Raw genomic sequence first — 266,012 nt, forward strand, 5'->3', positions numbered from 1 at the left:
AGCGGACTTTCGCATTTATAATATTAGTATGTTTTAATATTTTGTACGCGATATCTTAGCTTCGTGGCATCTCTTCAAAAATTTATATTAAACAGATTTTATCGAAGGATTGCTGCGGTACTGTACCTACGTGGAGGCATAATTTCTCATATTATATTGAGAACAATATTATAAAAATATGCTTTGAGGGTCTGGACCTTTCACAACTAAAGCCTACTTATGATAGGAATATAGGCTGACATTTTCAGCCATGACCGGCTATCACAGAAACTTAGTACATCACTCTAAATAAATAATTTAAAGCTTTTCTGCTGTGTTGACGTTTCCTCACATCACACACACAAAGTTTAATGTCTACTTACTGCTACCTATTAGATGCTAAGGCCGAAAGAACCGTCTTCCGGTTAAAACACTAAGGTACAATGATCGATTTTGGATGTGTTGTTTTTGTCTTTGCCAGCTTATTATCTTACTTATTACAAGTTAGCCCTGATTAAGTAAATATTAGGCTAAGTATAAGTAAGTATTTGGCTGGTGGGAGGCTTTGGCCGTGGCTAGTTACAACCCTACCGACAAAGACGTACCGCCAAGCGATTTAGCGTTCCGGTACGACGACGTGTAGAAACCGAAAGGGGTGTGGATTTCATCCTTCTCCTAACCAGTTAGCCCGATTCCATCTTAGATTGCATCATCACTTACCATCAGGTGAGATTGTAGTCAAGCGCTAACTTGTAAAGAATAAAAAAAAGAAAGATCATATGTTTAATAATCTTAAACATCTTTTTAAACTGTTTTGTAGAAATCTGTTGACTAAAGGTTAATTTACACGAGCAGCCCGTTGCCAACGCCAGAAGCAACTGCTACCGACGACTGCAGTCGGCATTTAGACGGCAGTCATCGTAGTAGAGCTCTTAGTGACAATCAGACAGACAGACCAGGGAAGTACTACCACCAAACTTGTTTCTTCCGTCGAGCAGCATTGTTCTGCACTGTGGTATGGTTACATGGGGCTTAACACCTTAGCGAAGGTCAGGGTCATCATTATCAACATATTTTAAAGGCCCTCTACAGGGTTATGCATCCTTCTTTATGTGATAGGGGATTTATGGAGCTTTGACCCCCTGCGCTGCTTCAATGTGTGTTGGCGGGCTTATGGTGATAATGTTTCTCTCTATATTGACTAGGACGGTAACGTGCACTCCGAGGAGGATGTGAAAAGATCAACTGCCAATTTTTTCTAAGAAAGAAAATTTCATAGCCTGTGCAAGGATTTGCAGCTAAGATCTCATGCGATGAGTGTCAAGTCAAGATGCGATGCGAAGCAACATTGGCTAGCCAACGATGCTGTTTAGGCAACGTCATACTGGAACATCAAATTGCTTGGTCAAGTGGTTGGCGCGAGTCGGGACAAAACGCACGCAAGCAGTAGTTAGACTACTTTGGTGCCTATAAAAAAAACAATAAAAGGCAATTAATGTGCCAAGATTATATAAATTCCTAAATAACGTATAAATTAATAAATAATCAGTTATCCTTGAAACGAGTGAACATAAACTACACAGCCGGACATACGAAAGAACCTTTGACAAAGAACGCTGACCGAAGATGTTCTAAGTTCAAATGTCACAACTCGTCCTTGCCTGCCCGCTGCCGGTATAAATACCAGCATCTCCACTGAGGGGCATCATTCGCTCCATTGCCTTGCAATAACAAACACCAAAACCTTCCAAAATGAAATCGGTACGTTTGTGACGAACTGTGATTTTTTTTTTATTGTCAAAGTGCTTCCATATTTGTTCAATTGTGTTAACCAGCGCAACGTTCATTGGATTTGCAACAACAAAGCATCTATAGATGCATTGTATACAAAAACAAATATGTAATCTAGATCTTAGATCGAAATCTTATTCAATAGTAAATTAAATGTGTACAATTCATAATCTTCACCCATTTCCCTGAATAGTTTTACAAAATGTTTCACTAAAGTTTTATTACTCAATTGGTTTAAAACAACATCAGAAGCAATCTTTAAATCAACATTACAACGTTGTAGGAAATCCAGGAATTGTATCTACAACTCTTTATACGAAGCTTCGAAGTCCAAAAATATCATGGAGATGACATTCATGGTCGATAGGCCTCGTGATCAACCTATCAATGTCATTTCCATACATTTTCGAATCAATAGCGTTTGTAGAAAGAGAATTGATGTGTGACTTGGCTACAGGCCTAGGTTGTTGCGCTAACTTGCTATCGTTCCACAGTTCATCGTGTTCGCTCTGTTCGTGGCCGCCGTCGCCGCCGCCCCCCAGCTGACCGCCGACGGTGCCGCCGAAATCATCGAACTCGAGAGCGACAACATTGGTGTTGACGGATACGCCTACAAGTAAGTTATTACCAGGATCACATCCAAAGCTCGTTGAATCGTACATCGCTCTGATAGCCGAACCTGCGGAACCCGCGCAATCACCCGCGCCCTTCCCGTTCCCGCGAGAACATAAGAATAAAATAACATGACTTTTTAGTAAAAGAATCCAGAGATTACCTCTAAAGTACAACAAACTTTACTTCTTTATAATATTAGTATAAATATGCCTTAGCATAGATCATAATTAGCTTCCCAATAAATAAATCATCTCTCTCTCTTACATTGAACGTTAGAGATTATAATCGGGACTCAAGGCATGTTCCCCGACTTAATCATCAACATCACTATAGATTTAACAACAGCACATTATTCATCATCAACAACCTATATTTGACTCACTGTAGAGCACGAGTCTCTTCTCCAAATGAGAGGGATTATTGGCATATCTCTATTAATTACATCAAATGTATCGAAGATAAGTCAACAACTGGGACTGAAGCCGCGTATTCTCCACAGCACAGCGCTTAGACGCATTTTATATCGCATTATGAAACCGCTTATCGTTGCTTAACACTTGTTTGTTAACATATTGCCGCATCGATTGCCCGTCAAAGCTATTAAGTTGTCTGATTTATTCTTTAAAATAACAACTGTGCTAATTGGTCCATCAAACCCTAATTAGATTAACTATTTGAATCGAGCTTTAGGCAGAATTTTTAACAGAATGTTTCATTACATGTCATGATTAATAATATTGAATCTAAATTGATATTATCCGTAAAAACCTGACGAATCCAAGCGACAACTTCACCCAGATGCAATAGACAACTCTCTAAAACGTTTAATCCCGAAACTGACAGGAGATGTTGACCAAAACGTTTAAATGACTAATCATTGTGAACTTCAGCAACACCTTGTTTCTATTTATCATTAAAAAAATATCAGCATTTTTTACTTGCCCACGACTGTGCAAGGCCTTCGTCCTTATAAGAGAGAGGATATGGAGCTTAGACCCGCTACACTGCTCCAATGCAATGAAGAAAGAAAAAGTTTGTATCACATAGAGCCCGGACTCAAACCACAAAGACAAATTGTGTCTTGCTAAAAGCGTTGTCTGTTCTGTGGTACCAACAATGCAGTTTCTCTTCAATACAGAATATTTCAGTGTTCTTGAAAAAATACTTATTGTTTACAGATATAAGACCTCCAACGGAATCCAGCAAGATGAGAGCGGCCAGCTGACCGACGTCGGCACTGAGAACGAAGGCATCTCCGTCCGCGGACAGTACAGCTACGTCGGCAACGACGGCCTCACCTACACCGTCACCTACACCGCCGGCAAGGAAGGCTTCGTGCCCTCGGGCGCCCACATCCCCCAGGCCTAAGCCTGCATAACCAACCCCAACATCTAGTCCAAAAATACTCATCCCCTTAACCCATCCCTACTTATTCCTCTTTGTTAAATCCATTTCTGTGATACGATCCCGATTTTTGTTTATTTTGTTAATAAACTATTTTGTTTTAATAATTTAAAATACATTTTTTATTTTCTACCAATTCTCAACACTTTAATGAATGAAAAACTGAAGACTTCATTGGAACGCCTTATTTGTTCTAGAGCTAAAATAGGACCGTAATATATCAGAGAATCAATAACTGAACCATAAGAAGCTGTTAATCAAATGCAGCAAACCTAGGCAACAACCTTATATCTATGCAAAAACAACAGAAAAGTAGGTAAAAATTAGAATATTTTGACCCAATTATGAGATATACAAAAGAAAAGAGCACCTGTCAATTACTAATAAGGAAACAGTAAAAATAAATTTGAAATTAATTTATTTTGTTATAATAAAAATAGACATCGTATCCGCATTTTAAAATAAAATATTTTATAACCTTTAATAATATGCTATGACAATAAATATCAAATCTACAACATATTATGTTAAGCATCGTTTAACCTCCGATATATAGTATGCTAATACCAGTGTGACCTTAGGCCGCTCTACCTGTCTTCAATCTCATTAAAATTTAATGTTAATCGTCGGTAATCAAAATTTTCGACATTTAAATTTTGTTTGTGTAAAACGGTGAGATTTTTTAATACTAGCATACGCGCGCGTATTTGTGAATGGCATATAAAATATGGTAGATATATGACACTTACAAAATAACGTGGTATTAATTGGTAAAAGAATTTTTAACATCAGTAGATCCCGAGATTACCCCTACAACTTCACAAAATCTATAAAATATTATATATAGAAGTATATATTATGATGTTAACTGTTCTTTTTATAGAAGATTATCAACAAGGCAGGGCGGTGTCTGCCTAAATATAGGTCCGTGTCTATCAGTGGCGAAGGATAGAACTTGATGAAGGTAAGCCGTCCCAAAGGAAAGGAAATTCATATAGCGTGATACATTGCGTGATATTTGACGGCCTCCGTGGCGCAGTGGTGGCGCGGTGGATTTATAAAACGGAGGTCCTGGGTTCGATCCCCGTCTAGGCAGATTGAGAGTTTTTTAATTGGTTAAATCTGGCTGGTGGGAGATTTCGGTCGTGGCTAGTTACCACCCTACCAGCAAAGACGTACCGCCAAGTGATTTAGTGTTCCGGTACGATGTCGTGTAGAAACCGAAAGGAATGTGCTTTTCATCCTCCTCCTAACAAGTTAGCCCGCTTCCATCTTTGACTGAATCATCACTTACCATCAGGTGAGATTGTAGTCAAGGGCTAACTTTTAAAGAGTAAAAAAATGAAAAAAATACTCCGGTTTCTCATATATTTAGATACAGTACAACAATGAATATGCATGGACTTTCTAAGGTAACCCAGCGGGAATCAGCTTACATGTACTCTTCGCCGCTGGTGCCTATACGTTCTAGTTTTTACACGCGCTCATTTAACATACAGACAGATAAATGTGTCGCAGTAAATTGTATCTCCGCCGGATCCCGCAGGTGATTCCGGCGACCCTTCGCTAATTTGTCGCGAAACTTCGTTACGTTACATCCATAGACATCATAACCAGGCAACAGAAGTGGCGGAACCACGGAACCATCATCATCAACATCATTAATAGACATCCGTCAGGACGACGTTCGGCGGCCTCCGTGGCGCAGTGGTGTGCGCGGTGGATTTACAAGACGGAGGTCCTGGGTTCGATCCCCAGCTGGGCCGATTGAGGTTTTCTTAATTGGTCCAGGTCTGTCTGGTATAGGCCGTGGCTAGTTACCACCCTACCGACAAAGACGTACCGCCAAGCGATTTAGCATTCCGGTACAATGTCGTGTAGAAACCGAAGGGGATGTGGATTTTCATCCTCCTCCTAACAAGTTCGCCCGCTTCCATCTTAGATTGCATCATCACTTACCATCAGGTGAGATTGTAATCAAAAACGTCCACTGCCGGATTTAGGACTTTTGCATGGACTTCCAAACATAACTAACCCGCTTAATGTCCTTGGTCCACTGCGGGGTCGCCATTCCAGCACCTTGGGACCCCATTCATCGACTCTTCGAACTATGTGGCCTGCCGATTGCCACTTCAGCTTCGTGACTTGCTGAGATAATTGAAATTAACCAGTTCAATAGAAATGTAAACAAAATAAAGAAAAAAGTTTATTTGACATGAGTTTGTTTGAAATGTACACCTCTAGTTAATCTACCTAAGGAAGTCAGTTAAACTTTAGATGAAGCGGTAACTTAACTGCCCCATATGGAGTTGGCTGTTCTCCCATCAGGCGCGTCCCTGGGGGTTCATAGGGGATGTGATGGCACAAACACCTTTCTGTTATCATATGGAAAGAGGAACTAAACCGTTTAGTATTTGGTCTATAGTTTGGTGTGCAGCACGCCATTTCTATTATCCTGTTGAAGTGTCTATGGCGACATCTACCGGAAAGGGTGCAAATGCTGCGCGTTTTGTATATTAAGTACTAGCCACTCTAACAGGCGCTACCCTCTTCACATCTCTTTGTTAAAATTCAACCACCTGTTTAATTTTTTTTCTACTTTCATGCTATTTCCATGGCAATATTATAATAATATAAAAACAAAATTGTTGTTGGTTAGTTTTTTTAACACAGCAGAACGTTTATAAGCTCGTTAAGTAGAAAATCTTCACATATTGGAAAAAGTTTGTTCTTGTTACTCAAAATTTCAACCCTACCTACATCTCCACAGGTAAATCCTCTCCTCCGTTAATCGAAAAAATAAATTATAATCTCTGCATCTGATAGGAATGGTCCAGAGCGTCAATTGTCGAAATATAAAACATAATCTCCACTAATATTATAAAGCTGAAGAGTTTGTTTGGACGCGCTAATCTCAGGAACTACTGGACTGATTTGATTAAATATTTCAGTGTTAAATAGCCCATTTACAGGGAGGCTATAGGCTATTATCCCCATATTCCAACGGGACTGGGTAACACGCGGGTGAAATCGCGCGATGTCAGCTAATTTTTCATATTTTGTACAGAATATCCTTGAGAAATGATTTTTCAGTCCCCCCAGTCGCCACACATTTTCGCTAATTAATAGATTTTTTGAAGGTTTGCCACGAAAACACTTACCAGATAAAAAATACGGCTTATACTTAAGCTGCGATACGCTATAAAGGCTTTATATGCTGATTTCGAACTACAACCTCTTAAAAACTTTTTAAAATTGCACAATGTAAGAGAGCCGAGCGAAGCTAACACACAGAAGGCAATAAATTAACTGCGAGACAACACCTTGTTAGCTGAAATAATTAACGAGGAAAAATAAAACTCTTACCCTCCCCTCCCTCTCCTCACCGCAGCCCTCTGCGCAAGTGATTACCCCTCTGGTGCAGTCTTACAACACGGACGTCCTGAATTCGATTCCTGACTTGTGTCATTTTAGAAGTTTATACTTTCTTAACAGCTACGTAACTGTCTCGTTGGATCCTTTGTAAACCTTGGAATGAGGTCCTGAGTTCGAGTTCTCAGACTAAAAAATACTGAAGCTCAATAAGTTGAGAGAGAGAAAAAGAAAAAACATTTTAATTCTAATTATTATAATTTAATGATCACTATTGCCATGAATTAATACATTAAAGTAAAAATTAAAATTAATTTATTTCAATTAAGCTTACTTTACAAGCACTTTCGAAACGTCAGGTATTGTTGAATACTTAATGGTTATAATAAATAGTCAAAAACTTGAAATTAAAGTTACGAGGGTAGGTCAGAGAAGAGCCCATAACAAACTCAGCCAGGTTTTTAACCGACTTACCGACCGGACCGACTAAGTAGCTGGTCATATCATGGATTTCATTTTCAAGCCTTTTATCGTTTATGTATCGCATCGTCGTCATATGTTACTGTTATTATAATTATATTATTAGTTATCAACCCATATTCAGCTCACTGCTGAGCTCGAATGTCCTCGAGTCTCCTCCCAGAATGAGAGGTTTTAGGCCAATAGTCCACCACGCTGGCCCAATGCGGATTGGCAGACTTCACACACGAAGAGAATTAAGATAATTCTCTGGTATGCAGGTTTCCTCACGATGATTATCTTCACCGTTTGAGACACGTGATATTCAATTTCTTAAAATGCACGCAACTGTAAAGTTGGAGGTGCATGCCCCGGACCGGATTCGAACCTACACCCCCCAGAATCGGAGGCAGTGGTCATATCTACAGGGCTATCATGGCTCTATCATTTATGTAATATCATGATATTAACATTTTGTGAACTACATCAAGATGTTAATTACATATAGACATAACCTGAAACGGTAGAAGTTTGTTTACATTTACAGAGCTGGCAGTGAGTACCTGTTTACATTTACAAGCCGTAACAGTTCGCCGGCGCCGGCCCATTACCTTGCTTACTCACTACTTATTTATGGGGACGGTCGCATGCAGTCGCGAACCAACTGTGTAATCCACCTTCACCTATATTTAAAGTACTTACTTATGTTAAGAATAGAATAGAATAGAATATCTTTATTTGTCCACACACGAGTAATAAAATAAAACAAACAGAGCATACAAATATCTGGTCGTGGACAAAACAGATATCCACCTTTTTTGGTTCGTAATCCCGATGAGGCCGATGCGTGGGCCTTAAGGAGCCTACGGAACATACACAACCAAAAAAAACTACTTACGGCTTTTATCTTACAAGTGGAATTAATATAAATATATAAAAGCGCTTGACGTGAAATATGAAATTCGGCGCGGAGGTAATTTTGCGACAGGACAGGACTAAGGAGGTCTAAGTTACTAGTTGTACAGAATGTCCCGTAGTAAATGGATAAAACGCAAATGGGCAAATCTAAAACTATTTTGAATGATTTTCCAAAAATCCGTAGGGTGAAAGTTAGTGGACCGATTTTAAAAATTCTTTTTTTGATTTTTGCTTTAGACTAGATAAATTAAAAAAAAAACAAAGCTCGTGGTGGGATACAGCGGTCCCTTCAGACAACAAGCCTACAAGGGCCGATAAAGACGTGGAGGGCGCGTTCAGCCAGTCACGGGGTTGTTGTAAACATCACCTTGCCGCCGTATAATCTACGTGTTTTGATATAAATCCCTTGACTTTTACTTTACCCTAAGATTTCATGGTTTTATGATCTCTATCAAACGATAGCACCAACAAATCTTCATAATTTTATCAGCCCATTTTAGTGGCCTGTAGTTACTTACCATCCAATAAGTCCACATGCTTGCAGCGCTAAGGGCTTGACATCCGATAAAACTGTTTGTGCGTTGGTCACGATGTGCATGGCATCATGCAGATTGCGATAAACACACAATCAGTTTTATCTGATGTCCATGGTTTAACATGCTCTCCGAGGCAAATCCTTAATTTCCTCAATAAGTTCTACCATACCAATATGTTCTATATATCATGAGGAATCACATCTTCAGACACTGCACCCTTGATTTCGTGACAACCCTTAGCTAGACTGTCAAAGTTAGATCTTAAACAGCAAAGGGTTACTGAGAAGCTAAGTGACTATGCTAAGTGAGAAGCGAAAGGTAACATGATTGCTTATATTATGGCGGAGAAAATTAAAAAATACATGAAATAGCTGGGATCTACACTGGATACTTGTTATATTTCAAAGCCACCACAGAGCAAACTCCGTAATTGGTTACTGGTGAAGCATTGGTAGAACTCTCAACCTTCGTAAAATGTGGTATATCTGACAATCGCACGCTCGTCCATAATCATTGTCGCGAATCTATATTATAAACCAATATTATAAAGCTGAAGAGTTTGTTTGTTTGATTGAACGCGCTTATCTTAGGAACTACTAGTCCGATTTGTAAAATTCTTTCAGTGTTAGATAGCCCATTTATCGATATATTATCCCCGTATTCCTACGGGAACGGGAACCACGAGAGTGAAACCGCGCGGCTTCAGCTAGTTTAACAATAAGGTGATTTCCCCACGATAATAAAAAAAAGGTAATAGGTATGGCCGTTGGCAATATTCCACCTTTTTACCGAATTATGTTTTAAATTTATGACGCCCTAAAATACGAGGAGGTTAAAAATCTTGCGTTATCTGCTGGCGGGCCGCCAAACTACCTGCGCGGGGAGCGCCCTCTGTGGAGCGGACACTGGCGTCATTAAAACTGTCAACTGTAAATAGCTTTATCTACCGTGCCTTGTTTGAAAATTTTTGAAAAATCTCTCTAGGACCATCGTTTTTTTACTTGAAACAGGCTGTACCTTTATGAGCCGTGATAGCCCAGTGGATATGACCTCTGCCTCCGATTCCGGAGGGTGTGGGTTCGAATCCGGTCCGTGGCATGCACCTCCAACTTTTCAGTTGTGTGCATTTTAAGAAATTAAATATCATGTGTCTCAATCGGTGAAGGAAATGATCGTGAGGAAACCTGAGAATTATCTTAATTCTCTGCGTGTGTGAAGTCTGCCAATCCGCATTGGACCAGCGTGATGGACCCTTTTTTTTCTCTCATTCTGAGAGGAGACTCGAGCTCAACAGTGCGCCGAATATGGGTTGACGACGAAGTACCTCTATGGATGAATGTTTGTCATCACCATCAACGTCATCATGATCATCGATGGACTTGATGGTTAAACATGATCTATCGTACCAAATCCAAACACCACCTGCATCCAGACATACCTTTGATGTCATCGCTCCACCTGGTGGGAAATTGACCACCAACCCCAACTTCCTTATGCATATGTTATGCCTAAGTCAGAGGGCATAACATAAACTTGTCTTCTGACTAAGGTAGTTAAAATTACCTACGATTTAGATTAATCTCCGTTTAGTCTAGAGAAGTTTTATTTATAGTGCTAAACTTTTCGATTCCTCGTTTATGTATTTTTTTGTATACTTTAATTTTACTAATACTAGATTTTGAAAACAATAACCTCACTCAAAACAAAAAATTTTAATCTTATGAAAAATCACGTTGGTACAAGATCAGGAAAAACGAAAAAATAGGAAAAATGAATCCAAAAATTCGTAGTTAACATTAAATTATATTTTTATTTTATTCTTTGACATTATCATTTTTGACATCTCAACTATTATTGAAAACATGTATGTAACGTGAGCGGTTAAAGTTACGCAAAAGTCGTGTACGAAGGAATTGCTCCCCTTAAAAGTTGTAAAAGAATGTTTACTCGGACGAAGTCACGTGTCCGCTTGTATTACTATAAAGGAGAATCAAATCATATAAATCAGGAAACACATTCACTAGTAATGTACGAAGCGCTATAAAAATATGCATTAAGATATTTCGTAAACGACATTTAAATGCTCTCTGAAAAAAATTACTACATTGTATGGGGAATAAAACAGGTAACGTAGGGGTACCTTGGCTAGGTTCCAGATATCTGCTGATTTGCTGCTGTGTGCTTAAACTAGTTTGTACCCTCGATTCGTCCTCGTTATTTTAATTGTATTAATATTTTTTTATGAAAACTCTTAACTAAACAAAAACCGTCAATTTTTGTTTATTTTGTCCAATAATTTTGCCTCGATAGGCAGTGATTTATTTGTCCATGTGGCTACGGATCATAAGGCCCCAGGTTCGAGTCCTTGGTCAAGCTTTCACAAGAAATTCTTAGTAGCAGCCCAGCGCTGGGAAGATCACTTCAAACTTCTACATTACCTGTGTCACAACTCTCGGAAAAGAATCATGAAGTCATAGTCACCAGCTGTTTGATAGTCACATATTACTATTCTAAGCCCGCCAACCCGCAATAGCGCAGCGTTGTGGGTCTAAGCTCCATATCACCTCCTCGATAACGATAAAAGCCTAGTTCTGTCGTAGGTCATGAGAATAGGCTGATGAACTGAAAGAGAATGATTGCTAGAGTGTCAGAGGTGTTTCAAAAGAACGACTTATACTAAAACAAAGTATTGTAAACTCTAAGGTACATAATTAAAGCAAGGAACGTTAAGTATGTATGCACACGGATAAGTCAAAAGGCGGGTTTAGCTCGCCGCCAAGCGACGCGGACACTTTATTAGCCCCTACTTAGTGGCTCACTTGCGGTGAGGGCGGTTTGCCACAGGCCACGACAGTCGACAGGCTAGAACACTCACCGTGACTTGTTTTATTGTTTGAAGGTCAGACAAAGTGAGACGTGGGACATCTATAATACTATTTACTCTTCCTTCCAAGAAATTCTCATTAGCAGTCCAGAGTTGTGAAGTTGGTGTTCGCACCTCGTGCCTTATTTGTATTTTGGTATGATTAAAATCTGATAGTGATCTCTATTCTAGGTCCACCTAGTGGGGGTCAACCAACACTGCGCTTTCCGGATATCAAGCGGATTGCAGGAAGCCGTTAGATGCTGGCGGCTCGAGACCGAGCCTTGAAGGTACATGCAAGAGGCCTATGTCCAGCAGTGGACGTCTATTGGCTGAAAAGGGATGGTAAGGTAAGTGATCTTTACAGAATCAAACATTATCAACCTACGCAATAACATAATTAGACTCTTTGGCAGCTGGGGGGACTTATTAAGCCGTGGGATTTTGCCAGTTCTGCCACCCTCGAGTTACGCCACTGACCATAAGCCTTAGCTACGAGTAACCTTACTTCGCAAGCTTCGTGGGTCTTGCAGTGAGCACCAAATCCCTGTTGAAAGAGGAAAGAAGTCTAAACCGGTAGTCATCATCAGCTCTGACCCAGTATTAAGCCAATAGATTTCTATAAGTTATAGTAGAATAATATGTCTTAGAACAAGTTATGAAATTTTAATAATCCTACAATTAACTTTTCAATGAGAGATTGACGATTCCTAACAAAATAAAGACAATTATTGTTCAAAAACGTATGTTGGCATTAGTTGCAACCTTGAATCCTTATTGTAAAAAATCACACGGTCGGAGCAAATGGACAAGCACGGCAAGACAAAGACGGCCGTCGCAGGAAGCAAGTTAAGACGCCATTATAATGAGCCGGGCAATTAATTAAACTCACCTCCGGACTGGCACGTGATCCCCGGACTCCCGCCATCGCACCGCATCGCAATACGACGGCATCACTGTCACTGCCAAAGTGACTCGATATAAGAAGAAAGAACAGAAGTGTCATCCAAATTCACGTTTCGTCTTTAATACATAGCCTTTCATTGAAGGTCTACTGCAGGGTCTTTTTCCGTATATAAAAGGGAATAACTATATAATAAAATAATTAAGGGCTGAGATCCACCACGCCATCCACGTATCAAAAGTTGCAAATATAACGAAATGATATGTTATCATCTCAAAGTTTAAATTTGCCAATACCTACCTATTCCAGAAAGAGGAAACTAAAGAATATCTCTTAGAGTAGAGCTTTTCCACTTCCTACTCATTCCGCAAAGAGAGAAAACGAAAATCGTATGCGGGAAAATACTAAAATCTGAAACCAATTTGTATAAAAGTATAACTTCGTATGACATTGGCTCTATCTCCTGGTTACACAAAGCTCTGCAAAATGGCCGGCTATCAATAACTTAATAACAAGCGGAGGTGAATGGCAGTTTGATAATGTCGTAAAAGATCGGCAGCCATCTTGAGATCGCGTAAACCTCTCAGGAGTCCTCAATAATCCGGACAATAAAGAAAAATTCCAACCCTCTTTATGAAGAGGTAAGTCCTCGACAAATTGTGTCCAATAAATGCTGTGGAGATGTTGTTACACGTCAAACTTTTTACTTTTCAGTTTTTTATTAAATGATTAAAAAAATATCTAGTTAATTAACCAGTTTTAATTGCACTGCTAGTTGCGTTGTATGTACATTAATTACATTCTTCTTATTTAAGAAATTGCAGTGTGTGTGTTCTAACGTAGGTCAGCGATTTTTGGACAATCCTAACTGTTGTTGAACCACTAGCAAAAGTTTTTCAGCCAGGATGTTTCTCTCTTACTCACGCCTTTGTCCTTTATATTTCCCCGGATAACCAATCGTAGTAGATCACGTTTTGGTCCCCGAAGAATGTTTCAGATAATCATTTATAAATAGGTTAATGTAATTAATCTATCTACAAAAATATCACATGACAAGTTGTTATATTTTCCTTTACCCCTCTACCACAATTACAATTTATTATCGTCTACCTGGCTTTTCCACATCTGCATCTAGTAATCTTCATAAATTACAGGCTATAAATATATCCACGTACAGAAACTACGCGAGCGATAGACAGCTGTGATACATAATTAAGAAAACAATGAGCGACTCTCCAGATGTCTACGTTCCGCGGAATGGAGACTGTAAGAGAGTGGAGACGCCGTGCAGGTAAAAGTCGCTGTAAGTGGATTGCTCGCTGCTTTACATGCAAATATTTTGTGCAAACGCCCCGCACGGTTATTGCATGGAACATTATTTATGGGATTTATTCCTAATGGAAACATTTTGAGATTTATACCGGGAGTTTGCGTTTGTGATCGCGGCAAATCTTCTATGAAACATTTCTTTTATTTTTTTGTAGGTTGGCTTATTATATAGTTTGTATTTGTTACGAAGTGGTTGGACTCACTTTTTCAATGGATAGAATTTAGTATCCCTATTTTTAAAATATTGGAAATTATTGTAGGTACCATTTTTGGACACAATCATAATCAGTGATTACTAGACATTTTGCCGCAATAATTTTGTAATCTATTAGAACTAATATTATTTACACCTTGGAATAAAAACTTTCGACAATTTTTAGTTTTCACAAATTTTGTATCTTCTTTTTTTCTAAAAAACGGTTCTAAAAATTTTATTCAGGGCACATAGTACAAAGAGCCGATGGACGTTGGGGTATCAAGGTGTTAGAATGGAGACCCCGCAGCGGAAACCGCTGGGTTGGTCGAACCCCTATCATGATGATGAGGATATCAAGCAGGTTGCAGGGAGCCGCAAGATGCTGGCGGCTCGAGATCGTCATCGAGCAACAGATCTTAATGATGATGTCTTTTAACTATTACCAACCTACGCTACGATATAACAACCTAATTAAGTACTATATTATATATGTACCTGAAACGTTTATTTTCGCCGAAATATCCGTATCTTACTATCCATCCCAACTTTTGAAACTAATCGGATATATTCCGACAAAAATCTCGTAAGTTTAAGCCGTTTTTCTATCTCAATATACGAGTAGTAGAGAGTAAAGTTACCTTTTCAGACATTTTAATAAAAGGTGACATTAATACCGCGTTAAAATATACGTCGCATGCTCTGTGTGTCGATCCATCACGCGCGGGTGACAGATGACCGCCTGTCGCGCGGCGCGCGGCGTGGCGGACACCATCCGTCAAGATTATTGCTTATTATGTACTCTTTCACACGCTTTGAGCACCTTCGGTGATAATCTATTCAATAAACTGTATTATACTTCGACGAGAGCAGGGATAAGTTATTAATTCTTAGATGGAAGCAGGAATTTCATACACTTGGGATATTTATTTTAGTAGAACTAGAAGTAGAGTTTTTTGAAGTGCATGGTTTCCCATGTTTGTGTTATTCTCACATAATCTATAACGCCACTTGAATTTTAAACAAAATCTATAAGTCTACCCATTTTAAAAACTTTCGAGAAACTTCCAGGCAAAAATACCAATTGATTGAACTAATAGACGTAGTCCAAAGAAATCGGCACGCATCCTATCTGTTACGATTATTAGTTTAACTTTAACTTCGTCAGTATGTACTTTGTAGGACGTTTGTATTCAATTCTCTGCAAAGTTACTCTGTCAATAGGCAATGGTTCCACTAACCACGAGGTGTCTATTTCCAAGGCACGGTAACACCACCAACTTCCAACTCCGGGCTGAGAATTAATTGAATATTTCTTGGAAAAACTCTAATAGCCCGACTCAGGATTCGAACTCAGAACCTCGTGATCCGAAACCACATAGGTAAGCTAATCACTAAACCAACGAGAAAGTTTACGGCAATTATTACCTACCATAAAAAATAGTCACTAATTATTTTAATATTCTAAGAAGGAACGGCCTCTAGTCTAGTATGATTATCTCTTGGTTTAGAGCATCGACCCGCCATACCGCAACAGTATAGAATAGCAATTTAGTATTAATTTTTAACAGATATTCCACATTTGTATTTTCGTTAAAGTAAGGCTAAATTAAATTATTTTACTTGCCTTTTATTTCAATCTCCCGCGTTCACTTAACTGCAACAAAGCGACGTCTGAGCTCTCGGCCACTTACGGTGGAGTTAAATACCTGGATCAGGGGATAAGAGCTCCAACTAATCTCATTAGACCGAGAGGCGTTGAGTGCAGGTATCGCACGGGTTATCGTCTGCCCACTAAAGCCTTCGGTGAATTTGTCTTTAACAGTAAGTAATGTTTTCAACGTCCTTCACTTTTATACTAAACTTAATGTAGCAATGTATGTACAAAACGATTTTTATTTACTAGATAATCACATTGTTTGTTACTCTTTCACGTTGCAAGTATTGAATCGAATTGACTGATATTTTAAATGTAGATAGATGCCTTGGACTAACAAATTGGTTACTTTTATATCCCGGATAAGTCAATGGCATCTGCGAGATTTTTGAAAAACCAAATTTCATTTGAATTCGAAAATTTGCTAGCGACATTTTTTATTTGTATACAATTGCAATATACTCAGTAGGTACATATAGGATACACATAAAAAACAAAAATGAGAGCCAGGCTCAATAAGAAATATGCGTGTTTATAAGTTTCGACAAAATAAATGGGTGCTAAATTCCGTAACTATATTACGATCATAACACATGATAAAATCATTACTTACTTACATTTAATAGTTAGCAAATAAAATAGGACCTAGGTTTTAAGATATATTTCCTAATCGCTAACATGAGAACATAATGAAATTGACTTTGTCTTAAATTTACTTATACTTTTGCTATTACTGACTATGTTCAGTCATAATTTAAATTGATGGTAAACTTCAATGATCATTTCAAGACGCAACATACTCAGGTACAGGTATTAAAAGGTAGGTAAAGGTTAAGACTATTGCAAACATTTTCCTTCCCCACAATAGCGCCCGTTAACGCAGCCATTCCACCTGGCCGCGTCGGAATGACTCAAATACCTCTCGCTGGACCCATTGTTGGGGAAAAATGTGCTATTCGTCCATTCGGTCTATTGTACTCAGGTATTTGGAAAATTAACGCGGTCTAGACGACTTGGTGACTTTATTTTACACTGGCGCTTTTAGTCGTACGTCTTACATGCCATTACCGCCCTTTTTGAGGGACTTTATGGCCCACAATAGGGCTCATGCCTCCTCTGTTCTAGATAAGAGGGGAATTTAGACCCACACCTCTCTCCGTGACACGGAAGTGCAAAGGGCTGGAATGAAATCAAAGAATGCTTGCGTTCGATTCCCTCCCATTAGATTAAATTATTTTTGTGTTTAGTTCTATCCAAGGATGTTGTATGTTAACTACATGTACATACCTAAAGTTTTTGGTTCTCATACAGGCGTTTTGCTATATAATAGTAATGACCTAGGCTTCATTTTGTATCAAAGAGTGTCTTAGAATAAACAAATAGCAACCAGCATTTCTCGAAACTTCATAATAAAATTTACGACTTACAATGAAAACTCGCGTCTAAATAGATGCTTGAAAAAAATCTCACAGCCAACCTCACAACAATTTGAAGCGTTATTTCGTGAGCTTAGTAATCTCTTTCAACGCTTGATACAGACGCGGCGTGTGCATCATATTCGTTCTCTAACGCCGACGTTAGAGAAACGCTAGTGTGAAATGGCTGTAACAGTCTACCCCTGTCTGATTAAACCTGTAACCTTTTAACTGACCTTTGACATTGACCTTTTTATTGTTTGTTTTTGTTCTGTTGTATTCGTTTTAGTAGCAATTAATTTTCAGACGAAAGGGGAGGATGGCAAGGATGAACAAAGATTACTTTTTATCTGACTAATGTGAAGCAAGTTTAAATCACCCCAAATATATTTTCTTAATGGCTTTTTTTATTACATTAATTGTTACGTTATTAGAAACTTTTCAATTCTGATATGTAAGTAAGTAAAAATTTCCCCTCCGCTATTAGGAAGGAGGCCTAGCACAGTAGTGAGAAAGAGGTTGATAATGAGGAAAAAATAATGACGTAAATAAAGCTTCTGATAGTAGCCAGCCAGAGCTTTCTGTGATAGAAGTTATAACATTTTGACGGCCTCCGTGGCGCAGTGGCATCCTAGGTTCAATCCCCGGCTGGGCCGATGATGTGAGATTGTAGTCAAGGGCTAACTTTTAAAAAATAAAAAAATAAAATGAAAAAAATAATAATTTATGTGTGTTTGCTGCGAACCATGTAGTTACGCAGTGTAATTTATGAGTTATTTAAAAATAATCGTAGGTAGTAAAAAACATACATACAGCCGAACGTAGAACCTCCTCCTTTTTGGAAGACGGTTAAAAAGCACTTGCTGACTATTGTAGTGTCTTAGTATTACGAGCAAAAAGTTTCGAATTACCTTTTCCCGGGAAATCCGGGTTTGGACCAAGTTTCGATATTTCTTTTCTCTGAATTCTAGCCCTTTTAGTTATTACCTCATTAACATTACACTCAAATTTACAAACGTTCGGTTTTGTAGGGTCAAAATGTTAAATATTGTAGTCCAATTCTCTTACACAAAATGTTATTCCAGTGCACAAGCGCGTAGAGTCGGCGACAAATCAACGTCGCGCGTCGTTTACCGTCGGTTGACTTTTCAATTTGTACTGTTTCACGTAAGTGCAGTCTATGCGCCGGCGCCGTCCAGCCACGAATCTACCCGTCACTATGGATGTGACAAACTAAACACATTAATATATTATATAGGTACTATCATAGAGCCGTGATAGCCCAGTGGATATGATCTCAGGCTTCGATTTGGTGAACGTATAGGTTCGAATCCACTCCGGAGCATGTACCTCCAATTTATTAGTTATGTGCATTTTAAGAAATTAAATATCACGTGTCTCAAACTCACCGTTTGAGACACGTGATATTTAATTTCTTCATTCACAGGAATAACATCGTGAGGAGACTGCATACCTGAGAATTTTCTTAATTCCTCTACGTGTGTGAAGTCTGCCAATCCTCATTGGGCCAGCGTGGAGGACTATTGGCGTAGCCCCTCTCATTTTAAGAGGAAACTCGTGCTCAAGAGTGAGCCGAAAATGGGTTGCTAATGATGACTATCGTAGAACAGCACAAGTGCACTTGACTCGCTTGCTCTTAAACTTAGTCACTTCTTTGGTCTTCGACTGCTTATGGTAAAACTATATAAGTAACTTACGAAACTGTGATGCAGTAATGTAGCTGATATTAATCTGATTTTGTTGATTTTACTAATCTAGCAGTGTCCTAATAGATAAACTAGCAATAATAGTTAATTATCCAATGAAGGGTAAATAATTATTTACCCTAACCTATATATTTCAATGTATAGGTAGAATAAATTGATTTATAAAATAACTATACTATGCACAAAAATTAAGGGAGCAGAAAAAAAATCCAAATTTTTGGGGGATTTTCAACAGGCTGTAACTTATACAAAAATGGTCGTATAGCAAAAAAAAAAAAAAGCAAATTGTAGCTCTAAGTGTTTAGTTTTTGGATCTGAGTTTGAAAATTTTTTTTTTTAAATATTTTTCGAGTAATCATAAGAAAACCACCGAAAAAAAAATTTTCGAAATTTTTTTGGTTTTTTTTTTTAATCTACGGACGTGGAAAAAATTTTTTCGACTCAACCTCCATATGGACCGGATAGCTTGTTTATTAAGATTTAATTTCGTTTTTTTTAAATCTCGATACAAGCATTTCTCGCTGAGATATCGATGTTTGAATGGAAAAAGATCATTTTGTCTTTGATTACCAATATCTCAGCAACCAATGATCGCACAGAAATTTTGAGGTTGGTTTTAAAAATTTGAATAAGTTCTCTACAAGGATTGGCAATTGAATTTTGAAAAAAAAATTTTTTTCAAACATTACATGAATTTGAAAAAGCTTCCAAAAAAGGGCTTTTTGTCGTTTTTTGGAAAATCAAGCGCCCAATAAAAAATATTGCGGGAACCACTGACGTTAAGTGTGCCTTTTACTGTTCAATATAGCCACAAAAACCCTACAAAGTTTGAATTCAATCCAGCCAACCGCTTTTTTTTCCCACTTGATCGAATTTTTGAAAAAAATTAAAGGAGCAAGAATTTCGCTCTGAAAATGTCATAATTTTTATAATGCGGGCTGTTATCAGGAGCAGAGGTGGCAATACGCGGTATTAGCACAACACACACACACACACACACACACACATCTTCGGAGAGTGAGTTTGGAGTCACAAAATACTGTGGAAGTGACGAACCACAGGGTCTCAATCTCTGATAAAACCACACACATACACGTGCGCAAGCACAAAAGCGTAAATTCTTGCTCCTTTAATTTTTTTCAAAAATTCGATCAAGTGGGAAAAAAAAGCGGTTGGCTGGATTGAATTGAAACTTTGTAGGGTTTTTGTGGCTATATTGAACAGTAAAAGGCACACTTAACGTCAGTGGTTCCCGCAATATTTTTGATTGGGCACTTGATTTTCCAAAAAACGACAAAAAGCCCTTTTTTGGAAGCTTTTTCAAATTCATGTAATGATTGAAAAAAATTTTTTTTTCAAAATTCAATTGCCAATCCTTGTAGAGAATTTATTCAAATTTTTAAAACCAACCTCAAAATTTCTGTGCAATCATTGGTTGCTGAGATATTGGTAATCAAATACAAAATGATCTTTTTCCATTCAAACATCGATATCTCAGCGAGAAATGCTCGTATCGAGATTTCAAAAAAACGAAATTAAATCTGAATAAACAAGCTATCCGGTCCATATGGAGGTTGAGTCGAAAAAATTTTTTCCACGTCCGTAGATTAAAAAAATAAACCAAAAAAATTTCGAAAATTTTTTTTTCGGTGGTTTTCTTATGATTACTCGAAAAATATTTAAAAAAAAAAATTTTCAAACTCAGATCCAAAAACTAAACACTTAGAGCTACAATTTGCTTTTTTTTTTTTTGCTGTACGACCATTTTTGTATAAGTTACAGCCTGTTGAAAATCCCCAAAAATTTGGATTTTTTTTCTGCTCCCTTAATTTTTGTGCATAGTATATATAAAATAATATTAATAACTTCAAAATTAAATGCATGAAATAAGTATTAATTACATTATGGGTATTACTTTGCTAAATTATAAATTATGATGATGATTATAATGAAATGTAAAAATGTAAAATACTAATAATAATTATGAAATGTATCTTATTATCAGTAATAAAGACTATTTGTATTTGTATTTGTATTTATATTTCAATGTAAGATTTAAATCAACTCTCTCTCTGATTTTTTTTCTATCCAGCCAGCAGATTTCTATTGCGGGTAGACTAAGCTAAGCTTAATCTACCTGCGATGACTGCAAATAAATTATATTAAGATAGACAACAGACAAAAACTAAAACAATGGCTTCTACACATTTTACATGCTATTTCCTTTATTCAGAAATCATTCCTTACAATCATTATCTATAATATCAGGAGGTTCGTTACGAACTATACTGGACAAAAAACCTTACTCCCTGGCCACTGGTAGATGCCATATCCATAAACCGATCTTCCCACATCCGCGAATCGCATTCGCCTTGCCCGTGTACACTAATGATAATTTATCTGCTCGCAACCTTCCTATCAGCCCCCCTCCCTCACCCCGTCGCCGGGAACAGGAATGCGACCATCTAGATTAGAACACCTAACTTTGAAAAAGCTCTATATATTTCCAAATCTTAGTTTTAATTAAGATATTCTAGATTCTGGAACATGCACAACTATATTTCCAACAGAAAAGCAGCAAATACGTTAATTTATTAATTACATGTTGGTAATTATTAAAGTAATTGGCGCTGTCTAAACTTATCTATACACAATATCTGTATATACAGTAAATGTATATACAGATATTGTGTATACAGATATTGTGTATATATCTGTATATACAGTAAATGTATATACAGATAATTACCTATGTATTATCTATACATAATTTCTGTGTCTATACTAATATTATACAGAGATAAACTTTGTGGTGTTGTACTCGTTGGATGGATTTAGAAAATTCTTTTTCCGCTATGAAGCTACGTTATTTGTGAGTGTCATAGGTTATATTTATCCCCGTATTCTCACGGGAACGGGATGATGTTGCACTATGCGAAAAAACCGCGTCAGCTAATATTAGATTTTTGTTTGTTTATTCCGATTTAATTCAAAGACTACTCGACTAGTATTAAAAATTCTTTCACCATTAGAAAGCTATATCTTCACCGAGCAACAAAGGCTATATTTACCCTCGTATTCCCACGAGAACGAGAACTACACTGCGGGGCGACTAGTACATGATTGTCTGCGTCTAGCTAAATATTAAATTCTAGACAAACAAGCTTGACAAAGGCCTGTCTATAAGAGTATACGTTATTATTACTATTAGAAATCGTAGCTAAACTATCTTCCAAAATTAGATTATCTATTGCACATTCTTGTTTAGTCTAATCACAAGCTAATCACTAGTTTTTCAGCCCGAACACATCATCAAACAAGTTAAGAAACGATTATGTAAAGACGTTTGAAATAAAAAAGCTTGATCGAAAAAAGTTTTTGCAATTCCTAGACTTCTTACATTGAACTTTTTCACGTCAAATGAATTCAGTCGTTTTTATCGTAATGTTTTCAAAACTACAAAGTTCGATCAAGGTAAAACATTAATCTTAAGCCGCTTCCGAGCGGGTCCGTCATTAGGAAGCTTTACTTCAGGTACTCCTGTTTTTTTATCTACAAAAGTTGGCAAAACTCGAAAGTAATCGACAGAAAGAATTAATGTGGCGTCACTAACTCGGCCGTCGCCCCTGACTTTTAAAAATCTCTCTTTCTTAATTTTTACATCATTGCAAGGTGTTATATTTATAGTGATGGCCAAAGTTTTTCTATCGATGCAAACAATATTATAAACGCGAATTTAATGGATTTATGGATGAATGTATGTGATCTTATGAATACTATACTTACACATAACCTACTTATTATAGCCTCAATAGCTCAACGTAAGAGCGGTCAGACTCATCACCGAAGGGTACTGGTTCGGTCCCCGCCCCGTTGGTCTATTGTCGTACCCACTCCTAATACAGTCTTTACAGGAATTTTGGTCTTTAAAATAAAAAAGATATGGCAAATATATTTAAAAAAAAATATCCCGATATTACCTACCACAAGAACGGAATTTATTCCCATTAACTGCGAATATAAGTATAGGTTCAGATCACGATGTCCTTCGAGTGCTGAATCAGACTATGTATTCAATGCTAAGCTTCTATTTTACAAAAAAAACTTTAGTATAAATTCTCAGCCTGGAGTTGAGAAGTCGATGGTGTGGCAAACGGTCCCAAACATTAACTTTAAAAAATTTTAATAAAAAAATTCAACCGACTTCCAACTCAAAAATTAGCCTAAACTAAAAAGCAAAAAATAACATCTTACCTATGTGCTACCTTCTGATCAGTTTGAAGGCGGTGCCAAGCCAGTGATGTTTTAATTTAAGCCGTTTAAATTACAAAATTTCTGTGGTTCTTTCAGAAACGGCTTTAATTAAAACATGACACTGGATTGGCACCGCCTTCAAACTGATCAGAAGGTAGCACATAGGTAAGATGTTATTTTTTGCTTTTTAGTTTAGGCTAATTTTTGAGTTGGAAGTCGGTTGAATTTTTTTATTAAAATTTTTATTTTTTAATTTTAAGTGTCAGCACACCTACTGAGTGTAACCAAAACTGATACTAATAACCTTCGAGAAGTTCTCTTCATTGTCCTTCGTCTTCAATACCAGACCCTTAATTCAGTCACAACCCATCTAGGTGGAAAGTTCTCAGCAATACAAATTCATAAAGTCCCAACAAAGGTAGCTACTGTAAACCGTCGAGGAGTTCCCTTAACTCTCCTTCATCGTCGTCACCAGACCCCTAATACAGTCACAACCCATCTAGGTGGAAAGTTCTCATCAATACAAATTTATCAAGTCCAAACACAAGGTAGCTACTGGGAACCGTTGAAGAGTTCTCTTAACTGTCCTTCGTCTTCATCATCAGACCCTCAATACGGTCACAACCCATCTAGGTAGAAAGTTCTCATCAATACAAATAAATCTAGCCCAAACAAAAGGTGCCTGCTGTAAATCGTTGACGAGTTCCATCGTCTGTTTTTCGGCTTCATCATCAGATCAACTCCAGACCTTCATAAAATTGTAGTGGTTTAAGATACATTATGGAAACATTAACAAACGCACTAGCCGTCCCTACAATTTTCGAAAGTTCCCCTCGATTTCTCCAGGATGCCATCATCAGATCCTGACATGAAAAAAATGGGACCACCCTGGAATCAAACCCTTCAAAACAAAAAAAGAATTTTCAAAATCGATCCACAAATGACGGAATTATCGCTGGACATACATAAAAAAAAAAAAAAAAAAAACATACATACAGCCGAACGTAGAACCTCCTCCTTTTTGGAAGTCGGTTAAAAATCTGATAGTGGTCAAAGAACCAAAAATTATCACCGGACCGGCACCCGTATTGACACTACACTTTATATCCCTACCCTTCTCAGAGGATACCGACTCCTCCTATGTACGGTTTACTCTTATATACGGAGGGGGGCCTGTTAAAATAGACTTATAATAATGATGATGATGACTTAAATATACGAGCAAATAGAACAAGAATAGAAACTCCCCAAGTCCTTTTACTGTCTTTTTTGTAAGTACCAATTTGTAGGTAGACTACTTTTCATGAAAGAAGTCCCGTGGCTAAAACCTGAACTAAAATTGACAGCGCCTTACACAAATGACAATAAGATCACAATTACCAAATGACAATGAGCGCGATTAAGACATTCTTTCATGAAAAGGACTTTAGTAGAATTAATAATATTATTAAAAAATATTGACTATTCAATAAGAAAAAAATTAACAAACAACTTTGGACTTAGATTTTGAGGATTATAATCAAGAAAAGTATCGACAACATGATAACACGATTGGTACTGACGTCCCTACGCCCGTCTACGTTGGGGAACCTATTAATAATTCCCGGGTGGGAAAGTTTGAAAGTGTTTTCCTCCACCTCAGCGTGGCGGGCGAAGGTCATTAATTACCGCTCCTGGTCGACCTGATGATATTGTTACTTTTTTAATTTCTTACCTACGGATCTGCGGCGTCATGGCTTTTGACGAGACTACAGACTTTTTCGCTTCAATTATCATTTTTTAATAAACGATCATTCAATAATTCACTCAACCATTCATTAAATCATACATTCAACCATACATTTAATTATTCAATTATTTATTCATCATTATAAGCCTCTTTGTTCGGCCCACTACAGGCTCAGGCCTCCCGCCTCATTTAAGAGGAGATACGGACCAGACCCACCGCGCTGCTCCCATGCGGATATTGGTTAACTGAAATTTAAAAACCTACAATATCTGCGAGAAACAATAACATCCTCGTATTTTCACGGTAGCGGAAACTACGCAAACGATATCGGTCCCGCTGCTTTATTTATAGGAATAAAATTCAATTTTATGAGTTCTTTCAATTAAAATTAAATTATTAACAATTTGTTTTATAATTTCGTTATTATGTAATCGCGCTAAAAATGTGCTTAACTATGTTTTAAAATCAGGTGGGTTTGTTCGTCGTTTCCTTAATTTTCTCATTTACGTAATGTCACAAGCATTTCCTGGGGTGAAAATTAAATATAAAAAACAACAACATAATAAATCAACCAGCGACCTATAAATTGAACTCTACGATTATATAAATAAGGGTGAACTAGTGTGTAAAACGAAGCTAGTATAAAAGCATGGCGGTTGTGAATATGACAGGTTTGTAGGTGCTTCGCTCAAGGTGTAAATGGGTGCTTGAAACTCAAGGGTCCCTCCTTTGTGTGCATTGTTTTGTTTGGCTCAAAATGCTTAACTTTTTAAACGGTAACGTTTTATTATGAAGTAAAGTGAAGAGATTCCAGACATACTAATTTAAATATTTAAGAGAACCCAGTAGATAGCTCTGCCTTCCATTCGGAGGTAGTAGGTTCGAATCCGGTCCGGGCATGCACCTCCAACTTTTTAATTGAGGTAGTACCACCCGCCACAATTTAGGTTGTTCTTTTCACTATTAGGGATGATGACAGTTTATTAAACTGTATATAAATTCAGAGTAAGTATGCTAATAGTACTGCAATTTTGTAAAAGTAACAGGGTATCTGCGATCATTACTTTCGGAGCTACAGGATTTACGGGGTCAGATTTGCGGCGCTGCCGCGGATCCCTGAAAAACGCTCCATACAAAATGGTACAAATTAATGACGTCGTAGGTCATAATGATCGTTAAATTTGTATGGGCGTTCAAACAAAATTACTAATTAATATCTTTGTTATTTGTGCGTTTATGTTTATAGTTCAAATATTGAATAATGTCACATTTAATGTAAGGAAGCAAAACTGTATGAATTTTCATCTAATTATGATAAAAGATTTTTAATAGATTTTGAAATTTTATAATCTTATTTATTTTGCAATTATCCAGACAATCTTTGCTTTTTATGTGTAAATTAGTTAACATTGACCTTCTGTATCATAACAATCAATATATTCATACCCAGTCATCATCACCATTTAAGCGAACCGTGCGGGCGGCGGAGGGCGGGGGACAAGGGACGAAGCTCATTACTTTTATCAACAAAGCACGCGAACACAGCCGCGCGTGGAAACTAGTATTGAATAATTTGTTGTTACGGTTTTGACAACGTTACGGTTGTCACTGAAGACAACCGTAACGTTGTCAGAAAAGGCACAGAAAACATATGTACAAGAAAAAGGTAAGAGTTGTAAGTAAATAAAACGATAGGCTGTTATTTTCGAAGTGAATTGCACTGTATTGTATCGTAGCGAGAGTTGCTATTTTTTTAAATAACGTTGTAGAGTGACTCTTCTGTACTTGTACCTACATACGATTATGTATTCTGTGGCAGTATTTTCCCGGACAAGCTCTAACACAAAAATACAAACGAATACAAGTTGAAGGTAAAATAATGTCAGTTAAAAAGAACACATGAGCTCAACAAATTTACTTCGCCCTGAGTAGCATAGCGGAGAAGCAGACAACTGAGATATTACCGCCGCGATGTGACGACTCGGCTGAAAAAGTTTAAGCAATTTGTACCCCACACCTTAACGTAGAACTTTTTATTAACATGCAGAGGGAATCACTTTTCTTATTTATAACCATTTTTTGAAATTGTGACATAATCTATCTTCATCCCGACTTTTTAACCGACTTCCAAAAAGGAGGAGGTTCTACGTTCGGCTGTATGTATGTTTTTTTTTTTTTTTTTTTTTATGTATGTCCAGCGATAATTCCGTCAATTATGGACCGATTTTGAAAATTCTTTTTTTGTTTTGTAGGGTTTACTTCCAGGGTGGTCCCATTTTTTTTATGTCAGGATCTGATGATGGCATCCTGGAGAAATTGAGGGGAACTTTCGAAAGTTGTAGAGACGGCTAGTGCGTTTGTTAGTGTTTCCATAAGGTATTTTAAACCACTACATGTTTATGAAGGTTTGGAGTTGGTCTGATGATGGAGCCGAAATACAGACGATGGAACTCGTCAACGATTTACAGCAGTCACCTTTTGTTTGGACTTGATTAATTTGTATTGCTGAGTACTTTCCACCTATATGGGTTGTGACTGTATTAAGGGTCTGGTGATGAAGACGATATACAGTGAAGAGAACTCCTCGACGGTTCACTGTAGCTGCCTTGTGTTTGGACTTGATAAATTTGTATTGATGTGAACTTTCCACGTAGATGGATTGTGACTGTATTAAGGGTCTGATGATGAAGACGAGGGACAGTGAAGAGAACTCCTCGACGGTTCACTGTAGCTACCTTGTGTTTGGACTTCATAAATTTGTATTGATGAGAACTTTCCACCTAGATGGATTGTGACTGTATTAAGGGTCTGATGATGAAGACGAGGGACAGTGAAGAGAACTCCTCGACGGTTCACTGTAGCTACCTTGTGTTTGGACTTCATAAATTTGTATTGATGAGAACTTTCCACCTAGATGGATTGTGACTGAAGGGTTTGATGATGAAGACGAGGGACAGTCAAGACAATTGGTTATATTTATATTAAGTGAGGATAAAGGGGGAGTAAAATTTTGTATACGAGTTAAGGAGTATTTTCAAAATTGGTATTGTAGGACTTAGATACCTGTCATAAGAAAATAACGTTTTAGCTAATTGTTTGCGTTTTGTTCACACGCAGTAGGTATGCTAACACTAAAAATAAAAAAATAAAAATTTTAATAAAAAAATTCAACCGACTTCCAACTCAAAAATTAACTTAAACTAAAAAGCAAAAAATAACATCTTGCCTATGTGCTACCTTCTGATCAGTTTGAAGGCGGTGCCAATCCAGTGTCGTGTTTTAATTAAAGCTGTTTCTGAAAGAAGCACATAAATTGTGTAGTTTAAACGGGTTTAATTAAAACATCACTGGCTTGGCACCGCCTCCAAACTGATCAGAAGGTAGCACATAGGCAAGATGTTATTTTTTGCTTTTTAGTTTAAGTTAATTTTTGAGTTGGAAGTCGGTTGAATTTTTTTATTAAAATTTTTATATCTATACAGAGACTACTTTTATAATCTAAAGATTAGACATTAGTTTAAGCTATTATTAAAAAACTTTTGACACATCATTTAGTTTAGATGCTAAGATGGAACATACGTGCATACATACATACGTAGACTGCCGAAATCATTACCATTTTGGATTCGCCGTAATCGGGTAAAAATACATTAGAAACCATTCCTATTGTCATCTACACTTCTTTCTTTTTCTTTCTCCATCTGCCTCTCTTCTATATTCACCGAATATGCTAGTGAAATGTTTCTTTTTTCAACTACTAATAGTTTTCCTGTGTGGATATTAGTTTATAGCCCAAATTCTTTAACAAGTAAACAGAGGGACATACGAAATAGTTAAGCAATATCATTCAACTCATAACAGCGTCTGCGTCTCGAGACGAAGTCATATTACAAATACAGAACCTTAACCTGCTGCCGTATGCGTGAGAAAAAGGGAAGCCAGACAGAGCGGTGCCGTAACGCGTTACGTTACGAAGCGGTATAAGCCCATAATAAGTTATCACGTAAAAAATATAAAAATTCAAATCTTTAGGAGTGAATAGTATTTTATATCGTATTAAATTATTACCTACTCGACAATTTGAAAACTCGGAAACTTTAGAAAGGGGCTAAACTACATTAGGTGCGTTTTTTCACGTCCGTCAAAACAGGAAGTCGCCTAAAGCGCTTCCGGCCGATAACAACATCCTGTGCGAAGTTCCCCGAAGTTCGACGAAGTTTCCGTCAACTTTTCCGAAGTTTCGCGAAGCAGGTGCTCGTTTCGGATAAAAATTTCCACCTTTTGTTGGGGAATCTTTTTATGAGAGCAAGTTTTAAGACGGATCTGTTTTATGTGGAATTATTGTCACTCCTCCGGTAATACGGCGAGATGGGGAAAAGTTTTCGGCGCTGCTTTTTATGTAACAGAGCACGACGTATAGGAAAAATAAAATTACGATAAGTCCCTTACTTTTCTGTTTAGAATCTACTTTATAAGTTAAACTAGCTCCGGAATATATAGTTCTGCACAGGTAGCATTAAATGTGGTTTTGCATTATAAAATTTATACACAAATACCTACTAAAATCCCTATTTATTAAACTGGGGGTGGGGGTGGCAGAGTCAAAACTGTAAAGCCTCTAAAAAAACATTGAAATCGATCGAGCTATTTGGGAGGAGCTCTATATAAAGAACGACAAAGTAATATCTTATAATTCATAGGTATATTTTTTAACAAAAACTAACTGATCTACATTATTATTATGAAGCTAAAGATTTTGTTTGTTTGTTTGAACGTGCAAATCTCAGGTACAACTGATCCGATTTAAAAATTCTTTCAGTGTTAGATAGTATATTTGTCGAGCAAGGCTATAGGAACCACGCGGGTGAAACTACGCGGCATCAGCTAGTCAATATTATAATTAGTCTATGTATTGTTTTTTACGAAACTTGAAGTAAATTATAAATAAATATTCTACATTGCAATATTATCTACTTATAAGTGTTTACCCTCGATCATGTCGATAATAAAATTGTACCTTTGATTATTATTCACGCATCTACCCGTAACATGAGAGAAGATAGATTTTATTTCACTCCCTTCCCTTCCCTCCTCGCCTTTCCAAGTAAAGGAACAGTATTTATTTTTGTAAATTTTACCAGTATTTTTGAGATTAACGCATTCACCTAAACGAACAAACATACTCGTCATCTTTGTAATATTAGTAATAGAATAGAATAATACTTCAACATAAAAATCAATCTCCTGTCTCCAACACTCATTAAATGGATGATACAATCTATCACAGCTGTGATCAGCGCCTAATCTGACGCCTGTACATTAAACAACAATTTAGACTCCAGGTATTATAATAAATCTTCCAAATCGCCTCGGGACACCCACTCAATACCAGAATTAACAATCCGATGCACACAATTTTCACCTTTATGGTGTTAGTAATAAGTGCGAGGGTAGATGGAAAACTAATTGTAAATGTAACCGTCGGGTTAGGGCCGGTACACACGATAACGGGAGATATTAATCCGTCAGATCGTGATTAGATTCGGAGGCACGGAGTAATATATATTCACTAAGGTGTCAGGAATAGTCATGTGTCTTTTATCGATACTTTATTATATTTCGCAATACTTGTATTTCGAAATATTATAAAATATTTATATTATTAGTAAATGATAATTTTACATACAAAAAATACTATTAAGATAAAAATCTTTACTTTAAGGGTATCCATGTAGAAGTGTGAGTTAGCGATTTTAAACATAATTTTTGAGAATATCTTTTAGATTTAGATTAAAAAATAAGAAAATTACGTCTTATATTTGAAACCTGCTATTTTTCAAAGCCAATAAGACCAAAATACACCATAGTTGCATAACTATCGTACTTACGTACTCGTAGGAGCTCAACCTGACAAACTTAAGTAAAACTTCTTTAGCTAGCTCTCTCAACATCTGTTCGTCTCGCCCGATTACACTTTTCGGAACGCATTCACCAGCTTACTTCCCAAGTCATGCGTGCGTAAAAAGTTTTATTTCAAAATTTGTTTTATCGATAATCAGGTAAATCGACATCGCCCATCGCTATCCCCTCGCAGGACATCGCAGTTCGTGCCGCAGCAAACGCCCGGCGCCTTAACGACACCTTCAGATATCAATAACTTATACCTAAGCGCTGCAATGTTCTACTTGTTTACACACTGATACCACAAGACGTACGGAAAACTGTATAATGGACTATCGCGAGTGTTGTAACATGGAAAATGTTTACATAAAGTACATCGATGAATAGTTTATCGATTTTTACGGCATATTTGTAACTTCTTTAGTATGTATCTCAAATACTTTGCATCCGTCTCTATTTATATTATCACAGAACTGCTGAAGCTACAAGAATGTCAATTAACCTACTTATCTAAAACCATCCATACTTTCATCATCATCATCATCTATTTTAACAGCCTTCCTACAATTTTCGTCATATTTCAGGAAGAACCACTTTAGTGAAAACCGCATGAAAATATTTCGAGTTCATCGCAAATAGACAGATAGACGTGACGAATGTTTTTATAACACTGTAGATCTGAAACTTTTTCTGAAGTTTAATAAATAAAATGATGAGCTCGTTTCAGAAAGAATTACCTAGGTAGATTTACTCAAAAATACATCAAATTGAATAATTTTCACGAGTGATTGGGAGCAACAGTCATAAAATTTAAGCTGTTGAAAGCCTTCCGAGTCTCCTGGTAAGCCGCTCAGGCAGGCAGGTGCTGGCTCACTGAGCTACACACTGGGGTATACAGACAATGTTCTCTTACGATTTCTCTCCTACTCCGTGGAAAATGAAACTTGGAAGTGTTTAAATTTTATAAAGATCGTTTTGGGCGTCTGTTACTCCTTCACGCAATAACTACTGAACGATTTCGTTTAATATTTAAATGGGGATAGATTACACATTGAATTAACAAAACTAAAACATTTATTTAACTTAAAGTTACTATAAGATTATTTCAAACTTGAAATTTTCTGTATTACGTTTCTGTATTTTGTTGTTTGTTTTAAAACTTCACTTCGCTTGGGTTAAAACTACATACACTAAAATACCCCTATAATTAAATCATTACATACATATGGGAGGAGAGCAACCCGTGTGCAGTCAAGTGGATAATAATTTATTTTGACCTGTGGGGCTGGTTCTTTGACAGAGAGTCTAATACAATGGCTCTCCTCGAAAAACTACCGCGTTTTGTCGGCAGGTAGGTAGGCGACGTATTTTAACTCGCAACTAATTTCCAGTGCTTAGCAGTTAAAGCGGATTCCGAACTTGATAATGACGGGGAAGTTGGCGCGCGGTGAACTGCGCGAAGCTTTTTTGGAAAACTTTACGGGAAATACGACACAATCTGTCGGGCTTAATGCCTTATTACTGTCTACTGTCGAAATCTGCATAGGTAATCCTAACAACATAATAGAGTAAGATTTATGTACTCAAATGTGGCTTTATTTTAATTTTAATAATATTAAAGATGACCTGAAGAGATAAAGATATATTTTACTTTTGCTACTACTTACTACACCTCACTAAAACAAAACCAGAGATACGTTTTTGTCTGAAACTGAAGAAGCGTTGGGAAAGTTGAAACAAATAAATTATTATTTGTTTGTGATTGGTGGCTAAGCATCAGGTTTCTTGGTAAACAGGTTAGGATTTCATACTCCACCCCCTGTATCACTTGAAGTTTTATCAATAAGTTTCTGATATGCTGACCCGCATGCCCAGCGTGGTCAGTACTGGGCAAAACTTTGTATGGACGGCAAAAACAAAACACAGCCCCTAGTCCCCGGCAGCCCCGCTATTCCTGGCTCTGGCAGCGGTTATGGTAACGGCGGGGCAAGGGGTGTTAAGAATCTCCGGCAGAGATTCCGCTGCCAACCCCGACGACTAGACCTGGCAACATACAACGCACGCACTTTGAGGTCCGACGAAAAGGTCATCGAGCTGGAAGAAGTTATGAGCAAGTTGCACTGGGATATCATAGGATTGTCTGAAGTCCGAAGAGAGGGGGAGGGCTCGATAATCCTTGAATCCGGCAACATGCTCTACTACCGGGAGGGCGACCAACAGTCCCAGGGTGGTGTCGGATTTATCGTTCACAAGTCCCTCGTGAACAATGTTGTAAAAGTCGAGAGTGTGTCGAGCAGGGTAGCGTTCCTGGTCCTCCGAATTACCAAACGGTATTCGTTGAAGGTTATACAGGTTTACGCACCGACCTCGACACATCCCGACGAGGAGGTAGAGGTATTGTATGAGGATATTTCTAAAGCCATACATGCCTCAAACTCTTATTACAATGTTGTGATGGGGGATTTTAACGCAAAGCTGGGCGAACGTAGCGGTTCAGAGTTGAAAGTGGGACGATTTGGATATGGGCAACGGAACGATAGGGGCCAAATGTTGGCTGACTTCATGGAGAAGGAGGGCCTCTTTATGATGAACTCCTTCTTCAAGAAGCCACCACACAGGAAATGGACCTGGATGAGCCCCGATGGTTCCACGAAAAACGAGATCGACTTCATCTTGTCTACCAGACGGCAAATATTCAACGATGTTTCTGTGATCCATAGGGTGAAAACCGGTAGCGATCACCGAATGGTTAGAGGCACGTTGAATATCAACATTCAGCTGGAACGGTATCGACTGGTGAAGTCTACGCTCCGACCTACTCGTGCCCATATTCAAAACCCCGAGTCCTTTCAACTAGAACTGCAGAACCGCTTTGATTGCCTAGCAAATTGCGAAACTGTGGACGATCTGAACAACAGGTTCGTGGAAACTGTCCATTCCGTTGGGTCTAAGTTCTATAAGACCCACCGTGCGAAAAGAACCAAAAAGTTCTCGGACCAAACACTTAAACTCATGGAAGAGAGGCAAGAAATGAGATTACAGTCTTCAGCAGATGCGTCAAAATACCGACAAATCAGTAGACAGATCTCTAAGTCGCAAACCAGCGACTTGCGAAATTTCAATACCGAGCGTATTAAAAATGCGATTGAAAATAATCGAGGCTCGAAAGTTTTCGCCAGAGATCTGTCTATTGGACAGAGGCAGCTGACGCGTTTGAAGACCGAACACGGTAATCTAATTTCTTCCAAGCCCGAGTTATTAAGTGAGGTCGAGAAGTTCTATGGACAGCTATACACGACTACTCAGCAGCCTGTTGCCAATTTGGCTAAAGACCCCAGAGCCAAGTTGACCCGACACTATACCGAAGATATCCCGGACGTCAGCCTATACGAGATTAGTGTGGCTCTCAAACACCTGAAGAACATAAGGCGCCAGGTGAGGACGGAATCACAGCAGAACTCCTGAAAGCGGGTGGAAAACCGATACTTAAAGTCCTTCAGCGATTGTTCAATTCCGTCATTCACGAGGGCACGACGCCTGAGGCGTGGCATAGGAGCGTGGTGGTTCTGTTCTTCAAAAAAGGTGACAACACCTTGCTGAAGAATTACAGACCCATCTCGCTGCTAAGCCATGTTTACAAATTGTTCTCGAGAGTCATTACGAATCGTCTCGCTAATAGGTTTGACGACTTCCAGCCTCCCGAACAAGCCGGTTTCCGAAAAGGCTTTAGTACCATAGACCACATCCATACGCTGCGGCAGGTTATACAGAAGACTCACGAGTATAACCAGCCACTTTGCTTAGCGTTTGTGGACTATGAGAAAGCCTTCGATTCGGTGGAAACCTGGGCTGTGCTAAGGTCATTGCAGAGATGCCGAATTGATTACAGGTATATCCAAGCGTTGAAGTGCTTGTACGAAAACGCCACTATGTCAGTCCGTATTCAGGATCAGACTACGAGGCCAATCCAGTTGCAGCGAGGAGTGCGTCAGGGAGATGTGATCTCTCCGAAGCTATTTACCGCCGCACTGGAAGACGTCTTTAAGCTTCTGGACTGGAGCGGACTTGGCATCAACATCAATGGCGAGTACATCACTCAACTGCGGTTCGCGGATGATGTAGTCATCATGGCACAGACTCTGGATGACCTTAGTACCATGCTCAATGACCTCAGCAGCGTTTCTCAACAGGTGGGCCTGAAAATGAACATGGGCAAAACAAAAATAATGTGTAATGCTCATGTATCGCTCCACCCAGTTATAGTTGAGAACGCTGCACTCGAAATTGTAGACGAATACATATACCTAGGACATATGATCCAGTTAGGTAGGTCCAATTTCGAGAAAGAGGTGAACCGTCGAATCCAACTCGGCTGGGCTGCATTCGGGAAGCTTCGCGACATCTTTTCGTCCGAAATTCCTCAGTGCCTGAAGACAAAAGTCTTCGAACAGTGCGTGTTGCCAGTGATGACCTATGGTTCCGAGACTTGGTCGCTAACTATGGGCCTCATAAGAAGGCTTAGAGTCACACAGAGGGCGATGGAACGAGCTATGTTAGGAGTATCTCTGCGTGATCGAATCAGAAATGAGGAGATCCGCAGAAGAACCAAAGTCACCGACATAGCTCAACGAGTTGCGAAGCTGAAGTGGCAATGGGCGGGGCACATAGTTCGAAGAGCCGATGGACGTTGGGGTCCCAAAGTGCTGGAATGGCGACCCCGCACTAGTAAGCGCAGTGTTGGCCGACCCCCCACCAGGTGGACTGACGACATCAAGCGAGTCGCAGGGATTCGCTGGATGCAGGCGGCTCAGTATCGTGATGTTTGGAAGTCCCTACAAAAGGCCTATGTCCTGCAGTGGACGTCCATCGGCTGATATGATGATGATGATGATGATGCTGACATTCCTTTACTTTACACACAAAGCTTGGGTAATCAAGTTATGTAAACCATCATCTAGTAAAACAACTGAACTAATGAGTCTACTAGAGTACGTGTTACTTAAACCAACATCCTTAAGATGTTGAATCTGATAGGTAGGTATTTAAAAGTCTTATAAAGTAAAACATGATCACCCTAAGCCTGCCAACCGGCATTAGACCAGCAACCCTTATACGAGAGATCAGCCTTCCTGTCCAATGTGGAAATGCAACCGGTATTCTGGTCACTATTCCACGTGGACATGATCACGTTAGTTTAAATAAAATTGTTCATTAAGTATCAAAACTATGACACCAAGAAAGCCCTTATCGCACAATTGTTGTTGACAGTCTTGCAATGTTTAAAAAATTGAGTAATTTCACATTCTATTTCTAATTTAAAACAACCCCTCTTTTTCTTATAGATCGTCAGCTCGTCAACCCCTCGAGCGCACGGTGTATCGCTGTGGGGCAGTTTAGACACAATCGCGCGCTAAGCACCTGGAACACTTAACCCGTTTGCGAACCGCTGACGGCAGCTATGGGCTCTTTTACGGGAGAATGATGCCTAGTGTTGTGAGTATTGAACATCGATATTAATGTATTATTTTTCTAGCATCTAATAGTAATCAGACGAAAAGTTACATTTTTCGGACAAATGCAAAGAATTGTCTTGGCAGGAGAATTTCCCAGACTGATTCTAGAGCAAGGTAGTCGGGAAACGTACACCAGGGCGACAGCCTCGGAAATGGGTGGACGATATCAAGGACTTACAGTCAGCTGAAAAATATTTCACGAGATCGAGAGTTTTCCCCACCTGCCCATCAAACTTCAGTTTGAGGAAGGTACCAGATGAAAATGATAGTAGCTAATAATTACAATTGAGAGGCCAATCAAAGTACCTACGATACATCGTACCACATCTCAATGCCGCTCTGTGTCCAGCATCCTGAGGCGTAATTATGTAATACCACAGCAAACATTGCCCTTCAGGCCAGAACGCAACAATGTCGCTTGACGCAGAAATAAAAAAAGGAAGAAGATAGTAGTATCTACCTATTTATGCGTCCACGTATGCGGAGGAGCTATGCCACAAAAGTTCTGAAACTAAATAATTATTTTTAATTGAGCACTCTTGTCAGAGTCATGGTTGGTTTTCTTGACCAAGTAAGGTAGATAAAAAGTCACTTTATTAGTTATTTTTATCATGATTTTTTTTTAATCCATATCAATTTTCACGACATATCTCGAGACGATAGAAACACAAATGTCGAGCAATAGCGGTGAAATCATCGCTATCTCTTTCGTCTCATCGCAACGAAAGAGAGACCATCACTTGCGATTGTTGCCGTATTGTTGCTAAATTGGTTTGCCTCGACGTTAACAATGCTGAGAAGAGTAGATTCGTGAGCTATTTTAGATCCGCTAGAGGATCTAAAATAGCTTCATCATCGATACAACCACGGCAGTCAGCAACCCCTAGTCGGTATCGAGAGGTCGGCGCAAGTGGTCGTTGTGCCCGATGCATGCTCGAGCACGCGCGCCCTCACCGGCGCGGCTCGCTCACTGGGTCACTGGGCTATTACTGCCTTGTCCTTGTCGTGTTTCTGTTGACGAGATCACTTAACAGCTTAGCACTAACTGCAGATGAAGTTTTACAATTAGGTAGCGGGTAAATGAGCTTAGACCGAAATTTAACACTATAGCGACCTGGACAATGAAATCAGATGACCGGCATCGAATAGACGCCTTCGAAATGTGGCGCTGGAGAATGCACCGTTTTCCGGGGACTTCGCTCAAAACCAATGCATTTGTGTTGAAACAATCTAACATCTGCTCCAATAAACATTTCTTATTCTTTCTTATCTCGAAGAGACTATTTACTACCTGATCCAGTATTTCGGTCACATTGCCAGGAGATAATATATATTATTTATACTATATTATATTATAACTTGGAGAGAAAAAATCGCGGTGCGGAAAAATCCAACCCACATTCTCAGCGTGATCATTCTTTGGACATTAACCTTTCACACAAACCTAAAGTCAAAACAAACAGCCAGGGGAGATCCCGCTGCCAACCCCGATGACTAGACCTGGCAACATTTAACCCACGTACTATAAGGACCGACGAAAAGATGATCGAGCTGGAAGAGCAGCAGAAGCAGGGAGCCGCTGGATGCTGGCGGCTCGAGACTGGTGTGCTTGGAGGTCCATGCAAGAGTCCTATGTCCAGCAGTGAACCTCCATCGGCTGATAATCATGATGAATGATGATAACTTAGAGAAACTTGTTATTACTGGCATTGTAGAAGGAAAGAGACATCGATGACGTTGCGTTGGTCAGGTCAAGTCCACACTACTTTCGATATAAAAGTAGGCATACGAAACCCTACAAGGTGCGAAAAGCCGAGCCACTTGACGCGACATCGTGCGGAAAAAATCATAAGGGTCACGACCCTCATTACCTAATGAGGAACAAGACGCAAGAAGAAGAGGTTATATGTAGGTATACAGGCCGTTAGCAGCTTGAAATCTAGAATACAGTATTGCAAGGCACCACTCTATTCTTCTACACCGTGCCTGTGAGAAAACTCTTAGCCCACTTCGAAAAACTTAGATTTGCCAAAAACTGAATTTCACACACAGGCGTCTCCTAATAGGTAGGTATTGCTTATTATATATTCTGCCAAATAACTGATAAAGTAGGTAGATTGTGATCTAAATTCAGCGTAGATAGGTAAACAATAATTTGCTAAAGCAAGCCGATGCTTTGAGGATGATTGCTATACAGAAGGTGTCACCTTAGCAATCAACCTCAAAGCATAGGGCGCCATTGAGGAGCGAATCTTAAATTATAGGTATTCACTGCGCATTGAATGTGCTCTATAATCAACTGCCATCATCCGGGATTACAGAGTCGGGTTACACCTACTGGAAGACTCGGTTGAATGGAAATGTCCAATTATTTCAAAATGAAAATTTTATTTTATTAAGGTCTCTCCTGGTCCAGCTGCCTTATTGCGTTTTAGTCAATTTACGAATGTTTAGTAAAACATCACTATTAGATATGTATGTAACCTATAATGGTTAGGGTTAATGCCATTATGTACCTCTACTGTAGTATAGGTACTAATAATTAAAGAGTAGAAGTCAAGTACTTAGGTACGTCCTTTGAATAAAATGATCTACCAAATATTGGCGATAAAAATGACTTTCACGTACGTAGGTATATGTGAGCTAATCTCCTCATTTGTTTTGCTTCATCGTTGGGTTGGCTGACAAAAGATGCAGTAGATGCACGATACATCTACCTCGTGCGCTGTGGCAATATGCGGGTGACAAAGTTCATTTTTCTCTTGAAAGTTTGCCGCAATTCACGATACCTACGTACGTAATATGAACGTCATACGGTAACTGTCACCCGTACCAAGCTACAGCGCACGAACCACAAGAAGGTTCGTTTTAATGAATAAATACAAAATTGTAGGAACCTGCATACCTATATTATATTTGGAAATTTCTATTCAATAGAGGTTCAAAGCAGATTAGCCTATAATTATCGTTCATTTCTCTTATATAGAGTGTAACTACTTGCTGCGGAGGTGTTTGTTTCAAACACCTTGTTAATATTGGATAGCTGATCATTTTGTAACGCGATCAAAGTCTGTCTCTTATTAATTCCACCAGAATTAAGTGTTACTATATGTATAGTGTGTTAATTTGTTATTCATAAAATATGTCTACCTACTAGACGCCTGTGACTTCGCGCGTACAACCCTTCTATAAAACCGGATTTCCCATTATGCATCATCATCATCATTCATCATCATTATCAACCCATATTCGGCTCACTGCTGAGCTAGAGTCTCCTCTCATAATGAGAGGGGTTAGGCCAATAGTCCACCACGCTGGCCCAATGTGGATTGTCAGACTAAAGAGATTAAAGTTCCCAGGTGGTTTGCTTTTTTCCAATAAGTAACATTTCAACCAATTTACACAAAATCAAAATAATTTAGTAATTTGGGTTTTTAAAGAAATTAAATATCACTTTCTATTAGTGAGAACAGCATGAAAATCTGTTAAGTAGTTCACGAGTTTCGAGTCATAGCACTCATCAATTCGAGCCATCATCATCATCGTATCGTATTGGCTCGGAACAAGCTCATAAACAGCGGCAATATGGTGACGATCCCTTTCCGAGTTGATAGGTGTGCTACGGCCCCTATGTTTGACCCTAATGATCACATAAGCTAACACCATATCAACGAGGCGGATGTAAATAAAACAACAAATATATTTTGGAAAATTTATTTCGTGATTTTCAGTAGTAATAAAATAAAAACTCTACATCTCAACGCGCTACGTGGATGTGCCGTCGCAATTAAGGCACGAAACCTAGCTTACTCGTACTCGTACACTACTGACCGCCGCGGCAACCAATAAAATATAGCTTGCAATTTTGAACCTTGATCCTGTATAATAAAGTTCATATTATTTATGCTAACGTATGGAACCAATGTTATCTCCCACAGCATTTTGAACTTTGTAATTTAAGTTACTTATAAGGTTTACTTCATTATCACTGTTTTTAATAACACACAACAAAGGTGAAATAAGTAAAATATATAGTGTAATGAAACATTATTTTCATTTAATATAATCTAACTAAAGATATGCAGAACCAATAAAACATATTGACTGTATAATTTTAATTATACATAGACAGTCGGTAAGTTGATTTGTCGATTTGACAATTCACTACTGTTATACTATCACGTTAACGTAAACGCGAATTTATATGGAATTGAAACAGTTGTGCAATATTGCCACTAGATGGCGCTGCTTCAATTCCTTAGAAACTAGCGTGTACGTCAACGCGGTCGTCACAGTATCGAACTGCCACTAGGCCCTCTGATCAAAGGTATGAACAAAGAAAATTTATCAGACGATTTTGAACTTAGTTAATTACTAATTAAGGTTGTTTTTTTTTAATTACAATAGTTTTAAGATTATATGATAGAGACTTATATTTTATTTGGTTGCGCGGATTGGGTCCTGTGACAAAATATGACAATACTGATAATTGTATTTGGTGATTAATTCTAGGTAAGTTTTTACATGATATTTCATTACATACATACATTGTGCACGTGTATTGTCTATGTCATTCACTTTTCAGTGCAATGCACATCTATCCGTTCAAATACACATAACCAGAGTATGTAAATGTATTGAGGTGCCGAATAAAAATATTTACAAATAATAATGGATTGCATTTTTAATTTAATGTGACAGAAGACTTTGGTTTTTTCCAATCAATTGTGCTACAAAAAGTCATCATTGTTTGTCTGTGGCATTTATTTGATTTCATCAGTAATAAAATAAATGCCACAGACTAAAAAACATTTTGTGAATCCAAAAATTTTAATACATAATGTATACAAAACCGTAGAGAAGTTAGTCACAAGACCCAAACTATTCTCGTGTTTCAATAAACGGCCCTACTTAACTACATGTCATTATAATGTCATTTAAATAAACACCATACTAAACTAATTATACACATGTATACGAAATTATACAAATAAACACAAAATAATACAAATTCATTAAGTATCGTAAACAAAAAAAGTACTGTTTTGGACATTTACACATTTGGACGGATAAATCAAAAAAGCTCAAAAAAAATCCTAAAAATAATAATACAAAATTAAGTTTTTCAGATTAAATACAAAATAATACAATTAAAGCCCTAAGCTATAATATCAAGTATCTTAAAACTAATTTGTATGAATTATTACATTATATTGGTGGATTTGTTTAAAAAAAATAAAAATCCAACTAAAAGAGTTTAATAAGCTGCTTGGAAACATACTGGTTACATAAACTAAAAGTTAAAATATTTTAACATTTATTCAGTTGCCTGCTTTTTGGTTAATTCCCAATCTTGGAATATTTTCATTTTATTTTATTTATATTTTCATATTATAACATCGACCATTTTATCGAGAAATTAACCCGCCTCTCTATTACATGTCAATCGATTGGAAAAAGTGATGTACCTACATGCATAATTAAAATATCGATGTTTTCATAAATACTTATAATATGCAAATATTAATAAAATAGTTATAGTAAAAAAAGTTAATTTATCAAATACAGGTTTATTAACAAATTTACCAAAGGTGAATTCGTATTGTTTAATATTTCACACATATAGTTCTGTATAAAAATATGCCTTTTTTTACATATTTTTTAAACAACCAATCTTTTGCGTGTGCTTTTTCGTGCGTATCTTTTTACTTAACTTACAACTAAAATTGTCACTTTGGACGAAAAATGCAGATCTCTCGAAAATAAGTCTTAATTGATTTGATTAACATACTGGTAGTCATAATGGATTCTAGTAATAGGTAATTATTCTTATAGATGATACCATGATGTTGATAGACTAATAGAAAGATTACAAAAGTAGCCAAATGGCACCTCATGGGAGAGAACTTTAGAGCGATTATATACTCAGAGACACAATTATCCGCCCACTTTAATATACTCGCGTCATATTAAAGTCGACAAATAGTTGTGCCTCTCGAGTATAGTTTGAAAATATAAAGAACGAGCTTAAAATGAGACAATTGGAGAAAAGGCGTTTTAAGTCAAAATAAAAATTGATTTCATAGCTCATTACTTAACATTACCAGACATCGATAACTTTGCTATTGTTTTCACGTTCACTTCACTATAGATTGGCTGACAGAGATGTAACATTTCAGATCAAAACTATCGATATTTTTATGTAAAGTAAAAAGTCCTTTTTAAAGAAAATGTTAATCGTCTTTTTGTATTGATACATAACTAAATGGACTTACTGTGTTTGTATATTTTTATATGTAATTGTGTTGCTGGAGTGTAAGTTAATGTGTTTAGGAAGATTAGGAGGTAGTTATTGATAAACTGTGTGTTCTATATTTATTATTACCATTAAATAACTACATAATATCATTATTGCGTCTGCTGAATTAAAAAATATGTTTTTTTATTGACAAGTAAGGTTTTGAGTCACATCTGTAGGTCTGAGATGGGCGCCGATAATTTTGTCTTAATATTGCTATTTTTGTTTCATTGCTATGAAACAAAAATATCGTATCTATCGTGCTATCGTAACGAAAGAGAGCTACATCTCGTATTAGACCTACTGGTGGTGGCCGATTTTCTTTGGAAGTCAGTAGATTCAATAGATTTATTTTGATACTTAATATAGCATCATGTAAAATTAAACCATAGTTAATATTATAAATGCCAGCCTATCTGTCTAAAAGAACATAAAATATAGGGCTAAAACCCAGAATAAAAAAAAAATTTTTTTCATTAGCTGACAACATTATTTAAGAATTTTTATCATGGCAACATGCTTGTAACTCACACTCTGACAGATTGTAAGTGATCTTCGCGTAGTGGCGTTGGTTTATGGCGTTTTAAAGCCATATAAAGATTTTTTGTTTAATGCTTTTTGTTAACGCCCACGGAATCGCTGGCGTCTGCTAGTTTTTAACCGATTTCCAAAAATAGGTTCTACGTTCGGCTGTATGTATGTTTTTTTTTACGAACGTAAATTGTCAGTAGACGCAATAACGTTACACCGTGAAGGCATGCAGGTGCAGTGCGCGTGGGTGGTGGAGTGGGTGTCGCCTGGCGGCTAGATGAAGAACTCGCGGCGCTTGGTGACGCGCGGGCCGGTGGCTGCGGCCAGCGCCGCCGCGTCCGGGTCCGGGGCGCCGTCCGCGCCGCGCTCCTCCTGGACAAAATAAATAAAGCTTTTTCTCAACAATCTATATATATAAAAATGAATTGCTGTTCGTTAGTCTCGCTAAAACTCGAGAACGGCTTAACGGATTTATCTAATCTTGGTCTTGAAATGTTCGTGGAGGTATAGGGAAGGTTTAAAAGGTGAGAAAAAATCAAATAATTTCCGGGAAAACCCTAAAATCTGCCCTTTTCTATTTCCCGTACAAACGTTTAACACGTTCGCTGCGGTACTTTACTCTGGTGCGTTACGAGGTTTTGACCTCTTACTAAAACTTTACGTGGGAGGTTATTCTGTAATAAATTTCCAGACTATTGCAATGTCAAACTCATTCATTTTTGAAAAATTCGATTTCAAAATTTTTTTTATAGTCAATCAATTCAGTTGCGCTCGTTGTCGACGGTTTTTTGTTCTGTGATACTTTTGTTTTTTTTCGTATTGTCTATGCTAAGTAGATACAATTTTTATTAAAAACTTGGATACTCTGTTGATAGTGTTTAGTCCAGGGTAAATAAATGACAGAAATAATTAGTGATTGTTTTGTTACAGCTTATCAAAGTGATAAAGGTTAGTTCAAATTTTAGAGTCTTATATAATAGAAAACACACCTAGAACTTTATAAAAAGTAATTTATAGTGCTTGCATAAAGAATTATCAACATTTATTCGTTTACAAAGTGACAAAACATCGCTTGAAAATGTAATAATGATTGACGTCACGATACAAAGCCGCTGCTATTATTTGTAACGTATTTTTTATTCAAATTCAGGTGGTCGACGGGATAAGGATAGGGTATTTATTGACTGTCTGTAACTTTTAGATATGAATAAATTTATTTTCTTTCTTTCTACAAGAAATTCTATACAAAAATATAGCTGACTTTACCTGCGTAAGATACTCTCCCTTGTGCCGCGAGAGCGCGCGCACCAGCACGACGGCCAGCACGATCAGCAGCAGGAAGATGCACGCCAGCACCGCTGCAACAACAGCCGGCGGTTACACACGGACTGACTGACTGACTGACACACTATTCATACTACATACATGTGAGTACGGAGTGTACAGAACCAACTACCTAAACGCAAACTACGCCACAACCGACGAGTAGCCGTCGACGCAGACTACGTCGGACGGACGAATCATCATATATGACGCATGTCTAAAAGACTGCATCAGTTATTATAGTAGGGGAGCCGAGGATGGGATTTCTGCAGTCACTCGAGCGCGGCAGACAAACATATGGGAGTATACCTGTTACTGTGCGACGATCGCGGTTAGTTTTAACTTATTTTGAATGAAATAATATCCTGATTGCTCATGTTTTCTGATGATTTCAGTAAGCCAAAGTAATAAAATTTGTCTTTAAAGTCTGTAGTTTTCTTCCTGACCACTGAAAGCGAAAAAAGTATACCATTTATTCATTCTACCATCTAATCTTCCAAGTGTGTGATCACGATCTAAGCGCGGTGTATTATGCTTGTAAGTAGTGCACGGCATAAGTTGAGCTGTACACCCTTTCCTTTTAAGAGTTACAGACCGACATGCTGTCATTAGGGTAGGGCACTGACTGTCTGTAACTTTTAGATATGAATACATTTATTTTCTTTCTTTCTTTCTTTCTTTCTTTCCGTGTTTATACAAACTGCATCTATGGAATCGATGTTTCATTGTGTTAAAATTACACTTTGGTGTATTACACAAATTTATAGTTGTGTGTAGTGTAATGATACAGGACATATTAATTGGTGTTTAAATATTTCCGATGTGTGAGTTTACCTCGTCCCCCTCAAACGACGACAGACAATTTTGTTGGTGAATTTGAGTGCGATATGAGTCCAAATATGCTTGGTCTGAGACGATAGGTATTCGACAACGCAAGTGTACTTGGAGAATGTACTTACAGATCTTTCAAAGCACTTAAACAAATACATAGCTATTTCTTCATAATGGATTCGCTGTAGCGTCACTGAGGGGTTTGAGCAGTAGATGCTCTGCAAGACACGTACTCTATCACTGGTATTCTTACAGGATGACCCCAGTCATTCTCATTAGTCATTACCTGATAGCATCGGCACAGACAAACATTCTGGAGCCTGGCTATAGTAAAGTGATACTCACTGCCGAGGATGGCTTCGTCGGTGCGGTGGAAGTCCAGCTCGTCGCCGAGGTCTGCAGGCGGCGGCGGGCGCGTCTCCACCGGCTCCGGGGGGTGCGTCACCGGCTCCACGCCGCAGAAGTCCTCGTGCAAGGAACCTGATATACAGATTGACAATATACAGGTTTTTTTACATATACAAAAGCGAAATATCGAAAACCTTTTGACGTACAAAGATGAAATTTGGTAAAGAGGTAGTTTATAGTTTGTGGACGTCCGCAAAGAACGCGTTTTGCAATAGTGTCAAATTAAACAGGTCAAAGGACGGACGAAGTCGCGGGCGACCGCTATATTCGTCGGGCGATGCGTGCTGCTCTCTATGGGCACAGTGAAACAGTGTTTGTTATTTTACACTACCAGTAGATGGCGTTTTTATAGAACATTGAAACAATCCCTTTTTGTACACTTCAAGAACCTGTTGCGATGCAGTTATGCCTGAGACTCATAGATGGCGCTTTGTTATTTTTGAAAGAAGTTTTACTTCAGTCGTGTGATCTAAAGCACACTGTTTTTTGTTATTACAAGCCTCAATTTCAACCAAGGTAAAGGAGCCGGAATCATCACCCACAGGTGGTGGTTCGATCCCCGCCCGCTGTACTATTGTCAAATCTCCTTTAACTAATACAGTATTTTCTGACTAGATTACAATGCGAAAGGTCACTAACTCATCACGAAATCTCGAAAACCACTTAAAGTACAAAAATGAAATTTGGCAGGGAGGTAATTTATAGTTAATATACGTCAGCTAAGAAGAGATATTGCAACAGTGCCGAATTAAACAGGTCAAAGGACGGACGAAGTCGCGAGCGTCTCTATGGGCACAGTGAAACAGTGTTTGTTATTTAACACTACCAGTAGATGGCGTTGTTAGAGAACTTTGAAACAATCCCTGTTGCGATGCAGTTATGCCTGAGACTCATAGATGGCGCTGGCTTGTTATTTTTGAAAGAAGCTTTACTTCAGTCGTGTGGTCTAAAGCACACTAGTTTATATTATGATCTGACCTCCAATGGCCCTGACGTTGGGCGGCGGGTCCTGCTGGAACAGCAGCTTGAGCGGGTAGATGTCGTCGAACTCGACGCGGCTGACGCAGCCGACGAAGCCGGAGTTCATGGTCTCGTTGCGGCCGATGTACATGTACTGGATGTTGTTGAACTGCGCGTCGGCGGACTCGCGGATGTTGAAGTGGTACTCTTGCGTCTCGTAGTTGTCCACCTGAGGTACGTTTACGCACATTGAGAAAATTGGAAAGAAATGGACCATGCACATAGTACGATGAGCCGATGGACGTTGGGGTCTTAAGGTGCTGGAATGACGACCTCGCACGAGCAAACGTAGGTACAAGACCAGACATCAAGCGAGTCGCAGGGATTCGCTGGAAGCAGGCGGCTCAGTATCGTGATGTTTGGAAGTCCCTACAAAAGGCCTATGTCCTGCAGTAGACGTTCATCGGTTGATATGATGATGATGATGATGAATAAATAATAAATGATCACTATCCAAGCATCCAACGGGTAATCTAAAAAAATAAGTATAAAAAAAATATGCTTTTCCGCTTGCGGGGTTTTCTTTTAGGTTTAGTCTAGTAGAACGATAATGAACTACTTAAAACCATTTAAAAAAAAGTATCAACTAGCCTATTGGTGACTCACTTGTAACACCATGGTGGCGCCGCCGTCCTTCCTGGACAGGCGCACGTCGTGGTACTGGCCCAGCCCGAAGTGCTTCCCTTGGAACACGATCTCCTGCCGCTCGAACCCGAAGTCGAACACTACTCGTAGGCTTCCTGTTGACGAATTATTTAATGTTATTATTGTTTAAATTAATAAATATGTCTATACTAACATTAAAAGGTAGTTTTTGAGTTTATTAACTTGTAGGGGGTAATGTCTGGATCTACCAAAGCGATTTCGAAAATTATTTTACCGATACAAAGTAATACCAATCAATGATTGTGAACACACCAACAAATATCTATAGTATGTCACATAAGTCTCTGTCTGTCTGTTTTACTTATTTATAATATTAGTTTACATAACAAACTCACCAGAATTAGAGACCATAATCGTAAGGTATTCGGAAGATATGTTGGAGTAGAATCCCAGCAGGAAACCCTTGGGGTTGGTGGTGGTGAAGCCGACGCGGATCTTCTCGTTGATGGTGGAGCGCCAGGAGCCGAGGAAATCGTACTTTACCATCGAGTTTGGACGTAAGTTCACACCGATCTCTGTATTAAAAAAAATGTGATGGTATAAAAGACGTAGTGGCCAAAACTGAGAAAGGTATGTTTATATGGTTTAGGCTTAAGAGAGAGATTCGTAAGAGGAAGGCCAAGTTCCAATATCAAATCCGTGATATTGCCATTGAAGGTCGGTCTCTTAAACCTGAAGTAGAAGCGTTGAATAAATGTCCTGCGATGTGTGGCATAAAAAAGAAAATGGCCCCAACTCTGCACTTTGCCACATATTACTTATAAAAAAAGTATGCAGCACTTTCAGTTGGAACGCCTTTCAAGTTGTAGGCCTAAAATGCGACCTCTTTATTACTCAGGCCATTGGTAGACTTTTTCTTTCCCTCTTCACGTGATTCACATCGTAGCTCAGTGTTAAGGCCTACGATACCTGTGTTGCAGGAACGTTAGGTTTAGTTAGGTGAGGAATGTGTGACGTCACTCACCGTCGGCACAGATGGGCCCCTTGAAGGCGGTCCAGCGACAGTCGCAGCCGTACGAGTCGTAGCCCTCCAGACACGTGCCGTTGTTGAGGCACGGCGACGACTCGCACTTGCCCACGCAGCCCTCCGACACGCCGTACACTCCTGCACGAAACAATATCCGTTTCGTAGCCGTAACCATAATTTTTCACATTAATTCACCAACTTGAGCGTGCCTAAAGAAGAGGCACGCTTAAGTTGGTGAATGCATTACGAAAAGTGTAATTAGGCGATGCGTACTGTCATTCAGAGGCATAGTGAAATAGTGTTTATCATTTTAAACTACCAATAGATGGCGTTCTTAGAGAACTTTGAAACAATCCCGTTTTTTGTTGTTTTTAAAACAATCATCTCTAGCCATCATATCAACCAGAGACAATTTAAACATTCGAGGCATCATATATACCCACCCATACTGAAAACTGGCAAAAACCGTTAAAAAAATTTACGTGCGATTTGCCGGTGGTTAGGTTAGAATCACTAACCACGGCTGATGCTTACCATCAGACCAGAATGGAGTCCATTTAGGAATAATAATAAAATCCTCGTTCCAGAGACGCGCTAGCACCAGCGCTGGCGATGTGTTACCTCGTCTGGCGTGGTAGCGCAGGTCGACCGGGCTGCCGTTGAGCAGCAGCGCGCGCATGCAGCCCACGAAGCCGTCCTTGCGGTCCAGCGACGCGCCAGCACCAGCGCTGGCGGTGTGTTACCTCGTCTGGCGTGGTAGCGCAGGTCGACCGGGCTGCCGTTGAGCAGCAGCGCGCGCATGCAGCCCACGAAGCCGTCCTTGCGGTCCAGCGACGCGCCAGCACCAGCGCTGGCGGTGTGTTACCTCGTCTGGCGTGGTAGCGCAGGTCGACCGGGCTGCCGTTGAGCAGCAGCGCGCGCATGCAGCCCACGAAGCCGTCCTTGCGGTCCAGCGACGCGCCAGCACCAGCGCTGGCGGTGTGTTACCTCGTCTGGCGTGGTAGCGCAGGTCGACCGGGCTGCCGTTGAGCAGCAGTGCGCGCATGCAGCCCACGAAGCCGTCCTTGCGGTCCAGCGACGCGCCAGCACCAGCGCTGGCGGTGTGTTACCTCGTCTGGCGTGGTAGCGCAGGTCGACCGGGCTGCCGTTGAGCAGCAGCGCGCGCATGCAGCCCACGAAGCCGTCCTTGCGGTCCAGCGACGCGCCAGCACCAGCGCTGGCGGTGTGTTACCTCGTCTGGCGTGGTAGCGCAGGTCGACCGGGCTGCCGTTGAGCAGCAGTGCGCGCATGCAGCCCACGAAGCCGTCCTTGCGGTCCAGCGACGCGCCAGCACCAGCGCTGGCGGCGTGTTACCTCGTCTGGCGTGGTAGCGCAGGTCGACCGGGCTGCCGTTGAGCAGCAGTGCGCGCATGCAGCCCACGAAGCCGTCCTTGCGGTCCAGCGACGCGCCAGCACCAGCGCTGGCGGTGTGTTACCTCGTCTGGCGTGGTAGCGCAGGTCGACCGGGCTGCCGTTGAGCAGCAGTGCGCGCATGCAGCCCACGAAGCCGTCCTTGCGGTCCAGCGACGCGCCAGCACCAGCGCTGGCGGTGTGTTACCTCGTCTGGCGTGGTAGCGCAGGTCGACCGGGCTGCCGTTGAGCAGCAGCGCGCGCATGCAGCCCACGAAGCCGTCCTTGCGGTCCAGCGACGCGCCCAGCACCAACGCCGTGGTGAGGTGCAGCGCCCGCACGGGGTCCTTGGCGGTGCGGATCTCGTTCTTCAGAGCCCCGTCCACTACCACGCGAGCTTCTTTCCTGTCACAATAAGTTATTGCATTAAGCGAATACCAAACCAGCTCGCGTTCATAGAAACGTGCACGGTGACATTTAGATGTAGTTACTTGTAGCAACATGTATCGAAAATATAACTCACATTCGTTAAGATAAGACAAAAAAGACGTTTATTGGTACACTGTGTGTTTCTCTTGTCTAGACATTGACACAACCTAGGAGTCCTAGGGAGACTTCAATACCAATGCGTATGCAATGTGTTTAATATATTTTGGCGCAATATTATGATTGATATCACCTTAGCTCTCCTATAATGATCAAGATCAAAATCATGAATACCTATTCCTCTCAATGGACACGGAGTGCCACTTGTTGTCTGCGAGTCGGTTGCTGGTCTCCACCGACACTCCCAGCGGAGTGTCTCCCACTTGAAACTGGAACTGCAGCTGATCGCCCCCGATGATGGAGAGCTTGATGTAGTCTTGCGGTCCCTGAAGAAATAAATTATTTATAGATTCTGTTATATCGTAATAATTGTTTGACCAAGCAGATCTGACTTTAAATAACAATGAACTGGGATTTTCAGTAAGAAATCGCAACAAGGAGTGGAAGCAGGTGTGTTGCAGCCTCGGACCAATTAATATCTGAAAGTGATTGTACAAGAAACAATATCACCTTAAGCTGGACAACCCACATTAGTCTATGCTCTAGATATAGATAAGATACTCTTAAATGGAGGGAGGCCTTGCCCCGTAGAGGGCCGTCAAATTAAGTTGATAATAATGATACCGAATCTGATCTAGCGTTAGGATCTTAGGTTTGCCTAATGCGCATACTGCCTAACGATGTAACCTCGTTAAATGGAATCTTTTTGCTTCTCAAACTGATCCTCAAACTAATCATCGTGCCGACGAGGTCCACAGCTGGACACAACTGTAAGGATTTCAATACACCACACTTACATCTTAAACTAATACTGTATCTTACATAGTCAAACTAGTACTGTATTTACCTTAGAATGCAACAAAACGGCGTTCTCCTTAGTGGTGCGGAACTCGAAGTAGATGTCACCACTGTGGCTCAGGTCGAAGGTCGGCAGCGTGATGATGGCGTCCGCGATACGGAACGTCACCGCGTTACTGAATAGATCTGGTACACAAATTGCTCTTACATTTGAGGCTATTAGAAGTGCATAGAGACTTTTTTTAAAGCATTTTTATTACTTTATGCATTTTCGAATTAATATCACTTCCCATCTATAAGAGCTAAAACTAAGTCGAAACATAGTGAATACAAATTATATCTTGCAAAGGGACATAAATGAAAACTTATGAATCAATAACGTTAGTATTAAATTTTAGATTATGAAGACCAAATAGACTTTTATTATAGCTGACGTTAAACCAGTGGCTTCTTAGAAAATAGAAAAAACGGCGATAGTCACCCTTTGGATTATTACATTTCCCGCGAATGACCTTGGCGTTAAGCAAATCGCAAAGGTCATTCGCGGCTCAAAAATCTTAATTTATGGATACATTTATCGGTTTCAAAAAGTTTAGTTAGACGTTTAATAAAACTTCATGACACAAGCTATGTCCAAAACGGAAGATGAAACTAGAGAATAACCCGCAAATGAATTATCTGGATGCACCTCGCAATTTTCCAAATTCAATTCAATATTGCGCCAGTACATTTTTTTAGACATTTCTAAACTTTAGCTAATAGGAACTCCATGTAGGTCATTGGCATATTGTACTCCAATATTTACTCCATTTAGAGAAGTTATAGCTTTGAAATGTCCTTAAATTCGCCATATATTTCTTTAATTTTTGAAGAAATAGTATCTGTTCTATTTGTTATGATTGAGTTAGTACTTACCATCGCCCTCACACAACAGCGGTCCAAGAGAATACCGTCCCTGTTTCTCATCTAGATGACTTCCCGTGTCTCCGAAACGTAGCTGTTTGACTGGCAAGAACTCCTTCTCCGTTATATCGCCACCATCGATTTGGAACTCTATAAAATATTCCACTCAAGTAAGTCAAATGTGATTTTTTTTTACTACTGTAACTATTTCTCCAAGCTGACTGGTGGGTAGGAATTTGTACTCATCGGACGATTTGTCTCTTTCAAAACAAAAAACTTTTTGCATGAGAAGAAATTTGAACATAACAGTTCAAGATATCTACAACAAAATGTATTCATGTAAGTCAAAGTCAATTTCTAACCATATTTCAAATATTTAATTTAATAGGTTTCTACTTTTACCTTCACATTAACTATGTAGCAAATTGATACTAAGAGAATATGTTACTAGATTTAGTCAAATTAGGTGGTATTAGGATCAGCTCTGTGCAAATTACCGTCGGTAGACAGCGGGGTATGCTCGGCGTCACAGTTGCACCACTTGGTGGGGTCGACGCAGGAGCCCAGCACGCCGCACTGGCACATCCTGCTGCCGGGCGTGGCGCCCGCCCAGTAGTCCATGCGCTGCCCGCTGCGCGACACCCACCATGCGAATGGGTGGAAGTTCGTCTCGTCACCTGCAAAAATCAATGGATATTAACCGCTAAAAGAAATCTGCAGTCTAATGATCTACGGATCCGAGACTTGGTCGCTATCTAATGGCCTCATATGTAGGCTCAAAGACTCAAAGTCTGAAGCGAGCGTACTTGCAGTTTCTATGCGTAATCGACTCATAAATGAGGAAATCTACAGTCATTGACATATTTCAGCGAGTCACGATGCTGAAGCGGCAATGAGCACGCTACAAAGGTTTCAAGGTGCTGGAATGGCGACCCTGCGCCAAAAAATTGCAGTGTTATTTTATCAACCCCCGTTATATGGACCGATGACATCCAGCCGCATGCAGCTCAGCTCCAGGTGTTTGGAAATCCATAAAAGATGCAAAATTTTGCGTCTATGACCAACACTTCAGGAAGAGTACACATTGGAGTACAATCGATTCATGCACCCTGCTAGTGTTTCACAATCATCGTGGTATATTTGGCGTAGTCGCTCTGCACGTCGTGCTGCACGTATACTACACTGTCAGCACTCACTTGGTGAGTTGAGCAGCCGCGAGTGCCGGCACATGTACTCGAGGCGCTGGCTGCACGCGTGGCTGCGGTTCAGCAGCGCCTCGAGCTGCGCGCGCGACGCGTCGTACGCGATATCCTGCCGGAAGCTGCCCGGCTCCTGGTAGCCGTCCACCTGCGAGCTCTGCACCGCCGAGTGCTGGACGGACGTCAGGATGCGCCCGTCCGCTGAAAATATACGTACATCAGATATATTGATTTTATTAATATTACCAAAATTTTAGGAGACATCTAAATTCGGAATTCATCGTTAACTTATGAAGAGTATAAGTGTAAATGAGTTACCTCAATCTTTATCTTCAATGATAAAAAATATTAATTCTAAAAGTATCCTCAATACCCAACAATTTCCAGATATCATTCTAGGTCAATGAAAAAGGGCAATAAAGTAGATGGAGCGATACTCACAATAGAACTGGCAGGTGGCAGGGAAGGGCGGCAGCGGCCCGGAGCCGTCCACGTCCAGCATGAGGTGCGCGGAGGACTGCTGCGCCACGCCCCCCGCGCCGCCCGCCTGCTGGTACGCCGCGCACGACACCGGATGCACCGCTGCACACGAACAGTATCTTTGTAATTTATCTGCACTTTTTGGTGAACACCGGACCAATAGCATTGAGTGAGTATCAAAAATCATTCTTAGTACTCATTAAGAGTACAAAATATTATATACGGCAAACGAAAACTCATGGACTAATAACGTTAGTATTCAATTTTATATGAATTTAGATCGTGTAATTTTTAAATTACATCAGTACTTCTTATGGATACCTAAAGAGAAAACAGGTATAATAACACCCTTCGGCCTCTTTGAGTTCTCCAGAATGACCTTCATCTGAGTTCGTCTTCGTGCACGAACGATTTCAACGCTTTTAAAGCATTAAAGGGTAGACTTTGCTTGTACAATATTTTGTCCACCATCCAGATACTAATCGAGGGGTGTCTTTAAAAATTACGATAAAAAGATGAATATAAAACTCTTACAGGTGTGGCACACGGCGCCCGCGTAGCCCGTGGCGGCGCAGTCGCAGCTGAACTCCTCCGCCGTCTGCGTGCACGCGCCGCCGTGCTCGCACGGGTTGGGGTTGCATCTGCGGGACAACACATACAACTTATTGAAATCGCAATTACTCTAGATATACTACTATGACTCAATGAGGCTTGGCCTTGGTTATTGTAAGATTTAGAGATAGGCGCGTTTTTGCTTGAAAGTAAATAGCAAAACAAAATAATACTAATTTTTACCTCCTAGTTGATTGACGGACCTACAGTGGCAGCAACCGAAATATTACAGGCGTGTGTTTCGGCAACGCAAAAGCCAAAAGAGCAGCAGCGTGAAGCATAACATTATCAAGTATAGTTAATAAGAAGACTATACCTGTCAATCATGTGGCAGGCATCGAAGACGACCTCGTTGGGGCAGCAGTACTCCTCCTTCTTCCAGTCAGTGGGCAGGCGGTAGTTGCCGTCCACCGCGATCTTGCGCATGCAGCCGATGAAGCCGCGGGGAGGGGCTTTCCCACCTACGAGTTCATGAAGTACTCATGAATTTGCCGTTCAATCGTGTCGTCAAAACAAAAATACTCTTATATCTTCTAGGAGAACCAATAATCAAGTTTTCGGATCTGTTTTTTCTTAAAGAGTCAGTGAATACAGCGGAAGATCAGATGCAAAAAAGTAGCGCGGTCGTGACGTGCAACCCTAAAATGGAGCCCAATGCAATATTGAAGGGAACACACCAAGAGACAGTATACATTTGCCTTTCGGTTGTTCATCTACAGTCATAAAGAGGAGAGATCTGTATTTTTGTATGTTATGAATAAAATCAAAACTACATGACCGATCTTAAAAATTATTTTACCAATAGACAGCTACAATATCAGGGAGTAACATGGGCATTTTTTTCCTGTATTTCTACGGGAATGGAAACAACGCGGATGAAACCTTTCTGCTAGTAATGAATAAAATGAATTGTAGTTTGAAAGGTACTTTGAGTAAAAGATCAACAATATTTAACAATTCCCACCGGCGATGTAGAAAGTTGACCCTGTGAAGAATTTGAGCCGTTTGGTGGTCTGTACGGGGCGGTAGTCCACGGACAGCACGAGGCTGTCAGGCGCCATGGTCAGCATCAGCGAATGCCAGCGCCCATCATTGAACTGTTCCGCGTAGTTGTCCAGTTTCGCCTTAGAGGAACCCTCGTTGTACAGTTCCACCTTCACTTTGCCTTCTTCCAGGAACACCTGCGGATGACATTATTAATTCATGAGTGGTACTTAAGGACAGGTCACTGGCCAAATTCAACAGTCTACTTCTGTTCCTGGGCCTTTTCCGCATTTAATCACAATACTTCGCATTGGACGAAAGACTATTATGGTTCAAAATTACCTTGACGTATCCTTCACTCTTGAACTTATGGTAGATGAGCAAACCATGTAGCTCATAGGTGCGGAATTCCAGCGAGATGTTGAGTGTGCTGGCGCCGGAGTAGCCGCGCAGCTTGGCATACGAGCCCTCCTTGAGGAACGTCACCGGCACAACTGGCGGCTCCTAGAAGTCATTCATCCATAGTCATTATCACCATTAGCCTATAGACGTCCATTGCGTCGTCCAGGATTCCAACGTAGCGTCATGATTGATCCCAATCACCCCAAAATCACTATAAATCTTAACACAAGTATAAGCGAAGTCAGTCTTACAGGAAAAGCCCTTGAAGAGAAATTCCGCCCCTATATGTACTACTATAGTAGCTATAGCAAATTCACAATAAAGTAATAAATATTTACTGCTAGTAACAATGCTTTTCGAATAGCCACACATATTTGTAACTTTGACTATAGCATAGTGCACAGTTATTGTAACTCAACTGCAGAAAAGCAAACTCAAATGAAATGAACTGTAAATGTCAAAATAATTTGATAAAAATAACGTGAAATATAAACAGTAATTAATACCCATCTTCAACTGCAGTTTTAAGATACTACAATCTAAGGAACATCCCACAGGATACTGTTAGATTTTCCCAAAATTTAAAAAATAGCAATACTTACTGGACAAGTATAAAGGGTGTTAACTTTCTGAAACTTGAACGCCTCTTCAGTCTCATATCCTTGTTTGAGTTCTTCTATAACTTTCGTGTTATTGAGGTACATGTTCTCGATACAGCCTGTGAAGTTCTGCGTCACTACTAGACCCTCTTGGGAATTGGGGACTCCACCAATGTATAACTAAAGAAAATAAAGAAAATTTGTATTTGACCAAGGCATTTGATACAGTTTATCATAATAACTATGAGTTCTAGAAAATATTATGGATAAATAGACAAAATATTTTAAATAAATCAATCACAATCAGTCATGACGATATTGTAATGGTAAAAGATTTTATCCAATGAGTGTATGGCTTCTGGGGTGTTACAGGGGAGTATTCTCAATCCAACACTTTTCCTTCTATATAGAAATTAATAACCCCAGGAATATTAAATATTCTAAATATTGTTTTAATAGTCTATTTTGGTTTCGATTCTGTTTAAGAAACATTTTTGAAAATATAGTAGTATTTTTAATAGTATTAGTAGTCTTAATAAATGAACAAAATACCGCTCTATTCAAATTGAGTCTGGAGAATTCGCCCTTAATTCTCCCGCGAACCACCACTCGGTCCACCGTGAGCATGATGTCGCGTCTGTTCCTGGAGAGCATCACGTCGTGCCAGATGTTGTCGTCCAGCAAACTGCCCACAGAGAGAGATGTAGAGGTGCCCGAACCTTAAAGAAGGGTATAAAAATATTTTAAACTTATTATTACGTCCACACCTATGGTACTAACTAGCGGACGCCCGCGGTTTAGTACGCGTGAAATTGAAATTTTCCGGGATAAAAAATAGCCATGTGTTGCTTTATAACCTACTCTATCTTCCAGTGAAAGTTGGTTCAGCCATTCAAGAAATTACTCCAAACAAACAGACAGACTGTAAGTGAAAATCAAGCACGTTAACTTTTAAAAAAGCTTGTTTGCGTTTTGGTATTGTTTGATAACTATATAAGCACCTGAAAAAAAACTGTTATTTTTAAATCAAAGATTGCTTCAATTAAATAATTATTTTTGAATTATATAACAAAAAAAAATCAAGGTATTGAATTTTATAAATTGTTCTTCAAAAGATAGTAAGTTCATCTAATTTATTCTAAGTTTGTTAATCAAAATTGTTATTAATTTGTTTTTTGATAAGCATTCACATCGCATTTGGCTTTAGTATAGCAATGGTTTTGGTGAACTTACCAATATGAATCAAGAGTCGATTTCCCCTTAACTTACCAAGGTCAATATTGAGCAAGAGTCGATTCTCCCTCAGCTGCAGCGCAATGTAGTCCCCTTGTGTGCCGCGCGAGTACATCAGAGCCCCGGAAGCGACGCTCGTCTTGAATCTGAATTTGACCGTTTCTCGCGTGGCGGATATCGGATCTCGGAGCAGGTCCACCTTGACCAGCGACGAACCGTTGAAGTATAGCGTGTCTGCAACTGTGACAAACGAAATTTTAGGTTATACATGTGTTACGCAAACATTGAAAACGTATTTTCTTTTAAATATTGACTCTGTACAAAATTGTAGGAACCACAATTCCTTTAGACCTAGGAAGTGCCATGAAATCTAGTGAAGAGAAACTACATATAATATTGTGGAATGTAGATCAAATGTAGGTTATACCATAATCATCTTCGCATTTCAAAGCACAAACTAGAGCATTGCTCACCATAGTCACACCCATAGACTTCGACTCTCATGGAGATCTTGTCTCTCCAGCGCATTGGGTTGATGCGGATGTACTGCGCTATGATGGGCACTTCGAACTCGTTTTTGACCACCGTGTTACCATCGTGGTTACCTTCGAACATCTGAAAATATGAAAGTTAAATCCGCTGGTGTACTTTTGTTACGTCTTGAAATAAAAATAAAATAAAATCAACAGTATTCTTTATACAAATAAATACCTTACATATAGGCACATACCTATCTACTATAAGTTTTTGAAAATTGAGTGTTGATACTTAAGTATGGTCAGGGACAAAGATAAAGAAAAATCCAGTGTTTTACAACTTTCATTGCTCTAATAAAGAGCTTCTTGATTAATCGGTAACTCTATGTGTAGTGTAGTGTATCATAGGATAAAGAAAAACAAGCGACTTTATCTCTAGTACTTTTACACTGCAATTTTATTGAGTGATATAAAAAAATATTTCATATCATAGCATATCTTCTGTTAAATACCAAATTTGGCTAGGCCGGGAGAACAACATGAGCAGAGAAGGGGAGAGTTGATCCATCGTCAAAGAATTCCTTAACCCTACATCCCAGTAGTCACAAGTCCTGGACTTTGCTCGGTGTTTTTCTTTCTATCACGCGATGGACCCAGCATTTGCACAGTGAATCCATGGAATGCTAAGATATTCGTCTCATTATCCTAAGTTTCTTATAATTCAGTGGCTTTCATTGTTTGAAAGCAGTCGAATTAGTGTATTTCTCTCAGTATGCCGCATAATAGTTTCCAAAATATGTAGTTTCCTTATCGAGCCATGTAACTACATGAAATTTAAATTTATCTAAATGATAACTATTTTGATATCACAATTTTAACAAATTACTAACCACTGTATCTCGTTGGTCCAGTGATTAGCCTATACAGCTTCCGATCATAAGGTATCAGGTTGAAATATTGAATTTTTCTTGAGTAAGTATACAATACTAGCTGACACCGCGCGGTTTCACCCGCGTGATTCCCGTTCCCGTAGGAATATGGGGATAATATATAGCCTATAGCCTTCCTCGATAAATGGGCTATCTAACACTGAAAGAATTTTTCAAATCGGACCAATAATTCCTGAGATTAGCGCGTTCAATCAAACAAACAAACAAACAAACAAACTCTTCAGCTTTATAATATTAGTATAGATTAAGCTTCAAGTTATAATTCCTCAAGTTTATGGTTATTCATGAACTAAAATTATGTAACACTTTTTGTTTTTGTACAATAAAAAAAAAGCCACCTATGCTTTATGACGATGCCTGGCCCTATGATGACATAGTGAGCCATAAAACAAGAGGGTATGTAATGACAATGACGCCAACTGTATCACCTGCGTGTAACCATCAGACTTGGTCATCTCCCGCCAACTCTCGCCATCATCGGAGTACTGTATCATGTATTCGGTGACGTATTCGTCGGTGGCGAAGCGCCCCCTGGTGGCGACGGCGTGCAACTCCTTGCGCGCGAGCAGGTTGATGGTGATGTGCTGGTAGTAAGAACTCTCCTTCGCCGTCCAGACGGATGTGCCTTCACCAATGTTAGTGCTACTTAGTATACGAGTAGTTATAGCGTGTTCAATTTGGTATCTTTGAGGGAAGTTAAGAACTTTTTGTAAATATTAGGGGAAAGGAAAAGGAGAAACAAGAAAAGAGAATGACATAGTATGGTCTAGAAAAAGAAGAGATCGAATGCCAAGCTATATTAATGAAATAGGATCGAAAAGATGAAATAACAGATAATATTACAGGAAAAGAAGATATTAAATGACAGTTTATTACATGAAAAAAAATCACAGGTAAAAATTGCCAGATATTGGAAACATTGGAAATATATTTATGTAATATTTTACAGATTTTACAGAAATAAGAGGTCACTGATTCTATGAATTAAGTATAAATATAATTCATAACCTTCAGCTTTGGCAAGGTCTTCAATACAAGGGTTGTTTTTCAATGACGAAGTATGCAAATAATTAATGATTGTTAACTTCCCTGTTAAGATACCAAAGTTTTCTCTAGTAATGTTAAACTTGTTAGATATTAGTTATAAGATTAAAGAATTTTTTAGTTAGAAATAGTTATAAAACTAAATACTTTGGGATAGTAGTATGGTGCAAGCAGTGCAGAAAATAAATGGATAATATCAAGCATTTCTAACTACAGCAAGCAACAACCATTTCTAAATATAAATATAATATAATTCTAAACCTAAAACCCTAAAAATTCTACTTCAACTTATTGTTATTAACTATTTTATTTATTATACCTCTATCATTATTATGTTAAATTGTTAATGATTAATCATATGTTACTTGATGATGTTAATTGTTAATCTATACTAATATTATAAAGAGGTAAAGTTTGTAAGTTTGTAAGTTTGTCACATTTTTTAAATGGGGTAATCTTCGGAACTACTGGTCCGATTTCAAAAATTCTTTCACCAGTAGAATGCTACATTATCGGGGAGTGCTATAGGCTATATTTTATATTGGCATCATTTATATTAGCCGAGTTATCACAGTTTTTGTCATACAGGTCGGACTGAAAATCCTCTTAAACAGACTTATTCGCATGCGCTGCCTTAACTATTGTGTAAAATTGAAATTAATGTATGGACACTTTATGTATCTTTAAAAGTTCTACAAAAAAGTCCGCGACAACATATATCTATCTTCTATATATTAGCAGATATAGTACCTTTTGTGTTTTAAAAATTATTAATTTTATATACTTAGGTTTACGTCATTATTTATACAACTAAACTTTAATCCTTATTAAAATAAATTATTTAATAATCACAAGGATATTATGGAGATAAGATTTGCCCTTTACAGTATGTTAATTACTTAAATAGTTTCGGAGATAATACAAAATTTCTAAAAGACGCAGAAATTCCGCTACATGACGCCCGGCGCTTTCATTTACGTAGTTCCCGTTCCCGTGCGAATATGGGGATCAAACATAGCCTATGACACTCGCAAATAACGTAGCTTTCTATTGGTAAAACAATTTTCCAAATCGGTCCAGTAGATCCAGAGATTACCTCCTACAACCACACGAACTTTACCTCTTTATATTATTAGCATAGAAGTCTCTATTTCTCTTGGTCATACCACCACTCTCGAAGGACTGGACCGATTTTGCTAAGGGTAGGAGTAAGATAGAGAAGTTACAGGGTAGGGTAGGGTATGGTAGGGAAGCGTAGGGGTAGTGTAGGGGTAGGGTAGGTTAAGGGCCGGGTTTAGGGTAGTGGTAGAGGTAGGGTAGTGGTAGGGTTGAGGTACGGGTAGAATAGGGAAGTGGTAGGGTAGGGGTAGGATAGGCGTGAGATAGGGGTACGGGTGGGATAGGGGTAGGAAAGGGATAGGGTACGGGGAGGGTAGGGGTAGGATGGGGGAAGGGTAGGATGGGGGTAGGGTGTAGGTAAGGTAGGGGTAGGGTAGGAGTAGGTTTGGGGTAGGGTAGGGGTAGGGTGGGGGTAGGGGTAGGGATAGGGTAGGGGTAGGGTGGGGGTAGGGGTAGGGATAGGGTAGGGTAGGGTAGGGGTAGATGTAGGGGTTGGGTAGGGTTGGGGTAGTGGTAGGGTAGGGTAGGGGTAGTAGTAAAGTTGACATCGAAATTTACGCGGACGAAGTCGCGGGCGTCCGCTAGTCTTCCAATAATTACCTTAACTTCGCCCCCAGCAGCTTTGTAGCGCACATAGTCCAGTCCATTGGACCCGTAACTTATGTGGTACTCTTGCACAAACTCCTGAGAATGAGCTCTTCCCTGGGTCGCAACCCTGGTGATGTTCTTCACTATGCCCAGGTCTATCACCAGTTGCTGATCAAAATCATTTTCCGAGGCGGTCCACGCGTTCAAACCTTGTTTTCAAAATTTCCCTTTTTTCATTACTGGTAATTTATTTTTATTAGTTTTGTTAGTAAATACGCCTTTAACCTTCTAAAATTCATGTAATATAGTAATTATTGCCTTAGAGCAATTTGACCCAATCACACGCTGGATTGTAAGACTGGTAAATTGACAGAATTTTTATTGAACTGTTCATACTGCAAAATATACATAGCAGACACCAATATGTTCTTTGATTTAAATTATTGTTCTTATTTATATTAGTAGGGTTTTGTGTTAGTTATTTATATAAAAAAAAAGTTTACTTTAATAAAATTAAATATTAAAGTCATGTATTTAAAGAAAATAATAAAAAATGTAAATTAATGAAACTTTATTTTAAAACTATAATGAATAAAAGGTAACAATAAAACAACCTTAATATAATATCCTAATAAGATTCTTATACAGATTGTAAATAATATGAAGTAATAAAATAAAATTAACAACCAAAAAATTTCTTAATACTTAAATGCAATTTAAAATAAAGTATTGTCCCCTATAATGCCATAGTGTAGTACTGTAAGGTAAAATATTTAAACACTCATATTGAAACAAATATTGAAAGAAAATGGAGACAATAGAAGTCCTGCTACAATGTTTCAATAACAAAGTCATATTGAGACAAAGAAATAAAATCTTAGCCTTAGCCTATTAGCCTTCTTAGCCTAATAGATACCTAATAGATCTTCAGTTAAATACAGTTTGTTGTCCTAATTGTACTTTGACAGAATCAAAGAATCAGATTTTACTAAAATTTTAAACGAATATGGCCTTTATTATTTATTCAATGATTTTTCATTACTTTTTTAAGAAAATTGTTAGTAAATACTAAATCAGGTTCTGCTAAAGGTTTTGCCTCTTTCACTAACTCATCAAAGTTTATAAACTCATAACTCGTGGACACTGTCTGCTGTTCTTTGTCATCTTCATAAGAAACAGCTACTGCATGTTTTTCATCTAACAAAGTCTCTTCAAAGAGCCAATTTTCTTTTAAGCAATTCCTCACATACAATTTTGTGGTTGTATTAATTTCTCCAACTTTTAACTCAGATGTGATTGCAAAACTTATTTCACTTAATGGCACAGTAATTCCCAATCCAATATTTTTCACATAACTTTCTTTTAGACACCACATACGATAGAAACATGCTATCTGTTCTGATTCTGTTGAGTAAGAGTATATGGTTCTCCATTCTCGATCAGAAAACTGACGCTTCATGATACGAAAGAATTCTGGGATATTTTTATTTGCCGGTGGTTCTATCTTCATGATATCAATACCAATATTCTTTTCTTTACTGCCACCTAGTACCACATAGTCTCCTTGATGTGATACATTAAAGTTCACCGTTACATTTGGAACACCAAGCAGGTAGGGTTTTCCACGATCATCTCTACCAAAATTTATATTCTGGTATTCCAATGACATAGAAGTTTGGACAAACCGTCTTAACATCAAACGTCCAATCAATGATGACTTAGCATCGTCTTGAAATACAAATTTTGATATTCTCTGCTTCTCTTCAGGTTGTATATAGCTTGATACAGCCAATATTTGTTCAAATGTTGGTGTCCAAGCGCTGGTGTTAAATGCCCACCTTATATTTGTTTCCTCCATGGTCATCAGGTAATTTAATTGTTTCTTATTGATTGACTGGGTTTTCAAGATTAATATTTTCATGAAATTATTATTTCTTTTAAATTGTATGTTCACCTGCAGAGGAATTAGTCCCATTTCAGGCTCCCTTATAGTTTAGTATCAATTTAAATTTAAGCCCTAATTTAAATAATTCCAACGTTCAATAAAATAAAAACCATGCAAAAGAACACTTTTTGTCAAAAAATAATTTCAGCTCAAAAACTGTGCTCCTACAAAGCAATAACTATCACACTATATAGATACTCACAAATCTCAAAACACAAAATTTAGCATAACATAACACACTTGAAAATAAAATTTATAGCAAATGAAACATTATTCCTAAAATATGTTAATATCCCAACATACTTACAAATTTTATTACTAGCCTTATTTCTTATTGGAAAACTTAAAAAAAATGAATCTTTTAACTTTTACAATAAACATTACGCCTGTATTACAATTTACAGATATATCTAATGTAAATTTAAATTTAATTCATGTTTTCAATGTTTTATTTAGCCAATATTAAACTACTTTATAATAGTTACACCAAGAACTCTTTGTAAGTACTTTGGGATATGGGACTAAGAGTTTCAAGTTGAATGTTTATCTCACCATACAGCTTAGCATTCTCTGGACCTCTTTCCCTTAAGCTTGAAGTAGCAGTGAGCTTAGCACCCTCTACCAAGGCCTCGTTACATTCATAACTGTCGTAATACCTCGCAAAATCTGAGTAGAAATAAATATTCAATAATATAACCTATTTCCAAACAATGTTCAAAAGTTTATGAATATAACCTTAAAAAAAATAAAAACGGCTTCATTATACCCAAAAAAGAAAAAAAAACACATATATTTATTATATTTAACAGTAAAACTACAATTTAAATGAAATGTTTTATTCATTTGATCAAAATAGGGCTTACCTGCTTTAATATTGGTTACGCTGAAGAAAAGTAAAGGTAAGTAATAAAATACTGAAACGCTCATCATAATTTCATATTTGTTTATATCGAATTGTGTGAAAATAAAACACAAATCCCAGTTAGAAAATCAAATAAAATTGTTTGATCATTACGTCCGTTGTCACACTTGTCAAGCCGGACAACACCCAACTCCCAAGCGCGGTTTCGTTGATAAATTCAAATTAGGAAATTATTATTTTAGAATACCAATGATACGGATACGATTAAATGAGAGAGTGAATAAAAAGATAGGTAATAAAGTGCGGGTATTCCTAAATTTCAGTATTTTGGTTTGAAAATCAAAGAATAATCAAAATGGATTTCGATATTCGTTCTAAAACTGAAAAACTGAAACTTGAACGTTAAGTAACTTACAGTACATTGAATATTTAAGTAACACAGGCTATACCGTGGAGGGAGAATGCTCAGACTAATTATTTATATATATATATATATATATATATATATATATATATATATTTAATTAGTCTGAGGGGAGAATGGCATATAATTCTTTTTCTTATGGCTATACACTACACAGTCCACAGATCTACAATTCTACAGTAATTGGTCTGAGGTCTGAGATATTTATTATAGAGTACTTTGAATATTGTCCATCCCCTTTTGAACCAAAGACTATAATAAACTGCTGACAATTATTTTTACATTCCAACTTCAGGGATAACATCAAAAAAAATTTAATCAATAAGTCAAAAACAAAATACAAATATCAATTTTGGCAACACACCTAAATTATTGTCAAACATGTACTTGCGATGGTGGTGGATTCTTTGAGTATTTTGTCTTTTTTGAAGATATTTACGGTGATATTTGAGTTAAATTAAAGTAAATAAGGAAATAAACTAATAAATTGCTACATGAATAGTGTTTAAGTACATCAAACATGTATGTAATACATTTGAATTCGTTTATTTTCGTCTATGAAATGCCGCAACTTTCCCGTTACCTACATCCAATCAATATTTTATTAGTGCCACGTTTATTTGGCTGTTTTTCAACCTATTTAATATAAAAAAAATGTTTAGATCATATCCTAAACCCTAGAATTAGATGTATAGTTATTGTGGGTCGTTTAATGAGTCATAACTGATGATGCAAATGAACTCCGACAGACATGGCCATTGGCCATTACAATAGGAACGTCTGTCGTCTACGTGATACATAAAATCAATATAAAAGACAGTTGCGCCGGTCTAGTGATCAAGCAACAAGAAGATATATCTTTACCCAATTAAGTGCTATGTTTTTAAACTAAATTATCTTTTACATTTCTTAAAAACGTTTGCCTTAATACTTGTTTGTTTCGATAGTATTCACATAAAATTGTAAATAAATATTAATATTTAAGTAACTTAAATTAATTAAATGGATTAAAAACTTTAATAACTATCAATTGCCTTGACCTTTGAGTAGTTTGTTTTGTTTTCTTCTTTTTTGAGATAATCATTGTCTTCAAAAATTTTGTAAACTAAGCCTGACTGAAATAAATTAATTTTAACTTTGATTTTGGCTTCTTGGAATTTTTACAGAAGCAAAAATGTCTAGTATGTCAGACCGCAAGGCAGAGCTGGAGCGCAAGAAAGCAAAACTCCAAGCATTGCGGGAAGAGAAGGATAGACGCAGACGAGAGAAAGAGCAAAAAGATGCTGATGAAGCTTTGGTGAGATTTTTTTTAAGTATATTTGCCATATTTCTTTATAATATGACCAATATTTCCATTCCCCTCCAAATAGTCGGGAAAGACTGTGCTAGGAGTGGGTATATGACAATAGACCAATAGGGTGGGTATCGAACCACCACCCCTCGGTGAATCCAACCGCTCTTATCGTTGAGCTATTGATGCTTATTGTGATGATTCTAATAATTAGTCTCTAACATCTAAGTGTGCACACTTTTTGGGTCATAGTCTTAATCATAATTATTACTTACCAATTTGTAAAGTATGTAAGTAAATTGCAAATATGTGGTAGATGCTTGTGGTCATTACTGTCAGTTTTAAATTATCAATATAAGGTTATTAACCACCATTATAATGACCACTGTTATAGAGAATAATGAAGAAATTTAAAAATCTAAAATTAAGGACCTTGTTATAAATATTTCTTGTTTAGCAACGTGCATCCACCGCATCAAGTCTGGACAGCCGCCGCGACCTGGATGAGATGCTCTCGTCTCTGGGCGTGGCGCCGGTGAAGGATGTGCTGTCCTCGCTATCATCCATGACGTCGTTGACACCGCCGCAGACTGCTTCGCCTGATGCTAGCCTTCCACACACTGACAAGTCCAGCCTACCTCCGCATGGGTAATATAAAAGTTATTTTTCTCTGGTTCATTGGCATGGGTTCTTGGGACAGTATTTGGGGCAAAAACCCCTCTCAATGGTGTCAGTACTACATGAGACTACAGGCCGTTAACAGGGGTGCCACAGATGTGACCCACAATATTGTGATGTCTGGTGTTGTTCCACAATTGTGTTTTTATTTCCCATTTCAGGGATTCCATCACAGGATTAGTGCATTCAATCAAACAAACTCTTCAGCTTATATATATTATTGTATAGAATATAAATTCCTCAATAAATGGGCTATCTAACACTGAAAGAATTTTTCAAATCAGACATGTAGTTCTTGAGATTAGCGCATTCAACAAAACAAACAAACAAACAAACAAACTCTTATCTTAACTTTATATTATTATAGATCACTAATGGCTCTGTTTTAAGTTCACTTAACTATGAAGTAAATTGATGTTTAATATGTATATGATTATAACTTAAAACTATAGGCTCAATTACCCAAAATAACTTTCCAGAGGTCCAAAGAAACCACTGCAACTGCAAGTTGTTTCTGTGCAATCCACTGACATACCACCGAAGGAGAATGTCACATATGCCAAGCAGACCCAAACAACTGCTTCCGGGGTCACAGAACTCCGAGATGGTATGTTATCACTCTGTTTTACTGTTCACTCCCTTTTTATTTGCTTTACTTTTTTGATTTCTAATAAAAACAACATTAATAGCTTAACAGTTTTAATTCACATTAAAATCTGGTCTGTTTTATTTACCTAAGAGTTTTTATACTGGAAACATACATCTAACACCATACATGTTTCTTTATCAAATTAATATTAACATAGGTACTCAGAGGCATAATTATCCACCCACTTTAATATGTTGTGAGTATATTGAAGTGGGCGGGTAATTGGGCCTCTGAGTATATAATGGAATATTGTATTTGTAACAAGTTCAATTAATATAACTGAGTGTGTAATCATGTTGTTGTGATTAAGGTATTATATGTATGTAACTAGTAATTAATACTTACTTAACATTTTAATTTTTAAAACTTTTTATATAAAAAAATTATCACTTGAAATTATAAATTTAATTCTTACTATATTTTTGGGTCGTCAATATTGTCAAAAAATTCCCTTAAACATCAGATTTGGGATTTTATTTTTAATTTTAAAATTACTTTGTTTTTTGTTGAATATGTAAATAATAAATATTCAATTTGGGTTTGAATTCTGTGTTGCATTATTAATTTGTTTGGATTAATATATTAACCATGTTATGCAATGCAGAATGGATTTTTTTTTATGTTGTGGTTTTTTATGTGGAATGTGTTTATGCCCTTGAAAGTCAAAACATTTTGACTCCAAGATGGCTTGCAAATTCTCAAATTCTATTTTTTAAACCTCTTATTTTGTTTTATTGTTTGAGTTATGATTTAACACAATTTGAGAATTTGTGTTTTAAAATATACATTAATATATTAATAAAGATTTAACTGTGATGTCTATTTGGTGATGGTCTTAACATGGTCGTTTGCAAATATTGAATGTTTGATAAAAGTACAAAAATCGGTAATACCATGGAAATATCATGTAGAAAATGTAATAATAGAGCAAATTTCATATTATTTTATGTAATAGAAAGTATTTGACTGCAAACCTTTCAAATATTGAAATTAAAAATTTTACACAAAAAATATCTCTAAATATATAGCTATTATTTTTGTTTTCTGTTATTTATTTTGCTGGGGTCTGAAAATTTTATTTATCTAAATATTTGTAAAAATAAACTAATTTCCTTCTAATAATTCTAATTCTAATAGTTTATTTTATTGGAAACTAATTAAAAATCAAAATTATAAAAATTAAGAATTGTAGAAATGGGCTGTAATTTAAAACTAATTAAAAACCAAAATTATAAAAATTAAGAATTGTAGAAATGGGCTGTAATTAAAAACCAAAATTATAAAAATTAAGAATTGAAGAAATGGGCTGTAATTTAAAACTAATTAAAAACCAAAATTTTGAAAATTATGAATTATAGAAATGGGCTGAACTTTTTTGACAAATTTAATTACTGAAAATAAACCTGAAATTAAATTACTTGATTTTTATTATTAGCCACAAAAGTAATACATATAAAGAATAAAAATTTCTTTATCAAACATATTGTTATTTAATTATTCACTGTATGAAAAATCTATAGATGATTTCAGGTTTGCATTCATTACCATATACATTTTAATTCAGTTGTTTGAAAACTGTTTTAAAGTTTTAGTTTCATATATTATTTACTCATCTTAGTTTTTATAAATGAGTGTATTTGCAAATTGGACCGCCTCTGTGATAACCAACGACATCTGTAGTTACGAAAGCAGTATTTACTTTTCTCACGTCGTTTTTTGTTCCGGCCTTGTCGGTAGTCTGACTTTATTTTCATTTATCAGATAGTTATGATAGTTAGTCATAAAATCATACAGGCATTTATTATTTAGAATAATGCATAGAAATATAATGAAATAGTTTTATTCAATGAAACTGTTTGTTTTGAGTTGGCAATAAATTTAAAGCTTAAATTAAAGTCACAAAGGTTCCAAATGCTTAGGTATACTTAGATAATACCTAAAAACCATTGAGGTTTAAAAACTTACACCTGTTAAAATTCGTTTACATTATTAATAATATTATGATTCGATTTGATCTCCATCGAATAACGTGTTGATTGATACCATATTTATCAAAATTGAATAGAATATTAGAATAATTTAACGTAACATATATTACCTCCTCCTTTTTTTGGTCGTAAGGTCGTAAGTCGTTTAAAAAGGTAGAGATCCTATTGACTTCATCGTAGTCTGGTTAAAGTGAATAAAGAATAAGTAGTTCCATAGAAATATAAATTTAGACTACAGATACTCACGCAATGTTTTGTTTTTTTGTTTGCTTAACATGTCGGCAAAGAGTATGTATTTTTATTTTAATAATACTTTTACTAACTAATACTATTCCTTCTTGTATTGTAAATTGTTGTCACGATTTGAGATTAAGAACTATACATGTTACTTTATTTATTTTACAGTAATGCAATGTACACATTTAATACAATATTTTCATTTATTACTACATTTTATATTACTATAATAGTTAGGTACATAATTTTTATTATATTATTTATTGAAAAGTATTTTACAAAATAAAAATAATATGATTTTTTATGTATGTCCATCTAAATTTGACACTTTTACGTACAATATTAAATTACTCTCGAGCAGTGAATTTATTTTATTTTTGTCGAAGTAAAAAAAAAACACTAATTAAAAATTCTTAAAATGATTGCATGTCTTTTTTAAATGACACCTCATAAACATCTTTCTAAATGTAAACACTGACTGAGAAATGCAATTTTACCACCTACCGATAACACATCCCATTTTGTGACAGCAATAACAAAAAACTCAACTTTTTTTTATTTGTGAATGAATGTATAATGAATATGACGACAAAAGTAAATACTGTAATGAGTTAGGCTGCAATGTTTGTGTTTGTGCTACCATAAACAAGGCTGCTCTTCCAATGCATCACCGCTTGCAGGATACATGGAGGACTGGTGGCGGCCGCGCAAAGGTAATAACATTACACCACTTGTTAACACACCACCATGCTGACCATTATACTGTCTCAACGAGTCACGAAAGTTGGATACGATTTATTACCAATTTCATGATAAATAGCCTACGCCAGCACCAGTGTACGCCCCGTTACCGTAGGAATACGGTTACGGTAGGAATGCGTATAAAATATAGAATATAACACCTGGGGATAGTTAAAGCATTTTTCAAATCGTTTCAGTAGTTTCGGAGCCTATTCAATGCAAACAAACAATCAAATCTTTCCTCTTTATAATATTAGTATCGATAAACCAAAGTACTGGCACATTAAACTTAACACCATGGATTAACGAGCGAATAACATTGCATTTAAACACATTAAAAAGTAATAGATGTCTTACTCATTTAATTCCTTGTAAACATTAGTAAGAACTGTCCTAATAACTTTTGTAAGAACTATCATATCAACTTAAGTAAGAACTGTCCTATCCAACTTTCGTGACAAATACTTATCGATCATTATATTGATTTTCACTGTCGTATTCGTACTTTTCATTAGGTATTAAAGTGCTTACATCACACATGAAATAGTATAATGGTCAATTGATATAGGAAAATCATAATCGAACCCGTCAAATTGATTTTAGTCCTTCCGAGCTACAAGATGATAAATTACCTTGGTTTGCTATATTGTCACAGCAAACTTTGGATTTTTTTTATTTTTTGGAATTTAATTTATTATTAAAATAAGTCAATATAAAGTGTGGCGTAAAAAGAACAGATCAAATTGACGGTATTCGCAAATAAAAAAATTATTTCACATTCAAATAATAATTTATAAACTATTTATGTTGTTTCGTTAACTAAGCAAATGTGTATAAATACACAATGCATGTGAATCGAATGCGATCCATTCATTAAATGGGGGAAATTGTATCCGTTACCACAAACACGATGTGCTCCACCGTACGAACATTGCGTGTCATGTTTGTCGCATGTACCGTCAACTGGAACTAACGCATGCCAGAGTTTGTCCGGAAAAGTTGATTATGGTGTAATATACAAACTACAAGTAAGAAATTGAAGTATTCGTACATCGGTGCGGTATATGTTGGACCGACCAAAGAACAATGCATTTATATTTTTGATTTTCGAACATATATATAAGACGTCGTTAAAATTCGAATGGGAAATTCACATAGATAAATTGGAGTAATTAATTTTGCTTTTTGGATAGCCTCAACCAGTCAAGTCAGTTCGGGATATATCCTCAACCATTCGCAGCAGTTGTTTAGGCAAGCATTTATACTTTAATCGTTCATTGACAGGCGTGCGTGTTGCTGTCTCCCTCGCTCCCCCTTGACTGCGTGGTCGAGGAATCACGCAAAAACAATAAACGTGGCTAAACGCATATATACGTGGTACCTATTTATGTGAAATTAGGCTATAGAGCCATTTTGATCTGCTTTTCTGGACAAAGCTCCCCTAACTGTATTAACTCCACGAACACTGTGAATATCATATTCATTGGTGGAACACTAAACATCCATTTATAGTTAAGGCAAATGATATATTTGATCGATCCATAATTATACATGGGAAACTTTATTCTCTTGATAATTTGTACCCATATCATAGATTTTAATATCAGTCAAATTTGCCGATAGCTGATTACTTGAAATCTATGTTTCTTTTTTTAAAACTTAAATTGGAACGTACAAAAATATTAATGTAATTTTAAAGTGAAGATTATAGTAAAATGCTGATATAGTAGATTGAAATTTATACAAATTGAAACTAAAGTATACTTTCTACTTGGATATATTTTTATTTGGAGTTTTACGGAAGTTTCACTTTCAAGAAAGTGAATAAAGTTTCAACAATTGCAAGATATTTTCTAAATACTCTTTTTTTTATTAAGTACACAATGTTTATACATAATTGAACTGACGGATTATTTTAATTTTTGTCCCTTTATAGCACACGCCACTGACTACTACGGTAAGTCATTATTCCTCCTGATTGCTTTATGTCTCTCTAACATTACATCTCTATCACTCGGGTGAATAACTTGGTGTCGGGTGTAACTAGGTCGTCTTCAGTATGTACATATAGACGTATCCTTTCTGTCACGCTTCTAGAAGTTTCCTACTAACATTGTATAGGTGCGGCTTACCAGATTACTCGATAGCGAAACTTATACAGTTAAAAATCTAGAAATCTGGTATCACTTATAGGGGTCGTAAACGCATCGTCGTGTGATGTGGTTGTATGTTCCATTACCATATTAAATGAAAAAAATGGTGGCCTTCCAGAGTTCTCCACGTGACTTCAACAGTTTTTGAGGCCGCTAATATTGTCACATTAAGTTTTATCAAGTATAATATGTGTATAAACAGTTATGGTGTTGGTATGGGGAGTAGCCATGTCATCTCACGCTCACTTACCCCTCGAATCGACTAACAAACACTGCACAGGTCTTGATACAAATTGACCCATTTAATTTGAACTCTAGGACTGATTGTTTCACTCCAATACTGGATTTAGTTCTGCAAACAATAAATTTTCCATCGAGTGTATGTGGTACCGCATCCGCAAAATTTTTAACATGATCTTTTCTAAGCTTAAAGTTATCTCGCCTTTTATAAAAATAGTTGAAGAACAAAATCCAGAAAATCTGTTAAGTAATTAAGTTAAATTGCTTTAAATTTTGCAGTTTTTTACAATTTACAGTCTTACAGTTGAATCAAATGGTGTCGCGTTCATGGGTCATGCTGTAAATTATAAAATACTTACGCTAATAAAAATAATAATTTATATGTATAAAGTTTTTGTAATATTTTTTTTCTAATTATTATTTATAATGGTCGAAAGATACTGACATTGTTTTGTTTTCCTCCCCTTTTCAAGACGAGTACAATCTAAACCCGGGTTTAGAGTGGGAGGACGAGTTCACAGGTAGGTTTCAATTCCGAACCATTCGGACAAGCGTTGAACTAAAACTTGCCCTTGGTAGAGCCTGTGCCGCTGTCACTTCGCATGTTAGCCCTTTACTATATCTGTTCCTTTATATGTATGTAACGCTGTTGTATCGAATATAGTCGCTAACAAAAACATTTAACATAGCACATCGTACAGATCCGATCATGTCACATGTAAACGCATACTGCTGTATCTATCACTGCGACTTGGTGCATTAGCTATTCCTTATATATGTTCACTCTTGAGATTGAGTATTTGTTGTATGCTCCTTAATGGGACCGCAGGAGCATCACCGACGGGTTTAAAGAGCGCAAAAACTACCGAGTCTCGAGCTAAAAGAACGTACAGTTCCTGAATGACATCAATCCTAACCACCCTGGTGGTTCATATCCACTTCTGGGTGACGTAAGAAATCAGGATCATCGGCGAAGACTGCCCAGAGGACATTTGTGGTAAATGTTACACCTCAACATAATAGGTCCCAAGCCAGAAACAAAATGGAGACTGCCATACGACTAACTAAACGAAACCAAGCGTTTTTTGAGTAAATCAACTTATTCAAAAAAAATATAGAAGTTATTTACATCCAAGAGACTCGGGCTATAGATTGAAGCCGCGATATATATATATATATATACAAGAAATATGGCTCACCTGACTTTACATTGTCGAAATCCATCCCTTATAACACTTAGTTGACCTTGCTTAGAACAAGTAGAAATTCATCCTCTGCACCGGTCCGCTTAAGCCTCATATTTCTAAAATGAAGATCCGTATGAATGGAATCTTGCAATTTAATTACATTTTACTGTAATGGAATAGCTAATATACCTTTAATATCAATTATATTTTTTTTTAATCTGTATGTGTTTACACTGTGACAATTTTTTATATTATTTATATTATCTGTAGTGTTAAAGTATAATAACATTTACTGTATAAATGCTAAAATCGGCCTTTAACTTTTTTTTTATTATTTTTGCATGTGACAGAAAATTACCGTGTGTATGCATGACGGACAGTCATCATATATTTTATTTAAATAGTTATGTTTTCGTATATATATATATATTTATTTAATATTAAGATTATCTCTCTAGTGGAGAGCTCGGGAAGTTTTGAGTTTTTTTTTTTGCATAATTTAGTTTATTTGAAAGCTTTCTGTCACTCGAATCGCTTCTGATTATAATCACAGTGTGTGTCTTATGAGTTGCGCATAATTCAGTTATTCAGTTTTGTTTTTTTTTTTATATTTAATATTACTGTGTTATGGACAACGACGTTTTTGAATAGTAAAACTTCACACTACGAAAAAAGAGAAAGGAATATTTACTTATAGATACAGAATGTTTGAATACGATACAAAAGAGAAAGAAATAATATTTTCTTAGTATGAATATAACAAAAACGAAAAGTAATCATTAATTCGTTTGTTTATGTATGTTCAGTAATATTTTAGCTAGCAACCCTTTCACACATTCTGCTTGTAGTGTCTATGAAAAGAGAAACATGAAACCAAACATTGTATTCATTCATAGAGAATACACCAGCATAACATGTGGACATGATGCCGCGTCAGTTTAAAATATTTCACATACATATATAAGATTTTATGAATAAATTTTTTTTTAAGTTGCAACAAACGAATAATTTTATGACTGGTCAAAAAATAATCATACTGTATCTATAAGTAATTAAAATTAAATATGAAGAATACAAGAAAGCAGGAAGGAGTATTTATTTGGGTTTGTCAAAGCTTCTTAAGGCATTATTAACTTCACGAAGAGTAGTCTACTCGACACTATGCTTACGTTGTGCTAACATAATAAAAAAACCCTAAAAATATAAAACAAATCTAGCCGTAGATCAGAATATAATTCATCAAGTTTGCCATATTCAGCTTAATTGGTTATCAATTTCCCGTTTAGTTTTCAAGTTTTTAATAATTATCAAAAGAAAATTATTTATTATTATTAATTTTCAATTTTATATTTCCTTTTCTTTTATCGTTATAATAGTTTTAATTAGTAAATATTTTTGTCTTAGTTGGTGCAAATAATTGTACAAAATCAATAAAAAGAAAATAATTGAATTTTCTTAAAAAAATGTGATAAGTCATGTTCAGGTCACGTGGATTTTATGTCCTGACATAATTTTAAATTAATGCTGTCAAATTGTTATTTATTTTAAATAAATATTACAGTCATTATTTCATAGCATAGAAAATTAAAAAGTATTAACTACACTAACTATTCAATATAATATTATACAGATAGCTTATTCAATATTAGACATTATTAAGACATATTCAATATTCTTGAATTTCATTCAATATAACTAAACTTTTATAGTCATTTTCAATCTATTGTTTGTATTACATTGTTAAAGAAATCTAAAAAAGTTGTAAATATACCCAACGGAAATATTGCAGGACATATTACAAAATGGAAGACACAATTCCGGACATTGTAATTTTGATTCACTCTATTTCAATAGCCTAAATAAAAGGTTAGATGAATAATTTAATCATATTTTGTCTATGGCTGTATTTGCATACCATTCGAAATTATAATTAACATAATTAGTGACTTAACTCATCCATGTATGTACAACGTGAGCTTTTTATTACAAACATAATCGGAATAAAAACATGCATGATGATAAATTTTACCGGAATACTATCTATGCCAGAAAAAATAACAAATATCAAAAATTAATACTGTTCTCAATAAGTCCTTTTTAAATATACAGAGTGCTCGGGAGTATTTTCCATAACTTCAAGGCGTTGACTAGTCCACTTATAGAAGCCGAACTGCATAAATAATATTTTTTTAACTGAAAAATAAAAACTTGTTATCCTTTCATACAAAGTTTTATAATTCAAATAATTCCGACTATCCATATAACACACGCCTTTTATCTTTGCATTTTAAAATGCGTAAAACTTAGCTACGTCATAATTATAAGGATGCATTTAAGGGACATTTTTAAGATCTATTAAAAGAAATATTATTTACCCCAAAACTATTAATTTTAGAACTCATGTTCCTTAAACATTTTTAATTGATTTTCGGAAAGAATATAACCCCAGAGTTATGGGAAATACTCCCCAGCACCCTGTATTGTATATTGGATCTTGACCGTATTTTTAGAAATGTACAACTATTGTCCATAAAATTCAAGTAAAATTGTAGATTTACCGACCCAATGTTTATGCTCGTATCGGCTTCGTTATTTGTTTCACTTACTACTTTTAGTCACACAGTTGATATACAGAGTTTACTAAGTTCTTATCGTGTTGTAAGCCATCACATTTTGAGATATTCGCTTAAAATCATCGTGCATGTTTTTGTTATCATCTTAAACGTTTGGAAAACCAACAGTAACCCTTTCGCTGGTAGTATCAACAACTAGTGCAATTGTACACATATTTCCTTTCACACACGTAAATCACGTAACATGCAGTGATTTCATGAAGTTGGTTTTTAGATTTTCACTATTTGACGTGTCATATGGTCATTTTAATTATTTCCGTTTATATTATTATGTATTTAGTTATTGTAAGACATTTAACTTCATGGAATCAAGAACAAGGGTACGACCGGCTTTAGTAATTTGATATACCTTAAAAGATTTTAGAAGAACAGTGAATTATTGGTTAAACTAAAAAACCCAACCAACGTAGAAATCCTTAGGTAATTCTTGAGAATCACTCTATTAGACTATTGGTTTCAGTCATGTTTTTCAAAAATAAATAATACAGTAATGCATCAAGTTTCCTCAGTTGAATTTTCAATAAGGTCGGAAATCTCAACTCATTCAAGATTTCTTAAATACCTCCCTTTTTGATCTAGCCCTCGGGCTTTATTCTGGCATAGCTTATGTCCTCGCTCAAATCCCCTCAGAAATGCTGCTTCAGTCCCTTAGATAATCTACAGACCTTCGTCTCAAATAGAGATCAACTGCTTGAAATAGGGAAGGCATTTTAAAGGTTCTTATACTGTTGTTCATTGTTGATCCGCAGCTGATCGTCTTCCAAAGAATCAGCGCAATATCGGGCTCCACTCTGATAGTCTTTATACTACGCCCCTTTGAGCAGCAACAGACCTTCGTCTCAAATAGAGAGATCCACAACTTGAAATAGTTTTTGAAGGGGTTCATAAATTATTATTGACCAAGAAAAAATAATTAAAAAAAAAAAGAAAAATATCATTAAGTAACTAAAGTATTACATAGTAGCAAGAGGAAGTAGTTTTGGATAGAAACTTATATTACTGGGTCGCATAATAAAGTCAGTCGTACGCCGCACACCTCCCGCCGCTGGCGCAAGGGCCATTCTTATTCACCGTCCAGTGCTTACATTCGACGGGGACGGCGCTCGGCAAGGCGAGGACGAGGAGGCCGCGTTCCACGGGAAGCTGCCGCCGGGCATCCTGCCGCACGGCCTGCCCACGGTCAAGGAGGTGCAGCCCGCGGTCACCGCCGCGCCGCAAGAGAAGAAAGAGGAGGAGAAGGAGAAGAAAAGTAAGTTGACTACTTAAAAAAAGTTTCACTCCAAAATTCGATGGATTTCCTGAGTCAGTTCGGGCAATCTATACATTACTTGACGTTTAAAAAATAATGTGCACTAATCCATTTAATCTAAGTAAAATTCGTTGTAGCAAATTCTAAACAGCACTCTTGATATAAAGTAAAATTGAAAAAGACCTGCGTTATTGGTTTACGCAATTTCGTTAATGTCTTGAACAAATCAAATATTTTGTCGTCAGTGTATGAGTAAAATCCCCTAATTGTTAACAATAATCACCTTAGAAAACTCCCCAGAACTTACTTTACAGCACTTATAAAATGGCTGTAGGTAAAGTTGAATTGAAATCATTTTCCTACTTCATGTAAAAAAGACAAAACATATAAATAATCTATCGCACATCAAACGGTGGTTAAACCGGCCCTAAAAATTTTATTAAGTCAAGACATGAGCATTCCCACAAAATCCCCTGCACTTGTTCTGAAAACTCGTCTGTCGCGCAGTCCGCGAGCTGAGCAACGATGAGAAGCAGACGATCCTGCTGTCGGCGGAGTTCCAGAAGTTCATGAGCCGCGCCGGCCGCGTCATCGAGCGCGCGCTGGCCGAGTCCGTCGACATCTACACCGACTACACGGGCGGCGGAGACAACGAGAACGCTCAGTTAGTATAACAATCATACGGCAACAAGCAAAAGATCAGGAGTCTTTAAATAAGACAATCGTTGCATCCTTCCAACGACTCATCATCGAGTCTCGAATGAAATCCTCCCTTTATGACAATCGAACACATAACTCTTAACCCTTTGACAGCCGCATTGTAGGTCTAAACATTTTACTCCGCAACTATTTAGTCACTGGCACCAGTCCCAGGCCCCTCCTTAAATTGTAAATAGATTGGCAGAAAGCATACGTCCGAACGTCATGCCTGGGACGCGATAGTCACGCACAAAAGCAGCTAAGGATACAACCGATCGCAATGCTACAAATTAATTACTCTATCTACTCATAACACCAGTTCTGTTATGTCTACCTTCACTTGGTGCACAAATTGCAGGGACGACAAGTCTGACGCGCGCCTGTCGCTGGTGCGCACGTTCTACGACGAGCGCTGGTCGCGCGGGCGCTGCGTCACGTGCCTGGACTGGTCCAGCGCGCACCCCGAGCTGATGCTGGCCGCGTACCACAACAGCGACGACGCGCCGCACGACCCGGACGGCGTGTGCCTGGTGTGGAACACCAAGTTCAAGAAGTCCACGCCGGAAGACATCTTCCACTGCCAGTCGCCCGTAATGAGTGCCACTTTCGCCAGGTAAGTGACACTGATCTATCATATGGCAAATGTCGTTGTTGGATTGATTTAATAGTGAAAGGCCTTCTTGACTCCCTACAAGTTATTTTATTTATTCGTCATCGTTATCCCATTATACGCAATTTTTCCCATCTGGAGCTATTTTTTGATGGGTTTGTCTGTTGTGGAACATATTATTTAACCTATCTGTTGATATTCGCACCATTTTCAGATTCCACCCGAACCTAATCCTGGGCGGCACCTACTCGGGCCAGATCGTGCTGTGGGACAACCGTGTGCAGAAGCGCACGCCCATACAGCGCACGCCGCTCTCTTCTCTAGCGCATACTGTGAGTTACCTCTGCTATCCTAGCAAGTTTTGTACGTACTGCGAGTTATAAAGCATGCAATTTAGCTACAAGAGTCCTTGATCTATAATTAATCAAATAGTCCCACAAACTAGAGACTGATACAACTAATTCAATTCACAATGAGACATTTTTTGGCAGTTCAGCAATATACTCCAGATTTTTGTAATTTTGGGATCATTTTCTAAATAAATAACAAGAAACCATCACATAAATAGGGACAAGCGAATAGACAGCAACTAAATGAACCTGTCAAAAATTACACTTTAGAATAATGTGAATGACAAAAGATCGCACTGTACAAGTGACACAGCATCTCACATCTTAGTATGATGATCATCATATCAACCCATTTTCGGCTCACTGCTAAGCACGAGTCTCTCAGAATGAGAGGGCTTAGGACAATAGTCCAACACGCTGGCCCAATGCGGATTAGCAGACTTCACACACGCAGAGAATTGAAAATCTTCTCTGGTATGCAGGTTTCCTCACGATGTTTTTTCCTTCACCGTTTGAGACACGTGATATTTAATTTCTTAAAATGCACACAACTGAAAAGTTGGAGGCGCATGATTCGAACCTATGCCCTCCACAATTGAAGGCAAAGGTCATATCCACTGGGCTATCAATGACTTATTATGATGATCAACTTGTATTAAAAGTTGTATTTTCCCTTCGGCAGCACCCAGTGTACTGCCTGTCAGTGGTCGGCAGCCAGAACGCGCACAACCTGATCTCCGTGTCGACGGACGGGCGCATGTGCTCGTGGTCGCTGGACATGCTCTCGCAGCCGCAGGAGACGCTGGAGCTGCACCACCGCCAGAACAAGGCCGTGGCCGTCACCTGCATGGCCTTCCCGCACGCCGACGTCAACAACTTCGTGCTGGGCAGCGAGGACGGCAACATCTACACCGGTGAGTCGTCGCTAGAGCGGCGCCCTGCAGACCCTGGAGCACCACCGCCAGAACAAGGCCGTGGCCGTCACCTGCATGGCCTTCCCGCACGCCGACGTCAACAACTTCGTGCTGGGCAGCGAGGACGACAACATCTACACCGGTGAGTCGTCGCTAGAGCGGCGCCCTGCAGACCCTGGAGCACCACCGCCAGAAGAAGGCCGTGGCCGTCACCTGCATGGCCTTCCCGCACGCCGACGTCAACAACTTCGTGCTGGGCAGCGAGGACGACAACATCTACACCGGTGAGTCGTCGCTAGAGCGGCGCCCTGCAGACCCTGGAGCACCACCGCCAGAACAAGGCCGTGGCCGTCACCTGCATGGCCTTCCCGCACGCCGACGTCAACAACTTCGTGCTGGGCAGCGAGGACGGCAACATCTACACCGGTGAGTCGTCGCTAGAGCGGCGCCCTGCAGACCCTGGAGCACCACCGACTGAAGAACTTCAACAAGAGGAATAGTAGCTTATTTGGACAAAATAATGACAGAATAATTCGACTAGATTGGGCATTATTAAGAAAATTACGTCGACTTTAAATTGTCGATACCGCTATGGAAGACATTAGTCTTTAACAAATATATCCTTCCTAACACAAATTCAAGGTAGGTTTAAGGAAACAAGTTCGTTTGTAAAGAGGAAATAGAACTAATTTACAGCAAGCTGAAGTGGCAGTGGGCAGGTCATTCGTCACTGAGGCTTCTATAGCTTGGCAACCAACTCCTGATGGTCTGCACGGAGTAGCGATGCCCCGCGCGAATTTGCCAAGCTATACAATATTGGAAGCTATTTACGAGTTCAGAGTAGTTAACGCAATAAAATACTTACTTTGTTTTACTCTTTTGCGTTATGGGACCATTTCTGTCAGTTCAGTCTGTCGCAAGTCGCGTATAAGAACTTTGTTCCAAGAATAGTGGAAGTGTGGTCATGAAGTTCACCAGCTAACGCGTGGTATGGCAGGCTGCCGTCACGGGCAGCGCGCGGGCGTGTCGGAGAGCGTGGAGGCGCACGCGGGGCCCGTCACGGCCGTGGCGTGCCACGCCGCGCCCGCCGCGCTCGACCTGTCGCATCTCTACCTCTCCGCCTCCGTCGACTGGAGCGTCAAGTTGTGGAGCTTAAAGGTGAGACTACTCTATCTCTCTCTCTCTCTCCTTATCTCTCTCTCTCTCCTTATCTCTGTCTCTCTCTTGCTTATCTCTTTCTCGCTCTCTCTCTCTCTTGCTTATCTCTTTCTCGCTCTCTTTCTCTCTCTCTCTCATTTCTTATCTCCTTTTCTCTCTCTCTTTCTCTCTCCCTTCTTCTCTCTCTCTCTCTCTCTAATCTTGTATAATATTCTTAAATGTTATCCATATTTTTTAAACATTAGCCAAGTTAAGTTAGCCCCAAGTTAAATAAGCGTTTCTTCTTTACTAGAAATAGTTACGGGTTTAGTCCAACGAAACTAGCAAATGGGTATGTGGTTGGTTTGTACGGCGTAGAAGTAGGTGCGAGAGGATTACCAGCAAAATCTCTCTATAACTTGTTTGAAGACCTTGGTCTCTCTAGAACTGCAGCAAGTTTCATGTTAGAAAGGGTATCCAAAGCTGCTCTAGTAGGATCTTACCAAATTTGGTTAGACAGGAAGGTCAACACGAGCGGAGAAGGGGAGTGTTAGTTAACTGCCAACGACGTTCTTAACCCTACACCATCGGTCACAAGTCCGGGGATCTGCTCAGGGTTTTTCTCTCTACCACACGATGGACCCAGCACCCGCACGATGAATCCATGAAATGCTATTTCGTCTCCCTAACATTCCTCCTTCACTTGCTTTGATAAAACTGTAGAGCTGTTCATCAACTTTTTTTTCTTATCTAAGTTTATCTGCGATCAGTAAGAACTATAAGCAGATATGTTCTATGATAACTTCGCTTTTTGAGTGTATTCCCCAATAAGAACATCCCCTCATTGTTTGTTTATCAACTGTAACTTACTTGTACGTGTACTTATGTTTGCGTGCAGGAGAACAAAGCGCTGTACTCGTTCGAGGACAGCGGCGACTACGTGGCGGACGTGCGCTGGTCGCCCGCGCACCCCGCGCTCTTCGCCGCCGTGGACGCGGCCGGCCGGCTCGACCTGTGGAACCTCAACAGGGACACCGAGGTAAGCCCATTCATATTACTGAAACTTTTTGGTAGAACTTTCAGAATTATTGACCCACAGGAATATGGGGATAAAATTGAACCTATGTTATTCCCTGGTAGAGCCGTGATGTCCACTGGATATGTCCTCTGCCTCAGATTCCGGAGGGTGTGGATTCGAATTAGGTCCGGGGCACGTACCTCCTTTTTAAGAAATTAAATATCACGTGCTCCATACCAGAGAATTTACTTAATTCTCTGCATGTGTGAAGTCTGCCAATCCTCATTGAGCCAGTGTGAGGACTATTTGCCTAACCCCTCTCAATCAGCTGAAAATGGGTTGATAACGATCGATTCCCTGGTAGTGGCTTAAGGCGTGATAAAGTAACTAACATTCGCATTTAGTAGTTTGAAATGAAATTCTTGGCTAAGACATACATTGTTCGCGCTAAAGAATGAAGATGAAAAAATATAAACTCTAAACGAGTTTTTAGAAATCGACCTTATTAGAATAAGAAGACGTCTCATTTTCTATTGAATTGAATTCAAATAATATTCAATTTTTTTACCAAATAATGACCACACTGTTTTTTTTTTCAAATTTGGTTTTTTACGTCCATCAGCTGATGATGATGAAATTATGAAATTGCTTTATGGTAGTTGAACTCATATTAAATTTAATATAAACAATATTAATTTCGCATAGTACATGGAATAAGGGTCCGAAATATATCAATATTAATTAATAAAAGTTAAGGATTTCTTATAAAACGTAATTTATCATGTTTTTTATTTTATTTATTACATTATGTATATTTTTAAAATTTTCCAAACGTCAAAAACGCTGTCCTCCATTTTGTGACGTCACTATTTTACTTGATGTACTAAACGTTAAACTAATTGTTAACTAACATTTTGTCAAACGCTCTGTTTGTATTGTAATAGTGACGCCATGAAACGGTTGAAATATAGGCCGAAAGGCGTTTTAGCTTGTATTGTCAAAAACAAATTTACATGTTTTTTTTTCAATCTAGTAGAACGATAATGTGCAATTTAAGACCATTTAAAAAAGTGTCAACTACCCCATTATGAGTGTCGATGGCAGGTGCCGATCGCGTCGGTGACGTCGGAGACCGGCGTGGCGTTCAACCGCGTGTCGTGGAGCCCGAGCGGCGGACACGTGACCGCCGGCGACGACGCGGGCAAGATCTGGGTCTACGAGCTCGCTGAGGTAAACACTTAGAGTGGGGGCACTCGATGCGTTGCGGTGTCGCTATGTCGTCTTACAGTGAAATATCTGTGGCATGTCTCACGATGCGCTCCGGCACCTCACCGGACTTGCAACCACCGAGACGAGGCGGGAATGGGTGAATGCGTTGAGACGTCGGAGCGGCACCGCTCATTTGTCTATGCGTCACAACATTACTTTATTAACAGTATGTCCAACGCAGCGACATAACAACGTTGCGGCGCCGCATCGCTCGTGTGCCGCCGCTCTTAACACTTCTCTGCCGCACTTTGTAGTGCTGTAATTCTCAAAAGAGATTCTCAGCTCTGGTCAGTTTAGTTTAGTCAAACCCAGTCTCCATACTGAAGCTGAAAATCTATACTTATAATAAATCTGTAGAGAGGTCAATTCTGTACATGAAATATATTTTCAAAATAACTATCAGGGGGTGATCAGTAATCGATACCGATGCCAAAAATGCAATCAGTAAAATTTTCGAGTCGCTAAGGTGATAAGGTAAGGTAGATAAGGTGTTTTGTGTCTCACCTACGCGTCTCACCGCAATTCGAGCACTTCAGCGCACTTCAATTATCATGACTGTCTGTGGTCAGCGTATAAGATGAGTAAAAAAGGGGAATGATTTATGGATGTGGTGAATTCCAGAATGTGGCTCAGCCGCGGCACGACGAGTGGAGCAAGCTGGTGTACACGCTGCAGGAGCTGCGCAACAACCAGGCGGACGAGGAGACGGACCGCCTCAGCCTCGCCACCTCGCTCACCAGCCTCAACTCGCTGGCCAGCAACCCGCTGAGGTGAGTAAACCTCATATAGTACGTGACGGGTACCGCATATAGCAGCGATAGTGATTGTATCATTATTTTGTGGTAGAGGAAACACCTCGAGCAGGCCCCAGGACTTGTGACCTTGGGTGTATGTTCAAGCAATCCCTTCAGAATGCATTGACACTCACCTCCCCTGCCTAACACTACATGCATATGTAAAACAATTTATGATCGACTATCCTACTAAGCGAAAGTTTAGATGGATGTTTGTTTAGATCTATGTTTGGATGTTTGTTACTCTTTAACGCCACAATTACTGAACCTATTTGGCTGAAATTTAAAATGAACCCAGATAATTAAATTTATCTTATTTATTTATTTAACTCTGGATTAACACTTTTATCCCGGAAAAATCCATGAATAATCCTGTGGGTTTTTGAAAAACTGAATTACACGCGAACGAGGTCGCGGGCGTCCGCTAATATATATAAAACATCAATAATTAAACACAAAACATTATTAATAACTACAATAAAACATTATTGCATAAAATGTGACTAGCAGCGTGACGGTGTCCACGCTGCCTAACAAACAACTGAGCTCAAGTCATCAAATGCCCTCTTATTTATACCATCACTGTTGCAACAACTTTGTACAAATACCACCCCTCCACAGTAACATAATGAATGTTAATACCACCCGTAATCGAGAAACTCGTAACAATAGTTCCATCTCACTACCTACTGGCGAATAATCATAACTACGAATCCGCCGGCGAATATTCCGAAGGATCTCAGCCACTACGTGCCCCGCGACTTCCTTTAAAGATGTGTCGGATCACAGTCACACGTAGCCTAAAGCACATAAATATATTATTAGCCATTAGGTGGCATCATCTCTGCTAAACTTGTCTAAAGACATCCAACACTGTACACTTGGAGGTTACTCGATTTTCCACTAATCTAGAGTATAATCTATCTCAATTTCGAATTGGTTCAGTAGTTTTTGCGTGAAAGTGTTACTATTTGAATGCCATGGCAACTTCACCCCATTGGGTCATAGTATAAGCTATCGGCGACAAACAGACACATATAATAAAGATGTACAATAGACTACTATTGATTTTTTTTTAATTTTTCAGATAACTGCTGCATTGGGATGTTCGTTGCGCTTGGAAGTTGTAACAGGAAAGGCTGGACTCAGATGTGACTGAAGTAATGGTGCGGGACAAATATACCTATATAAAAACATATTATGAAATATAACATTTAGATCCTTGATGTTGCATTTCAGAAAGTTTTACTTAGATCCTTTTCGATTTTGTAAAAGACTATCTATCCTTAAAAGCTTTCAAAGTAAAACAAATTCATTCCTATAAATTAAGGCCTGGAATATATGAACAACAGTCCACACTACTGAATTAAAGCTATAGTCTGGTTTGTTGATAACACTCCCATGATATGCGGGCGACTGGCGGAAAGGCTGCGCGGGTGTGAAATCGTGCGTGCATCAGTCAGTTTTTCATTCGTCGCTACACGACTTCGCCCCGCGCGCAACATCGGGAGTGTTACGAACGAAGTTGCCAAGCTATAGTGTTAATAAACCATAATTTTACTTGACTTAATAATGAATATGGCTTGGTTACCTACAAAGTTGTAATGTATATTGTTCTAATGTATACCTGTGCCACGGTTTAAGTCGTCAATGATCTTTAAACACATTTATAATATTGCTTAATAATTCAATAGTTAAATAAACCAGCACAAATTCATTATTTCATACCAAACTACAAGTATGTGCAATCAAAGAAAAGCATGAAAGTACTTATAATTTTTAGAAATTATTTCTTAAGGCAGCCCTTTAGGTATTTAATATTTTTTATAATGATAAAATTTTCAAATTATAAATACATATCAAAAGTCAGAATTGGAAGTGAAACTATCATTTTGAATGTTTAAAATATTATCTCATATTGATTGTTTGTTCATTCCACAACTGCTCGAAAATGACCTCACCTGATGTTAGGTTGAAACCATCTAAAATGGCATCATACTTGATGGAAATAAAATGATTGTTTCACAAATCCACAATTTTTGATGTGTACTTGAAATTCCCTAATAATATTAGATTTTACTATGGAGATGTAATTATTGTTAAAATATGTGTTACTCATGTAAATTAAGTATTATCTTGAAGTTGTATTTATTAAACACCTAGTAACAGTTGATATATAAATAAAATTACATTGCTTATTAAGTTTGGTTTTATTTGTACAATAATTCGTACGATCTATTTTTAGTCCCATATATTATGACTAGTTTTAGTTAATTTTAATATTATAAGTTCTAATTCTAGACTGATTTGCATGGGAATCTAGCTGTGACTGCAGTTTAACTAGTGCAGTTTTTGTGGAAATAGCCTCTGGCACAAAGATAATATTGTATATGTCGCCGGGGAAGCTTGGCTCACTGAAGGCTCTATGGCCTCAGACCTAATAGTTGTCATGTTTGCTCTGTGGTTATTTCGAATCGACTTGTTATCTAGTGGTCTGATCATTTTGCAGTCAAAATACTATTCCGTTTTGATTTAATTAATAATTAGTCTCTCAAGTAATGATGATAGGTGACAGCAGTAGAAAAGAAACTCTTTAGGTTCTGTGTTGAGATTTTGCTGTCGTAATGGTCAGCAAAATCTACGTTAATTAATTTAATAAATTTAGAATCAAGTTTTCATGTAATTAGGTTTTGATTATTTACTCTTGAAGTAATTAAGATTGTAAAACGTTACCACCATAACGAACGTGGCGGCGATCGACCAATAGGAGATCACGTAACCCTCATCCAATGGCATCGCGTCCCAAATGGCGCGTACGCGTGTATCGTCACTGTGTATTCACTCTAGTGAGGCATCCTGCCTCCGTCTGTCTCCGTAGTCTGCTGATTTAGTAATTCAGTTCTAATCGCGTTTTTAAGATGGAATAATCGTCTTCTACTTGTTAAGTATAGTGAAATAGTGAAGTGTTAAGTAGTGTTATTAAGAAAAGGAAAGTGATTAGTGACTTGGGCTATTAATTGGTTCAATTCTTTGTTGAGCAGCTTGAGGCGTCATGCTGCTTGTCGCGTTAGTGATTTTGTTCGATAATGTTTCGTGATGAAGTAATTATTGATCTTAAATTGTTTACTGTGGGCATGGAGAGCATGTCGGGCAGGGTTGGTGAGTGTTTACTAGTATTAAAAGGCGCCTTTAAACCACACCCAATGGTCACAAGTCCTGGGACTTGCTCGATGTACTTCCTCTACCACAACTACCAGGGTAAAATAGTAAAATTAAGAGTAGTATTGTGTAAGCGATTAGTGAGGTTAAGCATAGCATACCTATTGTAATTGGCAGAGCCGATGACCAAGGTTAGGTCAGCGGTTCTGTCCATATTTTTATTAATGGCTCTACGATTTTTACGACATCAGAAGTGGTATCGCTCCAGCGATCCCTTTCTGCCGGTCAATCTGTACCAAATCCTGACATTGACAATGAAAGTGCAACTTAATTCGTAATTTGTGAAATCCCTGATGAAATTAATTTTATTTGATAACTACCCTCAGTTTTTCTTGTGGTAACTAAGTTGGACTTAAAACCGTAAAATAGTTTTGACAATTTAATGTTGATGCGTCATTGAGTTGAATCGGCAATGGTTGCCGTGATGCCCGTGTCGCCATATCGAATCCAAATAAATAATGTAATAACGTAAAAGACAAAGAGAAAAGAAAAGAAAAAGAAAAAAAAAAAAAAAATTGAGAAATGTTCATTACGTTGCAATCTGTATTACTTTTAAGATTTATCGTTTGCAAACGTTATGCGTTTGCGAGTCGAGTACTTTTAGTTAAAAACCACGACTGTTTGAGCCGAGTGTGCGAATCTTTTACCGATAATTTCAAAATAGATATTGCGTTTACGTGGCGTACGGCATTTTCCTTAGTTAGATTGCGTCTCTTACTTTTCATTTAATTCAGATTGTACCAAGGGTTTATTTTAAGAACTTCTCCGCCTCTTTACATCCCCAAAATAAATTATTGATGATGGAAGACAATTCCTCAGAAGCTTCCAAGACTTATTGTGACAGGCATTGCAACGAACTACACATAGTGACTCCAGGTAACGAAATACTATCTTTGGTTATTTGCAATGCTCTTTTTACTGTAAAGTACATACAATATTTGGTATAGCTTCGTTAACACTTGTTGTATGTAGTCAAAATTGTGTAGTACCTAAACTTCTTAATCTAGTTGACTTTGACAGTAGGGTCATCGATATAGAAGCCCTGCATGTTTACATCCAAAGTAGAATGGCCGAGGCGGTGGTAAAAAAAAAACCACTATTAGTAAGTAGACTACTTGGTTTTAATTAGAAACAACCAAACGTCGCTTCACCTTTGTTTAGCAATCCTTATAGTGAAGTACACAGAGTGCTCAAGAGCGGTATCTGGTCGTCATTGGAGGCCTTGCAGGATCACAGATAACCAATTGAGGCGACCTGCTCGCCCTGGTGATCTTCTGGCGGCCGTACCGCCTCTGGTATCAACGGTGTCAAACGTCTAGCGCCACTACAGCCGCGCAGCCCGCTACTACTTCTGCAGTCGTTGCAGCCTGCGGCTATTGCGACCGCTGGAGCTGGCGTGCTGCCTGTGTCGTCTACTACATCGACCACTGCGTGGACTATTTATTCCCGGTGAATATAGTTTCAATTATTTTAACATTTACACAAACATCATCACAAACACTTTAAAAGAAAGAGTAATGAGAATACTTATAATTTTACTTATTGGCGGCGTGGAGTCGTTTATAACTAATAAAAGATGCCATGTGGCACTCAAAAGATGTCGTTGGCGTATGGAGCCGACCAGCGACCACCAAAAGATGCCATGTGGCACTAAAAATATGTCGTTGGCGTATGGAGCCGACCAGCGACCACCAAAAGATGTCGTTGGCCTGAGGTGCCTTGTATAACGACCAACCTTGTCTATCCCCTGTGGACCACGGCGCTAGATAACCGCTTAGCACCACAGCATCGACCTTCCCAAACTCCCCTAGAGCCTTCGACGTGGATCTATCTCACCTGATTCCCTACCTATACTACACACCACGTTATAACTGTATTCATATGAAAATTATGAGCAGTGTCTACGTGTACACTTAAAACACAACATACTTACTTATTTTATAATTATAATATTTATCTGTTGTCGCGTGGAGCGAGCAGTGTCAATATAAATTATTATTACCTGTTGTCGCGTGGAGCGAGCAGTGTACATTTGAATCATTAGCTGTTGTCGCATGTAGCAAGCGTCAATATGAAATAAACTTATAAATATTCTCTTTCTCAACGTTCATAGCAAGTTTGTGTTGTCACACGTCTTATAGTTCAGCCTTGTCACGTTCAGCCAAGATAACTAAACATTTTAATTTTAGATACTGAAGTTAAGCCTTGTTTAAGGTAACTAACTATTCGAAAAACACAAGTTTCTAGATTCAAACAAAGCCTAGGTTAATTGTGAAAGTATCTAGCTTCAGAATTTTTTTTTTATTTACAGAAAAGAACTGGAGGCGCTGCAGAGCACGCACCGCACGTCAGTATGGCCGTGTCGCCGGGGAAGCTTGGCTCACTGAAGGCTCTATGGCCTCAGACCTAATAGTTGTCATGTTTGCTCTGTGGTTATTTCGAATCGACTTGTTATCTAGTGGTCTGATCATTTTGCAGTCAAAATACTATTCCGTTTTGATTTAATTAATAATTAGTCTCTCAAGTAATGATGATAGGTGACAGCAGTAGAAAAGAAACTCTTTAGGTTCTGTGTTGAGATTTTGCTGTCGTAATGGTCAGCAAAATCTACGTTAATTAATTTAATAAATTTAGAATCAAGTTTTCATGTAATTAGGTTTTGATTATTTACTCTTGAAGTAATTAAGATTGTAAAACGTTACCACCATAACGAACGTGGCGGCGATCGACCAATAGGAGATCACGTAACCCTCATCCAATGGCATCGCGTCCCAAATGGCGCGTACGCGTGTATCGTCACTGTGTATTCACTCTAGTGAGGCATCCTGCCTCCGTAGTCTGCTGATTTAGTAATTCAGTTCTAATCGCGTTTTTAAGATGGAATAATCGTCTTCTACTTGTTAAGTATAGTGAAATAGTGAAGTGTTAAGTAGTGTTATTAAGAAAAGGAAAGTGATTAGTGACTTGGGCTATTAATTGGTTCAATTCTTTGTTGAGCAGCTTGAGGCGTCATGCTGCTTGTCGCGTTAGTGATTTTGTTCGATAATGTTTCGTGATGAAGTAATTATTGATCTTAAATTGTTTACTGTGGGCATGGAGAGCATGTCGGGCAGGGTTGGTGAGTGTTTACTAGTATTAAAAGGCGCCTTTAAACCACACCCAATGGTCACAAGTCCTGGGACTTGCTCGATGTACTTCCTCTACCACAACTACCAGGGTAAAATAGTAAAATTAAGAGTAGTATTGTGTAAGCGATTAGTGAGGTTAAGCATAGCATACCTATTGTAATTGGCAGAGCCGATGACCAAGGTTAGGTCAGCGGTTCTGTCCATATTTTTATTAATGGCTCTACGATTTTTACGACATATAGTATACAAGATTAAAATTACACAAAGATAATATTGTACAGTATACAAGATTAAAATTATTTATTTGTTCTGCCGTTCTGCTGACATACTTGATGAGTTTTCTGAAATTATTTATTAGTTCTACAAAATATCGGAAAACATACAAAAAAATATTTAAATTGTTATGTTGTTCTCAAGCATCAATGTGCATTCTATGATGGGCAATAGAATTCACTTCGTATTTACAAGATCAGGCAAGCCTAGTTACAGTACCCCTACCCTACCCCTATCCTACGCTACCCCTTCACCTCTACCAAAAAGATTTCTTAATGTAACATTATTTTCTTCTAATACAAGTATTAATTATATTTATCAAGCTATTTTAACAGTAGAGGTGTCTTTGTTGAAAAGTATCTATCAATAAAAAAATTACAAAATTCTATAAATAATTTATTATTTCTAAGATTACAATAAGACAAATACTAAATTTACGCAGGTGAAAATGGCATAGCCACTTTCCCTTTAGCAGTATTAACTTCCTCCCATAGAATACAACATAGGCTCTTCCTATCCATAATGTCAGTATACAGTTTTCCATCAAGATGGTCCATTTCATGCTGAGCTATCCGAGCCGCCCAGCCTTTGTACAGTTGTGATATTAACTCTCCTTCTGGATTATGTCCTGCAAAGAACGTAATTTCAAATTCAAAATTCATTTATTTCAAGATTTACAACTCAATAAAAATTGTACAATTATTTACATTAAATAAAACAATAATATTTATTAACTTAATTACACACAAAAACTACTAAACCTATTTATTACAAACATAAAATAATGTAAATATAAAATTATATCTACAGACTTGGGCATCATAGAATTCATCCGAATCGATGTTCATCGGTAAAGTGCCTAGAAGGCTGGCAGTATTGCCATCACATTGTATAGCAATACTAATTCTCTGACCTAAATATAGGAAACATATTTTTTTATTTCAAGCAGGCTTAGTTAACAAGAACTTTTGAGCCATCAAGTTTGGCAGTAAATACAACTATCATTATATAACTTGGTTATGTTTCATGTGTAGCATGACCATGAGGAACTTTCACTGGATTCATGGAATCAAAATCAAGTAGACTTAGTTTACAATCACTTTTGAATGCAAGCAATGTTGCCTGCAACTTCATCTGCACTTACATCCTTCCCTGTAGCAATATCTGATAACAGACATCTACTAAATATAAACTACCTTTCTGTCAAGCAGTTTTCGATTGAGTGATTAGCTTTTTTATAATACTAGCAGATGCCCGCGACTTTGCATGGAAATTAGTTTTTCACAAATCCCACGGGAACCATGGATTTTTCCAGGAAGAAAAGTAGCCTATCCAGAGTAAAATCTATTTCCATTTAAAGTTTCAGTCAAATTTCTTCAGTAGCCGCAACATAAAGGAGGAACAAACATACACACACACAAACTTTCGTCTTTATAATATTAGTGTGATTTAGAATATTATCAATACATGTCTATAGATTATTGACTATTGGTAATAAATAAATGTGAGTCACCTGTAACCTGAACAGCATTATATCTAGCTACTTCTGCTTTGAAAAACTTCATGCTTTCACATCCTTCAGTGTGGATGACTTTTTGGTAATCCACCACCTTCACTTGTGGGTTAACATACACCTGAAAACAAAGCAGATAATTCTAATTTCTGCAGCCTACTCAAAGCTACACAAATGCTTATAAAAAACCTTGTGTTAGTAACTGCTAAGTATGGCAGTTTCTAATGATAAAAATGGGCAAGCCACTCAATTAAAGTATCTATTAAAATACATTAGAATCAGAGTTGTTTATTTGCAAAAAAACATTAAATTTAATTATACAAAGATGTTCTTATGTATTAGGTAACAATGTTTCACCATTAACAGGTATACAAATGTTTAATTAATAAAATTAAAAATAAGTTAAAATTAAATGACATTAAGGATGTATTTTTTTTACTGGTTTACACTTTAAACTTGTACATGTGGTATACTGAGAATAGAATCCTAATAAGTGAATAAGCCGAAGCCGTGATAATCCAGTGGATATGACCTCTCCCTCCGATTCTGGTGGATGTGGTTTCAAATCTGCACCACCAATTTTTCAGTTGTGTGCATTTTAAGAAATTAAATATGACGAGTTTCAAATGGTGAAGGAAAACATCATGAGGAAACCTGCATACCAGAAAATTTTCTTAATTCTCTGCATGTGTGAAGTCTGCCAATCCACATTGGGCCAGCATGGTGGACTATTGGCCTCACCCCTCTCATTCTGAGAGGAGACTCAAGCTCAGCAGTGAGCCGAATATGGGTTGATAATGATGAAAGTGAATAAGTAAAATATGCAATAAAACACTTGTGTGACAGGATTGAGTAAAAAACATTGACTTTGACATGTATACTGAAATATGAGGATTGATTGAACTTTTTACTCACTCACAGTATACGGAATGGCAGTTATATTCCTCAGTTTAACAACATCTGGCGACATTTCTGAAATTTGTTTGTCTGTAACCCTCATCACAAATATTCTTAAATTGATGCCAACTTGCGGTGCCGCCATTCCAACACTACCGTGTCTATCCATGACATACTTGAGCTTTTCAATTACACTTTGAATTTCTTTGGTTTTGAGTGTTTCTAAAGACACCGGCTTAGAAACTTTACGTAATGTTGGATCTCCAATTTGTATAACATGTTTGTAAGGTGGTGGCGATGGACCATGACTAGGCGCAAGCCTAGCGTACCAATTTAACACTTTTCGAATTACACCCATCCTATCCTATTTTACTCATCAGTTGTGGATAACTAGATAATAATTACTTTCTAATCTAAAATTCTAAATCGCATTGCTTTGTTTATGTAAAATATAACCTAAAAATTAACGTCAAAAACATATGTTGAGTTGACATTGACAAATGACAGTAGCTGAAGAACCACAAACAATTGGATTTTTGCACCACAGAATTTCCAACGGGTTTAACCTTTCACTGTGGTGGTCGTAATGGTGGTGTTTATATACACTTCTTTAAATCAATCATTTTTATAAATACTTTAGAAAGATAATCATATAAAATGGAAAAACGCATTGAAAAATTAAATACAACTTGTTTCTTGTATAAAAAAATTCAAAGTCCACTGAGCCCACAACTACAGTTAAAGGGTTAAAAATACAGATTATATTTAAGTCCTCAGATGAATACAAAGTCAGAATCAGAAGTTTATAATTATTTATTTTGTCTATGGTCTGTTGCGAAGTGAAAGAAAGAGGTGGTTGTTGTTTTTTTGCAATAAGATTTTAAAATAATTTAGAATCACAATACTTGTTTACATTGCCGACGTAATTAAAAATAATCAAAGGAATGAATATTTGTTTGTAAGTAAATGATAATAAATGTTTTGCAACACCAACAGTTCCTCTCAATGAATAATAATCTCTAAAAATCACCGATATCATTGTTCAAGTCCAAAGTAAGTAATACATATTATTATTTGAATCATTATACGTATATTAATATGTTAACACATGTTAATCAAATATGTTAATCAAAATAGGTTTTACCAACTGTATTTTTAATTTAGTGCCACAAGTTTAATTCAGTCCGATTTCCGACTATCGATACAATGATAGTAGGTATTGAATTAATCTAAGGCCATGCGTAGTTAAGATAAACGCGTTAGGAACACAATATCATATTCTATTACATAAAAAAATTATCTTTTAATGTAAACAAATGACTTCTATGACGCATGATATAAACTGTATTGTTTCAGATGCTTAAACTAAGAATATTTCCTCAAGTTACATCTATACTAAAACGCACAATGTCTACTCAGGAGCCAGATGTTTTATTCGAGTCAGTCAGCAATGCTGGTATCATCACACTAAACAGGCCCAAAGCTCTCAACTCCCTCAATACATCAATGGTAACAAAACTGTTACCACAACTACAAGAAATGGAGAACAGTAAAACCCTAGTCATAATTAAAGGGGCCGGCGACAAAGCTTTCTGTGCTGGAGGAGATGTAAAAATGGCTATAGACAAAGTAGAAGGACCAATATTCTTCCACACAGAATATAATGTCAATTATCTCATTGGAAAATACAAAATTCCATACATAGCTTTTCTTAATGGGATAACAATGGGAGGTGGCTTAGGTTTATCCGTTCACGGAAGGTACAGGGTGGCTACAGAAAAAACCATGATAGCAATGCCGGAGACTAAAATTGGGTTGTTCCCTGATGTGGGGGGTTCTTATTTCTTGCCAAGACTGCCAGTTAATTTAGGACTCTATTTGGGCTTGACAGGTAAACTTATATTGGAACCATACTTTTATAGTTATAGTCAATTAACTATTAACTACCTGGAGTTTGCACACAAAATGCATACAATGGACTACATAAGTTCCCATTAACTCAAGGTAAAGGTATTAAATCACATTTGTGAAATATTTAAATACTTCTTTAAATGTGATTTAATACCTTTACCTACCTTGAATAGGTGGTATACAAATTTCAATTAATCAGACTCAATGATTGAGTAATACTTGGCAATAAACCATGACAGTTTTGAAATGAGCTCTGTTGTTAAGATCTTAAAATAAATGATTGCAAGCTGCAGATTAATAATATATGCAAAAACATTAAGTAGGTATATTAAAATTCTTTGATCATTTGTATCTCATTTGCATGCAGTGTGTATGCATACATAATATATGCTAAGCTTCATGTCCATGTTAATAATGTAATCTATACTTATATTATAAAGCTGAAGAGTTTGTTTGTTTGATTGAATGTGCTAATCTCTGGAACCATCCATGTCCATGGTCCATTTTGAAAAATTCTTTCAGCTCATTTATCGAGGAAGGCTAAAGGCTTTATATTATTCCCGTATTCCTACGGGAATGGAAACCACGCGAGTAAACCGCGCGGCATCAGCTAGTTTACAATAATTACAATAGAAAAAATACATCGTTTGGTTTCATGATTTGTAGAACTTATAGAAGTTATTACTAGCTACTTTATGCACAAAAATTTTTGCAACTCAAACTGTCTCATTTGTTAAGCAAATTTTGCTGTAAAGTCAGCTGTTTAAATATTATTAAACTATTCAGCCAAGTCATACCTACATGTCTAGATAAATTTATGTTAGTATGTGACAAACATGGTAGATTACCCTAAGAATAGGAGACACTATAGTCTGCCAGGATTCACAATGATAGTACATATTATGAATGTCATAAGGCAACTCTCACCATACCCATGCTATCTGAAAAACACTTTAATCTCATTTTTCTCTACTGAGTCATGTATTTGTGATGAGGACCTAACACCTACTAGTGGTAAAATATGGACTTGTTATTTGCTTAAATGTAAAAATCATTTTAAAATTACTTTATTGAAATTATTATACACCATGAAAATCTATTCAGTAGCTTTAAAGCTTGTTGTAAACAGACAGACCTACAGACTACAGTAAAGAATTTGTTTTATAATATGTAATAGTACTAATTTTCAGGTGATAGACTAAAAGGAAAGGATGTAGTTAAAGCTGGTATCGCCACACATTTTGTGTCAAGCAAGCGTCTGTATGAACTGGAGAAGCTGCTATTGAGATGCACCAGCGATGTGGAGGTGGATAACTTGTTGAACAAGTTCAATGAGCCACCCGAGGAGTTCTCCCTGGCTCCGAACATCAAACACATCAACTACTGCTTCGCTGCTTCCACTGTTGAAGAAATCATAGAGAGGCTGGAGAAAGTGAAGAATGATTGGTCCGTCAAAACTATAGAGGTGAGTGTTTTTTTCAAGTGTTTTCTTAGCATATCTTTAATTAAACAGTAACAATAACTTTTTTGTTATGTTATATTTTCGTTCTGGCTAAGATAGCTTACATGCTCCTATATCGTGCTAATTTTACTTAACCATCAAATGATTTACATTTTATATTTACAGACACTGCACCAAATGTGCCCCGGCTCGCTGAAGATCACGATGCGTGCGCTGCAGCGCGGCGCACAATTGGACCTGCCGCAGTGCCTCAAGATGGAGTACCGCCTCGCCTGCCGCGCCACAGAGAACCATGACTTCCCTGAAGGTAAACGTGTCTAATGTCACAGACACTGCACCAAATGTGCCCCGGCTCGCTCAAGGTCACATGTTAAGTCTCATGTGCCTGTAATTAAACCAACAACCATAGCCTTCAGAATCCTAACCACAAACTCTTAAATCGGCCGTGCTCTCCGTGTTGCAAGAACCAGCTCATGACTAAGGGTTCGAAACTAGTCGGGCACACTCCGACGTTTTAGCATGTGTGTTCTAGGCGTGTTTCAGGAAAAATTATTATCTTCTTTAAATACCCAAAAAAATTGATTTCCAGGTGTCCGAGCTTTGCTCATCGACAAAGACAATAAGCCTCAGTGGCAACACAAGACATTGGCCGATGTGGACGAGGACTACGTGGAGGAATACTTTAAGAGACTACCGCAGGAGAGAGAGCTACAGTTCTTTGATGCTAAGCTTTAAGCTAAACTTGTCTCGACATACAGTTATGTAACCTTCAGTCAATGTATTGGTAAGAAAAGTTTTGTCGCTTATGAACTTTGTTCACATGTCATTGAATGTTTCCAGAATTTTAAAAAAGATTCTTTAGGGGCATAGCACACATCAACTCAAAAAGCGAATTGTAACCACGAACTGTAAGTTTGTCCTGAGGCGAGATGATTATGTGATTCTGATTAGTGTGTTTTGCAGTGGTATCAGATATACTGGATGGCTCGAGTTGATATGGTGTTGAACCCTTTCTAAGTTATTCGTTTTGTGTGTGCTTTGACCCAAAAAGGAACAACTTTTGCTAATGAAATAATCAACTAATAAATCAAAATGTCAATGACGTTAAGCCATTCAAGATTTTTTATTGTGATTTTGAAATTACAAAAGTTGTTTACATCTTTTAAACGTAATATACTTTTGGGATGATGTTTAAATTAAAGACACATTGCATTGAACTATTATAATTTTGAATAATATGACAGAAAATGTTGCTTAAGTAGAAAGTTGAAACTTTTGTAAATAAGTATAAAATATTGCATGAAAGGCTTAAAAATACGGCTTTGTAATAAAAGTCTAAAGTGCAGTTCACACTGCCGTTGTATTTGTAAAACATAATTATGTATGATGATATTATTTTTTGAATGATTTTATGTTTTGATACTGGGATTGTAACAGGGTGAATCAGGCATTTACTTAAAAATAATAATTATTATTATTATTTGTACGGAATCCACTCCAAATGTATAACATTGGCCATTGGCATTATAGCAAGCCATATTATAGTTAAGTATAGTACTTTTTATTAGCAGCTATCTATGTTGAAGTTTTACAATGCCATTCTATTTTTAATTTTTGGTTAAGGCTCTGGGTTCTAAACATTTTTAACTTAATGTCATTATAAATGAGTGATAAATCACAGACAGACAATAAATACATTTATACTAGAAACATTTATTACAAGTACATATAATAATTGTTGATAAATATTTAAAAAAAATAGTGGCTTATTGTGTACCTAATGTCATTAAAACGAAAACTTGATTGATGTAGATTGAAAATACGTATATTTTATAAGTAGGCTGTTATATATTACATAATTTGATATTTTTATTGCATGCATGCTCGAAAAGTTATATATATTTTTTTATATTTAATATACAATTAATTATTATCAGTATAGACTACCAAGATGCAGAAGAATAGACTGTCCCCGTAAATTATAAATGAATGGAAATTGTTTCATCTACTATCTTTGATTGTTCAAATCAGTGTCTATCCTCATGACATATAAGGAAGAATAAAACACATAAATGTTCGCACAGCTTTATACATTCAGATCTATAATATTTTATAAATAGTATATTTTATATAGTGTATATATATGTAATGTTAAACAAACAGTTATTAAATAACTGTTAGTTATAAAATAACTGCATAACAACCATATATCTACATGAGCTATTGCTTATTTGAGTTCAAGTTGTGCGTACCATAAATAACGAAGCAAGTTTAATTTGTAATTTATATTATTTCTACTGATTTTGTACTGTAATGTGATGGAGTCAAAAGACTGTTAGCTGTTGGACTCAATAAAGGAGTATATTGTATCTGAGTTTTTCATTTCACCTTAGGTATGTAATATTCTAAAAACTATCTTCTTTGCGGGATGTTTGAGCCTATTTTTTAACCGACTTCAAAGGTTTTTAATTCGAGTGTATGTTTTCTCAATTAAGTACCTAGATTTAAGCAAGAAATCCGTGGTTTGAAAACTCGTATTTATGAGTTTGATGAATTAAAAAAAAATAGTTAATGTAAGAATAAACAGGTTTATCTTTATAGGAATAATGAAAACAACAAAGTGTACACATAAAAGCACATGTTTTTGGAACAAAGTTCCTTAAAGCGCGATGCGAAAGGAAGCTAGATGAAAAAAATTAAGAAAAGCTGTAACGACACTTTTTGCTATAGTTGTAAGCCGTGCGCGTGTTTCTCTGTCTGTCTCTCTTTCTCTCATAGAAAGCAAGCCAGTTATTTTCGTCTCATCTTTCTATTTGTGTAGGTATATGAATTACTAGGTTTTACTATATTATAGGTACAGATTAGAGTAAACTTTTATTTGCTCTTTTCTTAGTATAAAATTGAGAATGCAGAATAGGATGATTTCACGATCTGGAACAATTAGAAGAAAAAAAGTATTTATATTATAAAATTGGACTACATAGATTAAAGAAGAAAGCTCGTCAAATGAATTTAATGAAGTTAATGAAATCTCGCTTGTTTCGTTCTTTCGACACTCCTTCATATGGTTGTAGGCTTTAGTCCAAGGAATTCGACATACGTACTCACGAAAAACATATTCGCATTACCGCATTGCCGGCAAAACAAAGAATAATAATCTTACCGAAACATATGCCTGATACGAGACCTCCATGATGCCGAAGCTTCGTATGACGACATGCCTCTGCAACATTACGATTAGGTATTTAGGTATTAGGCATTTTGACGGCATTCGTGGCGCAGTGGTAAGCGCGGTGGATTTACAAGTTGGAGGTTCTAGGTTCGATCCCTGGCTGGGTCGATTGAGGTTTTTTTATTTGATTTCGGTCTGGCTGGTGGGAGTGGCTAGTTGCCACCCTACCGACAAAGACGCTAAGCGATTTAGCGTTCCGGTACGATGTCGTATAGAAACCGAAAAGGTGTGTGAATTATCACTCTCCTCCTAACAAGTTAGTCCGCTTCCATCTTAGATTGCATCATCACTTACATTGCAGCGGGCTAACTTGTAAAGAATAAAAAAGTAATCATTGATGGTAGGTCCGATGCAAAATTTATGACGTCTCGGAAATTATCTGTGGATGTCGCTACCCGCAGGGGGTAGGTACATAAAGTACGATAAAATCAAGACGTGTGAGGCGATATCAGGTAACTGAGAGCCGCACTCCTACTTTCGCGCTGATACCTAAAATCTTGTATTGCGCAATTTAACGCACGATGTTCCGAAACGTAATATAATTTGCACCATACTTTATGTAATTTTAAGCGACTTCAATGGACTGCCACATACTGCACGGCGCGGCTGATTGGCGTGAGAAATAGACAAAAACGTCGTATGGCCACATTACTCGTCCTGCCGCATAACATGCTCCTCGTATTGCCCATTATATTTTGTCTGTTTTGAGCGCGAGTCAAACAACTACGACGTCGCGACTATTTGCCCAATAGAATAGTGTGTGGCCAGACGGCAACATCGCGGCAGTGCGAGTAACGGTGAAGAGCATTGTTTGGCTGTAGCATAATGTATTTTTAACCTATAGTCAAATTGAGTAGGTATTTTAAACTATGTAAACAAACAAAAACAGCTGACTCAGGGGTGCTCAACATTTTATCATTATTTACGAATATTATCATGAAATAAAACTTCCTGTGGTAAACAAATATTTTTTTAATTCTATATTCCTATATAATATATCCTGTTATTTATCAAACAGATAATGCTTCACTTATATTAAGGGTTCCGTAGGCAATAAAGAACTCTTATAGTTTTGTTTCTTTATTATGTAGAAGCAAGCATAAGGTTTCCTCGACATATTTAAACACATTAATCAAAACGGTTTTCTCGGAGGACGATAAGGGTGATTGATTCGTACGTTTCTTTTTTGGTGACGGAAACAATAGCAACGCGGAATAACTGCTCCGGCTAGTACCAGGCTCCGGTTCACTAATTTTCGTACTAAACTAAATAAAATAAATTAATTAAACTGATAAAAAACCCGACTGCATAAATGATAAAAAAACTGAAAAGAAAAAAAAAGCTCAGTCCAGAAGTGTAGAAACAATTAGAAAACAGTCGGGACCTATTATATTGAATAGAATTTCGTCTACATTTTTTATTAGGTCCCGACTTTAGTTTGATCAATTTTTATATCATTTATGCCGGGTTTTTATATTTGTTTAATTAATTAATTTATTTCACACTTTTTAGTTACGATAGATGGTGAATTTCGGATTTATTGGTTACGTTTGTTACAAAGTACGATAATGTATACCTAAGTCCAACCGAAATTAAGTAAATATTCAAAAAATCTACGCAACCCTCGGTGGCCGAATCCGACTCGCACTTGTCCGATTTTTATAATCAATATATTTCTTTTAGTCTATTTTAGGTGTTTTATAACTACACTTCATAAACCTCGCACCTTATAGTCGTCCGCCTCGCGTATTATGTATAGACTTAATTAATATTAGAATTAATAAATAACGTTTTCCTAATTGTAGTTTTTTTAACATGGCCATGATATACTATTTTGAAATTCTCACAAAAATCCCTTGAATTTGATTCGCATGTTGCAATATTCACAAAAAACAAACTTCACCCCGATTCTATAGCGTCTCACAGTCGTCTTGTTGGTTTTTTTTTTCTAATTTCACCTATCTAAGAACATTGGGTTATTAAAACAAATCTAACGTTATCTGAATTACGTAAATCCGTTCAACGGTTTGGAAGATATGAGGTAATAAAGAATATTACATACATACATACAAGATACGCGCGAAAAACATAACCCTTCTTGCAGTCGGGTAAAAACAGTAAACAAACAACAAATAAACTATAATTAACAATAACAACGAAACGAGAACAAAACGAAATAACAAAAATTACAAGGGAAGAAAATACGCACGACAGACTGGATTTAGTTAACGAATCATTAACGAATACTGATTATAAGTAGGAGTATTAGTCATAGACAGCAAATAAAGTAGTGTTCTGTGCTGTGAAGTGTGAACTGTCAAATGTCAAATCTTCTTTCACTTATTAATACAAAATCAAAAAAATTATCATAGTATATGGTAATTCTGCAATAAATGAAAGGTTAAATTCACATTAAATTATTAAATTCGTTTTAATTACAACTTCTTTCTTCTTATGATATGAAAATACGACATTTATAAAATAATTAAAGTTATAATTTAATTTTATAAATGCACATTTAATACCCATAAAACTCAATATCTTTATTTTTCATAATGGTTTGTGACTCATGTCTGCTTGGGTTCTTTTTATGTCGTTTGTATTGTTTTTGTGCAAACTCTATATATTTAACATAGAGGAATTAGAAATGGAAATGGATCGCACCCAAATGCAGCAACAAAATTGTCTGTCGTTTTTTGAAGGGTACGAGGTAAACTCAGTCATCGATAATATTTAACAAAAATAAATAATAAAATATTTAACAAGAATAATATAATCTGTACACAGAATATTAAATTAATGGATCGATGTTTTGCTGTTTGTTCGTTCGTTAGAAGAATAGTATCTATTTTTCATTTAGATATGCTTGTTTTTAATACAAATTTATTATTTATTATAATTATGTTTTTGATGACCTCTGTGGCGCAGTGGTATGCGCGGTGGATTTACAAGAAGGAGGTCCTGGGTTGGATTCCCGACTGGGCTGATTGAGGTTTTCTTAATTGGACCAGGTCTGGCTGGTGGAAGGATTCGGCCGTGGCTAGTTACCACCCTACCGGCAAAGACGTACCGCCGAGCGATTTAGCGTTCCGGTACGATGCCGTAACCGAAAGGGGTGTGGATTTTCATCCTCCTCCTTACAAGTTAGCCCGCTTCCATCTAAGACTACATCATCACTTACCATCAGGTGAGATTGTAGTCAAGGGCTAACTTGTAAACAATAAAAAAAAAATCTTAGATTGCATCATCGCTTACCATCAGGTGAAACTGAAATCGAACGTCACGTCATCTTTTAGTGAATTAGAAGTTGTTGACCATTTTTCATGCCATTGAACTACTTACTACACAAACCGGAATGATTAGGGAGTTTTTTCAGTCGACGAAAACGATTACAACAATGAAACATCGATACGATATAAGTATACACGCGTTAGATCGTTGATTGATTGACAGAGAGGTAACGTCTTGCGAGGCAGGTCCTTCTATAATTAGTCCAAGATAATTAATTAATTGTAATTAATGATCCGGGCTCAAAAGGGCTAGAACCCAGAGCCGTAAAGCTTATTATTAAAAATAAAATGTATCTGAATCGAAACGAAAAGTGTCGCCTAAAAGAACCTTTTTGAGCAGTGATATTGTTGTGTAAAAAGCCTAAAGTTGTGGACTATAGCTGGATATTTTCACATGCTAGTTGGTACGTACCTGAGCTTGTGACATGGCCAAGACCAAAAGCTGTCGCACTCTCCGTGATCTCATGCCCTGGCAATGCTGCCAACCAGAACTGTACATGGCGGTGGGCAGGAGAGCTGCCTGAAATGGCATCGTTATAATGTATGTTAAGAGAAGAGGTTTTACAGTCCACCTTGTATAGGTAAAGTAGAATTGTCATTAATCTTTGTCTATTTGAGCATAAAGTTTCCAAAATTTTTCCAAGTCCCAAAAAAAACCTAAATGATTTAACGCGTGCCAGTACCTACTCGAACGCAAAGCGATACAGAACATGTCGGGCACAGAAGTTGAGTTTTAATGCATTCTAATAGGTACCTTTAAACCTACACGAAAAGTCACAAGTCCTGGGACCTGCGCGAGAAGTTTCATCTACCACTAATGATATTTTTGTTTTTACATTATATACTTAGGCGAGCGCTTGGCTGCAATCATGCTTGGACAATATGCGATGATGCAGCCCATGGTAGAACGCGCTTGTCTAGAAGATGCCTATTCACTCTTGACTTGAACATACCCATGTTGTAGGTGGTAGGGAAAACGGAAGCTGGAAGGGCATTCTATAACTTCGCAGTGCGGATCAGGAACGAAGAACTGAAACGCCTCCGCGATGCCTGGCAGTTCGAACTGAACTAGTTCGAAAAGTTGTGCATTCTCCAAAATAAATCCTGGTACAATCCCTGTAACTGCTACCTATCGCGTTATACTAGGACATTTAGAATGATGCTCTTGCTGGACTTGCCTCGACGGTAATGTTGCCCGCGTTCCACATCAGCATGCCGGTGTTGAGGAGCATTGCCACGCCCGTGCTCAGTATGGTGCAGGTTTGGCCGAACGAGCGGTCCGCGTGCTGGAACAATGTCGGAGACTTGATATGATACTTATGGCATGTCTCGTCTTTGGACACGCCATTCTCTGGTCGAACTGACAGTGGCATTCGCTCAATCCAATCACCGTATTCTACATCGCCGATGCATAGGCCTTTGACATGTCAGCCCTTGCTACTAAGCAAAGGCTGACATGATATCATATCGTAATTACCCATAGGTAATTACGATAAATAATTATGGATTTTGGACAGCAAGTAGCAGCAGTAAAGCGCATTTTTATACATTTTCTTTTAAAACCTATGGGACTCTAAATCATCAAAACAGAAAAGCATATTTTTGTTACTGTTTCTTCAGTATCATAATGAGATATGAGAAATCATGTCCTCCTTCACCAGTATATACACATACATGCAAACATTGACAGCTATACGACAATGTTGGGCACGGACTTTGGTGTAGGGTATAGATATCATAGAATGAAGCAGCAGAAGCAGCTTTTTGAAAGCCGTAATGCTCCTCTAGAGGATCGTCCGCGGCTCTCTTTACGCTAAATATAGCGACGAGGGATGTCATTAAGGCCATCAACAAACTGCTGGCGGGCAGCACTTCTTACACAGCACAGTCTTGATGATACGACATCCATCCTCTTTGGCGCAGCCCTTTGAAGCGATAAATCAATTATTGGGTTGGTACTTTTTAGCCGTTTGTGGATGGGACGTAGTATAGCTATTCTGTTATCTCTGTTATATCTGTTGGGCCTTACCGTCGCCTGTACAAGCAGCATAGCAAGAACGACCACATTCAATGCGATTTGCCCGCTGTACACGAAGCCGGCTATGATTTGACATTCTGAAGTGCACCTGCAGGACAACAGTATTTGATATACAGATTTATCATCATCAATTTAACGGCCCACAGTAGGAATTCAGTTTTTCCAAAATCCCGCGGGAACCATGGATTTTTCCGGGATTAAAAGTAGGTATGTGTTAATCGAAAGTGAAATCTATTTCCATTCCAAATTTCAGCCCAATCGCATCTGTAGCCGCATCGTAAAGGAGGAACAAACTTTCGCCTTTATAATATTAGTGTGATATGGAGTTGAAATCAACAGGACACCAGTCACCACGCTGGTGCTGTTCCAATGAGGTTTGGCGGGAGAAGGTCGATATTGTAAAATTCACGGCTGCATTATTAGGTGTTAAGTAATAATAATAACCGGGACCGTGTTCTCCGAGGCTCTGGGGTATAATACTTCCAACTCCGGACTGAGAATTTTTACTGAAAATATCGCAGAAGAAAGAAAAGCTCAGTTGGTTATTCCATGACCCATCCAGGACCTCGTGATCCAAAGTCACATAGGCCAACCACTGGACCAACGAGCCAGTTAGAATTGTTGATCAATCTGTTGATTGAATTTATGAAAGCTTCATATTCATAAGAATGAGTAACCTATCCCTTACTAGTTACAAGATATTCGTCTATTACACAAGTAAACACGATTTTTGAGTCTGAGTTCTGTGGTGCTGATTTAGATTAATAATGTCTAACTTAACAATAAAAAAATACTTTTATTTGATAAAGTTTGCTTTTGTAGCAACCAGAACGCAATTTCTAATTTTAAGAAAATCTTATTTTTTTAATTCAGTAGAATACAAAGGCAAGAAAAAGAACTTTAATTTATATGTTAATCACCTTTATTTACAAAGAACAATAAAGATAAATCTCCAAATACATAAAAAGAATCAGTAAGAAACTTTAGAAATGAATATTTTTTGTTTTTCTTCTGTGTGAGTAGGAACCTTCTCGTATTAGACTCCAAATGTAGTCACCCATCATATTCTCATTATATTGTCCTTGATAACGTTGTTCAAAGTTTATCATATCTTGGTGAAAGCGTTCTCCTTGCTCTTCTGAGTATGCCCCTAAGTTATCTTTAAACTGGTCTAAGTGAGCATGTAGCATATGTACTTTAAGGGACATTCTGCATCCCATGAGTTTGAAATTCTCAAGCATATTAGAAATGAGCTCTTTATAATTTGCAGCTTTTTTATTGCCAAGAAAGCCATGGATCACTGCTTTAAGGCTGAGCCACGCTTGTTTTTCGTGAGCGTTCAGTAGCTCTGGGAATTTTTCACTGGCCATTATTTTCTTAATTTGTGGACCGACGAAAATACCAGCTTTAACTTTAGCCTCTGAAAGTTTAGGGAAAAAACTCTTTAAGTATTCAAAAGCTGGAGAATCTTGACGAAGAGCCTTCACAAATTGCTTCATGAGGCCTAATTTAATATGCAATGGAGGCATCAAAATATGATCGGCCTTCACAATCGGTTCATTCTTGACATTATGTTTTCCTATCTGGAACTCGATCCGTTCTGGCCATAACTGCTGCTTGTAGTGAAGTGTGTCAGCTCTACTGTCCCATAAGCAAAGATAGCATGGATATTTAGTGTATCCGCCTTGCATACCCACCAGAAAACCTACCATCTTGAAATCCCCTATAACTGGCCAAGCATACTCTTCATACTTTAAAGTTTGAAGCACCATTTTAACGCTTTCGTAATTTTCTTTGAGCATTGCAGAATGAGCCAAAGGTAGTGATGGAAATTTATTTCCATTGTGAAGGAGGACTGCTTTTAAACTTTTTGTAGAGCTGTCGATGAAAAGACGCCACTCAGAAGAAACACAAGGGATTCCGATCGCATCAAATAAACCTTTCACGTCATTGCAATAACACAGTCCGTCTTTCTTTGTAAAAAATCCAGAAAATATTTCATGACGCTTTCTTTGATCACTTATATTAACATCCTGCTTGAGCAAATTCCACTGTTTTAGCCGTGAAGCTAATATTTCTGCTTTAATTTTAGGTAGGTTTAAGTCTCTTACTAAATCATTAAACTCTTCTGAATTAATAAGATGTGGTTCAACAGACACTGATTTGATTAAGAATTCGCTGCCTTCGCTACTACTACAATCTTGTGATAGCGGGAGCTCTTCCTTCAAATTGGAACGAGAAGGCACAGGAAAATGTTCACTGTGGGGTACCGGAGCGGTTGTTGATGGCAATTCTGGGTACTGAATCTTTTTGGCATTTTTGCCAGCCCGACGCTTACGTGGATTGACAAGACAAAAGTAGCAATCACTGATGTGATTAGTGGGCTCCCTCCATATTCTTGGTACTGCAAACTTCATACTTTTTTTTTCTCCTCGATACCAAGCTGAAAAAAAATAACATACATATAAACGTATATACATATACACACAGGTTATAACATATCGTACTTTTCTTGCGATTAGTATCCTTGAAAGTTATGATGTACTCTCTTACCTTCTAATGTGTTTTTGCAGTAACTACATGAGAATTTAGGTGCCCATATTTTATCTTGACTTCGAATGGGAAGATTAAAATAAGCTTCATAAGCTTCACAGAGTTTTACATTTGACGACAAACTGAATTTCATAGCTCTTACTTTAATGAATTCGCCGCAAATATAACAAAAAGAGTTAACGTCATTTTTACACTTTTTGGAAGCCATTTTAGATTTCGCGCCACACAAATAACGTCGTTTCTTGGTAATGCTCACGCGCATACTACCGAGACTACCTGCCGGTCCCCGCTTCACACCTGTAACCCCCCACCAACTCCGTCTCTAGCGTGTTAAAACCCTTGCACCTCAAACTGTCTGCCAAAATATTAAAATATTTATTTTTCATCGTAAATTGTACAAAAGCAAACTTTATTTGCAATGAACGAAGTTTCTGGTTACTTTTAGTTGTAAAAAATCAGAAAATATTAATTTAATAACAAACCCAAAAAAATTTTTTTTTTTTGTTGACTTGTGTTATAGACGAGAGCTTGTCTATCCCATACCTATATATAGCCAACTAGCGGACGCCCGCGACTTCGTCCGCGTAAAAATTGATGTAAACTTCTCTACCTCTACCTTACCCTGCTCGTAAACCTACCCAACCCTACCCTATCCTACCCTACCCCTACCTTACTCCTACCCTACCGCTAACGCTAACCCTTCCCTCCCCCCACCTTACCCTACCCGTAACCTATCCATACCCTATCCTACCCTACCCCTAATCTACCCCTACCCTACCCCTACCTTACTCCTACCCTACCACTAACCCTAACCCTTCCCTACCCCTACCTTATCCCTACCCTAACCCTACCCTACCCGTATCCTACCCCTACCCTGCCCGTACCCTACCCCCACCCTACCCTACCCTATACGTTCCATATCCTTCCCCTACCTCTACCTTGCCTCTACCCTACACTACCCCTACCTTATCCGTACCCTACCGTACCCTACCCTACACTTTCCCTAAATTACCCCTACCCTACCTCTATCCTACCCCTTCCCTAACTCTATCCTATCCCTACCCTCAGCAAAATTGGTCCAGCCTTTTGTGCGTGGTGCTATGACCAAAAGACTATAATTTCCCAAGCGACTTCTATGCTAATACTATAAAGAGGTAAAGTTTGTGTGGTTGTCGGGGGTAATCTCTGGATCTACTGGACCGATTTGGAAAATTCTTTTACCAATAGAAAGCTACATTATTTGCGAGTGTCATAGGCTATGTTTGGTCCTCATATTCATACGGGAACGGGAACCACGTAATTGAAACCGCGGGGCGTCATATAGCGGCATTTCTGCGACTCTCAGAAATTTTGTATTATCTCCGAAACTATATAACTAATTAACATACTGTAAAGGGCAAATCTTATCTCTATAATATCCTTGTGATTATTAAATCATTTATTTTGATAAGGATTTAAGTTTAGTTGTGTAAATAATGTCGTAAACCTTAGTTTAAAATTTAAATAATTTATTAAAGTACTAAAGGTACTATATCTGCTAAAATATAAAAGATAGATATATGGTGTCGCGGACTTTTTTGTAGAACTTTTAAAGGTTCAAAAAGCCTCCATACATTTATTTCAGTTATACGCAATGGTTGAGGCAGCGCATGCGAATAAGTAAGTTTTTTGGTCTGACCTGTAAGAGAAAACCCGCGATATCTCAGTAGTTATATATGATAGAAATATAAAATATAGCCTATAGCACTCCCCGATAACGTAGCATTCTACTGGTGAAAGAATTTTTAAAATCGGTCCAGTAGTTCCGAATATTACCCCATTTCAAAAAATTGTTACAAACTTACAAACTTACAAACTTACAAACTTTACCTCTTTATAATATTAGTATAGATAACTAGTAACGTATTCTACTTGGAAGATTGAGGGTCTGGACCTTTGTTACTTAGGTACCTCCCAAACCCAAAGCCATGGTACTAACTCATGGAGGGACACTAAGCTGAAAAAACTTTTAGCTTTCATAAAATTATGAAGGTTCTAGCAACACAATAAAATAACGGGCGGGAAAACAGAAAAATAAAAATATTTCAAAAACCTAATGAAAGAATATAATCACCACATCGTCTCCGCGTGCATTTGAATACCAACTTTGAGAGCGTCTTCGTACTTTTCTTCTGCCATTTCTGTTTCACCTGCTTGGTCTACATCAAAAATGTCATTAAGGCTGTTGAAGTAGCTTTGCAGGTTTCTGTACTGGTAGCCGAGGCAGCCGCTCATGATGACGACAAAGAGCAGGGCCGCCATGGCGCGGGCCGTGGCGAGCCACCATAACAAGTAGCATACTATTCGGCCAACATTCGCAACAGCACTCTTGTCCTGGACATCCGGCCATGCTGTTACCACTGCTACAAACGTTCCATCTGCGGGGATACTTCTTTATTAGCTGACTATGACAAAGCTAAAAGGGAGGATGTATTAATATTTAATATAGGACTCAAAGGTGATTACAAAAATAAGAAAACTAATGGCGAGCAAAGGTTATGATTCACAACACTTGTCAGGACACACAGATCAAACTGTAACCAAAATAAGACTCTAGAATGGCAGAGAATGATTTTGAGTGTAGTCACGCACTTGTGAACGATGTATGTAGGGTTCAAGGTACCTTTGACTGTTAACAAACACTCCCCTTTTCCACTCAAGTCACTCTCCCCGCCTATCCCAAGTAAACCATTAAGAATTACACAACAAGAGATGTGGACGGCTCGAACGCCACGAGCACACTGAAGCCAACACGAGATCGAACGACGTCATATCCGTCACAGACTACTATTTTTGTATTTAAGTTACGCCGTATCAAAATCGGTTCAGTAATTTAGACCAAATTACTGAACCGATTTTGATCACTAGGAGTCAAACGATTTGTCATGTAGGTAAGGTACCTATGTCTATATGGTTATAAATGTTGTTGACAACAACGTTGGCAACTAGAAAGCCTAGCCTTTGTAAACCAGCGGAGATTTTGGTTATGACGTAAGAGGAGCTTAGAAAAGCTTTATTTTCAAATTGTCGACCAAAATATCCTAAGTAGATAAGTGTAGGTATTTTTATCATCTTGAAAAAAGGGTTGAATTCAGTTTTTTTTTACGGCAGGTAGGTATCGTTTTTCCATGCGTTGTTCTCCGTTGAGATACGAATATTTTGACTGATATTTTGATTAAGTCTATTCTTAGTCTTCTCGTATACCTATATGACGAAGTGTTGAGTATCGTTGTTCGTTGGATAGGTTAGATATAGATTGTGAGTGTGACAGCACCATTTTTTAATTTATATATTTTCTACGGAACTCGACATGCACTTTTTATAATATTAATTTATAATTTAGATAAAATACGAGTATACTCACCTGTACGAATAGCTTGTACTACTCCCTGGTAGCCATAAGAGAGCATCGCGCTGCAAATATTCATCACGAAGGCCATCGAATACACAGTGCTGTGTCTAATCATCCGCCTCTCAACTTCGGGGTCGTTGTAGACCTTCTTCAGCGAGACACACAGTGTATACAATACGTCCTTGACATTCCCTTTGTAGTATCTTATTATGAAGTAGTAGCTGGTTAGCAACGGCTGGGAAAAGCTGACGAGCGTCATGTCAGCTCGTTGCTTTTCCGTCAAGTTTGTCTGCGTGAAGATAGCCCCGACCTCATTCGCGACGGACAGTAAAACCAAGACAGTGACACATGTTTGTATGTATTTATACACAGGCTTATTACTGCTCTCATACCAGCTCACGCATCCCGGCAACCCACCGATCGTTAACAGCTTGCCTACTTTGGAGAAGTATATTGATGTTTTATTGGGATTGCAATTGTGGGTCGAGGAATCCATTTTTATTCTAAATATGGTGAGCTTCTGTTTTTGAATTCTCCTATACCTGAAATAGTTTCCGGTTAGCCAGTGGCGGATTTAGAAATATGCCGCCGCCCAGTAGGCTATTAAAGTTTTTCCTCTGAAATTCGATACCGTAGTTCGCAATCATATCTATACTAATATTATAAAGAGGTAAAGTTTGTAAGTTTGTAAGTTTGTAAGTTTGTAAGTTTGTAACAATTTTTTGAAATGGGGTAATATTCGGAACTACTGGACCGATTTTAAAAATTCTTTCACCAGTAGAATGCTACGTTATCGGGGAGTGCTATAGGCTATATTTTATATTTCTATCATATATAACTACTGAGATATCGCGGGTTTTCTCTTACAGGTCAGACCAAAAAACTTACTTATTCGCATGCGCTGCCTCAACCATTGCGTATAACTGAAATAAATGTATGGAGGCTTTTTGAACCTTTAAAAGTTCTACAAAAAAGTCCGCGACACCATATATCTATCTTTTATATTTTAGCAGATATAGTACCTTTAGTACTTTAATAAATTATTTAAATTTTAAACTAAGGTTTACGACATTATTTACACAACTAAACTTAAATCCTTATCAAAATAAATGATTTAATAATCACAAGGATATTATAGAGATAAGATTTGCCCTTTACAGTATGTTAATTAGTTATATAGTTTCGGAGATAATACAAAATTTCTGAGAGTCGCAGAAATGCCGCTATATGACGCCCCGCGGTTTCAATTACGTGGTTCCCGTTCCCGTATGAATATGAGGACCAAACATAGCCTATGACACTCGCAAATAATGTAGCTTTCTATTGGTAAAAGAATTTTCCAAATCGGTCCAGTAGATCCAGAGATTACCCCCGACAACCACACAAACTTTACCTCTTTATAGTATTAGCATAGAAGTCGCTTGGGAAATTATAGTCTTTTGGTCATAGCACCACGCACAAAAGGCTGGACCAATTTTGCTGAGGGTAGGGATAGGATAGAGTTAGGGAAGGGGTAGGATAGAGGTAGGGTAGGGGTAATTTAGGGAAAGTGTAGGGTAGGGTACGGTAGGGTACGGATAAGGTAGGGGTAGTGTAGGGTAGAGGCAAGGTAGAGGTAGGGGAAGGATATGGAACGTATAGGGTAGGGTAGGGTGGGGGTAGGGTACGGGCAGGGTAGGGGTAGGATACGGGTAGGGTAGGGTTAGGGTAGGGATAAGGTAGGGGTAGGGAAGGGTTAGGGTTAGTGGTAGGGTAGGAGTAAGGTAGGGGTAGGGTAGGGGTAGATTAGGGGTAGGGTAGGATAGGGTATGGATAGGTTACGGGTAGGGTAAGGTGGGGGGAGGGAAGGGTTAGCGTTAGCGGTAGGGTAGGAGTAAGGTAGGGGTAGGGTAGGATAGGGTAGGGTTGGGTAGGTTTACGAGCAGGGTAAGGTAGAGGTAGAGAAGTTTACATCAATTTTTACGCGGACGAAGTCGCGGGCGTCCGCTAGTTTATTACATTTTTCAATAACTTTGTTTATTTAATAGGTAGGTAAGTAGGTACGTATAGGTCTTTAAGTTTAAAAAAAAAGTAGTATTTTCACTTTATTTCTGAAATGCAAAACTATATGGGACAACTTTGCCGCCCTCTACAATCTGATGGATTTGATGCTCAAGACCATAGTCTTTAGAACAGTGGCGTAGCTTGCCTTGGAGGGGCCCTGTAAATCGAGCGGCAAATCTCACAAATCTCTTTAGCAGTTTTTTTCTCCGGGAATTATGCTTTCACACTTATGGGGCCTCTGTAGTTCGTGCCCCGTATCATTGATTCATTGATACGACTGATACAGTGGTAGCTACGCCCCTGGCAGTGGCGTAGCGTGCCTTGGAAGGGCCCTGTATCAAAATTACGGTGCCCAAATAAAGGGTAAAAATTTCTCACAACAGAAACAGAAATGTTTGCCTAAAACAAATATGACAGCGACTTAACAAAGGTAGGATGTTTCAACTTTTGGGCATACGCTTTAAACTCGAGAAAAAAGAAATTGTTTTTTCATTTTTTGTCATTTCTGAATTACAATTCCATAGGCAGCTTTTATGTACGCTTTTTTTTCGGGAGGCACCAGATTCAGTGAGATTGTGGTTTAGGTAAATACCTACTTTACTTATTTTCGCTTTTACTCGTAAGGGGCCCTTGTAGTCCGGGGGCCCCGTATCATAGATACGGCGGTAGTTACGCCCCTACTTATTCCTCTGAAGCGTAGAAGTTTTCGATTAGATAAGACGCAAGACCTATGAGTTCAAAGAGCTTGCTACTGCATCTACTACACCTACTCGTAGTAGTAGACTTTGCTATATAAACAAGCGTCTGGTAGAACCGAGCTTGAGCACTGTTTTTATATATGTTTTCTTAGCAAGAAGTACCTACTTATCAAGGAAAACTTACTGGAATTTACACAAATTATACTGATATCATAAAGTAAATCATATTCCTAAAACTATGAATAAATAATTAACAACTTATAATTACTTAAATGTAAACCAATTAATACATTGTAATGATAGGTTTCATTTTATGCCTTTTCCTACTATATGACATAGGTACCTACTCGTACATACGTGCAATTACAAGTTGCAAACTTGGTATATGAATTCATAAGTTGATCATGCGATTGATTCCATAAGGAATAAGTAGGTATATACTAATTTTAAAGAGGAAAGAAAATATTTCGTTGTTTGAATTGAATTGAATAGGCTCCTGCCTAATACTTACTGAAAAGATTTGAAAAATTCTTTAACTGTTGGGAACAAGTTGTGAAGCTACACTATCCACGAGAGGCTATATTTTATTCCTCTATTCCAACGGGAACAAGAACTACGTGGATGAAATCGCTTGGCGTCTGGTAGTTATTAAGGTTTAAAGACGCGCGTAATATGGTACATAAATATTTACGTACCTCCTGTTTTTATACAACTTACATAAGCTTACCTTTAATAACTTTTAAGTATCTATACTTATTTTTAGTAAGTAAGTATACTTACCTAACACAATACACTTTAAAATTCTTTTTTAAGTTTGGTAGGTAGGTACTTAATAGGTACAAGTACATAAGTAAGTAAGTATAGGATTTATTCAATAAAACACATTGTACTTAATGCAACTCTATAATTTACTGTGCAATTAAATAGCTACTATGCATTCAATGAATAGTATTTAAATAAATCGTAGCGCGGTTATTACGTATTCCAATGAATTTCGTTGAAAATTAATGGACAATAGATTTTAATATACTTAATTTAATAAGCATCGATGGTAGATATGTAATTTAACTAATAAATAAATTGATCAAGCTTATGCGTATGATATTCTTTACTTGGCAGCGGCGAAGACTTCATACAGGCAGATTCCCTCCGGTTTATGCAGGTTTTCTGACCATGTTTTTCCCTTACTGTTTGAGACACGTGATATTTAATTTCTTAAAATGCACATATCGCAAAAGTTGGAGGTGCATGCCCCGGATCGGATTCGAACCTATGCCCTCCGAATAGACGGCAGAAGTCATGTCCACTGGGCTATTTCGGCTCTACACGGCTATGAGTCGGATAACTGGGCATTATCAGATGATCAAAATGCCATTTCTATAAGGAAAATCGTCATCATTAATATATTATTCCGGAGCCGGGAGCGAAAATATTATAACTTTTTGGACATCACATGAAAATATATTTGGTAGGAATATCATTGGTCGGTAGGTACAGGCGACAATTCCAGGAGATCTTTGTGATGTGGATTTCAGTACAAAAGTGAAAACACGGAGTAGGATGTTTTTACCATCTGAAACAACAACAGAACTTCCGTTATGTTTGTGCTTTGTTTATGTTTTGTTTTTCTGCTTTGTTTATGTTTTGTTTATCTATTTATGTTTTGTTTGTTAGGTCATGCTCTTTACCTACCTTACCTTAATTTAATTCATACTTACGGTAGATCAAATATGAAGTTTTGACTGTAGTGGCGAGTTAGAAATTTATTTTTATAATTAGTTCCCGTAAGCCAAAGATAAAATTTAGACCACGGAGGCTTTAAGAGTTGCCATGTTCCAAAGGTCATCCAAATAAAAAGCTATCTTTTTATAATTTGTTGAAAATATGTCACCACTCGCCAAACACTTTGCTTCGTGGCAACTTTACTGGTCGCATCAGGCTAAGAGACATACCCCTTTCGTAAAAAGTGTGAAACTGAGTTTAGTGATATCTATGTACTTAAGTAGGCAGGGACATAGCTACCGTAATATCAGCCGCATCAATGATACGGGGCCCTCGGACTACAGGGGCCCCTTACGTGTGAAGTCAAAAATTAGTAAATGTAATCCACAACTGCCCGAAAAAAAAAAGAAATCTTTAAGAATTCAGAACAAAATGACAAAACAATATAAAAGAGCAATCTTTTTTCCGAGTGCGCCCAAAAGTAGAAAACATCCTAAATAGATTAAGTCACTGTCATATTAATTATTATTATTTTAAGCAAGCATTTTTATTTCTTTAATGAGATGATACCCTTCATTTGTAGGTAGGTTTTCATTGCCCCCCCAACTAATTTTGATACAGGGCCCCTCCAAGGCATGCCACAGGCTACGCCACTGCGTCCTACATAAGATGAGTTAGTGTCTTATTTATTTTAAGTTTTTATTTTAAGTTTTACAGTGGCGGATGTACAATTTTGCCGCCAGGCTATTGAATTTTTGCAGTCCCTACTGAACTATGAAATTCTGTAGGTACCCACAGTTCGCAATCAACACCTTAAATTGCATGAATAAAATTGCTACTTTTAATATTTTACTAGGACTGTAGGTACAGTAGAAATAAAATATTAAAATGTATTAGTTTATTAGCCTCCTAATATATTTTTCAAGACTAATTTTCTTTATTTTTGTAAGATAAATTCTGGGTCAAATATGGCGCCCCCTAAAATCTGCCGCTCTAGGCTCTAGCCCACTTACCCACTGGTAAATCTGCCACTGTTGCGAAATAAATGATAATCTCACCGTCACGTAAGCTCTGTAAGAGATTTCCATGATGCCGAAGCCGTGGATCACTACGTGCCTCTGGAACATATTCATTCGTAACAATTCTACTCCAACATTATTTGGAAAATGACTAAATAAATTGGTTAGTATGTTACGTGCTTAAAAATCACCTCAATAATTAGTGATCCGAATTTCGCTACATGATACAGTGCACACAACACACACCTCGACATTGTAGACAATATTATATTTAACTGTAGGTTACTGCTTTACTTTATGTTTACTGCTTAGACCATTAATAAGAAAGGACTTGCCTCGCTAACTCGCTAACTCTGGCAAAGATCAAAAATCTATGATCTAACGCGTTTATAAAAACTGTTGCTATAGAATCGATGTTTCATGGTTTTATGATGTCTTTTTAATGGTCTAAGACTGTGCGTCTAAATAAAATTAGTCACTTCCGTTCGTCTTTGTTTCGAAGTTCTAGTGACATTTAATTAAATGAAATACATAATAGTATAAAATCTTTGTGTAACACCCGTCTTAAAAAAAAGCGGTTAAGCTAAAGCTATCTCAAGAAAAGTAACTCGCAGCACTCCACTGTTTTGTACTTTTTCTTTTTCACAGTACCTACCTGAGCTTGTATCATGGCTACCACCAGTAACTTCCTCACCCTCAGCGAGCTCCTGCCGCGGCAGAGATGCCAACCTGAGCAGTACATGGCGGTGGGCAGGTGAGCTGCCTGCAATATTATATCATTATTAACCCATATTCGAGTCACTGTTGAGCACGAGTCTCCTCGCAGAATGACGGTTAAATCTATAGTCCACCACGCTGGCCCAATGCGGATTGGTAAACTTCACACACCCAGAGAATTAAGAAAATTCTCTGGTATGCAAGTTTCCTTACGATGTTTTTCCTTCACCGTTTGAGACACGTGTTTTTTAATTTCTTAAAATGCACATACCTAACTGAAAAGAATCCACACCCTCTGGAGTCGGAGGCAGAGGCTAGGCTACAACGTCTGGTAAGCATGCTGGATTATACAGTATAATACTAGACTAATATCCTGGCTGCGCAGTCAGGCTACCTAGAGCGCGGGGGACCTAACTCCACCATCTTTCTTCGAGCTAAGAATTTTCAACTAAATGTTCTTTAGAAAAAGAAAAACCCAGGACGTCGTGATGGGAAACGATGTAATGCTAATTACTGGACCAACGAAGAAAGAGTACCTAAGCCCTGATTCGCACGAGTTTATTTAACGGACGATAAAAAAGCGTTCAAATGTTTTGGCTGGTTGGAGGCTTCGGCCGTGGCTAGTTACCACCCTACCGACAAAGACGTACCGCCAAGCGATTTAGCGTTCCGGTACGATGTCGTGTAGAAATCGAAAGGGGTGTGGATTTTCATCCTCCTCCTAATAAGCTAGCCCTTTCCATCAAGTGAGATTGTAGTCAAGGACTAACTTGTAAAGAATAAAAAAAAATGATGAAGCTCTATTTCCAACGCTCAAAATTAAAAATGCAACTGCTGGAAAAAAAAGTCGTGTATTTTTCATTTATTTATTAGTTGAATGCTTTTTTAACGTTAAAAAAAACTCTCGTGCGATTGAAGGCTAATATTCGTTAAAAAAATAGTAATTTTTTTTTTTTACTTGCCTCAATAGTAACGTTGCCAGCGTTCCACATCGACATGCCAGTGGTACAGAGAAGCGCTGCACACGAGACTACTGTTTTTATTGTAGAAGCCAACGTTCTCTCCGAGTTCTGTAATGTAACAACTTCCTACTTTAAGGGCAACACAGGCTTCATCATCATTATCAACCCATATTCGGCTCCCTGCTGAGCATGAGTATCCTCTCAGAATGAGAGGGGTTAGGCCAAATAGTCCACCACGCTGGCCCAATGGAGGTTGGCAGACTTCACATAGTTGGCAGACCTGCCCATTATCACTTCAGCTTCGCGACTCGCTGGGCTAAGTCAGTCAAACAAACACTTTAAAAACTATCGTAGCCCCTGTCCCATAAAGGTCGTACAGACTACTTTAGTATTATAGTCGAGTACTAACGATTTTTGGGCGGTAAATTCAAAAATTGTTCGTACTCGACTAAAATATTAAAGTAGTCCGAACTAGACCTTAGGCGCCGAGCTATGTCCATTAAGAACTTCCTCGCGTTCCTGCCCCAGCATCCGGAAGTCTCGACTGACACGAGCACGAATTGGTACCAATAGTGGGGCGTATTTGCTTCTCTTCCTGCCGGAAGCGAAATCCGCAGCAGCCCCGGCTTCGTGGCATGTCCACACGCAAGTCCCTAAGAGCCCTAGGAGCAAACGTGCTTACGCAAGTCGTGTCCCACAAAAGGCCACCCATCCGGACGCCTTCCGTCCGGCACAAACCTAGTGGTTTCAGCACGCAAGGGACTTTGGCAGAGATAAAGACTTTCAGGGTGTGGTGACGTGGGAAACGCGTAGAAGAATATCATAAAGATTTAGGTCTTTCAGACAGTGTTCTTTCGGCTTTTTAACAAAAAAAAAATATTCAAATCGGTTCAGTAGTCTTCAAGTAACCGAGTAACATACATACAAAAATATTATAACATGTATTATAACAGATAACAGGTATAATCTTATGATTATGACGAAACTAGAAATAAAAATGACAGTGACTTACCGTCATTTGTAACATTAGCACCGAGAATGTAGCCACATTTAATACAATTTGAAGACTGTAGACGATACTGCAAATAACTTGACACTGTCTCGTGCACCTGCAATACAAGATTGTGATATTTTGATACCATCAAATTGTCAAAATTATAATATTCTCCACTGAAAACTAATAGAATATAAGATTTTCTACTACTGTATTAAATGAACATGTTTTTAAGCTAGATGAACAACTTTGCCTAGTACGTTTTTTTCAATGTGACCGTTAAAAATACATACAAATACAGCCCTGTTTTTTTGGAAAAATCATTCTTTGCAGTAGAAAAAAGCTTTTATTACTTTCAACAACTATTCAAAAATAATTAACAAGTACCTATAAAATCAACGTTTATGTATTTATTCAGGACATAGAACGAATAAATTGCACTGAAGGTAGTGATTTTTGTAATTTGTAATTTTTTTTTGTAATCAATATAACTTAAAAACCGTAAAATTTCGTAAAAATTGTGTTATTTTAGTAGTAGGTAATATTTACGGGACATCCTGTATAGTTTTCAACTCTTGAGCACACAACTTGACATTTTAGAATATTTAGGAACCTATATTTTGTTGTAAAGTGATAATTGCAATTGGGCAGGCAATATTAATATATTGCTAATCTTAATTATTTTATAATTATCTGTCTGCACTCACAACCATAGTGTACCTATTAATGTCAATTGTCAATGTCATCTTAGTTTATAATATATTGTCTGTGACAATCTCTCTTTCCGCCAGCTCTGCGATAGGGAACACGCAAAATGTAAATTAGCTCTGATTGTTTTAATAAAACTTAGCAATTCCACTGTGACTCTTATTTATACTACATGTATAACCTTAATAAACTCAAGAGGTTATAGGCCGATCACGCGATTTACAAGATTTGGTGAAAATTTTGAGAAAATACATCTACTGCGTGGACCGCGTGGTAACACGTTGTCACCCATTGTCACCAGAGCTCATCAAAAATGGCTTCTGCGAATCCTGTTGCGAGTGGATATCTGCATCATGAAAAGCTAGAAGGCGTGAGTAATTATGTAATCTGGAAATTTAACATGCGTCACTTACTCATCATAGAAGATTTGTGGTCTTGTGTTGAAGGAGCTGAGCCTGTCGATCCTGCAAAGGATTTACGCGCGCTCGCTCGTATAAGTTTATCTGTTAAACCTATATGTGTGCAATATATACGAAATGTTACTACAGCAAAGCAAGCGTGGAACAAATTAAGCTCAGTCTTTGAAGACAAAGGATTCGGGAGGCGTGTCGCATTGTTGAGACTATTACATCACGCTTCATATGCCGATTTTAATAGTATGGAGAAATACTTTGAACATATTACCACTCTTGTACAACAATTGGTAGATATTGGTCGTACCATAGAGGATGCTGAAGTGGCGGAGATAATTTTAAGCGGTCTTCCACAAGAATATGATATAATAGTTTCCAGTCTCGAAGCGGTTGCCTACACAGGTATAATATCCAGTGATTTAGTACGAACCAGGTTGTTGCAAGAAGAAGAACGTCGACGAAGGACTGAAAGCAGAGACGATATGGCCTTTTTGTCAAAGCAACAATACCGTAAGGCTAAAAAGGTACCTGTTTGTGATTTTTGCCAACGCAGTGGACACAAAAAATCAAAATGTTTTAAATACAAGAAAGAACAGCGAGGCAACACAACAACAGCATTGGTGGCCAACTGTTTTGGTGTCTTCGAGAACAAGGACTGGATTGTGGATTCAGGCGCGTCTATGCACATGTGTAAAGAAATAAAGTGGTTTAGTTATATTACAAATTGTGATAGAACTGTACAAGTTGCTGATGGTACAACCTTAAGATGTCTAGGTTACGGTAGTGTTAAGATTCCTATGAAAAATAACAAGACACAATTAGTTACAGACGTTTTATATGTACCTGACCTCTCAACAAATTTAATTAGTGTATATAAATTATGTGAGAAGGCTTTGTCTGTTAAATTTAATAATACTAAATGTTATGTTTTCAAAGGGGAAGTTCTTGTTGTATCTGCCACCAGACAGGGGGGTATTTATATTTTGGACAATGTTTTATATGATTCACAGGAGCAGTCTTTAGCTGTAACCAATGTGAATATTGTGTCCCAGCCACAAAGTTCGCTTGACACAACGGAAAATGCCAAAGTTACACCTGACTTGTGCTTATGGCATAAGCGGCTTGGACATTTGAGTCATCATGGGGTAAGTGTTCTCTGTAAACTCGCTTTTGGTGTTAATATTCACTCGACTCAGCATGGTGCAATCACTAACAAGTGTGTAACATGCGTTGAGGGGAAGCAAGCAGTGCAAAGTTTTCCTAGGGGTGAAGCAAAACGTTCCAAGCAGTTGTTGGAGCTTGTTCATTCTGATGTGTGTGGTCCGATGCCTGTATGTAGTCTGGGTGAGTCTAGATATCTGGTAACGTTTACCGATGATTTTTCTAGAAAAACATATGGCTATTTATTAAAATATAAATCCGAAGTTTTGTCCAAATTTAAATATTTTAAAGCAACTGTTGAAAAGCAAACTGGGTTTTCTATAAAATGTCTGCGAACTGATAGGGGTGGAGAGTATTGCAGTGCTTATTTCTCTAAATATTTACAGAGTGAGGGTATAGTTCATCAAACTACTGCTCCTTATAGTCCGTCTCAAAATGGTGTCTCTGAGAGACTTAACCGGACACTTTTTGAGAAAGTTCGCTGTATGCTTCGTGAAGCTAGTCTTCCTAAAGAGTATTGGGGAGAAGCTGTAATTACAGCTATATATCTTAAGAACAGAAGCCCTACAGCAGCAGTTCCCAATAAAACTCCAGAGGAGGCATGGACAGGTAACAAAGTCAACCTGAGCCATTTACGTGTTTTTGGTTGTCTAGCTATGACACTTATTCCACAGGTAAAAAGAGATAAGCTTGATTCTAAATCAAGATCTTGCATCTTTGTAGGATATTGTGAGAACACTAAGGGCTATAGATTGATTGACCCCACTAACCCTAAGCAGATAATTGTTTCCAGAAATGTAATATTTTTTGAAAACCATTTCTTAAACCACTGTGATAATACAATGATACACTGTGATAGTAGTAATAATAATAATTTTATTTATAATAATATAGGTATGCAAAGCAACCCTATAAATGAAAATTATTCAGGTTTGGATTTGCAAAGCATGGTTCCAACTGAAAATAGAAATATTAATAATAATGTGGATATGCAAAGCATAGGTCCAAATGAAAATAACATGGATTTGCAAAGCAATAGTCCATGCAATCATGAAAATGACATGGTCATTAATTCTAGTCAATCTGAGCGGAATAATGAATTTTTGTCTCCAGTTTCAGGGGAATCTTCCTTCCAAAGTGCTGAGGAGAGTGTGCTGAGTGAAAGAGACAGTAATCAGTCAGATGCAATGGTATGGAACGAGACTATCGTTCGAGGGGAAGATTTAGTGCTACAGGTTCCCAGTACCAGTTGCGAACGACTGGTTCGTTCCACTCGGAATAAAAAGCCAGATAGGTATAAAGATTATGACTTATCTGATTCATCAGATGTATCTTTTCTTTGTCAATGGTTTATCTATGATGAACCTCAATCTTATGATGAGGCAATGGCAAGTCCTAATAGAGATTGTTGGCTCACAGCAATGCGTGATGAATATAATTCTTTAATAAAACATAATGTTTGGCAATTAGTTGATAGACCAAAGGACTGCAATATAGTTAGTTCCAAATGGGTTTATAAATTAAAATCTGATGAGTCAGGTAACAGTACAAAATATAAAGCACGTCTTGTGGCAAGAGGTTTTAGTCAAAAACCGGGTGTTGACTACTCTGAAACTTTTTCACCGGTAGTACGTCATACTTCTCTTAGAATTTTGTTTTGTATTGCTAATGAATTAAATATGGACATAGAACATGTGGACGTAAACACAGCCTTCTTACATAGTAGTCTTGATGAAATTATTTATATGGAACAGCCTTTAGGGTTCTCATATGATAAGACTAAAGTTTGTTTGTTACAGAAATGTTTATATGGCCTTAAACAGGCAAGTAGGCTGTGGAATAATAGTGTAAACGTTTTGTTGACTAACAATGGTTATGTACAAAATAGATGTGAGCCATGTGTTTATATAAAAAGAAATAACAAGCAATTAACGATTCTGGCATTATATGTTGATGACTTTTATATCTTTAGTAATAGTTCTAAGGATAAGGAAAACTTGTATGACTTGCTAGAATCTGAATTTAGTGTTAAACGCCTAGGCATTTTAAAAAATTGTTTGGGTATGAAAATACATAGAGATAGAGCCAATGGGACTATAACATTTGACCAATCAGACTATATTAACAAGTTATTAAAGCGTTTTGGTATGACAAATTGTAAGAGTGCCTCTACACCTATGGTTGCTAATAAGTTGGAAAAAGGCTCATGTAACAATATTGTAGAGGATAGTATGTATCCATATCGAGAGTTGATTGGAAGCTTAATGTATTTGTCAGTATGTTCAAGGCCTGATATTACTTATGCTCTTAGTCATTTAAGCCAATTTAATACTGCATTTACACGAGATCATTGGCTGGCTGCAAAAAGAATATTAAGATATTTAAATGGCACTAAAGATAAGAAATTAGTTTTCGTTAAATCTGGTACTTTTGATTTAACAGTTTTTGCAGATGCCGACTGGGCCAATGATGTCGTAGACAGACGGTCTTATAGTGGATATATAGTTAAAATTGGCGGCTCTACTGTGCATTGGGAGTCGCGCAAACAGCGATGTATTGCGCTTTCAAGTACTGAAGCCGAGTACTTAGCCCTAAGTGATTCATGCAAAGAAGTGTGTTTTCTTAGAAATTTCTTGTATGAAATTTTTGTGAAACATTTTAATTGTCGAATCTTTAGTGATAATCAAAGTGCAATCAAATTGCTTGAAACCAATGAATATTGCCACAAGAAGACAAAGCACATTGACCTTCGTTACCATTTTGTTAAGGATTTTATTAGAAAAACGGATGTCACAGTCAGCTATTTACCCACTGAAAAAATGTTAGCTGACATGTTTACAAAACCTTTAACTAATCATAAATTTTTAGGTTTTGTTAATGACTTGGGTATGAAAGATGTAGAATCATAGGCATCTGTTCTTGTGAGTATTGGTATCCTTATAATTGTGAGTCTGTTGTACCACTTATACTATCATGCTAGATATGAGATGGGCAATGTAGAGATTATTTTTGTTATTAACCTGAGTTGTTAATTTTTATGTTTTGTATAATCCTGCATTGTAGAGATTTGTTCTCATGTTACGCATGAGGGGAAGTGTTGTAAAGTGATAATTGCAATTGGGCAGGCAATATTAATATATTGCTAATCTTAATTATTTTATAATTATCTGTCTGCACTCACAACCATAGTGTACCTATTAATGTCAATTGTCAATGTCATCTTAGTTTATAATATATTGTCTGTGACAATCTCTCTTTCCGCCAGCTCTGCGATAGGGAACACGCAAAATGTAAATTAGCTCTGATTGTTTTAATAAAACTTAGCAATTCCACTGTGACTCTTATTTATACTACATGTATAACCTTAATAAACTCAAGATATTTTACCTATCTGTAATAAATTTCGTTGTTTGCTAAAATAAATTAAGACAATAGGTAATTAGCTATTTTTGTGCGCCTCATGTTTCGACACGTCAGGGGCTTATCTTATATTTATAGTAGGTATAAAATCTTTGACTGTTACCATAAAGTCTCGGCGTGTAATTGGATTCCAACTTTGAAAGCTTCCTCGTATTTATGTTCAGCATTTTCCCGATCAGTTTCACCTGCCTGCTCAAATATATCGTTAAGACTGTAGAAATAGCTTTGCAGGTTTGTGTATTGAAAGCACAGGCAGCCGGTGATGATGATGATGAGGTAGAAGGCGGCGCATATTCGTGTCATGCAGACCCACCATATCAGGTAGCAAGCGATGCGGCTGATGTGGGCCAAATTACTTTCGTCCTTCACGTCCGGCCATGCGGTAATCACTGGCATGAAAGTGCCATCTGAGGAATTTATTTTATCAAAGAAAGAAAGAAAAGAAATTTCTTTTGTTTCTTTTTTTATTATTTTATCAAAAGCTATAATAATAAGTTTGAAATTATTTTATGTAATAATATAAAGTTCTGTGTGACAGAACTACTAGTAGTAGTAGCCTACTACAACAATGCTTCCAGCATATGGCTGTTCCGGCTGAAATGAATAGTTGCCGGCATGAGCGTAGCCAGGATTGAATCTAGGTGGGGACAGCTATTCTCACATTACTTATTGATACTAAACCAGTTTTTTGAACCGAAACTGAAACCGTCGATGGGACACTATTTGACAACCTCGATTCACAAGACAGACGAACGTCGAAAGCAGACTAAGCACTGAGATTGAATAATCATGAAATTGGCAGCTGAGCTATGTCAGTGACTTTGGTAGTTCTGCGGATCTCCTCATGTCTGATTCGATCACGTACAGAAACTCGAAGCATAGTTCGCTTTATCGCCCGCTGAGTGAGCTGAGTGAGTGAGAGCCTTTTTATGAGGGTCTAGTCATCGCTGGCCACACATGTCAAAAGACCTTCCTCTACAATAACAGAGGAATTTTTGACGAAAAGATACTCACCTGTACGAATGACATGCAACATTTCCTCGTAGCCATAAGAAATCAAAGCGCTGTAGATGTTCAATACAATGGATATAGAATACAGAGTGGCACTTCTTGTCATCCGCCTCTCAACTTCGACATCGTTGTAGACTTTCTTCAAGGTCACACACAGTCTATACAGCAGATTCCTGATCCTTTCCCTATGATACGTTAGGATGAACGGGTAAGTCATGAGTATGGGATGACAGAAGCCTAACACCAACAAATCCGTCTGTTGCCTTTCCGTTAAGTTTGTCTGCGTAAAGAAAGCTCCGACTTCCATTACTACGAATGATACAACGCAGACAGTTAGGAATGACTGAATATGTTTATACACCGGTCTGGTATATCCGCTTTCACACCATTTCACGTAACCGGGTAACCCTCCGATCGCAAGTATTCTACCGGCTTTGTAGAAATACTGTGATGTTTTTTTGCTATCGTAATTTTTAGTAGAGAAATGCATTTTTGATACTTCGGTAATGGATCTGTTTAACTTTATCCTTTAACTTCCAATTCAGATAATGTACAACTATAGTTGAGTTTTGATTAGCAGCTAAGCTATTACTCGTAGATACCATACAGGTAAGTGAGTGGGAAGCTCTTGAACACCGGTATTTATAATAGGTTTCATGTAGGTAGGCACCTAATGGGTAGGTACCTACCGTACTAAAATTACTTAATTGAAGGTAATCAAATTATAATTTAACAGTATACTAGCTTTTGATCCAGTCTTCATCATAATGTATCCTATATCATGGTAGAATAAAAAATATTTCGCTAAAGTTCATTTAGATACCTACCTACTGTGTAGATACACTTTACACATACACGTAAGAATAACGTTTGGATCGTGCCGTAAGGAACAGCTCATGACTAAGGGTCCCGTATGGGTTTGTAACTAGTCGGGCATATTCCGACGTTGTATCACTTGAGTCCTGAGAGAAGTCCGTCCGTATGTCACAGACCATACTTCATGAGCTCCTCCTCATGACCCTTTAGACATTATTTTGCCGTTTTTAACATACTCGTTGATCATGATGCAGAACCCGTCGTGAGCAAGTCCGATTCGCACTTGGTCGGTTTTATTAAAATATACCTTTATTATACTTTAATTACCTATAGATACATTTTGCCTTTATTTGTTCCCGTATAAACAAACCGATTTATTAATTATTGTAAGCATATAAGTAACTGCCTAACTTACCTATAGGTACCTAATTATTATTCATTCAATAAAATATTCAGTAAAAATCTATCTTCAATTTGTCACTTATTAGGTACACAATTAATAGACGGGGAGGTATATAATTTGTAACTTAATTAATATATAAAAGCTATGCATTATTAACTTGATCAGTCCATAGTAAACCGTCACATGGATTTTTTATTTTTGAAATAGGCTTGTAAGGCGTTTCGTTACAATCTTTTCGTCCAAAATGCCTCAGGGTCTGAAGACGAAAGTCTTCTCACAGTGCGTGTTGCCAGTGATGACTTACGGATCCGAGACTGGTCGCTAACTGTGGCCCTCATAAAAAGGCTCAAAGTTACTCAGCGATTGAGCGACCTATGCTTGGTGTTTTTTGCGTAATTGAATCAGAAATGAGGAGATCCGCAGAAAAACCAAAGTCACGCGAAGCTGAAGTGACAATGGGCAGGCCACATATTTCGAAGAGCCGATGGACGTTGGGGTCCTAAGGTGCTTTAATGGCGACCCCGCACCGGAAAGCGCAATGTTATTCGACCCCCCACTAGGTGGGCCAGGGACATCAAGCGGGTTGCAGGAAGCAGCTGGATGCTCGTTGCTCGAGACTGTTTTGTTTGGAAGTCCATGCAAGAGGCCTATGTCCAGCAGTAGACGTCCATCGGCTGTTAATGATCATGATGATGATGATTTATCCGAATCGTAAATATATGTTCGTACTCGACTAAAATATTAAAGTAGTGCGAACTAGGCCTGCGTCCTAAACGAAATTGAGATTCCATCAAAGTTAGTGAATTTGATAAAAATAGCATCATCTGCGATCTGCCTATTTTAATGGCCCCGTATAGGACCAGCGATCCCTCCCTTCAGAAGAGAGGATATGGGGCAATAATTTGATGGCTACAAATGCTGAAACCCAAATCCCAAATCTATTTATTCTTGGCCTTGGACGTTAATTTTCAAAATATTTTTTTTAACTGGCTTTGATTTCTAGCTCTTTTGGTTTTAGTATTTTTAGTGCAAACCACAGACTTCATAAACAACCCATATTCGGCTCCCTGCTAAGCTCGAGTCTCCTCTCAGAATGAGAGGGGTTAGGCCAATAGTCCACCACGCTATGCAGATTGGCAGACTGACAGAGAATTAAGAAAATTATCTGGTATGCCGGTTTTCTTCACCGTTTGAAACACGTGATATTTATTTTTTTTAAATGCACACAACTCAAAAATTGGAGGTGCATCTCTGGACCGGATTCGAACCCACACCCTCCGGGATTGGAGGTAGAGGTCATAATCCACTGGGCAATCACGTCACGGCTTCAACCAACCTCAGACTTGCTACTATAAAAATGCAGACTTTATGTTAGTCTCTTTGTTTGATATTGACAAATGACATTGACAATTGAGAAATTTTGGTTGGTTGTCTGTGAACCGACTTGTCAGTTGTCACTTACTTGATTCTTGTTTACACTTTTCAACGATTTTCATGTTTCATTTCTATTTCTATTTTAACATTATATGTATATATATCAGGACTATCAATAAACTTAACATTAAATATTAAGAAAAACTTTTTTTTATCACTTGATCATCTCAAATGCAAATTGCAATATTTAAAACAAACCAACACTTGGAGGTTAAGAATTGTAAATTAAAATTATAATTGTTAGTTGTGGACATAACATCGTGACTATGAAGACATATAAACGTAACAACGTGTTGAAAGTAGCGGCCCCGATCGAAGGCGTACTCGGCTTGTGTAGACTTTGCCTGGAGGAAGCCAAACACGGTGTCCCTATATTTGCTAACAAGAACGATATTTGCAGTACGATTTCTACTCAGATTATGATGTGTGTCGGCTATGAGGTAGGTACTACTTTATATACTAAGGTAGAATGGAAATCCACCAACTACTAATAACACTGAACACCTCACGAGGTTTTTATCTAAACATTATACTTTTTTTATGTTATGTTGGCTTGTGCTTGACTACAAACGTGACTGATGGGAAGCATGTCTAAGCAAGCAAGCAAGCAAGTCAAAGAAGATGGCAAGTCAGAGGTCTAAAGCCGCCTGCCTAGAAGATGCCTATGCCTTGCATTGAAGGTGCATAAATTGTACTTGTCAGGAAAAACAGGTGTCAAAAGGACATTCCACATCTTAGCAGTTCTAATTAGAAACAGGTTTCTGTACAATACAATACAGTAGAGAGACAAATGGCATTCTATGGATTCACAGAGCAGATTTCAGGTCCAGGATTTTGTGGCAGAGAGATAAACTCTGCAAAGCCTGGAAATTGTGACTGAGTGTGTGATTAAGGAGTTTCTTAATAACATGTTAACACTCCCTTCTCCAATAGGTTCATAGTTTCATAATGAGTCCTTGGAGTAGGAAATAAATCCTTTAATTTATTTCTTCAGCATACATAAGGGTAGTGATTCCCCAGACAAACTTACTAATATTTTCCAGGATTAGATTTTGATTGATTTCATTTGATGAGAGAGAAGTAAATTTTGTTTAGCTAACATCAAATTGAATGCTAATTGCTAACCTGTCTTTGAATAAAAAGAAATTACATGTCTGTCTACCAAATAATTCCAATCTTATCATGTCATGTAAAATCAGTGGTCACTTTCAATTAAGTTTTTACTTTTATGGCTTGCTGTAATACCAACTGGGTACAATTTACTTTGCCAGTGCTGTGTTGTAAAGAAGACACACTTTAACAGGTTAATCTGTGTAAGGTGGGAATCAAGAATTGATGATTAAATGTCCAACTTAATTTTGACACTATAATAGCAGATGTTTTTAGCCGTGAGACACAATACAAAGTAGGATTATTAATTTATATCACTTATAAGACACTTTCATGTGATTTTTAATAATTTTCAGGTCACACCAGAAGACTGCCTGCCAAATGTGATATGCATAGAGTGTAACAAAAAATTGAATGATTATTACGAATTCAGAAAAAAATGTAACAGAACATACCACAGACTTAAAGCTCATTTGTTTGCCCTTCAAGCAAGAATTGCAGATGAACTTAACGAAAAAGTTGAACAGGAAAATACACATTTAATAGACAACACAGTTTGTCCAGTCAATCCTCTCTGTGCAGTCAGTGAGACAACCAGTCAGTCAGTTGATCAACCTTTATTGTCATTATTCAGTCAATCGTTAATATCATCAAAGGACAAACTTGTATTGGCACTTGATGCAATTTGTAATTTACAATTTATACATTTAGAACCTGGACTGGAAAATGGTTTGGATATTAACATAATAAACAGCAATAAATTGGCAAATGAAGCTGTTTTAAACAAAGGTGTTGAGGTTTGCATTGGATTTAGTTTAGCTTTGAAATTGAAACTATTAACTGCAATAATCCACACACATCTGTGTACTATTTTTTCCGTGTTTTACTCTTTCTAGTAATTGTGCAGTGAAGATAAATAAATAACAAGTCAAAAACTAACATTTTCTTACTAAAAAAACTTTATTTTTTTTAGTATATTAGTAATGCACATTTATGTTTTTAATTAAATAAAAAGTCTTGTCTGTGTGTGTGAAAAATATCTAAGAATGTTTGTTCAGAGATTTTTTTCGTTTTTCTTCATGGAATGCCACTGAACAATTTTCAAATGGCCGTTTAATTGTAATTTAATACTGTTGCTATCATTATTACAGGATAATTCACAGGAGCTTATAACCCAACCCACAGATGTGACAGTGTGTCCTGACGTCACTGAGTTCCTCACTTCAATTCTTGTAGAGATGGACGTGCTGAAGAATTTGCCTGACGGTGGGCCAGGGATTGGGTCAGGAGATTGTAGAACTATACTGATAGAGACAGGTGACAGTGAACTGATCACTTTGGAAGTTCAAGTAGAAGAGGTGATTTTAAAGTTTTTTATAATAAAAACTCGTAACAAGTAATTTTTTCAAAAGTTAAGTCACATTTGTTTGTACTATCCCACTTTAGTTTGTTTTACATTTTTAGCAAAAGAACACTAACCCAATACCTATATTATTTTGTTTTTAATTAAACATTTGAGAACTTAATAAAATAATATTTTTTAAACTTAAATTTAGGAAGAACAAAATGAAACAACAAAGAAAATAAGGAAAACTACTGAAAAAGTAAGAAATCATGGCACAAAACCACAAAATGAGGTGTAAGTTTTGATGTATTTGAATATCCTGATAAATTAACAGAATAATATAAATAGTTTGTACTATAATCATTTTTCAATTTAAGTATATTTATCTAAAAATATAAATCGGCTATTTTACATGTAATAGTATTTTAAAAAATTGTTTATAGACAATTAATAATTAAATATTGAATTGTGGGCGACTGCTAAATGACTATAATTGGTTAGTCCAGTAATACAGTCCGACGCCAACTTCATGACTTCTCGGAAATTCTTCATTCATGCACGATGTTCACAAACTTCATATAGTTTGCATCATACTGTACATTTTGTCAAAGAATTTAATTACAGAATTTAATTTACAGTTGTTATGTCGGAAAATTTGGCCTAGAAATGCAAATGAAACGAGAAAGCTGAATTTTGGATATCACTTGGGGGAACCTAAAAACTTTAAAAGACTTAATAAAAGTATGTATGTTCTTGAATAAAAATACATTTTTATCACTGTTCTAGGGCAAAATGTTTACCAAACAAGAAAACAAACAAACAATAAGTTTTAGAAAATATCCTATAACTCAGGCTGTATGGTCTACAATCTTAGCTTTTCCCTGTTGTGAACAAGTTTAAAAAAAAAATTATTAAAGTAGAATTATCAAGAAATTAAATAAATTGCTGGGTGGTTAGGATAGGCTTGGGATGGGCATTCCCCTTTTTGTATCTCAATGGAGAACAGAGTTATTATAAAAAAAACTGAAAGTAACCCTTTTTCAAGATGGCGAAAAATGCACATAGGAAATCTTGGTTGAGAATTTGAAGTTAAGCTTATCTAAGCTCCGCCACATCATATCCAAAATTCAGCTTTCTCAGTTAACTTGCATTTCCAAATGTATATAATAACTGGACTATTAAAGTGTGCTGTCTGTATGCGTAGGCGGCCGTCATGTTCGGTGTGCAAGAGACAGTTCGCGTCACAGGCCGTGCTGGCGCGCCACTCGCGCGTGCACACGGGGGAGCGGCCCTTCGGCTGTGCGCAGTGCGGCCGGCGCTTCGCCCAGCGCGAGGTGCTCCGGCGGCACGAGCTGGTGCACATCGGTCAGTGTCTCAGTCACACGTCCTGCTGGCGCGCCACTCGCGCGTGCACACGGGGGAGCGGCCCTTCGGCTGTGCGCAGTGCGGCCGGCGCTTCGCCCAGCGCGAGGTGCTCCGGCGGCACGAGCTGGTGCACATCGGTCAGTGTCTCAGTCACACGTCCTGCTGGCGCGCCACTCGCGCGTGCACACGGGGGAGCGGCCCTTCGGCTGTGCGCAGTGCGGCCGGCGCTTCGCCCAGCGCGAGGTGCTCCGGCGGCACGAGCTGGTGCACATCGGTCAGTGTCTCAGTCACACGTCCTGCTGGCGCGCCACTCGCGCGTGCACACGGGGGAGCGGCCCTTCGGCTGTGCGCAGTGCGGCCGGCGCTTCGCCCAGCGCGAGGTGCTCCGGCGGCACGAGCTGGTGCACATCGGTCAGTGTCTCAGTCACACGACACGCGCCATGTGGCAGCTTTTTGTCCCTGTGTGTGTTTGGTTGAATACGTCCTTGACATAAATGAGTAGGTACAGGACAAGTGTGAAGTTCGTCACAAATAATGTTTTTTAAGTTGGGGCTTCATAATTTCACACACACTATACGTGTTTTCATTTCTAAGTGCAAAATCTGGATGTGTGCTCCATAAAATGAAAAAAAAGAAATCCAAAGTAGAAACTTAGTGACGTAAACAAATTTGGTCCTTCGAGCCGGATAAAATAGAATTGTTGGGAATTGACTGTAGATCCACGCGCGCAACTCGAACTTTAAAATAAAACTGTAATGAAACATGGTATCAACAGACGTGCGTCCGTTCGCGTGCGCGCTGTGCCCCAAGAGCTTCACGCAGCGCGCCGCGCTGGCGGCGCACGCGCGGCGGCACGAGGCGCCGGACGCGCCGCGCGAGCTGCACCGCTGCGCCGCCTGCCCCAAGGTGTTCCTGCACGCCTCAGGTGAGCCCACTTGTATCTATAGGGTATTGACACTTTTTTAAAGGGTCTTAAGTTGTTGTCTAGATATTTCGTTGGTCGCATGCTGGGCCTGCTGACAATATTATGGATGTGTCTTTCACGGCAAGACGGAGCGACGAATTGACGTGATTTTTCAAGTAGAGATAGTTGAAAGGATAGAGAGTGATTGGCTACTTTGTCTCTTCTAACCCCCCACTTCCCTAAAATGGGGGGTGGAAACTCAGTTTTTCACAAATTACGCGGGAACCATGGATTTTTTCCGGGATGAAAAGTAGTTTATGTGTTAATTCAAAGTAAAATCTATTTCCATTCCAAATTTCAGCCAAATCGCTTCAGTAGCCGCAGCGTAAAAGAGGAACAAACATACTTACACACATTCACACTTAGGTATAGACAAACTTTCGCCTTCATAATATTAGTGTGATGAAAGTTAAGGATTTCTTAAAAAACTTAATTTAAATATCAATTCTTTTTTCAAATTTTTCAATCGCCAAAAACTCTGTCGTCCATTTTGTGACGTCACTAACACACTTGATGTACTAAACGCGAAGCTATTTTTGTTAACTATAGTCTGTTTTTTAATTCCGTAGGATTCTGACATTTCTATTTTCGGTTCCATTTGTTCTGCTGTTTGTTTCATCAAACCAAATCAAAATCATTCTTAACATAAAATTTGATTTTACCTAAATTTATTACAGAATTATTTATTACTATAAATAAGCAAAATCTTAATAATCCACACTTTGAAGTATAATAACAATAATTTATTTTGCTGTTTTAGGAAAATATAAACATCTGTTTATAAACACAAACAAGTGATTATAGATTATTGAAAACTTTTTTTTCAGTCTAGTAGAACAATAATGATAATTTGGGTGGTGGGAGGCTTCGGCCGTGGCTAGTTATCACCCTACCGACAAAGACGTACCGCCAAGCGATTTAGCGTTCCGGTACGATGTCGTGTAGAAACCGAAAGGGGGGGGGGGGGGGGCCGCTTCCATCTTAGATTGCATCGTCATCGTCAGATTGTAGTCAAGGGCTCAAACTTTTAAAGAATAAAAAAAAAAGAGGCTGATGACATACGCGTTCCCCAGGTCTGAGCCGGCACGCCGCGTCGCACCGCGGGCGCCAGTACCTGTGCGCGGCGTGCCCGCGCCGCTTCAGCGACGACAGCTCGCTGCTGCGCCACCTGCGCGCCAAGCACGGCACGCCGCCGCTACTTCCCCGGGTCTGAGCCGGCACGCCGCGTCGCACCGCGGGCGCCAGTACCTGTGCGCGGCGTGCCCGCGCCGCTTCAGCGACGACAGCTCGCTGCTGCGCCACCTGCGCGCCAAGCACGGCACGCCGCCGCTACTTCCCTGGGTCTGAGTCTGAAGTCAGTCTGAGGGAGAACACACCAAATAGTGTTCACCGCGCTCTGTCAATCCGTTCGGACAACAAACTCAAATGCGTTCCATGCCATTTGACGGCCTCCGTGGCGCAGTGGACTTACAAGACGGAGGTCCTAGGTTCGATCCCCGGCTGAGCTGAGTGAGGTTTTCTTAATTTGTCCAGGTCTGGCTGGTGGGAGGCTTCGGCCGTGGCTAGTTACCACCCTACCGACAAAGACGTACCGCCAAGCGATTTAGCGTTCCGGTACGAAGTCGAGTAGAAACCGAAAGGAGTGTGGATTTTCATCCTCGTCCTAATAAGTTAGCCCGCTTCCATCTTAGACTGCATCATCACTTACCATCAGGTGAGATTGTAGTCAAGGGCTAACATGTACAGAATAAAAAAAAAATGCCATCCAGAGATTTTAGGGTCCAAATTTCATTGAACATGCCAAGAGCTGGGGAGTTCGAGTCGGGATGGTAGAAAGGGTTGAATGGGCTGACCTTGATGAGGGACGGAATGGAGCTGGCTTGGACTTACCTTGTTGGTCAAGAAGCGCTGGTAACGCCATTTGCAAATCGTTGATAATGAAGATGGTTGCTTTTGTCGGGCTGACACTGTTTATTGGAATTAATTGCACTGAACTACGATTATACGGTGAATTATTGAGAGTCTAGGTATCAAATCATGACTCTTGACCTCAGACCAATTATAAAAGGACCTGTGTCACACTCGTAGTCACGAACAAAATTGTCTGTCATTTTCTGAAGAAAACGAGCTTAGATTTGGTATATGTCTTATACTAAAATAGAAGTTTTTGCCCGTTTCTTAAACAATTCAACTACACAAAAAGGTATTTTTACGGAGCTCTTTTTTTTAGCGGATTACAACTATTTAACATCGATTCTATAGACAGTTTTTATAATCGCATTAGATCGTTGATCATATACTTTGACAGAAAAGTAACGTCTAGCGAGGCAGGTCCTATACAATAATTGGTCTGAGCTCTTGACCTTCCTTAATCTTTGCACGTCTAGTTCCGCCGTAGATACGTTATTCGTATTGGTGTAAACTAGACTATTTGCAGGTCAAGTGCGTCACTTAGCTCAAACATTGTGATGTGTTCTGTTGATGACCATAGAACTTGTTTGTTGTGCATTAATATAGGTACATGTTGAAAATATACTATTTATTCACTGAACATTTTGTTTAATTTATTTTATATCCTGATCAGACATATGAAAACCTTGTTCATGATTCATTTAATTTTTTACAACAACAAAAAGAGTTTTTAATATAAAAACTTAAGTCTTAACCAGAAATTAGTTTAAAATGGTGAATTTTTCACATAAATAAAACACAATTGTATACTTAAACATTTTATTGGAAAAAATTTTCATCCTAGATTGAAAGGCAACATGGTACTGTATATTTTATATTATGTTGACATGAAACGTTCAGTGACGCTGACACTCTGGGGCCTGACGCGGCGTAGTCTGACGTGACCCGACAGTCGTGTGACGACCGTCATACCGTGACGAATAAAACACATTTTTTCATGACTTACCTAATAATATTATTAAAACATTTAAATGTGATGAGAATAAATTTTACAATTATTATGACGCTTATTGTCATAATTACATAATGAAATATCAGGTCAGCTATGTAGGTACATTATGTATGCTTCTGTACATATGAAGCTTTTGTGTTTATAATAGCGTCTATTTTTTAACTGACTTCAAAAAAAAAGGAGGAGGTTATCAATTCGTCGGAATCTTTTTTTTTTTTAACTTGTTCATTTAGCCCCTTTCACATATTTCTGTTATTAGAAAATTTGATGCTATTACTGAACTTACAATTATTTTGCTTCACGCTGTAACTCCATGGGATATACGATTTGCTAGTTAAATTTTTAATGATAACCTATGCGTAATCGATATTTAAAAATTTTCGAAATAAAATTGGTTTCTAATACTTTTTTATGCTTTTATCTAATGCGTTGTTATCAAATTTTATTTGTTTAACGCCGCGCGGCCCCACATCAAACGGCGAAAGATATGCGACGGATGGCACTTATTGTTAACAAAACACGTACAAACCATTTGAAAGTATAATAATTACTTTTCCACAAGATTTATTCTCAAAAAAACAAAAAAAAAATCAATAACCAAGTACACCCCACCGCATTGTAATACACTTACATGGAATGCCTTTAATACACTTAAAAATAACATTATACACATCCTATATGCATACAAAGAGATGATAATAATATATGATAACTCAGAATTTTGTTCAGATAGTGTGACGCTCGTCATAATCGCGCAGTGTCAGAATTGACGTGCCGGTACTAATAAAAGCCTTTGATAATGACCAAACAGACAAGTGGACAACGTAAATAGATAAATTGTTGAAACAAAGGATATCTAATTTTCAGTTCGCGAAAATTAATTCCTTCGTAGTTGTCGGTTATTTTTAGCAGCCCGTTTTAGAATAAATATATTCAGGCATCTTGGTATAGGTATCTTGAAAAAAATAACATAGACAACAAAGAGTCAGTCGTTAAAGACATCCAGATATCAAGGAACAACTGTATATCTAGAACTTTCTGACTAGTCACGTCAAGTTATTAAATCTTTGTTTTAGTAGTGTCTACAGAGCGCAATACGTCACACTCATAGACACAGCAGAGTATGAATGTATTGAGGATCCAGATAAAAAATTGACAAATTGAAAGACACCAGCTACGGTACTAGCACTGCACGGTGTTTGGGAGAGCGTTAACAGTTTATGAATGAATGTGTTGAAAGCCACGACATCGAGCGGCGACTGGCAGCAAATCAATTATACACACTACATAACGTTAATATCATAGTCATAACATAACATGGATATCGAGCTAGAACCAGAACGACGGGCGTAAAGGTCCGTTCACATTGACGCAGAGCGAAGGGTCATATGTTTTTTTACACGTTACAATATAGTAACTTTATCTCAATCTATTAATTCGGGAATCTTTGATAGCAAATTCTTCCATTTTTGAGATATTTCCTCTAAAATTTTGTAATTTATTATAATCTGTTCAAAAACTCGAGTTAGGAGTGTACGTTTTAAGTAAAACAGATAAGATTTTTTATAGAGCAAAATAAGAAACACGAAATTTTTAATCACATTTTGAAAAAGAAGTTTATAAACTGGTGGTATTTATTATATCAATCCCGGCGTCAGCAAGCAGACCTTTAAGTTAATAAATGGATATAGAGTATACTTCGGTTCGACACTGCACCAATGTGAATGGAGCCTCATATTATGACACAACAAGGTAAGTGACGTCACGTCCGGTGTTGTGTCAGAAGTTCCCGCCCTGACAGTTCCACTTTTGAGCAAAACTAACAATTTATAACAATATTGATTTTATGTTTTTATTAAATTGTATATCATACTTTTTAATGAAATATTAATTACCAGAAATGACATAGAACCTTATCCTGTATCATGAACACTTTCCAAGATTTAATGACAAATTGTTCCCAGAATACAGTTTTTTGACCAGGGATGCACTAGTAAGGCAATCTAGAAATGATTTTTTTAATGTTTATTTTCTAGTGTAAACTACAAAATGTTCGCGATACAGGACATATTAACCTCACACATAGAACCGAAATAATCAACAGACGATTTAAGAATTTAAAAAAACTACCACAAATTAAAAAATAATAATAATAATAGTTTATAGTAAAACGAAGCACACCGCATTATATAGATTTATGACTCGCAGAATATACTCCCGATCGATATGGATTATACGCGGCAAAAGTCACGGTATACCTAAAAGTACAGTGCAGGTATTTTTTTTTATTGATAAAAAAATGTTTCTGACTTTATTAGAAAACGGTTTTTTTTAAATATTTGCATGGGTAAAATGAAAAAAACAAACATGGGCAATGTAATTTTATATTTGTATAAACGTAAATCTATACTAATATTATAAAGAGGTAAAGTTTGTAAGTTTGTAAGTTTGTCACATTTTTTAAATGGGGTAATCTTCGGAACTACTGGTCCGATTTTAAAAATTCTTTCACCAGTAGAATGCTACATTATCGGGGAGTGCTATAGGCTATATTTTATATTGCTATCATATATATTAGCCGAGTTGTCACAGTTTTAGTCATACAGGTCGGACTGAAAATCCTCTTAAACAGACTTATTCGCATGCGCTGCCTTAACTATTGTGTATAATTGAAATTAATGTATGGAGGCTTTATGTACCTTTAAAAGTTCTACAAAAAAGTCCGCGACACCATATATCTATCTTCTATATATTAGCAGATATAGTACCTTTTGTGTTTTAAAAATTATTAATTTTATATACTTAGGTTTACGTCATTATTTATACAACTAAACTTTAATCCTTATTAAAATAAATTATTTAATAATCACAAGGATATTATGAAGATAAAATTTGCCCTTTACAGTATGTTAATTACTTACATAGTTTCGGAGATAATACAAAATTTCTAAAAAACGCAGAAATTCCGCTATATGACGCCCGGCGCTTTCATTTACGTAGTTCCCGTTCCCGTGTGAATATGAGGATCAAACATAGCCTATGACACTCGCAAATAACGTAGCTTTCTATTGGTAAAACAATTTTCCAAATCGGTCCAGTAGATCCAGAGATTACCTCCTACAACCACACGAACTTTACCTCTTTATAATATTAGCATAGAAGTCTCTATTTCTCTTGGTCATACCACCACTCGCGAAGGACTGGACCGATCTTGCTAAGGGTAGGAGTAAGATAGAGAAGTTACAGGGTAGGGTAGGGTACGGGTAGGGAAGCGTAGGGGTAGTGTAGGGGTAGGGTAGGTTTAGGGCCGGGTTTAGGGTAGTGGTAGGGTAGGGGTAGAGGTAGGGTAGGTTTAGGGCCGGGTTTAGGGTATTGGTAGGGTAGGGGTAGAGGTAGGGTAGTGATAGGGTAGAGGTACGGGTAGGATAGGGAAGTGATAGGGTAGGGGTAGGATAGGCTTGAGATAGGGGTACGGGTGGGATAGGGGTAGGAAAGGGATAGGGTACGGGGAGGGTAGGGTAGGATGGGGGTAGGGTGTAGGTAAGGTAGGGGTAGGGTAGGAGTAGGTTTGTTGGGTAGGGTAAGGGTAGGGGGGGGTAGGAGTAAGGTAGGGTAGGGTAGGGGTATTGTAGATGTAGGGGTTGGGTAGGGTTGGGGTAGTGGTAGGGTAGGGTAGGGGTAGTAGTAAAGTTGACATCGAAATTTACGCGGACGAAGTCGCGGGCGTCCGCTAGTAATTCTATATTTTAGGTATACCGTCCCTTGTACAAAGTATACACAATAGTTATAGAATAAAAATCCAAATCACTTACTTAATAATATTATATTTAATTAATTAATAATAATTAAACGAATCTGTGTGCCTTCAACATTTTGACAGACCCCGAGAGGTCCGATGTATATATTCGGTTATTGGCGCAGTTTAGCGAGCGTACAGTACGGTAACGTCTACACTTTGCGCAGGACTACCATCGTTGTGATGGATTTAAAACAATTTAAAGTACCTTCAACCCGCCTCCAAATTCGTTTTTTTACTATTTATAAGCAAATTTCCTGGTGCTGTGTTAAAATAATGTAGAAAATCCTAAAGATAAGTATTCCCATAATAATAACAATAACCTAGTGAGGAGTAATCAATTTTTTTTACAAAAGAGATAGTTTACCATAAAGCCGGCCTATAATTGGACGAGTGCTTCCGTTACAAAAACTGTACGATTGCTAAACTGCGATAATTATAGCACATTATACACTAAAATAAAATTACTATTAAGTAATAATAATAATAATAATCAATATTTACAATTATAGTTCCGAGTACTACGCCCGACGGATTCAATCCTTTTTGTAAAATGCAAGCACCGTTCTAATATGACCCTTCTTACTTCGATAACAAGGTTGACAATAAACACACACAGTCTACGTCCGTCCAACTTGTACGCAAACATTTCAAAACATCTAAAATTCAATTTTATAATTAAAATAAAGTAAGTAGTGCCAATTCCAAGACTTCAAAAATGTTGCGATTTAGTCTCATATACTCAAGAGGCATAATTATCCGCCCACTTTAATATGACGCGAGTATATTAAAGTGGGCGGATAATTGTGCCTCTGAGTATATATAGAACATACTCTAAAAATACTCTAGGCCTTGAACTATAAGTATACCACATCATATAAATAAAAAAAAATATTAATTCTTAAATCAAGTTGATAACCAAGGATGTAATCACAATTGGGTTCAAAAAAATGGGGAATTATTATTAATAATATAAAACTATTATTTATCATACAAATTGGATGGACACAGAGTATCGATATCGGCTGGACGGTGTACGAGAAAATATAAGAACATCGATAACTATCGCTACACTATCACCCCACTGACACAGCGGCCTAACTCTCGGTTTTTAACTTTTGCAATTTATTCGCGGTTTCAGACAAACCAAGAAAATATTTTGTGATCGCTTTATTTGGCACTAATCTATGTACGCACCCTTCAGTTATAGTGACCTAACGCAAAACATTCTAGTATTCATTAAATTATTATTATTAGTCAAATACAATTCGATTTGACTCAAAAAGTACTATTGATGAAGAAATTCTCAATGAAAAATTTTATATTGATATGTCACAAATTACTTGTTACAGTTTTAAGATCAGAATCTGACTCTTTTTTTTATTCTTTAAATGATATTTATTTGTTTTAGATCACTACTGACACAGTGGGCGAGGTTAGGCCCTGTGAAATCGTCTACAATTATTGCCTTTACCGTTAAAGACTGTAATTGTACAGAAATCGATTCAATATACCGTCGACGACCTCAGAGGCCCCGTGCTACATTCGAGAGACGACATTTATATAAAAACCCACATATTTATATAAAAAACAAAACATTCGCTACTTCAATTATTACAAAAGTAATGGGGATGATGACTAGGTTTGAATATATTGATTTTTATGATACATTCGGGTAAATAGGGTCAATATTAACTAATTTATACATAAAAAGCAAAGATTGTCTGGATATTTGCAAAATAAATGAGATTATAAAATTTCAAAAACTATTAAATTTTTTTTTATCGTAATTAGATGAAAATTTATACAGTTTTAGCTTCCTTACATTAAATGTGACATTTTTTAATATATGAACTATAAAGATAAACGCACAAATAACAAAGATATTAGTAATTTTGTTTGAACGCGCATACAAATCTAACGATCATTACATTGCCTATGACGTCATTTTTTCGAGCCATTTTGTATAGGGCGTTTTTCAGGGATCCGCGGCAGCGCCGCAAATCTGACCCTTTAAATCCCTGTATCTCCGAAAGTAATGATCGCAGATACCCTGTTCCTTTTACAAAATTGCTTTACTATTAGTATACTCTTAATTTATATACAATTTAAAAAACTGTCATCATCCCTATTGCACTATCTTTATTGATACTTTCTAGGTAAAATAGTTCTTCAGCGATACATCGAATAACTAGAAAAAAACATTATATTACTTAGGCCACTTTGATTAGAATATTTAATGGAATGGCAATACAAGTATGCCAAATTGTTGAAGTTTTATAAAAGTGCAAAACTACTCTGAAGTTTTAAGAATGTTTGATTTTTTTACAAATATGAAGCTATGCCACATTTACTTGATACAATATATAAAAAATATATCATTTATAATGCCAATACAAGAATACATTATCAATACCAATTTTATACTTACAAATACGTACGAGTATAAAGTGTCTTAAGTTTGACATTGCGAATAACGGCCAAGGTATGGTCCACGAGATTATGATGGTATAAAAATGTTTAACATTATTGAGTCGATTAAATATATTGAGATAATATAATGGTTACCATAAACATTCTGTATAACTTAAAAATTAAGAGGAGCAGCAAAACAATAAAAAATTAAATGAAAGCATGTTTTGTATAGTAAGTTTACATTAGCCGTTATCCAAGCCAAACAATGACGAAATGTTGACAAAAAAATACTATAATACTTATTTACATCCAATTCCCGCGGTTGACTAAAAATTTTTTCACAGCAAAGTTACATACATTCATATGAAATACTACAAATTTTTGATTGCGTAATAACTGTCTTTTCATCTCACTAGCTCGGAAAGACTTTCTTTGTATCTTGAAATGAAAATGCAAAAGTCTACTTTTGACAAAAATTTTTTATTACATAGAGACATAATTCATCTCCACACTTTTAGTTGCCTTCAGCAAATTTGAATCCTTTGCTACGCTGGGGATTCTTTTTTGAACTACTACCTTCGGATTTTAGAATCCTTCGCTGCACTCTATAATATACGCAGCAAAGAAACATAAAAAATATTATTCTTTGTTTTTTAAATGAAGGATACACATATAAGAAAAAAATGTTAGTCAAACGCGGAGTCCCACCGTTGTGACACTGCGTATCGTTGGCGTCGGTCGGCGTCGGTGTGATGGATCGTCTGGAGCACGCGCCCACGAGGCCGGGCGCGCCAGCCTCGTCCCCGGCGGTGTAGTCGCATGTGCGCGGTCGCAGTATTACCTGCCGACAACACTGCGTGTTAACCCATTCAATATGGCGACTAAAATCTATTACTAGCCTACGCCTGCGACTTCACCGAAGTCTGAGGCGCGTTATGATACGAGTACCTCGCAGAGCTACCGTACATTCCAGTCAGCTCACTAATATGAGCCAGCATATATGCGCGTGTAGTTATTTGAGCATTACTTCATACCGGAGGTGTGATATATTCCAAGATATTCCCAAAACTAAAAAACGGGTCACAACGTGGACACAGCCGAATATGCAGGTGATACAATACCAAAAAATAAGTTTAATCCACAGCGAAAGCCGAGCGAAGTCATGGCTGGAGTACACTCACATACTCTGGTAAAATTCCTGGCCGAATGGCAGATATGCGCGCGGCCGGAGGCTGCACTTAATATCGCACCTTTAGAATCAAAGAACGATCATGCGAAGTCAAAAGTTACGCGCGTATATATTTATGTAATGGCCAGCCGAAGCCGCTTTGTCACTCTACAACATGGGCGGAGTAGTTACCTGATATCTACATGTTCTCGAACTGGTCGACGCGGCGCTTGGTGTTGCCCTTGCGGATCTCGCGCAGCGTCTTGTACTTGTCGCGGCCCTGGCGCACGTTCTCGCGGTGGATCTTGTCCATCGCCGTCTCCTTCGTCTCGTCGCGCGACTGCGCCAGGTCTTGCTTCAGCGCCTGCGAACAGGTTGATAAAATTGTCTTTAAAACTGTTGAAAAATTCAATAAAATAGATCCGATGCATCATTTCTGAATTTCGTCGTTATGACTGACGAACGTATTGTATGCCACAACTGCTTAGCGACGAAGCACGACGGACACAAAGTCAGTCGTAACAATGTAACAGAACAACAGGAACTTTGTCCGTTGTCACACGGGAGCTGACGCTTCCACTCGTTCGGCGCTCGTGTTGTTCTCTCTGAGTAGTCACATTTGAAAAGATCCTAAAATAGCAGAATCATCACATCATCATCATCCATTATGCATCCACTGCTGGTTTTAAACTGGTCTTTTAAGCAACGCCAGCCCGCTCTTTATTTTGCATCTTATCAATGCCAGCCATTACACTCAAGGTGACATTCATGAATCTTCGCTCCCACCCCTCAACTCCTCTCAACGCGCGCTGCAAGCGGCCGCGCGCACCGTCGCGTCGCAGTTTGGGTCATGCCGCGTTGCAAAAACCAGCTCTTGACTAAGGCCCCGCATGGGTTTGAAACTAGTCGGACGTTGTATCACGTGAGTTTTAACCGTGTTTCATGATAAACAAATGATCACCTTGAGCTGGTTGTGCAAGCGCTCGGAGCGCTCGGCGAGCGTGCGCCGCTCCTCCAGCGGGTCCACCAGGTCGTCGGGCCCGCGCGCCAGCTCGCCGCCGCCCGCCTCCGAGCCGCCCTCCGAGCCGCTGCCCTCCGCCGCGTCGCCGTCCGCGCCCGCGCCGCCCTCGTGCAGGTGGTGGTGCGTGGGCGTGGTGGCCGCCGCCAGCAGCGCCGCCGCCTCGTCCTGCTTCCTGCAACACCCATTGGTTCATTGACTTTACGAGTCTACATCAAGTTTGGCTTACCACCCTACCGGCAAAGATGTTCCGGTACGATGCCGAGTAGAAACCGAAAGGGGTGTGGATCATCCTCCTCCTAACAAGTTAGCCCGCTTCCATCTTAGACTGCATCATCACATATCATCAAATGAGATTGTAGTCAAGGGCTAACTTGTAAAGAATAAAAAAAAAGAAAGTTTGCCTGACTATCACATCTTCGTACACTTGCCGGCTCTTCTCAGCAGAACCTGCCTTCAAAACCAATGGTAGTCAACCTTAGCGTTTCAAAAGTAATCGTAAAGTAAGCCTACTTAAAGTAATAAATTAATTTTTATTTGATTTGACTTTGAAGAGAGATGGTACCGAGTGGAGCTGATGATCAGCAATTATTCACTCAAAATTGCGAAATTCATTACCTCAGACTAGTAAATGAGTTTCAACACATTTTTTTTTAATGTTTCAATTGGGGAGTCCATAACTGCCAGTAGGCCTTCGATTCACGACAATTATAATACAATAAATAATTTCTCTTTTTTCTGTTGTTTTCTTTACAAGATTCTTAGACAAGCATTTTTAGGATTCAATGCTAAATCGAAAAAGATTATTTCCACATTGGAATTAATTGATAACATTCGTTAAGTAATGTAAAATATGTAAGTTTCAATCTAGTAGAACGATAATGAATAATACAATTTTAGAACAATAATGAACAATTTAAGACCCTTTTAAAAACTGTCAACTAGCCTATTTCTAAAGACTCTTGTAGTGTACTGACCTGCGCGCCTCTTCGACCTCCTCCTGCAGGCGCCTGGTCTCCGAGTCCTTGACCTCGACCTCCTGCTGTATGCGCGACACCTCCTCCTGCTTGGCGGCGATCTCGTCCTCGAGCTTCTGGCGCTCGGCCGCTTCCATGTTCTGTAACGAATACGTGTTGTTACGTTTTATTTCAGTCATCGACATAAAACGACACAAAACTTCAAGTGTTAGTCAGATACTAAATTATTCAGGTAAGACAAGTTAGTCATAGTTACGCCTCATTCTACGGGTGTAGTAACTTCTCTGTCTACAACCGTAATATCTATCTATGGTATGCTATTTGCCAGTGTTCCATAGTCTATGGATGTGCAGAAATGGAGGAAGGAATTCAGAGGATCACAGAGTCGGAAAGCCAGTTTAACAAAAAAAAATGCATCTATCTATCTAATCACTATGTTTATTTATCTACTTGATGATACACTATGAATTTATAATTTATCATCACATCAGCCGATGGACGTCCCGACTTCCAAACACCATAGTATATAATATTATAACATCACACTAATATTATAAAGGCGAAAGTTTGTGAGTAAGTATGTTTGTTCCTCTTTTACGCTGCAGCTACAGAAGCGATTTTGCTGAAATTTGAAATGGAAATAGATTTTACTCTGGATTAACACATAAGCTACTTTTCATCCCGGAAAAATCCATGGTTTCCGCGGGATATGTGAAAACATGAGTTATTTATATATTTATTTAGCATTCATGCACTTATGTACTAATAAATAAGATGTTGGTGATGATGAGTAGGTAACTAACACTATTTGGAGTGGATTAGGATCAAATGCGTCAAGGGACAGTACCTTGGTCTCCTCGAGGCGCTGCATCATGGCCTGCAGCTCGTTCTGGCGCTGCTCCAGCTCTTCCTTGGCGGCCTGCAGCTGGCGCAGCTGCTCCTCCAGCCGTCGGATCATCTCCTGGGCTTCCAGCAGATTCGCCTGGAATATACACGAGTAAATATATTAATATACTGTAGGAAATAGTAGTCTGAGATGGATGTGACGTCGCTCGATCTCGTGTTGGCTTGTGCCGACGCTAGGTGGCGCGACTTGTTTCCGTAAAGAGTAGAGAATTAGAGAGGGGTAGCCATCAGGCAACTTTCGATATACGGCGCTCGTCTTAGTCTTCAATATGCTCGTGGCGTTCGAACCGTCCACATTTCTTGTTGTGTAATTCTTTAAGGGTTACTTGAGATAGGCGGGGAGAGTGACTTGAGTGGAAAAGCTTATTAACTGTCAAGGTCTGTCTGTTAAACCTTAACCCTACATACAGCAATCACAAGTTCGTGACTCCACTCAAGGTCATTCTCTTTCATTCTAGGGTTAATTAAATGGTTTATGTTGTCTATTTGATGGGCATAGTATTGGAACGATAAATAACATGGTTGTACGATTTCAGAGATAAATCCGTAACTAGCCACAGCCACGGCCGAAACCTACCACTAAACGAAACTTTATTTAACTTTGAAAATATAAAATACTAAATTGAATTCATTCTAAGAATTTTTTGCATCCATTTCCATTATAATTTGGCCTTTTATAAGTCCACCATCTGTTTCAAGTAGGCTTAGTTTACCTACAAACACCTTTAAAACGTCAAGTTATGTTATGATATTATGGTGGTAAGTTACATTTAAAATTCAAAATTAAAGTTATGAGGGTCCCTAATGCACCTTGGTCCAAGAAGTGCCTACAATATACTCAGTCAGCGTTTCTTTTCGTGAACCAAACAAATTAGAATTAGCTAATGAGTAGTCATACCTGTGAGCGTTCCATCTCCTCCTGCATCTGCCTCAGCCGGTCCTCATACTCCTGTTGTTTCTTCTCCGCGCGCTCGCGAGCCGCGATCTCTAGCTGCAGCTTCTCTCTGTGATAGAAAAGTACTTGTTTTATTTCAATTAAAGATACACCGGTCAAATATAAGTGACATAGCAACGACATTGATAAGTAGAGGAAACAGCTCGAGCAGGTCCCAGGACTTGTGACGTTCGGTGTAGGTGTAGGTTTAAAGAATCCTTTCAGAATAACTTGGCGAACTCCTCCTTCATCTGCTGCACGTCGATGGTGTCGGGCCACTAGTGCGCCACTAGCACGTACCTCTGCGCCTGCTTGGCGAGCTTCTCCTCGCGCGCCTGCGCCTTCATCTGCTGCACGTCGATGGTGTCGGGCTTGCGGCGGCGCATGTACAGCTCGTGGTTGCCCATGCACAGCGCGAGGATGCGCTTGTTGACGCGCACGCGCGGCGCGAAGAACACGAAGTCCGGCGCCTTCTTGTCGATCGGCTTGATGATGAACTTGCGGTCGTTGAACGAGATGTTGCGGATCTCCGACCACGGGAAGCCGATCTTCGGCGTCAGTCTGTGAATGAACAAGAATCGATTCTACAACCTATTTCGATACTGATATAGACGAAAGGAGGAAATATAAAATGAACGGAACCTTCTGGTTTTGAAATACATATTCAACGGATCAAGTAATTTGTCAATGTTCAGCGAAATGCCTTTGTCCGTATCTGATCAAAACTTTGCAGAGCATACAAGAAATTCACAGATAATCCGGAATACATTGACCTATCCCGGGTCAGTGAAAGGCATAAATTTCATTTCTCTATTTCATACCTTCATTTTCGCTGATAATCGTGGAATGTTGTAATTGGTTGATTCATCGTGATACATCAGATATGATACATCGTCGCAGTGATAGCGGATAGTTCGTGAATGACATAATCAGTTCCGATAACGTCGCTTGTCGTAATTACGCGCCGCAAGGTCAACGAGATAACAGGATCTTGAGGACGAGCGTGATTGTTTGGAGCTAATTTTATACCTCTTGGTACAGACTACTTGGTACCTATCCGTAATTCATTTTAAACCTTCTACACAAGAGTACCTTTATATTATTATAACAAAAATGGTACATTCATTCATACTTCTAACTCCAAGGAACCGACTTTTAAATAAAGTCTCTCCACCAATTTCCTTTCTACATTAATATTATAAAAACCGGACAAGTGTGACCCTACACGCGCAGTATATGGATCCGTAGATTAATTCTTCCCCACTTTAACCCCCAAATGGCTTTTCTACAGCTCAACCGATTTTCATCAAACATGTCTAAGAACACTCGCACATAAACCTCAAAAAACAAACTAAATCGAAATCGCTTCATCAAAACTTATAACAACACCCCTTGGTCTTTTTGCGTCAGTTTTTCGTTTTTAAAGTTGGCTTTTAGCTTGTGGGTAAGAATAATACTATGCAAGTTGTTTAACGGTAAATTTTCATGAAACGAATTAACACTATCTCAGTCAGACACCACAATTATTATTAATTACAACAAACAAGTTCGTTTATCTCGCGCGTCGCCGCCGACCCATTGTCATATTATCGCGCTTTTTCACTCCGTTCCTTTGGCAACGGAAATTTCAATGATAAACGTTTTTATTTTATTTTTTTACGTTTTTGTTTTTTGTAAATAAACTTAATAGCCTGCATATTTTCAAAACTCACTTGTCATCTTTCTCATATATGTTGAGTCCCAGCGCATCGACACCGAGCCACAGCTCCGTGTTCTTCTTGTTGCGGATCTCAAAGTAGTTGACGCCGTACATCTCCAGGTCCTGCGCGATCTTCAGGTACTCCATCATGGCGTCCTCGCGCAGCATCCCGCGGTGCTCCTGCCACCAGTTCGTGATGCTCTGCTCCCACTCCTCGCGGGACATCTGGACAACAGAACCACATATAAGTCCCCTGCGACTTCGAATCCTCCGACTAAAATTAACCTTCAAAGATAGACACATGCTGTCAGAGACTCTTAAAAGGGAACAGATCAATTCCTCATACATGATTTTTATATAAATTTTTTGCAAGCGTTATTGCCACATTTTTCATTGATTCTCCACCCCCAATTAGTCGTAGAGTGATGTTATTCCTTCCTCGACATATTGGCTATCCAAAACAACCGTGTCACTCCTGCACTGCGTTCATTGCAAGCAGCATCGAGGCTCAGTAGTTTACCTTGTGCTGATCAGTGACTCGCTGCGGCAGCAGACGGTCGTTGGTGAGGAAGCCGGGCGCGTGCACGGCCGGGTTGTGGTCTCCATGGCGCGCCTGGACCGCGTACGACGCGAGCAGCACTGACGTCTCTGGCGGGCAGTAGATCTCGTCAGACAGTATGCCATTCTTCACCTGGAAGAGGAAATTAAAAGGATATCTTTAATTAATATGTAAAAATGGCTCAAAAACTTGATAACAAGCAAGTATTCGTAGTTGACGACGGCCTCCGTGGCGCAGTGGTATGCGCGGTGGATTTACAAAACGGAGGTCCTGGGTTCGATCCCCGGCTGGGCAGATTGAGATTTTCTTAATTTGTCCAGGTCTGGCTGGTGGGAGGCTTCGGCCGTGGCTAGTTACCACCCTACCGGCAAAGACGTACCGCCAAGCGATTTAGTGTTCCGGTACGATGCCGTGTAGAAACCAAAAGGGGTGTGGATTTTCATCCTCCTCCTAACAAGTTAGCCCGCTTCCATCTTAGACTGCATCATCACTTACCATCAGGTGAGATTGTAGGGGGCAACTTGTCAAGGGCTAACTTGTAAAGAATAAAAAAAAAAAAAAAAGTTGACATCTAAACGACCCGCATCAAACGCTTCGCTTCAACAATACCTATCCGAACGTCTAAAGTGTGGATATCTCATCGTCATCATCACCTCATTGCTTTCCTTTAGACACTATTATAGAAAACATTCTATTGGTGATCTGAGCTCCAAGTTCCCCTCTCTGAAGATGATGAATACAGAAAGTCGACTTCGTATCAACTATATCAATTAAGATACAATGTTCCCCTTATAATTTTCTAACGATTAGAACAGGCAATGTGAGGAGTTGAGTGTGTGTAATATGAGGACCGCATTCTGTTTACAGTTTTTAACTTAGAAAAGCATGCAGATTATGATTCTGGATGGTGACCAGGGTCTATTTAGTCTGTACATTGTTATCTGCTTATGTCACACTTTATAAAAAAAAAAAAAATTTATGGGGTGGATTTTCAGCACAGAAGATATCGCTTGATACAGGGGGTAGATCAAACATTTACTAACTTGCAAGTAGAAGAGTTTGAGCGTGATCTCCTGGATGATTTCGTCGGCCACGTCTTCGGGGTAGAATTTAGCGCGGAACTTGAACTGAAGTGGATTCTCCTTCTTGACGTCTTGTTGCATCACCTGCGAAGTTGAACACAATATTAAATACTAACCAATGCTACGCTTAAAAATGGATTGATTGGGATAGAACGAGTATGTATTAAGGGCACCAACTGTTACAAAGCTTATGACTAGTCTATATGCTTTGTACGAGAATGGGCAGAGTGTGCTATTGTATAGAGAAACAGATTACATTTTAAAGGTTTAGGGCAAGTTCCACCACCTTTTGATAGCTATCGAATGGTCTAACCATAAGTTTTGTCACTTTCTTAGTTTATGTCATTTGATAAAGACACAACTTGTGAATAAGCTATCAGACATTTATCAGAAGGTGGTAAAACCGGTCTTTAGTCGAACTATTATTGTATTGTAAGCTATTATTAAAATGGAAATTCAATTTAGAACAATTTGCTTTGATTTTCAGAACAGAAAGTACAAGGAATTCCTATTCTAATATTATAGGGCATTAACAGGGTATTTTGGCCTTTATCTTGCCAATTATAAAGCGTATTTTATATCAGTGATGTAAGCCTAAATAAAAAGTCGTGATAGTTAGCACTTGATTTACTTCTCACGACCGTATGGATCTTGCGTCACCGTTTAAATTAATACATGACGTGTAATGTAATACGCATAACTCTTAACATATTTGTGATGAGTGATGCCTGTGGTGTCGTTAGTCATACTAATTGTAGCTCAGGAGCTGGTGAACAAAATTTTAAATCAACAGAACTTTTGGCTGATTCAGAGACTTTGGCTTTCGAAAACATTTGAACCGAATTGTCGGTTCGCTACTTTAATACAGTTACTCTACGTTATCTTTCAGTTATCGCGTTTAGTTTTACTTTTATACAAATATAGTAAACGTCAAACCTTTTATGTTCCTGTAAATATGTCCCAAGATTAAAATAAATTTCGCTTTAAATAGACTTACTGCATTCAAACTAAGTTTATTGGTTATCGTTATTTTTAATACATATTTCCTTAGGTTTCCTTTGATACATAGTTGTCATCGTATAGTTCTTTTATGTACTTGTAACTACTTGTAAGTCGCAAGATTAAAAGAACATGTACTAATTCAGGATTTGAGTGTCAACATTATTTAGGACCTTTTAACATTATCATGTTTTGCATTTTGGGACAGCTATATCTACTTTCTTGTTTCAGTTCTTTCTTTTTATTTTATTTTCTGATGCTTACAATACTTTCTTTTGTTTTTCCATTTCTATCATTTTACCTAAAAACGCGAGAACCAAATCTCTCTTTTAAAAAAAAAAATATTTTAACTACTAAAGCTGAAATAGTGCAGCAAAGTAGTCACCAGCTCGCAAGCTATTATAACATATAGAAATTTACTGAGGAACTTCCTTAACCTTTGCCTCAGCCTACAGTACGTACTCGTGTGTCAGTAGGTACGAATATGCAATACATCATGCAATTGTGCCAAGGTGCTCGGTGATAAAGTTAAAAATAATTACCCACATTACTAACAACAGCCTTAATTACTTGTAATGTGTACGATTAAGCAGCCTTTGACTTCTTTTTACTTAAGTGCATGATGTGATAACAGTTTGAAGGTCTTTACATTTGTACTTTTACTAGTATTTTATAATTATAAAGCTGAAGAGTTTGTTTGTTTGTTTGATTGAACGCGCTAATTTCAGGAACTACTGGTCCGATTTGAAAAATTCTTTCAGTGTTAGATAGCCCATTTATCGAGGAAGGCTATAGGCTATATATTATCTCCATATTCCTACGGGAACGGGAACCACGCACGGCGTCAGCTAGTGTTTTATAATTTTATGGCTGTTCGCAGACACAATTTCCAGGATATGTTTCCTCTTTAGGATCAATTTAGACCAAACGGTAAAATGGCTGCAATTCACACCGCACAAACACGCATTTGAACATTAAGGATTACTTTTACGTATCGGTGTGAATGGTGGCCTAAAACTTAAAAGGTGTCTGAGCATTACTCCATCTATAGTTTAAAATTAACCTTAGATTTAGAACAACGTAGCGTCCATAACTGACATAAACTGATCACCGAATGTGGCCGTAAGCCCTTTAGCCGTAGTGTGTAAAGTAAAGTAAACACTAGGGCTGAAAGTGCCTGCTTACATTGCATGCAAAAGTCATTGGTAGTCCGCTACGCTACAACGTGCCTATAACAACGTAAAGAGTCTACAAGGATATATTCTTTTTAACTATCCATCTGAAGAAGATGGCTCAGGAATAGGCCCAAGATGCTCACCACGACATATGTCAAGATTAGAGAAAGACAAATAAATGTCGACCAAAAAAAAAGAGAGAGAGAACTCGACAAATGTCGACAATATATCTTCTTGTCTTTATATGATATACTAGCTGACGCCGCGCGGTTTCACCCGCGTGGTTTTCATTCCAGTAGGAATACGGGGATAATTTATAACCTATAGCCTTCCTCGATAAATGGGTTATCTAACACTGAAAGAATTTTTCAAATCGGACCAGTAATTTCTGAGATTAGCGCGTTCAATCAAACAAACAAACAAACAAACAAACAAACCCTTCAGCTTTATAATATTAGTATAGATGTCGTACTCGTAGACGCATGCTGGGCCTACTAATGGTTAGTGGAATCTATTTCGCAGGACATTGTTCTTTTGCTCAGTTTACGTCAGTTGAGGATGCTGTGTGCGGCTTACCCATCTGGAGAACGGTAGCGACCCTGACTTCGTTGCGTGCCCAATAGTCCAGGGGGAGCGTTAAAAAGGCAACAATTAATTACAATTCAGCGCCAGTGGGCGACAACACGCAACCATACCAATTACCATACGCACAATATAAACATTTTAATATTAAGGTGGGCACTGACTGGTGTTTGTTGTAATGTAACATTCGCATCACGCTGTATTGCTCGTCCTTTTTTTGTCGACATGGTGGTCGAAGAACGTTTGTACGTTACACCAAAAAACCAGTCAATACCTTTACAGTTCGCGTCAAGTAAGTTTGCCGTTCTGAAGTCAACTGTTCTAATATAATGCGCAATGCTATTTATTTCGACTTTCATTTAGTGAGTCTTCATTTGCTCTGTCTTCAGAACGACCCACTTACGTGATGCGAATTATAACTATGTTAATTTAAGGATACATCTTAACCACATTTACTTAGCTTACATTTAAGACGAATAGCACTATTATGAAAATGAAACGGAACGATATAAGTATTTTTAATATTCAATAGTACAGTATAAAAGAGGTTAACTTGAGATCAAAAATGATTTTCAACACATCAAGTAAACACCTTCTCTAAACTATAGTTAGTTTTACAGCAAATTCTATACACACAGTTCCAAGGTAGTTTGGACAAATGTAAGCTTTAACACAAAGCGCATTAAGTCCTTTTTCAACTGTAGTACATTTGTTGAAACTCGAAGTAGGTATATTTGTTCTAGAATCAGGTATTACATAGTTTGTAGCAAAGTGTAAAATATACAAAACGTTATCGCTAATGAACAGAGCCAGCTACTAAGTACTCCGTACAGGATTATTGTGGTTTTCTCTGAAATAGCTTACGTCAGCGTTGACTCTCGATAAACCTTATTTTACTACGAATAGCATAGTTCAAAATATACATACATATAAAGAACTTATACATAAAAGTATGTATCTACCATAGAACATAAAGCACTTAAGCTAGGCTGTGGTATCTACTAACTATGATAGCTACTTGAATTTTGTCGATATTTTTACCAACTTCCAAGCCCCAATAGTCGTGGTACTATTAGTGCTTGAAGTTAAGAAGAATAAGGGGTAACACAGGGGAAACTGAATCTAATACTTCTGTAATCTTTGTCTTGGTCTTGGGCCTAGCATATTGAACTATCGTTGTCCACCATTTCGCAAGGTATTACGGCACACGAGATTTTTATACATTACATTTACTGGAGAGGATAAATGGGGTGAGGATTTATATTATAGGATGAGTGACTGAGTGTGAATGAAAATTTTTGTAAACGAACTCTCCTGGACCAAATCTAAGACATTTTCGTTAGAGACCAAGTCAGGAGTACCCTTGACGAACTTGTATGCCAATATGGGATTATGGCGTAATGGTATGTATGTAGATTTACTAGTTATAGTTTAATCTGTATGTTTATCTAATAAAAAATTCAGCCGATAAGATTTTCAAAGTCTCCATGCGTATGGTGCGATATAATCGACTAGCATACGAACGTACTACGTCTGCGCGATCCTGATAAGATTTATTATACTTTAACGTATGCTATAACATGACGCAATGTCGTGAAGAGTTTTTAATAGCTAGCTACATATTTACTTATTTATTGTCTCTATATTGTAGCTATGTATGACACCAGTGTATCTATGTTACTTTGAATATCTGGTTTGATGTTTTTTGATGGAGAAATTTTCTGTTTAATTATAAACTCAAGTTGGAATTCAGAATTAGATTTACATTTTTAATAGTAACAACTGGCGCACCTGATGGTAAGTGGTAACCCACAGCCTATTAAACGTATTAGGCGTCCACTTATCCGCATCGTACATATCGCATCGCATCAAAAGGATTTTTAATTTTCATGTAAATAAAATCGTTCGATGCAATCCATAGGATGCGGATCAGTGGACGCCTAGCATAATAGAACAACATTTCACAGAGCATGCAAGGAAAACGTTTAACCTGTGACGGGACTGTGAGTATATTAAGCTGAGACGTACTCGTAATTACCTAAGATTTTACTAATTAGTTAATTTAGTTACGAGGTACACAACGCAACAGGCGGTAGATGTAGCAGAGCAATAGATAGAACTACACTCAATCAATCATGGCGAACTTACAAGACTTCCACCGACACAAGTGTTGGAGGTGTCCAATATCCATGTCACAGTAACTAATCCCAGATCATTTACCTCACTTCAACACACTTACACACTCAAACCGCATCATTATTATACACGAAAACAGCGATTATAATGAACAACTTACTACACGATCAACTTGTAGATCTTTTTCCTTACAATATTTTTGCGTGATATTTTTCAAATTATGACAATGTTCGAGTTCGAAAATGTACAAAAAAATACTATAAACGATGTTTTAGAAACGAACAAATTCTCAGAGAATAAGGAAACTTTAATTTTGACTGAACATTTTGCTTGTGGAAGAAAATGTAGGAACAAGTTACTATAACGTAATACTATATATTTCTGCGGAGAGGAGGATAGTCCGAGGCATGCTCTATTTGAATGCCTGGGATGTGCGGACGCCAGAGCAGAGGCCCAGGGAGCGAAAGAGTTGAATGCGCAAACCCTCGCATGTTAGCGAGCGAAGATGAGTGGGACAAATGCGCGAACATACTCCGCAAAATAATGGTACGGAGAGAAACAAGAGAAAGGAAGGAAAACAGTATGAGAAACGGTACCTGATCGGTCAGCACGAAGTAATGCTAGGCGGTTCCGTGCTGATCGAGGATTTGGGGAGGTTATTTTAGTCCGTCCAAGTCGGATATGCCTCCCAGAAAAAAAATAAAGTTACTATAAATAGAACTTAGCTTACGTTAAAAACATTACGAGCAGTACGAACTAGCACTACATTAGGTCCCAAGCCTGTTACCAAATCGTCGGCCCTATCGTACGCGGCCTCTTCCTCATCTTCTTCAGGTGACACCAGCTTCTTCACGGCCGTGGTTACGCACCGCGCCGTCTTCTCCACGATGCTCTCTGGCTGTGTTTTGGTATAATCATGGTGAATCAAAGGTCAATCCGCATTGACATTGTGGTGGATAATTGGCCTAACCCCCCTCATTCTAAAAGGAGACTCGTGCTCAACGTGCAGCTGATTTTTTAAGCTATATTGTCTGCTGTCACATTTAAATCATATCAAACAAACGACCTACTAAGATTTTTGTCGCTTTTTCCGCTCTTCCTTTAGATGTCTGGCATTCTCATTTTTCCTGAACCTATTACAGCAAACAAAATATTTTCAAAATAGTCAGGCCTTTTTTGGGTTTTTGTGAGACACGCTAAAAACTTCTACGCTCATCAAGTGGTGACAAATAATTATGTATTGTCGATTTTGGCAAATTAGTTGTATTTTTGAATGTAAAATACCAAATCTAAAAATCCAATAGCTTTCTTTTTGCAGGCCAAACCCGGGAATTGCACCATGGACATGAATTGTACACTAAATAGCCTAACCAAGGCCCAATGTAGTAGTAGTAGTAGTACCTAGAAGTAGGGTAAAGGTGCCGATTCACAACTCTATCTGCGACTTCGGCCAAGATCTCGCGACCGGCGCGGGGCGGTGCGGGAGCGGCGAAAGTGCGGTCAACGACCCCGCGCCGCCTTCACAATCAGCTGTTCTTGTGTGAACATTCCTCCGACACCGACCTGACGCGACGATAGACGACCTCTCCCCGAGTCACAGATTCGATTACAGATCGCAGTTAAAAGGTTACAGACTATAGTCCTTTTCATGTAAGAAGTCCCCCAGACGCGGCGCTAATGTCTTAATGGCTCTCATTGTCATTGGTAATGGTGTTCTTATTACAATTTTTTGTGTAATTCGCTGTCAATTTTAGTTCAGGTTTTAGCCGCGGACTTCTTTTATGAAAAGGACTCTAGTAGACATAGACACTGTGAGAAATGGTAATCTTATTTTATAACATAAAAGAGAATTTATTACAAAATCCTACAATACCGATCTCTAATAGAGGGTTTTGTCTTTCTATGAAGTTAAATTGACGGTATAATGCAAATAACTTATTAATAATGGGTTATTGTTTGGGACTTTGAGTGGTATATTTAAGTAATTGGTGTTGGGAGAAGACGTGGCACTAGAAAGTATATAAAAAATATATACACCCGAGTATACATCGTGAGGAAACCTGCATACCTGAGAACTTTTATTAATTCTCTACGTGTGTGAAGTCTGCCAATCCGCATTGGGCCAGCGTGGTGGACTATTGGCCTAACACCTCTCATTTTGAGAGGGGACTCGTGCTCAGCAATTAGCCGAATATGGACACAACCAGTCTTGTGCTTTCACTTTTGAAAAAAATATGTTAGCCAAAATAAAGAAGTTATCGACTGAACTATCGAACCTGGATCCTCACTATTGAGTTTCGAACACAACAAGCGCGCGTGGCAACAGACAGCGAGGCAAGGCCGTCTCCGGGTGCGTCACTTTCACTTGCTGTCTGCCAAGTGCCACCAAACACATTACCAGCCGAGTCGGACAAACCTGTGGCTAGTACCGTCCCACCGACAAAGACGTACCGCCAAGCGATTTAGCGTTCCGGTACGATGTCGTGTAGAAACCGAAAGGGGTGTGGATTTTCAAACTCCTTCTAACAAGTTAGCCCAGGGATGATAACAGTTTTTTAAATTGTATATAAATTAAGAATATGCTAATAGTAAAGCAATTTTGTAAAAGTAACAGGGTATGTGCGATCATTACTTTCGGAGCTGCAGGGATTTAAGTCTGATTTGCGGCGCTGGCGCGAATCCCTGAAAAAACGCCCCATACAAAATGGCACGAACTAATCTACGTCGTTCAAACAAAATTACTAATATCTTTCTTATTTGTGCGTTTATGTTTATAGTTCTTATATTAAAAAATGTTATCTATACTAATATTATAAAGAGGTAAAGTTTGTAAGTTTGTAAGTTTGTAAGTTTGTAACAATTATTTGAAATGGGGTAATCTTCGGAACTACTGGTCCGATTTTAAAAATTCTTTCACCAGTAGAATGCTACGTTATCGGGGAGTGCTATAGGCTATATTTTATATCTCTATCATATATAACTACTGAGTTATCGCGGGTTTTCTCTTACAGGTCGGACCGAAAAACTTACTTATTCGCATGCGCTGCCTCAACCATTGCGTATAACTGAAATAAATGTATGGAGGCTTTTTAAACCTTTAAAAGTTCTACAAAAAAGTCCGCGACACCATATATCTATCTTTTATATTTTAGCAGATATAGTACCTTTAGTACATTAATAAATTATTTAAATTTTAAACTAAGGTTTACGTCATTATTTACACAACTAAACTTAAATCCTTATCAAAATAAATTATTTAATAATCATAAGGATATTATAGAGATAAGATTTGCCCTTTACAGTATGTTAATTAGTTATATAGTTTCGGAGATAATACAAAATTTCTGAAAGTCGCAGAAATGCCGCTATATGACGCCCCGCGGTTTCAATTACGTGGTTCCCGTTCCAGTGTGAATATGAGGGCCAAACATAGCCTATGACACTCGCAAATAATGTAGCTTTTTATTGGTAAAAGAATTTTCCAAATCGGTCCAGTAGATCCAGAGATTACCCCCGACAACCTCACAAACTTTACCTCTTTATAGTATTAGCAAAGAAGTCGCTTGGGAAATTATAGTCTTTTGGTCATTGCAACATGCACAAAAGGCTGGACCAATTTTGCTGAGGGTAGGGATAGGATAGGGGTAGGGAAGGGGTAGGATAGAGGTAGGGTAGGGGTAATTTAGGGAAAGTGTAGTGTAGGGTAGGGTAGGGTACCGATAAGGTAGGGGCAGTGTAGGGTAGGGGCAAGGTAGAGGTAGGGGAAGGATATGGAACGTATAGGGTAGGGGAGGAGTAGGGTAGGGGTAGGGTAGGGTAAAGTAGGGTACGGGTAGGGTAGGGTTAGGGTAGGGGTAAGGTAGGGATAGGGAAGGGTTAGGGTTAGCGATAGGGTAGGAGTAAGGTAGGGGTAGGTTAGGGGTGTGGTAGGGTTAGATTAGGGGTAGGGTAGGATAGGGTATGGATAGATTACGGGTAGGGTTAGGGTAGGGTTAGCGTTAGCGGTAGGGTAGGAGTAAGGTAGGGGTAGGGTAGGGTAGGGTTGGGTAGGTTTACGAGCAGGGTAAGGAGGTAGATAAGTTTACATAAATTTTTACGCGGACGAAGTCGCGGGCGTCCGCTAGTTTAATATAAGGAAGCTAAAACTGTATGAATTTTCATCTAATTACGATAAAAGATTTTTAATAGATTTTGAAATTTTATAATCTCATTTACTTTGCAAATATCCAGACAATCTTTGGTTTTTATGTATAAATTAGTTAACATTGACCCTATTTACACGAATGTATCATAAAAAATAATATATTCAAACCTAGTCATCATAGAAGGAATCGCACCGAAATTCACGAACAATATTGTCTGTCATTTTCTGAGGAAAAACGAACTTAGATTTGGTATATATCTTAAACTAAACTAGAAGATTTTGCCAGTTTTTTACACCTTTTAACTACACAAAAAGGTATTTTAAGAAGTTTTTAACTGATGAACACGATTACAACTATAAATCATCAATACTGTAGAGTCAGTTTTTATAATCGCATTAGATCGTTGATCATTAACTTTAACAGAAAAGTCTGGTCTAGCGAGGCAGGTCATATACAATAATTGGTCTGAGGTTTAAAACCTACTACAATATTCGCCACAATGTTGGCCAACTTGAAGAGCGTATAGGCCAACGCCAACGCGTATGCCAACGTGAAGATATGGCCATAATCATATTGTGGTCGTTAGCCATTATGGACAACAGTCTCTGACACTTAACAACTTTCACATTTTCAGCACAAGTGCGACAAGCAGGCGTTATCTACAGTAGGTACAAATTACTAATTCGCTACCGAGTACATTCACCGTTTTAAGTACCAACTGCTCACCAAACGGCGGATATTGTTATCGCAATAATTAAATATCAAGTTCAATGCGCTAATGTGATTAAATAACAATATGTTCATAACGACAGAGAAACAAAAATACAAATGCGATAAAACAATTGACATCCAATATTCTGTCTGTAATTTAAATTTTTTAAGCTCTCAAGTACTTTTTTTTTTTATTCTTTACAAGTTAGCCCTTGACTACAATCTCACCTGATGGTAAGTGATGATGCAGTCTAAGATGGAAGCGGGCTAACTTTGTTAGGAGGAGGATGAAAATCCACACCCCAATCGGGAGCCGAAGCCTCCCACCAGCCAGAACTGAACCAATTAAGAAAATCTCAATATGCTTAGCCGGTGATCGCACCCAGGACCTCCGTTTTGTAAAGCCACCGCGCATACCACTGCGCCACGGAGGCCGTCAAAACACTACCGGAGGTACTTACAGCAGAGTGCAAGTATAACAAAGTATAGAGGTAATTCCTGATATGGCATCCAGACTATCTAATATATAAAATTCTCGTGTCGCGGTGTTCGACATTGAACTCCTCCGAAACGGCTCGACCGATTTTGATGAAATTTTTTGTGCATATTCAGTAGGTATGAGAATAGGCCAACGTCTATTTTTCATCCCCCTAAATGTTAAGGGTAGTCCACCCCTAAATTTTTTTTTTTATTTTTTAGGCAAAATTTTTTGTTTTTATTTTTTTATGACACAGCATACAAAAATACATACAACCCTAAATTTTCACCCCTCTACGATCAACCCTTATATTTTATTTGTTAATTAAAAACTATACATACAAATGATTTGTAACTAAAACGTAGTCAATTTGAGCTTTATTGTTATTGTATAAAGTTCATATTAATAATAATTAGAAAACGGGGTAGGGGTAGGGTAGGGGTAGGGTAGGGGTAGGGGTAGGGTTGGGGTAGGGTAGGGTAGGAGTAGGGTAGAGGTAGGGTAGGGGTAGGGGTAGGGTAGGGGTAGGGTAGGGGTAGGGTAGGGTAGGGTAGGTGTAGGGTAGGGTAGGGGTAGGGTAGGGGTAGGGTAGGGGTAGGGTAGGGGTAGGGTAGCGGTAGTTGAAAGTTTACATCGAGTTTCACGCGGACGAAGTCGCGGGCATCCGCTAGTATCACTATAAATTCCATAGGATTGTGTTACTAAAAGATCATCTATTATTTCACTATGCATTCCTTGGATTATCATGTTTTTGATTCTAGAATTTGGTTATATTATGGACGTTTCCGGTTTGTAGCTCGATAATAATAGCACTCAACGTACGGGTCGGAGCTCTATCGAGGTAGATGTAGATGGCAGCGGATAATTCCGTAGCGATGGCTAATACGTGCCTTTGTAAGGCTTCGCCCAATCGGCACATATCTGCGCCATCGCTTAACAATTTTACAGTGAAGAAACTATTCTCATATAACTCTCATATGACTCGCCACGTTTTTCATTCGATACGTGATAATATTGATATTAATGTTTGCTTGATTGAACAAATCACTGGAATTTTAAAGCAGTTATGACGTGAAGTTTAACTAAAAAAGTCAAATATATATTTTTAAAGTAATTTTCATATCTACTATTGATGAAGTTCTACCGTAATTCTTTTGGTACTCAATACATTAATTTTAAAAATAATTATTACACCAAATTCTAAGTTTCAAAAACGCACAATTACATCTATAGCTAATATTAAGTATACTCAATTTTTATATGAATTAATAAAGAATCCACATAACGACGACTCCACATAAACATAGAATAATCCAAACTGTACGGTAACTGCGCCACAGACGCTGGTCAGTGATGCGAGACGCCGCGCCGCGTGACCCTGTTCCCACGACTCATCACCAGGTGGAGCGGCCGACCTTTGCCATCTCCGGCTCGACGTCCTTGGCTTACTGAACTGTACGATAACTAAGCCGTGTGTTTTGATACAATACTTTTCCCCATATACGTGACTTTTTCGTACATTTTTGCTTACAGTACATGCAGTAAAAGTTCTAGACAATCGTAGGGCCTACATATTAGAAAGACGTTAATAAGTGAAAAGTGAAAACGATTTGATCATTAATTTGTAAAGAATATTTTTAAATAGAAAAAAAAAGCTGTTACTTTCAGTGTTTTTCATCCGATTCTCATCGTATTGGCTTCTACAAAATGTTCAAGATCTGTAAGTCGGTATTGAGGGCGTACTATTTTGTACGCCACTCGATAATCATAATTATCGCCTGATGACAAAAAGCGGCATTCCGTGAACGAAACGCGTGCGTGAGATCCGATAGAATAGAAGCCAACAATAACCTGATTTATGGGTTCTAAATAGCACTAAAACGTCTGAATTGCTAAGGACGTTATTACGAGTAGAATTCCGTACGGCATACTTATTTTTCACCTGACGCATAAAATCTCAATAGCTGAACGGTGAAGTGACTGGACTCGACACTAAGAACTCCGCCCGCTGGGATGTTGTCGTACCCTCTCCTAAGACAATCTTTGAGGGTAAATTAGAAGGGAAGCTTATGAGGGGGCAAGTTGATAAAATTATGAACTCCCAATGGACCTAGTGTCACGACGCCAAACAGTACGAATTCATATTGGACGCCGAGACATTTTGACGGTTACGCTTGTCTGTCGCCACCCCAGCACGTCCGCTGGTCGACTGCGTATAATGTATCGGCACACGTGACGTCCAACACTAGCGCTCGACCGAATCTTCAGGAGATCAATGACATCCCTTCGGGGCGCTTGCCACGGGCATTGCGCACGATCTGAGGCTCCAGAACGGCGGGAATTTTAGAATTGACGAGCACCCTTCTCAGGATGTCATTAAGTGCGGGACAAGCGACAGTTGAGTCCGTGGTGGCCGAGGTTTATCTACGCAGGCTCCGCAAGAGGAGAGTCTCTACTGTCCCGGAGGCTAGAAAAGATTCTGGGTCAATTAGATTGCCAGGGAGATATGTATGGAGCCAGTGGTCTGACTCCGGTCTAGAGGATGCCAGGAGCTTCGCACGCTCCTTACCAGTCACGGCTCAATAGTTACATTTTATTTTAATTGATTTGCGTTTTGAGTAAAGCCGAGTTTTCTGACGTCTGTGAGAATCAGTAGAACAATGCTTACGACAGTCGCTGTAATTTCATATTAATCGCCGGTTTATCTTTTAGCGCTAAACGCAGCTACTCAAAATACAGATTAATGTTTAAGATAAAGATATAATTAATATAATTATTTTTATTTCCAAACTACTTCCAAAATGGTTTGATTGTTCATTTTTTTTTTTCATGCTTTAACGGTCTTTGGCGCAATTGCGTAAATAATTTTTGTTTTTTAGTTGGTCACAAATCACAGATCAATAAACAATTCTTTTTATTTAGTGTAGTTGATGGACACATTTGATTTTGTTTATGACAAAGCTCAAGATCTGTCACAAAAAGCTCTACAACTAACAACTTAGTCTGAGCTTCAACATAATTCACAGACTGACAGAAACGTTTCAATCACAAATTATTCTCAAGATTTAGTATAATACATATCGAAATATAACTAAAAATAGCATGAGGCTAGTTAAAATGTCAGCGTGCATCAAACGAGAACCGGTATGTGAAGCTGGTTGCAAGATTTGAATGAATTATGAGCAATCTTGTGTTGATAATATTATTAATTGCCGACATGTGATGACTTGATAAATTACATGGATAATTTGCGATAACTACTTTGAATTATTTTAGTTTACATTATGAACAAGAATGAACCTAACTCACTCTTTATGAAGAACTTTTAAAAATGGTTTAAAAAATTCAAATTCATTTATTTCAATTAGGTACAGGTGTACATAATAGTACAGATAAGCACTTTGTATGTTTTAAGAGACTCTACTACCGGTTGTTATTTAAAGAATTTGAAAGTTGAAAAGGAATCGTTTACAACTTTCAACCTACTTCAAAAAAGGAGAATTCAAGGATCTTTGTAATCAAGAGGTGCGCACCAAAAGTATAACCTGTCTACTAAAATGTATATTAATATTTTAAGATATCTTGTTATTAGGTATAGTTACGCAGGGTTCATGTGTAAGTAGAACCCACAAAAGTTTTGTACCATTCATAATATTACTAGATTAGCAGACGCCCTCGACTTCGATTCTTTCAATCCCTAACGCTTAGACAGTTAAAAAATATATGAGAATGACATATGCTATCGTCAGGTCACGTGATCAAATTATTATCAATCAGATCTGTTATTCCCATAAGCACATTTTTTTAATTTTCGAAGCCCAGACTTTCATAGATCCCTATTTCTCTTAAAACGTTGAGATTTACAAAAACAATTTCTTGAGTTTCTAATCTCTTTATCACAAAAGGAAACTACCCTCGAAATTTCATCTTGCTAGCTCTAGTAGCTTCGCGTCGATGTTTCCGTCAGTCATAACCTCATATAATATATGAGTATGTAGATTAGTCTACGTCATGCGATCGGTTTGCGATTGCGATTCGTAATGCAGGTAAAAAGCTTGGTAACTCGGCACGCGCGGCTCCGATGTTGAGTAACGATCGCGACGCGCCGCCGGTGAAATCGTAAATAAACGCGTGTTGGGGACACCTCGGTCAACTTTCCCGACATATAGTGTTGCCAGCAAACGTCATGCTACTAATATGGTAGAAAATTGTTACTTCTACCCGACTGCCAGAGGAATTGTTTTTCGTTGTACTCATTGTACTTTCAATGACCATGGCTAAGCCCCGAATTCAAGACAGTATGGTCTGGCGTCTGCTACTAATGTGGTAGAAAAATTACTATTATACTACTGGACTGTCATCTGAGAACTGTTTTTCGAGTTTATTAAGAAATGCATAATGAGGTCCAGGGTTCGATGCCGGGCCAGGCCGAACAAAAAAAAATACGTTATTGGGATTTTTCTTACAAGAAAAAAAACCTTAATAGCAAACTGGAGTTCTGAACTAAAACTAAAGGCTTGACGTCCGATAAAACTGATCGTGTGTTGTTCGCGATCGGCATGATGTCATGCACATCGCGACCAACATTCAATCAGTTTTATCAGCTGTCAAGCCGTCAGTGCTGCATGCATGTGAGATTACTTGATCGTCAGTGGCTGGCATAACAGCTCCATGATTAATGGCCAGAGTTAAAGCTTATCCTGTGATCAAATATGTCAAGTGTAGCCACCATAAACCTTCTGACAGATTTCAACACAAAAATAGCTTGGATTCGACTGACTAATGGAAGTGATTTAAGGTAGTTTTTTTTTAAGTTTAAAACTACATTTAAAATTAAAATACTTAGCCGCCAATAAACAGTAAGTAGGTATTTAGAACGTTACTCAAATGGCGATTCTTTGAAGTAAATTATTTCCAGTTACTGTGTATCATTATGTCATTACAGCTTTTAGCAGGCATGGGATCATTGTTTCAAATTATACTTACTGAAATGCTACTTAGGGTTACCACCTTAGTTTACAAAACAGTTTTATAGTATAATGAAAATAATACTTTGCCATTACTATTTTTTGACATGTATGTAAGTATTAGGTAAATGTGTGTCGCAATTTTCTTAAAAATTTTGGATGCAGGTTTCGTTACATAATTTCCAGGCATCTCGGTTTTAGGTTTTCAGTATGTGTAAGAAAGCAAATCTATATTATTAAAGAGGTAAAGTTTGTGCTATTGTAACCTCTGGATCTACAGTACCGATTTCGAAAATTCATCTACTACCACGTTATTTGTGAGTGTCATAGGCTACATTTTATCCTCGAATTCTCACGGGAACAGAAACTACGCGGGTTTCCGGCGTCGACTAGTTAAAAATAAATCAAAATGACCCACCCCCAAATACTAAATAATGATATTAAATCGTGACAACCCTATTTCTTTATATGCATATTTTATAGGTATGTTGATTCATCCGACGAGTTCCGCTATGACTAAGTGTATTGACGTTTTTGATAGCTAAGTTACTGAGAAATACATATAATATGCTTATTAATTAATAGGTAGGTATTAGCTTTTATCAAATTCCTAATCAATTAGTTTTGCACCCTATTTACCACTTAGTTTGTTTTCGTCTTTATATATATTTCACATTTTAATGTTACCTATATGTATTTAGTTGTACCTATTCATACATATAAAGTTAAAATTCCGAAACAGTCAAAAAATATTTAAAACAAGTAGACTTATTTATAAGCACTTCTCGTATTATGGTAACAGGTAAGGTTTTTACTTTACCTTTTTTTTTATTCTTTACAAGTTAGCCCTTGACTACAATCTCATCTAAAGGTAAGTGATGATGCAGTCTAAGATGGAAGCGGCCTAACTTTTTAGGAGGAGGATGAAAACCCACAAACCTTTTCGGTTTCTACACGGCATCGTACCGGAACGATAAATCGCTTGGCGGTACGTCTTTGCCGGTAGGGTGGTAACTAGCCACGGCCGAAGCCTCCCACCAGCCAGACCTGGACAAATTAAGAAAATCTCAATCTGCCCAGCCGGGGACCGAACCCAGGACCTCCGTCTTGTAAATCCACCGCGCATACCACTGCGCCACGGAGGCCGTCAACCTGTCACCATAATAGTTAAAATAGTTAAGGGACAATAGTCACACGTAGTGTAGTGCAACGGCTTGGAGGAGCGCTGCATTGCTAAACGATGATTATCATGGTAGTAGCAGTTGAACAAGTCGCGAGGCCGTCGGTTGACGATTGCGTAAGTGCGATACGGCACCCGCGCGTAGGAAACGCGCTGAATGTACCCAAAACGCACCGAACTCTCGATCCACGCATAGTTGGCGTATCGAACACTTACCGTTAATCTATGCTCTATGATCGTTGGTACTACCAATTTTAATATTGATATCATATTAATAATACTTGGTACTATGAAACAGTTAGAGGTATAGAATAAAGTTGAACTTCTTCAAGTAAGCCCGATCGTCACTTAACATCAGGTGAGATCGCAGTCAACGGCTGATTAAATAAAGAAAACTCCCCGCATCTTAAACTAAGCAAAACTTCCTTGCAAGAAATAGTTACATCAATAGAAAGTTTCAATCAATTACCTAACTGTTATGGAGAAAAACTGACTATTAAGATATGCACGAGACAATGGCTGGCTCAACATCGTCTAAAACACAACATAAATAGCACATGCCAGATAGTTGACATACTAGAGAGATGCAGTATGAAATTTAAGACACTTAATTTTCAATGGAAAAGCTACAAAACCGGATCACAAATTTAGAATGATTAAAGAACTAAGACAGACAAATATGCAATCGAAAGAAACAAGTTAGCTTGTAACAAAACAAAATTACACTGATAAAAAAATGATAGTCTCATTCACAATGCTGGTAATCAATTCGGATATGCCAAGGCGTTACGGCCACGTAATACATCGGAAACCTCCATAAGGCTCGGAGATGTAATAAATAATGTAGTTGAGTGCAGTTAGTGCTCAAAAAGGGAACACACGTATGTAATATGCAGTTAACTCTGTCAATAGATGGAATAGATGTCACTCGACAGAAAAATGCGATGCTGACATTCTCAGCAGATGGCAACATCTAGAATCTAGATAATGGGTAAGCTTATCGGACAACTATTTGATACAGTATATATCTTCGTCAAGTTATTTCTGTAATCTAAGATGAAAGATGATTATCTGTTTAATTTTATCTATCAATTCATTATATCAATCAAAATACCGCTAAGCCATACTTCTTCTATAGGTTTTCCATAGAAGATGAAATATTTAGATACTATGAAATGTGTTTTTGAATTACTCAATAAAGTTACGATGTAAAACTAAATGCAAACAGGCTTGTTTCATTTTATCCCCCGAAAGACGCAAATAGCAAAATGCAGACGTTATTAGCTTTATTTCAGACACGCAATTACTTGTAAATACTTTGGGTTTTTCTGTATATACTATTATTTCAACGTTATGACTAAGGTTTGGAAAGTCAACGACAACCGATAGATTTATGTCTTCAATTTGCGTTTTAAATCCACCTCGTACCGACCGTTGGCTGGTGCACACTGGCACCATATGCTTCATAAACGAGTAAATGGTTTATAATGTAAACCATCTGTTATAGCGCTGTTTTAACAAGCAAGTCTTTAAAGAGGTTAACAAAAGAACTTTAGATTTCTTATTTATCCAATCTTTATAAACACGTTTTTAATCAATATTTTTTTTTTTAGTTGATTAATATAATCTTTGTTAACATTTTATTACTTTAATATCAAACAAAATTAATGTATCAATGCCCCAACATTAGCAAGGTCCTAAATCTGTAAAAAAAGTAAGAATCTGTAGAATTTAATCAAAATAAGCTATAAGACAGGGGAGAATATTCTAAGAACTCCTTGGGCACGGTAACATTACCTAACCAGTTTTAGACATACAAGTATCGAGTAAATCAAAACCGCTAAATAAAGCTAAAACGATTACAAAACGTCTGTCAATTTGTAAGGACGCCGCCACGTCATGACGGAGCCGGCATGCGGGTAATTAAATTTTGGCCGTTAAACTTTGTACGACGAACGCTCGCGGCTTTTTTGAAGATTAACGACACGATCATCAAATTTAGATCAATTAAAAGAGAACTCTTTTGGATATAACGTCACTTTGGAAAGAGTGATGAATCTGAATATTGACATGAACTTACTTGTAAGCAGAAAGCCTATATAGATTTCTTTTAAGAGACTTCCAAAAAGGAGAAGGCAGTTTGATCTAATTGTTTTGCCATGTCACCTTGACCTGATACTCTTTTAAATATTTTCCAAATTAAAAAATACTTTCACGAATATATCACTTGTGATTAATGCAACTAACCATAACTAATTAATATGACAAACACTAAGGAAAAAGGAAAAGCATACATTAAAAAAATACACCTGTGTATGAGGAAAAAGTACTTTAAATTTTGCAAAATTTTCCACTTTGCAATAGTTTATGTCAAAGGAAGGAAGTTAATACGTACATGGTCAAACAACATTGTTTTTCAACAATCGGCTTGAATTCCAAAATGACATCAAATTGAAACGTGAACAATCTCTAAAAATAAGAACAATAATATATCGTTGATAAAGGTGACCGCATTGAAACGGCGCTGAGTCACACACATGTCGTTCGCCTCTGAGAGATCAACTCAGATGCAAAAACACAATGATATGCGATCAAGCTCGAATAAGAAGCACTTGCGGAGTGTACGGGTCCGCCTACGGGCTGAATAATCAAAATCTTGAGTCAAGTCTAACGCAGACACTAGAATATGTTCGATTGATCAACAATCTCATAGAAAATCTTCCATACACGCATTTATTACGCTTATAACTGTATCTGCTCCAAATTGGAATGCGTATATACCATGTTGAAAACCATAATATTTTTAAAAACATATTGTTGGTACTTTTACACATCAATCCTTAACCTTACATGATTTATAGACATCATAAAAATAAGTGCGTCATGTGAATAATAGAAATCTTCGCAACAGACACGGACCAAAAATTATAAAAATCTTCACTTCTTTAGCTACGCCTACATTAATGTAAATAATATACAGAAATTTGTTTCTAATTTAGTGCATAAAATATAAAATTGAAAATTTCATTGGTAATGCATGAGATCAATGAAAATAGGCAATTTGCCAGCTACACATTCAACCTTCTCACCGAACCCTGTCACCATGTACAAATGGGAAAACGTGGTAATGCCATCAACGAGTTAACATGTCTCTCACGTAATGTATTCGTCACTCCGATGCTCTATCCTTTTGTCCGATTTAGCCACGTTGGCGAATACTTTGGTTTGTATGTTATTTAATGGAAAGAACATATTTTATCTTGATTCATCAAAATAAAAAATTCATAGAGCACTGGAAAGGCTAGTGTAGGGTTTATGAAACGAATGACAAGCTGTGTTTTCATTAGAGGCACGTGTCAGTTTCCATTTTACATTAAAATCGAGATAAGTTAACGAGCCAAGCTGTTGTTGAGGACGTAAATAGATTCATTAACGATCGCACTTTACTCGTATACACGTAAGCGACTGTGATTAATGAGCAACAAAGTAACAAAATCACAAAACAAACATAATAGAATTAAAATATGATCCTATTTCTGTATGTAATAGTACGAATAGTAAGTTATAAAGAATAGTAAGTTCCTACAAAAGTATATTACAAACCAAATCAAATTAATTTTTTTCAAGTAGACTTCTTTACATCCACTTTCGAAAGGTCAAGTCTATCAAGTAGTAAAGTCAAGTAGCAGTTGTAATCAGAAAGCAGATTCGACCAATTAGAATCAAGAAGTAACTTAAGACGATAACACATCAGATATTTGTTAAATGTTAAATAGTGTGCGTGTCATTAGCGCACTTATTGATACACATGTTTAACCTTTCATGGTTCAGTTATCTCTACTACACAGACAATATGTCACGTACTGATGAATAATCGAAATGGTATTATTAATTCATATTAGTTATCTTTTAATATCTATCTAATCATATTAGACACAATCATAAATGTAAAAAGATGTAAACTATAAAATAAACAATGTTTGGGGTAGTTGACGTCGCAAGTAGAAGTTTTTAGGTATATCAGGCAAAGTATGGTACTTGTTTACTTGGCAGTTGTTTTAAGAACTTTAGAAATAATCAATGTCTTATAAAGTTTTAGTATTGTCTTGGCAAGTTAATAACTAGTTAACCAAATTAAATTTTAGAACAAAACTTTATTTATCTATAATAGCAGTACTATTCAATTAGCAATACTAATTGACTGGGTGAATGGCCGCTTCCACATATTAGTTTTAAGCATCTTATCATTGTTACTAGTATTATTGATAATATACGCTAACACACTCCCAAATCCGGTTTCGAAATATCTTTACACAACTATGTAGCAATTTGTATTTTTGCCTCAATGTCTGTGTTTAAAGTATACCTACCTCTGAAATATTTTTGTATTTTTATTACAAATATTCAAAACGAAGATTTAAAGACTCTAAAATCAGTATGTCTTTGATATCAGGAGTATAATTTCCCGTACCTTTATAATTTTCATCCAACATCAAAACTCAAATATGCATAACTGATAGGAATGTACCGTAACCTACAATCAAGAACAGGTTTGGTAACATTACACCTGTACCCGAAGGCTTACTCTTGACAGCGTTTCCGATTTCAATACGAAGTACAAACGATTTAATCCTGAGACCTGTTGGAAACCAAATAATCAAACGGCAAGAAGTTATCGCCCAATAATATGATGTATAACAGTATGCATAACAGATGGAACAGTAAAATAATTTGTACTAATAAATATACATCATAATGACATCCAAGTTTGCTTTCTTTGTTCGACCAAATTGTCACAACCATAATTTTATAGTTCATTACCAATGCGGTATGTTCTTAGACTAACTCTGCTTTTATTCTTATTTTGACATTATTTTTTTTTTCATGCAAACTACAAAAGTAAGATAGTAGTAGCACATTAGATGGTTGTAATAATTATTATTACCTATAAGCTAAGAAGTAAAATTCAGATTTCAGCAAGTCCAGAAATAGATCATAACTCGATTTTAAATCATCAATTGACGTGCAAAGCGCACAGCCACGTTGCAACGAGAATATAAAGCTTTCCCACGCCAAAGCAAACAGATAATGTAATACAGTATCTGATTGACGTAGAATTGACGCCATCTTCGATTTGAGGCACGTCGTTATCGAAACGGGATCGCCAGTCACAGTCAGACGTAGACGCTTTCCAGAGTAAGCAGTGTTTGCCCATTCACCTCTCGGAGACAACGCAAGTGAATAGAAATACGGAATTCGAAGACTCAATTGCCGTAGAAATCGGACATTGTGTTAAACACAATACTGCTAGCGTCGAGTCTCAAGACATTTTCATTTTGAATTTTTGTAACAAAACGCAATCGTTTTCGACGAAACTAAATCTACTATTTGGAACTGCAGTTCATCACGTCAATGAGGAATTACATTTTTTTCTTTTTGACATGTGTATGTATGTAGGTCACGTCCCTAATTTTATAATAATAGTTTAAACAAGCAATGTTTATTGACTTACTTCAGTTTTATTTTTACAACAATAGCTGTATTTCCCTTATATAGAATTGTTTTAGAATTTATAACTTAGTATTTTAGCTTCTGCTGATGCGTTTCGAAACTGTTTCTTTTTGATTTTTTATATTTGTCTATAAGCTCAAGACACTGGCAATTTATGCTATTAAACATGAGCTTGTGTGAAATTTTAGGTATTGGACGAGGCTGATATATTGCAACCTTGTAGAGATCGCTGTTGGTGATAAGGCTGCCTTTTTGTTCTTAAGTAACAAAATGAAATTCTTAGTTGCTATTTTTTATCGTTTTTATGTACTTTGACATGTGAAAATGAATGTAACGGTAGTGTAATATATATGCGCTAGTAGTGGCTTCAAATTCTAAATCCGAAGGTTTGTGAGTAAATAATAATAATTATTCATACTGACACGAATCTAAACATGGCAGCAAAGATATGCCGATACCGTATACAGCAGAGCTTTCATATAACGATTGCTATAAAACGAAAGTTATGTCCATAATATAACCAATAACCAGTTGTTTATTAAAGTTTCTGTTTCTACGATCAGTTATGTGATTAAAAATAAATCTAAGTATCTAACATCAATTATATAGGTATCTTCATTCATGGCCTCGTCTGTAACACTAACATCACCAACTGAGTGGCATTGAGGATTTTCCTAATTTGATCATGTAGGTACTAAACCTTGTTTGTCTATATTTACCTTTTTAATTTGCCTACCAAATTGATATCCTCACATTTTCCTCCTATTCGTATAGTTACATGTATATTTTTAGTTTGATGATGAGAAATGAGCATACCGCTGAATTCTATAGAATGATAGCGTTTCTCCATTGATTTTTAATCTCATAAGGAAAATTTCATTCAACACAAATAAGTGAAATCAAGGTCAAGCTGTTTGTAAACCATATTCTATACATATAGATATATCTTTCAGTAATTTGAAAATACATTAAACATTTAATATTATATTATGGTATTAAATCATAAATGATTATTTTTAGTTTTTAAAATTTAACAATCAAGTTATTTACCGCAACAAATTATCGTAATGTCAAATCTGACCAGTTGTCCTCATTTAGCCTTACAGCTTCTTAACTAGGGTAAATTATCTTTTGGGCAAGTTGTACCTACAAGGTGGCATTGCGTTTTTCGGGTCAATGTCGGCAAAGGACGCGAGTGTACAGGAAAATCGGCGTAAACCGAAGGTGGAATAACAAAATGACGGAAGCACGGCTCGACGTGAATCACAATCGGACAATTCAAGTGGGTTAATAAATTTCCCCGGCTTCATTTGGTTTACCTACAGAAACTTAGTCGTACATATATTATGAACATCGGATTATTTGCAATTCTAACAGGATATTATAATACATGTCTACAAATTATATCCACTAATTAACATTGTTGTTGTCCTCCTCAATCCTCAGTTACTGAAAGGACAGACTAACAGACGTTAGCTAAATTATCGAATTTGACAAGCGATCAATTTCGAAAATGTAGCGGTAGTTACAATTCTGCAAATATCATTTTTTTTTATTTTTTACAAGTTAGCCCTTGACTACAATCTCACCTGATGGTAAGTGATGATGCAGTCTAAGATGGAAGCGGGCTAACTTGTTAGGAGGAGGATGAAAATCCACACCCCTTTTTGGTTTCTACACGACATCGTACCGGAACGCTAAATCGCTTGGCGGTACGTCTTTGTAGGGTCATTTAAACTACAAACTAATAAATAATTGATCAATATCCGATTTACTGAAGTGAAGTACATTTATCTTACAATGGATAATGTTGTTACATATAAATCTGTAAGAATATTCAGCGCATTCACGTCTCCACAAATCACGTCACGAGCAATAAATCGATTATTAATGAAGTGCATTTGGCGAACGCACGCAAAACCGTAATCTCGGCAATAAATCGATGAGAACATAATGTTTTCACGAATAATAATATCGATTCGATGTACGCTTGAACTTGTCCAGCTAAAAATAAGCGTTTCACCGAATCGCATGGCCGCCAAGTGCGAAACGTCTGCGCATTCGCATTTATGTGCGACTGTGAGACATAAAAGTGAGAGTCAATTAAAATAAAGGAAATTTATTTCGGTGGACATAAACATTTAACAATATTTATCATACACAACAATATCATCGGGTTTCTGCATTTCTGTACAATGGAACTGATCGCAAATTTTAGTTTTATCAAAATATGTACCTACTCGTATATATGCATTTCCAAAATCTGCAGACTAAGAAACTAAAACATAAATACTATTAAAGTCAAAGTTAAAATTCATTTATTTCAAATAGGCTTAGTTTACAAGCTCTTTCGAAAGGTCAGGTAATAATATTAAACTTAAGATAATGGTGATAATAATTATTCGAAAACTTAAAATTAAAGTTACGAGAGTTCCAAACGCACCTTTATTAACACTAATCATCAATATTTTTATTGTAACTTCAATTAAATTGTACATATAGTTGTATAGTTATAGTAAATTCGCTATAAATCGCCTAATAACTAATTAATAATTCTTATATTATGAGTATCTTATAATTATCTTATCGATGCAATACATAACAGTTGATGTTCAGTTAATCACTGATCTGTCTCTTTCTGTAACCAGCTATTTGACATTCAGTCAGAAAGACACAAATAAACAGGCAAAAAGTCAAGTTAAACGTATGACTAACCTTTTTGTAGAGCTTAATCCAGGTGAGGTCACCCTTCGAGTCGGTGTACTGCAGGCCGAAGAACCAGACCTCGCGCAGGCCGATGGTCTTCACCACCTGGTCGAACAACTGCTTGCCCGTGGTGGTCTGCTGGATCGCGAACTCCAGCTCCGCGTCCATCGTCGTCACCCGGACGTTCATCTGAAATAACCGTTTCATTACAATCTTCGAACAACAATATAAAGAGGTTTAGTGTGTGAGGTTTTAGTGGATAATCTTTGGATCTACTAGACTAAAATAACAGCTCGTGCCATGTAGGTGCGATAATAGCACAATAAGGACTTTTTCTCTATATTAACTGCGGCTACCAAGTAGGCGGTGTTTTCAAAGAAAGTAAATGAAATTGTGTGTGTGAAAAATAAGCAGCTTAAGTCGCATATTATTTCTCAATTGTCACCCTGATACTGAAACATCCCTCCGAGAGTTGACTAGAAAATATTTAATTGCTAAAAGTTATATCTCAATATTGTAAGATATTGCATAAATATGTTATTGAAAACGTTGAAAATACTAAAGAACGAATTACAGTTGACGAAAACTTTCACCATAACGTAAAGATTAACGGTGGAAATTTTTTATTGTGTTTAGGTAGATAAAGGAATTAATTTGCAACTAATAATTTATAGAATAATTCACATAGAATACCGTTTATTATCACTAAGTGTTTAGCCACTTTAATTATAGTATAAAATATACGTTATCACGTAATAGGTTGTAAAATATGTTTTATTGGTATTGATATTTAGGTTAACACTAGCTGGTGGGAGGCTTCGGCTGTGGCTAGTTACCACCCTACCGGCAAAGACGTACCGCCAAGCGATTTAGCGTTCCGGTACGATGCCGTGTAGAAACCGAAAGGGGTGTGGATTTTCATCCTCCTCCTAACAAGTTAACCCGCTTCCATCTTAGACTGCATCATCACTCACCATCAGATGAGATTGTAGTCAAGGGCTAACATGTAAAGAATATTAAAAAAAAAAAAAAAAAAAAAAAAAAAAAAACCATTAATGACCCATGCCAAAAGAACCTTAAACCCTTGAGTTGCGGTAGATAAATTTCAGGTTGCTGGTATTACTTTTATGGAATTCCATATAAAAAACAGTAATAATTAGTACTTTAATCTGTGATCAGAAAATCATACATTAATAATTGACTAAATAAGAAATTAATTCAATAAATGAGAGACTGCATATAATATGAATAAATATTTATATGAATAATGCACAAGTGAATAATGTGGTTCTGGTGGATATCTCTCTGTTGACGACATTAATGAACGATCTAGCACAGATTGTTAAAGTATATAGCATTTTATGGATGTTATACATACTAATGTAAATGTGAAAGTATACTCTAATTGATAAATTGTTTAATAGAGAAATATATTATTTTTTATAATATAAACTTTAGGAAGAATAGAGTTGAATGAGATAAAACATGGATAGAGTGAAAATGAATTTATAGTTTTCAAGTTATTAATCATATTTAAACCAAAATCTGGAATCCGATCTGGAAGAAATATTGGCTGACAGCTACTATAATATCCATTATGTGGAATAACTGTAACTTTTTACAATAGAACATTTTCTGGTCAACTCTTGGAGGGAAGTTGCAGTGATAATATCCATATGGAAGAAATATTGGCTGACATAACACCACTCGGAATTGTACATACTCGTAGTTACATACTGTTTTGAATATGTTTAGTACAAATAAAATGTTGTGCATATTCATGCAAAAAAATCCCGAAAATATAAAACATTAAGGTCATCAAACTTCATGAATGAAACCCTAAAGAACATAAACACACTTTATCTCTTCTAACGATCCATTGAGACACGATATAAAAATAAATTTCCTAAGGGGCAATTCGTACAGAAATAGATGCAATTTGTTGTGTATCTATATTTACACGATTCTGTTGAGCCGGTGCCAAACGGATGTGATCTTCCGGGGGACGATTGTGTCATTCGTTATTTACAAACTCACTTCTATCGCTTTCGGCTCGATTTATGAATTAAATGTAACGTCACTGATCATCTTTTCATAATAGATAGATAGATAGATATACTATATATATGAAAAGTTTATATTTATATATCAAGGCATATTCTCAGCACATTTACGCTGATATTTTTAGTTAAATTCGATTTAAATTAAAAAAAACGACCAGGGAATGATCGCTTTTGTGGCGTCGTTAGCTATTTGTTTCTTTTTACACTATTGTAGGAAGTGGTGTTAAGTAAATATTATTTTGAAGGTAATTAAAATTAAGTGGTAATAAATAAACACTTGTATTAGCACTTTGTTCAATATACATTATACTTAATATTCTTATATTTTCACACTTTTTCTCATAGCGATAACTTATCTTATCGAAGCGCATATTTGGAAATTCGTTCGTTAGACCGCTCTAGTACATAGTTTGAAACACCAAACTAGATATATCGTTCTCCTTGATCTGAATTTGAGGTTCCATTGCAAATAATAATTACCCACCAAGTAAGTAATCTTTCTATAAAATTAAATTATCCATATCGCGTACTTATCGTCACTTAACATGAAAATTTTATCGTCTCTAGTTACCACATGAATTCCTTACGGACGTACGACCGTTTCCTTTCCTGTGAACTATTTCAAACTGCACTGCAGTCGATTTGGTATCTTTAAAAAGCCATCATTCAAATCGTTATGATCAAAACTATATCCAAGTATAGTTTAGAGTCGGTACGATTATCATGCGATCGTAAATCTCGGAACAATAGTATCGTGTAAGATATTATCAGTTAACAATGTGCATTTACGTTCATTCATCGCCGTTTCAAGGTCGGTAGAGCCTTGCTTGTACAATCTTCCCCCATTATCGCTGCAATGAAGACTGCCCTCATCAAATGGCATCTACAAATATGAGGAAATCTATCTTTAATTTCGGCCTCTGAATCATTCTAATTCCATGCCAGTTCGAGCGATATTTAACGATTCGATTACTGAACATGAAACTTGATTGTCAAAATTGTCAAAGAATGATGCTGCGCTGCGGGTGATAGAAGGGGGATTGAATCACGTTGCGGTTGCCGGTTGCGGAAACCAAGCACTTGACACAAATAGTACAAAATAACCAGATGCTGGTTACGGCAATTAGATTTTGTCACGTATTGCAGCAAGTGAAACTCTTCTGATTAGTCTAACAAACTTTGCTTACAACAAGCTCTAGATGAACAAAAGTGTATGCAGTAATGCAGTAATGCAGTAAACAATCAAATCACTATGTAAACCAGCCAAACAACAAATTTATCGGTAGAAACAAATACACATTTGGCTCGTATTATAGAAAAATATCGTGACTTGGTTGGCACAAACTATGAAATTTAATGTCATGCTGTATTATAAACCTGCTGACATGATTTGAAATATGAAAATATATTATTCATTAATTTAATATCGACAACAATGCCGTGACTATCAGTAATAAAGAGAACGATTGAAACAGAAACTTGGTATATTACTTAGAAATTTTAAATTCGCATCGCAAGGGATCTTAAACTTTCTACCAATATGCAAGTTTGATTCTTTAAAGTGAGAACCAAAAGTGATTGACCTCCCTTTATAGAGCAACGCTTAAAGTAACTGCTTGTTTTAATCTCTACGATCTTATCGGTCTATCGTAGTATGACAGCGAGGGATATATACTCGAAATCTCTAAAATAGAAATTTTGGAATGACAAGATAAAAGAAAATTAATAAGCGAAAAGTGGAAAAACGTACCACAGGAAAAAATAAAAAACACTTGTAAGAATATAAAATAATATAGGTAAGTTCGTAAGTGCAAGCTTAAGAGTTAAATCTGCAGCAATAGATTTATCTGTATAAGATTGTTTGAAGACGGTTGTTTGTGCAAGGCTTTAGCAATTTGGCGACTTACAACACGCTAAGCTGGTGGCTGGACAAATTGGTATAACCGAAATTATACAAACGTTTGTAAGATATTATCTCGTAAAGATACTTAATGGAAATGGGAAGGTTGGAGGAGTTATGGACTGACAACTGTGGTGCTGCAACATTCTAGGGACACTAAGATTATACTAATAATATATATATATATATATATAATCGCCCATATATAAATAATTCATGCTGTAAATCTGAGGACAGTACACCATCACCTTTTGTGACTTAGAATTTTTGGAACTTTGATGAACAAAGTGTATTTTGAAGTCAAAAATGTAAACGGTTTTCTACACAGGCAATATCGTCGGTTAAAAAATCAAGAACTTGTGAGAAATACAGGTACACCGTTATCAAATTTATCTTGCATAAAGATGACCAAAATTATTAATTAATATGCATCACAGATGATAGGTAAACACATAAACTCGTAGGTACCATTACATTTAAGCTAAACATTCTAGAATTATTTCTAGAGTCAAAAGTGCATGGGCATTGACAAGGCTAAATTATTATGAAGGTAAGTTTATACAAAGTAAGTACATTTATTAGATAAATTACTAATATTATTTTTATATCATCTCTAACAACAAGGCAGGATCTCCCTGTGATGTATTTCAATAGCGCCAATTATCTGCAATATTGTACAAACATTGTTGGTAATATTGGCAACAAATGATGGCGGACCAACTTCTCGCCTTCTCTTTTGAATTAAAATTCAATTTAGTCGTCTAATATGTCAAATGAAAGCTTATTCAAAGCTTAATTTAACTAAACTGCCTTTGATCTTTCATGGTTTCCTAGATTTTGTATGAAAAATGTGTTTCGCCGCAATTTAACTAGGCAACCTATATGCCTGAGAACATTATCTATCATTTATTTGATAACACTAATGAGGATATATATATATCTAATGCCGGATCTTAGACCAATAGTAAAACTTGCCTTAAAAATTAATCTTTTTGAAAGTCCAATACAGTAATCATTATTTTTGGAGTTCACTGCACACACCTGCGCCAGAGAGATCATCAATTCCCTTCTGATTGGTATGACAAACATATACTACACTTAAAGCTTACCATTTCGGATAAAGTATTATCATTCATCGTCGCCATCTTCGATTTGCGACTTCGAAAACTACGAAACAAGTTAAACATTGCAGTTAAAAATAGCTTCAGTTAATACCGCGATGGTAATTTTATCACTACGATGGTAAGAAGACGTGTCGAACACACGCGAAGCCTTGGCTCAAATGCGTTATCTAGGTCTGCCTGACTCAGAGCAGTAATGAATAAACAGATCCTGACTAATTTAGTATACAAGATAAACCCAATTACAGAACCGTTTAGCTAGTAAAGTTTGGAGCTTTGTCTGGTTATAACGAAATACAGCAATTACCTAACTGAATTTCATTCGGAATTTACGTTGCTTCAAAGTTTGCTACTTGTATCTAACTTTTAGTTATTATGAAGTACTAACTAGCTGATCCGGCAAACGTTCTTTCATAATAAATAGTACTAAATTAAAATCGTGGTAAAAATAAGGGGGGTTTGATAGGAGGGTGAAAAGTACTTTAAGACCTTCGCTTATAACTAATAGACTGCTTATGATACAGATTTTGCAGATGCAGAAAGCTGTCGTGATCGTAATGCGGCTCGCATTAGCTATGATAAAGATTCCATATGCCAATCCGATGATATCGGCGTTTTTCTAAATATAATGGAAATGGAAATAATTTTTGACATAACATTCGTTATTCTAGAAACTCATTCTGGCGATTTAAAATTTGCAGCTGCTATGGCTCGGCGGCTTACAATAGCGGATAGTGTACAAATAGGTTTGACCTGGCTGTTTGAGCTGCACATCTCAGCGTTGGCAAACAATAAAGATACGGAGTGTGACATCACCGCACATTTTCACATTACAACGTGAGTTATAATTTGTTGAGATTACAGCGGACCAGGGAGATAAGGCGGCTTGGTGAAAAGTAACTAAAATAATCTAGGGCACAGACCGAAACGCTAAAAACTTAGCTCTACGCTACAAGCGTCAGCTCATCTAAGTTTCGTTTTTCAAACAAGTTGCAGTTTTCCCAGGTAGATATTAAGTATAACTTTGTGAAACAAATAAGATTTTGTTCAATGTTAATTAGACTTCCATAAGTCGGGCAAAAATCAAATTCCATAAGTCGGGGTAAGCAAATAATGTGTTTAAAACATTATTATGTCAATAATATCTAAGGAAGTGGCAAACTGAAAACAGGTTAAACGTGTAAACAGAACATCGAGACAAACAAAATTATGTAAAGATGAAAAAGTGAAACAGCAAAAAAGTCATTCAATTCCTTGAACGTACAAGTATACCTAATAACGAATACGAAGTTAAATAAATAACTAATACCAGTTATGTAACCGCTAATATATCAGATAACATGTCACGAAAATATTAATCATCGTCATGTTCGCTTTCTTGAAACCGAAACTGTGAAAGTACATTGTAATCTGTTTCATGATGAGTTGTATTTATTAGATATAACACACTATCTTCATCTGCTAATTACTGTAAACAATATTTATCAGGGTTATTATTTGTAAACTACTGCTTTGAACCTGTACTTTGGTTTTTACGTGAAATTTTCTAATTGGTAGTTCTTACGTACTTGGGATTACTTTATGCTAATTTTATTACCACTATATAAAAATGCAGATGCTTTTCTTCTGATATTTACAACTTTATCCTTGACTAAAAGAATTTTAAAATATACAAAGATCTAAAACTATTTATTGTTATTGAACTGTGTATCCGTTTTCGCTAATATTCTTACGTCTTGAGCCAAATGTGCATTCTAATTTTATATTATGATTTGTTTCTTGCCATTTTGTCATCTTGCGTGTGCATTAATTTTTTTATCGATCTCATTATATTGATCATCTAATCGATTAAGAACTTTATAAGCACGTGTTGAATAACGCCACTTTTAGGCTATGGGGTGTGATAAAACAATAATTCAATGTAGCATTTCCTTGGCGTGTGATTGACAAAATATTGTCCATCATCATTGTCAGGACGAAGACGTAAATAATAATTAATTGTACAGCTGTAGAAAAATGACTACAAATATTTAATAACAAGTGGAATAATTCATTCATTTGCATGGCAACAACGGATTAGCATAACGTTACGTAAATAGGTACAGTGAAGTGAACACATCTCACAATGAAGTAGGCACTAGTGGCCATGAAAATAGTACGCAGATTCTCCATGAATATTATTGCAAATGACGAGTCGAGCTAATGGCAGGAAGTCGGCGAAGCCACTACACGTAATGTTCAAGGTACTCGTAAATGTAATGTAACAATTAATTTTAACACTTGACTTGGGTGTCATGACCGAGTGAACTTCGTTAACCTAATTCGTGGTAATGTAGAATGTTTGCGAAGCAGAAAGTGAATTCGCATGTCGGAATCATTGTTCGAAATTATTAGTTTTTTAGTGTAAGAATAAAAGATTAACAATCTTCTCTTCATTCATAGTAATGAAAGAAGAATAAATTTAGAATAAACAAACATTTAGTAAAACTGCGCTAGCGCTGCTTTGGTGTAATATGAGAAAATTGCAATACAATTCCAGCCGTTTAATAAAAAATATAATATAATAAAAAAATAGAATATATCATACGACGACATATTTGATATAAAATTTATGCTGAGAAAAAATATTGGTAATTGACATATCAATTCTAGTTTGTGTGGTTAAAGTATAAAAGTTTTCACGTCAACTACCAAATAGAGATCAAAGTAAAAAAAACAAAGCGAACATTTGGTAACAACAGTAGGGACTAAGCTCATGGTTGGACAGGTGTGATAGCAGGTGCTAACGCCACATGCTTGACCGACAATGGTGAATACACCTTTAACCCTAATTGTTCTATCTATACTTATTATGGTAAACGATTTAATGAGTGCACAACTGTACACTCAGTACCTTGGCAAGGAGTCAAAAAATCAAACTTTATTTTCAGATTTATTAATATTTTTTCTGTACGTAAAGAGTCAATCACAATTAAAAATATTAGTAGTTTTTTTTACACTTATTTACTGGTTGAAGGCAATAAGATTTCATTGCTTGAAGAACGTGAATTTATAAGCTATGTGGCAGCGATAAGGAACGCAATTAAGGGCACCATTATTAGTTTGAATTGTAATCGCGGAATTTCACCAATTTTAATACAATTAATAAGCTTAATACATATGCAAGTAAATCCAAGAAACGCCAGCAAGCCGTTCAAGAAATCGAAGAAGAGTGTAAGTGAAACGAAGTGAAACGGAGCTACGTCCACGGAGCATATCGACCGTCAAAATAAATTCAAGTACAACGCCGGCGATGAATGAGCACTAACCACAAATGCGGCGGGGCTAGCGTAACCTCACACTACCGAACTTTTTGGTTTTTAACCCCCGACGCAAAAAAGAGGAAGAATATTGGAAGAATAAGTATAAGTTAGTCGTGTCTGTGGCATCGTAGCTTTAGAAACGAAAGAACCAGTCTGGTGCGTATTTTTGTTTAAAAGCTCGGTCATCTTGCTGGTCCTTAGATAAACGATGATCGATAAGTCAACCCGAAGGGTATTGGCTTTTTCTATTATGATGAAAATAATTTCTGATATAAAGGTGAGTCGTTATCTAATCCAAGAGGGCTGTTACAAGTTTGACTAGTCAAACTATTGCATAGTAGCTTCTGATCTAAACAAATGGATGGTCTATATTTTTGAATTTTTTTATTATCATGGAAATATTATTGATATAAAGGTAAATTGGTTAGCTAATTCTGAGCATTATTTATGTTATCAAAATTTTATACATATTTTTTGTAAAACTTTCTGGTCCAGACGACGCGATGGCCCGTTCCCACGGACGCAATTTATATGACTTTTGTAGATGCCAGTGAGACTCGAGATGTCGTCTCATACAAAAGAAAGTTGTAACCAAGTGAAATATTCATTATTTGTGTCCATTCTTTCCAATATGGATGAATTGCTTGTAAGCAATAGTAAATTGAAATCATAATATGTGCATTTTAGCAACTGCAAAGAGTTGAATTGGTTGTGTCCGCGAGTATAAGTTTCCTATAATATTTAATATTGAAACACGAAGTCGAGGTGAACCAGTAGAATAATAGATAGTCATCATTTGCGAATAACTATGTGTATTTAAAGATACACAAATAAAAGACAAAAGAATACATGTCACAAAAATTACAAAATGCGACATCTTACATAATAATCGTAGCTACACATACTTTTTAGCAGGATTATCTTCTCATGGTTTCCTTTATTACTAGCGCAACGTTAACTTCAGCGTTGAACATGACTTAAATGTAATCATCGTTATCAAAGCGTTCGTCTGCAACTGTTATTATCAAAAACAATCATTTTCTTGCGTCAGCAAAGCGTGTGTGCTGTTTCTAGGCAAGAAATAATCAGGACAAATACTCGTCTAGATTGAGTAAAGGTTGTAGATAGCGCGTAATGTAACTATGTCACGTAAAGATGATGCGTATAGGTATTCTACGCATCATCATTCTAATGAAATGAAATTTTAAGACATAAAATTAGAAACTTCGAGATTTAACTTCGTTTCTAAGTAGCAAGTAGCAGCGTAAACTAAAAATGGAGCATTTTAAATGAAATGAAATTTATAAATTAGAATTAGAAACCAATATGATGTCACATTAAATTTCAAGTAAAACCCTAGCACGACTTCTTATCAAGAAAGGAAATATTTGTCTTAATTTTAAATCAGGAAAAAATAAAGCATTGGATTGTCCAATAGATTAAAGGTAAATGGTCATTATCATACTTAGCAAAATGCATATTATGTGTGCAAATAATTTTCGCAGGTACAAAAAATAAGCTTTAACATTGTTGAAGTAATGATTATACAAATCTACGAACCAATAATAATAATAACTGTAATAAATCACAAAAAAAATAATGCGGAAAACAAACTATATGAGCAAACGTACATTTATAGCAATGAATCCGCAACTAGTAGTTCATCCTCTTAAATGCAATTAAGCATACTAGCATGTAACAGCAAAAGGTACTAAAAACTGATAGTGACTATTTTCAGAAAACCATGACACACTTAAAAAAGTTCTATAGCGAATAAAAAAAATAATGACCAATTAAAAAAGATAAACAAACAGCTATTATTGAAAAAGGAACACGAGAATTAAAACAACTTTTTTTTATTGTACTATACTAATAAATACTTGTGATATTCTTAGTAACTTGTTGTCTTGGTTACTAGAATCATCTAGAACACGCTGTTGCTATTAGATTAATATCTTCAAAATATTTGTCTAATTATATTATCTTGCTTTAAATTGCAATAGTATACAGTCGACTATGGATTTAAATTGTAAATCTAAATCGTTTCAGATATCGAGATAAATATTGAACACCACCAAAAAATTAGAATGAAGTCCAATTTGTAACCTTTGAGATTTTTTTGGAAGTGAGTTAAAAAAGCGATAATCGTACTGAAGACGTTTCTAAATACTAATGAGATTACAAGGTAGGGACGAGCGGAAACACGTCATATAATATCATACCTAATGTGTTTTTTGCTGATGTTTTTATTGAACCAAGCAATATTTTCAACAAGGAAGAACCTTGAAGATTCAGTAAGACAAACGGTTAAGTATATAATAATGTAAAAATATAATTTACTACTTTTCGTTCCTGACTTCGTCTGGCTTGAGGTAACTGACTTAACCCTTCAACTAAACGCAAAATACATGTTAATAAGATGGCATACATTTCAAACTTAAATAATAGAGATACTTTGATTATTATTATTGGTACCTAATCAATTAATCTTCTGCAGTCGATAAATTATCCAAAAATCTTTCAACATACAGACAGATTTTCAAATTTTACTTTGGTGATGTCTCTCTGATGTCAAACCAGTGAACAGTGTTTAAGACATTTGGGTGAAATTTTCGAACATTAACAATTGTATATTAAATTAATTCCTTCTACTAGACATCGGCCCTGTAATGTTTTGCAATAAGTGTATACTCTGGGATCTAATTTTTGATTACCGGTGCAGTAGAACCAAGCAAACATGGCAAAGAATTAAATTAAAAACGGCTTTAGTGTCTATTTACAATAGAAAGTGTAATCGACCTACGATTACGTTTATATTAATTAGTTTATCAGCTTTCGTGGTTAACACATACTCGTAGCAATAGCGCCTCGTGTACTCGATTAGATAATATACACATTTCACGGCATTCGTTCGTGAATAATACAAATTCCGCTGATAAATCAATAATGGAATTTATAGCTACAATAATATTATTATACAATCCGATATTTGTCGATATAGAGTTGCTATTAGATAAGATTTCTCAAATAAGCGGACTATATTCTACCTAAAGAAGACCAGTAAAACAAAAGACGTACGAACTTCAAAGAACAAAAAGCAGTTTTAACATATTAAGTATTTATTATCCTGAAACATTAAATAACTAAGACTAAACGTTTTATTGGAAGAGACGATAGTATTCGATAGTAATGGACTCAGTTCCCTAAATAATATAAATTGTACGAGTTTTGTACATATTGTAAGAGTATTGTTAAATCAATGGCTTTGAGTTCAGTCAAACATCAGTGATTTATGTAGTAGGTACTTCTTTAGCTAATCAAAAGATACATTCGGATTTCATTTCATTTCATCATAATAACATATCAAATTAAGGTTTTTCTTACATTTTAAGATGTAATTAAGGAAACTGCAGAAGAAATACCTCATGCCCGGCACCTTTGTATTATCGAAAATAAAAGTGCTGAGACCGAAATCGAATGCCGCAGACGCATTAGCGAAACAGGAAATCTTTTGTGTCCCTCTCCCTCCAACCGCGAAGACAGGGACGGGGTAAAATGACGGTTAAAACCGTTCGCGAACAAAATAAATAATGAAAAAAAAAAGCTTTAACCGACCCATCTTGTTTCTCGATTCTCGGTCTTCAGTTGACGTACTTATGATATCATCGTTGCTTATGATTTTAGTATCCAACTAAATTCTAAGTAACATGATAGTTATCTATACTAACATAACATATCGAGGTGTCTGTACATCGGAAATTATTTTTAGCAAATTCTTAGCGGGGTTCCAAATGAAGAACAATTTAAATCTACTATTTTCGGCGCTACATTTGGAAAACCATCGGATAAAAAAAATTGGAGAACACTTTGGTTGCTTGGGGGTCCAATTTTAAAAAACGTAATCCATTTTTATGCTTCTAAATCCGTTCAAGGTGCAAAGTAAATGTTAAATCAATTTTACACTGTCCAAAGGACACGTATCCAAATTGACGCAAAACAAATCCTTTGGCAAAAATCTACTCGTAAATCTTTTTTAAATTGTTGCTACGTGAATTTAATTGTGTGAATTGGACGTGCTAATTTAGTGTTTGCTTCATGAAAACGATTTAATGGCGGATCACATTTGCATTAAGTATAACCGATTCTCAAGGACATTCTCGATTGATACCACCTGACGGTTTGGGTGCAGCATTTTCCCGTTGTTAATTGTTATTATTAATTACAGAACCTTTGAGTTATTTGAAGGTACTGTAAGTACTGAACGGTCTGAAGAACTCTTGAGAATCTGTGGAACAAGTATAACTTTGAGGGAGGATTTTACAAAGAGAGTGTGACCCTTGGGATATTAGGGCACCTTAAAAGAAGTTAATTCTGATATTCTATGCAATGATTAGAATTCATGCCCCAAAAAGAACTTGCGAATGCTGTTCTATCTGCAAAGGAGTAAGGATGTTGATGTTATATAAACGATGCAGCCTCCTGCTTGACATTGTCCTTTGTACGGTTACGTAATACGTAACATAAAAGTGTAAGTACCTGTTTGCCGCCGGCAACCATCTTGCTGTTCAAGAGTTAGTTGTATCACAGTACAAAAGTCACGGTCACTGTCACTACACACTGGTACGGTACGGTGCGGCACGGCAAGGGTCGCTGTGCCGCGTCTGCGGTACGCGGCGGTAGAGTTTGAACTGAACGACCGTTTTGCTCGGGCGCGAGATGCGCTCGCCGTGCGCTTGCGCAGGACGAAGGCACGCACCGGCGCACCTGATATTGAATACTTAAAAGAGCGCATACACACTATCCAACTTCCAACTTGTGTGTTGGCTTCCGACTTTGTGCCAATGTTAGCACTCCATGCCAAACGATTTACATAATTCAACATTAATAATAACTTGAACACATAAGGAAACTAGCAGCAAGTAATCCATCCACTTTTGCTTTTTTATGAACATCAACAATGCACATAGTGTAACAACCGTATGCTAGCTATGGAGAAAGCAAGAATTTTCAAGAAGCTCTTTCTTTTCATCTGCAGTAAATAGAATACATTGTATTATTTCAAGTGTTGGAAGACAAGCCTTATTATATGCCTTATCAGAAAAAGGAGGCTCTGTTTTTCAGAAGATATTGTAAATCAAATCTAATTCAATCGAATAATTTGTCTAAGAGTCTAACAGCTGTACTAAATATTTTAGAGAGTAGTAGCGTTACCAAGTGTTGGTATGTGTGTAGACGCTTAAGCACAGAACACGTGACTTCGTGGAATTGTAACCTGCCGACCCATTATTATAAAGTACAAAATCGTATGCATTACAACGATCGCCTAAATATAGTACACTCGTGTGCAATAATAGTTTGTATCAACTACATTGAAGGTTTTATATGATTAGCTATTAGAATATACATGATATAAGAGTATAAATGATGGATAATAAATCATAATATAAAAGGAAGTCTGAAAAGACGAGAAGTATGAGTTTAAAGGTTAACTTGGTAAGGACATGCAGAGGGATGATATAACCAGAAAAATATAAGAGAAAAAAAAACATACATACAGCCGAACGTAGAACCTCCTCCTTTTGGAAGTCGGTTAAAAAAGAATATCATTTATGTAGTTGTCTATAAGCCTACATTCGCACGAGAGTTTTTTAACAGACGTTAAAAAGAGTTCAAATATAGCATGAAGTTAAATGAAGGTCTATTTTCAACGCCCAAAATTTAAAATGCAACACTGCTCGAAAAAAGCGACGTGTTTTACAAACGTACTGGTTTAACGTCCGTTAAAAAAGCGTTCGTGCGAATGGGGGGAATGATAAATAAATGACCAATGATGAGTATAGAGATTTTTTATACTGCTAAGCAGCTTTCTGTTAGGCAGAAAATAAAAGACAGTAAAATAGAGAAGAAGCATTAAGCAGATTCATCGTTTTCAACATCGAGGGACACACCTGGTTACGTATCATTATCAGCTTATTTTATCGGCTGACTACAAAGCTATGCTACTTTCCTTATAGGTCAGAGGAGATATGGAGCTAACTAGACAGAACCTTCGGGTTAACAGGCTTTGGGTGGTAATGATTGATTTTGTAACAATCATTATTATCAGATTTTAATTAAGCATAATATATAACGGTATAACGTGCTCTCCAAAGCATGGGTGTGTGACACCACTATCCGAATCCGGGCTGAGAATTTCTTTGAAAAACAAAGTCTAATATTTAGGACTAGTTGACGCCGCGCGGTTTTACCCGCATAGTTCCCGTTCCAGTAGGAATACGAGGATATTATATAACCTATAACTTTCCTCGATAAATGGGCTATCTTAAACTGAAAGATTATTTCAAATCGGACCAGTAGTTCCTGAGATTAGCGCAAAGTTCAAACAAACAAACAAACAAACTCTTCAGCTTTATAATATTAATATAGAGTATAGATAACCACTGGACCTACGAGGTACTGGGTTGTACCTATATATCTATGGATGAAATATATAGCAAGCTACCTCTCGTATATAATATGTACGAGATATATGGTATATCCGTGCTGCATATATGACATATATCTCGTTTGTCATAGCTATATAGACGAGACGAGACGACCGCCTACGGTTTTGCAGTTAATTTTTTTCCTATTTGCATTTGATTCTAATTTGAATAATGATCGAATCGATGAGTAAAGACATCGTGTTTGTCACGACACTATTTACGCGTAGTATGCCGCGACAATATTGTTTTTTTTTTTGTTCAGTGATAAGTTAGCCGTTTACTTAAAGCGGTACGTATTTCTCTTACGTAACTAGCCAGAGCCACTGCTGATACCTACCTCCAGACCAGGGCCTGTAGCCATGTGGCAAGTCGATTCTCTTTCTTCAATCGCAAACGTTTCGAAAATTAAAAAAATGTATGGGATTAATATTTGCTATCGACAGGTTACGTGATGAAGTTGTCGATCGGATCTGTCATCGTATACGTTCTTTTAGTTTTCAAATCGTGAACGTTTGTAGAAACAGACTTGACGTGTCACATGGCTACAGGCCCTTACCTGAACCATTTAAGAAAATATAAAATCCTAAATTGACCCGACTTGGAATCGAACACATATCTTTGAAAACACAGCATTACCACAGCAAAGTTATAAATTGGTAATAACGTGATCTACGAGGCATCATTATTATCAACCCATTCGGCTCACTGCTGAGCTCGAGTCTCCTCTCAGAATGAGAGAGGATAGGCCAATAGTCCACCACGCTGATCCAATGCGGATTGGCAGACTTCAAACACGCAGAGAATTAGGAAAATTCTCAGATATATAGGTTTCCTCACGATGTGTTCCCTTCACTTCCATTTGAGACACGTGACACTTAATTTCTTAAAGTGCACACAACTGAAAAGTTGGAGGTGCATGCCCCGGACTGGATACGAACCCACGCCCTCCGGAATCGGAGGCAGAGGTCATATCCACTGAGCTATCACGGATCATTACAAGGGACCGGTAAATTGGCTTTGTGCATACGCAAGTGCAGTGTCCAGTAACCAGATAACTCGCGTCCCACTTTCTAGCTTCCTTCCTACGGGCCGCGACGCTTAGCGATACGTCACTTTCTATTGCACAACTGAAGGGCGTAACACTAACGGCCCTTTTCAACAACCTACCTGTTAGCGACGCAAATGTCTTTAAGGCTGCACAGTTCATAGACGCCTCAGACCAATTATTGTATAGGACCTGCCTCGCTAGACATTACTTTTCTGTCAAAGTATATGATCAACGATCTAATGCGATTATAAAAACTGTCTCTATAGAATCGATCTTTAATAGTTGTAATCGTGTTCGTCGGTTAAAGAGCTCCGTAAAAATACCTTTTTGTGCAATTGAGTTGTGTAAAAAACGGGCAAAAATCGTACTTTAGTATAAAATATATGCCAAATCTAAGCTCGTTTTCTTCAGAAAATGACAAACAATTTTGTTCGTGACTATGAGTGTGATACAGGTCCTTCTATAATTGGTCTGAGATAGACGCAATACAAAGTCCAGACACCGTCTCCTGAACTAAATCTGACGCACCCCAAAGACGGTAGTTCGTGCATATACAAGCAGTATTTCCCATAACTCTAGAGTTACATGGAAAATTAATTAACAATGTCTAAGTTATATGTGTTCTAAAATGAATATTTTCGGAGTAAAAATATGTCTTTTGTAAATAGATCCTAAATTGTCTTAATTATTGATTATTATATTAATTTACGTAATTGTTGTTAGTGATAAGTTTTGTAATACAAATTATAAAAAAAAAAAATCTATGCGGATGTCAAGGAGACGCGTGACGTTTTTTTGTATGGGTTTCAGCGGCTTCACGACGCTGCTTGTAAACTCATTATGGATTTATTCTTTATTTTGTGTCTTCATCGTAGCCAAGAACCATCTCAAACACAATAAAAACCGCATCATAATCTGTCTATTTGTTTCGAAGCTATGATTCCTTAAACAATACTCACAAAATACTCACACAGGAAAACGCAAATGAATAGCTTACTTGACTTACTGTTTCGTTTCTTAGAACCTTAACAATGTTGTTATTTCAAATTGAACTGATGCAAATAAATCAAGATTCAACTGCACAATAAGAAGTGAATTAACTTTATGCTGATACGTTTTTATTTGTTTATTCCATTATGGCTCGTAACGCTAGCGGCTAGCCACACACGATCAGGTTAACCGTCATGTCAGAAGTGCACATATTATGATAAAATATCGCAATAATATCTTCTGCTGGCCTGTATTCAATGTTATTCAATATTATGTAACTTTGGTAACTTTGCATATACAGGAAAATCACCAAAGTAGCTTTTTTTGGGAATTCTTAAATCACGTTATTTAGTATTTACTATTAATTTATTTCTAACTGATCAAAATTCCTAACCAGGGTGTTTGACATTATGATTATCGTTAACAATACGGAATACGAAAAATTAGGTTTTTATTGACTTGATGTTTATTATATTAGGTGGCTAATACACCAAAGTTAGCGAATAGGCCACAGCTGAGATTGATTCGATAATTTTTACTGTCACCCTATGCCCGCTGCAGATTTGACGGTAATCTTGATTGTGTGTGGCTGGCGTAAAACGGCTTAGTATTTAAACTAAATGAACTTCGAAATTCTTTGAAGTCCATGAGTAGAGGTAGGGTAAGGCTGCTTTTAGAAACAATTTAAATAGAGAAAAAAAACATTTCGATGTCTCGCTTCAGTTTGTATTGCTTGCGTCCGTTTGTCCGTCTGGTACTTTTTAAAGGCTAAACCAATTTTGATGAATTTTGGTAAAAATATTTATTTACATGGGGTACTTTACGACGTAGAACGAGTTATATATTATTAGAGAAGTAATACCTAAACTATCAGTTAAATGAAACTGTAGGGATTTTAAGAATTTTGAAAATTACACCCCTAAGAGGTTATATGGGGGTCTACAATATGTGTTTTTCTATTTACGAGATAGTTGTTGACACATACTAGACCTACTGGAGTGGTATGCATATAAGAAACTTTGTTTTAGCCTGTGCCCATCAACTTGAGGTATATTTATATGTTGCCTCATTCATGTGCCATTAATATTTAATTAGGAAGATAATATAATTAATGACAATTATAATTACCCTAATAATTACATAATAATAGATAAAAAAGAAATTGCTAAAGAACTGGTTCTTCTTAGAATCTTATTATGTCATTTTATGTCTTGCAATCAATATAATATTTCATATCTTTGCATTGTGCACTTATTTCTATCAACACTTTTCTTCTATCAACAGAGGCTTTGAAAAATATTGTGTGCAAAGCTTACTTGGTATGAATAAAGTGTAGATATGGAGAATGATAATATAATTTGTGTTATTGGGAGCATCAACTAAACAAAAACTTGGGAAACTATAGTTAGCATACAAAACATAGCATCAACCTAAGCTAACTAACAAAGAGGTATCACACAACACTCCATGACTAACCACGTCTTCCTCCCCTGGCACTATCATTCTAGTTATATACTCTAGTATCTGGAAAATAAATATATTATATATGTAATTTTTTACAAATCAAATTACACACACTGCTAACTAGCCCCAAAGTAAGCATAGCTTCTGTTATGGGTACTAAGGTAGGTAATGAATAAATTATATATAAATACTTAAATATACACATACTCATAAACTGCCCAAACACTGGAAAACCTCCATGCTCATCACACAAATATTTTCCAGTTGTGGGATCGAACCCACTGACTTGGATGCAGGAAACTAAATCACTACCCACTGCACCACTCAGATATCTCTTCATTGATTAGTCTGGTTGATTCTTATATATTCAGCAATTTTTGATACTATTTTTAACAAAACTTAGATATTTAATTAAAATATTTCTTCAGTGTTGAGTTGAGTTGATGAGTAAAACATTTAAGGCATTGCAGTGTTGCAAATATCCTCTGCTATAAGGAGGGAGGCTTGCCTTTAGTAAAAAATAAGTTGATAATAATAAGTGCATTTCAATATTGTACCAAAAACTTTTGTGTATACACTGATAAAAAAAGTGTTCAACTAACAAGTTGGTGTGATAACAGTGTCATAACATAAGAGTTGTGATGAGTTATCAACTTTAAAAGTCAACAAGATAAGGTCACTGGATGTTGTATCAAATTATTTCCTAATATTTCACTGCATGTAACTGTTGTATTTAAATAATACTATTATACGAGCCATGATAGCCCAGTGGATATAACCTCTACCTCAAATTCCTGAGGGTGTGGGTTTGAATCTGGTCCGGGGCATGCACCTCCAACTTTTCTGTTGTGTGTATTTTAAGTAAGCGTGTGTGAAGTCTGCCAATCTGCATTGGGCCAGCATGGTGGACAATTGGCCTAATCCCTCTTATTCTCAGAGGAGACTGGAGCTCAGCAGTAAGCCAAATATGGATTGACAACAATTATAAACGCGAAAGTTTGTATGGATGTTTGTTACTCTTTAACATCTGAAGCGATTTGACTGAAATTTGAAATGGAAAAAGATTTTAACTCTGGATTAACACATAAGCTACTATTTCGCTTGGAAAAATTCATGCTTCTGCAGGATTTGTGAAAGCCTTAATTACACACTGAAGAGAAGTTGCGGGTGTCCGCTAGTTATATTATAAAATAGTGTGCAGTCAGTAGCATGCATTTTCAAAAATCTGCCTACCCCGTGGATGTTATGTATGTATAATTGTATAGTGCATAACCTGATTAAAAATGCCCTAATATATGCCCTGCATAAAAATTTAAATATATCTTCACTGTTTGTACAATCTACATTAGCTTTTGCTTGCATCCTTGATTCTAACTTATATATGACAATGTTTTTTTTTACTTCTATATTAAAGATCAGTTCTGGATAGTAATCCAATCAAATGACATACAATTATCAAATTATACAAATTATTTTTGTGTCTCTCAAGAGCAGAACTTTTTTCTCGATGATTGTTAAGGGTGACTCGTGTTAGATTGCCTTGGGGCAGAGCTCAGTGTCAGTCATAGCATAGACCGTTGTCCGATGCTGTCTGTCACTTGATTGCTGCTCAGTATAGCATGAGTCCATACAAGATATTTACATAATGTTAGTGACATGTGCTAGGGTACCAATGCTCGAGTCAGACCCGCCATGGTTTGGTGTGAGGCCTATACTCTTTTATTACATGTCCCATTAACATGTATGTAAAATTTCATGATCATCTGGAACTGCAATTGCTAAGAAGGCAGCTTTCAATAATGAAAGCCATATTATGTTTTCCTTAAATAAAATATTTTGTGTATCCCAAAGTTGTTAAATGTAATAATACAATTAGCAATGCAATTAACAGGTGCTAGTTTATGTGGAAACTAAAAACCTAAATAATATAAATTTTATAATATTAAAACAAACCAGGCCCTGGACTTTATTTATGTTTGTAATTCTGACATCTGGAAGTTGATTCCATAAAAGGGGTTTCTATACTTGACCTTCATATTTACATGTGATTTTATCAAAAAATACTACTGTAATTTGATGGAGTTTACAATATTTAAATTTATATTTTTCAAGGAAAGTATATTTGATGTGTTTAATTATTTCAATAAAATTTGTTTGATCTGGGTAATTAAGTAATGGAGATAACTTTTTCTATAAATAAATGTTTCAAAAAAAACCTGTGAGGTGAATGAATTAAAACTTAAGTGTAAATTTACTATAGTTAATATTTTCAATATTTTGCAACCACATACAATCTAATTGCAAATACAAATAACAGGTATCCCATATCATTTGTACAATGCAATCCCATTCACAATATTTACTTTCATTCACACAAGTAAAAGCTAGGCAACACTTATTCAATGATTTAATATGCCGTCTGATCACATTGCGATGGTGAAATCACTAAAAACACGCACCCACCGATTACATTCTGACTGCAAATGTACGTAACAGTAGTAAAGTTAAGCATTGACTATTGTTTATACAAACTTATAACAAGTGGCACTTTCAACTTACCGATTTCGGCATCTTTGCGGCTTAGGATATCAATCTGTAACGAGAAAACGGCCATTTAGGGTACGTTTAATAGTTTTAGTCGTACTAGAAATATTTTATCTAGTTAGGAAAGCAGTTGACAAGTATAGTAAGTTAGGCCACCGCGTGACGATTTGTGACTGAATTCGTGACCGGGACACTTGAAATCATCAGTTACGGTAATATTACGAAAGTTCTTAATGTTTTCTCACTAAATAGATATAAACTGGCGACGGTAAATATGTGGTCACCGGCGGAGGATTATGCTACGTGCAGCCCGACGACTCACGGGTCACGTATAGATTCGGAGACACGTGTCGTGGTCAAAAGGACATTTTACTGATAAAACTTACCCAGTAAAAAGAATAGTATCACCTAATAATCCACATAAGTAGCACAACACACATGAAGAAAGCACACACCCAAAAGAGCCACAAAAATATCGCGATACGATGTGACAACTGACTGCGTGACGTGGTAGATAGTGTTACTATATAAAAAGCTTAATAATCTACCGTTTACAATGTTGCTATACAAAAATATAATTTGTTGTCAGTTGTCATTTTCCTTTCTCCGTCCACCGTAGTTATATTCTTTGGTCAATGCCGTCCACGTTACAAACAGGTTTTTGGGGTTATACGTTAGTATTCTGCGACTGCATCTAGTGAGAGTATCCATGACTATCCATGATGAAAAAATGAATGAATGAATGATGAAAAATGGCGATAATCTATGGGCGTTTTTTATCTTGTTTGGAAATAAATGTATTTATGTAATGTATTTATTATACAACTAAATTTATTAAATTAATTCAAGTTCTGCTTATTAAATTGGATTTTTAATCGATACTTTACAGATTAAGCATATTATGAATTTATAGCTCAAAACGTTTAGAACTCGGAGCCGGAAAGCTAGTTTTACAAAATATTTTTTTAGTCGTTGATTTTGGAGTTTTGGCGGGAACAGCGTAGGAATTTATTAAGTTGCTTTTCGTTTTATTTTCGATGATTTATTGCATTTTAGAGTTTTATTGCTTAAAATAGAATGAAGTTTATTCAATATAGTGTTTTAATTCGATTTTCTCATTGGACTCTTTCAGAAGTTTTGGTAAGGAAAGTTGCCATCGCCTTAATAAGTAATAGGACATGACTTGACTTGATTAGATAATAGATTAAAAAACTCCTTTCGTAAGTGAATCCATTCGTTGTTGTTTTCTCCACTTTACCTACGTAGGTATTTTAGTAAATGCATTGATAGTAACAGATTGAAAATTTCATCTATCTCCAAAATTTGGAGATGGATGAAATTTTCAATCTGTTACCATCAAAGTCGAGACGCATTTACTTAAATACTTACCTACGATACCAACGAATATCTACGAAAAATTTAATAAGTGAAGAAAACAACAACGAATGGATTCACTTACGAAAAGAGTTTTTTAAACTATTATCTCCCACGTTTCATTCATTGTCAATGGTGATCCTTATTTAATAAGGATCACCATTGACAATGAATTTCTTAAAAAAATCAAGTGTGTATTATTCTCGCCAATTGTTTTTTAAATTCTCGCTTTTTAATTTTATTTTTCTTTCACATGAGAAAAAGGCAAAGGTATTACACCGTACAGGATGTCCCATGTCTTCAAATCTCGCTCTATTCGCAACTCAATAAAAATTAAATAAAAAAATTAACGCATTCCACAGGCAAGAACGCTGCATTTCATTCCAATTTAAAGTTTTTTATTTATTTTTCAGAGCGCTGTGATAGCCCAGTGGATATGACCTCTGCTTCCGATTCCGGAGGGTGTGGGTTCGAATCCGGTCCGGGGCATGCACCTCCAACTTTTCAGTTGTGTGCATTTTAAGAAATTAAATATCACGTGTCTCAATCGGTGAAGGAAAACATCGTGAGGAAACCTGCATACGAGAGAATTATCTCAATTCTCTGCGTGTGTGAAGTCTGCCAATCCGTATTGGGCCAGCGTGGTGGACTATTGGCCTAACCCCTCTCATTCTGAGAGGAGACTCGAGCTCAGCAGTGAGCCGAATATGGGTTGATGACGTATGACGTATTTATTTTTCAAAACAATCAGGGCCTTACATATAATAATTCTTTGACACCTACTTTGACACCTCTATGTATCTAAGCTCGTAACAGACAAGAATTAAAAAAAAACAAATTTACTTTAGCCCCTAAAGGGTAAAATGCTTGTTTAGCCCCGCTGTGCAGTGGTAATATGACAGTGTTTTTGAGCAAGAGTAGTGAAAAAATAATTTTTAAAATCAATACTCTTACACGAAACTCCTTAAAAAATATATACCGCAATTACGTCGGTATGTCTAATAGGTAATACATTAACGATTTAGAAAACATAAAAATGAATAGATAGCAAAATATATAACAGCCGTGTCACGCAGTGTGGCGCAGTGGTTTTTGCATCCATGGCCGTGAGTTCGATTCCCACAACTGAAAAATATTTGTGTGATTTTGTAGGTAATGAAAAAAATAAAAGTGTATATTTCATTAATTTACTTTTTATCATAAAGCTACTTTACATAATGGCCGTGTAATTCTGGGAATTCCTCGCTGAGCCTGAGCAGTTTTGTTTCATGCTCATCTCATTAGTGTTGCCAACTCAGAGGAATTTCCACTAGATCAGGGTGGTTTAGACTTAGGTATCTTCTAGCGGCTTCTAAATTGGGCTAATGAATGTAGATCTGCTGTTTGGATCGTGCCGCGATGCCAGAACCAGCTCATGACTAAGGGCCCCGTATGGGTTCGAAACTAGTCGGGCATACTCCAACCTAATATCACGTGAGTTTTAGCCGTGTTTCATAATCAGTTAAAATGAAAGTAGAAACTGAAATCGCTCACCAAATTTAATAAATCATATTTTTTTTGTTTGTAAATACATTAATACCTATACTATAAGTATTAAACACAGTTATTCCAATATTTGCACTGTAATTTTGAGAATCTACTACGTTTTTTTTTAATTTGGCGGGCGATTTCAGTTTTTTTCTCGACTTTCATTAGCCAAACTCTAGCTTCATCATCAGGTTTTAGTGGCTAGTAAAATTTATAATGTTTTTGACTTTATTCTTTACAAGTTAGTCTTTGACTACAATCTCACCTATAAATGATAGTAAGCGACGATGCAATCTAAGATGGAAGCAGGCTAACTTGTTAGGAGGAGGATGAAAATCCACACTCTTTTCGGTTACTACGCGACATCGTACCGGAATGTTATATCGCTTGGTGGTATGTCTTTTCCTGTAGGGTGGTAACCAACCACTACCGAAGCCTCCCACCAGCCAGACCTAGACCAAATTAAACCTCAATCGGTCTAGCCGGGATGCGAACTCAGGATCCTCGTCTTGGAAATTCACCTTTATTGCTGCAACAAATGCCGTCAAAATAATTTCTTTATTTTTTCGTGGTTGGGTTGCGAACTTTATTTTTACGAATCCACAAATTGTGGTATTTACGCTTATAGGCTTACGAGAAACTACGAGATACCACTAACATAAAACATGCAGGATAGTACCTTTTTTGAAATCTTCAGAGTCAGCACGGAAATGAATGGCATCACATCGTGCTAACTGCCTTTAGAAACCCTTTTCTTTTTCTCTTCCTTTTCTCTTTCGTCCCTTCTTAGCACTATTTTCCGGAGCATTTGTGCGTACGAGGGTGGGGTGAAATGTTCTCGGCCTGACAATATAAGACTGTGATTTTCAGTTTTAAAATGATTTTATTTTTCTATGTAGTCCCCCTTGACTACAATACACTTGGTCTAGCGTTTTACGCATAGCGTTCCAACAGGAGTATTCCTTCCCGGAAGTGAGATCTCTAAAAAATACTTTTCCTACTTTGAACGCTCTATCTGTGTCAGGCCGAGAACTTTTCACCCCACCCTAGTATTTCTGTCACTTGCCTTCGCTGGACAGCAATCAGGCTACAGGAACTGGAGTCCACATGACCATACGCTCAATAGAATTGAAGTAGCAATTTACGGTGGGAGATTTCCTTACAATGCATTGGGATTGCAAAGAGGTACAGAGCTCGATGAAAGTTATTATGCTTATCAGAATCTATACTTATAATAAAACTATATAGTCGAATATATATTTCCATTTATAACTTCAACGTCTCATAACGGACGACAGCGCCATCTAGGATCTATACTTATAATACGAACTCTGTACATTTTGTACATTGAAGATATTTTTAAAAATTTTGTTAGGGGGCATTATATAATCGATACTGATGCAAAAATATTTTTTTCGCTTTTTGGTCTGTCCGTCGGTTTGTCCGTGTTTTTTTGTTATTCGGACATCACGCTGAAACTACTGAATGAATTCAAATGAAACTTGCCACGGTTTAAGACCATAATACGGAGAAGGTTATAAGATACTTTTTATTGCGAAAATAAAATAAGAAGGGGTTGAAAGTTTGTATGGAAAGTCCTTAATTTTTAGAGTTACAGTTACAGAACAAAAATTTGTTCATAAATCATAAAAAAAAACGTAATATAATGGGATTCAAAATTTTTTTTAATTCAAACTCTAAAGTGGTGAAATAGGGCTTGAAAGTTTACATTGATTTTCACGCGGACGAAGTCGCGGGCGTCCTCTAGTATTAAAATATAAGTTATTACATATATTTTTCATTGCTTAAGTAGATACTTATATTTTTATTGCTTTAAATTGTTTTAAAAGTTTTGTAATAAAAATTGTACTATTGGCATTATATAAAGTCATTGTAACCTGCTATTTATATTGTGAGGATATTTGTATAATGAACACGGGTGCGTTTGTTTATTTTCCAGATTTCCACGAGATGACAATTTAAAAAGTATATGGACAAAAGCGACAGGCAAAAACTAAAAGCTCTATGTGCTTGAATAAAAATTTCATACCAACTTTGCATTTAATACATGAAAGTTATAAAATTTATACATTAGGTTACGATCTTTACACAAACGTTTATTTAAATTAATTGTAGTAGTACATATGTATAGCCCAGTGGAAATGACTTCTGCCTTCGATTCGGAGGGCGTAGGTTCGAATCCGGTCCGGGGCATGCACCTCCAACTTTTCAATTATGTGCATTTTACGAAATTAAATATCTCGTGTCATAACCGGTGAAGGCAAAGCATCGTGAAGAAACCTGCATACCAGAAAATTTATTCTCTGGGTGTGTGAAGTCTGCCAATCCGCATTGGGCAAGCGTGGTGGACTATTGGCCTAACCCCTCCCTTTCCGTAAGGAGACTCGAGCTCAGCACTGAGCTCAGGTTGATAATGATGAAACAATGGTAATCAATTCTTTTTTTAACCGACTTCCAAAAAGGAGGAGGTTTTACGTTCGGCTGTATGTATGTCTTTTTTGTTTTTTTTTTATTATTTTAATATGACCAACATTCCCAGTCCCCTCCAACTCGTCGGGAAAGACTGTATCAGGTGTGGTGGGTGAGACTCGAATTGGGCGGGTATCGAACCACCACCCCTCGGAGATGAGTCCGAACGCTTTACCGTAATGCTATTGAGGCTCTAAATTGGCCAATTACGTCAAATAGTTTGAAATAAGGATATATAGACTAGCCTACTTTAATAACGTTAGTCTTAAAATATGGAGTAATTTTTCGATTACTGGTAACACCGTATAATCTATGTACTTTGTTGTTGTCCCACTTAGACCATTAATAAGAATGGTCTAAGTTTTCCCATAATCGGGATAGCTACTCCATACCATTCTCCCATTTAATAATAAACTAATCATTCTCCCTCCACGTCTATGGGTGTTAGACACCGCCGCACAAGGGCAGCCCTGCTTAGAGTGAAGTCATCACTCTCATTTCCGGCTTCAGCTTCTTTGTCGTCTGTGCTTCCGGTTCATCACAGAGTACAGCTCACCTTAAACCCTAGTCCATAGCCAATTGTAAAATCTCAAAAATTCAAAATTTAATAGCCAAAATGCCAAATGCCACTGATGAGTGATAACTGATAAGTGGTGATAAGACTCGATTACTGATAACTGATAGTGATAATATTTGATATGAAGTGTTATTTTTAAATCATTTAATCTGACTAGTTTCCTGGTAACATGAACCTACTACGCAATGAATTTTTCCAATTATTTATGAATAAATGATATAATGGGGAAGTTTCATAAACAAATTAAGATCATTAGCTATAAGATCAATAGATAAGACAGGTTTTTTCAAACAATAAGATTAAAGGATTATCGTTTTTAGTATTAAACTGCTTAATCTTAATTAAATGGATTCTTTCTATCGCTAAATCAATTTTATCGTAAAGTTGACGGCTCAGCTTGGATTAGCCGGGTCATGAGATATGTCTTAGTATAAAATTAAGATTTGTTTCAATACGAATTACAGTCTCGGGAGACCAGTTTATTGGTATATACTACTGTTTTTCAACAGTAGCAACCGTAAATTGGCTATTGTTTCTCGTAAATATACCAAAATTTAATTTGGTTTGACATACAGTGAACAGTAGGATTGTTTATCAAAATGTTTAACGTACTCTCTCGTTTGGCTGATATGAAGCTCCCTCCTATCGGAAGGCTGTTCAGCTGGGGGCCCATATTGATTTTAAGTAAGTGTGTTACATCAATTGTGTTATAAAGTTTAGGTTTATTTGTTACTAGTGCCCTGATCAAGCTTCGCTTTGACTTATGTGGTCTTCTTCCCTACGTCTACACTACCCTACTCCCAAGCTCCTCCTACCCAACCCATACACCTACCCATCCCTATCCTTACCCAACCGTACCCCGACCCTACTCCAATTCTACCCTACCTTAAAAACCCTACTCCTACCCTACTTATCTTTTAAGTTATTATTACAAATTGTATGGGAATATAGAAAAGTGTTGTTTTAGATTTTTTTTTTAAATTTGTAATAATTTATAAATTAGACAAACCTTGTCCGAACAATAACAAATACATAAAACCAAGAATCATCCAAATACATTTCGAAGATCCAGTTTTATGATACCTACATAAATAAAAAAGTACTCCAGCTTATTATTCAGGGGTACCACACAGGGCTGGTTGTAGACATACATGTTGGCTCAACTGCGTATGCCAGTGGTTTAAAATTAGTCAAAGTAAAACTAAAGCCTTGATGACTGCTAATCTCCTATATTAGAATACACTAACAGAATAGATAGCAGAAAGATATATTACATGGTGTACACCGAGCAACTGTTTAATGTTTGACCAATCATACCATACCATAGGATTAGTAGGCAACTCAGATATCTCAAATGCTGCATTGTTGATATACATAGGACATATACTTATTGGCTCAGTGCCTCTTTATTAATATGTTCTGGAAAGATATGCCCTTCTAGCTTATGTTTTTCTAGAGTGAGTAGGCATTAACTAGATCAGGGTAGGCGAACCTTTATGCATCAACGTGCCATTTTTTCTAAAAAATGTTTAATGGGGTCATTGGCGTGCCATCAAATAATTTTCACTTTCTGATTATTTGGAGAATAACAATAATAAATACTATCAAAACTCTTTATGAAATAAAGTAAACATTTTGGAATGTTTTTATTACACGCATAAATTAAATTATTGTAAAATTAGTGTGACTTCTGTTGCTGCAGGTTAGATGACAAATAATTTATGTCAAATACCTACTTTACACATGTTTTATGATCGGCGACGTGCCCAAAATATTGTGTCGCGTGCCATCAATGGCACGCGTGCCATTGGTTCGCCTACCCTGAACTAGATAAACATGTTCCTACATAGTCCATCATCACTTTCTATGGAGTGCTTTTAACTTATTAGAGTGTTATAGACAAGATTTTGTTCCCATATTTCCCACAGTGAAACTATGCGGGTGAAACCACAGGGCATTTCTCATTTTATTTAGTTTGTAATGCATATATACTCAGAGGCACAATTATCCGCCCACTTTAATATATTATGTACTCGCGTCCTATTAAAGAGGTATATAATGGATATAGTGGATACCTCATTTAAAAACCTTGTGCACCACTACTTACATTAATTAAGCTAACTTAAATTATGTCACAGCCAGTTTACATTAACATTTTGTTTTTGTTGTTGTCAGGTATAATGGGCTTCCTCACCTACATGGTGTTCTATTTTGTGGAGATGTGGTGGGTGCCGTCCCAGAGCGTGGGCGGCATGGTGCACATAACGGTGTACTGCATAACGACTCTCAGCTCCTTATGCTGGTTCTTGACTGCATCCTTCACCGGCCCCGGCCGCGTGCCCCGGGGATGGACTCCTGTGAGTATACATTAAAAAAAAAAGAATAATAACCATATTTTTTAAAAATATTACTATTGGTAAAAGAATTTTCAAAATCTGTGTGATAAATCCAGAGATTATTCCCTACGACCTCAGAAACTTTTACTTCTTTATAATATAGAGTTGCGGACGCCACTTCGTCCGCCTGATATTTCGTTTTACTAATTCCGCTGGAAACTCGGAAATTTTTCGGACTATAAAGTATGTTCTGTTCCATAGCTAGATTTGGCTTTATACTAAATCTCATCCAAATGGGTTCAGTGGTTTAGCCATGAAACGGTAGACAGACAGACAGACTTACTTTTGATCTGAGATATTTTTCTGTCATAAATAAAATGTAACCAATAGCAACAGGCTGTTAGAATCTAAAAAGTTTGATTATTTCTTAAAGTAAAAGGTATAAAAAGTAAACATGAAAAATTACCTGTATATTTTTATTTGTTCCAGCCCAACGAAGCTGCGGTAGAGTATCTGCAGTACTGTAACACGTGCAAGGCATACAAGGCTCCAAGATCGCTTCATTGCAAGAAATGTTAGTAATCAATAAGTATTTTTTTTGTTAATTTAAGTTGTAATTATTTTTCATTGCCGCATCATAAAAATGTAAATTGGGGGAGGCACCTTATCACGGTATGAAAATAGAAACGAATAACTTGGCATTCTATGGATTCACCATACAGGTGCCGGATGCATCGCTTGTCATTGTCAGGAAAACTCAGCAGAGCCCTGGCCAATGGATCTAGGATTAAAGAATTCCCTGACAATTGATTAACACTCTCCTCCGCTCGAGTTGTTTTCCCTGTCGAGCCTAAGAAACTAATATCGTAGCAATTCATGGATTCACCGTACAGGTGCCGGATCCATCGCTTGGCAGAAAAACTCAGCAGAGCCCTGGACTTGTTACCAATGCTAGAGTTGTTTTCTTAGCAATCCATGGATAACCGTGCGGGTGTCGGGTTCATTGCGTGGCAGAGAGATAAAAAACCGGTCGGCGAAACGAGAAATTTATGTATACTCTTACAAGATGATATAAGATATATCGTATAGATAGGTAAGATGTCCTATTGAATATGGACCTTTTGGTTGCAGGTGGTTTCTGCGTCAAAAAGCTGGACCACCATTGCCCGTGGATCAACATCTGCGTGGGTCACGACAACCATCTGTACTTCGCCATATTCCTCACGTTCACCTTGCTGGCCTGCTTCCAGGCTGCCATCGTAAGTACTATAGCTTCATTATTTGACAAACTCTCAGGTGCTGCTGGCTGTGCTGTGGCTCTCAACAGATAGGTATTGGATTCGATTTCCATATTGGGTCATTTTAGGATTTTATATTTTCTAATCTGGTGGTACATCGGCCATGTTACCAAACGATTTTGCGTTCCAATGCGATGCAGTAGAAAGCAGTAGAGGTGTGGTTAGAATGAACTTCTACCTCATCTCCACCAAGTAAGCCCGTTATCATCTAAGCAGTCTTAGCCATTTGACAGCAGGTGAGTTCGAGTAACTCGTCATTAAATATTTAAAGCCTAAATCTCTCAACGGTATGAGCGACCAGACTCATCACCGAGGTGTGGTGGTTCGATCCCCGCGCCCTGGACTATTGTCGTACCCACTCCTAATACAGTCTTTTCCGACTACTCGGAGGGGCACAGAAATATTGGTCATATTAAAAAAAGCGTATGGCCAATATTCTGTTTAAAAAACATTAACAAAAACACAAAGGAGACGGCTAACAAGATGACGGTTTTATCAACATCCAAAGACACCCAGACCCCAGAGAAAGAAATGCTCGTAACATACTCGTATGTTTGAAAAACAAAACCTGCTTCAACAGCAAAGTTAGATTAGAAGTAAAGTTAGAAGACAAAAGCTGTTATTTGTTTTTGATTAGCAGCCAATTTAACACTAATATCTATTATATCAAGGTTTTGATTGTTCTTGACTTCTGTTGAACTTGATGATGTCACTGATTTCAGCTAAGCCTTTGATAAAGTCAATCGTGATTTTTCGTGATAAGTTTGTCAATTTTTATCTTGAAAGTAATGAGTGTAAAGCAGTATCATTGCTACAAATGCTTGATATCTAAACAAGAGATCTAAATACTATAATCCTTTAGAAAAAACGCCCGCGACTTCGTTCGCGTGAAATTGTATTTTTTACAAATCCCGCAGCAACCTTGGACTTTTCCAGGATAAAAAGTATCCTTTGTTCTGCTCAATGCCTCTACAGTTAAGGGGGCCAGACTCAACAACAAGCTTTTTTAAATTTTTGCCTGTCTGTCTGGGCTAATGTTTGGAATAGCAGAACCGATTTTTTTGGAACTTTCACTGGAACATAGGGGAGGTTAATGAGCAACATAAAGGCTACTTTTATACCAGGATTTCTGAGTAACTAGCGCTAGTTGATAATGATAATATTTTAATACTGTTTAAAATTAAATGATATATTTGTTAAGGTGGTGACAACATGCCTGTACCACGCCATCAACCGCGGCTGGTACATCCAGCAAGGCCTGCAGCCGGTCATCAGCCTGTCGTCGTCGCGCCTCATGCTGACCATGTTCGCCACGGGACTGGCCGTGGGCGCCGTGGTCGCTGCGGTGTTCCTTCTTCACGGACAGGTATACTGATGTTTTTACATTGCCTCCTTGGTTGGACGGTCATGTTTCTGGGTTCGACTTCTAGGTCATCATTATCAGCCTATTTTAAGTGGTCAAGCCTCTTTATAGGAGAGAGAATAAGGAGCTTAGAACCGTCATGCTATTCCATGCGGATTGGCGGGCTTAAGGTGATAATGTTAAATTAATTAACGACTATATTAATGACTAGCAGACGCCCGCGATTTCGTCCACTCTTAGATCTCTTTAATCCTTACAGTAGTATCGCTTCTTAACTAACTTCTCCCGTTCGTAACTTCTCCCGTTTTCCCAACATTTCCCTTCACTGCTCTGCTCCTATTGATCGTGACGTGATAAATAGTATACTATAACCTGCCCAGGAGTATAAAGAATAATTGTAGCAAGTTTCATTAAAATCCATCCCGTACTTTTTATTTCTATAACGAATATACAGACAGACAAACAATCCTGATTGCATTTTTGGCATCAGTATCGATCACTAATCACCCTCTGATAGTTATTTTGGAAATATATTTCATTTACAGAATTGACCTCTCTACAAATTTATTATAAGTATAGATATATAAGACAAGTTAATTATAATAATTGTTACTAGGTGTGAAATGACTAGCGATTTATACCCTCATTCTTAATTTGTTTGTTGGTAAACAGTGCACATCGAGTATGGCTTAACTATAGATCAGGGTATGAAATGTTGAGCTTTAGTTTATTTAAATGTTCGTGTATGTAAGAGTTCAACGTATCATTTCAGTGCTAAGTTTTATCGCGTGATGATAATGATTGCACTTATACCTGTCATATTACAGCTTTATCAGTATGTTCGTGAACTTGTCTGATATCAAAATGTCATTCATCAGAATTTACTACATATGTAAGATAAACTTTTTAACCGACTTCCAAAAAGGAGGAAGTCAGCCTATGGACGTTCACTGCTGGATATATGCCTCTTGTATAGACTTCGAAATACAACGGTCTCGAGCCGCCAGCATCCTGCGGCTCTTTGCAGCCCGCTTGATGTCCTCAGTCCAACTAGTGGGGGGTCGACCAACACTGCGCTATCCGGTGCGGGGTCGCCATTCCAGCACCTTAGGACCCCCAACGTCCATACGCTTTTCCAACTATATGGCCACTTCAGTTGGCTACTTCAGTTTCGCGACTTGCTGAGCTATTTCAGTCAGTTACTTTGAGCCTTCTAATAACAAACCTCCAAGCATAGCTCGCTCCATCGCCCGCTGAGTGACTTTGAGCCTTCTAATAAGGCCCATAGATAGTTATCGACGAAGACGCCCACAGTGTACGTTATTTACATAATGACTTTAATTTGATATCCCTTAGACTTGTACAAAACACCTTGTTGCCTCTTTTCTGATAACTACAAAGCTTTTGAAAAGATATCAATCCACCTACGATGTGGATATCTTCAAGTTAAGAGTGAACATTCAGTAGACACCTTCTAGGCAAACGCTTTAGAGGCTGCATCTTTGCTTATGATCAGACATCAGCTCTACGGTTTTATATTTTCAAAATTGGCTTAGGTCTGGTCTGGTGATAAATATCGAAAGTTGATAGTCATCACCCTACCTATACTAAAGCCATTCTATATGGTCACTGTTTGCCAACAAACACATTAAAAATGAGGGTATAAATCGCATTAACTTGTTCAAAAATTAGGCAAAGAATATTCAAAGTTTTATTTCTGTCACAGTTAACAGGCTTCATCAAGAACTTCACGGAGATCGAGGGCTGGGTGTTGGAGAAGGCCAAGTACAGGCGACGCGCCGCGGGTCTGCCCGCCTTCGTGTACCCCTACGACATGGGCTGGAAGGAGAACCTCAAGCTGCTGCTCGCGAGGGACTTCGACGGACTGTGGTGGCCCGTGCGGAAGGGCTGCAGCCCCAAGGAGATGATGGTAAGTGTACCCCTATCCTGCAATGAGGCACTAAAATGGCCTAAGGAAGACAGTATCTAGATTCTCATTTATAGGGGAATTCCCAACTTTGCCAATAGTCAACAGTTTATTTTTGACTTGAATTTAAAATTTAATCTATCGTACTCGTTTGTAAACTAGACTCCCTTGCATTATCAATTTCATGATAAGGGTTCCCTATTGTTCTTACTAACTAGTCGAGGTTAATCCGTGTAATCGTGTGTGTTTAGCCGTTTTTCTATTTCAATAAAACAAGACAAGAGTGAATAGAAATCTAGGCAAGAGCGTATCACCTAAAACCTAACACACAGACCTAACACTCCCACTTACCATTAGGTGAGATCGTGGTCAAGTGCGAGCCTATGCCATATTTAAAAAAATATATAAGTATACTACCGGACCCGGTCAAGCTTCACTTTTACTTATGTGCACTTTATTATTTTATTCTGTCCCTACCCTACACAAACTGTACAAATTTGACATAGATTGTGTCCATAGAGTTCAATGAAACACATATTATGTCAGTCAAATAAAATACTTCAAGAATTGTGACATCTAATGGAAAAACAGTGTTTAAAAAAATTAGAAAACGCACTGGCCACCCCTCGGATTTTCTTTCTTTTTCTTTGATTTGTCCATTGCAATTTTTTACTATTTTTATTACGCCCGCTGTAATATTTTCGTAACTCTATGGTAAATTTATCCTGATTGACAGTTTAACGGTTTCACTTCCGATAGATTATAATATACCGAAAAATAACACGTTAAATTGTATTCAGCATTTTCAGTTCACAATATGACGGTAGATTATAATATCACGAGTGAGTGATATATATTAGATCATTAAATTTTAAGCGTTATTTTTCTGTAGGATGAGCAAAAAGCGCAGAAGAAGGACCGCGAGAGCCGCTTCTTCGTGTGCAACGTGAGCGACGAGTACGACGGCGCGCGCGTGCCGCTTGCCGCCTACCCGCGCGCCGCGCTCGCGCCGCCGCTCTCGCTCGCGCCGCGCCTGCCGCTGCGCCTCGGCGACTGCGTGCGCGTGCTCGTGGACGGACCGTGAGTACCTGCGGGACTCTTTTAGTCTCAGACACAGATAACCAGAATTAGTCTTTACAAGTAACGTGTGAAGCAACCCATTATTTTTATACATTATACAAAAAACATATCACGCGTCTCCTTGATAATCGCATATACAAAATTTTTTCATAATTTGTATTTCAATCATCAATTACGTAAATTAATATAATAATAAATAATTACCAATAAAAAAAAACTCCATTTTATTTCTTTAGTTTTTATGCAATAATTTTAAAATATTATTTTATAACATGAGACGTCATTTTTTCTTGAATAATGTTGAAAATTACTGACGCGATGCTTTTGAATTTCGTATTAGTGACGGGTACGACACCGTCGTGTTCCGGACGCCCCATCTGTATATTATTTTTATTTTTATTTATTTATTATTTATTTATTTATTATCATCATAACTTAAAACTAGCCTTACAGGTATCACCTAATTTGCTAGCTTAGTACTATATTATAAATCTAAAACTTAATTCTATTTACCTATATACATTACAATTATTGATTAATATGTGGTCTCTGACCAATCATCAATATGGTAGTTGACTCATATCAAATTTAATATAAACAATATTATTTTCGTGTAAAGGTCCCGAAATATATCGATATTAGTTAATAAAAAAAAATTCAACCGACTTCCAACTCAAAAACGAACTTAAACTAAAAAGAAAAAAAATAACATTTTCTCTATGTGCTACCTCAGTTGTTCTGATCAGTTTGAAGGCGGTGCCAAGCCAGTGATGTTTTATATAATATTATAAAAACTGTCTCTATAGTATCGATGTTATCATAGTAATCGTGTTCGTTGGTTATAGAGCTCTGTAAAAATATCTTTTTTTGGGAATTGAATCGTGTAAAAAACTGGCAAAAACTTTTAGTTTAGTTTAAGATACATATACCTAATCTAAGCTCGTTTTCCACAAAAAAGACAGACAATTTTATACGTGAATTTGGGTGCGATACTGGTCCATATGTAATTAGTGAGAGGGCATTGTTGATTGGATAATTATCTTATGTACATAGATACTTATAAAAAAAACATAAAATCCCTGATAATAACGATTAGTTTATGCAAAAGTGTTTGTTAGATAAGTATTTTTTACCGATTTCAAAAAAAGGAGGTTCTCAATTCGAGTCTATGGTTTTGTTATGTTTTTATTTTTTCACAGGCAATGGATGTTCGGTGTAAAACTAACAACTGAAGGGCAAGAGACCGGGAAACGCGGCTGGTTCCCGCGGGCGGCCGTCTACACAGAGGAGGATCTAGAGGACGCACAAATCGACGCACAGACCGACACACAAACACATACTATCACCAACGCACTAACTGTAAAAACAAAATCGGCATAAAATATATTAATATATATATTTTCAAATTCAAATATCTCAAAAGTTATAATTAAGTTTCGACTGTGTAGACAAATATGACGGCATTTTTAAGCATTATTATATTTTTTTCAAAATTACTAACAAGTGAGAACAAATTGCATCAAATATTTATATACATTATAGAATTATACATGATATGTATTTCTTCATCATCAACAGCCTGTATTCGTCCACTGCTGGACATAGGCCTTTCCGAGAGCGCGCCACCACACACGATCCTCCGCCTTCCTCATCCAGCCACTTCCCACTACCTTCTTGATGTCGTCGGACCATCTAGCTGGAGGGCGTCCTACACTGCGTCCTACACTGATGTATTTCTTATGATCTCTATAAAGTGAACTTCGCATATTTTGTCAACTTCAACTATAAATAACACTCAAATTCTCCTTTGTCAAAATGTTGATACCTTTTAATAATTCAAGAACATTAAATTGTAATAAACTGATTTGATTCCCTAGCGAATAAAACAACCAATATGGTGGTTAAAAAAACACTAAAAATATTACGTCATGATACCTTAGCCGTCTGTTTTGAACGAATTCGTTTCCGGTAGCAAGCGATTAATTTAACGTCGTAAAAGATTCAAGCTTAGACTTATTTATCTAAAGTAAATAATCCATGTAAGTAATCGGTTTTATACGACAAACTGTAAACAAAATTTGATGCTTCCTAATTCTTTTTGCGTCGCAATTTCGGTAATCTTATTAAGTTATTGCGTTCTAAATTTAAATATCAATATAACTATAATGTAGGTACGTATAATTATGTAAATTGTACTTGATATTTGAAAAAGTATCGTTTACAATTCTCGAAAAATATATACCTATTAATATTTTTATTTTCCGATATGAAATTACTAGATATTTTTAAAGTTTTTGACAATTAGTGAAAGTTTCGTCGCTAGAGAAAACATTAATTTCATTTATTCAGGGGTATTTGGTTAAAGAATAATAATAATTATTATTTCTTTCGATAACTGTCTGGTAATTTATTATTCTAAATTCTAAATAGTCACAATCAAGTTAAGCTTAATTAATTTTTTTTTAATTTTAACTTCCGGTAGGTTGGAGAATGCGAAAGTGCTACCAGTGTTGCTACATAATATGTGCATTATATTTAGTTTATATCTATATAAACGTATCTTGTGATCATTTATTACTTGCTATATGATATTAACACTGAAATAAAATATGGTTTATTGCAGAAAGATTTTCCAATTACCCTCTAATCCCACATTATAAAAAGTGATGTGAAAATAAAGCGAAAGTTTATTAAAATTTCAATTTGGTGTCTAGCGTTTTGAGGTGAGTTTGTTTGTCACTATTTAACTTTTGGTGTGTTAAGTTTTAATATGTATTGTTAGCGTTGCTTTCGTTAGTTTTGATATGTTACTTTCCATCCCCTGGTTACTTTTTAATTTGCTAATACAAATTAATGTTCGGATTAAGGTATTAAATCGATTACTTTTACGTAGATAACTGCTTACTTTAGATATTTTTTATTGCATAGAGACTGCAAAATCCTTAAATAATACCGTGATTGATATTTTTGATAATGGAGATAATCATAATCGATCATGTTTGTCTCTATTTTAAATAATAAATAATCAATGAGTAACCTGCTACTTACGGTTAATTCATCACGATAATTTGTGATTAATTTTACACGTTTTCCCTAATTAAGTATATTATCACTTAACTGATAGCTACTGTCTGTCTGTAGTTTAACTAATCTTAATTATGATTTTAAATGATTTATAGTTTAAAATGATATCATTTAAAAATATTAAACCTAACAAACATGCCTGAAAATATTTATTTCAATGTAACAAAGGATATTTGAGTTTATTCTGTTAGTACATTTTGATAAGTTCCTCTGAGGACTTAGCTTGTAAATTCTTCCGTGAATATTTTAGTACTCTTAGTCGAATGCCATTGTGTTTGTTTACATAGTCGATTGTTACCATGTGATAAAACTGTATTTTATTAATTAATTATTATAATGTTTAAGAAGACTTTCAAACTGTTTGAACTTATAATAAGGTAAGTTCAAAACTAGTCTATCTTATTGTTGATCTTAAAACCACAGCTTCCGTTGCGTTGTAGTTAGTGCTATGCGTCTTGAAGCTTAAGGTTTTGTTATTGTTTGTGTCGAAAGTACCTGTGGATCTGTGTGTGAATTGGAAATAATGTGTTATGACAGAATTTAGGTTTAATGGAAAGTAGAAATGACGTTTCTTGTGTGAATTAGATTTAAGTTTAAATGGCTGGCTGTAAATAGAATTAGGCATCACATAATAATACCCACTTTTTTATTAACGCCTTTTTTTAGTATTTTTAGATAAGCAAAGAGAGACGAGGATACATAATAGTCAGATAAATAAAAATATGATTGTCTAATTTTTTTTAATTATTTAGAGTCTATAAAAGAATTTCAAATGTTATAAATTATAGTTAAAACATATTTGTTAATTATATCCATGTTTGTTAAAGAAAAAATAAAATATTCCTTTGTAGTGTAAAAATGTTTTTATTGTGCAATTAAGTAAATAAATTATTATCATTCATACAAAATAAATCTTTTATGAAGCACAATCAAATCTTTTTTTAATTAGCCTATATTATTTAAATAAAATTAATATCCCGAAAATCAATATTCAAAATATTTCTATTATTATCACCATTTTATTATAATTAATAAATGCGCAACGAAAATTACATTCATTACAGATATACAAACTTTGTATTTCCGATTTTGGAAATTGTATATCAAAAGTTTGTACTGTTAATAAAGCGTTGGTTATATTAAAAAAAACAAGCTCACGTTTTTCTTTTCTTACATCTAATTATCAGTTTACTTAAAGATACATTTCAATAAAAGTCTATGAAACTCGAAATCACTGTTAAATTAAAGAGAGTATGCGTTATACTTAAAACTAACAATTCTACCAAAATGGTAGGAATTTTAATTGCAACACTGGAAAGTTTTATGTCATTGTCACCGAATTTTTAAGCGCGAAACTTATAGTTCGCGTTAATCTTTACACGGAGTACTTAAACAGTAATATAGACCACTGATTAGCGTGTAAAAATGTGCCAGTATTGTCAGTCAACAGATATTTTTAAATACATTGAACCATTTTTTCATTATTACGAGTATACCCATTTTAAGCTTTGTATAATTTGCAAAAAAATTATACCAAGTTTGTGATCACGCTAGGTTTACTTTATAACAACAACAGATAGTAACACACAGATTAATGAATCGTCTTGCCTCGTTTTTTACTGTCCATACCAGTCCATACTGTCCAAGTTCTCTTTTTTTTTAAGAAAATGTGACGAAAACTATCAATGGTCTATTTACTTCTATGTCTACTGCGTTAGTAGATCTTTACTCCTAATATTCATTTTCTTCGTCAAGCTCGCCCTCAGTGGAGTCGACACCAACTTCTTCATAGTCCTTCTCCAGTGCAGCCAGATCTTCGCGAGCTTCAGAGAACTCTCCTTCCTCCATACCTTCGCCGACGTACCAGTGTACGAAAGCACGTTTGGCGTACATCAGGTCGAATTTGTGGTCAAGTCTGGAAATAAACATGAAATTATTAGAATATTTGTTTTTATTTAAACTTAAATATTTATAAATTACTAAACTAAAGAAAACAGAAAATTTCGGACTCTTATAGTTAACGGAAACCTTACTAATCATTTGTTGATACAGAATAAACATTCAACACGCCTATCTTGCGCGCTACGACATATGTGGAGACAAATCGACCAATTGCGGACGAACTGGAAGTATCGCAACTGTAAAAACTCCGCCGCTATTGGTTAACATTTGACTTTTTCTCGTCTCGAAATGTCGTGGGTCTCATGTTAGGCATAAAGTTTAGCAAGTTAAGCCTTACAGTAAAACTCAACGTTATGTACCTGGCCCACGCCTCAGCGATAGCCGTGGTGTTGGACAACATGCAGACCGCGCGCTGGACCTTCGCGAGGTCTCCGCCGGGCACCACCGTCGGGGGCTGGTAGTTGATGCCTACCTGGAATATCATGGAACCAGTTAACCATTAACCTAGGGCAGCAGGCTGAAAAATAATTGTACCAAGTTTCGTTAAAATCCGTCAAGTAGTTTTTGTTTCTATAACGAACATACAGACAGACAAAAATTTTGCTGATTGCATTTTTAGCATCAGTATCGATCACTAATCACCCCCTGATAGTTATTTTGGAAATATATTTCATGTACAGAATTTACCTCTCTACTGATTTATTAAAAGTATAGATATTGTCAATAAAGACCAAATTAGTGAATAGTCTAGCAGGCCCTTTAAAAGAGGAGATACAAAGTTTGCCAAGTAGGTGGGCTAAGTATGATAAAGATTATTATCGGGTGGTGTGGCGTGCACAAGGTTGTTAACTAGGGTTAGAAGGTACTATGATGGAAAATTCCAATTCAGATTAGTACAGCGTATACAGTCATCAGGGTAGGCAGTGGCATTTTAGCATCTATGAAGTGCGCGCTGCTGGAGATGTAAATTATAATGAACGACAGTCGATTTCGATGCTTTGAGGTATTCCGGTTGAGGTTTCTTAATTGGTCCAGGTCTGGCTGGTGGGAGGCTTTAGCCGTGGCTAGTTACCACCCTACCGGCAAAGACGTACCGCCAAGCGATTTAGCGTTCCGGTATGATGTGGTGTAGAACCCGAAAGGGGGTGGATTTTCATCTTCCTCCTAACAAGCCCTCCCGCTTCCATCTTAGATTGCATCATCACTTACCCTCTGGTGAGATTGTAGTCAAGGGTTAACTTATAAAGAAAAAAAAAATTAAAAAAAAGTCATCCGGCAGGTGTTGCAACGCTCCTAACTTCTCAAATCCGGAGTGATGCCGAGACTTTTGGAGGAAAATAACTCGATCTAGGAATCGAAGCGGTTTAGATAGGTAATCTTAACCAATTAGACAGTTATTTGATATTATTGTTTTTCTCCAAAATACACTAACTTTGAATCCAGTGGGGCACCAGTCCACGAACTGGATAGTCCTCTTCGTCTTGATGGTGGCGATGGCAGCGTTCACATCCTTGGGCACCACGTCGCCTCTGTACAATTTAAAGAACACTTATATATTTAAGTAGTTGTTATAATCTTATGATTTTAACTCCATTGAATGAAAAAAAGCATTTAGATATAGTCCAAAAAAGGTGTGTACGGGCAATAACAGGGGCATCATACTTAGATTCTTGCAGGCCTCTATTTTCTCTCTGTGCACGTATTTTGCCACTTCCATGCCTATATATTTTTAACATATGTCTCTTTGTTTAAAAACATAGTGACCTTTTCTCTAAAATGATGTAATGTGTGAAAAATTAATGAATGAGCTGAAGTGGCAATGGGCGGGGCACATGGTTCGAAAAGCCGATGGACGTTGGGGTCCCAAAGTGCTGGGATGGCGACCCCGCACTAGTAAGCGCAGTGTTGGCCGACCCCCCACCAGGTGGACCGACGACATCAAGCAAGTCGCAGGGATTCGCTGGATGCAGGTGGCTCAGTATCGTGATGTTTGGAAGTCCCTACAAAAGGTCTATGTCCTGCAGTCCATCAAGTCCATCGGCTTATATAATGATGATTATGATGATGAGCAGAAAAATATTTGAATATCTAAAATACGTCCGGTTATTATTTATCATAAGATGGTGGTGATAATATTTCTTAAACGGTATAAAACTTAAACTCGGTCCTCCTAAAACTAAGGTAGACAAAGATTTCTCCGAGTAGAATGTTCATTTATTTATTTATATAAATATTAATGCCATGCCAATGCTTACCTGTACAACATACAGCAAGCCATGTATTTGCCGTGACGTGGGTCGCATTTCACCAACTGGAATTGAAAATGAAAATATAGGTATATTACTTTTTAAAAATACCTACTAAAACAATGTACCTAATGTATTCATTAATTGGCGATTTAAATAAAGATATTGTATTGTATTCTTCTGAATAAGTGAAAGTATTTACATTGAAAGCTTAACGTGTTGGTTTTGTTTTGCAAAGTTAAAAACAGTGAGACACTACTCCAGTCACAAAGAGCTGTGCACAAAGCGATCCTTTGCCGACTGATTCATACCACGGGCTGGCAGAGCGCCAAAGACCACACTGATATAAAATCAATTTCCCTTTGTCAGACCTCCGCAATGCGGGACAGTTGCTGGTTGTGAAAATTGAAATATAAATAATTAGCAGACGCTGATTCTCGTTCCCGTAGGAATACGATAAAAAAAAGCCTATGCACTCGGGGATAGTGTAGCTTCCCAACAGCGAAAGAACTTTTCAAATCGGTTCAGTAGCTCAGAGCCTATTCAAAACATACAAACAAACATTCACATTTTTCCTCTTTATAATATTAGTATAGATAATACTTATTATATATACTTATTAAATTACGATATTTTATTTAAAAAAAAGTTATTTATTTAGAAGTCAAAGTCATTACGTTAATTTCATAATATCATTAGTAGGTAGGTATAATTTGTTTTCCATTGTTAAAAAATATATTTCAGTAAGTAAATTAGACCATTTTAGGTGTAATTTTTTACTTTGATATTTATAATAATAATTTAATATGCCCTTCAGATGTGCTGAATATGATATTAATGATATTTAATATTTGTATATAAAAGCGAATGGGCAAACCTATATCGAAAACCTCTTGAAGTAGGTACAAAGTTGAAATTTGGTAGGGAGGTAGATCATAGTAGACGTCCGCTAAGAACGAAATTTGCGAGAGTTGCAATATTAAAAAAGACGAAGTCGCGAGCGTCTGCAAGTTTCTAATAATAATTGACGGTCTATAGAGTACATACACACTATTCAGTATAGAGCAAATTGCTTTGTGTTACATTTGGTTTGTAGGTAACGTCACCCGATCGTCAGGTGCAGAGTTGCCCTAATGAGTTATGACCTTTACGTGTATGTACCAAAACTTAAAAACCTTTAAGAAGTAACTCAATATAACGTGAAAGACCCTCACCTGGTTGGCAGGCTCGAAGCAGGCGTTAGTAATCTCAGCCACAGTGAGTTGTTCGTGGTAGGCCTTCTCCGCGGAGATGACGGGCGCGTACGTGGCGAGGGGGAAGTGGATGCGCGGGTAGGGCACCAGGTTGGTCTGGAACTCCGTGAGGTCGACGTTGAGCGCGCCGTCGAAACGCAGCGACGCGGTGATCGACGACACTATCTGTTGATGAGAATGCGTTGTAATTAGTTTACGTCTTTGGAATCCTACTTTTTTTCAAGGTACAGTTTTAAATATGTTTCAATACTTAAAATAACTTATCCTATCAACTACTTAAACAAATTGTGCCCACGTGGAATAGTGGCAAGAATACTGGCTGCATTTCCGCGTGTGCAGATTCTTTGCGCAAAAGTGAGCCAGCCCTTCTGTCACTAGTCGAGGCAACTGGGCGCAGTGAAATAATTCGAAGAAATGTTGGAAAAAAACTAAATGTTCACGTTATCAGAAAGGTGTAACTTTATAATTTGGTATTTTACGAGTAAAAACTAAAACTGCATCAAAATCCACTTAAGTACCTTTCGTCAGCACGGAACCGCAGGATATTCATCACTGTTATCAGAATAATATTTGAAAGTTGTTGTACCTGTGCCCTTAGCCCACTGGACATGACCTCTGCCTCCGATTCCGAAGGGTGTAGGTTCGAATCTGGTCCGGGGCATGCACCTCCAACTTTTCAGTTGTGGGCATTTTGAGAAATTAAATATCACGTGTCTCAAACGGTGATGGAAAACGTCGTGACCAAACCTGAATACCTGAGAATTTTCTTAATATTCTCTGCGTTTGTGAAGTCTGACTGTCCGCATTGGGCCCGCATGATGGCTTATTTGGCCTAATCCCTCTCATTCTGAGAGGATACAGAGAGCTGAATATGGGTTGATAATGATGATGATGACTGTACCTGTCCAATGAGCCGGTTGAGGTTGGTGTAGGTGGGGCGCTCGATGTCGAGGTTGCGGCGGCAGATGTCGTAGATGGCCTCGTTGTCGACCATGAAGGCGCAGTCCGAGTGCTCCAGCGTGGTGTGCGTGGTCAGGATCGAGTTGTACGGCTCCACCACCGCCGTCGACACCTGCGCTCAGGGAACAAGAAAAGTTATTGAAATAAAAGTGACGTCATGGTGATATGTAACTAAATTAAGCCTAAAAATCCCAGTATGTTAAGCAAATTGGAGCATTCTGGTAAAGGTAAGCAAAGATAGATAGACAGACACTTTTGGCAATAGAAATGACGTGTACCATAAGTCACACACTCTGTACCGACACTTAAATCTATGGTCACACCATACCATTACGTTATTGCAGGCAGCGTAATATACCGCTCCAAAATCCAAGAAATGCATACCAAATGACTAATCCCTGTAAGTTACTGTATCATAGAGTCTTACTTCTAGAGGGTCCATAAAAGAGGAAATATGATCAATTAGCGGACGCCCGCGACTTTATCCACCACCTCAATCCAAACCCTGTCGCAAAATCGATTCTTAGCGGATATTTTGTGACTGGACTTTCGTTTATAAATATTTAGATTAGCAACTTCAAAGGTAAAATATTACTAAAGCAGTTGTTAATATCAAAGGCGACTCGACGTTTAAAAGACGTCAAGTTCATGACTGGACGTAAATTAGGACATAGAGCTTCTCTCGCTGGGACGCTGTCAAGTGATCGCTCAATATTTATAGTTAGACTAGAAAAGTAGGAACTACCTCGTTTGTCTAGTGGTTAGCGTATGTGGCTTCAGACGTCTATATCCTGGGACAGTCTGATATACCTATATTGAGCTTTTTTCTTCTGAAAAGGAGGGAGGATTGGCTCTGTTGCGTGCCGTTAAAATAGGCTGATTAATACTAGCAGAAAAAAGCACTTGCCTGTGGTGCGGGGTAGATAGAGAACTCAAGCTTAGACTTCTTGCCGTAGTCCACGGAGAGCCTCTCCATCAGCAGCGACGTGAACCCGGAGCCGGTGCCGCCGCCGAACGAGTGGAACACTAGGAAACCCTGGACAAAGCGATAAGGAATTAATAAAACATTATTGCACAACAAACGTTTCTGAAAAATATAATATACGAAAATAGTGGAACAATAGTTCTGCTATTTTCTGAGACGCAATTGGTCCATAGCCCTAGACTATTCTTTATTCTTGGAATCTTTTATAAGTAGGTAGGTACTTCCTAAACTTCTGGATTGACAGTATCATAACATTGCGTACCTTTTCTCATCGACCAAAATGATTGGTGACCTTGGGATGGAAAAATCCACAGCCCTATAATTAATATACTTATTAAACCTCGTCTACCTATTTATTATTCTTCTTGAAGTATATCTGAATAGACTTTTGGATCACGTAAACTTAGATTGATCAGTAACATTACCTGACGTTTCAAAAGTGCTAGTACCCTAAGTCTAATAGAAATAAATGATTTTTGTCTTTTACTTCGAATTTTAAGTAGAATACCAGATACCTGCAGTCCCGTGCACTGGTCGGCCAGTTTCCTGATCCTGTCCAACACGACGTCGACGATCTCCTTGCCGATGGTGTAGTGTCCTCGCGCGTAGTTGTTGGCTGCATCCTCCTTGCCCGTGATGAGCTGCTCGGGGTGGAACAGTTGTCGGTACGTGCCTGTGCGGACCTCATCTGAAACGGATTGCGATGGGTTAGACGGGTCCTGGGTATTGGGTGATTGAAGTTTTCTTGATTAGTCTAGGTCTGGATGGTGGGAGGCAGCCATGGCTAGTTATCCCCTATCGGTAAAGACAGGTCAGCCGATTTTGCGTTCCGATACAATGTCGTGTAGAAACCGAAAGCGGTGTGGATTTTCATTCTATTCCTAACAAGTTAGTCCGCTTCCATCATAGTCATTGCATCATCACTCACCTTAAGGTGAGATTGTAGTCAAGGGCTAGCTTTAAAATTATCATCGTCATCATCATTACAATCATCATTATCCCAAGACCCTAAACAATTAATCGTAGATTGAGTAGGTACCTAGTGCGAGACTTGGTTGCTAATTAAGCCTCATAAAAAGTCTTTCTTTATGTTTAGAGTTTCTTTATGTGTTCGAATCAGAAATGGAGATCGGCAGAAATATCAATTTCACCGACATACCTCAACAAGCCGCAAAGGTTTAAAGGGGTAATTCTACTCGTACGCCAGCCGCGGGGTCACGTATTATCGAAAAACCTGTGGACCGTGGATGTTGGAGTCTCAAAATTGGAATGGCGATAGCCGATATCGTAACGGAAAGTACATTGTTGTTTGTCTCCACTGGATGGACTGATTATAGTCCCTACTAGTACTAGGGTCCCTTTACAAAAGGACTATGTCTATAACCTATGTAGATAAGGACAAATCTAAGGCAAGACAAGTCAAGCCTTTTATTAAAGTAAATCTTATGTTTTCGAGCAGGAGTCAGAGATGCGAAAAACAATTAGTAGATAGGTTTTTTTTATGCAATATAGGCCAGCGCTTGACTACAATAAAACCTGATGGTAAGCATTAATGCGGTCTAAGTTGGAGCGCGTTTACCTAGAAGATGCCTGTTTACTCTTGCTTTGAAGGTGTTCAAATTATATGTGTCAGGAAACACAAACGCCGGAAGGGCATTTGAAATTTTTGCTGTACGAATTAGAAATGTGGATGCAAATCGTTTCGTACGAGTTGCCTGGATATCCACAATATATGGATGCCACCGTTCGCGACATATTGGTCTAGGTACCTACTTATTAGAATATTATCAAGTGTCAGTTTTGGAATGCTGTGAACGTCGAGGGTATTTTTCGTGATACCATGTCATGTTTTCCGCAAATTCAATGCAAATTATTAAAGACGCAACAATGTAGGTCACAACAACCCGGCCCATTTGAGGATAAACAATAAACAGACATAAAAACTTAAAATCAAGTTTTGCGCGCGCCAAAATGCAAAGACTCTAAAGTTGCCAGGACCGTTACTACCTCAGCCGAATAAGGAAACTTATTTCTTATTTCATCTGACAACTGAATAATTGCATTTTGATTAAAATAACCGATAAAACTTTCATCGCCTTATTCGTGCTTCGAGCTTTTAAAGATTTTATATCAGCAGAAATTTAAAACTACTGTTCTAAATAAAATATGATTCAACTAGACACACTCCACAAAAACAAGCAACAAAATAGGTAGATAGGTACAATAATCTTTCTCAAGTAGGAATTTTGATTCTGTTCAAAAGATTCTTCACTTGCTTACAGCTAATATCATACGAGTCAGAATTGTATGTTAAAAGGAATAAATAGGAGGAGATTCATTAATTATAGCATTCAAGTGCAAGTCACTAATTAAGTGAGACAGACACAAACGTCATCATCGCATCCTTTCGTTTAAGAACAATGCTTGCGTGGCCAGACATCCGTTATTTTTAAACGATATAAAAAGGAGGAAGTTCTCAATACTACGCGTTTTTTTATACTTGTTATACCTATAATAGCCTGAAAATTATAACAAAGGTTTACGATAGATGACTATAAATATAGTTGGGATCAGGGCAAACTTTTGCCGGAGACGAGGGTGTTATAAGTTTGATGTAACTGTCTGTGCATTTATGTGCCTGTGTAAGGCATCGTAGCTTCTTTATTAAGATGCGGTTTTTTTTTGTTAGAAGCTAACAAATCGAGATCCACGTGGGATAGTCTTCTTTGTCTATCCTATGAAAAATGAGCCAGCCCTTCTCACAGCAGTAGAGGCAACTAACCGCGATGAAATTTAAGTTTTTGTATATTATTGTTGATTAATATAGTTACCTACCTAGATATGTTGTAAAGAAGTACTTATTTTTATGGTATAATGGTAGCGTAGCGTGTTATGACTAAATATTTCTGACCGATTATCCACACAATAGGTATTACTAGTCGCGGAGATAATCTGTCTATTCTGGCGTAATGACAGGCGGTAATAACGGGCTGCAGCGGGTTCGATGCCCGGTCCGCCGTGCGCTTAGCGGGCTTTAGGCAGACCACACGCGGACGACAATCGCTGACTTTTCGAAACCCACCAAAAGCGAAATGCATTCTTAAGCACTTAAGATTAAAATTTCAATCTCTTTCTTTTCCTAGGCATATTTAATTTCCAGGCTCTTTCAAACTACAAAGCCCTCGGTCAGTATATCATTGTAAATCGAAGTCACAAGACGCCTAAGTGTCGTTCTGTCCCTAGGGTCTTCTAGACCTAGTACCTAATACATATTTGATTTTGACAGCGCTTGTATTTTCCCCGGTAGTTTTCGATACGTTTGCGATCGTAGAAATAGAACCGAAGTGCTACTTAGCTACAAGGGCTGGGCCTGTAGCTATGTGAAAATTAACAAACGTAAAAATGTATGGTAATGACATTCACTATCGACAGATCATGTGATCAAGTTGTCGATTGGATCTGTCATTTCCATACAGTTAGTTGAGTTTTCGAAGCATTCGCGTTTGTAGAAAGAGAATCGACGTGCCACATGGCTACAGGCCTTGGGTTATATTATATCCTGGCTGCACAGATTAGTCAATAATAGGCACATGGAGCGCACAGAACACGACGATGTCGTAGTCGTTCCAAATACAAAATTCAAAAACTAATACATTCTCGAGTCAGTATGATACAAAGCGTCGCATCAGTAACTTTCAATATTATTTAAAAATGGCGTCTTATTTTTTTAAATACTTATTTTAAAAACAAAACGTACAAATTACAAAAAAAGGTGGTTTATGCGGATGTCAAGGAGACGCATGACGTTTGGGGTTACTGCTTGTAAAGACTCACTCTGTATATCTTTACTCTATGCCTAGCTGGCTAATAGTATTGAACATCAAGTTGAATATCCATAAAGAATATTAATCTATATTCTAATATCTAAAGTGTGTAAGAAGCCGACAGGCAATAGCGCAGTCGTGGTTTAATTCGGCCGTTTGCTTTTGGGCGTATGCCGCTATCGCGAGGTTTTAAAATTAAGTGTGGAATAAGTGTATGTAGTACCTACCTCCTGTATTGTTTGAAACTCTATTATAAAGTAACTTCCTTTTCTAATGTCTGTACTTTGTTATGGGCTATTGAGTTTGAGTGCATCTTACAAGTAGCTACTTACTGACCTTTTGATTTGGCCGACTTTTGTATAATCTCAATTTGATGAGATTTTAACGAACTTTTAAACAGTAGGTTCTGTATTTTAACCTATGTAAGTATGTTTGTGACATTATCAAGAACTACTGATTAAATATGACCTTCGTAATTGAAATGCATATTTTTCAGGCAACGTTTTCTTTGAAAAAGAATATTGACATAGCTTAAATGGAAAAGGAAACTGAATTGTTGGGTGCATTGGCTAATCTACGTGTTTCCGGATCAATAGACCTTAGCTTCGACTTCTGCATGGTCTATAAAATTTTAAGCTGTTTTTTCTTAGAGACAGACAGACTTTACAATTTTTCCATTCGCCAGTCTTAACAAAGAAGGGTCATCTTCGTTACTGTCTCACCAAAGGGTTTCGGCGCAGGGTTGGTAACAATGGCGTGCCTTGGAGGGACCCTGTATCAAAATTAGTCAATGAAGGGTAAAGATCTCACGAAAGAAACAAAAATGCTTGCTTAAAATAAATATGATAGTGACTTGATCACCACTGACGGGAAACTCCAGATTATTAGAGACTGTGGATTACATATTACTAATTTTTGGTTTTACACGTATAGTTCAGAGGCCTTGTATCATTAGATAATACGGCTGATACGGCGGCAGCTACGCTCCTGGTCCTGGCCCCGTTCTCCTAAGTATATGTTCCGCCGGGTAGAATGCCATGCGTCAGACAATATTTCTCCCAGCATTCTTTTTATTTTTCCCCATCCCAACAGTTCCTAAAGAAGCTTTCCCATCAACAAGCAACTCACCAACAACAGTAGGCTCCAGGTCAACGAACACCGCTCGCGGCACGTGCTTCCCGGCGCCGGTCTCGCTGAAGAAGGTGTTGAAGGAGTCGTCGCCGCCGCCCAGCGTCTTGTCGGACGGCATCTGTCCGTCGGGCTGGATGCCGTGCTCCAGGCAGTACAGCTCCCAGCAGGCGTTGCCGATCTGCACGCCCGCCTGCCCGATGTGGACTGAGATGCATTCCCTCTGGAATAGATGATTATCGTTGAATGGCAAGCATTGGCATGTGTTTTAAAGATGCATAACTCCATCCACTGTAAAGACAGTGGGCAGGCCACATAGTTCGAAGAGCCGATGAACGTTGAGATCCCAAGGTGCTTGGACCGCGGACAAGTGGGTTGCAGGGAGAGTTTTGAATAACAAAGCTTGCCACCACTCTAAACTGACGACTAGGTAAAAACCATTACTGACAAAAATGTGATAGGGCATGGTCAGTCGGCAATCATCCCAGGCCTATAATGCGTATCACATGCGTCGAGACGAGAGCAAGACCAAGTGTCGACCAATAGCGGCAATAGTAATAATTGAAAACATCTCTCTTTCGTCAAATCGCAACGAGTCTTATTCTTAATTGATGAAAATAGGCCTACATCGACTATTCTTTAATGTTAAATGACAATTTTAGGCAATAAACGTACATAAATATCGTTTGAGAAAGTACAAAGGCATTAAACGCCTTAAAATCGCTTTTTAAAATCCTATTATACACTCGACCATAAAAACCGGCACATCAATAAAGTGACTAGACAAAAATTACAGTCATTATCGTACCCTAATAGCATTAAGGCCATCAAAGCCTCCAAACCAAGGCAATTGAATTCTTGAACGGTATAAGGATACGAAAGTTCAATTCCCCCTGTTTCACTGAAGCCCACACTTTGGTGTAGGCAATTTGCTTGTTGTATACGATTTATGATTCACTCAAATACTGTTGAAGGAATTTCAAACCCACGAACTTGTATGAAAGGATTGATAAGAATGGAAGCACGTATACTAATATTGTAAAGATAAAAGATTTGATGTTTTTTTTGCATTGAATAGGCTCTGAACTACTTAGTCGATTTGAAAAATTCTTTCACTATTGGGAAGCTACTCTATCCCCGGGTGCTATAGGTTATATTTTAGCCCCGTATTCCTACGGGAACGGGAATCACGCGGGTGAAACCTCGCGGCGTCTGCTAGTCTATACTAATATTATAAAGAGGTAAAGTTTGTAAGTTTGTAAGTTTGTCACATTTTTTAAATGGGGTAATCTTCGGAACTACTGTTCCGATTTTAAAAATTCTTTCACCAGTAGAATGTTACATTATCGGAGAGTGCTATAGGCTATATTTTATATTGGTATCATATATATTAGCCTAATTATCACAGTTTTTGTCATACAGGTCGGACTGAAAATCCTCTTAAACAGACTTATTCGCATGCGCTGCCTTAACTATTGTGTAAAATTGAATTTAATGTATGGAGGCTTTATGTATCTTTAAAAGTTCTACAAAAAAGTCCGCGACACCATGTATCTATCTTCTATATATTAGCAGATATAGTACCTTTTGTGTTTTAAAAATTATTAATGTTATATACTTAGGTTTACGTCATTATTTATACAACTAAACTTTAATCCTTATTAAAATAAATTATTTAATAATCACAAGGATATTATGGAGATAAGATTTGCCTTTTACAGTATGTTAATTACTTAAATAGTTTCGGAGATAATACAAAATTTCTAAAAGACGCAGTAATTCCGCTATATGACGCCCGGCGCTTACATTTACGTAGTTCCCGTTCCCGTGTGAATATGGGGGTTAAACCTAGCCTATGACACTCGCAAATAACGTAGCTTTCTATAGGTAAAACAATTTTCCAAATCGGTCCAGTAGATCCAGAGATTACCTCCTACAACCACACGAACTTTACCTCTTTATATTATTAGCATAGAAGTCTTTATTTCTCTTGGTCATACCACCACTCTCGAAGGACTGGATTTTGCTAAGGGTAGGAGTAAGATAGAGAAGTTACAGAGTAGGGTAGGGTACGGGTAGGGAAGCGTAGATTTAGGGCCGGGTTTAGGGTAGTGGTAGGGTAGGGGTAGAGGTAGGGTAGTGGTAGGGTAGAGGTACGGGTAGGATAGGGAAGTGGTAGGGTAGGGGTAGGATAGGCGTGAGATAGGGGAACGGGTGGGATAGGGGTAGGAAAGGGATAGGGTACGGGGTAGGATGGGGGTAGGGTGTAGGTAAGGTAGGGGTAGGGTAGTGGTAGGTTTGGGGTATGGTAGGGGTAGGGTAGGGTAGTGGTAGGGTAGATGTAGGGGTTGGGTAGGGTTGGGTTAGGGTAGTGGTAGGGTAGGGGTAGGGTAGGGTAGGGGTAGTAGTAAAGTTGACATCGAAATTTACGCGGACGAAGTCGCGGGCGTCCGCTAGTACTTAATAAAGACATTCATAATTTTAAGAAGGCTGATGGTTAGCCAGTCCATGTTCCTACCATTTTTTTTACCATAATATTAAGGAGTTTGGATCGTTGTGGATTAGGAAGCAGGTTGCGAGAATCCAAATCCTCATTTATCCAAGTATAAAAGATACGTATATTACATCCATTAGACAATTGATTGAGTTACAGGAAAAACGAAAGTTTACAGGGCGACAACACAGTTTCATAATGACAGTTGGTGTCATTGACTTTGGCGTGTAGGCTTTACCGTCTACCCTCATTTTACAGTCGTCGGGTCACGCACGGACATAAAACTTGTCTCATTGCGGGGAATTGCCGCTCATAAATTATGAGTTCACTTTTCTTTTTCGGGGCCATCTTTTAAGAATAGAAATTGTTTTTTTATAGGAAAAATTTGAAGTCATATTATACTTGATGTAAAAAACATTCTGGTCAGATTATTCTATACCTATATGACTATGTATAATATGGATATACGCCTCTGAGGTTAATGATGATTCTGATGCTGGAATCATGACGCAATCGAGGGAACGCCTTATATTTTTAGTGCATTTTAAGTTTGTACTTTTGTAAAAAAAATTAAATAAACAACTAGTTGTTTTTATACCTGCTGATCAGTTTGAAGACTGTGCTTGCTAATCCGATGATGTATTAATTCAAGCCATATTGAAATGTGTTTCTTTTAGAAACGGAAAAACTCACGAATTTTTTTTTTTTTTTAATTAATAAGACACCGGCTTAACACCGTCTTTAAACTGATCAGCAGGTAGAACATAATAATATTATGATGTTATTTTTCGCTTTTTAGTTTAGTGGGAACGGTTTTGAAGTCGGTTGTATTTTTGGATTAAATTTTTTTGAGTAAGTAGTTGGGTTTTATTTTCCGAATACATTATGAAAATACATTCTGGTAATCTCACTGAATGAAGTTGCTCCTGTATATTACAATGCAATTTTAAGAATCTGCATTCCTATATCTTGCCTACGAGTAGGAACAATTTTATTGAAAAGCTCTTCGTGCACAACATTTCCCATTAATATTCGGTGGGGGAGCAAATATAATGGAAAATGAAAATCCCCGTGTTGCCTCTCATTATCCGGCAGCGGGATATTTGATGAGTTAGATGCACGCACTGATACTGCTTGTGCTTTGTGTAGGTTTGTGTAGGTACCTGACTGTTGCCTAGGCCATGCGAGTATGTACTATGGTAGTATGGAGTCATTAAAATGTATTGAGCTGTAAAACTTTCAGCTATTGTATGGAAAAACATTTTCTATAGTTATTTCCATGTTCATACCGTTTGCTTACTATAGGTAAATACTATGGGTATGTTTCTTTTTATGTATATGTTTAGGTTAATAGGTTAATCAGATAAACAAAAAGTCCCGCTACATCATCATTACCAACCCGTATTCGGCTCATTGTTGAGCATTAGTCTTCTCTCAGAATGAGAGGTGTTAGTTAGTAGTTGCAGTGTAAAAGTCAAATCTTGGTATCCAGAAGTTCTGAATTTCTATTTATTGCTACTTAATTATGTAGATACAGTCACAATGAGCACGAGTACGAGGTATCCTTTCATACAGGATATTAGAACCACCACACTGCTATTTAGGTTGACGTGCTTAGTGCAAAACATTGTTTAAATGTTGTAGCGTAAAGAAAAAACCTGGCTGAGCTTGCCGTGGGCTCTTCTGGGGCCAATGCGTTTGGAACCTTCGTAAATTTAATTTTAAGTTTCGCCATAATATCATTAAATATTAATACCTGATCTTTCGAAAGTGTTTGTAAACTAAGCCTAATTGAAATAAATGACTATTATATATTGTATACTAGCCGACGCCGCGCAGTTTTACCCGTGTGGTTCCCGTTCCCGTAGGAATATGGGCATAATATATAGCCCATAGCCTTCCTCAAAAAATGGGCTATCTCACACAGAAAGAATTTTTCAAATCGGACCAGTAGTTTCTGAGATTAGCGCGTTCAATCAAACAAACAAACAAACAGACTCTTCAGCTTTATTATATTAGTATAGATTGACTATTGACTATTGATCACTCTCAAATGTTAAAATTGATGTTAATGACCGATCCAGGACTCGAATTCAGAACCTCGTAGTCCCACATAACTGGAAACCAACGCCGTCATGCTAAAATTAGCGGATGAGTAAACCTCAAAGACAGAAATAAACATCAACAAATAATAGCCCTACAAAATGATAGAGATGACGACGGATGTCACGGTCGAGCTGGCTCAAACAAAAGACGCTGTCAGCTCTGATTCACTGCTCAGATCTGTGATCAGTCAATGGAGCGTCTCGGATTGTAAGCGATAGCAATAATTTCTTGTTAACTGTACGCTATGAACGAGTCTTTATGTTTGAGAGAAAAATTAATAATTAGTATACCTCAATGATATTTTGCACTAAAGATAAGGCATAGGTATAAAATTGAATTTCTTGGAATGTGATGTGATAAAACAAACCCCAAGAATTTATGTTTGTATATGAAAGAAATGGGTAAATTGGATAAGTACGATTAATATGCTTGCCTCGCTTGGTTAAGTCGATAATCTAATCTATCATGTTTTTGAAAAATTACCTGAAATTGTACCTAATCAGGCTTGCTTGTTTCGTTAAATAATTATCTAAACCTTAAATTATTATTATTAATATATAGTACCTATTTAACAAAACTTAACATTAGTTTTGTTGAATAGGTTTTATAATAATAAGTATACAAGTTGGTGAGCACAAGATTGAATGATTTACCACGTTAGTTAAAGATGATAAGAAAGTGGAAGCTGATCGAATGGATTCCAAGTAGTGGCGTGCACTTCATACATGCATTAAAGTACTGCATACCCTAAGAGTTGTCTGTTACGTACATTAATAATATTTATAGTCTGTGTAATTGTCAATGTCAATGTTATGTTACTTGTCTGTCTAATTGTCTTGTCTATTGTCTACTGTCATGTCCTAAAGTCTGTACACGTATCTATCCTATTAAATAATATAATCGTCAAGCATGAGTGGTCTTATTTACCATTACAAACGTTACATTGTCTTCATTAGTAAATACAGATTTTTTCCACTTTGCTTAATTTTATTACTAGAGCATACCCTGATCGACAACCATATGCACGCCACTGCCTTCAACCGTCATATTATTATTATGTATTGACAGATGCATAACTATCTTGGAGATCTTGGTAGAGAAGAGTACACCTAACCTTATGATTTGTTTAATTGATTGATTGGTTGGTTGGTTAGTTGTTTCATTTATTGATTTATTTGTTAAGCTTGTTGGTTACATAAAACAATAAATCTATTCGTCTACCGCCTAAAAGTTACTTCATCTCCGGCGTACTTTTTGAGCAGTGAGAGTGATAAAATAAAATATTTTTTTCTATATCTAGCAAACTTTTATTAAAAAAAATATTTAACCAAATCCTTCTTTAAACGTCATATTATCATCTCCAAATACTTTATACCTGGGTTTCTTGGGCCGACGTTGTATGGGCTGGTGGACATTTACCTCCTGTAATCTACTTAAATAAGTACAAAACTAATATCTGCATATTTTCAATTATATCGAAGTAAGCTACCCCTACAAATACTGAATAACGCTTTAAAGAAACTGCGCTCGCTTTGCCCAATTTGGCAACTAACTAAACGACTGTAGGCGTCTAATTGCAGGTTGCTTGTTTTACGATCTCTATAGTAATTGAATAATACTCCCACGTAATTGGGTTAAGCTTTGGACTCGACGATTTGTCACTGGTGTGTGCTTGGACTGTCACAATAATTTAAACTGTTAAGGAGTGTTTTCAAGACTTTAATTTGTCAGATAACAATACCAATTGGTACAAATACATGAATAGATTGATTAATTGTAATTTAGTGTGTTTTCAACCAACTTGGGAGTAGAATTCAAAATGGAAATCCTTATATAGTAAAAATTTAAATTTAATTTATTATTGTTTGGGAGGACCAAAGTGCTTTTGAAAAGTAATTATATAAAATACTTCATACTTGCATTAAAGTACGTTTTTTTTTATTTAATCTTCTACTCCTAAATTGTTCTTTTTGTTACTGATAGTAATTCGTTAATGTTTTTTTATACAATATAGGCCAGCCCTTTTCCTAACGCGTATAGTTTTTGCACGTTCAAAAACCCAATTTAGACCCTTATCATTGTATTCAGGCTTGACTGTAAGCCCAAGCCAAACATCGTTTTTTTTTTAAATATGACGGTAGCCACGCTAGAAGCCAGATCGGATCAGCCTAATTAAACATCACAAATTCCTAAATTACCACGTGCTGGAAGAAGAACCTAAGAACTCTCTGTTAAAAAGAAAGTAAAAGCACCAAAGAGGTCTTAAGTAAAAGGTTTTATATTCAGCCAAGTCGATCATTAGCCTATTTATCATTAGAATGAGCCGTTACTCAGCTGTATTGGTGATTGATGATAGAATATGGTATCAGGTAGTGGTACCGGATGGTTCATGGTACACTATCTATAAAGCTTCTAAAAATATGGAAATTAAAAGGCCTTGGGATGTAATCATGACTTTTAGATCTTCGTTGCGACCTAAATGCTTCGAAATTACTGGCAGTTTTTTTTTATTATCTAACAAGAAAATGGTAGCTAATAGAAAAACTTATATTTGACTTTATGTAAATTGATTTTATTTGTGGACTACGGCATTTCTGCATACATTTCTTTATAAGTTAGGTAAGTACCTAAGTAACAAGCAGAAGCTCGTAATTTGGTTTGCGTCAAATTCTGTTTTTCACAAATCCCGCTGTATCTTTGAGTTTAAAATTAGTCTTTAAAACGATTTTAAAAATTGGTTTATTAGTTTAGTCGTGAAAGCGTAATAAACAAACAAACACACATTTGCATTTAAAGTATTGTCTATTGACAAACCACTCAAAAATAAAACCCTTTACTTTTATAGTGTCAACATAATGAAATGACTCTCGTCTAGTTTGTACAGAGTAACTCTATACGTGGAGGGGTCAGAAAACGGATGTGCTGGCAAGCCCACTCCCCCCCTTAAGTACCCCTTCTACCCGCCGGAAGTTAGATTAGGATAACGAATGAGAAGTCTTACGTACGTAATACATAGACGTAATATGACGTGATACTTTATTTAAATAATACTCTTGAAGCCTATATAAAAACTTCTCGGTAATGACCTCTCATACAAAATAATAATAGTTCAGAGGTTTTGGTTCAAACCCAGAGGGATCCAACCAGACCTGCTATATTGTCGTATACCCTCTTATGACAACTCTTCGAAAAACACTGTAAAACATCAAACTTCAAGATTTCAGCGAAGGGTTATCAAGGCGACATGATTTTTGTTGATATTCCGTAGAAATTAAAAAAAAAATACTTTTAAAAAGTATTTTTTTGAAACTTATTTTCCAATGTAACCACGGTCAAAACTTGAAAATTGTCTGCCGTACTGGTAGGTATATGGAAGGAGCTTAAGTTGATAAACTTTAAGTTGTTATTAAAATTTAAGCAAATAGATTATTAAGCCCGTCCGTCAACTGTCAATGAAGTCGTGTGTCTAACTTCTAAATACTTCATAGGAGAGTTCCAGCCATAACCCTGTAGACTGCAGTGATTCATTAAAATGGATGACGGTAATAGCATCAACAATCTCCGAGCAACTATATAGCCGCTAGACCGAGGGGGTGGTAAAAAAAACAAGCAAGAGCTCATTATCCAGTAGGTAAGCCGCGGATGTTATTACGCAATTGCAGGTAATCGCGCGAGGTCGTTGAACCCGATAATTTTCTCTCGGCCGCGGACATCGTGCAAAAACTGAGCGGCAAAAAACCGACGACAGCAACAAATGGATTAGTGATTTTTATTAATTTACTAGCGAACCCGTTCAAGCTTCGCTTTAACTTATGTGCACTTCTCCTCTACCCCTACCCTACCCTACGTTCTTTTCGTTAAAATTCGTCGAGTAGTTTTGTTTTTATAAAGAATATACAGACAGACAGACAAAAATTTTACTGATTGCTTTTTTGGCATCAGTTTGATCCCCCCCCACCTGATAGTTATTTTAGACATTGACCTCTCTACAGATTTATTAAAAGTATTAGATGTGATAAAACAAACCCCAAGAATTATGTTTGTATATTAGGTATTCCTGAAAGAAATGGATAAATACGATAAGCTTGCCGCATTTGGTTAAGTCGACGACAATTTAATAATAATAAATGCTATAATTAGCTGAGTACATACAACTGAGTAAAAAATAAAAAACAAATTAAGTAGAAATAGTAGATTGTTATACAAGGGGCTAAAAAGACCCATTATATACAAGGTATTTTTAAGTTTAACCTACAACATTTCTGTGGTACTTTCAGAAACGGTTTTAATTAAAACATGACACTGGATTGGCACCGCCTTCAAACAGATCAAAAGGTATATATAGGTAAGGTGTTATTTTTTGCTTTTTAGTTTAGGTTAGTTTTTGAGTTGGAAGTCGGTTGAATTTTTTTTGTTAAAATTTTCATTTTTTCATTTTTAGTGTTAGCATACCTACTGAGTGTGAACAAAAATTAATAAGCAATTAGCTAAAACATTATTTTCTTATGATAAGTACCTAAGTCATACAATACCAAATTTTAAAAATACTACCTTACCTCATATACAAAATTTCACATCCCCTTTATCCACACGTAATATGAATATCCAGAAAAACGTGAAAGTTTATGTGAATTATTATAACTTTATAGTGGTCTTAGCTGTCCTCCGTCTTCATCACCAGACCCCCTATGCGGTCACAATCCATATGGATGAAAAGTTCTCATCAATATAAAATTAATCAAGTCCAAACACAAGGTAGCTACTGTGAACCGTCGAGGACTTCCCTTAACTGTCCTTCGTCTTCATCACCAGACCCCTAATACAGTCACAACCCATGTAGGTGGAAAGTCCTCATTAATACAAATTAATCCAGTTTGCCTCAGCGTTGATAGATGGCGCTACTAGTAACTTACATCGCAGTAGCGTTTTGTTTTCTTGAAACCTCAAAGACTCTACTCGTCAATTGATTTTGAAAATTTTATCTTTTTTTTGAATATCATCCATTCTACTTCGCAAGAAGGAAATGGATGATCGTAATTCGTATAATTCGAATCTTATTCGTATCGTATCGATATTGTTTCGATTCATTATTGCATTTGATTTGATTTGATATTCATAATTTCATATACCATGTACTTTGTACAGAGACGCAACTGTGGCAATACCGTACAGTACCGTCTTTACCATTACCGCCCTTATGGGCACACGGGGTCGGTACAGTACAAGTTGGGATGGGAGGAGGGTAGTTTATTAAAAGTTGTTACAAACCTGATGTTTTATTTTACAATTATGAAGTCCTCGGTGCGAGCAATAGATTAATTGCAAATTCCGTAACCAATTAATTAGTCAGTATACTCTCATTGGGGGAGACTGCAAAAAATAAAAAGTAACATTGTCTGGCCGTCATAGCAGGGCTCCCTGGTTTATTACTAAATGGCGCCAGTTGCCTCGGGCTATCGGCTGCAGCGGAAGGCCTGGCTTTGTCTTTACTATTGTCTGTTTTATATCATTTTTACCAGTTTTATATCATTTTTAGGATTACGAACAGAAAAAATTCAACTGAATATTTTTATTATAAAACTTCTAGACCCGTTGGACTTCGTAACGCATAATAAAACTATTATGACTGTACTAGGTATATGTTGTTTTATTAAGCACATAATTATGTTCATACTTTTGGACCCAGAAATGTATGAAAAATTACCGGTCCCTTTGATCAAAATCGTTTGTTTCGATTTTTCAGCTGTTTGTTTGGAATGGACTTTACAATTTTTGTTTTAGAAACTAAGCTGTTTTCGATTAATAACGAGAACGGATATTTGTAGCAAGATGAGTTGATGAAACAATTTGATTTTAAATGGAAAACCATTGTCAACAAATAACATAAGTTTTTTGTCAATTCATCGGACTTTTTATTATTTTCAATGTTATTGTTTAGTAAAAAAGTACTGACCGCATAAAAAGCTTTATAATAAGCTAGAACAAGAATTTAGATTGTGTTTTATTTGCACGTGTTACAATTTTAATACATGGGCAGATACATTACATATTATATTGATACATTACGTTCTGCAATACCTACATGTCAGCAGTGTCATGTTACAGTGTATCACTAATTTTAGACACGGTTAAGATGAACTGCTAATAAGGAAAGTATTGCTTTGTTTTTGTTTGAAACTCAAACCGAGACACGATTCTTAAAACTCTGAATCATGAGAGTGATTGTTTGGTGAATAACATCCTGGGATGGATTAAAATGGCTGCCTATTTTAATATCAAATGAAATGTATTTATGTCGGTAATCTATTTCGAGAAGTCCCTTTGGCTTAGAATGTAGTGGTAATTCATCATCATCATTAGTAACCCATATTCGGCTCACTGTTGAGCACGAGACTCCTCTCAGATTAAGATAATTTAGGCCTTATTTCACCACGCTGGCCCAATACGGATGCCCAGACTTCACATACGTAGAAAATTAAGAAAATTATCAGATACGCAGGTTTCCTCACGATCCTTCACGGTTTGAGATGTGATATTTAATTTCTTAAAATGCACATAGCTTAAAAGTTGGAAGTGCATGCCTCGGACTGGATTCAAACCTACGCCCTTCGGTTCGAAAGCAGAGGTTATATGCACTAGGCTATTACGTCTAATTGCTGAGAGTGGTATTTACTAAACGTTATTGGATTTGATTCTTGTGAGTGCCAAAAATGCGATATAAATGAAGTCTGTTGACTTGTCCAATGGATCGCTGATCTGAGTATTTATCATTAATTACAACATGATATCTTCACACATTCCTGTGAAAAAGTTAAAGGGTCTTAGGAGACAGACTGAGTGACCAACGACAAATCTTGTGAATACAAATAGAGAAAATGTCGACCAATGGCGTGTTTCCCAGTGCCATCTCCTTCGCCTCAGTACAATGAAATACATTGCGCTACTATTGTTTGACATTTTGTCTATTTCTCTTCACTAATATATCGTTGGTTATATTTATTTATTAGGCCTACTGGTGTACACATTTAAAATGACTGTATATTAAAGTGGGCGGATAATTGTGCCTCTAAGTTTATCTTGGTCTTTTATTTTTAAGGTACCCTAAAAACGGTCATATGCCTCCCCTCTTTCAAATGTAAGTACATGTAGACAGATAAGTGTAGGGGTTTCAGTTATTCCTGTAATCGAGGCGGGTCGTATTCCCGGGGGATGACGTCAGCGCCGCTCCCGTCTGACCCAAGTTCAACACGCGAATGTACCACTCTAATTGTAGGCTTCTTGTACAGTGCTTGGATTACACTCATTATTGATTGTGTAGACACATATAACTTTTATATAGGTACTTAATTCTTTTTTAATTTAAGACAAGTCAGCGATTAACTGCGATCTCACCTATGCAGTACCTATAAGATAGAAGTGGGTTTACTTGGAAGAGGTAGGTACAAGTTTATTCTTCCATACCTAATTACCTTAAATATTTATTTTCTGACTGTGTAAGTGTAAGTCACGAGTTCAGAAGCATGGCCTGATGGGATCCGAAGGCAGAAGCTGAAGAGATGGGTGAAACGACTAGGGCTTCTGAGACTCGGACCTCATATTTTGTTGGCACTCGCTAGAAACATGTTGGTTAGGCACTGACCTACGATAATAATAATAGGCGTTTTTTTGCTAAAGCTATAGGTGTCAAATCATTATTTTGGGTTGATAGATCAGATGAAGGGAATTCAAAAAGACATACAAAGAGAAGGAATGTTTAGTAATTATTTTGGCTACCGTATCTACTTGATAATGTTAAATACTCAGACCAATTATTGTATAGGACCTGCCTCGCTAGACGTTACTTTTCTGTCAAAGTATAGGATCAACGATCTAATGCGATTATAAAAACTGTCTCAATAGAATCGATGTTAAATAGTTGTTAAATAAAAGTACGGTTAAAGAGCTTCGTAAAAATACCTTTTTGTGTAATTGATTGTTTAAAAAACGGGCGAAAACTTCTAGTTTAGTATAAGATATATACCAAATCTAAGCTCGTTTTCTTCAGAAAATTAATTTTGTTCGTGACTATGAGTGCGACACAGGTCCTTCTATAATTGGTCTGAGGTTAAATATAATGACATAACGCTATAACTGGAATTGTTAATTTTGCTTACCTTTATTTAGCGTCCCACTTACTTGTTAAATATTATGAAATGTACTAAGTACACGCAGGTTTTGTAAGTAAATACCAACAACTAATTGTTCATATTTACTTATGTACGTATGTAGGCAGAAAAGTGACCTTAACATGATTTCATTTAGTAAATTACAGTTTCGCGTTTAAACTGTTTCTGAGTCACACCCCTTTTTATTAATTAAAACATTAATGAGTTATAACTTTAATGAACTTGTGACCCAGGGTATACTAATATTAATAAGTAATTGCGCACGCGATGTGTCTTCATAAGACTTGGGATGGGTGTGTTACGCAGAACAGAAAATGCTAAAATTTTTTATGATTTGGCAGACTTCACACACAATTTTCAGATAAATAAAATTGTGTGTGAAGTCTGCCAATCCGCATGTCAGTGTGGTGGACTAAGCCCTCTTATTCTGAGAGGACTCGTGCTCAACAGTGGGCCGAGTACGGGTTAACTTGTTAGGGTTGTTGATAATAAAATAAAATTGATTAAAATTAAAGTAGGTTATTCAGGAGGTACCTATCTCTTTAATCCTGGCGCAGACAAAGTTCTTAAAAAACACACCTAAACAAGCATTAGGTGAGCCAACTCCTTTTTCTATTAACTATTAAGTATTATAAAAAACATTCAGCCTAATTGTGAACGTTTTCCTTTCTGAAATCTGTTAAAAAAATTGCTACTGTTCTAAATTAAGTTACAGAAAGATTATTTTATGGAAACATGATAAAATCTAGTTGTAACCGTGTCATAGAGACGATGGCTAATGACAGACCTAACTACTATTAAGTAGATCAATAGATCCATTATTAGAACACTTTTTTGACGGCATTCGTGGCGCAGTGGTATGCGCGGTGGATTTACAAAACGGAGGTCCTGGGTTCGATCCCCGGCTGGGCAGATTGAGACTTTCTTGATCGGTCCAGGTCTGGCTGGCTTCGGCTAACTTGTAAAGAATAAAAAAAAACTTATGTTTTCCGTGACACTACTAGATTCTCGTAACTTTGTCTGTTTCTAATTTCCTCGCAACTTTTAGCGTTTAGATTTTCCTACTGAAAACATAAAGAATGCAATTTTCTTTCATTATAATTTAAAATGAATCGGAATAGGTAATTAAAAATTTAATTGACTTGACTTGGCCTATCCCCTGATGGTAAGGGATGGTACCTACGACCTTTGGTGGAGTGTTCCTAAAATTAGCCATGTCTTTACATTTGTACTCTACATTGTCAGTCACTTAGAAAAGAAAATGTTTGTCACTAGAAAATCCTTTTATACCTATGAAGAGGTTCCTTGAAACTGTGTGGGAGGTAGTATGTAAAGGCAGACAATGTAAGTTATCTACACACGTATGCCAGCAATTAGCTTTGTCATTTAAGTAATGGTTAAATGACTATTAATGATGTAGGGATCTACCCAATCGTTATTTTGTTTGCGATTTGAAACAGCTGACGGGTTTCAGGCCGGGGGAGGGAAACGCATAATTATTATGTAGCTACAGTGGTGTTCACAAGGTTTAATTAGGGTAGTTTCAGTACTATTCGAACAAATTGTACAAAATGGAAAACCCCTTCAATATCTGGAGGGCGTCTTCTGGGTATGCAGTGCTATTTTGCATATATGAAGTGCATGCTACTATGAACGTATATTGATTCTATTTGTATTTACATTACATATTACCTACATAATATCTGCAATACTTACTAAAATGATACACAAATGGTAGCTACTCCAATTAATGGAAAATCTGTTTAAAGGTTTTTTTCATTAAGTACATCGTATATTAGTAGTTATGTATCTACTCAACTAAGTAGGTATATCTGTGTATGTTCAAACATCGATATTTAACTTTAGTTTACCTATTTTATACGATAAAAACGCATTCGCAGATTTCAAATCCAACACCAAAATAAAATCTCCATCGAAATTATTATTATTAACACGCAAAGGACCTATGCAGATGTACTACAAATGCAGACTTCACAAAAGCTTTGGGGCATGAATATTGCATGCAGATCAACAATAGTGCATAGTCCATTGTAAGTGCATTGTTCTATGGAGAAGTGGTAGTTGATTGTTTAATATTCCACGACACATTATACCCGCAATTTAATAGATTGATTAATGAAGGACTTGACTGCAATGCACGTTGATAGAAACACGAAGTTATTGTGATGCACACGTTTGATTATATCGTGGTGCCTGTTTTGTTTTATAAATTAGATGACCAAGAAAATGGGATGGCATTGACTGCAATTAAGTCTAATATGCGATGGTGCAGCCCATGGTGCAATGCATTTGCCTAGAAGATGCATCTTGACTTAGGTATCTATAGAGGTATAGAAAAAGAAAACTGAAATGTTAGCAATGCATACCAAAAATGAGAAACCAAAGTGCTGTACAGATCTCTGCAGTGCCTGGCACTTCTACGATACAATGACGAAAGAGAAACGAGTCTTTTTAAAGAACACAGACAGCAGAGCTCATCTGGCATTAACTAGTAGCTACTAGATACATATTACATTGCATACTCATACTTCATGGAGATATTCAAAAACAAATAAATCTTCTATAGATAGAGAGGAAATAGATTGATTGTGTAGAATTTTGGCACGAATAAAAGCTCCAATCTACAATTTGTTATATTCCTAGAAAACATAAATTAATGTAAACTGGAACTAGACCTTAGGACGAACCACCGCCATAAATTTAGTCTCCAACTTACTCAACAAAAAACAAAACAATCACGTAGGTACTAATAAGTGTTTCATTTAAGCCCAATAACTTCTCGAATAAAAGAAAACAAAAGAATGATGTCTAACTGTACCCTTGAACCCGATATAACATCGTGGTAGGTAATCTCAATTCAACACCTTATAAAATATTCTCAGACGTCGACGATTCATCAATTTGTCCACAAACGACCATAGATACTGCGTTTAAATTAAAATCGATCTTCACTCGTCGAATTGATTAGTACGCGACGAATTGATTTCTGTCGAGAAGCGGTCTCGAACTGTAATTGTCTACGTCTGTGCCAGACAATAGACAACTATGTGAATTTGGAGATTTAAAGACCCAGAAATCTTACTGCAAGCAAACGCTCTGCGGTTTCACGCAGCTGCCTTTTCCGTGGGAATACGGGGATATAATATAGGCTATATTTTATATCCGTAAAATCTTCAGCAAGATGTAACTTTCTATTGGCACAAGAATTTTCAAAATCGGTTCAGTAGAATATCTACAACCTCACAAACTCCCAAACTTTAGCTCTTTATAATTTTAATATTTGGGATTGATTATTTATAGGGGGGAAAGGGGGAATACATTCATCAATTTTACTAAGCCATGAAGAAAGTTCATGGTTTGATCTCCTGGAAATCTCCGTCTGACTGTTGTAATGAAAAAATTATTATACTAATCACTTCTATGTAGACAAAGTTAAATGTAGACAATCAAAAAAATGCGAACCAAAAGAAAGTTTACATTGGCACAAAATAATGATCCAAGATTCGGTCTACTAAAAGCTTTTAAGTATTTTTTAAAGAATATCTGTCATATCTTTTAAATATGACCAATATATTCATTCCCCTCCAACTAATTGGGAAAGACTGTGCTAGGAGTGGGTACCACAATAGACCAACGGGGCGGGGATCGAACCACCACCCCTCGGTGTTGAGTCCGAGTTACGAGTATTGTTGAAGGCTTTCTTCCTTTCCTTTGCTCATTCTGAATATTGTGATTATTTACATATGTTATCGCAGTTCATATCTACCAAGTATAATAATTAAACTTAGTTCAGTTAATTTTTTGTTTCATTACTATTCCGTTTAAGTTTTTATACCAAAATCTAGAGATCCAAAAACACTACCTACTTAATTGGAAAACAAATATAAAACACCATTACTTAACTACTTATTCTTAATTGCTTGGTAATGTTCTTTTGCGTCAGAGAGATATGGAGCTTAGAACCACCAGGTCATCACAATGGTTGATCAAAACAATATAGAACCCTAAATTTTGACGTACATAGATCACTATAATTTTTTAGAAGACTTACCATGTTGTCTTAGTTTCGGTTCTTAAAGTTGAAGATGAGATGAGTGGTGGCGTATGGCGAATGGCTCGTGGCGTCGCTCGTGCCGTGACGAGTGGCGTGGTAAGTGGTGAGGCGAGTGGCGTGGCGAGTTGGTGAGGCAACGCACCGGGCCGGACTGGTACCGGCGCAAGGGGCGAGCTCTTTTTATAAACACTACAAAACACGGGCGGCTTACTCTGGTTAGCTTTGGCGATGGAGCTTTTAAAAATTTGTTGATAATATTAACAGCTTCCCGGCTACAAATTCGAGCTCAGAATCATTGGATTATTCCAGTATTCACTCCTTACATGCGCTTTCGCTTAATGTCGCTAATTTACTGTATAGATTTGGATTTCAGCTTTTTAGTACACCAGTCTTTTAATCTTACATATGTTTTCAATGACGATATTTAAAATCATAAAAAATGAATAAATATACATATGTATTTGTGTATAAAAAATTTGAATCACTAATTAACCTTTCTTCAAAAAAGTCATCTTTTAAGTTAAAAAATAATTTAAAAACATACATACAGCCGAACGTAGAACCTCCGACTTTTTGGAAGTCGGTTAAAAATATTGTTTAAGTACATTGTGTTTTAATATTAATACGTTGTACGTGACATTCGATGAATTCGACAATATCTTGAAAATGGTCGCTATTTATTTCGGTAATGATTGCATCAGAATAAGCCCGCCGCAGAACACTCAGACTGAATAACTTGTACTGTGGCCATATCAGACGTACAGCTACTAATGTTTTTCAGCGAAATTATTTGAAACCATCAACAGTGAGTAATTAGTATGAGTAACATATAACAAAATCTAGTAGGTAGGTATAGTAGGTATAGGTAGGTTTAGTTGCCTATATTTATACCTAATCAAGTATAATTAGATACTTGATTAGGTATAAATATAGGCAACTGAATATATTTTTAGCTGCCAGCCAGTCAGCGGCTCAATTATGATTCAGTAATGGAGTTGGTCCATGCTTTCAGCTTTTATGAAATGACGAAAGTCTGGTCGCACAAGCTCATTATAGCATCGAAAGTGGCAAACCACAAATATTGGTTTCAAAAATCTTAATATTTCTTGAGTTTGATTTGTTTTCTTCTCATAATTCAATTTCTTTACGCCATAATATGTTTTGGGAAATGGCTAAAATCCTTTGGAACTTGAAATTTAATTATTATTGAAGGATGGAAGGACCTTTTTCAAGATGGCAAGATGGATTCCTTTACTACCTTCATATACCTTGTGTCAATACCAAATGCTTCCAAGGTATTTGAAGGTCTTCTTTTTACAAAGTGATCTGGGAATGATAGTTCCAGAAAGAACTATATTCTCGGAGCCCACAACTCTGCAAAAAGCAAAAAAAAAGAAGGTTGCGTCGTTCTTGTATAACATGTGGTTGACCTCCTTGAACCATGGACGAGGCAAAGGCTTGAATAATATATTTTTTTTACGAGTTAGCCCTTGTCAATCTTACCTGATGGTAACTGATGATGCAGTCTAAGATGGAAGCGGGCTAACTTGTTAGGAGGAGAATGAAAATCCACACTCCTTTCGGTTTCTACACGACATCATACCGTCTTTGCCGGTAGGGTGGTAACTAGCCACGGCCGAAACCACCAGCCAGACCTGGACCAATTAAGAATATCTCAGTCGGCCCAGCCGGGGATCGAACCTAGGACCTCCGTTTTGTAAATCCACCGCGCATACCACTGCGCCATGGAGGCCGTCAAATTGTTTCTATATTGTTATCAAAATAATTTTTATTTTACGATTGAATTCAATTTATGAAACTAAATAATACACAATTGTAATTTTGCGAGCAAAATCATGGTCACCTCAAAGCAAGGGATGAAACGAGATGAATGAGAATGGGTTATAAGCAGGGCAGGGGATGAGATGAGGGAGGGAGTCGCCCTTGACCCTCGTGCTGTACTGACTGCGACAGCATGCGTCTGTTATAGGCTTACTTATGGTGACGTATACCATTGTATTATTTGCATCCAAACATTTGAGAGACATGATACCTCAGAGGATATGACCTCTGCTTTCGATTCAGAGGGCGTATGTTTGAATTCGGTCAGGAGCATGCACCTCTAACTTCTCACTTATGTGCATTTTAAGAAAATAAATATCACGTGTTTCAAACTGTGCAGAAAAATCATCGTGAGGAAACCTGCATACCCCAGAATTTATTACCCCAGAATTAAGCAAATTCTCAGGTATGCAGGTTTCCTCACAATGTTTTTCCTTCACCGTTTGAGACAAGTGATATTTAATTTCTTAAAATGCACATAACTGAAAAGTTGGAGGTCCGGACCGGATTCGAACCTACGCCCTCTGAATCGAAGGCAAAGGTCATATCTACTGGACAATAACAGCTCCAAAAAGGTACATACTAAAATATAAAAACCAAAAAGGTACCTATTAAAATATTTTCAAGAATGTATATCTCTGTTGTAAGACAAAAATTTTGGAGCCATATTTCCGCCCCCTAAAATCTGCCGCCCTAAGCAATCAATGAAAGGTAAAGATTTCTCACAAAAGAAACAAAAATGCTCTCTTAATCTTTATACGCAGGAAATATCCTACATAGATTTTACCTATGAAGGATATTTCCTACTCTTGGACGCACACTTAAGCATGGAATTAAGTGAGATTGTGGATTAAATACTAATTTTTCCTTAAGATATAAGGGGCCCCAGTGGTCCGGGGGCCCCGTATCATTAATACTGCTGATATGGCGGTAGTTACGCCCCTGGTGACACTATACACGTATCTACTGGCACCATATGCGTGCACTAGTTAAGGCTTCCACGCCCTTGCCCGCGTTCTGCCGTTGACATGCTTGTGTGGGACCTAACACGACTTCGGCGTGTTTTACGTTACTTTAAGGAAATTGTCCTGCGCTTTTTTATGTTTTCACTCAATGATATCGAATTCTTTAAACATTAAACACAAGGGCATGATTATATAGTCCGCGGGGACGATTATTCAGCGTAAAAGTTGAGTAGCCGTGATAACGGATATTACCTCTGCCTTCGATTTGGAGGGCATGCACCTTCAACTTTTCAGTTATTTGCATTTTAGGAAATTAAATATCTCGTGTCTCAAACGGTGAAGGAAAAACATCGTGAGTGAATATTAATTAGGTCTGCCACTGTACCAACGAAGCATTATACTTACCTAAACGCACGACGTAAATAACAAAGACGTTAAGTTTGACATGTCGGTGTATCCACGTTGTCACTGACAGACACAAATTTTCTGTCCGTGGCCACGTGGATACACCGATTTTGATGCGTTTTTCTTGTTCGCAAGCTGGCGCGACCTATTATGGTCAATAGAGGTAGACAGGTTATACGTAGACCGCAAGTGGCACGTTAAAACTATGCTAATTAGCAAACCTGAGCTCAGTCGCAGCACTATCATCGCGCCTTTGACAACGCCGATGAAATACTTTTTGTGTGCCAGTTGTAAACATCGAATGTGGTTTATGTAACCTATCTACCTCTTTTTTCTTTTAACATCATTGATTATGGTTCTTAGTGAAGTACGACGAAGATCTGCGCATTTTTCTATGATGAATTAAATTTTAACTTGTTAGTTAAATAGTTACCTACTTTTAAAATGATTTTCACTACAACTTTGAATTTGTTTGTAATTATGAAGATGTAAAACTACAGCAAATCGAGATTATATCGTAATTCGTAGTTCGCCGTCCGATGACTCACGCGCACATATTCGGAGCTGAGACAAAACAACCAAGTATTGGCCAACTTAAGTAAATACCTACCATAATAAAGTGACAGTCGCAAACACAAACAACTTTGAGTTTAAAAAAGCAAAACAAAGGGGTAAAATGAAAGGCGCTGGGCTAGCAGCCAAGACCAATATGTGGGCGCCCTTAGTTTCCCTTGCCATAAAAAATTGTGTCAATTTTTTTCCCATAATATGATGATAATAAAATTAGAGACCAAACATACTCGTACAATTCACGAATCAAAAGTGCTTAAACTTTTTTTTTCTGGTGTAAAGTACCAATTTGGTACTTCATATAATTACGATCTAGCCTACTTATGTGAATAATTAGTAATTTATCTTTACCCTAAACCTTATATTATTATTATTAGATAACGTCCAATAACTAAATCTTAGTCTTTACTAACTATTACGTCTTTAGGTCACTTTGTTCACGTGATCTTCCATGTAGCACTTAACACAACACTATCACTAGTCACTAAACACTAACTCAAATGGTTTGGTCCGTTTAAGTCTTCTCACTGTATTCGTCACGTCGAGTAGCTGGATTGCCTCGATGTTTACGTGATGGTGAAGTCTTTGTTCGTGAGCAAGAGAGTGCTTAAACTTAGCCTAATTGAAATAAACGAATTAAAGTTGATTATTTCAACAAAGACTAGACTTAAGTGTATTGTTTAGTAGTCTATTAGATTATTTCAATAAATAAATGCGATTCGAATTGATTATTTAAATAAAGAAGTCTATGACTTCAATATTTTTAGATTTGTAAACTGAACAATTTTTGTCAGCGATTGTACATAGATAAAACAGCATCGATTGAGAACGCTTGAAAATAATTGCAATCAATTGCTTCTCGTTCTACCTACCGCCATATGAGGAGTAATTACTACTTGCCATATGTCGCCATTGCGCAGTGAAAAATTTACTTTATTACTTTGGTTTAAAGTTGAATATCAAACATCATCGATAGTCGATTTTAATGACCCTCTACAGGGCCAGGCTTCCTTTAGGCGAGGGGTTTTGGAGCTTAGATCTATCACGCTGCATAAAATCTGCAAATTCATACTTTAACTGCAAATATTGCCGAAATAGCGAATATAGGTCGAATATAAGTGAAAGTTTAGCCGTTTAAGAATGGCAAATGATCATTGTTGCGAACTTCTTTATTATGAAAATTAACCTGTCTTGTATATTGAAATGAAGTTTAATTTTAGAGGCAAATTCCTTAATATATTGAATACATGATAGAGCTGTGATAGCCCAGTGGATATGACCTCTGCCTCCGATTCCGGAGGGTGTGGGTTCGAATCCGGTCCGGGGCATGCACCTCTAACTTTTCAGTTGTGCGCATTTTAGGAAATTAAATTTCACGTGTCTCAAACGGTGAAGGAAAAACATCCTGAGAGAACCAGCATACAAAAGAATTTTCTCAATTCTCTGCGTGTGTGAAGTCTGCCAATCTGCATTGGGCCAGCGTGGTGGACTATTGGCCTAACCTCTCTCATTCTGAGAGGAGACTTGAGCTCAGCAGTGAGCCAAATATGGGTTGATAATGATGATGATGACATATATGTCTGAATTGAAAGAGCTTTTATAGATCACACAAACAAAAAAATACTAAGTTATTCATTTTAATCTAAAATAAATAACTAAAATATTTAGCCAAAAAATAAAAATTTTCTAAATTTTTGTTGTTCGTTTTGCCGCCCTTACAATTATTACCATTTTAAAAATTCACACTTTCTGTATTCGCGGTACATCCACAGATACCTATACCCCGCGAATAAAGAGCTTTTACTGTACGAGTATATCAAGCCAAGAGAGCCAAGAGCAAGATTCAGTTCAGTCGGTAGGCAGTCACCATGTCGGCAATACCACGGGTCATTAGCTGCCCTGCCTGAGAACGGCCAACTCGAAACAAATAGCATCCTCCATTGTTTGCTAACCTAATAACATCGGCTATGTAATCTCATTCTACAATTTGTAAATCTACGTCCGATGATTTATTTTGCTTTGCGAAAGATTTTCCTGTGTTTATAAAAAAATATTTTGGCGAAATTCGTTTTTTTTATTTTTATTCTTTACAAGTTAGCCCTTGACTGCAATCTCACCTGATGGTAAGTGATGATGCAGTCTAAGATGGAAGCAGGCTAACTTGTTAGGAGGAGGATGAAAATCCACACCCCTTTACGGTTTCTACACGACATCGTACCGGAACGCTAAATCGCTTGGCGGTACGTTTTTGCCGGTAACTAGCCACGGCCGAAGCCTCCCACCAGCCAGACCTGGACCAATTAAGAAAATCTCAATCGGCCCAGCCGGGGATCGAACCCAGGACCTCCGTCTTGTAAATCCACTGCGCATAGATACCACTGCGCCACGGAGTTTCGTTTGTTTCAAGTAGGCTTAGTTAAAAGTAACAAGCACTTTTATCATCTCAGATTCATCAGGTTAGTGTCTAGAACTTAGAATGCAGCTTCTAAAGAAAGCGATAGTTGTTCTTTTAAAATAATTATTCTTTACTAGCGGACGCCCGTGACTTCGTCCGCGTGACAGTACCCTACTCCCACTCTACAGCTACCCTACCATACAGGGGATGAGAAGGGACGCAACCCTACCCCTAGCCTACCCTACCCTACCCCTACACTACTCCTACTACCATACCCCTATCCTTACATTTGTAGCAGTCTTTCCCCCCGTCGCCCGCGTATCATGTGCGCGTCATCAACGAAATTGCCAGACTATAATAGTGCAACTGTGGGTCAGAATATCATACAGCCTGATAATATGTTAGCCACTTAAATGGAAATAGTTATAATTGCTACTTATTAATTTGCAGGCGATAGATTCCGTTAGCAAAAAGCTGAGACCTTTTTACCCGACTACGGCGAAGCCAAAAGGAAGGGTAATGATTTTTGTAAGGAACGGTAGGTAGGGAAGGTCTTGTAAGGAAAGGAAGGGTAATGAGTTTTGTAGTATTGACACTATATTAATTTGTGTATGCTATGTTAACCTATAATTAGCTGTGCAATAACTACTCATATATTTATTTTAATGTAAATCATTAACATGTGATAATAGCTGTTGGTTATCCTAATAAAATAAATAAATAAATATGTAAGATACTTCCATGTAAAATAAAAAACCCAATTTAATTTTTTAGTGAAATTTATTTCTATGTACATATTCACAATTTATATTATTTACTAAATTATTTATAGAAGGTAATGAAACAACAACAATGAATCGCACTCGTAGCACCTTAAAAATATTTAAATAAAAATTTACAAGAAAATTTGTTAGTAGTTAGAATACAATAACAGATTTATCTCAATAATCAACTTGTAAATATCGCATGGTTTTAATTATGACTATGTTCTTCTTTATACAGCTTTCCTTAAAGATTTTATCAGTATTAATATTAGATTAAGATTTAAAATTAAAATGAAAATTGAATTTTATTAAATTTATAAATCAATTTATATTTATATATTTATAGATTATTATGTGGCAACGAATTCACAACAAGTGCTAAATATTATGTATTTTAAAAATAAGTAGTGACACCCATTTCTTACAGTTCTTACAAGAGAGGGGGTGGCAACACTATATAGACGTTAATTTAATTCAAATTCAAACAACCTAACTAGCACCAACCAAGAATAGAAAACATTTTAGTAAGCACCTCTTATTATTTATATGTATTAAATAAAAATAACCCAATATTATCTCAATTATTTTACTTTTCCCCTCAACTCATCTACGCATTGCTTGTATTTTCTATGAATATACTTCAAATCAAGTACAAAAGGTACTTCATTCACAAAGGTTCCTACTTCATTTACAAAGGTTCCTACTTCATTTACAACGGTCCCTACTTCATTTATAAAGGTTCCTACTTCATTTACAAAGGTTCCTACTTCATTTACAAAGGTTCCTACTTCATTTACAAAGGTTCCTACTCCATTTATAAAGGTCCCTACTTCATTTACAAAGGTTCCTACTTCATTTACAAAGGTTCCTACTTCATTTACAAAGGTTCCTACTTCATTTACATAGGTTCCTACTTGATTTACAAAAGTTCCTACTTCATTTACAAAGGTTCCTACTTCATTTAAAAAGATTCCTACTTCATTTACAACGGTTCCTACTTCATTTACAAAGGTTCTTACTTCACTTACAAAGGTTCCTACTTGATTTAGAAAGGTTCCTACTTCATTTACAAAGGTTCCTACTTCATTTACAAAGGTTCCTACTTCATTTACAAAGGTTCCTACTTCATTTACAAAGGTTCCTACTTCATTTACAAAGGTTCCTACTTCATTTACAAAGGTTCCTACTTCATTTACAAAGGTTCCTACTTCATTTACAAAGGTTCCTACTTCATTTACAAAGGTTCCTACTTCATTTACAAAGGTTCCTACTTCATTTACAAAGGTTGCTACTTCATTTACAAAGGTTCCTACTTCATTTATAAGGTTCCTACTTCATTTACAAAGGTTCCTACTTCATTTACAAAGGTTCCTACTTCATTTACAAAGGTTCTTAATCCATTTACAAAAGTTCCTACTTCATTTACAAAAGTTCCTACTTCATTTACAAAGGTTCTTAATCCATTAACAAAAGTTCCTACTTCATTTACAAAGGTCCCTACTTCATTTACAAAGGTTCTTAATCCAATAACAAAAGTTCCTACTTCATTTACGAAGGTTCCTACTTCATTTACAAATGTTCCTACTTCATTTACAAATGTTCCTACTTCATTTACAAAGGTACTTGATTTTACGCTTCATATTATAAGTACACGGGGACAACTTTCTTCGACCAAAGTTTTACATTGGTCGAAGTGTATACTCAGAGTTACGAGTATGTCACGCCAAACTTCTAGTCCGCTCTAATAAGTATCGGCAGTATCAATGATACGGGCCCCCGGACTACATACATTTTTCTAGTTTTCGAAGCGTTAGCGATCGTAGAAAGAGAATCGACGTGCCACTTAGCTACAGAGGCTGAGAAGACTCAAAGTTTGGCGCTGTATTCTGTAACAGCGTGTCAATGTATTGCGGTGCGAGGAATAATAATAATTTACATATATACTTAAGTAAAAAAATATTTAAACTTTGGTACAATACTATATTAAATGTTTCAAAGATTTTACAAATTAGGTACTTAAATAGGTAATTTAAGTAAATTATTAAAATTAAACAATTTATATTATTTTTTATATTGTATACTCTTAAATTTGAAAATAATCTAAAGCAAATAATAGCCGCAATGCTAATTAGCGAGGTAGGTAGTCAAGTCTACCATATTGAATTTGTTATGACGTCATTTAGCTTATGATCAAAGAACAGACAAAGTGGTATGAAGATTCTGTAGTAAATTCTTACTCGAAGCAGTCTGTTGATATTTTTTTTAAACAAGATGCCGTATCTGAATGGTCAAAAATCATGCAGTTGTTTTAGTTTACTTACATTAATAAAAAAAAATATAATACATATTTACATTAATTGTCTTGTACCTTAAATTTCATTCTTACATAGTAATGAGGTATATGATAATTTGTATAAATAAAACTATCACTCTACTTATAAATTAAATTGGAACGTTTTTAAGTTCAACTTCATGTTTGACTTAAGGGTCATAACACATTAAAGCCACCCGGCACCTGACTAATAGCACCAGCATAGCCATAAAACATTCATTCAATGCACAGTCACCTCAAGTCAAGTATGCGAGTAGACTCGCTTAGCCTTGACAAGTTCCAACGTAATAGCATTTTGGTACCAACAATGTTTATATAAATCCTTACACTTAAACTCAAAATTCATTTATTTCATTAGGCTTAGTATACGATCACTTTCGAAACGTCAGAAGCGTCTAATAATATTATTAAATAATGGTGATAATTAGTCGAAAACTTAAAATTAAAGTTCCGAGGCATACCTATTAGAGTACTACTAACCGTGCGAGATGAATGGGTGCGGGGTGGCTCTAATGAGCTACGGACCTTTATCTGTCTTTCCGGCCTTCTTTAAGGCCCTTGCTTGGGCTTTAAGATTTATTAATTTAAATCTACGATCTCGACTGAAAGACTATTGAGTCACGATTTCTCAGTATCACTAACCATCTAGATTCTTGCTTATTGCATTATGGATACAAAAATCTATGGTTCAAAAGCACCTTCCTGCTTTCCAGTTCTGAGGAACTGGGGTGAGTTCTTGCTGGTGAAGATGAAGGGCGCATTCCTGGACGGGCAGCGGAAGGAGTGCATCAATACGGGAGGCACATTGTCAGATTTGTTGCCCACGGGCTCTAGCAGGTTGTTCCAGAGGAGATTTGCAGCTGAAAAGAGAAGATGAGATGAACAGATAATGACGATTGATTTATGAACAGAATGAGTACCACATGATGTAAAAAGAAGACCAGCTCACATATTTTTGACGGCCTCCGTGGCGCAGTGGTATGCGCGGTGGATTTATAAGACGGACGTCCTGGGCTCGATTCCCGGCTGGGCCGATTGAGAATTTCTCATTGCCACTTCGGTAATGGGCAGGCCACATAGCTCAAAGAGCCGATTGACGTTGGGGTCCCAAAGTGCTGGAATGGCGACCCCGCACTTGAAAGCGCAGTGTTGGTCGACCCCCCACTAGGTGGACCGAGGACATCTAGCGGGTTGCAGGGAGCCGTTGAATGTTAGCGGCTCGAGACCGTTGTGCTTGGAAGCCCATGCAAGTGGCCTATGTCCAGCAGTTGATGTCTATCGGCTGATGATGATAATGACGCTGTTTAGGCTAACAATTGGAGAGACAGGTTACCGAGTGCGTGTCCCTTCTGCGAGAAGTGGAAGCAGTCGTGCGTGATGTAGGACTGGTGGATGACGAGCGGCAGCGGCTGCGTGGGCGGCATGGGCGCGTTGAACAGCCGCATGAAGGGCTGCACCACCACCGTGAAGTCGTCGCGCGTGTCGTAGCGCCCGGACTCCACCTGCAACAGTGGCGTGCATGAAGTACGTAATTAGGGTAGGCATCATCAATACATAAAAATTAAATTTAAGTGTCTGTTTGTCAAATCAAATTAGATAGATAATGGTCCTCATAGAGTCACTCAGCGATCGAAGATCTTCGAATCGAATCGAATCTTCGAAAGCTATATATACATATATTGAACAGTTTCCCATTAATAAATTGAAGCTCGTGATAGCCTAGTGTAATGTAAGTGCATAATGTGATGCCTCAGCCTGCGACTTGGAAGGCGTAAGTTCGAATCCAGTCCGCGGCATGCAACTTTTCAGTTTTATGCATTTTAACCTAGTGAGGTAACCTGCATACCTGAAAATTTTATTAACTCTCTATATGTGAATCTGCCAACCATCATTGCCAATCCGCATTGGGCCAGCGTGGTGGACTAATAGCCTAACCCATATCATTCTGAGAGGAGACTCATGCTCAATAATGAGCCGAATATGGGTTGTTAATGATGATGATGTAATTGAGGCCTATTTGCGTAAAAAGCCGTAGATGCAGAAAGCAGGATCACTACCCACTGCGCCACACCCTGGGCCTTCTAAGCAGCGTCAGTGTACACTTACGAGAGCAGTCTCCGCAGCCTGGTAGAGCCTCGCCTGGCGGATCAGCTCCAGCAGCTCGCCGCCGCCGCGGTGGAAGCACGTGCAGAACAGCGGGTGCATGAGCCGGCACATCAGGGGGCGAAGCACCCGCACTGACACTGACACGTCTGGAACAGTTACGATATTAAGGGAATCTGCATGTACGGAGAGACCGGCACGCCAGAGAGTCAGGCTCTGCAGAACCACCATCCAAGGTCTGTGTAGCTAAAGTATACTCTATGTGAACACTGTTAAAGTCTATTTTCTCTTCTCACCCAGTACAGGTATGAGGTTGACGATAGTCCTCGGCAAGTGCTTGTGCAAGTAGTCCAGCGCCCTGGCCAGCTTGCGCGCGTGCGCGGCCGGCGACCAGGCGTCGGGCGACAGGCACGAGGCCGAGCACAGGTCGTTGGCGCCCATGAACATGGTCACCATCTTCCAGTCGCGCGACACGTCGATGTCGGCCGCCGAACGCATGCGCGCTACGAGGATCTGGAACGAGAAACGTGTGATTGTAGTATTCTGCCATTATTTCAAGGAGGATATTGCCTAGGGCCGTGGCCTAGGGCGTAGTCATGTAGGAAGCAGGTTGCCTGTGCCGATAAACCAGCACTTATCGATACTTTAAAGTCTGCGCAGAGCAAGCGGATACAAGCAGGTGGCAGTATGATATCGCACCATAACAGCGTTGATTGGACCAAGTCGGGACTGGTTGGCCACGTCCAGCGCTGGTTTAATACAGATGTGGAGACTCGGCACGGACTACCAGCACGGACCATCGACGAGGACATTAAAGCACTGGTAGATAGGCACAGGAAACCTGCTACATGAATACGCCCAAACTAAAAAGACATTTTAAAATCAAAAATCAAATCAAATCAAAAATCATTTATTTCAAGTAGGCTCAGTTTACAAGCACTTTTGACACGTCAGTTGACTATTTGTAAAAATTCTACCACCGGTTCGGAAGGCAGGTTCTGCTGAGAAGATACCGGCAAGAAACTCAACAGTTGCTCTTTTGAAAAAGTCAATTTTGAAGTTTCAAATAACTAAACAACGCAATATTTTTCTTTAAGTGCATTTTGATGTGTTTTTTTAGTACGTTTTCTCAACTAAATTTTTCAAAAATCCATCATGGTTGTGTTCGAAATAAAACTCAATTACAGAATAAGTAACAAATCAGTAAGTATGTTGTATGCTGCAACCTACAAACATACGTTTAGTAATACTTGTTTTTATATATATTGATAGTACTGCAATATGTTAGTAATTACCGGGTTACGATGTTGTGAATAGCGGTTTAGTACAGTTCACACGGGTCAAATTGGATTAACTTTGTCGCAAGTAATTAATTTGTTATATTTTTTCCAAAGTTCTAGTTAATATCACGCTTGGATGTACACATATGGTAACTAGCAACATATTCCGTGGATATCGAAGTTACTAGGTATGTAATACCATTTTTTGTATTTTTAATTATTACTTTTTTATTAAATTTATCTCAAAAATAAACTATAAAGTGAAAAATAACATCGTATGTGCTACCTTCTGGTCACTTTGAAGGCGGTGCCAACACACTGATGCATTTATCATTAACTAAAGCCGATTAAATTATAAACTTTTAGGATTTACAGACAGTTCTTTCAAAAATGGCCACTGACTTAGCACCGCCTTCAGTGATCAGAAGGTAGCACATACGATTATTTTTCACTTTTTAGTTTATTTTTGAGATAAATTTAATAAAAAAGTAATAATTAAAAATACAAAAAATACGATGTTATTTTTCGCTTTTTAGTTTATTTTTGTGATTTAGAAGTCGGTTAAATTTTTTGTTCAAAATAATTTATTAACACCGGACGTTAAAAAAGGGGTGTTATACATTTGGCGTAGGTATATGTCTGTCTGTCAGTGGCATCGTGGCCTCTAAAATCTAAGTAATTTATGTGTGTGTTTGTTGTGCGTGTAATATTAACCCATATTAGAACATAAATAAATACATAACGCGGCGATGCGGAGAAGTAAACTTGATTTATTTCTATGTTAGGTATTAAAAATTTGAATTAACATTGTTGCCATATTCATGCTGGATGACGTAAATGAGTACTAATTAATAATTTATTAATATATTTTCGAGTCACAGTCTGGTAATTTTCCAGGTCAAGTTAGGTATACAGCTATTACGAAGATACTCGTAGATCAAATGATATTTTTTTTTTAAAGAGTTTATTTAAATTTTTACCGTTTGCTTCTTATTTCTTTTGACATTGAGAAGCTATGTACGTTGTTCATCGTATATTTCCTAAAAAATCTCAAACTTTAGGTACTATTATAAGCCGTGTGAATTCGCTATGCCAGCTGGGGAACTATGGTATAACCACATACTAGTTGATTTGGCAAGGTTTGCAAGATGTTAGGCAGATGGTGGCAGTTGATGAGTTGACGCGGTGGATGGTAGTGGAAGTACCTTTCTCTTCTTTAAATTCTTTCATACCTAGTGGCGTATAGGCTAAAACTAATTTCTTCTAACGTCTAACTGAATCTATACGGGATGCATTCTTTAGCGGAATCCAAGACAGCGTCCTTCCTGGGCGGAATCTTATAAGAGTTGGTTGGGCGAGGTTTGTAGGATGTTGAGCAGCTGGGAACAACTGATGGAATGGCTCGGTGGATGGTAGCGTATTGACCATAGACTGATTGTAAGCATCCTGGTCGGAATCTTATTATATTGGTTGGTTGGGCGAGGTTTGTATGAATGTTGAGGAGCTGGGAGCAGTTGATGGGTTGACACAGTGGATGGTATCGGATTGACCATAGACTGCTTTTAAGCATCCTGGTCGGAATCTTATTATACTGGTTGGTTGGGCGAGGTTTGTAGGATGTTGAGCAGCTGGGAGCAACTGATAGGATGGCTCGGTGGAGGGTAGCGTATTGACCATAGACTGATTGTAAGCATCCTGGTCGGAATCTTATTATACTGGTTGGTTGGGCGAGGTTTGTAGGATGTCAGGCAGCTGGGAGCAGTTGATGGGATGGCGCGGTGAATTGTCGAGGAAATACCTTGGCCTGCTTGTAAGCGTCCTGGTCGGAGGCGACGGGGAAGGCCACGTTGAGGCGCGAGTTCCTGGCGAGCCACTCGCCCGTGCCGGTGGAGTAGCCGCGCAGTCCAGGGTTGTACTCCTTGAGGATGTTGGGCAGCGTCAGGTACTCGCGCCACGTGGCGTCGCCGCCTGCAAACAAAACAATATACAGGGAGTGAGGGAGATACTTTTTGTGGTGCGCAAATTTTTGGTGATTCTGTTGCATTAATAGAATAATTATTATTTTAAGCAACTGTCTGTATTACTAACATCGGATAGATCTTGATTTCTTCCTTTTTCAGTACTAAACGGGTGTTAGCTTATTCTACCTGTACCTCTATACGGTTGGCACGCGGCATCGTATCGGATCGCTATATCATCATCATCATTATCAACCCATATTCGGCTCACCGCTGAGAGGGGTTAGGCCAGTGGTCCAATGCGGATTGGCAGACTTCACACACGCAGAGAATTATGAAAAATCTCCTAGTATACAGGTTTCCTCACGATGTTTTTCCTTCACCGATTTGAGACATTTAATTTCTTAAAATGTACACAACTGAAAAAGTTGGAGGTGCATGCCCCCGACCGGATTCGAACCCACGCCCTCCGAAATCGGAGGCAGAGGTCATATCCTCTGGGCTATCACAGCTCTAACACTCACGCTCACGCTAAACTACAACATACATACAGCCGAACGTAGAACCTCCTCCTTTTTGAAAGTCGGTTAAAAATGCGTAGTAAGCGATGACTTTTCACAAAATTTTTAGACCTGGCTTAAAATTAGGATGATAATAATGATTCAACAAATTACCTGCACACCAAGACACCCCTCGATACTCCACAATAGCTCCGAGGGCGAATTCTTCCAAGGCCCCGCTGCCAGCGACCAGGGAGTCCCCTATAGCAGCCACCACGTCTATGTCCCCCGGCCGCAGCCTGTGCACGGAGGTGGGGACCTGCCTGCTGCGGCCCCAGGGGACGGAGTCCTGGCAGGGGAACGGTGTGGCGGGTGAGACGGTGCTCTGTCTCCGCACGTTGGTTTTGCGTGGTGGGTAATGTACTGTCCACTGGAAAAAAGAAAATAATTTAAAGCTGTATTACTGACTATTTAATACGGACCTCACGGTTTCACGTTCCCATTTTATCAAATACGTTATCAACCCATATACGGCTCACTGCTGAGCTCGAGTCTCTCAGAATGAGAGGGGTTAGGCCAATAGTCCAATTAAGAAACTCTCTGGTATGCAGGTTTTCTCACGATGTTTTCCTTCACCGTTTGAGACACGTGATATTTAATTTCTTAAAATGCACACAACTGAAAAGTTGGAGATGCATGCCCCGTACCGGATTCGAACCCACACCCTCCGGAATCGGAGGCAGAGGTCATATCCACTGGGCTATCACGACTCTATCAGATATACGGGCATACGGGAATTAAATAATATATAACTATGTTACTTCTTGATTATGCAACTTTTTATTGGTGAAAGAATTTTTCAAATCGGTCCAGGACTTTTTGATTGTTTTCGTTACATACAAATACACAATTATTTCCTCTTTATGATAAGCTCCTGACCTAATTGTTGTTTTTCGGCCACGGTTGCCAATCTGAGTGAGATTAACCATAGACTCAGTAAATACTATAGTGTGTGCGCAAGCACAGGTGCACTCTCTCTTTCCTCACTCTCATAGTCCGATGGGACGGCAGATCGATACAACGGTGAAAGATCAGTCACAGGACCGACGGCTTTACGTGCTCTCCGAGGCACGGGGGTGTACTAACACCGGCAACTTCCCAACTCCAGGATGCTATTAAGATTTTAAATTAAATAAACGAGTACATAACTAGTCGATTGAAGCTACAGTCAAACAAATAGAACACTTGTCAACAGCACAATAGCTCTCTTTGACCGTATAAGCGGTGACAAAGAGTGCGTAAAAGTGCGTGTTACATAAACGCATCAGCATGCGCGCCGCGTGCCACTTCGTAACATTGATCACACTTGGTGAGCGGTGTCACCAGTCGTGACCAGGAACAGTGACGTGAAGGTGACCTTGTTATGCGGTAATGGTGACATTAGGTGACTCTGTCTGGTTTGGAGACGTGTTTAGAAGACACTGTTCTAGTCGTCGTCATCAACCCATATTCGGCTCACTGCTGAGCTCGAGTCTCCTCTCAGAATGAGAGGGGTAAGGCCAATAGTCCACCACGCTGGCTCAATGCGGATTGGCAGACTTCACACACGCAGAGAGTTAAGATAATTCTCTGGTATGCAGGTTTCCTCACGATGTTTTTCCTTCACCGATTGAGACACGTGATATTTAATTTCTTAAAATGCACACAACTGAAAAGATGGAGGTGCATGCCCTGGACCGGATTCGAACCCACACCCTCCGGAATCGGAGGCAGAGGTCATATCCACTGGGCTATCATGGCTATCACGACTGTTCTAGTATTTTCATAGAAATATTTTAAAATGTGTAATTATTGCCGCATGATTAATGGTCCAATAGAGGACCAGGACCGCTTCATACCCCCTCTCCTATAAGCAGGCCTGCTTAAATATACAGGCAGGCCCTGTAAAGTGTTTTTCAGATAGCATGGGACTGGGGATGGGTATGGGACAGTCGCCTGTATGACGTTCTTAATACGCTATTATCGTGAATCGCGGCAACTTTCAAGAGTGAAACAAACTGTCACCCGCACCATCCTACATGAAACAAACAGGGCCCGTAGTCATATGGCTACAGGTTCTGTTATAAAGAGTTCTACGATCGTAAACGCTTCGAAAATTAAAAAATATACCTATGGGAATGACATTTGCTATCGACCGGTCACGTGATCAAGATCTGTCATTCACATACATTTTTCTAGTTTTCGAAGCGTTTGCGATCGTAGAACTCTTTATAACAGAACCTGTAGCCATATGACTACGGGCCCTGTTTGTTTCATGTAGGATATATACATATATTGTATATCTATTTTGCTGTGTTTTCATGAAAGTATCGAGGTCACAAAGTTTGGCACATCGCAATGTCCACAGAATGTCTACGTATACGAATCGCATCGCAAATTTGTTACATCAAGTTGCAAATACACTGCGCTGACCCAGAACTAATTTCGGATCATGATCACAAAAGAATAGCAAGTAGAATTACTTCATAGGCATTTAAATGACCATCAGGCATGAGGTGACATAATAAAGGAAGTCTTAAGTGTTTCGTGCTATTCGCATTATACGATTTTGTATAATCAATACGATTTTCTTTTATTTTAGATCGAGATTTACCATGATCTTTATTGACGGTAAGTGCAGATGAGACTGGAAGATGATATTATGGAAATCAGGAAACAACCTTAAGTTTTTTGAACGTTACATTGAGTCCGCCACTGGCCGGAAGCAGTCCTACATAGCCTTATTAAGCAATTGCTTATCTAGGCACCAGTGACGACCAAGAAAAACAACGAACACACGAAAGTAATTTCAAAACCGGCGTGTTTGAAATCGACATTAATTGACAAATTCTGTGTATTATACATAGTATAGTCTAGTATAGTAATTCACATAAGGATAGGCGGAATAACGGAATTCCCATAGGAGGAGGTTGCTTAAAGCATGAAGTTACCTTAAATTGGCACTGCAGGCTAATGCACTATCTTTGAAGTATGCTAGTTAACATATACCTATGTAATTAAGATTCTACGAGTATGTAAAAATGTCATCCGGTGCTTACTGGTAGACATCAAACAGTAGATAAATGACATTTTGTCAATTGATTTGAGACCAAAATAGTGAATATACCAGCAGTCGGAAGGGCGTTCCACATCAAATTATTAGAATACGTTAAGAGTTAAGACAGTTCCATTGGATCTACCCTACCACGTAGGGAATCTCGCGATTATGGCTTCCTGATATATTGTCAGAAGTGACAAGGAAGAATTAGACTGTAGAGTTCTAACTCCAATAGGTATGTACGGTAAAAACCAGCAGACATCCAACAACAATACTACATTGAATCAAACTACTGACGGCCTCCGTGGCGCAGTGGTATGCGCGGTGGATTTACAAAACGGAGGTTCGATCCCCAGCTGGGCAGATTGAGATTTTCTTAATTGGTCCAGGTCTGGCTGGTGGGAGGCTTCGGCCGTGGCTAGTTACCATCCTACCGACAAAGACGTACCACCAAGCGATTTAGCGTTCCGGTACGATGTCGTGTAGAATCCGAAAGGAGTGTGGATTTCATCCTCCTCCTAACAAGTTAGCCCGTTTCCATCTTAGACTACATCATCACTTACAATCAGGTGGGATTGTAGTCAAGGGCTAACTTGTCAAGAATAAAAAAATTGGATATCATTACAAAACAAATCGTAAATGAATACAATAAGCGATTACCAAAGACGAGTCAAAAAGGCCAAGTTCACCCAAGTGTACACGCTATTCAAGTCACAATACTTTAAAAGAAATGCCAAAAACGTACTTAGAAAGTAGCACACATTACTTAATAGTTGCAATAAAGATGTGTTTCATCGCAACACAAGTAGGTAGCTACTAGCTATCTAGTGTGGTAGCCGTAACTACGGCTTGAACTATGGCACCCGCTCACCATTGACACAAATACAGCCTTAACAAACGATTATTATTATATGTATTTTGTTTACAACATCGATACTCAAAAAGAGATTAAATTTTAACAAATTGTGTTGCAGGCGAGTAAATATTTTATTAAGTACTAAAATCTTAACTTCCGTTTGATCAAGTGCTTTTAGCGCGATAAAGTAAGACAACTTCACATGCCACTGAATCAAATCACAATGTATGAGCACATAATTATCATTGTTAACCCATATTCGGCTCACTGTTGAGTACAAACCTCCTCTCAGAATGAGAGGGTTTAGGCCTTAGTCCACCACGCTGACCCAATACGGATTGGCAGACTTCATACTAGAACATTCTCAGGTATGAAGGTTTTGGCTGGTGGGAGACTTCGGCCGTGGCTAGCTACCACCCTACCGGCAAAGACGTACCGCCAAGTGATTTAGCGTTCCGGTACGATGCCATGTAGAAACCGAAAGGGGTGTGGATTTTCATCCTCCTCCTAACAAGTTAGCCTGCTTCCAGCTTAGATTGCATCATCACTTACCTCAGGTGAGATTGTAGTCAAGGGCTAACATGTAAAGAATTTAAAAAAAGAGTCCTCGACTTTTTATATCTTCAATATAACTGGAAAGAATTGCTAGTATATAGGGCACTATGGTTCATTATCAACCCATATTTGGCTCACAGAATGAGATAGGTAAGGCCAATAGTCCACCACGCTGGCCCAATGCGGATTGGCAGACTTCACACTGCAGAGAATTAAGAAAATTCTCTGCTATGCAGGGTTCCTCACGATGTGTTTCCTACACCATTTGAGACACGTGATATTTATTTTTTTTAAATGCACACAACTGAAAAGTTGGAGGGGCATGCCCCGGACCAAATTCGAACCCACACCCTCCAAAATCGAAGGCAGAGGTCATATTCACTGGGCTATCACGGCTCTATGGTTACAGTTTAGCAATTATAATTTAACAATTTGTAAGCTTTCTACTTGACTTCGCCGTAACCTACGCTACGTCCTCGAGTAAAGCTTTATCATACACTCGTCTAAAGCGGGGCTTTACCGTTTGCAATTTGCGATGTTTTGCAACAAAGTAACATATTGATCAACGAGTAGGTAGAAGTTACTTAGGTAATAACGACATACTTGATTTCTGACGTGCTTTGAGCTTTCGCTTTCCAGAGCAATCTATTCTGTGCTAAAGTTGACCATTTCATTATTTGCATATTTATAATGAAATAGGGAGTCGTGTAATAATAATCGCCACTATAGTATATAGATTTATCTTACCCACTTTATTACCCGACTGCAAGAAGGGTTATGTTTTTCGCGCGTATCTTGTTTGTATGTTTGTATGTATGTAATTTACAAATAAAATTAACAAATAAAAAAACCCGACTGCATAAAGTATAAAAAAAACTGAAAAGAAAAAAACAAGCTCAGTTCTCACTCACTCAACTCAGCTCAGCCGGGACCTATTAAATAATGTAGAATAAAATCATTCTATCCAATATCTAAGGTCCCGATTGTTTTCTAATTGCTTTTTACACTTCTGGACTGAGCTTGTTTTTTTCTTATTAGTTTTTTTTATACTTTATGCAGTCGGGTTTTTTTATTTGTTTAAATAATGTATTTATTCAAGTAGTAGGTAGTACAGTTTAGTAATCTTAACACATAAATGCGAAAGGTCATTCATCACGAAATCTCGAAAACCACTTGATGTATAAAAATGAAATTTGGCAGAGAGGTAGTCTATAGTTAGTAGGTTTCCACTAAGAACGGATTTTGCGATAGGGCCGGATTAAAGAGGTCTACGGGCGGAGGAAGTCGCGGGCGTCCGCTAGTCATTATATACTTTGACCTTACTTGCTTACCAGATTACCGCCATGTGGTATGTTGAGTTAACTGTTATTGTTCTGATAGTATTTTCAGTCAATGAACTTCGACCGACATCTTAAGAAGATATCTTCCATTTATGTTAGACAAACGGAGAAAGAATAACAGAAACTGAGAAGTAAGTTTAATGGCAGGCGTCCACTGATCCGCATCGTACGCATCGGCAGCATCGCATCAAACGGATTTTATTTTAATTTAAAATCCGTTCGATGCGATCCGTACGATGCGGATTAATGGACGCACTTGTGACTTTCTATACAAAGAATAATAAACGCCGCGCCGTTTGTGGATCTGTGACGCCTCTCATTATTCTCCCGTTTCATTCACGAGGACGTACGTAACGAATCGATTTGTAATATAAATTATTATATCACTTTAATTAATATTTCTTTAACGGCCAATAAAAATCGATGATCAATTAATTAAATTATCTTTTCTAAAATTTCGCGTTGTTCTAACTCGTTTACGTCATTTTTATTAGTTTCTAAACAAATCTGATATCTGCCTATCAGGAACCTAGTTTATTACGACAAAAATATGCAGAAATATTCAAATTTTGTAGAGCAATGCCCGAATGATTTATGCAACTGGCCGTTTGATTTATATTCTACGTTGATTTTGGCCCGCCGAGGTCGCCAAAATCGTAAATTCTGTAAAAGTTGTAGGGTTCTGCTTAGTTTGAAAGTGTAACAAGTTTCTCTTTCAAATCTCGCATTTATTTAAAAAGTTTATGCCTACAAGAGATTAGATAATAGTCACACGTCGTAATACATCGTAGGTAATTAATCAATACATATGTGAGAATGCCTTTATTCAAATGTACCTGTAAATAACTTTTTCTATCATGATGAACTTTATGAGATGATATTTTCCGTAGATATAAAATATCATAAATGTAGGAAATACAAAATATAATTATAAATAGCTTTTAAGTTTCAAAAAATCATAAAATGCACAGTGACTAAGTGTAAGTTACCAAATATTTTTAATTTTCCTTGATAAAATCTATGGCCCGGTATGAAAATTATGTGAAAAGTTAAATTATTACTAAGCGTTAACAAAAAGCATCATTTTTTATGCGCAAAGTCCTTTGCGTACATTTTGCTTTGAGATTATGTCTGTGAATATTTTTATTTAGTAATATTTTCAGAATTAATGTAGTGATCTTAGAGAGTATAAAGAGAATGAAATAAGTAAGTTACGTTTCAGTTTTTGCAATTTATGAGATGCGTTTATTTATTTTCTATGGGTGCTTACCTATTGCATATTCCGAAGTTCTAAGACCAACTCCAATCGTGTTTCGATACCATCGATATCTAATTATGTCCAGAGTTCGGAAATGGCATGTGTTTTTTTAACCCTCTTTAAATAAAGTAGGTTATCAATTCTAGCCGTATGTTATGTAGGTAAGTACCTACTCTGTACTCGTAGAGTGTCTCTGTAGTGTAATATTATCAGTATTGTAAATTTTCAGAGTAATATGCTAATCTATACCAGCTTCTATTTTCTATTTCGGATTTAAAATAAAAAAAAAATCTATATTGGTATGTCAGGAACATACGCCAACGAAGGAGGAAAACTCGTTTGACCGACATTTGTTCAACTCAGATTGATGCAACGGATACAGAGAATTATAGACATTTTATAGGCCTAA

At 37.4% G+C, this 266,012-nt stretch overlaps 12 protein-coding genes across 18 annotated transcripts in view; 5 read left to right on the forward strand and 7 right to left on the reverse strand.

Annotated features, from left to right (window-relative positions):
* The first annotated feature begins 1,661 nt into the window (after positions 1–1,661).
* LOC112050983 (flexible cuticle protein 12-like) lies at positions 1,662–3,903 on the forward strand. The gene is made up of 3 exons (XM_024089418.2): positions 1,662–1,740; positions 2,265–2,386; positions 3,564–3,903. The coding sequence occupies exons 1-3, from the start codon at positions 1,732–1,734 to the stop codon at positions 3,751–3,753; spliced, it is 321 nt and encodes a 106-aa protein (XP_023945186.1). The 5' UTR covers positions 1,662–1,731; the 3' UTR covers positions 3,754–3,903.
* A 36,354-nt stretch (positions 3,904–40,257) lies between these two features.
* LOC112050984 (neurexin-4) lies at positions 40,258–65,131 on the reverse strand. Of its 3 annotated transcripts, none has more exons than XM_024089420.2 (25): positions 64,734–65,130; positions 64,423–64,536; positions 59,603–59,799; positions 58,222–58,363; positions 57,785–57,988; positions 57,068–57,234; positions 56,519–56,695; positions 55,857–56,018; positions 55,495–55,711; positions 54,847–54,991; positions 54,453–54,559; positions 53,880–54,020; positions 53,436–53,639; positions 52,737–52,916; positions 52,252–52,389; positions 51,386–51,522; positions 50,713–50,864; positions 50,201–50,397; positions 48,601–48,741; positions 47,972–48,151; positions 47,577–47,710; positions 46,929–47,139; positions 45,888–46,022; positions 44,655–44,746; positions 40,258–43,760 (listed from the first exon to the last, which is right to left on the reverse strand). In XM_024089420.2, exons 1-25 carry the CDS (start codon positions 64,798–64,800, stop codon positions 43,662–43,664), a joined length of 3,840 nt encoding a protein of 1,279 aa, XP_023945188.1. In that variant the 5' UTR covers positions 64,801–65,130; the 3' UTR covers positions 40,258–43,661. The 3 variants fall into 3 exon arrangements, with proteins under 3 accessions (XP_023945188.1, XP_023945187.2, XP_052740480.1); XM_024089419.2 differs by lacking the exon at positions 59,603–59,799 and adding an exon at positions 61,938–62,134 and having other exon boundaries at positions 64,734–65,128; XM_052884520.1 differs by lacking the exons at positions 40,258–43,760; positions 44,655–44,746; positions 45,888–46,022; ... (3 more) ...; positions 48,601–48,741; positions 59,603–59,799 and adding an exon at positions 61,938–62,134 and having other exon boundaries at positions 49,938–50,397; positions 64,734–65,131.
* Positions 65,132–65,517: 386 nt separating this feature from the next.
* Positions 65,518–87,195, forward strand: LOC112050976 (cytoplasmic dynein 1 intermediate chain). Its single transcript, XM_052884524.1, has 17 exons — positions 65,518–65,678; positions 66,323–66,453; positions 66,905–67,095; positions 67,605–67,732; positions 70,680–70,712; positions 72,677–72,697; positions 73,607–73,654; positions 78,032–78,202; positions 78,710–78,866; positions 79,260–79,514; positions 79,726–79,843; positions 80,544–80,775; positions 81,773–81,933; positions 82,811–82,951; positions 84,035–84,160; positions 84,821–84,969; positions 86,081–87,195. The coding sequence occupies exons 2-17, from the start codon at positions 66,331–66,333 to the stop codon at positions 86,082–86,084; spliced, it is 2,058 nt and encodes a 685-aa protein (XP_052740484.1). The 5' UTR covers positions 65,518–65,678; positions 66,323–66,330; the 3' UTR covers positions 86,085–87,195.
* Positions 87,196–91,025: 3,830 nt separating this feature from the next.
* On the forward strand, positions 91,026–99,765 carry LOC112050979 (3-hydroxyisobutyryl-CoA hydrolase, mitochondrial). Of its 3 annotated transcripts, none has more exons than XM_052884523.1 (5): positions 91,026–91,330; positions 95,380–95,914; positions 97,125–97,399; positions 97,562–97,703; positions 97,986–99,765. In XM_052884523.1, the coding sequence occupies exons 2-5, from the start codon at positions 95,380–95,382 to the stop codon at positions 98,129–98,131; spliced, it is 1,098 nt and encodes a 365-aa protein (XP_052740483.1). In that variant the 5' UTR covers positions 91,026–91,330; the 3' UTR covers positions 98,132–99,765. The 3 variants fall into 3 exon arrangements, with proteins under 3 accessions (XP_052740483.1, XP_023945183.1, XP_023945182.1); XM_024089415.2 differs by lacking the exon at positions 91,026–91,330 and adding an exon at positions 94,857–94,981; XM_024089414.2 differs by lacking the exon at positions 91,026–91,330 and adding an exon at positions 94,860–95,076.
* LOC112050981 (peptide deformylase, mitochondrial) lies at positions 91,994–94,521 on the reverse strand. The gene is made up of 3 exons (XM_024089416.2): positions 94,046–94,521; positions 93,127–93,247; positions 91,994–92,241 (listed from the first exon to the last, which is right to left on the reverse strand). The coding sequence occupies exons 1-3, from the start codon at positions 94,379–94,381 to the stop codon at positions 92,048–92,050; spliced, it is 651 nt and encodes a 216-aa protein (XP_023945184.1). The 5' UTR covers positions 94,382–94,521; the 3' UTR covers positions 91,994–92,047.
* On the reverse strand, positions 99,512–113,573 carry LOC112050978 (uncharacterized). The gene is made up of 7 exons (XM_052884786.1): positions 111,913–113,573; positions 110,623–110,926; positions 105,948–106,044; positions 105,093–105,204; positions 104,331–104,434; positions 100,560–100,619; positions 99,512–100,327 (listed from the first exon to the last, which is right to left on the reverse strand). Exons 1-7 carry the CDS (start codon positions 112,394–112,396, stop codon positions 100,286–100,288), a joined length of 1,203 nt encoding a protein of 400 aa, XP_052740746.1. The 5' UTR covers positions 112,397–113,573; the 3' UTR covers positions 99,512–100,285.
* A 1,593-nt stretch (positions 113,574–115,166) lies between these two features.
* On the reverse strand, positions 115,167–127,633 carry LOC112050982 (uncharacterized). Its single transcript, XM_052884787.1, has 7 exons — positions 126,727–127,633; positions 125,861–126,164; positions 120,074–120,170; positions 119,058–119,169; positions 118,038–118,141; positions 117,422–117,481; positions 115,167–116,214 (listed from the first exon to the last, which is right to left on the reverse strand). Exons 1-7 carry the CDS (start codon positions 127,256–127,258, stop codon positions 116,173–116,175), a joined length of 1,251 nt encoding a protein of 416 aa, XP_052740747.1. The 5' UTR covers positions 127,259–127,633; the 3' UTR covers positions 115,167–116,172.
* A 1,787-nt stretch (positions 127,634–129,420) lies between these two features.
* Positions 129,421–136,756, forward strand: LOC112054332 (zinc finger protein 394). 2 transcript variants are annotated; one of them, XM_052884522.1, is made up of 7 exons: positions 129,426–129,861; positions 130,888–131,328; positions 131,683–131,889; positions 132,088–132,170; positions 133,081–133,652; positions 134,017–134,166; positions 135,279–135,557. In XM_052884522.1, exons 1-7 carry the CDS (start codon positions 129,688–129,690, stop codon positions 135,416–135,418), a joined length of 1,767 nt encoding a protein of 588 aa, XP_052740482.1. In that variant the 5' UTR covers positions 129,426–129,687; the 3' UTR covers positions 135,419–135,557. The 2 variants fall into 2 exon arrangements, with proteins under 2 accessions (XP_052740481.1, XP_052740482.1); XM_052884521.1 differs by lacking the exon at positions 132,088–132,170 and having other exon boundaries at positions 129,421–129,861; positions 135,279–136,756.
* Positions 136,757–140,932: 4,176 nt separating this feature from the next.
* Positions 140,933–197,703, reverse strand: LOC112054334 (moesin/ezrin/radixin homolog 1). Of its 2 annotated transcripts, XM_024094088.2 has the most exons (13): positions 197,576–197,703; positions 197,205–197,238; positions 176,282–176,461; positions 151,644–151,766; positions 150,562–150,732; positions 150,055–150,266; positions 148,643–148,903; positions 148,307–148,412; positions 147,350–147,484; positions 146,503–146,642; positions 145,469–145,700; positions 144,700–144,871; positions 140,933–144,180 (listed from the first exon to the last, which is right to left on the reverse strand). In XM_024094088.2, exons 2-12 carry the CDS (start codon positions 197,214–197,216, stop codon positions 144,707–144,709), a joined length of 1,737 nt encoding a protein of 578 aa, XP_023949856.1. In that variant the 5' UTR covers positions 197,217–197,238; positions 197,576–197,703; the 3' UTR covers positions 140,933–144,180; positions 144,700–144,706. The 2 variants fall into 2 exon arrangements, with proteins under 2 accessions (XP_023949856.1, XP_023949855.1); XM_024094087.2 differs by lacking the exons at positions 197,205–197,238; positions 197,576–197,703 and adding an exon at positions 189,195–189,353.
* A 5,432-nt stretch (positions 197,704–203,135) lies between these two features.
* Positions 203,136–215,924, forward strand: LOC112054336 (palmitoyltransferase ZDHHC6). The gene is made up of 9 exons (XM_024094090.2): positions 203,136–203,321; positions 203,622–203,841; positions 205,333–205,514; positions 205,983–206,067; positions 206,625–206,752; positions 207,993–208,157; positions 209,881–210,084; positions 210,974–211,161; positions 212,361–215,924. The coding sequence occupies exons 2-9, from the start codon at positions 203,757–203,759 to the stop codon at positions 212,539–212,541; spliced, it is 1,218 nt and encodes a 405-aa protein (XP_023949858.1). The 5' UTR covers positions 203,136–203,321; positions 203,622–203,756; the 3' UTR covers positions 212,542–215,924.
* LOC112054335 (tubulin alpha-1A chain) lies at positions 215,090–243,544 on the reverse strand. Its single transcript, XM_024094089.2, has 10 exons — positions 243,381–243,544; positions 226,544–226,766; positions 222,107–222,279; positions 221,514–221,642; positions 220,548–220,718; positions 219,608–219,811; positions 218,403–218,458; positions 217,580–217,676; positions 216,507–216,619; positions 215,090–216,160 (listed from the first exon to the last, which is right to left on the reverse strand). Exons 1-10 carry the CDS (start codon positions 243,381–243,383, stop codon positions 215,977–215,979), a joined length of 1,353 nt encoding a protein of 450 aa, XP_023949857.1. The 5' UTR covers positions 243,384–243,544; the 3' UTR covers positions 215,090–215,976.
* A 6,777-nt stretch (positions 243,545–250,321) lies between these two features.
* LOC112054330 (phospholipase B1, membrane-associated) overlaps positions 250,322–266,012 on the reverse strand; it is a 35,497-nt gene continuing 19,806 nt past the window's right edge. The window contains exons 2-7 of the mRNA XM_052884659.1: positions 258,672–258,927; positions 257,838–258,007; positions 255,056–255,272; positions 254,763–254,908; positions 253,990–254,158; positions 250,322–253,516 (exon numbers count right to left, since the gene is read on the reverse strand). Of these exons, the coding sequence (XP_052740619.1) occupies positions 253,338–253,516; positions 253,990–254,158; positions 254,763–254,908; positions 255,056–255,272; positions 257,838–258,007; positions 258,672–258,927 (1,137 nt within the window). The 3' untranslated portion in view covers positions 250,322–253,337. The remainder of the gene's footprint in view (positions 253,517–253,989; positions 254,159–254,762; positions 254,909–255,055; positions 255,273–257,837; positions 258,008–258,671; positions 258,928–266,012) is intronic.

Source organism: Bicyclus anynana, chromosome 12, assembly GCF_947172395.1.
Source record: "Bicyclus anynana chromosome 12, ilBicAnyn1.1, whole genome shotgun sequence".
Classification (NCBI taxonomy): domain Eukaryota; kingdom Metazoa; phylum Arthropoda; class Insecta; order Lepidoptera; family Nymphalidae; genus Bicyclus; species Bicyclus anynana.

Coding starts and splice junctions, on each gene's coding strand:
- LOC112050983 (XM_024089418.2), top strand. Junction 2,387..3,563: donor GTTGACGGATACGCCTACAA/GTAAGTTATTAC, acceptor TATTGTTTACAG/ATATAAGACCTCCAACGGAA.
- LOC112050984 (XM_024089420.2), bottom strand. CDS start 64,800: ATGATGAGCGTTTCAGTATTTTATTACTTACCTTTACTTTTCTTCAGC. Junction 56,696..57,067: donor GACTCAATTTGAATAGAGCG/GTATTTTGTTCA, acceptor TATTTTCTTTAG/TTATACATTGGTGGAGTCCC. Junction 50,398..50,712: donor GTGTCCATTGAGAGGAATAG/GTATTCATGATT, acceptor TTATTGTGACAG/GAAAGAAGCTCGCGTGGTAG.
- LOC112050976 (XM_052884524.1), top strand. CDS start 66,331: ATGTCTAGTATGTCAGACCGCAAGGCAGAGCTGGAGCGCAAGAAAGCA. Junction 73,655..78,031: donor GTGGGAGGACGAGTTCACAG/GTAGGTTTCAAT, acceptor TTCACCGTCCAG/TGCTTACATTCGACGGGGAC. Junction 78,867..79,259: donor GGAGACAACGAGAACGCTCA/GTTAGTATAACA, acceptor CACAAATTGCAG/GGACGACAAGTCTGACGCGC.
- LOC112050981 (XM_024089416.2), bottom strand. CDS start 94,381: ATGGGTGTAATTCGAAAAGTGTTAAATTGGTACGCTAGGCTTGCGCCT. Junction 93,248..94,045: donor TAACTGCCATTCCGTATACT/GTGAGTGAGTAA, acceptor CTTTGTTTTCAG/GTGTATGTTAACCCACAAGT. Junction 92,242..93,126: donor TAATGCTGTTCAGGTTACAG/GTGACTCACATT, acceptor CGTTCTTTGCAG/GACATAATCCAGAAGGAGAG.
- LOC112050979 (XM_052884523.1), top strand. CDS start 95,380: ATGCTTAAACTAAGAATATTTCCTCAAGTTACATCTATACTAAAACGC. Junction 95,915..97,124: donor ACTCTATTTGGGCTTGACAG/GTAAACTTATAT, acceptor ACTAATTTTCAG/GTGATAGACTAAAAGGAAAG. Junction 97,704..97,985: donor GAACCATGACTTCCCTGAAG/GTAAACGTGTCT, acceptor ATTGATTTCCAG/GTGTCCGAGCTTTGCTCATC.
- LOC112050978 (XM_052884786.1), bottom strand. CDS start 112,396: ATGGATTCCTCGACCCACAATTGCAATCCCAATAAAACATCAATATAC. Junction 106,045..110,622: donor ATGCACGCGGAGACGATGTG/GTGATTATATTC, acceptor GTTGTCCTGCAG/GTGCACTTCAGAATGTCAAA. Junction 100,620..104,330: donor TGGCCATGTCACAAGCTCAG/GTACGTACCAAC, acceptor GTAATGTTGCAG/AGGCATGTCGTCATACGAAG.
- LOC112050982 (XM_052884787.1), bottom strand. CDS start 127,258: ATGCATTTCTCTACTAAAAATTACGATAGCAAAAAAACATCACAGTAT. Junction 126,165..126,726: donor CTCTGTTATTGTAGAGGAAG/GTCTTTTGACAT, acceptor TAAATTCCTCAG/ATGGCACTTTCATGCCAGTG. Junction 116,215..117,421: donor CTTACAGAGCTTACGTGACG/GTGAGATTATCA, acceptor TTGTTGTTTCAG/ATGGTAAAAACATCCTACTC.
- LOC112054332 (XM_052884521.1), top strand. CDS start 129,688: ATGAAGACATATAAACGTAACAACGTGTTGAAAGTAGCGGCCCCGATC. Junction 129,862..130,887: donor TGATGTGTGTCGGCTATGAG/GTAGGTACTACT, acceptor AATAATTTTCAG/GTCACACCAGAAGACTGCCT. Junction 134,167..135,278: donor GGTGTTCCTGCACGCCTCAG/GTGAGCCCACTT, acceptor CGCGTTCCCCAG/GTCTGAGCCGGCACGCCGCG.
- LOC112054334 (XM_024094087.2), bottom strand. CDS start 189,215: ATGGTTGCCGGCGGCAAACAG. Junction 146,643..147,349: donor AGCGCCTCGAGGAGACCAAG/GTACTGTCCCTT, acceptor TATTCGTTACAG/AACATGGAAGCGGCCGAGCG. Junction 144,872..145,468: donor GCTTGCACAACCAGCTCAAG/GTGATCATTTGT, acceptor ACCTGTTCGCAG/GCGCTGAAGCAAGACCTGGC.
- LOC112054336 (XM_024094090.2), top strand. CDS start 203,757: ATGTTTAACGTACTCTCTCGTTTGGCTGATATGAAGCTCCCTCCTATC. Junction 203,842..205,332: donor GGGGCCCATATTGATTTTAA/GTAAGTGTGTTA, acceptor TGTTGTTGTCAG/GTATAATGGGCTTCCTCACC. Junction 211,162..212,360: donor CGCGTGCTCGTGGACGGACC/GTGAGTACCTGC, acceptor ATTTTTTCACAG/GCAATGGATGTTCGGTGTAA.
- LOC112054335 (XM_024094089.2), bottom strand. Junction 222,280..226,543: donor CCTGGAGCCTACTGTTGTTG/GTGAGTTGCTTG, acceptor AATCCGTTTCAG/ATGAGGTCCGCACAGGCACG. Junction 216,620..217,579: donor GGTGCCCCACTGGATTCAAA/GTTAGTGTATTT, acceptor ATGATATTCCAG/GTAGGCATCAACTACCAGCC.